Raw genomic sequence first — 288358 nt, 5'->3', positions numbered from 1 at the left:
CAATTGCTATCAATGGCTGAGATTATGAAAAAAAAATCAGCTTTCTAATTTTTTAGATAATTTTTTTCTACAACAGAAGCCAAACATGTAAGCTTGTAAAGTGAAGAGCTCTGAGAACTCCCACTGGTGATACTATTTATGTGTTAAAACTATAGTCTCAGACATCACTTTCCTTATCATCCCTCAGTGTTTTGTCTTACTACTTTAAGGGATGATTATTATTTATATACTCTTTCTCCTATGAGAATCCATGCTCCTCGTTCCACATCACCATACCTCAGCTCACACTGAAAAGGAATAGTGTCTCCCTTTCTTCAAAAGAATAACAAAACTTGTTTTCTCTTTTTTCCTGTCTCTGTTTTCATTAAGGAGAATTAAAATGTTCCTGTTTTCCTTAGAACAAAAAAATAAAAGTAAAAATCTTTTCCCTCTTCCATATTCTGTCTATTACCATCATATGTCTGGGTTTATGGTTGCCAAATTTTCCTTTATACCAAGGAGGAATAATGTATAAGTAAGAAGGAGAAATAGGCAATTAAAGAAGAGAAGAAATAGAGAAAAGTTCAAGCTCCCAACAAGGACAAAATAAATTTCTCACCCTGAGTTTCTTTTCTTTGTTAAAAGGAAAATAACTGGAATAAATAATCTAGTTTAATGCATACATTAAACCCCCTTTAACAGCCAAGTGAAGCAAAACTCCCATATTGCTGTGCCACAAATTCATATATTATTCCCATCACTTTCTGGTAAAAGGGTCACTACTCAGCTTCTAATCACCATCACCTGCTGTAATACCTACAATTCGCCTAGATGAAGGGACAGGAGAACAAGGCACAAAGGAATAAGCTTAGTGTGCCACCAATCTAGAGTGACCATATCCTCTACACAGTTTGGCAAAGTGGACTTTCTTCCTTCCATTCTTTTAAAGAGATTTCTCACTTTCAAGTTCAAACATTATTAGTTCTATTTCTTTTACTCAGAACTGAATCTGTTTGGTAAATCCAGAATATTTAAGTTTCTCAGAAAATTCTTCCTACTTAGAAAGTCAAGAAGTGAAGAGTTTCGTTCTTCCCCAAGGCTAGAAAACTTGTAGTCTCTTGAACAACTCTGTTAAGATATATTTGAAATCTGGTAATTTTACATCACAAATATCAAAAGAAATATCAGCATTTTAAAATAAAATGGATAGTTATCTCATTATCTTAAATGATCATTCTATAGTCAAATCCCACAGTAAATGTAGACCAAAACATGCAATAGATATAATACAGTACAAAGTAGCATACTTTGTAGACATACTTGAAGATCATGTATAACCTCTTTTGTAATTTCAGCTGTAATCTGCCTGGTAACAGGTCATATAAATCTAGCTTTTTTGTGACTTGTTGATATTTCTATTACTATACTTGGTGATGGCATGAGCTAATCTTCCTTATCTTTGCTATAGTCCTGAGTCCTTACAGTTTAATATGTTTGAATAGCCAGATGAGTCTTTAAGCCCTATTCTTCCAGCATTAGCTCCTGTTAAACAATTTTGGTACATTTAAGGCTTAACTGTACCCAGTTTTAGTTAGAACTAATTGCTGAATCTCTCCCATAAATTTGCTGATGTGGCACAATTATAATTCCACCTTCTTCATATTGGTTTTTCTGTGTTCTACAATCTATAGAACAATTAGGACTTCCCAATTAATCTTTAGAAAATACCCATTGTTATTAATGTATATTTATTGGCTCCATCATTGCATCAGCAGCATAGCAACTACCACAGCAGATCCTTTCGCTGAAAACCTTTTGTAAATCAGATCCCCTAGTAGCTCTCAATTAGAATGCCCACCCCTGTGGCACACATCTGTAACAGTACCCTACATATTGTACCATGGGATAATGATGAGGGAAGCTGCATGTAACTCTGTCTCAGAGTGAATTGCTATTCATACATCTATACCATATTGATACTGTTCTTGCCTGTGAGTTTAAATAAAACATTCTGACCCATTCTTAGTATTACTATATGATTCATTTATCTGAACTCCATTCCAAAATTGCTTGATAATGGTTTTTTTTTTGCTTGTTTTTTGCAAGGCAGTTGGGGTTAAGTGACTTGCCACTTATATATAGCCAGTAAGTATTAAGTGTCTGATTTGAACTCTGGTCCTTCTGACTCCAGAGCCAATGTTCTATCCACTGCACCATCTAGCTGCCTCTGTTTGATGATGTTGAAGAGCCAGATACTCTATTGCATAGCTCCAATTTCTACCATTGTCTCAAAAATCAGGTATTTTCATCTAAGTGAGTCTTGAATCCTTCATATTCACTACCTTATTCATTAAATTGTATCACTTCTCACAGTCCAGCAGTATCTGCTTTCATAATTCCACAGACAATGGCAGTTCAATGAATCAAGATTAACATTACATTGCTGGTATATTCTATTGTTAAGAACCTCAAGGTCTCTGCAATACTTTCACTTGATGGTAGTTTAGCTTTCTGGGATCAAATCTAGATTTCACCCTTTTTAATATCAACATAGTTTTAGTGTTGAGTGATTTGAGGGCAGGAAATCTATCTATATTAATCTTTCCTGATCATTAGAGTATAATAAATTCATAAATATTAATGCTACCCATCTCTAGCATGAAATATCTTATCTTGTACTACTCAAAATATAGCCAATGAGGTGCTGTGAGTCCACATATTAAATTTTATCTCCTAAGACATGTCTTTAAACTTTTCAATGATCAACTTCAAAGACAAGAACTCCAGTTTATATAGAACATTTTCATTGTTACTTAATTTTCTGATGGTACATGCTATTGTTTTGTGATTATCAAACATTCTTTTGATATAGGGCAGGTCTCAAGTTTTCCAGCTTGGCGTCTGTGTGCCAACAAAAGATCATTACAGGCCAGCATTGGGGTAATCAAAGAACATGTGCTTGAAAATGTGTTCACATTTGTTTGACAATTGATCTTCAAATTACTTTGTAGATTTCAGAACAATTTTATGTGTCTTGTCCTATTTCTGATTCACTTCAATTATGTACAAATGAGTGAGATAATTCAACAATTTAGCAACAGTTCATAATAAATGCTTCCTTTAGCCTTTCTAATACTTTGATACGGTTTTCTCCTTATATTCTTCTAGGATTTTTCCAAAGACAATGGAGTCATCTAGGTATACTGTTACTTTGATTCATGTTTCTGACTTTTTTTTTTCTATCGGAAAGCTGCAGGTGCTCTTGAAATGCCTTGGGGGATAATCTCAAATTGGTCACATCAAATTAGACAGCTGAAATAAGTCTTGTTTCTTCTGCCATTTTTATGTTCAAAACATGCATTTTACATGCATTTGAATCTTTTCTTTCTTCTTCTATACCATCACTATAGGTGATTCATATTAAAGTTGACACATGATGATTTTGACACATATCGCTTTGAGACAATTTCTGAAATATTTCATCACAGATAAAGGATCTTCCTAGATAGTTCAAAGAAATGTCAGGAGATGGGCCAGTCCACATGCTAATTCTATATTAAAATCACACAATGATAATTCGTCCATGCTCTTGCTCATTTTTTGTCTCAGTCTTCCCATTCTCCTAGTACTGAGGACCCACCAAAATCAAATTTCTTAGGAACTACATTTAAGTTTAAAGAGTTAATGTTCACATAATGTTTGCTGCCAACAATTCCTATCAGTCTTTTTTGAAGACTGCATAGATTTTTAAAAGGTATTGTTATTCAGATAATTAGTTATGGTATCCTTTAATATTTGGAATATGGTAGAATTAATTCCAACAAGTACTGGAGCCATGATATCTACATTCCTGTTGAAACCTACAAGAGCTAGTTAGTATAGTGGAAAGAGTGCCCTATCTGGAGTCAAAAAGAGCTTAGCTACCTCTTCTGTTAAATGAGGATAATAATAGTTGTGGTGTGAATCAAATGAAATAATATCTGTAAAGCACTTTGCAAACTTTAAACAAACACATAAATACTAATTAATTAGCAAACTTCAGCATATGATACTGTGAAAGAAAACCTATACTTGCATTTTTATGCAATGTCACTCAGAAACAATTTATTAATGCTCAATGAGTTCTACTGAAGAGTGATTTAAATAGGCAGAATTTACTTTGCTAATTAAATTTCTTCCATGCATTGTCCATTCACATTTTATAGCAAGCATAAAACCAAAGACAACTTAGTTACTTACATTTACTCCACGTTCTCTGAGGTTTTTTGTAAGATGACTTTATTTATTTATTTGTTTGTTTTTTCTAGGCTGGGGTTAAGTGACTTGCCCAGGGTCACACAGCTAGGAAGTGTTAAATGTCTGAGACCAGATTTGAACTTGGGTCCTCCTGAATTCAAGGCTGGCTAAGATGACTTTAAAAGGCAGGTTATGAGTATGATTCCTTAAATTGATTTCTAATTACCTTCAATACAGTTGCAATTGACTAGATGGACTTCCAAATTTTTAGAATTTTGTCCCTCTATGGGAACTGACAAATTTTTGTTTTTTCTAGCCCTGTAAAATGCTTTAAAGAATAAATTAATTAATTTATGTATAATTGTCATTTTTATTGTTGTTTATTATTTATTATGATTGTTATATATCATTTATATTGGCTCAGCCATTAATATTGCTCCAATTATTTAGATGTTTTATGTAAAGTGTTTTGTATTTGTATTCATATAGTTTTGGGGAGTGTTTCAGCTAATAGACTCTCAAATATTTTATATTATCTAAATATTTTAAATGGAATTTATTATTTCTATATTTCCCTACTAGGTTTCACATTTTTTCTAAAATTATTCAATATTTTTTATTTCTGTCTTCATTCCTCTTTAAGCTCCAAACTCTACAGAAAACTTTAAGTAAACAATACATGCATATATAATATACGCATATTCATATATACACGCATCCTTCTGACAAACAGTACCAAAAATATATGTGGTTTTTTCCAAGTCTTAGTTAGACATACTATCTCCCTCTCTAAATTCTGTAACATTTTATGTCTTTATATACTTAATCTATTCCACTTTCTATTATAGTTATGTACCTTTCTTATCTCTCACACTACATTGTAGGCTAAGAAAAAAGACATTTTAAACTCAACATTTGCAAAATTCAGCATGTTACTTTCTCCATCAAAACCTCCTATCTCCTTATCTTTCCTGTTCTATTAAAGACATCACTAACTCTTTAGTCACACACGCTCACAACATAAGTGTCATCTTCAATTTCTTACTCTTACTCATCATACACTTACAACCTGTTAACAAATCCTGAGGATTCTATCTTTATCTCTTTCCTCTATTATCTGTTTCTCTTCATTGAGACACATAGTTCCCTCATCACCTCATATCTGAAACTATTGAAATAACCTAGTTCATCTTTCCCTACTTTGTATCTCTCTCCATTCCCATTCTTCAGTCAAGTGTCCAAATGATCTTCCTAAACAGGCTTTAATCATTTCTACTCCATAAAATCCAGCATCTTCTAATTGCCTCCAATTACATATGTATTTTGAGGGAACTTTCAAGGGAGTAACCAATAGATTCCATAGAGGCTTTCCCTCTAGCTCTAAGAATTTGAGGCAGTTTTTATTTTATCATATAATATATAATTATGGTTCTTTAGTCTTATCAAAAAGTAGATTAATATGATCATTTACTTTTTTCTTTTATACCTAATCTATACCACTAATCAGCCACTTTATTTCTTATTCAGTACCAAATTATTTTGTTGATTACTATTTTGTAATATAGTTTGATATTGCTAGGCCACATTCCTTCACATTTTTCTCCCATTAATTTCCTTGTTATTCTTGATATTTTTTTCTTCCAGAAGAATTCCATTTTTATCTTTTTCTAGCTCTATAAGTGCTTTAAAGAATAAGTAAATTAATTTATGTATAATTGTCATTTTATTATTGTTATAATTGTCATATATCATTTATATTGGTTTAATCATTAATATTGCTCCAAATGTTTAGATTTCTTTATTTATGTGCAGTGTTTTATATTTGCATTCATATTGTTTGGGGAAGTATCTCAGCTGATAGACTATCAAGTATTTTATACTATCTAAATATTTTAAATGGAGTTTTCTATTTCTCTCTCTTCCTGCTGGGTTTCACCACTAATATGTGGAAATGCTAATGATTTAGGAATGGTGGCTATTTTATATGCTGCAACTTTGATAAAGTTATTATTTCAAGTAGTTTTTAATTGATTTTCTTCTTCATATCTGCAAAGAATGCTTTTCTCCCCTCACTGCTAACTCTTAATCCTTCAATATTAATATAACTAGCATTCTTATTACATAATAATAACAATAGTGATAATGGACATGCTTGCTTTATCCTGATTCTATTGGAAAGCCTTCTAGTTGATACCCACTACAGATAATATTTGCTCTTGGTTTTAAATTTGTTCTTATTATTTTAAGAAAAGCTCCATTTCCAAATCACTATTGATCAGAGAAATGCAAATTAAGACAACTCTGAGGTATCATTACACACCTGTCAGATTGGCTAAGATGACAGGAACAAATAACGATGAATGTTGGAGGGGCTGTGGGAAAACTGGGACACTGATGCATTGTTGGTGGAGTTGTGAAAGAATCCAACCATTCTGGAGAGCAATCTGGAATTATGCCCAAAAAGTTATCAAAATGTGCATACCCTTTGACCCAGCCATACTACTACTGGGCTTATACCCCAAGGAACTACTAGAGAAGGGAAAGGGTCCTGTATGTGCCAAAATGTTTGTGGCAGCCCTTTTCATAGTGGCTAGAAGCTGGAAGATGAATGGATGTCCATCAATTGGAGAATGGTTGGGTAAACTATGGTATATGAATGTTATGGAATATTATTGTTCTATAAGAAATGACCAACAGGAGAAATACAGAGAGGCTTGGAGAGACTTACACCAACTGATGCTGAGTGAAACGAGCAGAACCAGAAGATCATTATACACTTCAACAATGATACTGTACGAGGATGTATGCTGATGGAAGTGGATTTCTTCAACATAGAGAAGAACTAATCCAATTCCAATTGATTAATGATGGACAGAACCAGCTACATCCAGAAAAGGAACACTGGGAAATGAATGTAAACTGTTATTTTTACCTTCTGAATCCAATTCTTCCTGTGCAACAAAAAATTCGGTTCTACACACATATATTGTATATAAATTATACTGTAATATATTTAACATATATAAGACTGCTTGCCATCTGGGGGAGGGGGTTGGGGGAGGAAGGGAAAAAATATGAATAGAAGTAAGTGCAAGGGATAATGTTGTAAAAAATTACCCATGCATATGTACTGTCAAAAAATGTTATAATTATAAAATAAAATAAAAAATTAAAAAAAAAAAAAAAAAGAAAGTAGAGAGGGAAGTGTTCTTGTTAGGAATGGGCATTGTATTTTTTTAAGCTTTTGCTATGTTTATTGATGTAATGATATAATTTTTGTTGTTTTTGTAATTGATGTGCTCAACCGTGCTTTTACTTTTCCTAATGTTAAATCAGCCCTGAATTTGTAGTACAAATCCCACCACATTACAGTATATGATCTTTGTGGTATAGTGCTGTATTCTCCTTGCTAACATTTTATTTTAAGTTTTTTCCATCAATATTCATTGGGAAAATTAGCCTATAGTTTTCTTTCTCTGTTTTTGCTCTAGCTAATTCATTGCCTTGTCTAAATCCCACAAATTTTGATATGTTTTCTCAGTTACAGAGGGTAGTTAGATGGTGCCATGGGTCTGGAGTCATTCTTTGTGACTCCATGGATCTTCCACTATTTCTCAAAATCTGTCCAAGTTCATGTTTGGTTTTCCCCACACAATCTATTCATCTTATCCTTTACCTCTCCTTTTTCTTTTGCTTTCAATCTTTGCCAACATCTGGGCATCTCCAATAAGTCCTATCTTCTTTTTATGTGGCCAGATTATTTAAGTTTTAATTTTAGTATTTGACCTTCCAGTGAATAGCCTGAATTAATTTTTTAAAATATTGACTCATAAGATTTTCCTGCTGTATAAGTAACTATCAAAAGTCTTCTCCAGCACTACAAATCAAAAGTTTTGATTCTGTCACACTCAGCCTTCCTAATTAGCCCAACTCTCACAGCCACACGTTACTATTGGAAAAAAACACAAAGAAAGCTTTGACTATAGGAACTTTTGTTGGCAAGGTAATGTTTCTGATTCTTAGTATGCTGGCCAGATTTGCCATACCTTTCCTTCCAAGGAGCAAGTATTTTTAATTTCATGACTGCAGTCATCATCTGCAGTGATTTTTTAAGGCCAAGACCATAAAATCTAACACAGCTTCCATTTTTTTCTCCCTCTATTTGCATGAAGTAATGGGATCAATTCCTAAGACCTTAGATTTTTTTGGTTGTTGTTTATTAAGCTTCAAGCCAGCTTTTATACTCTCCTCTTCATCTTCATCAAGAGACTCTTAATTCTTCAGAATTTGGCTATCAGAATGGTATTGTTTGAATATCTGAAATTGTTGACATTTCTCCTAACAATCTTCATTTCAGCTTTACATTCATTCAGCCTGGTATTTTGCATATGAACTCTGCATAACAATTAAATAAATAAGCTAACAATAAATGGTCCTGTCATAGTCCTTTTTCAATCTCAAACTAATCAGTTGCTCCTTGTTGCTTCTTAACCTGCATTCAGGTTCCTCAGGGAATAAGTAAGATGATTTCTTACTCCCAAAGCTCTTTAACAATTTACTATATTGTATTATGATCCACACAATCAAAGACTTTAGAGTAGTCAATGAAGCAGAAGTAGAAGTTTTCTGGATCTCCTTTGCTTTCTCTATAATCCAGTGAATATTGGCAATTTGTGATCTCGTTCATCTGTTTCTTCAAAAAAAACAGCCTGCTCTTCTGGTAATTCTTGATTCACATATTGCTGAAATCTAGGATAATATAAAGAGCAAGCTTGCTGGTGTGTGAAATGAGTTTAGTAATATGAACATTCCTTGGCATTGTCCTTCCAGTGGCCACTGTTATTGAGTTTTCCAAATTTCCTGACATATTAAGTTCAGTACTTTAACAGCATCCTGTTTTAGGATTTTAAATAACTAAGCTTTAATTCCACAACTTCCATTAACCTTATTGTTAGCAATGCTTCCTAAAGTCTGCTTGACCCATATGTGTAAAATTGTGGTAGCAAAAAAGTGGAAATTGAGGGGATGTCCATTAATTGGGGAATAGCTGAATAAATTGTGGATTATATGATTGTGATGTAATACTATTATTCTATAAGAAATAATAAGAAAGATAGTTCCATAAAACCTGAAAAGACTTACAAAAATTGATGCAAAGTAAAGTAAGCAAAACTAGGAAAACATTGTACAAAGTAATAGCAATGTTATAAATATGATAAATTGTGAAAGAATTACATACTATGATTAAGACAATGATCCAAGACAATTCCAAAGGAGCCATGATGGAAAATGCTATAAAAGCAAAAAGAGAAACTGATAAGCAGAAAGAGAACTGATAATTTCTAACTACAGGTCGAAACATATTTTAAAAACTTTATTTTTATTCTTTTTTCTTCAAAATGGCTAATATAGAAAGATGTTTTGCAGGACTTCACATATATAATTAATATCATATTGTTTTCTTGCTCAATGGAAAAGTAAGGAGCTCAAAGATGGAGGAGAATTTAGAACTAGAGTTTTTAAATGAAGGTGAAAAACAAATATTTTAATTTTTTCCAATAAATTTTGTATTTAATATTTTTCTTTAGTTACATTCAAAATAGTTTTTTCATTTGTTTTTAAGATTTTTGAGTTCTAGGTTCTCCCTCTTATCCCTATATATTAAAAAACCATATGTGAAATTATGTAAAATATTTCCATAAAAGTCAAGATGTGAAAGATCTCCCACCCTAATGAAAATAAAAATCCTCAAGAAAAATTAAGGTAAAAATAAAGAAAGATAGAGACAGAGACAGAGAATGTTTCAATCTATCTGTATTCAGACTTGATCAGTTCCTTCTCTGGATACAGATAGGATTTTTCATCATAAGTCCTTCAGAGTAGTTGTAGATGATAGTATTACTAGGAATAATAAAGTCATTTACAGCTGGTCATCCCTGCCATTATTTTGTAAACAGTATATTCCTCATTGTTCATGGAGAACTTTCCAATTTATTTTTTCCTGAGAGTCTCCTGCTCATCATTTCCCAGAGAACAACAATGATCCATCAGAGAAACTTGCTTTGAAAAATTTTTTACAATTATTGTTGCTAGTTGTCTCCCCCCCATTTATTCTTCCTTTCCTTTCACTCTCTCTCTCTCCTCAAAAGTGTTTTGCTATTATTATTCTGTAAGAAATGACCAACAGGATGATTTCAGAAAAGCCTGGAGAGACTTACATGAATTGATGCTGAGTGAAATGAGCAGGACCAGGAAATCATTACATACTTCAACAACAATACTATATGATGGTCAATTCTGATGTACGTAGCTCTCTCCAACAATGAGATGAACCAAATCAGCTCCAATAGAGCAGTAATGAACTGAACTGGCTACACCCAGTGGAAGAACTCTAGGAGATGACTATGAACCACTACATAGAATTCCCAGTCCCTCTATTTTTGTCCGCCTGCATTTTGGATTTCCTTCACAGGCTAATTGTACACTATTTCAAAGTCCGATTCTTTTTGTACAGCAAAATAACTGTTTGGACATGTATACATATATTGCATTTAACTTATACTTTAACATATTTAACATGTATTGGTCAACCTGCTATCTGGGGGGAAGGGATGGGGAGAAAGAGGGGAAAAACTGGAACAAAAGGTTTGTCAATTGTCAATGCTGAAAAATTGCCCATGCATATATCTGGTAAATAAAAAGCTATAATAAAAAAAAAAAATTTAAAGTGTTTCGATACTGTTCACTCCTTCCTCTAATGTGCCCTCTCTTTTATCACCCACCCCTCCTCCTTATATTGTATTTCCCTCCTATTTTTCTGTAGGACAAGATATATTTCTATACCCCTATTGAATAGGTATATTATTTCCTATTTGAGCCAATTCTGAGGAGAGTAAGAGTCACTCATTCATCCTCTCCTTCCCCTCTTCCCCTCCTTTGGAAAAGCCTTTTCTTGCCTCTTTTTTTTTGTGGCAGATAATTTATATCTTTCCATTTCTCCCTTTCTCCTTCTCCCAGTACATTCCTCTCTCATCATTAATTTCATCATTAAAAAAAAAAAAAAAAAAAAAAAGATATCATCCCTTCATATTCAACTCACACCCATGCTCTCCTCCTAACTGCCACAATAATGAGAACGTTCTAATGAGTTACAAGTATCATGCTCCCATGTAGGAGTGTAAACTTTTAAACCTTAAGTTCCTTATGATATCTCTTTCCTGATTACCTCTTCATGTTTCTCCAGAGTCCTGTATTTGAAAATCAAAATTTCCATTCAGTTTTGATCTTTTCATCAGGAATGCTTGAAAATCCTGTTTCAGTGAATGACCACCTTTTCCTCTGAAAGATTATACCTAGTTTTGCTGGGTAGGTGATTCTCGGCTGCAGCTCGCTCCATTGCTCCAGAACATCATATTCTAAGTCATCCGGTCCTCTAATGTAGAAGCCGTTTGTGTTATCCTAACTACAGCTTCACTATGCTTGAATTGTTTCCTTCTGGATGCTTGTAATATTTTCTCCTTGACCTAGGGGTTTTGAATTTGGCTGTAACATTCCTGGGAATTTTTAATTTCAGGATCTCTTTCAGGAAGTGATCAGTGGATTATTTCTGTTTTATCCTCTGGTTCTAGAATATCAGGACAGTTTTCCTTGATAATTTCTTGAAAGAAAATGTCTTTGCTTTTTATTATTATTATTATGATGATTTGTAATGTCTGGACTAGCTCTTTAAAGAATCTCAGTACCAGCCCGAGTCCTTGGTCTTAGAAGAGGAGTGAAGAGGCAGGACTCACATGGATAGTCACACATGGAGTCCATTTATTCCAAATTCTCTCAGCCTTATATACCCTAATACCCTTACATAACTATAACACTGTGCACGTGGCATCTGGGACCACATAAACAACTTGCTATTGTATGTAGTTTGCTACCTGGTATCACTCTCCCATCCAGTATCTGCTTTAATTTCCACACAGGTTGTCACCGCCCCCTGACTTCTCAGGAAGGTCAAGAGCCCTTAGAGGAAATGGGGAGCCAAACCAGACATTGTCAGCATGTTCCCTCTGGGCTGAAGGGTCTGATACCTCACACAGAATTCCCCCACTATCTATGGCCCTCTACAATGATTTTCATTATTGAATTGCATTATTGTAAAGCAATAATTAAAAATCTTTCTCTTCTGGATCTATTTTTCAAGTCAGTTGTTTTTTCCAGTGAGATATTTCACATGTTTTCTATTTTAATTTTCATTTTGGGGGTTTTGCTTTATTGAATCTTGATTTCTCATAAAGTCATTAGCTTCCATTTGCTCAATTCTATTTTTTTAAGGAATTATTTTCCTCAGTGAGCTTTTGTTCCTCCTTTCCCAACTGGCCAACTTTTCCTTATGAGGCATACTGGCCCTAGACACTGAGTGATTTCCCTCAAGACCCACACATATGGTGTCCTATTCATTTCCTTGGTTTCTCAGTGCCTGGAATTGCAAAGTACTGTCACACTAGTGCTATTACATCATGAGTAAAATATCTGTTGTTTAGAGTTTGGATCTTTAAGGCTCTGGGAGGGCAAAGAGTCAGGGTAGGAGGCTGAGTTCAATTGCAAATCTCTATATATGTGCTTCCCCTTTTTCTCTGTTCCTCTATTCTCTTGTAGAAATCTTTTCCAGCACAGAATACTGACAGAATTCTGGCTAATAAAGGCTCAATTTCTACAGTTTGGAGTTTAGAGTTTTTGTTGGTAGAGGGATAGGGGTGGAGGGTAATTACTGATGAATTAGACATTAGCACATAGAGTTTTTAAGCATTCTGAAGTATTCCTAGTATCATAGGCCAGAGGCATCAAATACATAACCCCTGCCAGCTGCTTAGTAGACTACAATACTCCTAAGTGCAGCCCAAACCAGATTAAAATGTAATTTTAAAACATTTGACAAAACAAATAAAAATATAAAAGAACATAAATAATATTAACATGTTGTTTTCAAAGTCAATATGTGTCTCACAGGAATCCCTATATATGGTTTAGTGATCTTCATTTGTATCTGAGTGTGATACAACTTCCCTTCACTATGGAGATGGCCAAAGTTGCTTTATTTTTGATGCATAATTTCTGTTGTGGACTTTTGAGGAATCATGAAATTCAGAGAAAAAGGTCTAACAGAGATAACTCAATCTTACTGGTCACATGACCTGGGAGTCTCTAAATACAAGAGTCAAAAGAAACATTAAATGAAAATTATAATTGGGCAATCAAAAGGGAATAAACAAAAATTAAATGTTTATAATCTAAAAGAGAAAAATTAAATAAGTATCACCTCAGAATCATAATATCATCAGGATTCAGAGAGAGTGAATTGTATCTTAAAAGGAGGAAGAAAATGAAAGGAAAAAATATACTAAGGCTAAAAGGAGGAAAGAAAGATTAGGGGAAATGATCTAATATAATTGGGATGTGCAAGTAGAATATCATTCAAACAAAGAAAAAGGGGTAAGGGAGTGGGCAGCACTTGAATCCCACTCTAATCTGAACTAGTCAAATAAGAGAAGATAAAACATATACAAAGAATTGGGGTCAGAAATACATTTCACTCAACAGCAAAAAAAAAAAAAAAAAAAAAAAAGAGGGAACAAGAATGAAGAATAAGCAAAAGGAAAGGATAAGTAAAACAAACTCTAACCATGGAAGGTATATATCAAAAGGAGAGGTTTAAAAGAAAAGAAATATAAGGCAAAAACCTATGGTTGATCTCTGGGAGAGAGAAAGAAAAGAGAAACCAGGAAGAAGAAGCAGATTCCATCAAACTGTGAGACTAGGAAATAAAAAGAGGATCAAGCATAAAAGATTAAAATGAGGCAGAAGGGGAAGGAATGGGGAAATACAACTATTTTGACTATCGATGTGAATGGGATAAATTCATTCATAAAAGGAAAAAATGACAATAGAGTAGATCAGAAAGCAGAATCCAACAATATGTTGCTTATAAAGTAAATAAATAAATAAAAAGACACACTGAGTTAAAAAATAAAGACATACTGAGTTTAAAAAAAAGGTCTAGAACAAAATCTGTTATGCTTTAGCTGAAGTAAAAAAGGAGTATCAGTAATGTTCTCAAAAATAGACAACAGCAAAAACAGACAAAATTGAAATAAACAGGAAAGTAATATTATGATGAAAGGTACCATAAATGATAAATTAGTATTAATACTATACATATATGAACAAATGGCATTGCATTTTAATAGTTAAAGGAAAAGTACACTGAGTTACAGGGAGAAATTGAGAGTAAAACTATAATGGAGGAATCTCAATATATACTTTTCAAAGCTAGCTAGACAAATCTAACTAAAAACAATCAGGATAGAAGCATCCAAATAGAATTTTAGAAAAGTTAAATATAATACAGCTCTGATTAGTATTAAATAGAAATAAAATATACATATTTAATAATTGTGTATAGTACTTTTATAAAAATTGACCATATATTATAGAACAAAAATTTCATTAAAATGTAGAAAGGCAGATATATTAAAATATATTTCACCAAACATAATGATGAAAATTATATTTAATAGTGAGCCTCTGAAGAAACAATGAAAATCTGTGAGACAAAATAATTTAATTATAAAAAATTAGTCAAAGGACAAATCCTACAAACAAAAGATGATTTTAGTAAAGATTATGACAATAATAGTACTGGCTAAGAAGTAGAAAGACTGATTTGTGGGATAAAATAGGGGTATAATATACAGAGTAAAAAATAACCAAGCACAATAGCTTAGTGTTTGATAAATGCGAAGAACCCACATAATGGATCAAGAACTCATTGTTCAACAAAAACTGCTTCAGTTTTCAGGGAAACTGAAAAGTAGTCTTGAAGATAAAATATTTATCTCACACTATACCAAAATATACTCCTAATGGGTACATGACTTGGACATAAAGGGTGACATTAGAAATAAATTAGAAGATCAAGGAAGAAATTATATTTCAGTTCTAAGAGTAGGGGAATAATTCATGACAAAACAAAGTATAGAAAAGATCACTAAAAATAAAAAGGAACATTCTGAGTATAAAATATATTTTAAGCTTTTACAAAAAACAAAACCCAATGCAAGTAACTTGGAAAAATGTTGGCAGCATGTCTCACTGATTATATGCTACTTTCTAAGATATTATAGGGAAACTATGAAAATCTATGAGAGTAAGGACCATCCCTCACTTTATAAATGACCAAAGAATATGAACAGGAAGCTTTCTAAGGAAGAAACATATGAACATATGAAACATATGAAAACAACATATGAAAAAGCTGTTTTGCATTTAAAAACTGTTTTGAATCATTTACATTTTAAGCAAATTTGAGGTTCCACCAGCAAATCTGTCAGATTGGTAAATTAGTAGGTAGGGGTGGAAAGGAAAATGACAAATTCTGGAGGGGCTGTAGTAAAACAGATATATTAATGTACTGTTGGTGGAGCTGTGAACTCATCCAGTTCTTCTGGAAAGCAATTTGAAACTATACTCAAAGTTAGTAAACTCTACTAGACCTATTAAACAAAAGAGATCAAAGAAAGAAGAAAAGGGTATATGTACAGAATGTATATATATATATATATATATATATATATATATATATATATATATATACACATATGTACAAAAATATTTATAGTAACCCTTTTTATGGTGACACACAGGGAGATTTCTAATTAACTAATGGAATATTCTAAAATTGTAAGAAGGTATCAGAATATACTTTTGTTACAGTGGGTATGAGGGAAGAGGGGAGAGAGAGAGATCGGTTGTAGAAAGGGAGGAAGAAGGAAAGGAGGGAGGGAGAAAGAAGAAAAAGAGAGAAAGCATTGTTAGCATTTTATAAAGGGGGTATCACAAAAGCCAATACTATGTATCTAGAAGTATCTGTATACCAAGAAAATGAAAAAGAAGAAGGTACTAGAGAAAGTTGAAATAGAAGGTAATGGACCAGAAAAAGTACTATTAAGAAAAGGAAATAAAGTTAGAAAAAAATGAAGATGATAAGCAGAAGAATAGAAATTTGAGATACACATACATCAGATTTGCTTCTTAAGATGTTGCTTAATGGAGAAAAACAAAAAGCAGATAATAGTAGATCAAATTTCAAGTGTGTTCCTTTTTAAAATTTCTATTCCAAAATTCAATTCATTAGAAGCTATAAAGGAATAACTGTCTCATTTAAAAGTCTTATGTATTTTCAATGTGCAAGAAAACACAAGAAAATAATGGAGAAGCTTAGCTCTTCAGGGGTGGGGTAGGGGCAGGGCAGTCAAGGCAATGCAATGCAAAAATATGAGGGTGGATGTTTCACAATCTAGGGAGATGTGCTTTCAGGTTTGGCTAAGTATCCTGTTTGCACAGTAACATTTTCTTCTGCAAGGAGTTCCAACCCAAAGCACAGAAGCCAAGGAAGTTCATAAGGGCCTCTTGCAGAGCTTATACTTAATGCCTCTTATTATGCTCCTGTTCTGCAGACTGGCAAGTGCCAGCACCACACTAAAAAAAAATGTCCATTTTCCTTTTCAAAATTACAACCTATTTTGCAAATGACAAAATAGAATAGGGTTTGTGTACTGGAAAGACGTATTCTCAGAAAAACACTGACTTTCATTGCCAGAACTTTTTGTTCAGGTTTCAGGTCTTCTCCTCCTTCCGTGTTCCCCACCTTCTTGAATATTCTCTCCCTCTTTTCATCCCCATCACTTTTTTTTTAAACTTCCATTACATTAGAATAAGGAAGACATTTTTTAAACAGCTAATTTCTTTAAAATTCTTTCTCAATGCTTCATTTTTGAGCTTGAATTTCTCCCCACCTTTAAAAAATCCAAATGTTGAAAAATTCACCTTAACTACCTCGAAACAACCAGGACTACAGTACACTCAATAAAGAATGTTTGAGAACATATTTATTTAGGATTTGACTCAAAATCTACAATTCCTCAGTGTTTTTGGCTCTGTCTCATATATAAAAGATGCATTAACTACTTCAGAGTACTTTAAACCCACGTACTAGAATTTGCAAGGGAACATTTTGCCCAAGAGGAAACAGTCCCATACTAGGTTACAAGAACAAGGATAAGTTTATCATTTCACTCCTCAGCATCCACATCACTGAGTCAATTACCGTTTTCTTCTTGGTCCTTAAGTCTTAAATAGACAGTTTTCATATACATCTGACATTAAAGAGAAAGACCCTCATAGCAAAAGCCTTTTAAAGAGCTAATTAAAATGAAAAAAGATCAAAATAATCATCCTGTTACCTACCAATCATATAGGATATACTTTCAGGTTTAAAGAAACTCCTGAATTAACAAGACTAAAATGAAACCTAAATAAGTGGAAAATCCTAGCCCAGAATGATGATTCCCCATGTAATGCTGGAGAAACTGAGGCAAGATAGAGATTAGAAAGTATTTACTATTTTATTTAAAAGGGAGAGATTTACTGGGACCAAATGGATCCATGGTTTGGTGCCAGTGCTGAATGAGATTATCGTCTCCAAGAATCCAGCAAATAATGTGAGTTCTCAATGACATATATACACGTGGCTCAGACTCAGGGGGTAGACGGAGTTAGGGGCAGAGTCAGGGTACTAAGAGGGGGAACGGGACTCTGACAGGGTGGGGAGCCACCAGAGATGGGGATGACATAATGGAGGGAGGCACCCCGGAGATGGGGAGAAGCATCTTGATAAGACAGTATCTGATATTCTGATAGATTGGGATGGGAAGAGGCATTCTGGTATTCTAAAATATAAGATCTTTTATCCTTATCAAATATTCTGATGATTAAGAGGGAGGGGTGGTTGCAGGATTGACCAGAACAATTAGATCACAATTCAGGGAAACTGAGTCAGGACAATAAAAGAGAACTGTGGCATAACACCCAGCTCTTGTCCCCAGAATTTCCTCTCTCCAAAAGACAGAAAGGGGAATGAGATGGTGAGTCAGAGCCCAGGGTCTACTTAAAACTGCACATTTAGGGGTAGCTAGGTGGCACAGTGGATAGAGCACCAGCCCTGAATTCAGGAGGACCTGAGTTCAAATCTTATCTCAGACACTTAACACTTCCTACCTGTGTGACCCTGGGCAAGTCACTTAACCCCAGCCTCAGAAAATAAATAAATAAAAATTTATATAAAAAAAAAACACTGCACATTTAACTAAGTAATGTAGAGTAATAAAATCTGTTGCTCCTTATTTACCTCCTGTAAAAGCCCCATCCTGACTTTTTTATAAAAGCTATATCCTGCCTTTTCCCTGTTTTCTACTTTAAATAACAATACCTTGCTAAAAGACATTCAGTCTCCTTACCTGAATGAAAAGATATGCTGCCTTCTCCCTTCTCTGTACTTGATCTCCACATATAGGCTATTAATCTGCTAACTAAAGACCCCAAGTTCCCCCTAAAGACACCAAAATATAAACTCTCCCAATTTTCCTAAACTCTACTAGACTGCCACAGTTCTCTTTTATTGTCCTGACTCAATTTCCCTAATTATCCAGATCCAGTCCTGCCTCAGTTTCCCTAATTGTTCTGTTTCAGTTTATAATTGTCTGCTCACTCCTGCAAAATCTCCCCTCCCTCTTTATCAGAATACTTAAAGGATAAAAGATGACTCTCCCCATCTCTGAGGTGTCTCCCCCTGATTATGCCATCCCATCTTCAGAGGCTTACCTCACCCTGTCAGAGTCCTGTTCCTGCTCTCAGCACCCTGACTCCACTCCTGCCTCAGTCTACTCCCTGTGTCTGAGCCATGTGTATATAGGTCATTGAGAACTCTCATTGTTGCTGGATCCTTGGAGACGATAGTCTCATTCAGCCTTAGGACCAACCATGGATCCATTTGGTCTCAGTAAATCTCTCCCTTTTAAATAAAATATTAAATACTTTCTAATCTCAGTTCTTCGGCATTACATTTTGGAGGATTCTTACAAAGATGTTAGAAAATGAGGGCAGGGTTAGAGAATAGAGACATTTGGGTCTCTGCCTTGGGTCTCAGGGTGGCTGGGGATTTGGGTTCTTTGCTTGGATTTTTTTCCCAGAGCCTCTGAGAAAGATACTTCATTTAGCCATGGGAGAATCTGGTCTGAAACCTCTGCAGGGTAAGTTTTCTGTCTAGTCTGATTGCTAGAAAATCTGGTCCCCAGAAAAAGTTGGGCTGACAAGCCTTACCACTCTGGGAAATGCCAGTAGGATGCTATATGGCCTTATCTGGTTCTGAAGTACTCTTTGGGTACCTGAGTACCTTTTGGTACTATCTGGTTCTGAGTACTTTTTGGATTCCTGAGTACTTTTTGGTACTACCTGGGCATTCTCTGTGAAGGCAGAGAAATGTACCAAACTGGGAGGGAAGACTCTTGAGCTGACAATTTCCCTCAGGGCTATTCTTTCCAGATAGCCTCTGGTCTGTGTGTTAAATGTTTTGACTGCGCAGTCTATGTCTGTGTGTTCTGTGTGACTTGTTTGTCCTGTTGGTTGGGAGCTCTGCTAAATTAAGAAATTTGGGAATTGGTTATTTCAATGTTGCAACGTTACTTAGCATAAAATTTGCTTGTGATTTTAAACTTTTTAACCTATTGTATTAATTTGTGAGTAAAAGGAACAAAAAAGCAGACAGATTTTCCTTGAAGCAGGTTTTCAAAGCTGGCTAGAGTAAAGGGCAATAAAACCTTATCTGATTAAAACTCAGGCTGGAGAAAACTTGAATAGGAATTTTAGGATGATTCTAAATTTGTGGGAAATAATTTTACTGTTGCCTTTGCATGCCAGATTTGGTCTGAGTATTCTTTTGGGCAGTTTTAAATTGTGGGAAATAATTTTACTGTTGCCTTTGCATGCCAGATTTGGTCTGAGTATTCTTTTGGGCAGTTTTAAATTGTGGGAAATAATTTTACTGTTGCCTATGCAGGCTAGATTTAGTTTAAGTAAAGAAAGGTCTGACTTTTCTAAAGGCTCCAACTCTGGCCAAAATTGGAGATTAGGAAAAGTCCATTGGGAATAATGGCCACGTGAAATCCTCCCTTTCCACTCCCCACTGCTTTCTGCTACTTTAAAGGTTGGGTGGGGTAGGGATCTTGGGTCTTCAAAGGTCGAGATTAAACTCACCCCCACTGCTCTCTGCTATGGAGCACCTAGTTAAGCCTGGGGGGCAGTTTAACTCTTCTTCCCTCCCCACTCTCTCTTTGGAGGTGGAGTGGGAGGAAGGGAGGCTACCTCCACTAAGTGTGTTCCAAGCCTCTTTCTGCAAAGGCTTGACTTTGGCAAAAGATTCAAGAGATAAGCCTGCTTTTAAATTAATTGACTGATCTATAATTTAGTAGGACTATTTCAAAAAGTTTAAAGGATATTTTTAAGAATCTTTCAGATTCTTTTATGTAGAATTGGGTATTCTGTATAAGTTTAATTGATTGTATCCTGAAGTTATGCCCATCATTTAAAGGATTTCTGAAAATAATAGTTTTTTTCTTGTTCTTTTGAAAATGTTTCTGTTAAATATGAATGATAACTTGTGAACTTATTGAAACATTTATTACTGTTATCAATATGAGGTTATGGTATTTCTGAAAGTTTAACAGTTTTAAGAACCTCTTGGATTCTTTTATGTGGTATTAGGATATTCTGTATAGGATATTCTGAGTTTTAATTGATTGTATTGGGTCATCCTGAGGTCATTTAAGGGCTTCTGAAAATAATTTTTTTTGTCCTTTTGAAAATATTTCTGTTATGGACAATATATAATTTGGAATATTTGCCTATTTTTAAAAGCAAACTGATACGTATGTATAATGTTTACTTATGGAAACACCTACTTAGATATGAAAGAAATAAACATACTGAGACAAATTTGTACTGTTATAAATATAAAGTTACGGTAAATATCTATTTAGGATTTATCTGAAACATCAGTTAATAGAATTTGTTATTGAAAGTAAAATTTCTTGGGTTATAGTTAATGCTATTTGGGAATTTTAAAGCTCCACCCTCTGACAGTTAGTGGGACAATTAACTGGAGTAAAAATGAATTAAAGTTATTTTATCCTGTTTTGCTGAAAGTTAAGTTTTAACTGCTTATGTTATAGTTATGTCTCTGCATTTTTTCTCCTGTAACTAATTTCTTTAATCAGAGCAATGGTCAATATAAACTGTTAATGCAATTCAATTATATCATACCTTGCTATTTCTGGTTATATGTTATCTGGTTTTTTGTTATCATTATATCCTAAATACTTGGGCAAATAAGTATTTAGTCTGATCATTTATCTGTTATTGGATATTGTGTCTGTGGCTATTCAGGTTTTTAAAGGTTTCTAAATAATGAGAGGACAGTTAGCACAGTGAGACCTAACTGCTATCTATTAATGGGGCCTGTCCTGTGAAGAAAATCTATTAAGCTGCTGGCCAATTCATACTGTCCTCTTCACATTTTGTATCAGTTTGTTCTAACCTTTATTTGTTAGATTTGTTGTTTTTGTTCTAGATTTTGGTCAAATTACAAGTATTGACTTGCTTCTGGGGCTTTGATTGCCAGCACACCAGGACACACCACATATATCCTCTGTGTGGATTGTGAGTCTCCTGCCAGCGCCCAGTCTGAAGCAGTTTTGAATGAAGCTTCATCCCTTACCCCTGATGGACTGATACGGGGAATTTAGGAACCCTGATTGGGTCATCTATCACTGTGTATTTAAAATTTGGGATGGATTTGTTAAAACTGTTTAACTATTGCTCTATGTTTGAGGGATTTTTAGGAAACTTACTGTTCTAGTCTTTTATGTATAGGAATTTTGATTCACTCTTGGGATTTATATGTGGAATGGTCATTTATTAATTCTTTTATTCTTTACATAAGAAAAAAAAAGAGAGGAAGAAACTGGTTGAAACTGGTTAGGAAATTGGGAAAACTGATGTATTTTTCTTAGGCACTTCTGCCCTGCCCACTATTTCATTAGTTCAGATTGAATTGGAAATTATTTAAACAGTCCTTTTTGTTTTTACTCCTTGCTTAAAATTTACTGGACTATGATATACTGGTTATGTTTTAACTTTAAAATCCCTTATTCTGCTGGAATTGCCCTGGCAGACTCAGTTTTGGGGATTATTTTTTAGAAACAACTGGAAAAATCAGACACCTGTCCTAGGACTGATCTGTTTCTCCACTCCTGTTACCCCAGTTCCTTAATTAGTATTTCAGCATTTTGATATCAGGCCTCTAATAGTTTGGGGTTGCCTGCTTTGGTCTAACTTCCTAGTAGCATCTTCTGTTCTATTGAGAGGGGACAGGTGGAGCTACTCCAGGCCACACTTTTTCCCCTCTGGAGTCTCTTACAGACTTGTGGTGCCTCTCTTAGGATAGGCAACAGGACTGCCTTGAGCACTCCTTCTCAGCAGAGGCACAAATGAACACAGACCTAACTCAGTGAACTGTCCATCTCAAACTGAATTCTCTGGCTGAGATGCTCCCCAACTGCAAAGGACCTGCTATTTCTGCAACAGGGAGGCCTGTGTGCCTCCTTAAATGAGGAATGCTGTTTGATGCAATAAATCTGGGGTTATCAGGGCGAGACTGGTCCTTGCATGTTTTCTAGTTTTAGTTTGGTTTATTTGCTTTACATAGGGTTGGTCAAAATTATGGTGCTAAGACCTTCTAGATACAGGGGTTCTCAAACTACGGCCCACAGGCCAGATGCTCTGAGGACGTTTATGCTGCCAGTTGGGTTATGGCAAATGGGCTGGGGGCGGAGACAGAGTGTGAGCTTTTGTTTTTACTATAGTCCGGCCCTCCAACAGTCTGAGGGACAGTGAACTGGTCCCCTATTTAAAAAGTTTGAAGACCATTGTTCTAGAGGAAGACCTATTTCTTTTAAAAATAAGTTTTAAATGATTACTATATATGCCTTGAGATGGGAGGGGGGCATTGACATTTTTCACATAGATTAGGGAAAAAAGGATGAGCTGAGTATATATAGTGAAATGATGGGACAAACAATGGACAAACCATGGGTTCCACTGGGTGGGAAGATATGAATGAAAGGGCACATCAAAGAGCAGCAAAAAATAAGAAAGCATGAATGTGAAGCATGGGTGTGACTTTGGATACACAAAGTTTTCTAAACTAAGCTGGGATAAGTGACAAAAAGTCCAGTCAGGAACTCACCCTTCCACCCCTGCTGCTTACTCCTTATATTCTTTCTCTCTTTGTTTCTCTCTCTTTCTCTGTCTCTCTCTCTCTGTTTCTCTCTCTGTCTCTCTTCAAAGGCAATCTAGCATACAGATATTCTCTTGAATAATCTGAGAAATGATTCCCAAGTTGCAAAAACATAACTATCTAATTGCCTCTGACTCCCCACGCCTTTCTCCATGGGCTGGCTTCCCCTCTAAAATTTAGAGTCTTATATTAAAAAAATTAGATAAAAAAGTATTGTAAATGGTGGTTTAATTTACCAGTAGTATCAAGTAGCATAGAAAATGCAAATATGTATTTATTAAAACCAAGTACAGCAGCCCACAGTAGTGATTGCAATCAGGGTGATGTTTTCTTTCCTCCCCTTTCTCCCAACTAGTCTTGAGAGGGTCACAGAAGGGGGAAAAAAAAAAAAAAAAAAAAAAAAAGGATTGAGATCTAAATCCTGGGTGGAAATTTCTGTGCCCTGGGGAGCAGGTGAAAAAAGGAGCTGTGGAATGACTAGACCTCTTTTGTTCTCACAAAACTGCTTTTGGCTCTATCCCCAAGGACTGTACTCTGCTTTTATGCCCTTATCCATTCATGCCTTGCAAAGGGATCTTATTTACCTTGTTTAGATTTTCCAGATTTGGGTTGCAAAATGAATCCCATATCCTTGCCAGACTTTGCTTGAAGTCCTCCTCCTTCCTTACCTTTGCCACTTAGAACCCAAAGCACTGGCAGAAGTTCCTTCAAAGTCACCAGCATTGCTAAAAACCTGACCTGTTTTGTATGCATATATTCATTCTAGTACTCCAGATCTTGGTATGATCCTCCAGAGTTTCCATGACAACTTCTCTATGAGAGGGGAGGAGTGATCTAATCCCGGTCACAGGTGGATTTCAATTTGCATTGTTATAGGAAATACCCACATATATGAAATCACTGATTCATTGAAATAGCAGAACAAATAGCAAGCAGGAGGGAATTCCTAAGTAAGTCTCTAAAGTTTGATGAAGAATAAGGGACTTTGAAGTAGCATAACTAAAATATAAACCATTTAAGTATTAATATTAGGATGAGTTGAAAGCAAATTCTTAATAATAATACAAATAATACAAACTGTCAATAATGCTTTAAGATTTATAGTATGTTTCTGAACAGCAAGAGAGAGGTTTTGTAAACTATACTGCCTTCATCTTCAAGATTAAGACCCTGAAGCTCAAAAAATGTAAAGTGATTTATCCAAGCTAATAAAAGACCAAGTTAGGACATGAACAAGAGATTTATTATTCCATTGTTCTGCAAATTCAAGTCCCATTGCCAAAGCAAAATGTGAATATTGAAGTAATTGTATAGCCAATCATCCTCCCTTAGCTTCTTCCAAAAAAAAAAAAAAAAAGAAAACTTAAACAGAATTACCCTTTGACTAGCTAATTCCATCTAAAAATATGTATTTTCATAAGTAGGAAAGTGCTAGTAAGCATTTAGCAACCAGCTTTCCAAGAAAAAAAAAATGCAACATGCACTTTTAAGTTTGATCTGTGTTATTAACATTTTCTCATTACTTTCCTAGGTCCAGATAATTATCAAAACAAAACAAAACAAAAAACCAAGCTCTGATTTATAGCACTTGACAATTTCTAGAATGTAAATACTCACACTGAAAATTCAACAATTGGCTCTTACAGACTTGCTCCAGCTCACCATTATCTAGGTGTTCAGATTGACTGTTGCGCCACAATTCTCTTTTATTATCCTGACTCAGTTTCTCTAATTATCCTGCTCAGTTTCCCTAAATTGTCCTGCTCAACCACTCCTCCCTCCTAATCATGACGATCCAGATAAGGAGAAAGACCTTCTATCTTAGACATCATCAGAATGTCGGGTGCCTCTCCCCATTCTGTAATCCCAATTATCAGATGTCCCCCATGCCTCCCCTCACCTTGTCAGAAAAGGATTCTTAGTCCCGAGTTCCTGCTCTCAGTACTCTGACTCTGCCCCTGCCTCAGTCTACCCCTGTGTCAGAGCCACATGTATATATATGTCATTGAGAACTCACATTGTTGGATTCTTGGAGAAAATAGTCTCATTCAGCCCTGGGACCAAACCATGGATCCCAGTAAATCTCTCCCTTTCAAATAAAATATGAAAAACTCTCTAATCTCTATCTTGCCTCAGTTTCTCTGGCATTACAGACAACCCAGAGAAGTTAACAAAGAGAATGATGTGATTAATGATATGGGGTTCAGTCACATGAAGAATTCACAATGGCCATTCTCTTTGGTAAAAGATAGATTTATTTAGGAGAATAGATTACAGACAAAATGAAGGGATATAATAGTCACTGGGAATAGTAAATGTGAAATAGAGTGAGAGAGCATATGAAAGATAATTCCTCCATGGAACTCACAATTACTCAGTAGAAAGGGAGCACCCCATGAGGTTGGGGCATGTCTTTAGCTGGCAGGCTAAATCTGAAAGGGATTTAGCTATGAGGAGGAGAAGTGGGATTGGGAAGCCTAGTGGATTTAGGGGAGATGATATGTGGCCTGGGGGAAGAGAAAAGACACCACAACGCCAAGTGCCATAGTGGGGCTGACCCAAAGGAAGGCAGCAGCAAAGCCATGGGCCCTAAATTGTTTTATAGGGAAACATTAGCCTCAGGGTCTTGACCTAATTTAAATTTCTGACTGGATTACTTTTAGAAGGTGGGACCAAGGAAATAAACTGAACTCTGAAATCATCTGAGCCTCTACCTGCTTGCCTAAGGGATGAATTTATCAATTCCTCTGGTAATCACACTTAACACCGAAGACCACTTCAAGACCACAGAGCAGATATTTGACTCATTTAACAGTTTACTACCAATTATAGGACATGACTTTCACTTCAAGGTGTGAATTCAGCACTAAAGCAGAAGACATAGGATTGGCCCCAAAGTCCAAGGAATCACTTTTCTCAACTCATGAGAAAATGGAAAGAAATGAACAAGCCATTATTTTGCTGTTCAGTAACATCAGACTCTTTCTGTTTAAACTCATGTTCATTGGTTCCATGACACTCTATCTTATTCTCTGTCATCTCATTTTCTTTTTGCCGTTAATCTTTCCCAACTTTAGGGTTTGGGGTTTTTGTTTTTGTTTTATCTGAGTCCCGTATTTAAGCATCAGCAATTTTAATCTTCATAGACATTTCAGGTAAAAAGCCTAATCTCATCTGCATCTCCAGATCAGGAAATAAGAAAACTTTAGTAGCTTCCTTAGTGATTCAAATGCAAAGCCTGGAACCAAATGTAGTCTTGTGTGGTCAGGGAGCATATTTGAGTGTTCTTATTGTTTCACTTCAATAGTTACAGGAACTGGGTGAAGTTTTGGTTCAAGGTGGATTTTTTTGTTTGGATTTTTTTTTATTGTTCAATAAAAGAATGTCTCTGGATGAAATTTAAGTAAGTTATTGTGGTTAGTTCTAATGTTTTTGTTCATGATTCAGTCTTTTTTTATTTCTAGTGCAAGTTTTTATTTCAACAAGCTCAGCATGTCTAAAACAAAACATATTGTTGAGGTTCAGAAGGAGACCCCAAAAGGTTGGGGTCACAGATCAAGTGTCATGAGTGTCTTTAAAAATTTTTAGCCTTGAACCCATATCCAAGTCAAGGAGCAAAGTTTATTGTAATTGTAATGCCAATTGTAGGGGGCTAAATTCCAAAAGAATTTAGCAAAGAACCAGGAGCAAGAAGGCAAATTTATAGGAAAAAGAAAGATCAGATGCTTCAGGTCACTGATATGCTAATTTTATGACTTAGTGGTAGAATTGAGGAGTGGAGTTGAAGAGTGATTTGGTATGCACCTCATTATTATCATCATCATATTATTATGATGATGATAATATTATTATTATCCTTCTAGTCACCCAGGATCATAAAGTTGAAATCAACCTCAACCCTCCCTTTACCTCTCTACACCTTAGTGGCCAAGTATGTTTGATTCTGGCTCATCAACTCTTGCAACAGCCTCCCAAAAGTTGTCCCTACCTTAAGCCTTTTCTTTCTCTAAACAAATCATGCTCTATACCACTGACAAAGGGACATTCTTAAAACGCAGCTTTTACTGTCATTCCCCTACTCAATAAATTCTAATGGTTCTTGTCTTTGCTTCTGGAATCAGAATACATATTCTTTGGCTTTTCATTTGAAGGTCTTCACAAACTGGTTCTCTTCATCGTTCTAGACTTAGTATTTAATGCAGATATATATATATGTGTGTGTGTATGTGTGTGTGTAAAATTTATATATATGTATATGATATATATAATAATCCCCTTATAAATTAATAATCATAGCCAAAATATTGATTTCTTGCTACCCTTCACATATGACACTTCATTTATTATCTTTGCTCTTGCACAACCTGCCTCCTATTCCTGGATTGCATTCTTTCTTCCTATGAATTTCTTATTTCCTTCAAAGTGCAGTTCAAATCATCTACATAAGTTCTTCATGGTTTTCCCTGACACTAATAACATTTCCCCTATCCCTATTACCATTTTTGTTTTGCATATGTAACAAGTATGAAGGTTCACTTTACCAGAACCTCCTCTCCTTGGAGAATCTCTTTTCAATTGGCTCAAGCTCTCTTCAGTTAGGTTCTACTGCATTGTTAGATGCCGTTAACTAACTAGAAATTCTGTTCTGTTTCACCAGATAATGGTAAAAAAAAAAAAAAAAAAAAAAAAAAAAAAAAAGCCTAGACAAGAGATCCAATTCATTGAGAGAACAGCTTGAGAGTCAGACAGATGTTGGTCAAGATCAGTAGTCCTCAAACTTTTTAAACAGGGGGCCAGTTCACCATCCCTCAGACTGTGGGAGGGCCGGACTATAGTAAAAACAAAAGCTCACACTCTGTCTCTGCCCTTCAGCCCATTTGCCATAACCTGGCAGGCCACATAAACATACTCAGCAGGCTGCATCTGGCCCACAGGCCATAGTTTTAGAACCCCTGGTCAAGACCAATGGAAGGTGCTGCTAATTCCAGTTCTGCCAATGGAATTACTCAAAAAGACTGTCATTAATCACGGGGTTAATAAACCAAGAATAGTTACAAAATGTCCACTTATGCTCCAGTCTGTTCAAGACACTTCTATCATCATCACATCACATCGCAACAGAATCTTTACCTTTTTCTGTTGAAAACAGGTTCAACCAAGCTTGTCCATATCAGTGAAAGAAGCAGCATTTGGGAGAATCTGTACCAGTTCCCTATTACACATACATGTAGTTTCACTTGATAGAATGCATGTTTCTTGGAAGCAAGAGATGTTTCATTTTTGTCTGTATCCCTAGTACCTAATATCATGTCTGATATATCAAGAGTATTATGAATGTGACACAGGCACCTAGTACCAAGGTTAAGGCACCTTAACCACCAAATCCAATGACCTTTTCTCATTCTTCATCTTTCTTGTTCTCTCTTTATCCTTAAACACTGTTGATCACTCTGTTTTCAATAATCTCTTCTTTCCTGGTTTCTCTCCTACTTGTTGGACCACTTTTTTCTCTTGTCTCCTTTGCAAGATTTTTATCCAGGGCATTCCCACTAACCATGGGGATACTACAGGACTCTATGCCAAGTACACTATTTCATCTGCTGATCTCAGTAGCTCCCATCAGGTCTATTTATCCAACCCTTATCCCTCTCCTAACCTCCAGATTCACATCTCTCACTATTTATTAGACATCTCTAACTGGATACCACATAGATAACTTGAACTCAACATGTTTAAAAATGAACTGGTTTTCTTTTCCCCCCAAGTCCTCCCCTCTTCCAAATTTTTTATTACTGTCAAGAACATTACTATTCTTCTGCTCACCCAGATTCATTTCTTAGGTGTCAGTCTCAACTCTTCTTTCTCTTACTCTGTCATATCCAATCTTTAGTACTTACTGCATTGTTTTAAGGAACAGATAAAAAATACATGTAAAGCCCTTACAATTCCATCTACAAGTCACCTTTGAGATAACTTGCAACCCTGTGATTTGGCATTTATATAAATTTAATACTGTTGTATCTTTGTAGTCTCAAAAGAATTGCTTAGATCAAAGCTAAAAGCAATCCCTGTCTTAGAGTGATAAGAATCTTTACATGGCAGACAGTATTTTATTCCCTTTTGCCTCCTGCAAAAGAAAACACTCAGCTATCCTTATCCTGTGACAGACCTATTTGAGTTCAATGGGGAAGACCCCTTGATAAAGTACAAAATGTTTATTATAGCTTGCAGAAACATAGAGGCATCCTGTACTTAAGTGTTGGTAAAATGTCTTTATTCATCCATGAATCTTCTCTCATAACTCCTTGAAAATTACTTAACAATAAGAAAAAGATATAAGAAGAAACCATGAGAGATCATTTTTCAAGCATAGGAACATAGTCTATAGGGACTAAGGAAGTGATCTAGTCAGGGACACTCATTGAGTCTTTTACCATAAGACTGGGATGTCTGTTGGATATGTAGGAATAAGAACTGAAGTCAGGATTAGGATTTCATATACAACAAATGCAATTTGAGGCTGTATAACTTTGTAGGGAAATAGAAGAGCATTCATCAGATGGCTATATCACTTTTATTCCAAAGATGAAAGATGAATCCATCATGGAAAGTACTTTTTTTTTTTTTTTTTTTTTGTAATTAGGGCAAGAAATACTCATAGATCCAATACAAACCATGTCTATGGCTATATAGTAGGAAAAGAGCAGAAATTAGAGCACCTGAGGGGTTCTGATCCTATTCTAGGATCCCAAATTTAGTTTGAAGACCTGAACTAGTGCTTGCAGCTAAGTAATCAAATAATGGAGCCCAAGAGTGAATCTTGAATTCTATTATTCTGAAACTATAGAGCCTTCCACTTCACTGACAAGAATTGGGGCCAATAAGTACCTACTGGAGGTTCTACTAGGGGGAGGTCCATAGTTATATTGCCTACCTAAGCCAAAATTTGAATCAGAATGTTGCTAAGTTCAGAAAGAACATTGTTCAGATTCACCCTCAATCAGATTATGGAAGTTTCCCTGAAAATTTATAGGTCCCCAGTCTAAGCAGCTTCTGAGATCTATGAAGAACACAATACTCAAAAACTGGAGAAAGCAGGCACAGGACCCTAGAGAATACAGTAACCCCCCCCAAAATGCAAAGGTTAACATAAGGCCCCAATTTTTAAATTAAGCAATGATTAATATTTTAAGATACTTACAATACTTACAAAGATGCTTACAAAAAAGCATACCTAAAGCACAAATTCAGAAGAGAAAAACTCCACAATATTTAGAAGCAGTCTCAAATTAAAATTCATTGTGACTGGAAGCTTAACTATAATTCCTTGAATAAATGAAATGAGAGTTTTGTTTTTTTTAATCATAGAGAAAATGAAATCACTACAAGAATGAATTGAAAAAATGATAACACCAGGAAAAAAGACTAGGAAGGAGAATTTACAACTCAGTACAAGAGACATAAAACTTTACTCAAGTAACATATTCTCTAAATATTAGAATGGATCAAACATAAGTTAATGACTTCATTAGACAAAAAAATAAAAATAAAATAAAGGAAAAAGGGGGAAAAACACATAAGAAAATATAAAGTATCATGTAAAGGTCCGGTCATCTCTAAGTTATCCTTCCAGCCTGCCATCTCAACTCTGTCCCAGACTAGACTAATTCCTTGCCCTCCTGCCCTCCTCTTTTATCCTTGCAGAGATTGTAGTGAGAACTCAACAAGGCTTGTGAGAAAATTACTTCAACCAATGAACTTGCTCCTCCCAAAGGTTGTGTAAACTCCTTTTCAGAAGTTCAAAGGTGCAAACTCCCCCTAAAGGCCGGAACTAAAGGTATAAATTCTGAGCTAGAGAATTGCCCAGACAACCTGAGTTCTCACCTTGTAATCCTAACATCTCCTTTCTTTTGATTTAGAACATAAGGTGGTTATGACCTTGAAACACAAATCCATCAATATGGGAGGTATTACATATAATTACATAAATTACATAAATACATAGTAACATAACACATGCTAGAAGTATGTAACAAATAACATGATCAAATAATCATAAATTGAGAATTTATACATGTCCATAAGTCCATTGTCCATTAGTCTCATCTTGTGTTAGGAAATCCAATGATTCCTGCTGGTTTTAAAGTTCTTTAACAGTCTTATCTTGTGTTAGGGAATCTTTAACAGTCTCCTTATCAGCCATGCTCTTTCAGTGTCAGATGTTTCTTAGATCTTCTCCTTTTTTTTGAGGTTTTTCTCTTTTTCTGTCTCTCTCTGATGGACAAGGCAAATACGACTCGTTGGCACCCATCTGATTCCTTCTTCATCTGAAGAAATACAAGCAAACCCTCTCCCCCAGGCAGTTCCCTTCCATTCACCACTTTCTGAGTTTCTCCACATTACCTGGCGATTATCTAAGGACAGTGGAGCTGCTCACACTGGATGCTGCCCTTCTGGTGGGTTATAAAACCTGTCTGCCAGAGCCAGTGCATCTTTGTCAAAAATTAGAAAATTAATGATATAAAGAACTAAATTTAGAAGTTCTTTAGGGTTACTACTCCCCCTAAAGGCTGGAAATAAAGGTGTGAATTCTGAGCAAGAGAATTGCCCAGACAACCTGAGTTCTCACCTTGTAATCCTAACAGTTTCACATCAGAAATAACTGACAAAGCAACTCAAGTATAAAAAAACTAAGAATCATTGGACTACCTGAATATTGTAGACCTTTTCTGCCATCCTCTCTACCTCCCCACAAAAAAAAAGTCTAGATACCATATTCCAATAAATATGAATAAAATGTCCCAGAACATTTGGAACCAGGAAGCAAAATAAAAACAGAAAGATTTTACCAGTTACCTTTTTAAAAAATCCCTAAATGAAAACTCCCCAAAACATCACAATCAGAATCCAGAACTTGCAGATCAAATTTAAAAAAGCAAACAAACAAACAAAAAACAATATCTGCAAATGTTCTCAAAGAAAGACTTCTAATTCTAAGGAGTCATAGTCAGGCTCATATAAAATTTGGCAGCTACTAACATTAAAGGAGAAAATACCTTGAAATACAATATTCCAAATGGCAAAAGATACAAGCTAATAGCCAAGAATAACTTGTTCTCAGCATCACCCGATAGCATTTCAGGGAACAATCCAGCCTGCCAGGAATAAAGTTTTTAACTCATAACAAACCTGAAAGGTTTAAATTTCAAGTAAACTGATATGCCCAATCTTGCAACTAGTAGGTTTCAGAAATGGAATTTGAATTCAGATTTCTCTCTTTAAAAAAAAATATATTTTCAAAACATATGCATATGGACCCACATTTAACACCACATACTAAGATAAGATCAAAATGGGTCCATGATTTAGGCATAAAGAACGAGATCATAAATAAATTAGAGGAACATAGGAACCTCTCAGACTTGTGGAGGAGGAAGGAATTTGTGACCAAAGGGAGAACTAGAGATCATTATTGATCACAAAATAGAAAATTTTGATTACATCAAATTAAAAAGCTTTTGTACAAACAAAACTAATGCAAACAAGATTAGAAGGGAAGTAACAAATTGGGAAAACATTTTTACAGTTAAAGGTTCTGATAAAGGCCTCATTTCTAAAATATACAGAGAATTGACTTTAATTTATAAGAAATCAAACCATTCTCCAATTGATAAATGGTCAAAGGATATGAACAGACAATTTTTCAGATGATGAAATTGAAACTATTTCCACTCATATGAAAAAGTGTTCCAAATCACTATTGATCAGAGAAATGCAAACTAAGACAACTCTGAGATACCACTACACACCTGTCAGATTGGCTAAGATGACAGGAACTAATAACGATGAATGTTGGAGGGGCTGTGGGAAAACTGGGACACTGATGCATTGTTGGTGGAGTTGTGAAAGAATCCAACCATTCTGGAGAGCAATCTGGAATTATGCCCAAAAAGTTATCAAACTGTGCATACCCTTTGATCCAGCAGTGCTACTACTGGGCTTTCATCCCAAGGAAATACTAAAGAAGGGAAAGGGACCTGTATGTGCCAAAATGTTTGTGGCAGCCCTTTTTGTAGGGGCTAGAAACTGGAAAATGAACGGATGCCCATCAATTAGAGAATGGTTGGGTAAATTATGGTATATGAATATTATGGAATATTATTGTTCTGTAAGAAATGACCAACAGAATGAATACAGAGAGGCTTGGAGAGACTTACATCAACTGATGCTGAGTGAAATGAGCAGAACTAGGAGATCATTATACACTTCAACAATGATCCTGTATGAGGATATATTCTGATGGAAGTGGATATCTTCAACATAGAGAAGAGCTAATTCAATTCCAATTGATCAATGATGGACAGAATCAGCTGCACCCAGAAAAGGAACACGGGGAAATGAGTGTAAACTGTTAGCATTTTTTGTTTTTCTCCCCAGATTATTTTTACCTTCCAAATCCAATTCTTCCTTTGCAACAACAACAACAATAAAATTCAGTTCTGCACATATATATTGTACCTAGGATATACTATAACATATTTAATATGTATGGGAATGCCTGCCATCTAGGGAAGGGGGTGGAGGGAAGGAGGGGAAAAATTCGAAACAGAAGGAAGTACAAGGGACAATGTTGTAAAAAATTACCTATGCATATGTACTGTCAAAAAAATGTTATAATTATAAAATTAATAAAAAAATTTTTAAAACATATGCATAGAGTTTTCAACATTCACCTTTGTAAAACCTTATATTCCAAATTTTTTTTCTTCTCCCTTCCATCCACCTCCTCCCCTAAACAAGCAAGTAGACCAATATATATTAAACATGTGCAATTATTCTATATATATTTCCAAAATTATCATGCTGAACAAGAAAAATCAAGTCAAAAAGGGAAAAAATGAAAAAGAAAACAAGACACAAGGAAACAACAACCAAAAAAAATGAAAATACTATGTTGAGATCCAAACTCAGTCCCCACAGTTCTCTCTGGGTGCAGATAGCTTTCTCCATCATAAGACCATTGGAACTAGCCTGAATCATCTCATTGTTAAAAAGAGGAGTCATATCCATCAGAACTGATCATAGCATAATCAGGTTATAGCTGTGTACAATGTTCTCTCCTTCATTTAGCATCAGTTCATGTAAGTCTCTCCAAGCATCTCTGATATTATCCTACAGATTGTTTCTTATAGAACAATAATATTCTGTAACATTCATATACCACAACTTAATCAGCCATTCTCCGACTGATGGACATCCGCTCAGTTTCCAGTTTCTTGCCATTATAAAAAGGATTGCCACAAACGTTTGTGCACATGTGGGTCCTTTTCCCTTTTTTTTTTATTATCTCTTTGGGATATAAGCCCAGTAGACAATGATGGCTCAAAAAGTATGCACAATTTTAGCCCTTTAGGCATAATTCCAAATTGATCTCTAGAATGGTCAGATCAATTCACAACTCCACTAACAATATATTAGTGTCCCACTTTTCCCATATCCCCTCCAACATTCATCATTAGCCAATGTAAGAGGTATGTGATGGTATGTCAGAGTTGTCTTAATTTGCATTTCTCTGAGCAATAGTGATTTAGAGCATTTTTTCATATGACTAGAAATGGTTTTAATTTCTTAATATGAAAATTATCTGTTCATATTCTTTGACCAGGCTTGTATTCTTGTAATTCTCTATACATAAATGAGGGCTTTATCAGAATCTTTTCCCTGTTTATTGCTTCCCTTCTAATCTTGTCTGCATTGGTTTTGTTTGTACAAAAACATTTTAACTTAATTCAAATTAACCATTTTGTATTCCATAATGTACTCTAGTTCATCTTTGGCCACAAATTCTTTCCTTCTCCACAGATCTGAGAGGCAGATTATCCTTTTGTCTTCTAATTTACTTATAGTATCACTTTTTATGTCTAAATCATGAATCCATTTTGACCCTATCTTGGTATAGGGTGTTAGGTGTGGGTGAAGGTCTAGTTTATGCCATACTGATTTCCAGTTTTCCCAGCAATTTTTGTCAAATAGTGAGTTCTTATCGCAAAATCTGGGATCTTTGAGTTTATCAAACACTAGATTACTATAATCATTAACTATCCAGATCTCTTTTGATTTGGAATCTAGCATTCTTTTTCACCATACTATAATACTTCTCCCAGAGTTAGAAATTCTAGACACTAGTTCTACTTTGTCTGTTCTCGATTATGTAATATTGATCTAGAAATGACAAACCTCTTGTACTTCAGTTTCTCTATCTCATAGGTAAAGTTAAAACTGCTTAACACCTTCAGCATATAATGAAGATTTGTAAAAAGATTTGTCAAGCAAGCAAGTGATATGAAAAATGCTGCTATTGCTATTATTAAATGAGGGAAAGGATAAAGAAATAAGAATACCTGTTGATATCTGGAGTGGACTACATTTGGAATTTATAGTACCAGCATGAAATATATTCAGGTATTAGCATAAGGACTTGAATATTACAAATGCTTAATAAATATTTGCTTGATATTAAAAACAGGGAAAAGAATATATACATCAGAGCTGTCAGAAGATGCTAATAGGTATGCTTTTTAAAAAAACACAATAGCTTTTTATTTTCAAAATACATGCAAAGGTATCTTTTATCATTCACCCTTGCAAAACCTTGTGTTCCAAATTTTTCTCTCCCTTTTCCCCTCCTCTAAACAAGTAATCTAATATATATTAAACATGTGCAATTTTTCTATGCATATTTCCACATTTATCATGCTGTGCAAGAAAAATAAGATCAAAAAGGGAAAAAATGAGAAAAAAGCAAGAAAGTAAAAAGGTGAAAATACTATATTGTGATCCACATTCAATTCCCATATTCCTCTTTTTGGATGCAGATAGCTTTCTCCATCACAAATCTATTGAAATTGGCCTAAATCACTTTATTGTTGATAAGAGTCATATTCATCAGAGTTTATTATCATGTAATCTTATAGTTGTTCTATACAATGTTGTCTTGGTTCTACTCACTTCACTTAGCATCAATTCATGCAAGTCTCTCCAGATCTCTCTGAAATTATCTTGCTGATTGTTTCTTATAGAATAATAATATTCCATTACATTCATATACAATAACTCTCCAACTGATGGGCATCCCCATTCAATGTCCAATTCCTTACCATTGCAAAAAGGGCTGCTACAAACAATTTTGCAGGGCTATAAGCCCAGTAGAAATACTGTTGGATCAAAGGGTATCCACAGTTTGATAGACCTTTCGGCATAATTCCATCAGTTCACAGCTCCGCCAACAATGTATAAGTGTCTCAATTTTCCCTCCAACATTTATAATTATCTTTTCCTGATAGGTGTGTTTCTAATGTAACAGAGCTTCTGGCAAAACTTCAAGTGGCTGCTTGTTAGGGAATCTAAATTTCTAATGATGTTTTAGAAAGCATATTTCTCAGCCTTTCCATCAGAACAGAAAGGAAATCCTTTAAACTCCTGTACAGCAGAAAATGCCATCCTCTAGTTCTAACCTAGTATAGTTATGTGTTGTTAGCTTTTTCTTTTCCTCGGCTCAGAAGAAATACAATACCCTGAGTCCTTTGGGCAGTTGGATGGCAGAGTGGACAGAGAACAGGATCTGGAGTTAGGAAGACCTGAGTTCAAACATGACCTTAGACACTAACTAGCTGAATGATCCTGGGTAAGTCATTTAATCCTATTTGCTACAATTTTCTCATCTGTAAAATGATCTGGAGAAAGAAATGGCAAACTAGTATCTCTGCTAAGAAAACCCCAAAAAGGGATCATGAAAAGTTGGACATGACTAAAACACCTAAATAACAACAACTGGGTCTTTAGAAATCTATTTCCCCTCACAAAGCAGGTAGTCCAAGCCTTACAAGGAAGTACACTATCTGCTTCAAAGAGGTCTACTCTTTTGGGGGAAGCACAGTGATCACTGGCACTAACACACTGCATGTCTTCACAAATACACATAGAAACAATATTTTATACTATAGACTTTACATATTTATTTCATTTTATTTTTTTATTCTGAATTTATCAACCACCAAAAAATACACCTCCCAAAAAAATTTCCTTATAAGAAATAAAAGAGAAAAAGATTATAGGTAAACCATTGATCTGTTACATACCATTTACTTTTTATCATGAATTCAATTTTTTTCTTTCTAAGCTGACATGATTATGTGTTTCTTTTCTCTGAATGTCCTTCTGTTTTCTTTTGTTCATTTAAAAAAAAATGCTTCAGTGACTCTTTCTTGTTTGTTTTTTGTATCTCTTTATCAGTAGCCTCCTCCCTACCAAATACTGTCTCCAATGGGGGAAAAAAAGACCCCATACCTGATAACAAATAAGTATAGTATTTTCACACATAAATATACACACATACATTTGTCATGTCTAAAAATATATACCTTATTCTGAACTTAGGATCCATCTGCCCCTCTATCAAGGGTTGGGTAGCACACTTCATTATTAGTCTTCTGGAGTCATGGCTGGTTCTAGTTCTTAAGTACAGAGCTTACTTATCTTCCTTCTGCTCCCCATAAACACTTAGAGGTAGATCCCAACATAAAGAGAAAATTATATGCTTTCTACTAATGTCCATCTGAAAGTGAACACAGTTGTCACATCTAAGTGATGAAAAATGTTAGAGAAGAAATCTAGATTCTGATAAAAATACAATCCAAATGGCCTTTTTAATTCAAATGTCCCTTGGGATTATGTCTTTGTTTGACCAAGACAATTAGAATGACAGACTTTCAACTAGCAGAAATGTAATTGGAATGTAGTAAACTTGTGGTAACAGCTTGGATTTTAAATGTAAAGTTAATTTTAAGCAACATATAATTATTATAATATATATTGTTATAATTGCTATATATATATGGTATATATGTGTATGTATATGTGTGTGTACATACACACACACACACACACACACACACACACACACACACATATATATATATATATATATATATATATATATATATATATATATATATATATAGTTGCTATAATCAGGAATTTTTTTTAGATGTGGCAAGGAGAGGTTAGGGGACCTAGCTAAGAAGTGGTAGCCTGGGGACAGAAAGGATCAAAGAGATTGCTAAATTTTTAATTCATCTAAAGTTCCAGTTGGGAGTGAGGGATAGGGGAGTGGAAGAAGATGCACTTGGATAAGGCTTGGTTTGTGTGAGCTAGAAGCACAGAAAATATGAGGAGGAAGTGTATGTCAAAATAAGAAGGGTCACAGAAGGGGGTACCAGATAAGGAAAACACTCTCTGAAGTGTTATTGCTAGTGAGGAGGAAGAACCAAGGGATGTTGCCATTACTATCTCTGAATGTCTGTGCTCTGGATCAAAGCCTATATTGCCTTATCCTATTTAGAATTCTGACTTTATGATATGAAGATATCATGGCTGGACAATTTCCTCTTTGGGCCAATTTTACTTTTTCTATTGGTATTGATATCTCAGTTAAGTTTGGAATGTAAATAAGTCTTTTATACTACTTCTTGGATGCCTGGACAACAGCAGCCCCAGATAGTGAAGGTAAATTGGTCCTGTCCCCCTGGAGGCAAAATAGACTGTCCTTACCCATCTCTAACGAACTCAAAAGAGCACCTTCCCTCTTCTCATTATCACTTTCACTGCCTCAGCACAAGGTCCAAGGAATACAGAAGCAGCTGGGTCAAAGGAGTACCTGGGGCTGGGCAAGCCTGGATGGGACTGCATTGGGGTAGGTCTGCTTTCCTGGTAGCCTCCAAAGAAGAGATACAGTCTTTCAATAGGTGTAAACAAAAGGTTGATTGCAGCAGTGAAGTGTATTTGAAGGGAGAAATAAATACTAGTGAAAGTGGATTTGGTTTTCTCAAGACTATCTCCCTTACCTTGATTACTTAAGAAATCACCTTTCCCTCCTGCACTCTGTTCTCTTTAATAAGTTTTATCTACTAAAAAAGATAAAAGAAAAAAGAAAAAAAATAAAATAAAATAAAAATGGGCCTTATGGTTTTATCTGCAAAATACAATTGCTTTCTGTTCCAGGTGAACTGAAAAAATACAGCATTCAGGAAGTGGAAACTACAGAGAGCAATTTATCACAAGCCTGCCCTTTATAAACAGGGTGGAAACTGATTATTCCTTAACATTAATGGTCATTTATTTCCTAATATATGCATGTAAGCAAGAGTTTCTCTGTAGAAAGACATGTAGAAGTAGAAACACATGAACTCAGTAAGGAAACATTTACCAAGCACCTACTATGAGTTAGATTCAGACATACTTCATTTTAAATTGTGTTTTTTTTTTTTTGTTTTTGTTTTTGTTTTTTTTTACAAATTCGAAATTTTATAGAAAGAAACCTGGTTTGAGCAAATCTATTAGTCCCATTTTCCCAATAGCATGTGCTGTGTCTCTGTCATATTTTGGTAATTTTCACAATATTTCATATTTTTCATTATTATTATATTTGTCATGGTGATCTATGATCAGTGATCTTTGATCTTATTATTATAATAGTTTGGGGATGTTATGAACTGTGCCTAAATAAAATAGCAAACTTAACAAATGTGTGAGTTCTGACTACTCCACTGGCCAGTCATCCATCCCCTGTCCTTTTCACTCTTCTCAGGCCTCCCTATTATCTGAGATACAAAAATATTAAAATTAGGCCAATTAAAAACCCCAATGGATTCTAAGTGTTCAAGTGAAAGGAAGTCAATGGAAAAAGCAAACTTCATTGTTGTCTTATTTTAAGAAATAGCTACAATTATCCAATCTTCAGCAATCACCACCCTGATCAATCAGCACCCATCAATATTAAGGCAAGATCCTCCACCAATAAAAAATTACATCTCTCTGAAGGTTCAGATGATGGTTAGCATCTTTTATCAAAAAAGAAGAAGAAGAAGAAGAAGAAGAAGAAGAAGAAGAAGAAGAAGAAGAAGAAGAAGAAGAAGAAGAAGAAGAAGAAGAAGAAGAAGAAGAAGAAGAAGAAGAAGAAGAAGAAGAAGAAGAAGAAGAAGAAGAAGAAGAAGAAGAAGAAGAAGAAGAAGAAGAAGAAGAAGAAGAAGAAGAAGAAGAAGAAGAAGAAGAAGAAGAAGAAGAAGAAGAAGAAGAAGAAGAAAAGTATAGGATTTTTTAGCTATAATGCTATTGCATACTTAATATATGACAGTATGGTGTAAACATAACTTTTCTATGCAGTGGGAAACCAAAAAAATTGTATGACTTGCTTTTTTTGCAACATTTGCTTTATTGCAGTGATCTAGACTTTAGTTCTGAATCTCTCCAAGGTATGCCTGTATCCAAAAAACTTGATATAGTCTATTGAAGGAAAGCAAGGAGAATAAATAAATAGTAAATAAGCTAATAAATAAATGCACTTAAAAAATAATTTGAGGTAAGTAAGGCTGGGGGAAAAGTACTAACCATCTAGAAAGGTAAAGAAGGTGGCATTTTTATGAATTAAGGATTTTTTTTTATTTACAAGGTGTTTTTTTTTTTCAGGGTTAGAAAAGAAAACCTGTTCATAAGATAAAAACAGTACTACATATACTAGTCCAGTTGCTCTATCACCTTTAAAATGGCATTTTGTGGGTTCTGATGATTTTAATCCATAAATTCTTTCCATTTTAGCTATGTCATTAACCAATTTTTTTTATTATAGCTTTTTATTGACAAAATATATGCATGGGTAATTTTTCAACAATGCAAAGACTTCTGTTCCAACTTTTCTCCTCCTTCCCTCCACCCCCTCCCTTAAATGGCAGGCAGTCCCATACATGTTAAATATGTTAAAGTATATGTTAAATACTACATATATATACATATATACATATATACACACACATATTTATACAATTATCTTGTGCACAAGAAAAATCGGATTTAGAAAGAAGTTAAAAATAACTTGAGAAGAAAAAAAATGCAAGCAAACAACAGAAAGAACACAAATGCTATATTGTGGTCCACATTCATTTTCCAATGTTCTTTCTTTGAGTGTAGCTGGTTCTGTTCATTACTGATCAATTGGAACTGACTTGGATCCTCTCATTGTTGAAGAGAGCCACTTCCATCAGAATTGATCCTCATATAGTATTATTGTTGACATTAACCAATTATTAAAATAAACTGGGGGCAGCTAGATACTGCAGTGGCTAGAGCACAGGCCCTGGATTTAGGAGGACCTGAATTCAAATCAGACTCAGTTCAAATCAGACTCAAATACTTAACACTTATTAGCTGTGTGAAACCAGGCAAGTCACAACCCAAGTTGTCTCAACAAAAATAAATAAATAACAAAAATAATAAAATAAAATGAATCTAAAACCAGATATTTGAATCACTGCATTGTTAAGCCAAGATTTTTAAAATATTAAAACATTTCACCACAATGGTCTCATAAAGAAATTTTGTTGTAAATAGTATTTCATAGAGTAAAAATTTTTGTGAGTGATAAAAATAAAAATTATGTTTAAAATATTATTTAATCTTTATCATATTCTTTTAATTTCTATTTTGGATATACTTCATAATATGCATGGTATATTAATATAGTGATACTTATGTATAATTTATAAATAAATTTTATATATGGAAGTCCTTGTTCAAATATTTTTCTATTAATGAGGTATGATTTTAAATTTTTAAAAATTAAAAAAAACCTAATGTGTGTGGTCTTACCCTGAGAAAATTTATGAAACCTTGAGAATCTTCCCATCCCATATTAATTAATTACTACTACCACTACTACCACCCCTACTACCATTACTACTACAAAATGACAAAACCATGACTGAAACTCACGCTTTCTGACTCCAAGCCTAGTATCCCTTTTCTATATTACACTAATGTGGAGCACTGGGTAGCCAGAGAATGGCAAAATAGTCGTGAAGGCTCAGGGAAAGGAACAGAAGAGTATGAAAGAGGCTCCTAAAAGAAGGGAAGTAGTAGACTTTTAGAAAGAGATTTTGGTCTTGCCTCCTAATTGCATCTGCTTGCCATCTAGGTGAGCAAACAAAAACACAGATGAAACAATCAGAGAAGAAAAAAGAAGGAATCATGTAACAGACTCCTCAAGTATGTGGTCTGGAGCAGAAGTGCTGTGCCTCCTGAACCACTGCCCTAGGGGAGAAGTAGATTCTCACTCACACTGCCTACATTCACTTTCCTGGATCTCTATAATCAGAACACACACATATATGGGGTGCCTGGGCTAGGTTAGGGGAAACAGCCAGTGTCCAGGAAGGAGTAGGGATGGGTAGGGGAAAGGTAATCAGCCATCTCAGAAATATAGGTTATGTTAATGAGGTCATAACTTTGGTATTAATAACAGAACCAACTGCCCTAACAGGCCACCATAACAGGAAAGATCCTTTCTGGCTTCTGAATCTTATACTTGCATCTTGCCATTGTAATTCTGACTTACACTGTTTTGGTTGTTATTGATTCATAGAACATGTAGACAAGAGCTGAGTCATACTGGAACACAGCCAGAAACCTCATGCCTGCAGCAAGAAAAAAAGATCATCCTTTATGGAATGCAAACAAAAGGCCTCCTCATCTTATTAATTTTCCCAGGACTTACTGTTAAATACCCCAGCACTTTGACGCTCCCTGAAACACAAATAGATAAGGTGAACAGGACACCTATCCATTAACAGGTCCTCAGAATCATTCTGTAACTTAAATAAAATATTGCAAAGCTTTTTGTTGCCCTGTTATATTTAACAAAGATTACTTTTTTCCCCTGAGTACACAAGGTCAGACATGGATTTACAATGAATGCTGCTAGACTGCTAAACGCATGCTTGTCTTGAGCTTAGCATGTATTTTCCTAATCATTATACCCTCAGATTTAGTGGTATTAAGCAATTTATTTAAATTCGGGTTCTTATTGTCTAATAAGAAACATAAAATAACTTTTAAACTATCATCTCGGTAATGTTTAATAATTTGTCACATGATGAACATCAATGGTATCTCAGCAAGTTTTATAGTATATAACAGAAAGAGGAGTCAAGGCAATTCTCACTCCAGAAATGACCTATGATAAGGATTTACACAAAGTCATGTTGTATTTTGTATTGTAATTATAACAATAGTGGGAAGTGGGTCATGATCAGTCCTATGCAGTGGTGATAATTATGGATCACACAATCCCTCAGTCCTACCTGTCATGTGCTTTGTCCAGGATCAGAGAGCTCTACTATAGGTCCTGTCCCTCCCTGAGATACTCAAAACACATCGTTGTCAATTAGGGTATCCAGGACTGGTATCTTTGGAGTGAAGGCTTGTTGAGCCCTGTTCAGGGCTGCTCATACAGTTCTTCTTTTACTTTCATCCAGTCCTCACATCATCCATATCATCAGTTACAGTAATTGCAGAAGTTATGAATACTGTGGTTAAATAAGTTCACTCACTTTGGCAGAATACTTTCCAGGAGTGGAAATCTTCAACATAAAGAAGATCCAACTCACTTCCAGTTGATCAATGATGGACAGAAATAGCTACACCCAGAGAAGGAACACTGGAAAGTGAATGTAAATTGTTAGCACTACTGTCTATCTACCCAGGTTACTTATACCTTCGGAAGCTAATAATTAATGTGCAACAAGAAAATGGTATTTACACACATATATTGTATCTAGGTTATATTGAAACACATGTAAAATGTATGGGATTACCTGCCATCGGGGGGAGGGAGTAGAGGGAGGGAGGGGATAATTTGGAAAAATGAATTAAAAAAAAAAAAAAAAAAAAAAAAAGAATACTTTCCAGGGATGTCCATGCTGATAAATGAGAAAATGACACACACATTGTCAGAGCTAGCTCAGAATTTGGGAGGCTCTGAAGGAAAGCTCTGAAGAGAAGAGGTATTAGACTGACTACCAAACTGAAGGTTTACAGAGCCATTCTGCTGACCTCATTATTGTATGCTTGTGAAATCTGGGATAGTATCAGTGCCATGCCAGGAGCTTTTGAATTTGCCATTTGAATTATCTTAGGGAGATGCTGAAGATGACCTGGTAGGATAAGGTACCAGACACTGAGGTTTTTTTTCCTTGAACTAAACTGCCAACCATTCCAATTCTAATGGGCTGATGACATTGTTCTTTTTTTTTTTTTTTCATGGTGACTTGCCCAGGGTCACACAGCTAGGAAGTGTTAAGTGTCTGAGACCAGATTTGAACTCGGGTCCTCCTGAATTCAGGGCTGGTGCTCTATCCACTGCACCACCTAGCTGCCCCTGATGACATTGTTCAAATGTCTAACACATACTTACCTAAAAAGCATTTTATGGAGAATACACGAAAGACAAGCACTCACAGGGTTGTAAGAAGTGATGCAAGGACACTCTCAGGGTCTCTCTTTGGAATTGATTGCATTATATGTACATTGTATTGTATCATACTGTACAGGACCACCCATCATCAAAGAAAGTGCTGCATTCTCTGGGCAAAGCAGAATTGAAGTAGCTCAAAAGAAATGTAAAATGTACAAATATGGAGAATCCATCTCAAATGTTCACATGACTTACTTGTGTCCAATCTGTGATACAGCATACTGACCTTGTATTGATTCAATCAGCCGTAGTCATATATACTCTAAATTGACTCTGACATAATGATATCATTTTGGTCCTCTTCAAGAACAAAGGACAACAAATGACCAATTAATCAACCAATCTGTGGCTCCAAGAAGCCGTAGCTTGCATAGAGTCCACACCCCAGTAAAACTATCTAGTAGATGTGTTAAATCAGGTTTAAGGTAACCCACAGGCTTCAAACCCATGGGTAAGTTAAGGGCATATTTACCCCAAGAATGTGAAAACTTTCCCCAGCAGAGTGAGTAAAAAAGACAAATTTGTTCCAATGGCCACAGAACTAAAGTAGGCACTGTGCCATGTTGAGAATTTGAGATGCATCCCCATTTATCACCAGTCATCTTGACTTTTGTCACTGAACTTTGATGACTGGAAAAGACACTGAGGCTGATGACTGTGCAACTCTGCCTTATTTAAATCCAATTAGTGCAAAGATATCACCCTGTGATATCAATGGTTCTCTCCAAAATAAAAAACAAACAATGCAGCATAGTTGTTACTCACCCCTTGGCTCCACCCCTTTGAAGTAGTATTGATATTCTTAAATTAATCTATACCTGTATCATTCAGTCTGATCTTGTAATGCTAGTCCTCATCCTACTTAAGAAAATCCCTAACACTTGTTTTGTTCCACAGCATGTCATTCAAGGTCCCTTAAAAACACATTGTATTTAGCAGTAATTAAAATAGCATTTTCCCACATCAAAAGTCAGTTCCCTTTAAAATTCTCAACCATTGACCTTTTCTGTCATACTCATTCTCCTTCACTGTGCTTGGTTCCAAAGTATATATAGATAGGGCACATATGTTACCTTGTTATTTATGTGTATATTATCAGGTTATTAGTACTAGTAACTAACTAGTTACTAATCTAAAAATTCCTTCAGAGAAGGAATTGAGTCATCCAATCTTCGCCCTTTCACAAAGCCCTCCAGGGATGCCTTCTTTCAGCCTGGAGATGACCTGGGCTTTAAAGATGACATGAGTGGAGCACACATTCTGGTAGATTCTCCCAGTCTGGAAGGGTTTAGAACAGTGATTTTTGCAGTCTGGTGGAGCGTACAGAGCCTCTTCTCATAATAATGTGTGTAAATGCATAAAATAAAATATATTGGATTGTATTGAAATATAGTTATCAAAATAATTTTTCTTTTTTTTTTTAATAATAGCTCTTCATTTTCATAACATTTGCAAAGATAGTCCTCAACACTCATCCCTGCAAAACCTTTTATTTCAAATCTTTCTCTCTTCCTTCTCCTTCCTTCCTCCCCCAGAGGGCAATAAATGTTGAATATGCAATTCTTATATGTGTGTGTGTGTGTGTCTTCACAATTATCATGCTATACAAGAAAAATCATATCAAAATGGGAAAAAATAAGAAAGAAAAAAGCAAGCAAGCAAGCAAACAACAACAAAAAAGGTAAAAATACTATGTTGTGTTCCCACAGCCCTCTCTCTAGGTACAGATGACTCTCTCATCACACTCCATTCAGTTGATCATCACATAACCTTGTTGTTGCTGTTCTCTTGGTTCTACTCAATTGGCATCAGTTCAAGTAAGTCTCTCTAAGCCTTTTTATCAAAGTATTTTTAAAAAGAAGTTTATGGGTTGTAGGTTAAGCATCTTTTTGACTTTAACTATAGTCCTAGAAATAGATGTTTACTTTCTGATGATTTACCTAGGCAGGGTCTCGTCAGTAATAAACTGATCACTTGGTGATAAATATATTAGCCATGAAAACTGTGATAGGACTAACACTGACCAATATTTCACTACAACATGAGTTAGGACTACCACTCCCTCCTTTCTTTCTACAACAGGGATTAAATTTCCTCTAAGAGAAAAAGCAGTTCTAGGATCTAATTGGTTCCTGATTCCTTAGAGAAGTTTTCTGATCATCTAAGGGTTTTAAAAGACATGCAATTCTCTGGATTTTTGAAGACCATGTGAATCACCATTTCCTTCACCATTTTCTGTTTTGTTTTGGAAATTAGGGATGAAAATATATAGAGAGCTGACCCTAATTTATAAGAAATCAAACCATTCTCCAACTGATAAATGGTCAAAGGATATGAACAATTTTCAGATGATGAAATTGAAACTATATCCACTCATATGAAAGAGTGTTCTAAATCACTTCTGATCAGAGAAATGCAAATTAAGACAACTCTGAGATACCACTACACACTTGTCAGATTGGCTAAGATGACAGGAACAAATAATGATGAATATTGGAGGGGATGTGGGAACACTGGGACACTGATGCATTGTTGGTGGAGTTGTGAAGGAATCCAACCATTCTGGAGAGCAATCTGGAACTATGCCCAAAAAGTTATCAAAATGTACATACCCTTTGATCCAGCATTGCTGCTATTGGGCTTATATCCCAAAGAAATACTAAAGAAGGGAAAGGGACCTGTATGTGCCAAAATGTTTGTGGCAGCTCTTTTCGTAAATTGGAGAATGGTTGGGTAAATTATGGTATGTGAATGTTATGGAATATTATTGCTGTGTAAGAAATGACCAGCAGGATGAATACAGAGAGGCTTGGAGAGACTTACATCAACTGATGCTAAGTGAAATGAACAGAACCAGAAGATCATTATACACTTCAACAATGATACTGTATGAGGATGTATTCTGATGGAAGTGGATATCTTCAACATAAAGAAGATCCAACTCACTTCCAGTTGATCAATGATGGACAGAAACAGCTACACCCAGAGAAGGAACACTGGGAAGCGAATGTAAACTGTTAGCACTACTGTCTTTCTACCCAGGTTACTTATACCTTCAGAATCCAATACTTAACGTGCAACAAGAAAATTGGGTTTACACACATATATTGTAGCTAGATTATACTGTAACACATGTAACATGTATGGGATTGCCTGTCATCTAGGGGAGGGAAAAGGGAGGGAGGGGAAATTTTGGAAAAATGAATATAAGGGATAATGTTATTAAAAAAATTACTCATGCATATGTACTATCAAAAAAAATTTTTTATAATTATAAAATTAATATCAAAAAAAAGGAAATTAGGGATGCTGTGACACTACATTTTTATTGCTTATATTTGCTGTGTTAAGGCATAATAAACCACTTGTGTAAACTGTTCAATGACCTATGGATACCTTATCCTATCCCGACACTTGATTTGAACTAAGACAGTGCTGGTGTTAGAGCCACCTCCAACAAAAAAAAAAAAAAAAAAAAAAAAAAAACAAAGAAAAACTAAAACAAACCTCATTCTTCTGTGTCCTTTTCTTATTTCTGCAGTGTGGGGAAGAAGGGGGAAAATAGTACTAAGAATTACACAATTTTTTTAAATAACTCTAAACACTAACTATTAGATTTGGTTGTATCATGCATCTATACCATGTTCTATTCTCTAGACAATTTTGACAACTCAAATTGTAATAATGTTGATAAGTATTTTCAAAGACCATCATGAAAAATGAAGTTTATGGACAAAGGTTACAGACATAGAAAAATTCTAGAATTAAGTTGACAAAATTTTTCAAATCAAACCAATGTGCTCAAGTAGGTATAGGGAACAATTTTTTTAAATGTGTCAGAAAGAATGGTTCAAGAATGAAAAGAGAAGACAGACCAAAGGTTTCTAGACTATAAAGAAACCTCAGTTCCATATATCATTTTCTTTTTTTAGAAAAGCCTTTTTTTAAAGTTATATAGAAGGAGGCAAACATAGAACCACATTATATAAAATGAAAATTAATTAATTAAAATATAATTAATTAGATTCTTACAGTAAATAATTAATTGATAACATGAATCTTATTTTGGAATCAATTAGTTTGTAAAGTTTTATCATGTATTTTAAGAGTAAACATCAAAATCAATAGTAAGTTAGGAAACACAAAAATTAAAAGATACTAGTGCCCTATTAAGGCAACTCCAATCTGACTTACTTAAACAAGCTGTGGATACTTAATAAATGAGAAATGAATAAAAGAACAAACATTTACATATGTTATTACCATTTCTTAAAATCATTTAATGATATAAATGTTTCACCACAATGAAAAAAAGCAAAAAAACCTAGAAAACTGACTCAGACAGCAAACATTTAATCTCCTTATCAAATGGAGAGAAATAGCAGCCACAGGCAATACTAATTTATAAAATAAACTCATTTGTAAAGTCTTACAGCGGGAGACAGCAGAAGGTTATAAACAATATCATTTCATCAAATAGCAGAAAGCAACAAAGGATAAAGAGGTTTACAAAAAGTTTGGCGACATTCAGCAAAGTGAAACTATAAAGAGCTCTAAAAGACAAAAGAGATTTTATATTTGCTCCTGAAAGTAATAGGGAGCCACTGAAGTTGATTGAATGTCCCAGGGGAGAGTGACATGATCAGAATTAGGAAGATCAATTTGACAGTTTCATGTGTTTTTTTGGGTTTTTTTTTCCTGGCTTTCTTTAAAAAACTAATTTTATGACCTAGAAAAAATAACAACAAAGTTAATCTGGAAGAACAAAAGTTCAAGACTTTCAAGGGAACTAATGAAACAAAAAGCAAATGAAGGTGGCCTAGCTGTACCAGATCTAAAATTATATTATAAAGCAGCAGTTACCAAAACCATTTGGTATTGCCTAAGAAATAGACTAGTTGATCAGTATAGGTTATGTTCAAAGGACAAAATAGTCAGTAACTTTAATAATCTAGTGTTTGACAAATCCAAAGACCCCAGCTTTTGGGATAAGAATTCACTGTTTGACAAAAACTGCTCAGAAAACTTAAAATTAGTATGGCAGAAACTAGGCATTGACCCACACTTAACACTGTACACCAAGATAAGGTCAAAATGGGTTCATGATCTAGGCATAAAGAATGAGATTATAAATAAATTAGAAGAACATAGGATAGTTTACCTATCAGACCTGTGGAGGAGGAAGGAATTTGTGACCAAAGAGAAACTAGAGATCATTATTGATCACAAAATAGAAAATTTTGATTACATCAAATTAAAAAGCTTTTGTACAAACAAAACTAACGCAAACAAGATTAGAAGGGAAGTAACAAATTGGGAAAACATTTTTACAGTTAAAGGTTCTGATAAAGGCCTCATTTCCAAAATATTTAGAGAATTGACTCTATAAGAAATCAAGCCATTCTCCAATTGATAAATGGTTAAAGGATATGAACAGACAATTCTCAGATGAAGAAATTGAAACTATTTCTAGCCATATGAAAAGCTGTTCCAAGTCATTATTAATCAGATAAATGCAAATTAAGACAACTCTGAGATACTACTACACACCTGTCAAATTGGCTAGAATGACAGAGAAAGATAATGCAGAATGATGGAGGGGATGTGGGGAAACTGGGATACTGTTAACATTATTGGTGAAGTTGTGAATACATCCAGCCATTCTGGAGAGCAATTTGAAACTACACTCAAAAAGTTATGAAACTGTGCATACTCTTTAATCTAGCAATGCTACTACTGGGCTTATATCCCAAAAAGATCTTAAAGAAGGGAAAGGAACATGTATGTGCAAGAATGTTTGTGGCAGCCTTCTTTGTAGTGGCCAGAAACTGGAAAGTGAGTGGATGCCCCTCAGTTGGAGAATGGCTGAAAAATTGTAGCATATGAATGTTATGGAATATTATTTTGAAAGAACTCTGGGAAATGAGTATGAACCACTTCATAGAATTCCCAATCCCTCTATTTTTGTCCTCCTGCATTTTTTATTTCCTTCACAGGTTAATTGTATATTATTTCAAAGTCCAATTCTTCTTTTGCAGCAAAATAACTATATGGACATGTATACATATATTGTATTTAACATATACTTTAACATATTTAACATGTATTGATCTACCTGCCATTGGGGGAGAGGAAGGAGGGGAAAAGTGGAACAAAAGGTTTTGCAGTTGTCAATGCTGAAAAATTACCCATGCATATATCTTGTAAATAAAAAGCTATAATAAAAAATTTTAATTTAATTAAAAAAGAGAGACCATAATGAAAAAATAAAATCACATAGCGAGTAAGTGACTGAGTCTGGATTTGGATTGAGTTTTTTCTGATTCCAGGTCCAGTATTTTCTCTACTTTGCCATCTAGAAACCAGAATTCCCTAAATCTTGTAGACTTGTCTCTAGAAAGACAAAGAACAGAGGGATAGAGTAACAGGCAGAAAGAGAAAGCGATAAGAGTTAGAGACATCACAGATTTTGAGAGTTGGAAGAGATTTCAGCAGCAAACTAGTTCAACTCCTACATGAAAGGAATTTTCACTATACCAGACAAATGGTCATCCAGCCTGTGTGTGAAGATCTCCCACCTTTTGAGGCAAGTCATTTTCTGCTTTTGCAGTTTCTATTAGGAAGTTTTCCCTCTGACATTTAGCTTCTATTTGCCTATTTTCTGTTTATAGCTTTTACCCTTAGCTCCTGACTTTGCTCTCTGGGACCATAAAGAGTAAGTATAATCCCTCTTCCATGTGACTGCCCTTTAAATGTGGTAAAGATAACTGTCACTCCCTTTTCCCCCACCCCATCCTCTCTTCACTATAAACTTAGCCAATACTTTCAAGATCCTACAATACTTTGGTCTCCAGTTTATCAACATCTTCTTTAAATCACAGTGCCCAAAAGCAAACATGATCTTCCAGAGAAGGTGTGATGATGATAGAGTACAGTGGGATTATCTCCTCCCTATTCCTGGAAATTATGCCTGCCCCTCTTAATGTAGTCCAAGATCTCAATGACATTTTTGGCTGCTACATGACACTGCTGACTCATATCAGGCTTATTAATAATGCAAGGAAGAGATTACTCTCTTGCTTCTAGCAGTTAATTACTTCTTGCGGAGAAAAAAAGGCTGGATTTCAGAGGAATATGGTTGAAGCTTTGCTAAATCTCAAAATAATAACTGCTGCTTCATTTGGAGGAGCTGTCCAATTTGATTGATTGATGTGCCATCATTTTGCTCAGAACAGAATGTTGTAAGAATGCATCAGCTCACCATTTCAAACTGTGCAGGTTAAACTGGGCCCTCATTTTCACAAAGTGCAAATTCATTCTGATGAAAAGAGGATAGAAACTACAACATGGAATTCTTATTGATTGAATCATAGATCAGTATGAACTGAGTAGACTGGTCAGTGTCAAGTATGAAATATCTTTTAATTATCAGTTATATTAAAAAGATTTTCAAAAAATGATCATTTCACTAATATTTATAGACCCTAACATTTGTATATTGACAATCTGGGATTTTCTAAGGTCTGAAACAAAAGGAGGTTGCTGATTTATAGAATTATATTCTACTTTTTTCATTCCCTGTAAAAAGTTCAAAATTTTAAAAAGGGAGAAATTTCATTAAGTCTAGTGGGATAGTCAAAAGTGAAACATTTCAGAATACATAAACATAACTATAAAGAGCTATTTATTTGAGCATTTGGCAAAAAAAAAAAAAGACTTCTATCTTCTTTCTTCAATGCTACGATCATTTGACTCTAGAAAGAAATGGGTGTGCAGGAATCAGACTCATTTAAACACATAAATGTTTATTATTCTATTACTTAGCTTCTCTATAAAAGAAAAGACAAAAAAAATTGAACTATTCTAAGAAATCAGAATGTTTTTATTTATTGTCAGACATAAAGGTCTGGCATTTTGAATGACAAGAAAATGAACCTAATAGCAATATTTTAATTCCATAGTAACTACAGATTGCCAATTTTTTTTTCATACTTAACCATAAAGAGGTTGTATGATACATTGGTTAGACCACTGGTTTAAAGATATTAAACTTGGTTTCTATTTTGAATCTTGTTAACATATTATTCAATTGCTTAATGCTGTCTTATCTGTAAACTGGTATATAAATGGATGTCCTGAGGTATTAGGGTATAGTAAAAACAGCACTGGAGTTCAGAAACCCATGATCTTGTAGAGCTGTTTTGAGAGCTAATTGAGATAATGTTTTGGGTTTTGTTTTGTTTTGTTTTTTTGCTGAGGCAATTGGGGTTAAGTGACTTGCCCAGGGTCACACAGCTTGGAAATATTAAGTGTCTGAGGCCAGATTTGAACTCAGGTCCTCCTGATTTCAGGGTTGGTGCTCTATCCATTGTACCACCTAGCTGTCCCTGAGATAATGTTCTTTTAAAACTTTGAAAACTAAGTTATTTAAATACTTTGAAAACTTGTTATTTAAATGTCAGATGATCTGACATATATCACCTTCCAGAAGGGTGTGATTAGGGCTTTAGACTGATCATCTGACAAGTGTTAGAGTCATGCATCGACAAAGAGAAGTGAATAATTTACTGTTCAATATTTAAAACCAGTGGCACTCAGATTTGATTTCACTGTTCAAGGAGTAGTTCACATATATTTTTCTAAGGTGTAAAAAGTATCTAAGTAGAGGTTAGGAGAACTACAGATACGCAAAGCTGAAGGAAACCTCAAAGGTCATCTAGAACCAAAACCTTTTCTATAACATTCTCAGAGAACAGTTATCCAATCTTTAAAGAGAACTTACTACTTATTCCCTAAATAGTCTATTATGCTTTTCTATAATTCTAATTCTTCACAAAATTTTCTACTACTCTGTAATTTCTACTAATTATTTCTAATCCTGTTCTCTGGGACAAAGTAGAACAAATTAAATCCACTTTCCAAAATAGCAGCCCCAAATTAAGAGTACCACTTCCCACTTCTTAGAAAAGATAATGATAAATGTTGGAAGGGATGTGAGAAAACTGGGACACTAATGCTTTGTTGATAGAATTGTAAAATGATCTAACCATTCTGAAGAGCATTTTGGGCTATGGCCAATAAGCTATCAAACTGTGCATATCCTTTGATCCAGTTGTTTCTACTGGGTTTGTAGCTCAAAGAGATTTTAAAGGAGGGAAAGGGACCATATGTGCAAAAATGTTTGTAGGAGCCCTTTTAGTAGTAGTGAGGAGCTGGACATTAAGTGTATGCCCATCAGTTGGGAAATGGCTGAATAAATCATGGTATATGAATATAATGGAATATTATTGTTCTATAAGAAATGATCAGAAGGCTGCTTTCAAAGAAGCCTGGAAAAACTTAAATGAACTGAGGCTGAGTGAAGTGAGCAGAACCAAGGAAATATTGCACCTAAAAACAACAAGATTATGTAATGATCAATATGATAGACTTAGTTCCTTTCAACAATGAGGTGATTCAAGGCAACTTTAAAAGATGTGTGATGGCAAGTGCCAAGTGCATCCAGAAAGAGAACCATGGAGACTGAATGTGAATCAAAGCAGAGTATTTTCACTTTTTGTTATTGTTGTTTGTTTGCTTGGTGTTTTTTTTCTTTCTTCTGGTTTTTCCCTTTTGATCTGATTTTTTTTTTTTTGCACAACATGATAAATATAGAAATATGTATAGAAGAATTACACATTTAATCTTTATCAAATTGCTTGCTATCTTGGGGGGAGGGGAAGGAGCAAGAAAAATTTAGAAACACAAGGTTTTGCAAAGGTGAATGTTGAAAACTATCTTTGCATGTATTTGGAAAATAAAATACTACTTAAAAATAAAAACAAAACAAAACAGCAGCTCATCCAGTATTGCAAGTGGCAGCTTTCCCTCTTCTTGAAGCTCTTACAATTACAGTCACCCTCTGTTGGATTCTGTAAAGAAAGTGAAACTAAGTATTTAGCCGTAGATCACATAGGTAATGTCAGAGTTCAGATTCAAATTTACATTTTCAATGAGGGAACAGTTTTGAAAGTGATGTGATTTGCTGGGATCACACAAGAAACCACATTTCTGATTTTTGCTCACAGAGAGAAGTGACCAGAATAGAATGAGTGTGAGGTCTCTCCTTAGGGTGTGACATTTTGCACAAGGCTGGGGAAATTATTCTGAGACAGCCTAGAGAGGGATAGTGATTCCTAAGTGGAAGGAGAATTTCACTAGCTAAGAGAGAGCCAAGCTCAAGGTGTTGCTTACCTACATAGATGTTGAAGGACTTGAGAAAGGCAAATGAAACAGGCAAACACAGATTCTGAAAGGTAGACAAGATATTAACAAAAAGTAATAGATCCTTTGACTTCCAGTGCCTGGACCCTAAAATGAGCTAAAAATGGCCACTCATTTCCTGTGGGATCATTCAGTCTCTCCTAGCCGGACTTGAGAGTTTATTAAGACATTCTAATTTGTGAAACTTCCCCATTTTTGATGACTACTTACTTTGAAAGATATTTGTGTAAACAGCACTTCGTGGGAGAGAACTTAACTAAAGCTTAAAATTACTCTCTTCCTTGAGAAAAATGACTGTTATTCTGAACCTATTGTACCCTAGACTACAAATATTTGTGGTGTGGTCAATAGGTATATCTCTATTTCAGTTTCCAGCTTGGAGATAGACAAATGAAGTATTCCTTCATCTCCCTACAAAGGCAGGAATTTCAGGCTCCAAAGATCAGATATTTATGCATGCTATTCTTTGGGCCTATTGTATTTACATTAGACAACAATCACATACTTTATGTATTAGAAGTCATATCCCTGCTTCACCTGAAGCTGTATGATCCTGGGCAAGTCACTTGACCCGAACTGCCTCAACAAAAAACAAATAAATAAAATACATGAAAAGTTTGGGTGAAAATGAATAAGCAAAATTAAACAAGTCCTCAATTATTTTAAAAGAACAGTGTATGCTTTTTTGTAACTGACCACCATTTCCACTGGTTAGACAGCTAGATGGCACAATGGATAGAAGCTAGGTCTGCAGTCAAGAGTCTGAGTTCAAATTCAGACTGGGCAAGTCACTTAACCCTGTTGATCTCAGTTTTCTCATCTGTAAAATAATCTGGAGAAGGAAATGGCAAACCACTCCAATATCTTTGCCAAGAAAATGCCAATTGCTGTCTCCAAGGGTCAGACATGACTGAAAAACAACAAAATGATTTGTCTCCCTGCTCCTCATACAGAATACTTAAACCTTGAAACTCTCACCTGAATTTTTAACTCTGTTATTTGTAAGAAGTCAGAGGTTTTTTTTTTTTTTTTTAAGACATATATTCCTTATGAAGTTTCTAGGGAGAATAAGTTGTTTTTAACCAAAATTCCAGCACTCTGCCAATAAGCAGAATTATAGCAAATAAGCTCATGTTTAAGAGATAGTAGTGCACAGAAATATAAGACCAGCAATAAAGTGCCACGTATCCCCCCTCCATCTGCTTAATTGTTTCCTGTCTGTCACTATAGAGCTAAATAAACCATTTTAAAATGATTCTTGGCATCCAAAGTACATGTAGAAATGATTCCTATAGCCAGAAGCCATAATTTAGACACAATGTCCTCTGGATTTTTATAGTCTCCTTAATAGATAAGTAACTGGAGATGTAGATCTAAGTTCAACTTTTGTAAGTGCCCCAATTACCTATTTAAACAAAAATTATGTCTACAAACATGAGGTTTGCTTGTGAAAATTATGATTAACTGTACTGAAACCCAAGAATAGGTCAGTAAAATTCCTCTTGAACCCAAATGTTTAATAAGTTTATTCATTCTGGCCTAGGAGAAACAAACCAAGCATTGGAAAAGGCCTTTGCCTTTTCTCTTTGTCTTGTGTGTATTGGTTTGGTAATACTGCTGGGGGTTATTGGTTTTTGTCCTTTTGTTTTCCTGCAGCTTGAATAGTCTGAGGATTAATTGAAACTAAGATCACCACAATTGCCACTGGTTTGGAAAGTTTTAACATTAAGTGCTATACCAATAGCTATTATATAATCAGAAACAACACCTATGGAAAAAAACTATTAGGTCATCCAGTCTATCAATTCCCCTGTTGATTAAGAAGCAATTAAAGCTTCAGGGCTGGGTAAATCAACCATACTTGACATTCACAAAATAAATTTTCCTTTTGCCAGATTTACGGCTGTCAGTGACAATTTTGACAAAACAGTCAACCCTTCAACAATCTCTAAAATTCCTATCTATGCTGTTTTGAATTTCCTTAGCTGGCTGAACCAAAGGGGAAATGTTTTATTGTTTGCTTTTGCATCTTTTTCCCCTGGGGAGATTAAGTGGCAAGAGCAACACCTGGCTAAACCCAGGGATGGGGAACACTCCCAAAGGAAAGAGCCTGACCACATCAGCACAAAGTCTTCCCAGTCACTATGGAACAAAGAAAGCAGGTCTTGACTTGTCAAATGACATAATTTATTTGCATTAGGTAGGTGAAGGATGTAGCTTTCTTGAAAGATGCAATGCATTTGAAAAATGCTACATCAAGAATGCATTTGTATGTCCTTGCCTTCCAAATGTACAGATAATGAAATTCAGGCTTGAAGAAGGTACAAAGTGATGGGGAAAAAAAATTTGCCTTAAATTCTGCCCAGAAAAATAAACCACTGAAGCACTGATTTTCAAAGACAGTCATTTCTTTTCTGTCCCTTGTGAATGCATGAGGTTGTTATATAGTTAAGACTAAAAGCTACCAGTTAAGCTGAAATTTATTTCTGACTTTATATCCTCAGATTAGTCAGACTTTGTGGGGTTTTGACATGATTCTTTTAATGGACAAGATATTTTATTTCATTGACTAAAGAAATTCCCTATAAGGAAACTTCCTTTACTAGCACAGATTGGTATCTGTTCTATAACTCAAGATCTTAGAGAATTTCAGCATGTCAAAGTAGCTAGAGCTCTGAATTTAGAATCAGGAAGTTTCTGAAAATCTCCAAGCACTATCTCTGGATATATATTGACTGTAGGATCTTAGACAAATCAAAACTCTCAGTGCTTCAGGCAACTCTCTAAACCTGATTCACAAGTTATAATAGAAAAAAGGAAGAAGACAATCAGCTTTCTTTTACCCTTGTTCACTGCTATGAACTTACTGACATGTTATTTTGTGTTTTTTTATTTTGTGAAACTGAAAAAAGAGCTTCCTATATATTTTGTCCTTCCTAAAAGTTGTGATGGATACACAGAATTTCCTCTCCCCAGAAGACAAAAGGGGGTTAGATGATGGGTCAGGGTCCAGGGTTTACTCAAAACTGCATATTTAGCTAAGGAATGTGGAGCAATAAAATCTGTTGCTTCTTATTTATCTCTAATAAAAGCTCCATCCTGACTTGTAGTTTGTCTTTTTATAAAACCTACATCCTGACTTTTTACCTGTCTTCTTTCTTAAATAACAATACTTTACTAAAAGACATCTGTCTCCTTATCTGAATGAAAAGACATCCTGCCTCCCATCTTATCTGTACTTTGCTTTCTGATTGTAGGCTGTTAGTCTGCTATCTGAAGACCTCAAATTCCGCTATATAAACTCTCTCAGGTCTGACAAGGTTCTTCCACCTTTAATATCCCATGTTGTAAGATCCCTTCCAGACCAGAAATTCCATGTCCTAAGTTCCCCCCAGCTATGGTATTCTTACTATATATTAAGATTCATCTCAGATATAACATGCTCTAAATTCTCCCAACTCTGATTGTTTTCTCATTTCCCTCCTAGCTCTGACATTCCCTGTTCTAAGAGCCCTCCCAGATTTGAATTTCTTTATTCTAAGAAAAAAAAGTTTAAATTTCCTTATGCTCTATGAGATTCTCTTAGAGACTAGTCCATGAGCTATGGGTAATAAAAGTATTTTGTGACTATAAGAGAATCTCTTTGAATTCTTTCAAATTAACTCTGAACTATGACTCTTTGTTGTGCCACAGTTCCCTTTTATTATTTCCCAGAACTGTTCTGCCTCAATCCCCCTAGTTGCAATACCACCTCTCCCTCCTAATCATTAGAATTTAGGATTGGCTACTCTAAGATTATAAAAAGTTTAATCCAGATAAGGATAAAGACCTTCTATCTTAGACATCATGACTACAGACCTTCCCAATTTATCAGAATGTCCAGTGCTTCCCCCCATTCTGTCATTGTTCTTCTCAATCCCAATTTTTCAGAATTTATTATCCTACTCTCCATCCTGTCAGAACTGGATTGATGGTCCATTCCTGCTCTCAGTGCTTGGACTCCGCCCTTGCCTCGGTCTACCCTGTTCACTTAGAGCCACGTGTGTATATGTTTCATGGGAAACTCACATTCCCTGCTGGATGCTTTGAGATATCAGCCCTGGGGGCAACATTCCCCCAGCACAATTAAAAACTCTTTAATCTCATTTTGTCTCAATTCCTCCGGTATGATATCCTGAACACTCCATTTGTAAACTTCTAAAGAGTGGGAACTCCATTCTTACTCAATCTCAAGTGGGATCACAAAAAGTCCCTTGCTCTTCACTGCCCAAGCCTGGGTTCTTCCTCAGACTGCTAAATGTTGGAATTGATAAAGTGCTGAACTTAAAGCCAGGAAGAACTGAATTTAAATGCTGCCTTGGATACTTGTTAATTGGGCCAACCTGGGCAAATCATAAAAGCTCACATGTTCAGTTTCCTCATCTATAAAGTGAGAATAATAATAGTACTTACTTCACAGAATTGTTGTGAGGTTCCAGAGATAAATACAAAGTTATTTGCAAACCTTAAAGTATTAAATAAATGTTAGCTACTTTTATTTAACAAACAAATGACACAACAACAAAATTTTTATCTAAAGCAACTAAGTGGCACAATAGATAGAATACTGTGCCTGGAGTCAGAGAAATCTGAGTTCGGGTATGACCTCAGATACTAGTTATATGGCCCTTGGAAAGCTACTTAACCTACAGCCTCAGTTCCTTAACTGTAAAATACAGCAAATAATAGCATTTATCTTTTAGAGATGTTGGGAGAAGGAAATGAGATAATATTTGTAAAGTCTTAGAACAATATAGATACATAGGCACTAAATGTATGTTTCCTTTCTTTATTCTGTAAAATTTCCACTGACCTTACTGAGGGCTACTTTGCTATAAGCAATACACCAATATGGAATTGTGATTATGCTACCATCTGCTGTGAGGAAAGGAGTGTTATACTTCTGTGATATATCTGAGTATTGCCTGAAGCATATAAAGGTCACATGCATAGCTGTATCAGAGGTGAAATTTGAACCAGCTCAACATTATAAGCTCTATGCTTTGTTGCCTCTGAAAAGAAAGCTTAATAAAAAGTTTAAATAGCATAAAGGTAAGCAATTCCAACTTTGTATAGAATACATAAAGTATACCAGAAAAAAAAAATCCTATATATGAACTTTCTGTGTAAATACTTCTATCTACTTTTTTCCTGGTCAAGGTTAGTAATTTCTTAAAATTTTATTTTTTCAAGTTTTTTTTCAAATTTCATAGTTTCTACTCTGGGCCTGGGCTAAATTCGTCTCATCTAGTTATCCAGGCAAATTATTTCTTCATTTTTATAGTATTCTCTATTTATAATCAGGTATCTTCTCATTGAAGTATATTTGTTCCTCACAAAACATGATTTTTTTGTGGAGTGGCAAAGCACAGTTGGGAAAAGCTATTGTTTAAGAGTCAGGAGAACTGAATATTAGTCATGATTTTATTGTTAACTTGCTACATGATCTTAAACCACTTCATCTCAGTTTCCTCATTTGTAAAATGAGGGCTATTGGATTCATCTAGATCCTAGTTTCTTAAACTGGAGTCTCATAACTGAATATGGGGGTTACAAAATTACGATTTATTATTAGCAAATGTTTGATTTTTATACCTATTTTATAAACTTTATACCAAGGGTCATGTAGAAATTGGTTGGGCAAAAAGGGGACACAGCTGGAAAAAGTTTTAGAAGCCCTGATCTAGATCAGGTGTCATGGCAGTCTAATAAAGACTTTGGCTTTCTCAGATTAATGATTTTAAATGCATCCAATAAAATATATAGGATTACCAAAAAAAAAAATTGAAATACAATTATAAGGAAAAAAAAAAGAAAAGAAAAAGAAAAAATGCATGAACCATAGGTAAAAATAGGTCCCAGACCAGATGACCTAGATGACTGGAAAGTCATTCCAGCTCTAAGCTCTATCATTCCCAGATCTTTTTATTTGACTATTTTCTGTCTCCCATCTGGACAGGTGATTCCTTCTGAATTATTGTTTGTTTATATACAGAACATTCTGTATTCTCTACAGCTTGCCTGTATTCGCTCTAGAGAGATTCTTTGTGTAATAATTAACTCTTAATTACCTAAAATCATTTACTATAACACATAATATCAACTAGATTTATAAATGTCATAAATTTATAAACCACAAATAAAATACAGGAGTCAGTGTGGTATATTTCTTAGAATATTGATTTGGATTCACTAAGCCCTAATTCAAATCCTGATTCTACCACTGTGTGACAGATAACTTAATTCACCTTTGGTAAATTACTTCATCTCACTGGGGTTCAGTTTCCTCATCTGTAAACCAAAAGTATAGATCAGATGTCCTTTAGGGTTCCCTCTAAATCCTAACTATTAACTAGAAGAGAAAATAATTGCCACTTTTGCCCCTACCCCTTCCTTGCTGCAGAGTGCTTTACAGAACTCTTCAAAAGATGTGCTTTATATAATAGAAGCTAGTTTAACTAACTTCTTGGCACATTATTAACAAAGATGCATACTCAACATTCCCTCTGGGAAAAATACAAGATATGATCAGTTCAGATAAGTAAAAAATGAGCTTCAAATGTTGTCTAAATGCAAACCAGTTGTATTTTGATACTTAAACATTTTTTTTCTGTCACCTTAGATGAACTCAAACATTGTAATATATAGGAATGTAAGCTTTGGAATACAGTAGGGAAAAGTGTTATAAACCTAATTTCTTATTCTCTGTCCAGAATAAGAGCTGGACTTATAGTATCTGGAGGCTGCCCCATAAAATTAGGTCCCATGAGAAAAAAAGTTATATAAGAAACAGTGGTTTGGAAAAGGATGTGGGATTTGGTGTCAGAAGCCCCTGGTTCATTTCTGAGCTTTGCCACTTATGATTTATTTGACCTTAGGGAAGGCATCTTTGGCATTAGATTCCTCATCTATAAAGTGAAAATGTTGGACTAAATGACATGTAAGTTCCTTCCATCTCTAAATTGATGAAATTATGAACATTCAACCTAAATTTGCTGTATTGATTAGCAATTGATATTTGGAATTCACAAGTTTATTCAACAAGAATTTATTTGAAGATCACTTGATTACATCTGCCTTTAAGGCCTTTTCATTTTAGATATGTCTTCAAAGTTGCCTTACAATTAGAGCTAACTAATGAGAAAGTAGTGAGTGTATTTTAGCAAATACTCAATGGTCATTTGGAGGAGGGATATTTCAGAGAAGAATTTTCAGTTAGGTATGAGTTAGACTAAGATCTCTGAGATTATATGATTTTTTTCTATAGCATTTAGACATTGTAGGAACACAGAGTAGTTTGGAATAGAGGTGATCTTAGAGGCCACCTAATTTAGTCATTTATTTTACAGATAATATTTTCTTTTCACTGGACCATCTGACTACTCAAATCCATCTATTTGGCTAATTTAGTGAGTTAACTTTTGCATCCATTTTGAAACAGAACATGATACCTAGGTCAATTACAGAGAAGAAAGAAGAAAATCTTAGTTTTAGGAATACAGAATTTTCTCATAACAAGATTATTTAGCATATAAACCAGAGAAAATATTTTCTCTTGTATAATTAATGTATCAATAGAGTAAATCAGAGTATCATTGATCAATTGAATTTGACCATTTGACAACATCACAGGAGGAAAGGAGGGGACAAATAATAAAGAAAATGAGATGTAAGAGTTCACCTCTTTCTGATTTTGGTAGGCCTATGTAAAGGAAGTATAAAGAAGTGATTATACTTCTTTGCTCCTTTAGGAGATTTGAAGAAGTTCCCCAGTTCTCAATTCCTTAAAGCAAGGCAAAGGGTATGTGTTTGTGTGTGTGTGTGTGTGTGTGTGTGTGTGTGTGTGTGTGTGTGTGTGTATGTGTGTGTGTGTGTGTGTTAAGTAAAGCAATGAATTAAAGTGTTAGCCCGAAAATCAGGAAGACCTGGATTCAATTCCTACCTCACAAACTGGCAATGTAACTTTGCACAAATCCCATAATCTCTCACTTCTCAGGACAATTCTATAAGTCTAAATTGCAGAGAAGATGCTGACTTTTAGAGGGTGTTCCTCATCCAGGAAGTTTGCTATGCCAATGAAATAACAGGTCTGGTATACATGCCTAAAAGATGAGAGTAAAAGGAAGGGAAAATGAGAGAGAAGAAGGTAAAATTTTTATAAGTTAAGCTATGTCAGAGGAAGAATATATAAACACAGAGAAAGGGGTAGCATCTCATGACCTCATTCTTATCTAGACCAAACAAAGAGGAATTGAAAACAGACACACACACACACACACACACACACACACACACACACACACACACACACAAAGAGTTTGATATATGAATATATTAAACTCTTTTTTTCCTCATTTTTAATTAATTGTATAATTATAACATTTTTTGACAGTACATATACATAGGTAATTTTTTTTAACAACATCATCCCTTGTACTCCCTTCTGTTCCAAATTTTCCCCTTCTTCCCTCCCCTCCTTCCCATTGATGGCAGGCAGTCCCATACATATTAAATAGAATATATTAAACTCAATAAGGAAATGAACAGAGTGGGAAGGAAAGAGCTTGAAAAAGTGGAAAGAGTTGAGAAAAGAAGCAAACAAACTTTAATTTTAGGAGATTGGATCATAAGTGAAGTAACAAAAGGAGAAAAAGGAAAATGTAAGAACCAAAGATCAAGGTCTGGACAAATGAAAAAGATGAAGAGAAGAAACTGACTATTTTAGCAATAAATTATTAATATTGATCAAATTACTTCTCTTTAATTTCTAACAAAAAAGCTACAGGAGGAAAAGAGAGGATAATAAATATAAATATAGGAGGGAAGGGATATTAAGGGAAAAACCAATCTTAAGCATATCAGATTCTAACGATATTTGAAAACATTTAAAACAGTTTTGTTTGTGGTACAAAAGGTACATAATAACTCTGGAGGTAAATTCTATTGTCTCCATTTGCCCATGATCACACAGTAATTATTTGAGGTCCTAACTACAGATCTAGTACTCTATCCACTGAACAATTCATCTAAACAGATAGATAGATAGATGGACAGAAGGATGGATGAATGGATAGAGATGGATATGAGTGGAGAGAAAGAGATGGGAAGGAAGAGGGGAAGAGAGAGAAAGAGAGAGGCAATGGAATATTATTGTAGTATAGGAAATTATGAAGGAGAGGGTTTCAAAGGAATCCAGGAAGATTTATATGAAAGGCTAAAGAGTGATGAATGCAAAACTAGGAAAATAAGCTTTTCAGTGACAAAATATTAAAAATAAAAACTTTTAAAGACTTGGGAAATCTGATAAACAAAATGATCAACTCACAGAATATTTGTAATAAACTCTCTTCTAATAAAGTGATAATGACCTCAAATTGCTAAAAGAGAGAGAAAGAGAGAGAGAGAGAGAGAGAGAGAGAGAGAGAGACATGGGGGGGGGGGGAGAGAAGAGTGGCCAATGCAGAAATTTATTTGCTATACTATGTCTGTAACAAATGGTTTATTTTCTGTCTTTCACAATTAGGACAGGGAAGAGATAGAAGGGGAAAAAGATGAACTTATTGAAAGAAAAAAATTAAATTTTAAAAATACCATTGGTAACATTTTTAAAATTATCCTTTGATGCTTAAAATACTAAAATCATAGGAGTAAATGCATGTTTCCTTAATATAGGAAATATCTGTAAAGAACCAACAAACATAAGCTAGCATTTTCTGTAAAAAGAGAAATAGTAGTGGCCATTCCATAGCCTTTGTCATGGATAACTTTATGACTGTTATTTGAAATAGTTACAGAAAAGCTACCTGTAGCAATAAGAAAAAGAAAAAAAAATAAGAGAATAAGCATAGGCAAAGAGAAAACAAAATTATCACTCCTTGCAAATGACATAATAGTCATTTTATTAAATTTTATTAAATTCCATGGAAATAATGACAAAATAAATTAAAAATCTAGAATTCTAGGCTATGATAGACAGAAATTACCTGGATACAATTACAAAACCCTCGTTTATAAAAGCAAAGATTTTAACTATTGAAGATATTGTAATTGTTCATGATTAAACCATATCAATATAATAAAAGTAACAACATGACCTAATTTATAGTTTCAGTGCCATACTAATCAAACTACTAAGGAATTACTTTATATAACTAGAAAAACTAAAATAAAATTTATCTAGTAGAATTTCAAAGGAAAAATGAAAAAAAAAATAGAAAGAAATAGACCTAGCAGCATCAGATGCCAACATTTGGCATTAGCTAAAAACTAGAAAAGTTCATCAGTGAAACAGATTAGTTACACAACACCTAGACATAATTAGTGTTCAATATTAAATAATTAATAAGAAAAGTAGAAAAATAGCCTGGCAGAAATTAGTATTAGACTAACTTCTCACACTATGTTCCATAGTAAGTTTCAAGTAGATATATACCCTAGATATAAAAGACTATAACATAAACAAAATAAGGGAGAGAGAAGAAAATAAAATAAAATAGACAATTTGGACATCAAATTGAAAATTATTTCCACAAAATAAAATTGATATATTTAGAACTAGAAGAGAAGTAGAAGGGAAAAAAACATCTTTAGAGCATATTTCTCTAGTGAGAAATATTTTCTTAAGATATCTATGGAACTGATACATTGATTTATATACATATGTATATCTATACAAATTAATATGATCAGGAGAATAAACATTCTTATGCATATATACATATCGATATGAACAAGAATGTGAACATTCTCTAATTTATTAATGATCAAAGAACATGAACAAGCAGTTCTCAATATGACAGGCTATCAACAACTAAATAGAAAAATGTTCCAAATCATTAATAATAAGACAAATATAAATTAAAACAACTTTACAAATTCTACATTATTAGATTGACAGATTATCATTTTAAAAAAAGGAAAATAACAGTTGTTAGAGGTGCTGTTGGAAAACAGGCCCATCTATTTGGAAAGCAATTTTGAATTGTACCCAAAAGTCACTAATCTATGCATACTCTTTGACCCAGCAAAATAATTAGTAGTCATAAACCCCCAAAAGATCAATGATGGAAGACAAGGATCCATAGGAACAAAAATATTTACAGTAGCACTTTAGTGATAGCAAAGAACTTAAAAGCAAAGTGGGTGCCTATTGACTTGAGGATGACTTAAATAATTATGTTATATGAATATAGTGAAATTATTGCACTATATATAGAAGGATCAGATTCAGTGAGAACCAATCATTCAAACAAAGCCTAGAAATTTTGAGTCAATGTAAAACTAAGATGAATTATAAAATTCTATAACAAATAATATAGAAGTATAAATTATAGGAAATTAGAGAAGAGGAGGGTGATTAATCAGAAGATATTAAGTTATGACAATTGTGATTAACACAAGAACAAATTTCATTAGGATATATTCTTATTTGAACAGTCTTGTAATAAATACTTTCTGATACTGCTCTGTGAGTGATTCATTTAAATTTGATGACAGCAAAATGATAATAGTTAATTGAATAGTAAGTAACTATAAAACACTTCATGTTATTTCATGAATACTACTTAGCAACTATGCCAGAAATATTTCTAATTAGAAGGCACTACAATTCATGACACATTAGCTTTGGTTAGCTTTGAGTTTTCAGTTCCTAAGAAGAGCTCCCACTTCTGTTATAAAGCAGACGAGGGTCAGCACTTTTTGTGCCACCAATATAATAATATCACCATTATGTCTAAGATAAGCCTGGATTGGAAGAGAAAGAGCTTTTGAAAGAAACCTGGGCTTGTTTATGAAGTAAGAAAGCTACATTTAGTCTGAAGGGTAATCAGGTCAAATGACCTGAGTGTGTGTGGGAAGTGTGAATGATGCTTCTTGGGATAGTCCCAATTTTAAATAACAGCTTACTTTTTATTATTAGTACATGTCTTCTAGCTAAAGGTGACATCAGCCAAAAAGTCCAAAGGACTAAAAATGGGGCAAGAAGTTTTATTTTATAGAGAGGGGAGATTTATTTAGAAGAGAAATAGAATACATATTCTAGCAAACATAATAGCAAGAGAGATTGCATGCTTCAAGTTATCAAGTAGAAGCATAATGCTAAGATAAGAAGAAAAATATAATTTTTTTCTTTATCCATAGATTGAGGGGTAGGGGTTCTTGGGTCTTTTCCTGCCCTCCTCCCCACCCCACCATCCTTCAAAATGATAGTACGATGAACGTAACAGTATGAGTTTAGTGCAAAATCCATGTGCTTGCTTGTTTTCATTCTAAACTCACTATAAACTGTATCATCTATCTATAAAATACTGAACAGAGTTTTATTAATGTTTTTTATTTTATTTAAGTAATTTGGTATTTAGTTATAAACTCAGGCCTTCAACTAAACTGCAAATCCCAATGAACACAGCCAATTAGTGTCAACTTCATCTTTCTCAATGAATGTAATATTTGCTGTTTAAAACAAAGGAAAGACATGAATGATCTATAGTCAAGAAAATGAGTAGCAGAGAGTAATTTTTAAAACATTTTGTTCTTTATTGCTAAAAAGAAAAGGGACAGACAGAAAAATTAAGGCCTACTTTTGCAATAAGGATACATTTGAATTCCCATTCAGGATCTTGGGGATCCAGATGGAAAAAAAAATTAAATCTAATATATTTAGTAAGTGTTCTGCAGTGATTTTCACTGCCAAACCATAAAATGCATTTTGGCAATACAACAGTAGGGTGGATAATCACAAAGTCATAGATCAGGGATTCTAGAAATCATCTAGTTAATCCTCCTCATTCATGTACAATTGACCAATGGGAAATTATTAAAAGATTTCAGAATGATGTTGGTGAAATAAAGATACATTCCATGATATAGTTCAGTAGATTTTCTTGTACTATGAGCCTGTAATTTTTGAGATCAAGATATGGTTAATATAGAGCTCTATCATGAGCAATGCAGGGAGATACAGGTAAAACAGAGGCTATGATCTTTAATCTGAAAGCTTAGAATTTATCTGTGAGAGACAAGGCACACATGTATGAAAGAGCTTAAGAAAAATTACAAAACACAAATAACCCTTTGTTTTTCTCTTATTTAATTTGGTATTTGGTTTTGTGATATACTTATTTATATGCCTTTCTGATCTTCTCTACTAGAGTTAGCAAAATTGAGCAAAGGGACCCTGTCATAATCATCTTAGTATTTCTTATTATCTACAGCAATACTTTAGCACATAAATAAATGCCACTTAGCTGTTCACTGAATTGCCAACTTGTGGAACATATAAAACTGAGTTTATAAGGACAAGGAAATATTATTATTAGGTTTTATTAAGAGGTCTCATGATTATAGAATTGTAAGCTCTAGAAGGGAGAAGACCATGCTTTTTTCTGTGTATTTCTTTGTATATCTGACTAGCTGAAAATTAAACATATACTGATACTCAATAGATAACTTGAAGATGTGTTATTTAACAATTCATAGTAAGTGGTAGATTTGAGATTTGAACCTAGATCTTTCGACTCCTGAGCCTTTTCAATGTACCTAACAATTCTTCTTTGCAATGCACTCTAACAATTCTTCATACAAGTATATGCTCCTCTATGTTGACAGTGTTAAAATGTTTCTTCCCTTCATCCCTAGTGCTATTATGCTTACACCCTTGGCACACCAACCCAAAACCATTTGGATCTGTTATGAAGATTCATCCTTCTCTCTGTGACAGCTGTTTGCCAGAAATAGGATATCCCTTTAACCTGTTTCTTCATTTCAAAGGTTAGGCTATTTAAGTCCAATTAGTACAGAAGGCTAGGATTTCTATGATTGCCACTACAAGAAAACCACTATTAATGCATGATTATAATGTTATTATACTTACTTATTATATATACTTACTATAATACAATATTACTATCTGAAAATCTCAGAAACTCAGTCATCTACTTTTGTGCTAGAGAAAAGTACTTTGTAACCTTAAAGCATCATGTAAATGTTAGTCTCTCATAACTGTATCTTCTTAACGTAAGAGAAAAAAGTCTGTTTTCATTTGTAAGAACTAGAATAAAATTTAAACCCTTCCTTTTTCCATTTCTTCTGAAATCCCTCTTGTTTTTAGTAAAGTATTTTCCCTCCTTGTTTATACCATTTAAGCATCATTCAGTTTCTGTTACAAGGTGCTCTTACTTTCCTTTGAAGTTAAGATCTGTGTTTATTCCTGATCTCTGCAACAGCATGTCCATTCTCTTCACCTCTCCCTTTCCAAGATAGAAACTCTCTTTTATTTCATGATTATTTTCCTTCTCTCTGGAAACTGAGTCTGCTTCTCTTAACAGATTTGAGTTCTCTAAGCTTTCCTTTTCTATTAGGTTTTTATAAGCAGGTGGGGTTTTGTGTGCTTGTTTTAAATTCCACGACTCACGTGCTAGATGTAATTAGACTCTTGCTTGTCTCATAACCAGCAGCACTGAGGAAACTTTTACTGAAATAGTAAGAGAATCTCTGAAAAGTCTTCCAAGTGCTCCTTTAGTCCAAATCCTCCAGGAATGAGAACTTCAGAGTTTCCGAAACAGAAAGAGCTGCTGGAAGCTCTGCTTATTAGAGCTTATCTGCTAGGCAACTATCTCCATGGCATTGTCAGTCACATATTTCTAATCTTTTCTCCCCTTAAGAAATGGGGAGGGGGAAAATGAATTGTGTGATGATTACTAGAGTTTTTAACTTTTTGTACCACAATTTAAAATCATTTGTGTCAGGAATTTTATTTTAAATAGATGATTATTGTTTTCTTAAAAAAAAAAAAAAGATAGAGTTAAGATTTTTTTTCTGACAGGATAGAAGAAGATAAATTTCTATAGGTAAAAGAGATGGCAGTGGTAGCAAAGAAATAGGGGAAAGTTGGTATACATCATTTGGAGATTGGCTGGAGAAATGATGGCAGATTAATAGGTAGATAAATTTCAACATTTAACTATTATTTCTGCTGCTAGATTGAAGTGGACTGGAGTACTTTGCCTTTTCTTCTATTAAAGAGCCTTTCTCAGTCCTAGACTCAAGTATGTGTGGAATAGTTTTTGTTGTGGGGAACGTAATCTCTGATGAAACCAAAAGCCCTGAAAGACAGAATGTCCCCACAGAAGTTTGGACCAGTTGGGAGGACAAAGTCCTATAGAGCCAGATGCTTGCAGAGAATCCCTGCACATGCTCAAATTTCCCCACTTCATACTCTTGGGAAAAGCAGAAAATATTAATGTAAACTCAAAAGTGAAGGGGAAAAGCTCATTATCCAATGTCATTATAGTTTTAAAAAAATTCAGGATCACAATTAAGGGGATAAAATTTTAAAATAATGTATAACTTTAAAAAATTTATACCTCCTTAATCAACTAGAAAAATGCTTTTTAGATGGTGAACCAGACTGAATGAATTTACTCCTGGAAAAAACAAACAGATGCATGGCTGAAGGCAGCTGGCTCTGTAGTGGGGTAAAAGGTAAGATTTAATAATCCCATAGGAGAAAATTTTCTTTTCCTTTTTCCAGTAACTGTTTAGGGCCTTTCTCACTTGACACAAGGGAGTCTCTTGTCTCAAGCTAAAATTTTAAAGTCAGAGAGAGTGATTTTTGCCAAGCCTTCAAATGGCATACTCTCTCACTTAGTCCCTGGAACTCTTTTTGCTCCTAGGGATTCTTCCCCTTGATTTCTTTACCTTAAAGTATTCCTCCTAATCCTCTTGGAAATCTGTTATTCACTTGACACCATGAATTTAGAGTTTAAATTCTCCAGCATTCAGCTTGAAGCTGATCCATCTTGCATGATTATGCTAGGATATTCTCTTATACACAGATCTGATAATGTCACATGATCAATGGTTCTTTTTGTTTCCTTTGCTTGAGTGGGTGTAAGATAGATGTTTGTATTTCAAGGCTTCTTGCCTAGTACCGCAGCCAAAGTGAACAATTCTATTTCCCTAAGCACACATTGTATTCTCATCAATAGTACTTTTACTCAATCTAGAGTCTATAGCTAGAGACCTCCTCTTCCATCTTCACATATTTACTTCCACTTCATTCTTTAAAATCCAATTCAAATGTCACCTTCTTCTGGAATACTGGTTCTTATTACTTTAGTCTCTTATCTAGATCACTTGAGCTTCTCTTGGTTTAATATTTCTTTAAAAAGACAAACCAAGTTTCTTCTATGTATCTTTTATTTTATCTTTCAACTACCAGAATCTATTTTTTTCTCCTTATTCCCTCTGACTTGAAAAAAAGGAAAAAGAAAGGAAAAGTAAAAGAAAATTATTGTACCAAATATATATTAAGAAAAAAAAAACTCTTGTTGGCCATATAAAAATTTATAATCAATCTGAACTCTGAGTCTATTACTTCTTTCTCAGAAGATGAGTTGCATCAAGGTTCTTCAAAATTGTGATTTGTAATTATGTTGATTGTTCTTAACTTTTAGAAAGTGTTTATTTTTGCAGTGTTGGCTGCTATTGTATGAATTCTCCTAGTTAATTCTGCATCATTTCATTACAGGTTTCTCTGAAATAGTCCCTTCTATCATTTCTTACAGCACAATAATATCCATTACATTCATATAATATGAATGTCCAATCTTAGTTTCCACTTCTTTGCCACCACAAAAAAAAAGAGCTACTTATAAATATTTTGACACATATAGCTCTTCTTCCTCATTTTGATCTCTGATGGATAGGCCTACTAGTGGTATTTCTGAAACAAATGATATTCATAGTTTAGCAACTTAGAGAGTCTTTTTTCAAATTGCTTTCCAAAGTGGTTGGACCACTTTAAAACTTCACCACTAGTACATTAATGTGACTGTTTTCTTGCAGGTTCTCTAATATCTGTCATTCTGTTATCTTTGACAAATCTTATAGGTGTAAGATAGATGTTTGTATTTCTCTAATATAAGTGATTTGGAACATTTTTCACATGCCTATTGATAGCTTGATTTTTTTTTCTTTAGAGAACTGCCTGTTTGCATATATGTTCTATATGCCTAGTCATATTGATCTATAATAAAAATAGCCATTATTCTTATAAATTTGAATCAATTATTTGTATACCTTAGAAATGAGAACTTTATCAGAGAATCTTGCTACAATTAGTAATGAACAATTAATATTTCTTCGGTTATTTAGGTCTGCCTTATTTGTGTAAAGAGAGTTTTGTAGTTATATTCATATCATACCCGTGCATTTTAGCCAGTAGACTTCTAAGTATTGTTTTTATAGTTATTTTAAGTAGAATTTCACTTCTATCTCTTCCTAGTGAATTTTGTTGGCAATATATAGAGATGTTTATGATTTATGTGGGTTTATTTTACATCCTGCAACTTGGCTGAAATAGTTCATTATAGCTTGGTAAGTAGACTCCAAATATTTTTCACATCCTCAATTATTTTGAATGAAATTCCCCTTTTTAGCTTTTCCTGCTGGATTTTGTTGATAATATAAAGAAATGCTGATAATTTATGTGGATTTAGTTTTTGTCTTGCAACTTTTGTTAGTTATTATTAATAATCGATTTTTAAACTTTACTACCTAGGATTCTCTCAGTAAACTACTATGTAATCTGCAAAAAGCAATAATTTTGATTCCTTTTTTCCATGTTTATTCCCTCATTTTTTTTTCTTATCTCATTCCTATAGTTCATTTATACAAGTGATGATGGACAGCTCTACTTTATTCCTGATCTTAATAAGACTTCCAGTTTATTCACATTGCAGCTAATGCTGGTTTTTGGTTTTAGATAGATACTACTTATCTAAATCCATTTATTCCTATATCTTCTTCTAACATTTTAAGGAGAATAGATTTTATTTTGTCAAAATATTTTTCTTCATTTATTGTTTTTGTCGTTTATGGTTTTATTGTTTATAGTTTTCCTACTAACTTTTCATTCCTGATGTAAATCCATTTTGGCCACAACGCATAATCTTTAAAATATGTAACTATAGTCTCTTTGTTCATGTTTTATTTAACATTTTTGTGTTAATGTTCATTTTTTTCTGTTTTGATTCCCTCTAGTTTAAGTATCAACCTCATATTTATATCATAGAAGGTATTTGATAAAACTTCTTTTCCTATTTAATCAGCTTCTTTGAATATGTAATAAAATTCACTTGTATATCTACCTGGTCATTATTTTCTTTGAAATTTCTTTTATGGCTTGTTCCATTTATTTTTCCAATGTGTTACTTAAGCTCTTAATTTGTACTGTTAATTGGGTAATTCATGTTTTTATAATGTTATTCATTCATCTTAATTAGACTGTCAGTTTCACTGGTATATAATTAGACAAGATAATTTCTAATGATTTCTTTTATTTCTTCATTTATTTAAATTTACCTTTCTCATTTTTGACATTGGCAATCTCTGTATATATTTTTTCAATGTGTTTGTCCCATCTCTCTCATTTTACTATACATGACTAAAGGGTAGGCTAAAGGGTATTCAAAATCAAAATCTACTTAGCACCTTACCCTCACGTCCTACTTGGCAAGTTGAGTTGTCAGTCATGCTGTAAGCCTCCAGTTCACTCCCTTCTATTCACATAATAGAGTTTCCCTAGCAGCCCAGATGTGGTTTTACCTTTTCAAGCAACTTAATACCTCTCACTTCATAGCAAAGGTTTCTCTTTTCAAAAACCATCATGACGATGGTTGCCACCCTGAAAAAATCAGAAAAGGAAAATGCTTTTTCTCATTCATAGTTTGGCAATTTTTAACTCATAATGTTAAATTGAGGGTATCTGCATTTTAAATAATTCTAATTCATGTTTGTAACAGTCTCTTACTCTCCCTTATTTCTTCTAACCACTCTAAGTGTCTAGCTGAACTGAGTTAGATAAAATGTCTATTATCTCCAAAAAGGATAATCCTGATTGTTGGTTTTTTTCTTCCAGATAAGTAGTAAGTACAATAACAGCTTGGTTTTGTTAGTCAACATTTTTATCACTGATTAGAAACATTAGAGCAAATATTTAGAAGAACATTGGAAAACAAGATGAAGGAATTAACCAGCACCAACATCTAGCTTAAGTGTCCCAACATTGTCTATATAATGGGTCTAGGTTGGCTGGATAATCTATAAATTGGATAAATCTTCCTACTTTGTGAATCTGCTGATCTATCTGTTTTTACATTAGCTAGTTAATGGAATGGGTCAATCAATATTTTATCAGAACTATAGGCCCACCTTCTTAAACTTGTATTCATTCAGGCTGCCTATCAATATTACTGGACTTTGTGGGGAATCCAGGTACTTTAGGGGTCTCCATAGCTAAAGTTCTAGACAAGAAGGATGTTGCTTCAGAATGGAGCACTGGATCTAAGATCAGGAAGATTTGAGTTCAAATGTGACCTTAGATACTAGCTGTATGATCTTGGGCAAGAAACAACCTTGTTTGCCTCAGTATCTTCATCTGTAAAGTGAGCTAGAGAAAGAAATGCCAAACTACTCCAGAATCTTTATCAGAAAACTCCCAATAGGGTTTCAGAGAGTTGAACACAACTGAAACAACTAACAACTCTCTCCCTGCCAGAAACAAGGCTCAGTTATAGTACAAATACAGTACCCATTTCTTCACTGGAAATGTTACTTTCTGAGCCAAAGTCTGGTTCAGATCGTATTTGTGTAACTGGTACCCACCAAATCTCTTTTGCTGAGGTAAATGATGATCACCTCTCCCCACTAGGGAAATCAGGAAATCCAGCAAACTCTCTTATGGGCAATAAGTAGTTGTGGGGAATTGTCTCTATAGGGACACTGTTAATGGGCTATTGTGTAAACAGATAAGCTGCCCAGTTTCTCCAAACTAGGTCTGGAGTACCTTTCCATCCGTTGGTTAACACATGTGTCCCTTTAATACATAAGTTTCTCAGGAGAGCTCTGTCTCCTTGTTGAAGGTCTTAAGGGTACACTCAGGCATCATATTGTTGTTTGCTCCTTCAGAACTCTCCTGAGCTGAAGGCATAGCTAACTGCTAGGCTTCTTTCACCCTCTCACCAAAAAAAAAAAAAGTACTCATTGTGTTTGCATCTTGTCCATCCTTGAAGGCAATGAGTAGCTATGACTCTCTCAAATATCAGCAAGGATGGCATAAATCCTGTGGTATCATTCTTGAATGGAGATACACATATATGTGTATATAGAAATATATATATATACATATGTAAGTGCATGTATGTATGTAAATATATATTTATGTATAGATAAGTATACATATGTGTGTACTAGAAATACACTAATACTAAAGCAAACATTTAAAAGAAAGATAGGAAGCAAGCAAGTAGGAATTAACCAGTACCAGAGAGACCTACTTGCCCTGGTTGTAGAAAAATGGGAAGAATAGAGAAGGAAAGGAATGGGATTTGCTGTCCTCCTCCTTTTTCTCTTAAAATCAGCAATGCCTATGCTTACTTTTTTTTAGGATTCTCAGGAGTCTCTGAGTGTAATAATCTCACTCTCTCCATCTCTCCTTCCACCTTGAACTCTCCAACCAACAAGGCATCTTCTGTGATCCATCCATCCCCTCTCTCTATCTGCAAATTCTTTAATAGTTTAATTCTGCCAAAGAAGAACAATAATCGCCTCCTGTGCACTAGCTTTCCAACCCCAGGTATTCAGTTTATGAAAGCTTCATGCCCATACTACCTTCTTGGAAATTTTCACCCTAATCAGGACCCTAATCTTCCACAATCCAAGTTCATACTTTTTGGTGCTATTGTGATTCCCTATAATATATCCTCAGACTTTTCAATCAATACTCCTTCTATCTCCTCAGTTTAACACTGAGAACTCCTTGAGGACGCCATATACCTTGCTATGATAATCCTTGCTCCCCAGCAACATTTCCGGACTAATCCTCTACCATCTTTCTTTTTTTGAAGTTGATTTAAATCACTGGTACCACACTCTTCCCGTCCTTGATTCTGTTATTCAGCTTTTTCTCATGAGTTTAGAAATTTGTTCACAATTTTTCTCACCATTACATACTCTGATATCATTATTGAGGACTTTAGTATTCATGTTTATGGCTCTTCTAGAATGCTAATCTCTCAGTTATTCATCTTCAAGGACCTCTCCTTCTCAATTCCAATTCTAACAACTAACACGACCACATTTTAGATCTTACTAAGAACTGGGCTATGTTACCAGAACTTGGAAATTCTACTCTTTAACTACAACCTTCTAACCTAGTTCTTCCACCTTCCTCTTGGGATGTCTGAGAGGCTACAAAGGCTTAAAGGCCTCAGATCTGATCTCAGTCACCAGCCACCAGATACATTTCTGCATGGAAGTAAGGGGTCCAAGTCTACCCAAAATAAAGTGCTGCAATATCTGGGTTGGGTATCCTTTCTATGCTATGAATAAGTATAACTTATTTTAATTATTGAATGACCTATGAGTGTCTTAATTTGTTTCAATACCAAATCTAACAGGGGACTGGCCAGATCAAAGCTTACCAATTATAAGAATTAGAAGCCAAATTTGAAGGGGGAAGGAAGTTAAAGGCAAGAAAATAGAAGAAACCAGTGCAGACAATATTTTTTAAGAGTTTCATTTTAAAAAGGAGGAGAGATGGAGGATGACAGTTTGAAGTGAAGGACTAACGGTGGGCTTCTCTCACAAGTTGTTGTTGTTGTCTGACATGGCTCATAAGCCCAGTGGGGAAAAAAATCGGAAAATGGGGACCAGCTTATGAAGGTAATAATACAGAAATCAGTTGGAAGGGGAAAGCTCAGACCTAGTATGTTGAAAGATTAACACCATATTTTGGGTAGTGCATATCTTCGGATTTATCTGGTAGTAGAATAGATTGGAATGAAATAAAACAGTGAAAACTCATTCAATAATTAACAAAGGAGGTTTACTTAGTCTTAGCAGATGAAACCATGATTTAATTCTATTAAAGGAAGCTTCCATGTTTCTGAGTTGCCCAGGCCATCAACCAAGCATCAGAGAGCAACTGGAGCTCTTAATAGGTATTTGTGACTAGAAATCACTATTAATGAACTAGAGTCTTTAGACCCTGACCCAATTAATTCTTGAGGATGGTTTCAACCTTTTTTAAGGAAAAATTATCTTAACTTCTATCAATTTGCATGGGGATAGGGATGGGGATAGAGAATATTTTTCTCACCACACCACATCAAGAATAGTGAAATAATAAGGATCAAATAAACATATACCTCACAAATTAGAAAATGAAATGCAGAAGAAAAAGAAGAAAAGGGAAGTAAAAAACTATAGAAAAGTTCAGTAAGGAAAAAAAGTTATCAAAATAAAAAGGATTGAAGGGAGGAGAAAAGGGAAGATTTTGAAACAATCATTTTACTAAATGAGAGAAAAAAGTTACAGAAGAAATGGATAACTATGAATAAAAGAAATATACATAATTTAAAGTGAAATCTAAGAATCTGGAACATGGTAAGCAAGTGGGGGAGAGAAAAGACCTTGTGGAAATTGAATAAAGTAGTTTAAGCAACCATTGCCTTAAATGGAAAATGGGATTTTTGATTGATAAAGAATTGTTTTAATGAAAAGTGACATGAGAAACTACCTCTCTAATTATTGGGTAATTTTCAGCCTATAGATATCTACTTTTACCTAATTTATCAGAGATAGGCAAGGTTTTTAGTAAGTGGGACAGGCAGAGATTTTTGTGTATTTAATAATCTTTTAGAACTTTTAGAAAGTAAGTTATAATTTATAGCATAAATTATAAATTATCTGATTTGGATTTCATAATGAATCATAATCATCTTTTCATTTATTTTTTTTCTCCTAAGAATTGTTTTTTTTTTAAAAAAAATGAGTAAATTTAAATTTAACTGCCCAAATTTAAAAAAAAAAAGTAAATGTATAGTCAGTGGTAATTTTCTTCATAAAAAGTATGTTTATAAAATCTCTAAAGCTACTAAACTTTAAAGGAAACATACGGCTAAATCAGACTAAAGAATAAAAATGCTCCCTCAATGAAAGTAGCCATTTATACCTAAGAATGGCTTCATTTTGCACCACTTTACATGAAATGAAGTAATTTGAACTCTGTAGGGAGGATTAGAGTATCTATCTGGCATAACATGAGCTTTTCCCTTGTTGAAGGATATAGGATACCTTTAATCACTAACACACTAAAAGACATTGGATAATGCCCAGAAAAGGCAATTTAATGCTTAAAGGTTAATTAATGTAAAAATGCTTAATGAACATTGGATTAATGATTTGAAAAGAAAAAAAAAAACCTATAGTTCTTCATAAGCATTTTTAAAGTTTTTTTTTTTAAAACAGAAAACATAGAATTAATTTTTTAAATTGAAAATGAGAGGGGAATAAGAACAAAGCAAGACTTTGCCCTTATCACTGTTTATTTGAATATCTTAAACGTGTTATAGAAATTAATTCAATAACCCTTGTGTGGTAGAATTCTTTGAAACAGTATCCTAGCTCCTTAGATTTAAAAAAAACAAAAACAAAAAAACCTCAAAAATCTTAAGGCCAGATAGATTAAGTAATTTGCCTTAGGTCAAATATTAAATCAAGTATTAAAAATAAATAAATAAAACAAAACCTTAGAACATTGAATGTTCATTCCCAGTCTTTGGGACAAATATGCCAAGTTGCTGGGTTTTTTCCTTTCCCCAAGACAATAATCTTGAATAGCATTATCTCCAAGATAAATGCAGAATTAAATTAGAATTTTTTTTGTATAGACCTGAAATAGTAAACTCCTATACTGTCAAATATTTTAACCCCAGGCCCCTGTCCTTGTGACATCATTGGAGTATTTTCTGATAATAAAAATATCTAACATTTCTATAGAATTTACTATGTCAGGCATTATAAGCACTTTACAATTATCTCATTTGATCCTCATAACTAGCCTGACAGGGAAATGATATTATTACCCCCATTTTACAGATGAGGAAATTGAAGCAAACTGGTTTAAATGGCTTGCCCAGAGTCACACAGCTAATTAGTGCTTAAGGCCAAATTTGAACTCTTTTCTTCCTGATTCAAGGTATAGAATTCTACCATACCAATGGACTGCCCATCCTTCACCTTGCTTTTTGACATCGTGTGAGTATTTTCTCATGCTTTCTGTCTTCTGCGACATTACAGAGATATTTTCACTTAACTATTGTGACATGGCAGAATTTTTCATTTTCTGCAGTGTTCATGTTTCCCTTGCTAAGATGCATAAAGGCTGACTAAGAGTCAAGCCTCTCCTACTTTGGGAGTGTTGTTTATTTGTTTTTGGCCTACTCTCCAGCAATGGGGAAAGGCCTCCTCAGTTCCAAATTCCAATAAACAGAGTGCTAAACTAAGCCTGTTTTCACACCCTTTATGCCAGTGCCCACTGCTTCTGGAGCCTGGGTCACTGCCCATTCAGATTCTTAAGCCTGCTGATTCTTGCTGGAGCCTGAGTTCTCTGGGCCTGCCACAATATTCCTCAGCCCCTGGTCCAGGGCAGGCCCTGCTACTTCTGAGATCTGATTCCGGCCCTCTGTCCTGAGGTAGAACATTATTTCCACCTCTCCCATCTAAGATCCTGACTAAACAACCTCATGCTTGGCAAGAGTATTTCTGAGTGCTTCTGCACTACTGCTGCAGTGGCTCTGTTCTGTTTACCTTGGTCCCAATGCTGGGGTTGGGCACTGGACCTCTAGGCTTTGGCCTTAAGATCACCTCCTAGTACCAGGATTTTAGCACTGCTCCCCAAATCAGACTGTGTGAAAGAGTATAGTCAATGCTGAGTCTTGAGTTTTATTCCCTATGTCAGGGAATAATCATTCCGTTCTGGACTAGTTATTGCCAGGGCCTCACTAACTGGCTAATGGTCCAGTACATTGCTAAGGTCAGATATAGCCTTAAAGAATGGCTCAGGCAAATTTCAAGGGATTCTGGTTAGCCAGGCCAGAGCTTGGATTCCTTTTTTGTCAGTGGTCATCCCCTCCAAAGCAGAAATTCTTCCTACAGCTTTTCACCCCAACTAAGGAATTGGATAGCTCCTAATATCTTGAATGTGACTGCTATGAACCTTTAGCTTCCCTGATTCAGAGAATAAATAGTCACCAATCAAAAGAGGTAGTCAGAAGCGGCCATTGATGTAGGTCAGTGCCTGTGCTTTTTCTGCCATGTGCAAGTCACTAATTCACCTCCTATTTCTGAAAGTCAAAGAGAGGACAGACAGACAAAAAGAAACAGACAGACAGAGAGAAAGGGGGAAGAGGGAAGGAGGGAGAGATAATTAGATTTCACAGTTTCAAAGTAAGAACAATGCATGTCTTTCTTTTTAAACTCTTAAAGTATTTGTTCTGAAAGAACTTGGCTCTCCTGGAGAAGATAAAGTACCATTCTCTCAAGTGCCTCCCTCATGTCTTGTATCAGACAGTCCCAGTCTATTTGGTCCCCCAAAAAAAGAAAACCAGAGATTCTATCATAGCTGCCTTCGAGGATCTGAGGGGCTATAGTGTGAAGAAGGGAAAGAAGTTGTTCCATTTTGGCACAGAGAACCAAATCAGGGGCAATTGTTAGAAATTGATGAGAAGCAAATTTAGGCTAGATGTCAGGAAAAGTCTTTTAACAAGGATAACTGTCCAATTACAGCAGAAGCTAAATGACCATTTGTCAGATATGTTATAGTAGAGATCCCTTTCGTGTTTAAGTTGGGTTATATTAAAGTGCCTTCCAACTCTCAAATTCTGATTCTGAATACCTTGGATTTGGAATTGGAAAGAAGTGGGGCACTTATAGTTTATCTAAGAATTAGATTATTTTAAAAAATAAGGATTAAATTAAGAAAAAAGGATTTACTTATAGTCACAGCAAGTGAAGGAACACCATAAAAAGGAAGGAAAATACATTGAGGATACAGTTGATTTATTTAAATGCAGCTTTCCTGTGCCACTGTTCCTTGAACAATCTAAAAATCAAAAGTTCCAGCTCCTAATGCCTATAGATTTTGTACTCAGGCAATCAGAAATCTATATGCTTTGAACCAATTAAATCTTGAGGATAGTTTCAAAAATTTTAAAGGAATAACTATTCCCAAACTGCTTGAGGCAGAGCCCTTATTCCCATAATACTCCACACCTACCATCCACAAGATACCTGGGTCTCCATTCCAGCTTTCTAAGCCAGAAATACCTGTTCCCCAGGCCTTAGGCAGGAATTCTTGAAAGAGTAAAGAGATAAAAGAGACCTATTTGCTTTTTTTGTTTGTTTGTTTGGGTTTTGGCTGAGGCAATTGGGGTTAAGTGATTTGCCCAGGGTCACATGGCTAGGAAATGTTAAGGGTCTGAGGTCAAATTTGAACTCAGGTCCTCCTGACTTCAGGACTGGTGTTCTATCCATTGCACTACCTAGCTGCCCCTTATAGGCCCTTTTAGGGCTTGTGAATTATAATAAATTTATAAATTTATGTTTATCAGTCTAAACTTGTAAATATTTTTTTTCAATTTCTTTACAAAGAGTTTATTTACTATTTATTTACTTTTTTGGTGGGGATATATGATTGAAGGAATCTGTATTGGGAAGTTGCTTTATTGTAAGATTCTTGGTTAGTGGCTTGGTGGGATAAATAAGTAAAGGAACTGGAGAGTTGACAGAATATGGGGAAGGTGTACTTAGAGAGTTGAACTTGGGAAACCTATAGCAGAAGTGAAGAGCAAGGAGAGGGGAGAGATCTAAGCCAGGTCCTAGATGTTTGGTTTTGAATTTTTTTTTTTCAAAGAAAAAACAAACAAAATGTGATACCATTTTTGGCTAATGACAATGTTTTATTATCACAAATAGTGAAATTTTTGGCAAGAGAGATGTGATTCTTCAGAGAATTAAACATATCCATCCTGTGGAACATTATGATTTTTATCATGTAGTGTTCCATTAATAAATTATTTTCTTTTGACCAATAGTCATTTTGTTTTCATAACATTTACAATCTGGTCAAAAGATAACCATTTAAAGAGATCTTGTATGTTTAAATTCTGAATACAATGTTCTTATTAAAGATAAAGAATTCAAGAAATGGGAATTCAAGAAGATAGGGGGTCTTCCAGAGAATGTTCATAGAAAACATAAAGATGTCCCACTCCATTTTAGCCAAATAAAGCACTATTTAGGCCTTGCTAGACTTGGTGTGAGAACATAAACCTCAGGAATTTCTAGATTAACCTTCCTCTCATCAGGACATCAAAAAAGCAAACATCCCAGAAAGCCTACTGGTATTTGGGAGTCCTTTGATAAAATGATTGCATATTCATATACAATCAAAGAGCATGTTACATTACAGTGTGATCTCTATAAGATTGTCAAACATATCAATCAACATCATTATCAATCTTATTGAAAAGATAATATATTATCCAAATTCAGATTCCTGATTTTTTATGATTGAATAGTGTTCTGAATAATCCTGTTAGAAATCAAACCAAAACCAAAAAATGACTATTCTCTTTATAATCCATCAGGAACATACTATCTCTTTTGTACCAGGTTCATATATTTGCTAATATAGTTTCTAGTTTCAAAATCCATCTTCCAAAATAAATGTCATAATGTTCAGAATTGAAGAAGTTTTTAATGTAATCACCACTAAAGGCATGATTATCCATAAATTACAGGACAACTATCTCAGACTGCTGACCCAGGCACAAGCTCCCTAATTACAGATGATGCTGCCTCTTGGGATACTAAACACTTATCAGAGGTAAACAACAGACAAATGCCAGGTGCTACTTGAAACCTCAAGAAAAGATAAAAATTAAAAAAAATACACAGTGTATCCTATGTTCCAAAAGATAAAGAATATATTCTAATATCAATAATAACTTTTCCAGAAAAACTGGATATAATTCTATCAGGGAAAAGTTAGGGGAAATTATCTCATATTATCAGAATGTGAAAATAGAAGCCTATACAAACAAGGATAATGGGATAAGGGGAAAGCTGACTCTTGAGTCTCACTTTCTTCTCAACTGATTAATGTAGAGAAGATACACACACTCAGAGAGAATTGGGCACAGAAAAACACTTCACTCAATAGGGAAATAGGAAGGAAAGAGGAGAAGAGAGAAGAGAGAATAAAAAAAATATTACATATACTTTTACATACACTTTTTCTGATTCAAAAGACATTTGATAAAGTTCATATTTTGCCTGGAAAAGCAAAGATAGGAATGGAGAAGTACATGAAAGCTGTCCTTATGTATTTGAACAGTTGTTACATAGAAAAGGTATTATTATACTTTTCTGTTTAGACCAAAAAGATAGAATTAGGAGAAATATGTGGCAGGTTTAGAGTTTAGAAAGGGCAGGTTTAGGCTTGATATAAAGGAAACTTCTAAAAATTAGGCCTATTTAAAACTTAAACAGGCTACCTCAAGACATGGTTAGTTTTTCTTCACTAAAGATTTTTCAACAAAGGTTGGATGACCATTTTCCAGGTATTTTGCAGGAAGGGTTCTAGAGACTAGACTAGAGGATACTTGAGATCCCTTTCAACTTTAGGATTCAGTGAAGAAATTTTTTTTTAAATCCATCTGGTGGATGGGTCACACTGAAAATCACACTGAAAAAATACTCATTCCCAGGTTAAAACACTGATAGAATACTAATTCCTTTGAGATTGTTCTAGTCACCCCAAAATAAAAATAAAACAAAGAAAGGAAAAAGTTCTTCCCTTGATAATTGAGAATGTCATCTGATGTTATGAAGTAGATGGGAGGGGACAATGAAAGAAAACAAAAAACTAGACAGCATTAGAAGCAGTAACCCTATTAGGAGCTATATGCTGGATGCAGAGGAAAAGGAAATGACACATTGTGACTCACAACTTTTCCACTTTCTGCTATTTCTATTCAAATGCAAATTTATCCCCCCCCCCACTAGGATGGACATATGTGCTCTGATACATGGAAAAGAAGTGACTTCACATACCCCAGGAAATAGACTATCTAAGCAATTCCAGCACCTTGGAAGCAAATGATGTCTCTGAAAATACATCATTGACTGGAGTAGGGTAGGAGAGTGCCTAGTAATGGAAAGTAGGAAAAAAGACAATTCACCAAAGAAAAAAGTCAGAAAACATTAAACAGTGGTTGACATTTGTTAATTATAGCAGCAAACAAATTAGTCAAGTTGGAAACTATGTTTATTCATTAAAACAAATCATAAAAAGTAGTCCCTTTAGGGACATAGAAAGATAAGCATTTCTAAAACAAGTTGTTCTGTCAACATTATTTAGTTATGAGAAATCTACCCAATCACAAAGGATATGGCAGAGTTCAACTTGTGTAATAGGAAAAATGCTTCTCTTCCATTACTTGAAATTTTGATATCTTCAATTCAATTTTAATATTAGCATATCACCTTTTCAGGTGTCAAGGATATAAGAACACTGAAGATGGATACCTGTTAGGATGGAAAGTTCTGTAGCAGTTCTCTCTTTGATCCTTAATGGTTATATGAAGTGAACTTATAAAACTAATAAATTCCGTAGCAAATGTCTGATATTTTAACAAAAGTATTTTATTAGGAAATTATTACAGAAACAGTGAGGGGAGCCATTAACATACCCTTTCCATAAGCAAGATCATTTTAATTTTATTATTATTATTATTAAGGCAAGAGATAGAAAACAGAAATGGGATAGTACGTGTACCAAGACAGGAAGATAGCCTCCAATTATTTTTAGTGAAGCATGGTTGAGTGTCCAGAGTCAGCCAGATATGTTATTGTTGTCATTGTTCAGTTGTTTAGTCATGGCTAACTTTTTGTGACTCTAACCAACAGGAACAACCCAACCATAGTTGTAGTTTTAGCAGGTACAACAATAGTACAGCTACAATTTATTTTCAGCTCCAATAATATATCTCCAGATGTCCACTTTCTCATTGTCAACTGTCTATTGTGCATTTCCATTTGGGATATTCCACCATTACCTCAAGTTCAACTTAGCTATAACTGAACTCATCATCTTCCCTTCCTGACTTTTTTTTTCTTGTTAACATTAATATTTCAGAGAAAACTTTTGTTTTTTCCCCTTCTCCTCCTTAAAGAAGAAAACAAGCCTTCCTTTTCCAAGTTCTCCTATTTCTCTGAGCCTTCCTTCTTACTCTCCTTTGCTGGTTCTTCATTGGACTGAAAACACTGCGAGTGTCTTCCAATACTCTGTCCTAGTTTTTTTTTTTTGTTTTGTTTTGTTTTGTTTTTTTTTATTCCTTACTATCTCACTTGGTGATCTTATCAGCCCCTTGTTTTCCATGATCATTTCTCTGCAGATGATATCCAGACCTTACTATCTCACTTTAGCTTCTCATTACAGATAAACATATCTAACTGTCCTTGGAGATTCCAAATTCCTCTTGGAGGAGTCTCAATCCAACATGTCCAAAACAAAATACATTATTCTTCATTCCAAACCTTCCCCATGTAAACGTCTATGTTACTTTAGAACAAAGCTTCTTAAAATTTTTTCACTCATGACCCCTTTTCGTCCAAGAAATTTTTATGTAACTCTGGGTATATAGGTATATTAAATAGGTATACAAATCAAACATTTACTAATAATAAGCCATACTTTCACAACCTCCACATTCAGTTGCACAACCCATGGGATTCTGACCCACAGTTTATACTTTAGAGTATATAGAGTAACTTCCTCCAAGTTACCCAGGCTCACAGGCAGTGTCATCTTTTACTGCTCATTATTCACTCCACATAGCCTATGGTATTGTCAAATCTTGTTGTTTCTACTGTTAGATCACCTCTTCTTTATAACCCCTTCACTCTACCTATACAGCTCCGGCCCCAGTTCATGTCCTCAATAATTTCTTGTCTAAACAATTATAATAACATTAACTTTTTATCTTCAATTTTTTTTGTTTCAAGTAAAACTTTTTTTGATTAATCTGTCTCTCTCATTCCTGCTCCCCCCTCCAGTCAACTAAATAATTTTTTAAAAATTTCTCAATACATATATACATTGTCCAGCATGCAATAACTTCCTAACTGGTCTCCTTGTTTCAAGTCTCTCTCCACTCCAAATTATCCTCCATTCAGCTACAGATATGATTTTTCTAAAATACAGTTCTGATCTCACCATATGCTGATATTGCTTTTACTGAACATCATCTGGGTGCTTGCCCTATTGAGCTCTCCCTATAATATGCTTTTGACAAATGTAAGTTTGACATTACAATGTTTCTAAGCCTTAGTTTTATCCCTGGAAAAGTGGAATAATTAATAGCATCTATTTTTGTAAGGATAAAACAAGATGACACATGTAAAGTTATTTGCACACTTTACAATGCTATAGAAATGTGAGCTATTCTGTATTTAAGTTTCATCTATAAATAGAAGCTAGTAATATCTGCCTTACCTGCTCTCCCTGGCATTAATGAAGATCCTAAAAGATACTATGTGTAGAAAACAGGCATCCCTAACTCTGCTCTCTCTTTTCTAATCCAATCAAAATCTCTCTTCCAAATTATTCTTCCAGACTATAAGGTATAGTAGAAAACCCTAGACTTCAAGTCAAAACCTGAATAGGATTCCTTTCTTTAATAAGCTGTCTGGCCCTAAATAAGTCATTTACATTCTCTGAAACTCAGTTTCCTTATCAGTAGGTAACATGGGTAGTCAAGAAACTCCATCTCACACATATACATGGGGGCTAAGCATGCACTATAAACCTTCCTGGAGCATGTAGAATGGTCGCCAGCAGAATTTCTATTTGTATTAGGGGAAGGGGAAGGAAAAACAAGTTGTACTTGCCCACCAGGACAGGTACAGGGGGCTTGGGTACATAAGACACACTTAACACTCAGGTGCAAGGAGTCAGGGTCCTAGAAAGCAGGATGCCAGGAAGCTTGTGTCCTGATCTGTAAAGGGCTGAAACTCTTGAGTTAATGCACTGAGGTCGGACAATTGAGCACTTGAAGCTAATTACTGATTGGACAATACTCTATAAGAATATGCTTGGAAAATGGCCTTTCCCACTATCCTGTGCTGGATCAATCGTTTTGTGTATATAGAGAATTGGAGGAAGGACTAGGAGGTGGAGTAAGACTAGTCGGGGTCACTTCTGGGCAGGAGACGAAGAGGTGAGGTTGCGAAGAGCCTATGCGTCCATTCTCTTGACTTCTACCGCTAAAGACCAAGAATAAAGACTTTTGCTTATCTTGACTCCAGCTGATTCTAAGGTATCCAGAGTGCTAATGCAATCATCACACTGATGCATATTCCTATTTCTTGTTTTTCTCAAAATTTGGCCACTGGTTAAGAAGCAAATATCTCCCTTGAGAGGGTCTAACCAATGAGCAAAAAGTAAGCACCTTCACAAAGGATAGTTTACCTCTCAGATCTGTGGAGAAGGAAGGAATATGTGGCTAAAGAAGAACTGGAAGTCATTGTTGAATAAAAAATAGATAATTTTGATTATATTAAATTAAGATGGTTTTGTAAAAAACAACTAATGCAGGCAAGATTAGAAGGGAAGCAATAAACTAGGAAGGCATTTTTACATTCAAAAGTTCTGATAAAAGCCTCATTTCTAAAATATATAGAGAATTTACTCAAATTTATAAGAATTCAAGCCTTTCTCCAAATGATAAATGGTCAAAGGATATGAACAAGGCAATTTTCAGATGAAGAAATTAAAATCATTTCTAGTCATATGAAAAGGTACTCTAAATCACTAGTGATCAGAGAAATATAAACTAAAACAACTCTGAGATACCACTACACACCTGTCAGATTGGTTAAGATGACAGGAAAAGATAATGATGAATGTTGGAGGGGATGTGGGAAAACTGGGACACTGATGCATTGTTGGTGGAACTGTGAATGGATCCAACTATTCTGGAGAGCAATCTGGAACAATGCCCAAAAGTCTATCAAACTGTGCATACCCTTTGATTCAATAGTGTCTCTACTGGGCTTTTGTATCCAAAAGAGATCCCCTTAGGGAAAGGGACCCACATGTACAAAAATGTTTGTGGCAGCCCAGCCCTCTTTGTAATGGCAAGAAACTGGAAAGTGAATGGATGCCCATCAATTGGAGAATGGCTGAATAAATTATAGTTTATTAATATAATGGAATATTATTGTTCTATAAGAATCAATCAGCAGGATGATTTCAGAGAAGCCTGGAGAGACCTACATGAACTAATGCTAAGTGAACTAAATGAGCAGAACCAGGAATCAATTTGGCAACAACAAAATTATACAATGATCAATTCTGATGAACCCGACTCTATTCAAAAATGTTGTACAAGGCTTAATGTTAAAAAATTATCCATGCAAATGTTTTGAAAATTAAAAATAATAATTTCTTAAAATACTAAGCATCTCCCGCCCATCTTTCCCTATAAAATAACTACCCTGAGATTGGTACTCCTTTAAGCCAACAAGCCCCCGATGTGCTTGGTCCTGTTCTGCTTTATACAACAATAAAGCCTTTTCCTTTAAGAAACAGTCTACTGTCCAGTTAATTCTTACCTATTAAACCTGCTCTCCCACTACAGGTAAGTCATTTGCTAAAGGACTTGAACAACCAAAGGCTCCAAATAACTAGATCTTGGAAAGAAAGTGGACATTCTATTTCTCTCTTTCTCTCCCCTCCTACTCTCTTTCTATCCCTGTCCATCTCCAACTCAATCTCTGTCTTTCTCTGTTTCTGTCATCTACCACATACAAACCTGCCAAGCGCATTGGAATTTTTTGGTCTCTCCTAAGTGAACTAGGGACCAGAAGGTAGATCTGCCCAGAAGTTTTAGCTCTTTCCCTTGTTAGTGATATTCATAGCAATTCCCTTCTGTTAGCTGTAACCAAAAAACACATAAATTCCAACTGCTCAAACTCACAAAGTTATAGCTAAATTTCAACATATCTACCTCAGCAGCAGTATGATCACTTAAGTTCAGGGAAAAAAACAACAACAACAAACAATCACAGAAGAAGCAATCCAAAATCCAAGTTCAGGCTTACCTAAGGAGTACATATTACTTAGCTTTCATGTGCTTGAAACTCACTGTTTCTGTTGGAATCTGGTATGCTGTCTTCCCATCTCTCATGGGAACACTGTTTGCCATACAAAGAATTAAAGATTGAAGAGAAACAAGGTCATTTTAAAGACTTACAGTTATCAATCCTACCTGTTCATCCTTAAAAACAGAGTCCTTTAGCACTGTGTCAAATATGACCAACTAAGAAATAGTCATAGTGTTTGGGCTCTGGACTAGTTCATATATTCAGTTCTGAGAATACCATGTTACAAACAGATAATTACCAAAGTCCATTTAGAGTCATTAAAGCCCATTATATTTTCACCCTTTGCAGATAATATGATGATATACTTAGAGAATCCTAGAGAATCAACTAAAAAAACTATTAGAAACAATTCACAATTTTAATAAAGTTGCAGGATACAAAATAAATCCACATTATTCATGAGCATTTTTATATATAACCAACAAAATCCAGCAGCAAGAGATACAAAAAGAAATTCCATTTAAAATAATTGTAGATAATATAAAATATTTGAGAGTCTACCTGCCATGGCAGTCAGGAACTATATGAACACAATTACAAAACACTTTCTACACAAACAAAGTCAGATCTAATCAATTGGAAAAATATCAAGTGCTTATAGGTAGGACAAGCTAATATAATAAAAATTATAATACTACCTAAATTGATCTATTTATTCAGTGCATACCAAGCAAACTAAATAATTTTACAGAGATAGAAAAAATAATAACAAAAGTTTATTTGGAAGAACAAAAGGTCAAGAATTTCAGGGAATTAATAAAAAAATGCAAATGAAGGTGGCCTAGTTGTATCTGACCTAAAACTATGTTTTAAAGCAGCAGTCATCAAAACCATTTGGAACTAGCTAACCAATAGAGTAGTTGATCAGTGAAATAGGTTAGGTTCACAGGACAAAATAGTCAATGACTATAGTAAATAAGTGTTTGAAAAACCCAAAGATCCCAGCTTTGGGGATAAGAATTCACTATTTGATAAAAATCTGCTGGGAAAATTGGAAATTAGTGTGGCAAAAACTAGGCATTGACCCACACCTAAATCATATAACAAGATAAGGTCAAAATGGGTTCATGATTTAGACATAAAAAGTGATATTATAAGCAAATTAGAAGAAAAAAAAATTTGCTTCTCAGATCTGTGGAGAAGGAAGGAATTTGTGGCCAAAGAAGGAGTAGAGTTTTGAATACAAAATGGGTAATTTAAATTATATTAAGTTTAAAAGGTTTCATACAAACAAAACCAATGAAGAGAAGATTAGAAAGAAAGCAATAAACTGGGGGGAGGGTGGGGAGAGGGAATTTTACATTCAAGAGTTCTGATAACTGGAGAGTAATTTGGAACTATGCCCAAAAGGCTATCAAACGGTGCATACCCTTTGATCCAGCAATGTTGCTACTGGACTTATATTCCAAAGAGATCTTAAAGAAGGGAAAGGGACCTGTATGTGCAAAATTGTTTGTAGCAGTCCTCTTTGTAGTAAGAAACTAGAAACTGAGCTGAATAAGTTATAGCATATGAATGTTATGGAATGTTATTGTTCTATAAGAATCAATCAGCAGGATGATTTCAAAAAGGCCTGGAGAGACTTACATGAACTGATGTTGAATGAAATGAGCAGAAGCAGGAAATCATTGTACACAGCAACAAGATTATATGGTAATCAATTCTGATGGACGTGGATCTTTTCAATAAAGAGAGGTTCCAGGCCAATTCCAATGGTCTTGTGATGAAGAGAGTCATCTGCAACCAAAGAGAGAACTGTAGGAACTGAGTGTGGTTCACAATATAGCATTTTCACTCTTTTTGTTGTGGTGTGCTTGTATTTAGTTTTTTTTTTTTTTTTCTCATTTTTTTCCTTTTTGATCTGATTTTTCTTGGGTAGCATGATAATTGTGGAAATATATAAATAGAAGAATTGCACATGTTTAACATAAATTAGATTACTTGCTGTCTAGGGGAGGGGATAGGGAAAAGAAAGGGAAAAAATTTAGAACACAAGGTTTTAAAGGGTGAATGTTGAAAATTATCCGTGCATATGTTTTAAAAATAAAAAGCTTTAATTTAAAAACTCATTATAATACATATATTTATGTATATACATATAAAAATCTATCTTATGGAGAGATTTAACTCCAAAATGTCATTTTGCTTGATACCACATTTTTAAGGAAACAATTCCATCAGGCACATTATAGATGTACATATCTTTTTAATTCTACTAAATTGAAAGCTCTTTGAAAAGCAAGGGAACACTAAGCATTAAGCACTGAGCATAGAAAGACAAGTAAAAAGAAGGATAGCCCTGTCCTTAAGAAACTCACATTCTATTGGAGGAAAACAACATCAAAAATAAAAATAAAAAGGAGATGAAAAAGTTATGGAGGGGAGGCTACCATGAAGGATCATGATATGGAAATCCCCAAAGTCAAAAGCAGAGGTAGGAGAGGAATGGTTACTATTTTAAATGGATGAAAAGCATTATGTTATCCAAATGCAAGATATTATTCAACATTGAGTGAAACAAGAAAGTACCTATCAATAAATGGAAATATTAGTCTTTGGCTAGTGAGGATCCATTGATCCTTTTTATTGACAAATGCTGACCTTGCTAATAAAAGGAACATGTTCAGAAGTTTATTGCCTCAGTTTATTTTAATTTCTATTTGATACACAAAGATGACAACCTATCTATTCTTTAGTAGATGGCCAAAAAATTCATCATTCTGAACTCAGCCTCTGTACTCAGTGAAACTAATCACTGATGAAAGATATAGAGATCATCATTAAATTCATATTCAAAGGCCTTTCCATTTGGTAGGACCTGTAAAAATTTGTACTCTGCCAAAACAGATTTAAAATGCAAGACTATTCTATGCTCCAAAAATTACTGAGTAATGTATTTTTCATTTTTACACTTAAAGTATACTAAAATTGTTGGAAAGAAGAGGGTATTAGTTTGAAAAATGAGAGGTATGAAAAAAACAAAATACATAAGCAAAAAAAATTTTTTGAAATGTTTTAACCTTCTTATTATCCAAAATTCTCTCTTCTTTACCATCCCCACCTATTAAGAAGTCAATAAATATGATATCCATTGTATATGTAAAGTCTTGCAAAACATATTTCCATATTAGTTATGATGAAAAAATAAGAAGAAAGAAAGATAAAGAAAGTGAAAGAAAATATGCCTCAAAAATAGACTGACATATTAGCATTTGGTACCTTTTCCCATCTCTGTCTTAACTCATGCTCTCCTTCATTCTCAAAATGGAATTGTCTGTTTGTTGAAATCCCTCCCTTCCTTCTTAGGTACTAACTCCTCCACAAAATCTTTTCCTGACTCCATGCCAGATGAAAGCAATCTCTCCTTTCTCAAGTTTGTCACAATGCTTTCTTTGCCCTCCTCTTTTTTTTTAAAGCTACAAGTTTTATTTATTAGTGTTTTTTAAAAGCCTGGCAAAGTGTTTATAATCTCTGCTACCAGGGATGCTGATGATTATGGATCACTTTAAACTTAGAAGTTCTGGGTTGCTGAGGACTAAGATAAGTGGTTATCTGCACTGTCTAGTACCAATATGGTGCAATCTCAGAAATATGGGGGGAAAGGTTCCCAGACATGTCTATAAAGGGGCAAATTGACCCAAGCCAAAAATGAAGCAGTTTAAAACTCCATTGCCAATCATTAGTGGCAATGGACTTTTAAGAAGTTGCTGTGCTTTGAGTATGAATAAGATAGAAAAAGCCAATCTCAAGGAGGGAAAAACAAGCTGTCTATAATAGAAACCTTAAGTTTTATGTCTTTTTCTACTTATCTCATTTTCCTTTGTACCATAGGTATTTGTGTTCATCTTTCCCCATTAACTTCAAAACTTCTTAAGAGCAAAATGCCTATTGTATTTTTGTATCATCAATGCAAAAAAAAAAAAAATCCAGCATGGTGCTTAATATTTTTAACACATAATTTGGTTTTGATAAATTTTATGCTGAATGCCAGCTTAAGCAAATACACACAGTATATTTCTCCCACATTAAGTTTTTTTTTTTTGAGATTATTTTTATATATATATATATATATATTTTATAATATTATCCCTTGTATTCATTTTTCCAAATTACCCCCCCTCCCTTTATTCCCTCCCCCCGACGACAGGCAATACCATACATTTTACATGTGTTACAATATAATCTAGGTACAATACATGTGTGCGAATATCATTTTCTTGTTGCACAATAAACATTAGAATCCGAAGGTACATGCAACCTGGGCAGACAGATATTAGTGCTAACAATTTACATTCACTTCCCAGTGTTTCTTCTCTGGGTGTAGCTACCTCTGTCCATCATTGATCAACTGGAAGTGAGTTGGATCTTCTTTATGTTGAAGATTTCCACTTCCATCAGAATACATCCTCATACAGTATTGTTGTTGAAGTGTACAGTGATCTTCTGGTTCTGCTCATTTCACTCAGCATCAGTTGATTTAAGTCTCTCCAGGCCTCTCTATATTCCTCCTGCTGGTCATTTCTTACCGAGCAATAATATTCCATAACCTTCATATACCACAATTTACCCAACCATTCTCCAACTGATGGACATCCATTCATCTTCCAGTTTCTAGCTACAACAAAAAGAGCTGCCACAAACATTTTGGCACATATATGTCTCTTTCCGCTCTTTAGTATTTCTTTGGGATATAATCCCAGTAGCAGCGCTGCTGGGTCAAAGGGTATGCACAGTTTGATAACTTTTTGGGCATAATTCCAGATTGCTCTCCAGAATGGCTGGATTCTTTCACAACTCCACCAGCAATGTATTAGTGTCCCAGTTTTCCCACATCCCCTCCAACATTTGTCATTATTTGTTCCTGTCATCTTAGCCAATCTGACAGGTGTGTAGTGGTATCTCAGAGTGGTCTTAATTTGCATTTCTCTGATCAGTAGTGATTTGGAACACTCTTTCATGTGAGTGGACATAGTTTCAATTTCTTCCTCTGAGAATTGTCTGTTCATATCCTTTGACCATTTATCAATTGGAGAATGGTTCGGTTTCTTATAAATTATGGTCAGTTCTCTATATATTTTGGAAATGAGACCTTTGTCAGAACCTTTGTTTTTAAAAATATTTTCCCAATTTGTTACTTCCCTTCTAATCTTGTTTGCATTAGTATCATTTGTACAGAAACTTTTTAGTTTGATGTAATCAAAATCTTCTATTTTGTGATCAATAATGATCTCTAGTTCTCCTCACATTGTTAAGTTTTTAAAAAAGCATTTAAAAGCATAAAAAAGTGATTATAACTAGTGGTAGATTTGATCTCATATTCTTGTAATTTACATATTTTTTAAAAGGAAAGGTATATGTTTTAACTTAATCAAGTATCAATGTTTTCCATTATATTTGTCCAGAATCTTATTGGAATTTAATGTTGTCTCCATTTAGTCAGTGGATATATTTTTCTCTTTTAGTTTTGCTTTCTTTGTAAAATTTTATAAAAATCCTCCCAAATTTCTCTGAGCTCTTTGTATTTACTTTTCTTTATTGCACAGCAACATTCCATAACATTACTAAACTTCAGTTTGTTCAGCCATTCCCTAGTTGTTGCAAACATGTAAACAGCCCTGCCATGAGTATTTCTGAACATATAGCACTTTCCTTGCTGTCAGAAACCTTCAGTTAAAAATCTTGTAGTGGGATATCTGTGTTAAAATGAATAAGCAGTTTTCTAAAGAACACAAACTGACCTATAATAAAAGATCTACATATTCAGTGGTGGGTAAGCTGTGGGTAAATAGGAATGCCAAAACACCACTAACAGAGCTGTGAATTGGCCAAATCATTTTGGAAAGCTATTTAGAATTATATAAACAAGTTACAGACTTGTTCATAAGCTCTGACCCAGCAACTGAGCTGAATTAAATAAATGATCTTTTGCAACCAAGTGATGTAATTAGTACACAGTAATTTCTTTATTAACAAAATGGACACATTCCAACATGACAATTTTCCTTAAACAACATGTTATGATACATAAATATTCATATTTTTATTTTATCTTTAAGCAGATTTAGAATGTTTGCCACCACTTGTGACAGGAGTCCATAGAGCTTGCCTGCTTCATGGCTTAAGATTAGCTTGCTGACTTTGACATCATGAGTACTCCTTTTTAATGAGCCCTACACCTCCTTGAGGTTTCTGAGTATAATTTATTTAAGTTGCCCCACTTATCCTAAAGAGGTGTTAAGTAAGAAATTCCATTTAAATTGCCCTTGTAATGATAATGATCCTTTGGGATAAATTTTAGGTATCCTTTGGCTTAAGGACCCAGAGGAGATTGGACTGAACTTTCTGAGGAGTGCTCACAGGGATGCCTGGATTGTGATTCCTTCTCTTTTAAGGAACTGCCTTCTTCAGTTCAGAACTCCGAAAACTCCTCTTGCTCCCAGTCAGCTCTGATCAATGGATCTAGTATCTCCAAAGTTTTGAATTTGAAATTGCCTCCAAGACTAAACCTATCAATCTCAAAATTGCCATTTACTCACCTATAATCAAAAAAGAAATAAAAAACTGGTCACCCAGGGGCTCCGGATTAAGTTTGGATCGCCCTAATTAGCTGCCACATAGGAGCAGTTGCCAGATGATAAATTATGAAGTACAACAATATAGAGTGGGATGAGAAAAGGTCTGAGAACAGAACATTGAGAAAATCCCAAATTCAGCAATCATGAACCAGATGAAAATACAGCAAAAGACGCTAAGAAATAATTGGAAGAAGGAGAACCAAGAGAGAAAAGTGAGAACTAAAAGATGGAAACCTAGAGAGAGAAGAGTATCAATTAGATAGTGTCAAAGGCTGTAGAGAGAGAGTGAGGAAAAGCCATTAGTTGGCAATTAAGAGATTATTGTTCACTTTAGGAGAGAGAGAGTTGAATGACAAGATTGCAAACCAGGTTGCAAGTTGTTTAGAAGAGGGTGAAACACAAGAAAGTGGAGGTAATAATAAAAGACCTTCTTGAGAAATTTTTCAATGACTATAAAAAATTTGATTTGACAAAACAAAATACCTCATAGGCTCTTTATAGTGAGATATTTTCCCATCTATACATCAAGATGGTTCAGAATTCATTGGAAATTATAACAGAACGAATCCTATTCAATGATCCTCTAGTAATAAACATCAGATGAGGCAGAAAATCAAAGTAAGTGATCTTGCCAAAGGTATTTGCTGTGATGATGGAGAAGATCCAATGCAGAGTTTAGGTTCAGGGGGCTTCCTTGTAGTTGGTGAACTGTGTGCTAAAGTCATTTAGCTGTTTACATCAAGCCCTACTACACTACAGTGGCATTGCATTGAAAGGAATCTCTGAAAGTTCATTACTATTTTGATTGTTTCCTGACTTTACCAGTCCTATATTGGTTTTATCCTCTTCCCTATGTGGATTTCAGAAGACAATTTGAGAAATAGCTAGGAGACCAATGAGATAGGTATCTTTAAGAAGCTTCTGCAGTTGGGAATTTCTTCCATTTTTCTTTCCTGTTGACTACTTTTTTTCCTCCTATGTAATAAACAATTATAACTAGTATTTCTCTCCTGAACCCATCTTTCTCCCATAATCCTTTCTCTTGGGGCTTCACATTTCTCCATAGCATCAATTTTCCTTTTTTCTCAAATCTTGAGATTAATCCAATTCCTGAACCTCAAAATACCTGACAATGGCTGTACTTAAAGATATCAGCAAGAAGTAAATTCCAAAAGTTAGTGCCTCAAACATAGAATCTGTGAGGATTACAAAAGTGTGATGGTATGACTCTGGAAAAACAACAACAAAAAGTCAAATTCAGAAGGGAGAAAAAGAGCAATATTAGAGACAAAATGAAGGAAAACATAAACCTGACTTTTATAACTTTAAATGTAAACTGATTAAACAATGCAATAAAATGAAACTGTAATTAGTACACTTTAATGCCTCTCTCAGATTTGAATAAATCTAACAGAAAGATCAAAAGGGAAATATACATTTGCAGAATTACAGAAACCACTGGAGATGCCAGTTGAAAAACTTAGCATTTCCTAAATAGGGCTACTAAAGAACATACATGTCTCAGCACTATATAGAAATTTTACTGAAAATTGGCCATGTGCCATTTATTGGGCAAAAAGATGCTACAAATAGAAGTAAAAAAAAAATCTGTTAAAAGTCATAACATACCAAAAACTGCTATTAATTAGAGAGCACAAGTGAAAGTCAAATAAAGACAATGAAGTCCTTAAAAAAAAACAAAAAGAATGGGTTAAAAACAAATTATAAAAATAATTATTATATGAAAGACAAATTTCTGGGATATATCTAAAACAACATTGGAGTGGGGCAAGACAGTAACTAAATCCCCCAAACCATAAATTAACAAAATAGAAAAGGAGAGGATTATGGAACTGCATATTCATTTTTAAAACTTGGAAAACCCAACAAATAAACAAACCCAAAACAAGTATAAAGGAGGAGAAATTGAAAAATTCAAGTAGCTAAATTGGAAACCAAAAAGAGGACAGAAATTATAAATCAAAACTAAAAGCTGGTTCTTTGAAAAGACTAACAGAATTGATTAAAAGCAAACTTTTAAACAATCTTCTTTAAAATAATGCAGAAAATGAAATCAACAAACTACTAAATGAACCAACAACAAAACCAGAAGGAATTTTAAAGAATTATCAGAATCTTCTATATACAGTTATAAGCTGAAAGGAATGAAAACATGAAAGGAATACAGTAATACCTTAAAAAAAACATGAAATATCCAAACTAACAGGATTACAAGTAGAATTCTTAAATTATCCAAAATCATAGAGAAATTTTTTTTGGTATAATAAAAAATATGTATCTAAAATCAAAAGCAAGCATTATATGTATATTGAAAATTCTCCCAATAAATGTAGCAAGAATGTGTACTATTGTTTGATATAATTCTGAAATTGCAAACTTAGCCAAAAGATAAGAGAATGAAATTAAAGATACAGGCAAAGTAAAAACGTTCTATTTGCTGATGACATTATTGCTTACTTAGAAAATCCTAGGGAATCAGCAAAGATGTTAATTGAAACAATGACTAGCTTTAGCAAAGTTGTAAGTCACAAATAAATCCACATAAATTAATAATATTTCTACATAATAATTAAAAGGTAATAAGAGAAAAGTAAATACAATTCAAAATAAATGAATGAAATTTTTGAATATTAATCTACCAAAGCAGATCAAATTAGAAGTGCTCATTAAAGAAATGAAGAACAACTTAAAGAGCTTATTAAGTGCTAGCTAATGGCTGGTCCATTTCAATATAATAAAAATGATAATATCACCAAAGTTAATTTACAATTTTAATGCTATAAAATTCATAAAATAATAATTTCTATTTAGTGAAACAAAAGATTTCAATTATCAAAGGAAATAAAGAAAAAGTTATGGAATAAAGGGGGAATAGCTTTTCCAGACCACAAATAATATTATAAAATAGCAGTCACCAAAAAAATAAAATTGTGTTGTTTTTAAAAATAAGGAAGTAGGTCAATAGAAAAAAACTAAACAAGAGAGAATCATAAATATTTAAATTAATTTACCCAATGTTCAATAAACTCCAACACATAAATTACTTAGGAAATAACACCCCATCTGATAAGAATTGTTGGAAAGGGGCAGCTAGGTGGTGCAGTGGATAGAGCACCAGCCCTGAAGTCAGGAGGACCTGAGTTCAAATTTGCCCTCAGACACTTAACACTTCCTAGCTGTGTGACCCTGGGCAAGCAAAAAAAAACAAAAACAAAAAAAGAATTGTTGGAAAACCTGGAAAGCAGTCTGGCATATATGAGACTAGGCCATCACTTTACACCATAGAAAACAATATATTCACAATCGATACATGACCTCAATATTAAAGATCATCCAATTAAAAAAATTAGAAGAGAAGAAGATCATATAACTTTCAGAATCTTGGGTAGGAAATATAATCTTAACCAAATAACAGAAAGAAGCAATTACAAAAAACAAAACAAATAATTTTTATTTCATGAAACTGAAAAACTTCTAAGCAGGCAAAAAGGAAATGGTCAAATGGGAAAATGTATTTTATAAAATTTTTCTGATAAGGGTTTGCTATTCAAGATATATAGACTACTAATAAAAATATAAGACTTATTAAGACTATTTCTCAGGAGATGAATGGTTAAAAGACATAAATAAACAGTTCCCAAAAAATGCTATTTGGATAAATCTGTCCAACAAGATTGTAAACTATAAGAACAGAGACTATCATTACTTCTTTGATATACCCCATTGGGCCTATTGTGGGTTAGACACTTCTTTGATAATTTTCTAGAATTCTCCCAGAGAATTGAAAGTACATCAATCAGTCCATTGATAAGAGAATTTGCCTTTTTAAAAACTGGAATATTTCCATTTCTCCTTGGCACATATCCCCAATTTTCCATGATTTTTCAAAGATCCATGATAGTGAACTAGTAGTCCTATGCACAAATTCTTTTAATACTCTAGAATGCTGTTTGTATGACTTGTTAACGTGAACTAGTTGAGGACAGTTGGGTATTTTCTTCTCAAATATCTAGGGTTTTTAATTTCTTGCTAATTCTTTTTATTTGTTTCCTTTTTACTTCCCTTCCTGAAAATAATTTTTCCTTGGTAGAGAAAAAAGAAAGTAAGTAGTTCTAGCTTTATTTTGTTTTATTTAAAACAATGGTACTTCGGATTACTCCATCTCCCAAACCCATTCACTGACACACTTAGATGATCTAGAGGTTTAGCATTCCTATTATTCTTATAAGTCTGCCTACTTTTAAAAAATCCATCCTCATTTACCTGCCTTTGCTTCCTTTCTCTGGACATGTCATTAGGAAAAAAAAATACGACTACTTTGTTCTTGCTCTGCTACTGTTTTCTTGTGTTTTACCTCCCACCGACCTTTTGTAACTGGATGCTTACCAACTACTGAAGCAACTCAAGGTCGCCCAGAGATCTAGTGGAAGTAGGCCTGAGATATCAGGCTCATTTTTCTACCAGCTTGTTCCCTCCTCCAGAAACAGCTAAGAAACTGTAGAATAGCTATTTTTAGCCTTAGAGCATTCATTCCCTTTGCCTCTGGGAAATGTCAGAGTAAGCATTCAGATACTCACTTAAAACCAATGGAGGTCGGCACCATGAAGATCATATGGTTTCCTTCGGAATCTACAACCTGTAGGGATGTTGTTTTTCTAACTCTGTCTTAGATAAATAGCCCTTGGAATCTGTATCATTTCTGGACTTAAATTTACTTAATTCCATTAGGTACTTTATTTTAAATCTCCAAACCTACAAAGAAGGTATCTTTTTAGATACTAGAGTGCAGGTGGTCACCAAATATAGTTTGAATGTATACAGAACAAAAAATATAAACAAACGAAAATCAAACAGATTAAGGAACATTCTGTGTTTTTGCTAAGGGCAAGTCTCAAATTAGATCATTTAAATAGCTGTCTTCACTTTCGAGAAAAAGAAAAAAAAAAGCTCAGAAAGTAAGATGATATTCTCCTGTCTCTAGCTGGATGATGTTTTTATTCTGGACAGTCCATCTTATAATGAACAAAATCAAGGTTAATCTAAGACACTTTTAGTTTGAGTCCAATTTGACTTATGATAAATTCTCTGTCCCAAACTATATTTTATCCCAGAGTTCTAAAATGGTAAAAAGAAAATTTAGTGCCAGAGAAACATAAAATGAACATTTCCACAATAATAAAGCAGTTCTCAAAGAGGAATTTTTGTCTACCACTCCACTTCACTCCACAAACTTTTACAATTGTTCCTGTTTATATCATATTTAGATGTACCTGAAAACAAGATTATGTGTTCAATGTTTCATCTGCACTTCATGATCTAATCAACTGATTGTGAAATAGGTAGAGAAAAGTAAAATTCTGTGCTCTCTCTCTCTCTCTCTCTCTCTCTCTCTCTCTCTCTCTCTCTCTCTCTCTCTCTCTCTCTCTCTCTCTCTCTCTCCTTTTCTCCTCTATTTTCTCCCTCTCGATCTGTTCTAAGTCTATCTGTCAAGAAGAACATTCAAAGTGTTGGGAAATGATATACTGCTAATCACCTAATTTTTAAAGATGCTATGAAATCACTGCCTTACTCTAGCTACACTTTTATTAAGATTCTGAAATATCTATTTGTCAGATAGCAATATGCCACTTAATTACTTTACTCTATGAATGCAAATTATGTAATAAACTGACACTAATTTCCTTAACTAGTTTATTAACAAGGAAAATAATTCATTTTAACTTTTCAGTCTTCTGGGGTGAAGTTTTCTGCAGTGAAACTTGCAAAATTTCACAGATTCTAGTCAAGTCATTTTCAATTTTGCAAATGATTTGATACTAAAATATATTTTTTTCCCTCCAGAATCCTTCACATTATCACATTCATCTTATAGCTGAGGTTTTTAATCTATTGGACTAACTCCTTTCCGACACATGAAGAATTTGATGAAGGTAATTATATGAGATTTTAAAAACTGAGATATCAAGAATTTTTACATGATTATATTGAAAAAAAATATCTTAAGGCTCATCTCACCATAATCTTTTTTTGAAAGACCACAACTCTAACAAAACCAATGTAGACAAGATTAGAAGGAAAGCAATAAACTGAGGGAAAAAAATGGATTCAAGGGTTCTGATAAAGACCTCATTTATAAAATGAGATTTGAGAACTGGCTCAGATTTATAAGAACACAAGCCATTCTCCAATTGATAAATAATCAAAGGATATGAACAGATAATTTTTAGATGAAGAAATTAAATCAATTTCTAGTTATATGAAAAGGTGCTCTAAGTTACTATTGATCAGAGAAATGCAAATTAAGACTCTGAGATACCACTACACACCTCTCAGATTGGCTAAGATAACAGGAAAAGATAATGATAAATGTTAGAGGGGTTGTGGGGAAAACTGGGACACTGATGCATTGTTGGTGGAGTTGTGAATGGAGAGCAATTCAGAACTATACTCAAAGGGCTATCAAAATGTGCATACCTTTTGATCCAGTAGAGGCAGAGATTTTAAGGGAGGGAAAAGGACCCTATATGGTAAAAAAAAAAAAAAAAAAAAAAAAAAAAAAAAAAAAAGTGTTTGTGGCAGCCCTTTTTGTAGTGTCAAGAAACTAGAAACTGAATGGATTTCCATCAATTGAAGAATGGTTGAATAAGTTATGGTATATGAATATTATGGAATATTATTGTTCTGTAAGAAACAACAGCAGGATGGTTTTAAAGAGGCCTGGAGAGACCTACATGAACTGTTTCTGAGTGAAATGAAACAGAACCAAGAAATACAAGGAAACAACAAGATTATATAATGATCAATTCTGATGGAGGTGGCTCTCATTAATAATGAGGTGATACAGATCATTTCCAATGGTCTTCTGATGAAAAGAGCCATCTACACCCAGACTGTGGGAACTGAGTATAGATCACAACATAGCATTTTCACTCTTTTTGTTTGCTTGCATTTTATTTTCTTTCTCATTTTTTTCTTTCGGATATGATTTTTCTTGTTCAGCATAATATTTGTGGAAATATGTATAGAAGAATTGCCCATGTTTAATATAAATTTGATTACTTGACATCTAGGGGAGGGAGTAGAGAGAAGAGAGGGAAAAACATTTGGAACACAAGGTTTTTTAAGAGTGAATGTTGAAAATTATCCAAGCTTTAATTTAAAAAAAGACCAAAACTCTGAATGTTTTAGGAACTCATTAGGAAGATAAAAAAGTTATTGAAGAAAATTAATAATGTCCACATTTAATTTTCATGTACTATATTGAAGTTCATGGAACTTAAATTAATTATAGTATGTGTTGAGTAGTGCAATAGTACACTATGGAGAAACAAAGAGGAAATGATTAACAGTCTGTTCTTAAGAATTTACAATTTGTTGGACAGATTTGTCCAGATATAAATTTTTCCTAGAAAGGTATCTCCCCTCTTTTTAATTTGAGGACTAGTAGAGAAGTAAAATAAAATTGTCCCAAGATCATGCAGGTGGTAATAATAACAATACTAATAGCTAACATTTATGGAATGCTTTAAGGCCTGCAAAGTTGATTATACTTGATACTCATAATAATCCTTTAGAGTAGATGCTATTATTATCCTTGCTTTACAAAAAACTAGAGCGGAGCAAAATTAAGTATTTTGTTTAGGATCACACAGCTAGGAGGAATCTGAGAAGGAATCTATATCTAGGTCTGCTCTGACTCCAAGTCTATTGACATTTCATTTTGCCACATCAAGCCAGGATTCCAAGAAGCTATGATCTCTGGCTTTTGTAGTCTTTCCACTATACCATTCATGATCCGTCAAACCTTTATTATAAGAATGACCTTTCACTCTTAGGTCAACTTCTCATTTCAACATGCTTACATTCTGGAGCTTATCATCACAATTTATGAGTTCTGAGATTTCTAATTGAGAATTGCTCCTTTTCTAATTGCCTTACTTAATCTTTCTTTCTCTCCTATAGACCAAACCAACTTTCTACCTTCTCTAAAACTTTCGTTCATTTGATTTCCCCCACTTTTTTTAGACTTCTTTTAGACTCCTTCCCTACCCCACACGACTCCAAGGCTTATAAGATTATAGATCCATATCTATGTCTATATATCATGTATATTATATATGAAAAGAAAATTGAGAGGTCTTGAATACATAAAGTACCAAATAATGTCACAAAAAAATTTAATTACATTTTAACAGGAGATGCCTGGTTAGCAATGAGACAATCATTTCAAAATTATTGTCTACCCCGGGTAGAAATAAACTCTTTGTCAGAAAGGACTATATTTGCCTTTAAAACTCCCAGTCTTGCTAGTCCAGGACCTTTCACAGAACAGGTATTTATATATACTTGTTGAATTGAATCTAATTGCTTTTCCTTTTCAGCCATTCCATCAACACTAACCCTACCTGTGGGTCCTCTATTATCCCTTTATTTCTAGATAGCTTCTAGCTATCTTGTCCCAAAGGATATCATGAGATTTTGTTGGATGACTTGATTGAAACTGCAGCATTCTGACAGAGTAACTCTGCCAACATTAGCATGGCATGAAGTGTTCTTGATAATCCTTACACTTTCATAGTGTTTATCATTTCCTATTCTAAACTCTTACAGACCTGGGACAATCCTTCAGAGTCTGTAGGCTATAATAATATTAAGGATAGGTACCATAGATATAGCATTGTAAGGTTTTGAAGTGTTTACCTTTTATGAGTCATCCTCTGATTTAGATTCCATTATTATTCCTGATAAGGAAACTGTGGCTGAAAGGGGCTAAGTGACTTGCCTAGATAAGTGACACACAGATAATCAGAGTCAGAGGCAGCATTTGAAGTCAGGAAGAGTTCAAGGCTGGCAACTCTTCCTACTATACCACCCAGCAACTACCATCATATCATATAATTACATAACGACCAAATGGCGCTGGGCCATCAAGGTCCCCCAGTTTTTAATATAGAGGATTCCCTTTCTATCTTTCCCACATGTCCATCTAAATGAGGGAGCTGAGAAAAAGACCAGGAGATCAGATCATTTTCTTAGCTATCAATTAAACTGTATTCTTGGTCCCTGGATATGCAGATAAAACTGCTCCATGGCTGAAAGAAGCCCTGGCAAACCCGTTATATTGTAGTATCTTTAGTCAGGAGGGAAGGCAGAGAGAAAGGAATGGAGGAATGGAGGAAGGATGCTGAGGAAATTTACAATCTTCACAGTGAGGTAGAGACTTCATGATCTGTAACGGTGAGTACTGAGGTACTCACTATACTCATTGTAGCTACTGGTGAGGACTAACCGAGGGGTAAGAATTCACAAGTTGGGCCCAGTGGAAAATCAGAAAGGCAAATAACTTTGGCTGCTGAAATTTTGATGGTTCTAGACTATGTCTAGTCCCCAGAATGAGCTGGGGAAAAAGCCAAACCTGACTTCCAGCCTATCAGCTCTTTCCACTATACCATCCAGACATCATTGGAAAACAAATTGGGAGAAAATTAATTGAAAAACACTGCAATTTCCAGGTGAGAAAAGTCAGTCGTAGAGGAATAGAGTGACCTTTCCCAAGTCCTCACAGTTGGTTTGTGGCCAAGTTGGGCCTAGAAACTGAAACAACAGGCCAGTGTTCTTCCCGACACACCTTGTCTTTTGTGGTCTTATTACACTTTACTCCCCAACATGCCCTCTTCACACTCCATCTCTCAATCCCAGGCCATTTTCTCTGGCTCTTTCTCCATGCCTGGAACAGTCTCCCTCCCCTCTACTCCAATTGCTGGCCTCCTTGACTTCCTTTAAGTACCAATGAAGGAGGCATTCTACAACCCCTCTTAATTCCAGGGCCTTTCCTCCGTGTATCATTTCGGTACTGTCCAACTCTTTGTGATCCCATTTGGGATTTTCTTGGCAAAGATAGTGAGTGGTTTGAAACAATCTCCTTTTCTAACTCTTTTTCCAGATGAGTAAACTAAAGCAAATAGTGAATGGGACTGATTAGATGAAGTTTTCTCAGTTTATGAGACTAGTTTATGATCCCTAATCCCAGAGCTAGGACAGGAAGTCTTGGGCCTCAGGTTTCAGGAATTCACATGATCCCTGGGCCTAGGTCTCTAAAGGTCAGACCCAAATCAGTGACAGAAAGTTACAGGAAGTGACGTGACCCACAGGAAGCAGGCAACTTTGGTGACCTTGAATAAGAGTCGTTTACTTTCTTTTAGTCTATACAATGAAAAGGCTTGGATCTTTTGTATGTAAGCAGGTGTTCTACTTTTTGCTAGTTAGGTGGAGCACTTGGTGGGAGCTGGGATGCCTCCTGGATGTGCTAGGCTTCTCCCTGCAGGGACTAAGTAAATGCTTTCTCTTGGTACCTGAAGATGTCTCTGATCAGTTAATTTGGGGTAGGAGTTCTAGCACTTGTCCCACATTATAGTGACTTCCCAGCTAGTAAATGAGGACATATTTGAACTTACTTCTAACTTTTTCTCTATTAGAATTCTTTGCATATATTTGTTTGCATAGAGTCTCCTCCATTATATTTAAATCTCCTTGAGCATAGGGACTGTCTTTTCCTTCTTGTATTCCCCATTACTTAGCATCATTCCTGGAACACAGTAAATGTTCATTGATTGTTGCTAAGTATTTATTAAATCTGAATGATTGAGGCATGATATCATTAGTGATTCAGTGCTACTGCTTGCTATAATTAAACATTTTCCCTCGTTCACTTCAGGTCATCCCTAGTGTCTATACCAAATTTTAGAATATTTTCTGGCTGTTTCCAATCCAAATACATGGAAACCTGAGGGAGTATATTTCCAGCTATCCATTTTTGGGGGGATGGGATTATACTGTATAATATCAAAAAGTCTTCTAATTAATTGTCTGGTGAACCAAAGAACTGATGACTCAGGAATTGCTGAGCAGGAACTGAGTATGAATACCAAAGGTGTGACCCGCCCATCTCTTTCCTTCCTTAAAGGGAGTAAAACAGGGTTACTTTGAGCTTCTGGGTGGAGGAGGGGCCGCCAACCACATTCCTTTACCTTGCTGTCATGGGTCCACGGGCAAGTGGTACCTGTCTCTTTTTGTTCTCTCTTAATCTTGAATATTTCAAGTTGGAAATGCCCTAGTTACCATGTGAAGCTAAGAAATCTTGAGGTCCCATAGGATTCCACTGGTGACCAGTTAGCAGCAAAAGGAGTTAGCACCCAGCAACTGAACAAATTGCTACCCTAACTCCATAGTCTCCAGTCCTTGATTCTGAGACCTCACAGTACAGGAAGAGAAGAGCAGCTGAACTGCCTTTCCAGTGAAGAAGCATGCCATGGAGAGCCATTCCAGAGGAATACTGGAGCAATTCATTCATCGCCAATGCTGTCTTACAGCACACTTCATGAGGACGCCACAAAGGGCCAGAAGTCAGGAAGTACCCTGTCCCTGCATGAGTTCTTTACATAGGTCCCTGATTATCTTCAGACTTTTAAGTCTGAACCCACCATTGCCAGGAACCTTGTGTTTGCAAAAGGAGACTGAATGCTTTGAAATTAATACAGTGACTGAATCCAGAAGAAATGACATTGACTATGCCTTTTAAGCATACAATCTCTTGGAGAACCTTCAAAAAAATGTTGATAACTTTCTATGCTTGGACTATAGCATTTACTTCATAGGACTGTGAAGATCAAAAGAGATAATACTTGTAAAGTAGCAAAGTAAACAGGCAGTGTTCCTGGCACATAGAAAACACTTAATAAATACTTGTTCTCTCCCTTTCCCTAGGATGCAGGAATGCATTTTTCTCAATATTAATTTCGCTGGATCAAAGATTTTGACCTTGAATGAACTTCAGAGATCATTTAATCCAATTACTCTCATTTTAACAGTAGCTGACTCACCCATATAAGGGACCCTCTCAGTTTAGAACCCACTTTTCAATTAATGGGAAAACTTGACCATCTAAACAGAGAGTTCAGGATCTTTCTTGTGCTTTATGCCCATACCCTCTCCCTGGGAAAAATTACATGAAGAGAGGTAGAAAAGTTCAATGTACAATGTAAATCATCTATAGGACAGCTATTTATTTCCTAAGCACAAAAAACTCACAAGCATATGTAAGGAAAGAAAAACTTAAATAAGTAAGAGCAATATTAACTACTATTCCATTATTCCTAGAGACCTGTCATAACATGAAGCAAAATTGCTGAATCAATATTTCATATTTCACTTTAGCTCTGATTATCCAAACAGTTCTCTTGCTAGGTCAGGTATAGGACTCGATGTCCTGCTGCTGATCATGGCCAGTGTAGAAAGTCCTCTGGCTTTTCATCAGCTTTGACTGAGGAGCCAAAGATTTCTGAACCTCTCAAGCTCCCAAAGTTGCCTACAAGGCTAACGTATATCTCAGGATTTAAATTACTCAGTTACTTATACTCAGGAGAGAAATAAAAAAAAGGAGGCAGTCCAAAACCCAATTTCAGGCAGGCCATGTACTGTAACTCCCACATTGTCATGCTGTTTGGGGGGAAGAAGAGAACAGACCTCTTGCTCCCACTTTCCAGAAAGAGGTTCAAATAGTTTTAACAGGTGTGTCTGATTGAGGAGAAATACAGAGAGTAGAGCTGGTGAGCGGGTGGTTCTTGCTGTGCAGTGATCTATAAAATACCAGACCTTTCAACATGGAGCCACATGTGTCCCTAGAAGTTGACAAGTCAAAGCTCAGCAGCCTTAGGCAGTACGGACCAGGAAGGTTTGGTGTTTAACTGCCTTTACATACAGGTGAGCACAGGCAGGTCAAAGGAACCTGAAGTCAGGACCAATGAGCTGGTATACTACTGTGATACTACTGTATCATGCTGCTTCCTGCTTGCATAAACCAGTTCCTTCCTAAAAGATCCTTGTACTCCTCCCTTGTCAAGATGAATAGAAACTACTTTATATAAATATGTATACACACACTCATATCTATCCTACACATTTACATTACTGCTTCTGAGGAATCATTATAATCTCAAAGAATGTAAGGTGAAAAATAGGATGGTAGTCTAGCAGTACCAGAGCTAAAATTCTTATTAGAAAGCAGCAGTCATCAAAAACATATGGTACTGGCTAAAAAATGGTGATAGATCAATGGTAAAAGTTAGATAAATATGACACAATAATCAATGACTATAGCAATATAGTATTTGATAAACTCTCAAACTCCAGCTTCTAGGGTAAGAACTCACTATTTCACAAAAATTGCTGGGAAAATGAAAGAATTGGAAAATGAGTAGATGCCCATCAAATGGGGAATGGCTGAATAAGCTGTGGTAATGGAATATTATTGTTCTATAAAAAATGATGAACAAGCTGATTTTAGAAAGGCCTGGAAAGATTTATACGAATTGATGCTGAACAAAATAAACCAGGAATACATTGTGCATAGTAACAACAATGTTATGGAATGATCAACTATGTTAAATTTGGATCTTCTCAGTGGTTCAGTGATTCAAGGCAATCTCCATAAACGTTGCATAGCAAAAGCCATCCACATACAGAAAAAAAATAATGGGGCTTGAATATAAATCAACACAAGCTTTTTATTTTATTTTTTCTTTTCCTTCTGTTTTAGTTTTCTCTTGTGGATTTTCCCTTTTGTTCTGTTTTTTCTCTCCAAACGTGATTCATAAGGAAATATGTTTTTAAAAAATGAATTTACATGTGTAACTAAAATAAATAATTTTTTTTTAAAAGAGTGTAACTACGGCAAACACTTTATATCAAAATACTGTGGAAGGTTTTGTTTTTCATTTGTTTATTTTTGTCCAAGTCTTTGTGACATCTAGGAATGTAAAACTCTAGGACCCTTAATCCCCTACTATCTCTCAAAGTCTGTCCAAGTTCATGTTCATTGTTTCTATGATACGATCTATCTTATCTTCTACCATCCCTTTTTTCCTTTTTTCTTTAATCACTACCAACATCAGCATCTTTTCCAATGAATCCCATTTTCTTACCATGTGATCAAAGTATTTAAGCTTCAGCTTCAGTATTTGATTTTCCAATGAATAGCACAAATAATTTAATTATCGAAAGTCCTTTTCCAGCACAATTAAAAACAGCCAATTCTGTGCCCTCAGCTTTCCTTATAGGAAACTCTCACAGTCATACATGTGGACTGCATGTCCACTGCAACATACATAGCTGGAAAAACCATAGCTTTGACTATTCAGACCTTTGTAGGTAAAGTGATATCTCTGCTTTTTGATATGCTGTTCAGATCTTTCCTTCTAAGGAGCAAGCATTCACTGTCTGCAGTGATCTCTCAGCCCAAAAATATAAAATTGGACATCACTTCCATTTCTTTTCCTTTTATTTGCCAGGAAGTGATAAGACCAGTTGTCATGATCTTGGGTTGTTTTTTGTTGTTGTTGTTGTTGTTGTTTGTTTTGTTTTGTTTTTGTTTTTGTTTTTGATGTTAAGCTTTAAGCCTTTTTATTTTTTATTTTTACTAAGTACAGATATATGTAAGTAGACCATGGAAGACAGCATGGCACTGGGGGAAGAGCTCTGTCTCTGGGAGTCAGAAGACTGGCTTCAAACCAGGTCTCTAGTGTTTATTAGGTATTTGGCCTTTGACAAGTTGTTAGACAAGTTGTGCCTCAGATTTCTCATCTGTAAAATGTGGAGGTTGGACTAAATTGTCTCTGAAGTCTGTGGTCCTTTGAACATCCACACTGTACTCAAGGCTTTGCTTGAGTAATGCTGAAACCAAGCAATGTGACCTGCCATGTTGCTTCTTTTACTTCTATCTGATGGAGTTTGCCCCTTTTCTTGCAGAACATGAACATCTAGTAAAGTGTTGATATAAAAATCTCCACCTGAGCAGTGATTTCCAGAGAGGCAAAAATACCACTTTTTCCTGCTATATTTCCAAGAGCCCTTTGTGTTATGTAAATGTTATCAGAAATACTTCATTTCTATGATATGTAGTAGTACAATCTTACTGATCAGGGTCTTGTCTCAAGATTTTTTTTTTTTTAATCACCTTTGCTTTATTAAAGAACTCTTTAGAGGACTTAATTGTACGTCCATAAAAACAAGACAATCCTTCAATATTTCACGTTGAGAGAAATGGCACAGTTCTTCAGTGTAAGTGTCAATATCTTCATTTTAATGATTCTAGCTCTGGATTTAATGATTAAATCTCTGATCATAACTAAAGGTACAAATAAGAAGATTACTTTTAATCATCCCACAAATTTATCCAATAGTTAGCTGGCATAAGGGCAGTGATGCATATCATTCTGCTTTTTGTTTGGACTGCTCAGAGGGTCAGAGGCATAGCATGCTTCACTTCAGAACTATCTATTTTGTTTTCAGGATGCAAGGGAAGTCTTCCGAATATTAACCCAGGGAAGTTAACTGACTAACTTTAAACTTTTTCATATATTCTCAAATAGCCAACTTAAGTACAGGATCTGTTCAGGTTAAAGTCAAATAGCTGACCAATTTTACTTGAGAATGTATCCAAATTTTACTTTTGACAATTTTCACAGGACCCCACTCTCCATGTAGTAGAACGGATGAAAAGCTGGGCAAAGAGTCAGGAAGACAAGTTCAAATCTAATCTCAGATATCTACCAGTGATCTTGGGTAAGTCATTTAACTTCTGCTTTTATCTGCAAAAAGGAGATATAATAATGTCTCCAAGGATTGTTGTGAGACTCAAATGAGACAATATTTGTGAAATGCTAAGCACAATGCCTGGCAAATAAGTAGGCGCTATATAAATACTAGCTATTATTATTATTATTATTGAGTACTATATTGAGGACCTTGGTGTGAATTTTGATTCACTTTAATATAGATCTTTAAAAACAGGTGGGAATTTAATATGTGAAAGTTGAGAATTGGAAAGTCATTTTAGGCATGAGAAAAATCTATAGTCAAAACAGAGATGGGAAAGTACATAGAATGTTCGAAGAATAATAAAAAGCCCAATTTCTACATTTCTAAGATATCCAAAGTATAGCACAGGCTAAGCAAACAATCAGTCATTGACCAATCAATTAAACCCAAACAATGAAATAAGTTTTATGCATAAATTTAGTCATAAACAGTATCTGCTAAATCTACTCAGCTACTGTCTTGTGCAATATATCGTAAAAAATAAATAAATAAAATCACAGCTGTCCAGATATTGCCACATCCTTTATAGATCTATCTCTTATTCAATTAATTTCTACTATTCCTCTACCCTGCCCAAAAAAAAAGAGCATACAAGACAGGCTGAAAAAAGAAACACTACATTTTTGAATCAGCATACCTAAGAACAATATAAAAGAATATAGTGGTCCTTTTGGAAATTGATTTTTTAAAAGCATTATTGGGGCAGCTAGGTGGCGCAGTGGATAGAGCACCAGCCCTGAATTCAGGAGGACCCAAGTTCAAATCTGATCTCAGACACTTAACACTTCCTAGCTGTGTGACCCTGAGCAAGTCACTTACCCCCAGCCTCAGGGGAAAATAAATAAATAGAATAAAAAGCATTATTAAAATGGGTCTTCACCCCATTCACAGGGAACTCTCTCATTTAAGAAAAAAAATTAAGTTTCTAGTCTTTATATTTACCTGATGAGTCACCACATATTTTCAAAGAGCCATGAAGCATTTAGTTAAAGAAACACAGCTCCAACACAAAACAGCATTGTTGGAGGATTCAGAAAACTTAGCAGCCATATTAAAATGCCAGCTACTTTACAAAAGATGTATAGTTAATAACTGTAATACAATATGTAGTCCTAAGATAATAATTAAAGGCAGAGGAAAAACAACCAATTACAACTGTATATGATTAACTTCTATTTTTACAAAGATTATAAAGGATTTACCTGCCTTGAGTATTAGCTGCTTCCTACAAGAATTTATGAGAAGAATGTAGGTATAGAAATTAAAACAGAAGACATTTATTATATAAATTCATATATATGTGTGTGTATACATATATATGTATATATTTAACATTAAACAAAATCTCAAATAAAGTTGTTTTATCACCTTCTTATATTAATGAAAAAAGAATAGTACTCTTCCTCTAAATTGTTAGAGCTATCAATTGTACTATTGTATTACCACTACTTTTTTACTGCTACCATATATATATATATATATATATATATATATATATATATATAGCTAGGCTTTACTATTCTAATGCTTTTCTCCTTCCCTACTAGACATGTGCCAGTAAATGTTTAACAAATGATTCTCCAGAAAAGGAAAAAAAAAGATACACAGGACACATTTTAAATATGATCTTCTGTAGAAGGCCGGAACTCTAGAGAAATATACTTGAAACAAGGATACATAAATCCATCAGCATGGGAAGCATTACACAGGCACATAGTAATATCTACAGTCTTCATTACTGACATTTTTTCTAACATTTTCTAAAGTTTAGATGATCAAAACAAAATAAATTAAGCCTTAATTTGTAGTATTTAGGGATTTCCAAAGTATAATTACTCATACTCTATGAGCCAGTTCCAGTATACCACTGAATAGCTATAGATAAAATTAATGGCTCTTCAGTTATGACTCTGGGTGATCAGGCCAAAGACACATTTAAAGGAAGTTTTAGTAAAGATAAGATTTTCCTGAAAATGGTTTTGGTTTTTGGTTTGTGTGTGTGTGTGTCTATGTGTGTGTTTAGACTAGGACTAAAATGCCATATTAAAAAAAAATAATAGCAACAAGAAACACTGCAATAATAATAATAACAACAAGCAAGCTACTGTGTATGTACCACATTTTTAATACTTTTTCAGTTTTGCCAGTCTCCACAACCCCATTTGGGGCTTTCTTGCCCCATTTGACAAGTGATTTACCATTTTCTTCTCCACCTCATTTTACAGATGAGGAAACTGAGGCAAACTAAGTTAAATGGCTTGCCCCCATAGCAGGGGTCTGAGGACAGATTTGAACCCATCATGAGTCTTACTGATTCCAAGCCCAGAGTTATTATCTACTATGCCATTTAGTTAGCCCTACACCTTTTACTAGGCATGGAAATATAAACACAAAAGAGGGATCTTTCCTTCCAGAAGCTTACACTATTTTTCTGGTGTCTCCACAAAAAGAATATCATTTCCACCACTCCACACATTCAGTTCAGCTTTAAGGGCTTTTGGCAGGTAGCCACTAAAATCTGAATATATCCCTTGAAGAGCTGACAAGGGATCATGGCCTTAGAACTGAAAGAGATTTTGAGAATTATCTTATCTAGATCAATCATTTCATTTTACAAATGAATAAACTGAGACGCAGGAAGATTTAAGTTATTTGCCCAAAATCATACAGAGAATAAATGGCAAAGTTGAGATTCAAATATAATATCAGATTTAGTGTTCTTTTCACTATATCACAATGCTTTAGGAACTAGTGGTCTCTTGACTTTAATTGCTAGGTCTCCTATCTAAGACAGCTGGTAGCCCAGAGAAGAGAATACTGAGTTCAAATACAGCCTCTGATTAAGCTATATAGCCTTAAGTCATTTAACTTCTGATTGCTTCAGTTTCCTCAACTGTAAAAATGGAGATAATAACAGCTCCTATTTCCTTGGGTTGTTGAAAAGATTAAATAAAATAATATTTGTAAAGCATTTAGCATAGTATTTTCTTTCCTCCTTTAATTTCAAAGTATGAACCAGGCATGATATGTAATACCTGAAGAAATTTCAGAAAATAGGAAGGCCCTGCATTGGAATGGTGGCCAGTATTAATCTTTAATTTTCTCAATTTTTTATTCTTACACTGAAATGCTCTCATATAGTTAAAGCTGTATCAGCATTAAGAATTTTTAAAGGAAGCTTTTTACAGCCATTTTTAATTATATAAATATGAGAAGGTTTCTTTATTTTTGCTGCAGAACTACTTGTTCTCTATTTGATCTTGGTTAATTCAAAATTAGGTTCATTTTGAACTCAAAATTTGGCTTTCATGAAGGTTTAAATGAGGTATGTGATCTCTTTGCAATGATGAAATCACTCAATTAATTAGAAATAAAATAAAATAAACATTGCCCTCTCTGGCTTGCCAGTTTAGTGAGTGTAACCCTGGCAGCCAAGCTCATTTTTATGGCATTCACAAGACCCATCATGCTTGAATTCAGAGTTTAAAGAGGATTTGGGGAAGAAAGCTTTTCAAAAGCTATCTAGTAAAGCCACAGAAGGAAGGGGAAAAGGCATAGGTCGGGAGACAAAGAAATGTAATTTTTCTCCCTCCAAAATCCATCCCTGCCAGTCTTTCCACCTCTACCACATAACCTGTCTTCTAACTTCACACAGTTGAAACTATTTATTGTTTCCAAACTTAGCAATTGTTCAGGTCAGACTCTTAACAGTTTATGTTAGATACTAGAACACAATGAAATATTTAATTGTTAGCAAAAGAGGTTTTATTTGGTCTTAGAAAAAGAATGTCAACAAGGATGGACATTAAAGACTACCCATGTTGATTCGGCTGAATCAAGCTCCCTTGCTGAATCCAAGGATTCATAAAACTAGAAAATGATGTCAATGTTTGAGTTTTTAAATCCCTCAGACAACCAAGTCTTGAAAACTCAACACTCTTTTACATAGCTTAACCTACAGGGGTACATGCCCTGTGATTTTAATGAACTTACAACCATTTTCTCAGACCTTATCCTCCTTATCTCTCTGCAGCATTCAATATCCACTTTCTCTTCCAAGATTTTCTCTTCTCTTTTTTTTAACCTGAAACTTGTTTTTCTTGATTCTGTCTTGACTACTCTAGTCTTTGCTGCTGAATTATTATTTATATCATTCCCCCTAATTGTGAATGTACTGAAAGGTTTTGTCCATCTTCACTTTTCTCTACACACCTCTCTCTCCAATGACCCTATCAGTTCTCATGGGTTAAAGGATTCCCAGAATACATGAAAATATAACTCCATAATCTCTCAATGTCTAGTTTACATAGTAATTTCAAATATCAAGGATATCACTTATCCTTCCAATCATCAAGATCAGTATCATCCTTGACTCCTCACTCTCACTTACCCCACATATCAAATTAAATGCCAACTTTTAACTTCAACTTTCACAACATCTCTCACATATCTAGTCCTATCTCCACTCAAAAAGCCATCATTATTTCAGGGCTTCAGTACTTCTCGCTTAAACATTAACTCTCTTATTAGACTTCCCATTTCAATCCTTTTTACACTAATCTACCAAAGTGCTTTTCTTAGAGCAGAGGTCTGATTATATAATCACTCTCCACTGAAAAAATTCCAGAGATTCTCTATCTGTCTCTTGGAGAAAATATGAACTCCATTGTATATTTAAAGTTCTTCACAATCTTCCCTTATCCTGTCTTTCAATCTTTGTTACAAATTAATCTCATGCATTCTATGGTCCAGTCAAATTTTTCAGTTTCTCAAATATGGTACTTTATTTCCCATCACCATGCATTTTTACTGGCTGTCTTCCATACCTGTGATGTCCTTCATCCTCACTTCTTCCCCTTACAATTCTTGGTTTACTTCGAGCCTCAGATCCAATTCCACCTTCTATTAAAAGTCTTTCCTTGTTTCTCCAGCCTTGGTAGACAGCTTGATAAGTGGTCAGAGAAGGGTGACATCTTCCCCAGAAGGGAACTTTGGGTATGATTTGTGAAACATTATTAAGAAATAAATTAATAGCCAGCCCATGGGGGTGCTAGTAAAATTGTACAGGAAAATTCATCATCAAAGCACTCAAGGCCTTTTAGCCCAACTCAAGTCTGAAGCATCCCCTAAAGCCCCTGTTCCATATGGATTATCCCAGGAAAGTTATAGAGAGCAGACCATGGAGGGAAGGGGTATCATGAGCTCTTAGAAATCAGAATGTGATATGCCCTTTGATCAATTTGTTTTCATTGCAAATGGAAAACTTGAAAATCACTCAAAACATCCCATATCGTTAACAACAAGAGGGGTGAAAGATATTTTTTTAGTTATGGAGATGAAAGAAACTATTTTCCATGCAAGTCACTCTTTGCATTTATTAACATTTATTAAGGAACTACTACATAAGCCAGGCATTGTGCTAAGCACTTTAGGATGCAAATAAAGCCAAAATAATAATAGTGAGGAGGAGGAAAAGAAAGAAACCCATAAAGAAAGAAAGAAAGATGAAGTCAGGAGGACCTGAGTTCAAATCTGACCTCAGACACTTAAGACTTCCTAGCTGTGTGACCCTGGGCAAGTCACTTAACCCCAACTGCCTCAGCAAAAAAGAAAGAAAGAAAGAACAAAAGAAAGGAAGGAAAGAAAGAAACACAGAAAGAAAGAAAAAACAAAAGGAAGGGAGGAAGGAAGGAAGGAAGGAAGGAAGGAAGGAAGGAAGGAAGGAAGGAAGGAAGGAAGGAAGGAAGGAAGGAAGGAAGAAAGAAAGAAAGAAAGAAAGAAAGAAAGAAAGAAAGAAAGAAAGAAAGAAAGAAAGAAAGAAAGAAAGAAAGAAAGAAAGAAAGAAAGAAAGAAAGAAAGAAAGAAAGAAAGAAAGAAAGAAAGAAAGAAAGAAAGAAAGAAAGAAAGAAAGAAAGAAAGAAAGAAAGAAAGAAAGAAAGAAAGAAAGAAAGAGGAATGGAGGAAGGAAGGAAGGGAAGAAGGGAGGAAAGAAGGAAAAGAAGGGAGGAAGGGAGAAAAAGAGGAAGGGAAGGGAATGAAAGGAGGAAAAGGGAAGGGGAGCAAGGAAAGGAGGGAAGAAAAGAAGAAGATTTGAAGAAGACTTGAAGATGAAAAAAAAAAGAATTGAAAAAGAAAGCTGAAAAAGCAGAAAAAAAGGAGAAGAAAAAGAAGAAGAAAGAAGAAGAAGGAAAAGAAGATGAAGAAGAAGAAAGACATTACTAGCTCTTAAGGAGTTCTCAATCTAACCAATGGAATCAAGGGAGACTGTATCTAACTAATCTTAATTCTATCCTTATTGCATATCCTTTTTATGTTTAACTTAACCATTTTTAACTGCTCAGTGACTTATGTCTATCTTAACATGACACTTGAACTAACAGGTTACTAACCTAACATGTGACATAGTAAATAACTGTAATGGTATGACCTCATAACTCACACTGTGGTTGAGTTGGGGGAAGGTCAGAGGATGGGGAGATTGGATGGGTAGTCAAAATATGGCACATTGTAAGTGAAGAAGAAAGAAGCAGCCCCTCCTCTGAGAAGAAAAATAAATTAGACCCCTGTGGCTCAAGGATGAGATTTTGTGAATGAGCCAGGGAATATTGAGTGTGTGGTACTATTGGAAGAACTTTGATATTAAATTAGGTCCTTTATTTTCTTAGCCACTTTCCTACAAATGTTGCCAGAGGTATCATCATCTTTGCTGTATCACCAGTGCTCCTGATGCAATCTTTGCCCATCATCAGCACTTTTCATCAGCAGATGCATTTTGAACTATAAAGTTCTGGCATCATCCCCTATATGGGCCAGTTCCAAGATCTGAGATTGTGGTATTTTTCATTTAGAAGGAGGAGAAAAGCCTTAAGATTTATAGCTTTTCTTTTCCGCATATTATTTCTTCTTTTTCATTATGGTAACTCCTTTAGAGGAGCTATTAATAATTATGGTTAATGTTGTTGTTCTGTGTCTATTTTGATTTTTTTTTCCCTATCAGTACTATTTATGCCAAAAAGATTGTCCAGTAAAGACCTTAAACATATTTAAATGGTGAAAAGTCCTCTAGAAGATCTTTAGAATATTAACATTATAGGGAGCATAGGATAAAATCAGAATCTACTGAGGTTCCTTCCTACCCCTGAAACATGGTTTTTTTTCCTAAAAGGTGACAAAGCTTCCCCAAAACTGGAATGGTCAAGGTTCAAGTCCTCCTTTGATGCAATTTTCTATTTATTTTTATCGTACTGACATTATTACTAGGTCACCTAAGAGTATAAAAAGGACCATCCACATAGTCAGGTCCCTTCAGACTGAGCAGATATCCCAAGAGCCTGGACCACATATATTTCCAGGAGGTCAATGAATGCTTACCCAAACTAAGTGCTGTAATATCCTTTTTGACTATATGCTATTTTTCTGTGCTAACTTTCTCTTCTATGTTTTCTCTTCCTTTTCTTTGCTGTTGAAGGACTGACAAGTGACTCATTTAATCCCAACATTGAATCTAAACAAACTAGGTGCCAGCTTGAATTAGACCCACCCTCTAACAAAAATTATAATAGTAACTAGAATGCCTTAGAATTATTCTCTCAGACAAGAGCAGACTTGGCTTAGCCTAAAGCCACGTTTCACCTGTAGCAATTTCCATTAGTAATCAGAGCAGCTCGGAGCAGCTAGATCTTCTATCCATAAATAAGCATTAGTTTATGAGTCTCCTTCATTCTCCCATGAAAGAATATGAATAGTGTGCATTCCTGGATTCAAATCCAAAGAATGAAGAAGACTCAGTAAACTGAGCCAAAATTAGCTAAAAACTAAACCTGGTATAATTTCATTTAAGCCTTGGTTGAAAATGGAGGGTTTCAATACAGAGAAGCAATTGATAATCCCACTAAGGATGCAATTGTTCCAGAAAGTTAAAGCCAGTTCTTCCAGGCTATCCAACCCTAACCTTGTAGATGTTGGGGGAAAATGAAGGAAGGGAAGGTCCAAAATGGTGCATCCTAATAACAATTATTGAGGGTCTATTACCATAGGGACAGTGGTAATTACTCCAGGTTCATGAAAATTAAACCCTCTCTGCAAAAACTCTACTTCTGTCTTTCATCCCATCCGTCCTATTTACTCTGTGATCTTGTCCCTTTGACCATCACCTCTCCTTAATTTTCTTTTTTCGTTCCACCTGCAGAATATTTGATTTATTTTTATTAAAGCTTTTTATTTTTCAAAATATATGCATGGACAATTCTTCAACATTAGCCCTTGAAAAACCTTGTATTCCAATTTTTCCTCCCTTCACTAGATGGCAAGTAGTCCAATATATGTTAAACATGGTAGAAATATATGTCAAATCCAATATATGCATACATATTTATACAAGAAAAATCAAATTAAACCAGTTTAAAAAAGGAGCAAAATAAAATGCAAGCAAACAACAATAAAAAGAGCAAGAATGCTATATTGTGAACCATACTCAGTTCCCACAGTCCTCTCTCTGGGTGTAAATGGCTCTCTTCATCACTGAACAATTGGAATCAGTTTGAATCATTTCATTATTGAAGAGAGCCATGTCCACCAGAATTGATTTTCGTATAGTCTTATTGTTGCCCTGTACAATGATCTCCTAGTTCTGTTCATTTCACTTAGCATCAATTCATGTTGGTCTCCCCAAGCCTCTCTATTCATCCTGCTGGTCATTTCTTACAGAAGAATAATATTCCATAACATTCATATACCATAATTTATTCAACCATTCTCCAATTGATGGGGTATCCATTCAGTTTCCAGTTTGTTGCCACTACAAAGAGGGCTGCCGCAAACATTTTTGCACATATGGGTCCCTTTCCCTCTTTTAAGAACTTTTTGGGATATAAACCCAGTAGTAACACTGCTGTGTCAAAGGGTATATGTGCAATTTGATAACTTTATGAGCATAGTTCCAAATTGCTCTCCAAAAGAGTTGGATCCATTCACAGTTCCACTAACAATGTATCAGTGTCCCAGTTTTCCCACATCCCCTCCAACATTTGTCATTATCTTTTCCTGTCATCTTAGCCAATCTGAGAGGTGTATAGTGATACCTCAGAGTGTCTTAATTTGCATTTCTCTAATCAATAGTGATTTAGAGCACCTTCTCATAAGACTAGAAATAGCTTCAATTTCTTCATCTAAAAATTGTTCATATCTTTTGACCATTTATCAATTGGAGAATGGCTTGAATTCTAATAAATTTGAGTCAAGTGCTCTATATATTTTAGAAATGAGGCCTTTATTAGAACCTTTGAATGTAAAAATATTTTCCCAGTTTATTGCTTTCCTTCTAATCTTGTCTGCATTAGTTTTGTTTGTACAAAAACTTTTTAACTTAATATAATAAAAATTATCTATTTTGTGATAAAAAATGATCTCCAGTTCTTCTTTGGTCACAAATTTCTTCCTCTTCCACAGATCTGAGAGGTAAACTATCCTACGTTTTTCTAATTTGTTTATAATATCATTCTTTACATCTAGATCATGAACCCATTTCTACCTTATCTTGGTATACGATGCTAGATGTGAGTCAGTGCCTACTTTCTGCCATACTAGTTTCAGTTTTCCCGGCAGTTTTTGTCAAATAGTGAATTCTTATCCCAAAAGCTAGGTCTTTGGGTTTGTCAAACACTAGATTACTATAGTGATTGACTATTTTGTCCTCTGAACCTAACCTAGTCCACTGATTGATTACTCTATTTCTTAGCCAGTACCAACTGGTTTTGATGACTACTGCTTTAATATATAGTTTTAGATCTGGTATAGCTAGGCTACCTTCATGTGCTTTTTTTCCCATTAATTTCCTTGAAATTCTTGACCTTTTATTCTTCCAGATGAATTTTATTGTTATTTTTTCTAAGTCAGTAAAATAGCTTCTTGGGAGTTTTATTGGTAAAGCACTAAATAAATAGACTAGTTTAGGTAATATTATCATCTGTATTATATTCCCTCGACCTATCCACAAGCACTTGATATTCTTCCAATTGTTTAGATCTGGCTTTATTTGTGTGGAAAGTGTTTTGTAGTTTTGCTCATATAGTTCCTGACTTTCCCTTGGCAGATAAATTCCCAAATATTTTATACTATCAAATGTTATTTTAAATGGAATTTCTCTTTGTATCTCTTGCTCTTGGATTTTGTTAGTGATGTATAAAAATGCTGATGATTTATGTGGATTTATTTTGTATCCTGCAACTTTGCTAAAATTGTGGATTATTTCAGAGTTTTTTTAGTTGATTCTCTAAGTGTACCATCATATCATCTGCAGAATGATAATTTGGTTTCCTCATTACCTACTCTAATTCCTTTAATCTCGTTTTCTTTTCTTATTGCCAAAGCTAGCATTTTTAATACAATACTGAATAGTAATGGTGATAGTGGGCAACCTTGTTTTACCCCTGATCTTATCAGGAATCTCTCCTTAATTTTCAATCTCCTTAAGCACTAGGCACTTTCTTAGTACTGTATCTTTTTTTCCCTATTGATCCTACCATTTCCTCTGTCATCCTATATTTCATGGCAAAATTCCTAGAAAATGTTGTTGCCTCTATTTTCTCATACACCCCCCACTTATGGAAATAATATTAAATAAAATGCACTTAAGTATTCAAATGCAAACAGAACACAAATAGTCCTATATACTAGGGATACAAATAGAAAAGCAAGATTGTTCCTACTTTCAAAAAGTTCATATTCTAATTTAGGAGATGTCAGCTTAATGAGGGAAAGGAAAGGGGGAACCCCATTTCTCGGCACATAGATAATCCTATGAGGTGAAGTGTCCCCTGTAAAATGAATATACAGGCCTGAAAACCTAGATTGATAAATAAAAGGTTTATTGTAGAAATTTGGAAGTAAAGTTCAATTAGAAAGATTCCAGGACTGAAGGTGGCCGCTGGGCGGGCAGGAACCCCTACATGGCTGGAAGAATACCATGTGTTGGCAGGAAGGGCTCCTGCAATGAGGGCGTTCTTTCAGCTCACCTCTTTTATACCCAAAAGATGATGGGTGGTACCCCTAAGTTCTCAGTGGGCTTTTCAGTTAGCTCAGATCAGGTGAGGGCTTGGGGTGCCTTTGACCAGGATTTGTGAATCAAGGTCAGCCATAGGTTGGGCAATTAGAAAGGAATCTTAAAGGGACCTCCACCCTCATCAAGCTCAGATAGAAAACTTGGGCTAGGGTATAGTTGTAAGTGAAGCTGGAGAGCAGAAGATAAAGCATTATGGTCTTCAATCTTGCCAAAAGTGATTTAGCAGATAACTCTTCTCTCTTAGGCAATCCAACTGGCTGTCCCAAAGACATCTCAAATCCAATATGATTAAAAAAGAACTTTTTATCTTTCCCCATTAGTTTCCCACTTTTCCTAATGTGTCTATTTTTGTTAAATCACCCAGATTCACAATCTTGGAGTTATTCACTTTTGGGTTTGTATCTTATTCATCCCTGGCAACATAAGTGTTTTAATTTTTTATTTGTCCATGTGTTTACTTGTTTTTGGTGTTGATCAAGAGTTGAGCTTTAGCTCTTTTATCCCCTAAGGATCAGGTCAAATTGAGAACTTTTCCTTTGCATTGAACATTTTTCTTTGTCTACAATTCCTGTTTTCCTAAGGGGTAAGACTAAAAAGAACTATAAAGCAAACACTTGGAAAAAGAATAAATAGTTTAACAAAAATGGTATAAAACCTTACCCTAGTGAGCAAATATCCTAAAAATTAAAGTGAACCCAAAAGAGGTTAATTTATTTTAGTAGAATTATTGAAACAAAGTTAAAAGATTGAGAAAATAGTGTGAAAGATAAGGTATCTTATTAAAAATAATAGGACTGAAAAAATTGATCAAGAAGAGATAGCTTAACAATAATTGGATTATCTGAAATCTGTGGCAAAAAAAAAAGAACATAGTTATCATGGTTAAATAAATTAATAAAAAATTGGCAAGGCATTTTAGAAAAAAGATGCTATAGGGGCAGCTAGGTGGTGCAGTGGATAGAGCACCAGCCTTGAATTCAACGCTAGTACTTTGCCAACAGTATCCTGGGGCTTTCCACAGGATGTTCAAAACATCACTGCCTAGAGAACAAGGAAGTGAAGGAATCTGTGGTTTTTCAAGCATCTCTTAGGAGTAGTTGGGGGGGGGGGAGGAAAAGGAGTAGGAGTAGGAGGAGAAGTAAGAGGAGGAGGAGAGGGAAGAAGAAGAGGAGGAAGAGGAGAAGAAAGAGCAGCAAGGAAGAGAGCACTAACACAAAAAATACCCAACACAAGCTAATATAAATCCTAATAACAGGCTTAATATATTATAAATATATCCTATAAATCAATTAAAATAGTACTTGCTGGTTTAATTACTTATGATCCTTATTCTTGCAGCATTAACTAATATAATTAAATCTATTCTACTTAACTAATACAATCTATTTAACGAATACAATTATTGATACTCATTGAATCACAATAAACTGAGGAAATACTAATTAAACTAAGTAGGGGTATCAAAATTATTTTCCCAACATTAAAATAAAAATTAGACAAATTACAAAAATAATTAACAGGACAAGTATAGTGAAAGATCTTGAATGTATGACTTTTGGCCCTAGATAAATCTCTCCAAAAATGTTTTTTAAAAAAGAAATCAGACTAGAATAGTTTTTAAAAGTTAGGAAAAATAAATTAGATGTGACAAACCTCTTGTAATTATTCAAAGGAAATAGAAGAGTATGTGCATTATCACCTTTACAAAAATTGACAATTTTTAAAAGTCCCCCCAAATGTAGAAAAACAAATATTAAACATAGTTCATAATACAATTCAAATTAATTTCATTAAAGGTCACTGGAGGGTGGGGGGAGAAAGGAAGTATTAAAAATCAACAGGAGGCCAAATAACCTAATCTTAAAGAACTGGTAAAAGAGGAAATCATAAAAATAACATAAGTTTCATAAAAGATAACAGCAATGAAAAAATATACCAAAAATATACCAAAATTTCTGGAATATAGCCAAAGAAATCTTATGGGGAAATTTATATCTAAAATCTTTCATTAATAAGAAATATAGATAACAGATCAATTAATTGGACATGTGATTGGAGGAAAAAAGACTTAAAAAAAAAAGTTAAAACCTCAATGAAATACCAAAATAGAAATTTCAAAAATCAAGGAAGAGATGAACAAAATAGAAAAACAACCAAAAATAATTAAATTAATAAATATGATTTTTTTTTTGAGGTGGGACAGTAAAATAGCTAAATCATTAGCTAATTTGATTCAAAAGGAAAAAAGGGAAACAAATTATGCAAAGTTTATAGTATGTTCTCCCTAGAATCAGGTGTCACATCTCTGGAGCAGACAAAGGGAGGAAGTACCTCCTGTGGGTAGGATTAGCACCTTTAATTCCTAACGCAAATACCCCCTTCCACCCCTGACCCTCATCTTCATTGGCTGAGGATCTTACATTCTAAACGGGAGAGCTACCCAAGAAATTCAACTTGACCAATAAGTACATAGCTGCCCATATTTGACTGAAATAAGGAGGAAATGATGTTATGGGAAGATAGCAGGAAGGGGACTCAAGTATGCCCTTGACTCAATCCTCAAAGTCCTTCAGGCCAACTCAAACTCTGAAGTAGATGAAGCCTTACTCGATTTTCTCAACTGTCTTGAAAGATCTCACCTCATCTTGTTGAGGGCGGTAGCCCCTTTGTTATTCCTTGTTTGATCTCCAACTTCCTTTGGGACTTGGACTGAAACAAGATCTGGTCAAACTAGTCTGGGCTTGTACCCAGCCCCCCACTGGATCTGAGCTGGCTTGGATAAAGCCCGCCAAAGATCTGGCCTTCTAGGAATTAACCTGAGCTCCGCCCATTACTTCTTCAAGCAGATAAAAAGAGCAAAGCTAAAACCATCTTTGGTTCAGAGATTTGAAAGATTCCAGCTAAGATGCTTGCATCAGAGATTCTCTGTCCTCGCCACTTTCGGCGTATATCTTCCTCTATCTAATGCCTTTTACTAATCAGACCTTAACTTTGCTTCCAAACCCTGCAATAAACATCTTTTACCCATCTAGGTTTTCGGCCTGTAAATTCATTTACAGGGGACTCTCGCCGCCACTAGACCTGATTTAACTTTGTACCCTTGTGCCGAATCCTAAGGGAGTTGCAGGGGAGCTCCATGTGACTTCCTTTACCCCTAATCTTGCCACTAGACCTCACTTAATCCTATTGAGGTATATACCTCATTATTAGGTATTTATCTCATGATTTGGTTCAAGTTACCTCATCATTTTGAGGTTTCCTATTACCTCATCAATCTCATTCAATATAAATGAATATTTACAAAAATATAAAATATCCAAATTAAGAACAAGAAATAGAGAGTTTAAACAATTGTGTCTAAGAGGGAGAAACTGGACAAATCATAAGCAAATTTACAAAGAAAAAACTAAGGATCAGATGGATTTACAAATGATTCTATCAAACATTCAAACAACAATTAGTATGTTTACAAAAATAGCAAAAAAAGGGACCCTACTAAATCCCTTTTATCATACCAAACCAGAAAGAGTTAAAACAGGGGGGAAAAAAAAGGAAACTATAGACATTATCTCTTAAAAATACTGATGGAAAAAATTTAAATAAAACATTGGAAAAGTAAATGAAGCATCATATCAAACAATTGCCAAATCTAACAGGATTTAGAGGTTATGTGTACCTCTCCCTGGATACTTTCAGCTTTTCCTGTGTGGACTTTTAAATATGCCAAGAGGTAAGCTAAAAAAGATTTCTTGTCCATGGAGCTATCTAAAATAGGTAAATTCAAAGTTTCTCAATGACCATAGATTCCCACGAACCATAAAGTTTAGAGAAAAAGGAAGAAATTTTTTCTTCGGACTCATGATTGATTCTTTTTTATATTTAATCTAATTTATTTGAGGAGACACTCCAGTCTCTTATCCTTATGATTCAAAGTATAATTTTCATTGATCATTTATAAGATTATCATCTTCTCAGATAAAACATTTGGGTATGAACAGAGTTGATTAGCATACCCTATTGCATTTCACTGCTTGGGCTTGATTTATTTACATGTTCTTTAGAGAAGAAATAGCAGCTTATTAAAAATGGTACTGAATGCCTAATATCTTGCTTATAAATTATTCTCAATATGTATTTGACTGAATGAACAAAAAAATAAAATGTAGCATTTAACATAACTATTAGATATATAGATCCCCAATTTTAACTAAACTCATATCTGTAAAATGGAGATCCTACAAAATTAGTAGAGAACTCATTTCTTTTCAGAGAGGTTGATGCCTGAAACTTAAGGATTTTCCAGATGGAATACATCATGTACGCTTTTGAAGGCAAAATGTTAGGATGGTCTGACAGACAGGAGTACTGTTTTCTCATCTAGCCTGTGCTATGAGAAAACAGCAAATTCCTGTGTAAAAACAGAGGCTTAGACTGGATAAGTTTAAAGGTTTCTTCCAGCTCTAGCAACCTGGGATTTTACAAATGTGTTAGAATACCACTCCTACTAGCAAACTTTGTCATTTACTTCCAGATTGAGCAGCATTTTGAAAGCCAAAAAAAAAAAAGAAAAAAAATTCAGAAGCATCAAGCATAAAATCCCTAGAGTTATGAAAGTATAAATGTAAAAAAAAAAAAAAAAGGATTAAGAAAAAGGATAAAATGAAAAAATCTTATATGTGGAAAAGATTGCAAAGCATTCTCAGAAAACTTAGAACTACTTGTGTGATATGTATATATACATAAACATACATTTAAATGCATTATGTGTATCTATATGTATATGCTACTTATGTTGTTGTTCAATCATGTTCCTTTGTGCCCTACTTTTCTAAACTCATTTGCAGTTTTGTTTTGGTTTTTTTTTGGCAAAGATACTGGAGAGATTTGCCATTTCCTTCTCCAGTTCATTTTACAAATGAGGTAACTGAGGAAAACAGGGTTAGATGACTTGACCAGTGTAAAAGTTTCTGAGGAAAAATTTAACTCAGGAAGATGAATTTTCCTGGCTCCAGACTGGCACTCTATCTACTGCGCCTCCTAACTACCCTATGCTACATATTCATACACAAAAATATGAAATGGGGGAAGAAGTCATTCAAAGTTAATCAACACATTGGTCATGTCTGAAAATATAAGTCTCATTCTATAAAGCCCAGGGATGATTCATACCACCCACTTCTTAGCAGAGAGATGACGGAATTAAAATTCAGAATAAGACATGCATCTCTGAATATGCCTAAAGTGAAATTTTACTTTGCTAGACCCTATCTATTGGTTACAAGAATTTTTGTGGATTTAAAAAAAAAAATCATTCAACTGGAAGCAGGAGCACTTGGAGAGAGAAAATAAATGCAAAAAAATTAAGAATAAAAATGAAAATTAATGCTGTTAGCAACCACAATATATTAAGGTTAATTGACCTTTATGGAAATGGATTCTAAGATCTTGTTTTCATTATTACCACATTTTATCTTCCCGAGTTAAGTTGAATCTGATATGTTTATTTTTTTTTTTCTGTCATAGACTATATTTGAAAAACTCTTGTCTTTGGATTGAAGTCAACTTTTCACTTGGTTAAAACTATGTTCTGGTTTATTTAATATCTTTATACCCTAAGTCTAGCGTGTAAATATACATATTTTGCATTCTCCTTTTTAATCTATTCTATCAGGGAGTGCTGGAAGGTATTTAATATCTGAAGATTAAACCCAAGTTATGTGAATGAATTTGAACAATGTTTGTGTTATATACTAGAGAAATCATCCAGAAAATAGAATCTTGGAAAGAACAAACTCATATTTTTCTCTGTTGTGCAATACAAAAATCTTCATATTTCATCAGATATTTACTCATATCACAGTTGGCTGGGGGGGGCAGGGAGGAGGGTCTCCGTTCACAAGGCCCCAGGGTCATCTTGGAATTCTGATCACCCATGTCAGCTCATTTTTCTTTGACTACTAATGTCTACACCTGGAGTTTCCCATAAAAATCTCTAAAAGGTAGCTTAGGTACTGCTGATATCTAGTGTCATTCTTAGAGACAAGGGTCCCTTTCCACAAAGGTATTTGGTGTACAACATAATCAGGTGTGGTACAGATTTTTTTTTCCATCACTTCTACTACCAGAGACATTGCATAAAATGCATAAGAACACACAAGATATAAACAAAACCAAGATTCATAAAAGTCTCAAGTACCTCATTGCACTCATTACCTGTGGAAGATAAAGAACCTTTATAGGACTGCTAGCTATTTTACGTTCATCTCAAACATGCACCTATAAGAACCAAAAACTATAAAAACCAAGAACTATGGTCTCAGGTTTGCCAATATATTTCCCCTGCTATTTAATGATGATAATAGCAACTAATATTTATATAACATTTACTATGGACCAGGCACTTCATTAAGCACTTTACAATTATTATCTCACTTGATCCTCACAGTAATCCTGGAAGTGGATGCTATTATTATCTGCATTTTATATATGAGAAAAGTAAGGAAAATGGAAGTTAAGTGACTTTCCCAACATCACATAGCTAATGAGTGTCATCAACAAATTTGAACACAGGTTTTCCTTATTCCAGGCCTATTTCTCTATCTGCTAAGCCACTGAGCTGCCCAATACACTTCTGGTATAAATTATCATTGTTGCTAGGGTTTGGAGAAATGAAATTCCCACATCCTTTAATGGAAGACTAAGAGAGAGCCACCAACAAGGAGAAGAATGCAAAAAAAGAGAACAGACATTTCCATAGTTTATATTTATAGACCAAAAAGGAGGTTCCTCCTGCAGAATTGGTTCTACCTGAGTCTCAGTAGCCAATCACCTAGAGGCAACACAACCACTAGGGACCAGGCCCTAGTTCCTTACATGACTGAGCTAGGACACAGGGCTATTTCAATGTATTTCAAGTTGGAGCAAGGGAGGCAGGACACACTTAGCTCTCGGCTAACTTTAAAATCCCATAGCATATGTCTCTTTCTCATCCAGACGTCCCATCAAGTTGGTGGGAAGACCATTACACTGATTAAGAGTTCTCTTGATGAGCCATGCTACACTAAGAAAGGAACTACTAGTAAAGTCCTTCCCCTCACAAGTTTATACAAAATCATCAGTTCAATCACTAAGCAATAGAGATCCAAATGCAAAAAGGCAAAGCTGACTTCATAGGTATCCCTGTGATTTGGTGGGAAGCTTTGGATGCATATAACTTATTCAAAAGAAAAAAGATTGGTGAAATTTGTGGTGGAGTAGCACTGTATAATAAGAGGGTAAAGAAAGATAGAAGTGATTATGTCATTAAAGTAGATGTGATCTACCTAGCTATGAGCAAAGAGATCACAAGCCTAGAACAGAATTATAATACAGTTGTGATGGGTCATTTCCATTAATTAGACATACACCGACAGCATTTTCTTCCCACTAAAAGCAGAATAATAATAACTTGTTGATTTACCTTAATGTTCAAGATCACACACAATAAAAAAGGAAATTCTCTAATTTCTAATTATTCCATAATCCCATGGAATTCACATCAGAGAAACAGTCAGGAGATTATAGGGAAAGTGACCACTCCTTCCTATTATTTGAGATAGAGAAGAAAAAAAGCTAGGCATATGCTTTAGACTGTAGGAAAATAAATTTCAAAGGCTTAGAGGAAGAGCAGGTAGGAATCCATGGACTAAATTGCTATAGGTAAAACTAAAAGAAGAAAAAGGCAAAGTGTATAGGAACCAGCATTTCAACCCAGACTAGGAAAGCCACAAAGAAGCCACAAAGAGGCTGCAGCAGCATTATGTGCTAGGGAGCAGAAGGATCAAAGTGCTACTACAAGGAAGGAGGCCCCAGAGCAGTTCCCAAAGGGCTCTGGCCCATACTCAGGGTCAGGACCAGGAGGATTAGAATCAAAAGAAAAAGAGGCAAGAAGGAGAGGGATTTAAGAAAAAGGGTAGAAAATAGAAATAGTCACAAGGGAAAAAAATCTTTCAATTGCAAAGAGTGATCATAAACGGGGAACTAAAAAAATAAAGTGTATCTAGGCCCTGATTAGCACAAACAATGCGGCCTTAAATGCTCTCATGTATTTGAATTCATAATCAAAGTTATAATTATGTAAAACATGGTCATTGTCTCTGGCTCAGTGAAAATATTCAGTGCAAATTTGAATAATGTGACTATTTTAGGGAATTCACTAGTCCCAATCAGGATCTTGCTATTTAAGAACTAGTGATCAAGACGCAAGAAAGGAGGAAAGAGAAAAACAGTGAAGTATAAAAGGATAATTTCAATTATAGATCAAATGTTAACCCTATTCTTTGCCTCTCACTTCCTCTTTTTTGTAAAGAGTAGGATGGAGGCAAAAAGAGGAAAGCATAGGAGGGTATGATGGAGACAAATAGACAACAATAGTAGTTAGGCCTGTGAATGGATTGAAATTACTGATTAAACAGAACAGGATAGGAAAATGGATTAGAAAGCAAAATCCAACAATTTGTATTTTTATAAGACACATGAAACAAAGATCCATACAGAGTTAAAATGAGGGGTTAAAGAACTGATTATACTTCACCTGAACTTAAACACAAGGGTAGCAGTGATCACTAAGACAAAATAATTATTAAAAAAAAAAAAAAAAAAAAAAAAAAAAAAAAAGATATGTGGTCTTCTGGTATCAAGGTAGTGGACTGATGCAGGAACACTTTGAAGGCCTCTGAAATTCCCCTCCTAACAATATTAAAAACATTTCAGAATTGAATTAGGAATGAGGAAGCAATTTACCACCTCAGGGCCTGCAGCTTCCCTGTACCCCAATCCAGCAGCCAGACCCTGCCCTCCAGATAGCCCTAGACACAAGCAGTCTGCCCAACTCCCCAGCACAGGCCGTCAGCTAGCCCTGCTCTCATTGCTGACCAGTAATGAGGGTTTGATCTTGAAGCTGGTCCCCCATTCTTGAGATTCGCCAGCACTATGCTCCTGGGACCAGCCAGCATTGAGGCCCTGCCTTCAGTTCAACTTAGCAGCACAGACCCATTCCTGGGGCAGACAAGCAGCAAAAACCCAAATCTCAGGGAAGCCAACAGGGAGGCCACCTCCCTAAGTATAAGCCAGTAGAGACCACCCCCACTCCCTGTTGCAAGCCAGAAGTTAGGCTTTGAGGCCCAATACATGAAGTTTGGGACCTCAATTCTTACATAAAAATATCAAGTCACAAAATAGACAGAAAAAAATTAGCCAAAATTTTTTTAAAAAGGAACTTGATTGTAGAAAGTTACTATGGTGACAGGGAGGACCAAAATACAAACTTAGAAAGGGACAACAGTATCAAAATGGCTACATGTGAAGTCTCAAAGAAAAACGAAATTTGGTCTCAACCCCTCTCCCCCTCCCCCCCAAAAAAAATCTGAAAGAGATTAAAAAGAATTTTTTTAAAGCAAATTAGAAAAGTAGAAAAAAATGGGAAAATAAATAGGAAAAATGTAAGAAAATCCCCCCAAAAGTTAACAACTTGGGAAAAGAAACACAAAAAGTGGAAAAATATATTTAAAAATTCACCAAAGAAAATAACTCCTTAAAAAAATAGAATTGGCCAAAAAAAGGAAATGAAGAAGCTCACTCAGAAAATAAAAAATGAATTCCTTTAAAATTAGTATTTAGCAACTGGAAACTAATGAGTCCATGAGACATCAGGCTAAAAGAGACATCAAAAGAAGGAAAAAAATAGAATAAAATGTGAAATTTCTTATTGGAAGAACAACTGACCTAGAAAATAGATCCAGGATATTGAACTACCTAAAAGACACAACTTTTAAAAATTTGTTTATTTTTTTAAAACTTTTAATTTTCAAAACATATGCATAGATAGTTTTCGACATTCACTCTTGCAAAACTTTGTTCCAATTTTTTTTCTCCCTCCCTTACAGCAAGTAATTCAATATATGTTAAACATGTGCAATTCTTCGATATGTATTTTCACAATTTTCTTGCTGGACAAGAAAAAATCAGTTCAGAAGGGAACAAATGAGAAAAAGCAAAATGCAAACAAACAACAAAAAAAGTGAAAATATTATGTTATGATCCACATTCAATTCCCACAGTTCTCTCTTTGGCTGAAGACGGGCTTTCTCCATCACAAAACCATGGGAACTGGCTTGAATTACCTTTCTGTTGAAAAGAGCCACATCTGTTGGAATTGATCATCATATAATCTTGTTGCTGCGTATAACGTTCTGTTGTACTCTCACTTCACTTAGCATCAGTTCATGTAAGTCTCTCCAAGTTGTTTCTTAGAGAACAATAATATTACATGAGATTCATATACCATAATTTGTTCAGCCATTCCACAATTGATGGACATCCAGTTTCTTGCCATTACAAAAAGAGCTGCCACAAACATTTTTGCCCTTGTGGGTCCCTTTCCCTCCTTTATAATCTCTTTGGGATATAAGCCCAGTAGAAACACTGCTGGGTCAAAGGGTATGCACAATTTGATAGCCTTTTGGACATAATTTCATATGCTCTCCAGAATGGTTTTCCTACATCCCTTCCAACATTCATTATCTAAAAGCCACAATTTTATTAAAAAAATAAAAGACTGCACATCCTTCAAGAAATTAGTAAGGAAAACTATGCTAATATTCTTGAATGAAAGAGCAAAATAGAAATTGAAAGAATTCACCAATTTACCACCTAATAGAGATCTTAAAATGAAAACTCTCAGAAACATCAGAGCCAAATTTCAGACCTCCCAGGTCAAAAAGAAAATACTGCAAGCAGTATACATATGCATATATATGTATACACACACACACACACACACACACACACACACTTTTTTTTTAGGTATCATGAAGCTGCAGTCAGAATTATACAAGATTTAGTGGCTTCTACATTAAGGAACCAGATGGCTTGGAATATGATATTCTGAAGTGAAAAGGAGTTAGAATTACAATCAAGAAACATGTATTCAGCCAAGTGAGTGTAATCCTTCTAGGAGGAAATGTATATATAATAAAATAAAGGATTTTTAAAACATTCTTAAAGTAAAAGACCAGATCTAAATTTTTAAAAATGATCTTCATATACAAGACTCAAGGGAAATGTAAAAAAGTAAAAAGAAAATAAGAGAGAGAAAATAAGAGATTCAATAAGACTAAATTGTTTATTTCCCCTGTATGACAAGACAATATTTGTAACTCTTAAGAACTTTATTACTATAAGGGTAATTAGAACTTATGTGGACAGGAGATATGGATATATGGTCTTGGATGAGATATTATCAAAAATAAATAAAGGGAAGAGAAAAGAAATGTACTGAGATAAAGTGGAGGGAAATAGAATAGGATAAATTATTTCACATAACAGAAGTGTGAAAGAGATATTATAATGAAAGAGAATAAATGGGAGATGGGCCACACTTCAATAGTACTTTCATTAGAATTGATGAAAACTTCCCTCAAAGAGGGAATAACATACACACTCAATTGGATACAGAAATCTATCTTACTCTATAAGGAGGTAAAAAGGAATAAGAATAAGAGAAGAATAAGAGAGAAGAAAAGTCAGGCAGAATGAGGAGGCATGACCAGAAGTAAAACACTTGTAAGGAGGGATAGAGTGAAAATAAAACAGAGAGAAGGATAAAAAAGGAGAAAATAACATGAAGAGAAAAACATACTTAGCTATTATAACTATAAATGGGAATGGGGTGAACTCACCCATAAAACAGAAGTGGATAGCAGAATGGATTAAAAAACAGAATGATGCAATATGTTATTCACAAGAACAAATTTGAAGTACTGAGAAACAGAGAAAAGGTGAGGAGCTAGAGTAGAATCTATTATGCTTCAGCTGAAGCAAAAAAAAAAAAAAAAAAAAGCAGGGGTAGCTTCATGAAGTCAGCTAAAGTCAAAGCAAAAATAGATCTAATTAAAAGAGAAAAGGAAAAAAAATTGTATCTTGCTGAAAAGTACCATAGAAAATGAAGTAATATCAATAATAAACAGATACACCAAATGGTATAATATCTAAATTTTTGGAGAAGAATTTGAACAAGTTACACAGAAAAATAGGCAATAAAACTCTACTAGCATGGGATCTCAACTTTTCTATCTCAGAACTACATAAATTTAACTAAATAAATCTGAAAAAGTCTAGATGGTAATTGGAATTTTACAAAGGTTAGATATAAAAGACTTCTGAGAAAATTGAGTGGGAACAGGGAGGAATATACCTTTTTCTCAGTGGTAAATAGCATCTACAGAAAAACTGGCCTTTTTAGAGCACAAAATCTCATAATCAAATAAAGAAAGACAGAAATATTAAATGTATCCTTTTCAAATCATGATGCAATAAAAATACCTTCAGTAATGGACAATGGAAATATAGATTTAAAAGTAATTGGAAACTAAACAATCTAATCTTTAAAAAATAAGTGAATCAAATAACAAATCATAGCAAGAATTAAAATTTTCATTAAAGAGAATGATAACAATGAAATAACATACTAGAATTTATGGGATGCAGACAAAGTAATACTTAGGAGAAAATGTATATTTCTAAATGCTTACATCAATAAAATAGAGAAAGTAGATCACTGAATTGGGCATGCAACTACAAAAATTAGAAAAAGAAAAAAGTAAAAGTCCCCAATTAAACAGTGAATTAGAAAATCTGAAAATCAAAGGATCTAGTCATAAGAGTTTAAAAATTGAATTAATAAATAAAACCAGAAATTGATTTTATGAAAAAATAGATAAACCATTGGTTAATTTGATTTTATAAAGGAAAGAAGAAAATCAAATTATTAGTATCAAAAATGAAATTACCACTAACAGACAATTAAGATAATTAGCAGGAATTACTTTTCTTAATTATATGACAACAAGTCTGACAATCTAAATAAAATGGATGAATATCAACAAAAAATAAAAATACCCAGATTAAAAGAAAATAAAATAGAATACTTAAATAATTTGATAATAGAAAAAGAAATTGAAGAAGCCATCAGTGAACTTTCTAAGAAAATATCCCCAGGGCCAGATGAGTTCACAACAAAGTTTACCAAACATTTAACCAAAGATTAATCCCAATACTTTATGAACTATGTGGAAAATTATGTGGAGTCCAACCAAATATAGTGCTGATATCTAAACCAGGAAAAGCCAAAACAGAGAGAGAAAATTGTAGTACAATTTGCCTAATGAATATTGATGCAAAATAAATAAGTAAAATACTAGCAAGGAGATTACAGAAATTTGTCACCTAGATAATATGCTGAGCACGTGGGATTTATATCAGGAATGCAGGGATAGTTCAATATTAGGAAAACTAATGGCATAATTGATCAATAGAAATCATATGATTATCTCAATAGATGCTAAAAAAAGTTTCTGATGAAATATAGCACCCATTCATATTAAAAACACTAGAAAGCATAGAAATAAATGGAGCTTTCACTAAAATTATAAGTAGTATGTATCTAAAATTATTAGCAAGCATTATCTGTAAAGAGATAAATTAGAAGTCTTCCTAATAAGATAAGCAATGAAGCAAAGATGCCCATTATATCACTATTATTCAATATTGCATCAAAAGTGATAGCTATATTAACAAAAGAAGAAAAATAAATTGAAGGAATTAGATTAGACAATAAGAAAACAAATTAACACTCTTTGCAGATAATATGATGGTTTACTTAGAGAATCCTAGAGAATCAACTAAAAAAACTACTTGAAATAATTAACAACTTTAATAAAATGCAGGATACAAAATAAACTCACACAAATCATCAGCAATAGGAAATAAAAAAGAGAAATTCCATTTAAAATAACTGTAGACAATATAAAATTCATGCATATCAACATGTCAAGACAAATCCAGTAACTGTATGAGTGCAATTACAAGATATTTTTCATACAAATAAAGTCAAATCTAAACAACTGGAAAAAATATTAATTGCTCATGGGTAGGCCAAACAAATATAATAAAAATGACAAATTCAGTCTAAATTAATCTACTTATTCAGTGCCATACTAATTTGTAAAAATAAGACAAAGATAAAATAAGTAAATGAACACAATAATCTAATACATGGCAAAACCAAAAATTTAAGCTTTGGGGATAAAATATAACTGACAAAAACTGCTAGGAAAACTGGAAAAACAGTATAGGCCACCACCTTATTTGCCAAAATAAGGTCAAAATGGGTACATGATTTATATACAAAAGATGATACCATAAACAAATTTTAAAAGCTTGGAATAATTCACTCATCAAATCTATGGAGAAAGGAAGAATTTAGAAGCAAGATATAGAGAGCATTATAAAATGTAAAACAGATAATTTTGATTCTATAAAATTTAAGTTTTTGAACAAACAAAATGAATGCCATCAAAATTAAAAGGAAAGCAGAAAATTGAGGGGAGAAGTTTTATAGCAAATATCTCAGATAATGGCCTCATTTCTCAATTACATAGAGAAAGCCTTCCCCAATAAATAATGGTCAAAGGATATGGACAGGAAGTTTTCACATGAAGAAATCAAAGCTATCTATAGTCATATGGAAAAATTCTCTAAATCACTATTGATTAGAGGAATTAAATTGACTTTGAGATACCACTTCACATTTACCAGATTGGTTAATATGACAGAAAAGTAAAAGAATAGATGTTGGAAGGGATATGGGAAAATGAGACACTAATACACTGTTGGTGGAGTTGTGAACTATTCCAACTATTTTGGAGAGCAATTTCAATCATTGCCCAAAGGTTTATAAAATTGAGCATAACCTTTATTCCAGCAATTCCACTGTTAGATCTTTATCTCAGAGAGATTTTTTTTTAAGGGGGAGAAGGAAAAGACTTATTTGTACAAAAATATTTATACCAGCTTTTTTTGTGATGACTAAAAATTAGAAATTGAAATGATGTTTGTCATATTGAACAAGTTGTGGTATATAATTGTGATAGGATATTATTGTGCTATAAGAAACAACAAGCCGGATAATTTCAGAAAAATCTAGAAAGACACATGAACCAATGCAAAATGAAATGAGCAGAACCAGGAGAATATTGTGCATAGTAGTAACAATACTATATGATGACAAACTGAATGATTTTGCTATTTTCAGCAATACAATGGCCTAAGACAAACCCACAGAACTCAAGATGAAATATGCTATCTGCCTTTGGAGGAAAATTTTTTTTAAAAAGCTGATAATGTCTGAAACATACTAATTATCTCTCTCTCTTTTTTCCTTCTCTGTCTTTTTCTGTCTTTGTCTCTGTCTCTGTCTCTCTCTACCCCTTGTTGTGTCCTGCTTTTTAGAGTCCCCACACCTGGGTGGTTAAAATATCCTTTCCTAGTGAAGAAGTAGTGAAGTGGGTCTCCCGAGGATGGTGGGAAAATGGAGTCCATTTATTTATATCCTCATACCCTTATGTAACAAAAACATTGAGCATGTACAAAGTATATGCTGTGCATGTGGGACCACATAAACAACTTGGTATTGTATGTAGTTTGCCACTTGGTATCACTTTGCTTCAATCTCTACATAGGTTCCCAAGTTCTCAGGAAGGCCGAGAGCCCCCAGGGGAGATGGGAAGCCGAACCAGACATTGTCAGCAGGTTTCCTCTGAGCTGAAGGGTCTTATACCTTGCCCAGAGTTTCCCCACTGACTGTGCCCCTCTATACTCCCCCATTTCAAATGACTAATATGATTGCACATGTATAACTTATATTGGATTGCTTATCATATCAGGGAAGGAGGAGAAAAGGGAGGGATAGAATTTGGAAGTCAAAACTTTAAATGAATATTTTAAAAAATATTTAACATGTAATTGGAAGAAATAAAATATTATTAAAAATAAAATAAAGCAAATTCTATGAAAAAATATTTGTGGCTAAAAAAAATAATTAGGATATAGTAATAAACTAGAATTGACAAGCTGTGGGTAGTTCCTTGGATTTGAAATTGGAAGGAAACTGGAAACTATTAGGTAGACTCACCTAAGTTCATGTAATAGTTAACATACAGAAGTATATGTAGTCAAAACAGAAACATATTTAGAGCAGAGATATCATATTCACTGAGAATAGTTGATTCAGTTGATTATGGCTTCCCACTTTAGATCATGCTACTTATCTTCGATGTCTTTTTTTCCATAGAGCTACACAAGTCTTTTTGTAACTAAGTCAACAAAAAGCTTTATCAGTATGTACCCTGGGCCTAAAAATCAAAGAAGAGATTAATAAGATTATAAGCAAAAAAAAAAAAAAAGTCCCTTGAAATGATTAAAAATAATTAGAAAGAAATTGAAAAAATATATAGATGAACTATTAGATAATCTGAATTTAAAAAGAGTAAAACAAATTGTCAAAAAAAAGAATAGGTGCCAAATTAATATGAAATAAAAATTATTAGAATCTACTTTGTCAAATTTTTTGGCCATAAAATTAATATTTCAAGTGAAGTAGATGAATAAACATATAAAGTATCCCACAACAAATTGAAAAATACAGATTTAAATAAGCCAATTTCAGAAAAACAAGTGGAAGAAACCATAAATAAAGTTCCAAGAGGAGAAAAATAGAACCAAAGGAATTTAAGAGTGAATTTTATCAAATATCTAAAGAACAATAAATTCCAAAATTACATAAATTATTTATAAAAAAGAAGGAAAAAGGAAAGGATCTCATCTAACACCTTATATGATACCTATGTGATCAATGTGATCAATTTGTAAATAAAAGTTTAGAGGAAAAAAAAGTAAACCATAGCAAATAACCAATCTAATAAATAATGATGTAAGAATATTGAATAAATTAGTAGCAACATATTTAAAAGATTATATTTCTATGATAAGATGGAACTGTACCATGAAAGCAGACTTAGTTGAAAAAGTACAAACATAATATATCATGTTATTTTTAAAAATTCAAATCCCATGATCATATCTATAGATGCAAAAAAGGCTTTGGACAAATTTTGTTTATTAGTTATTTCTTTTAAAAAATAGTAATAAATAGACCTTCCCTTATGTGATAAATAATATCTATTTAAAATCAACTTAGCATTACATTTGATAAGGAAGTGCTTTTAGCACTGGCCTTTTCAAGTACAATGAAAGTATCTTCGATGTCTTTTTTTCCATAGGGCTACACAAGTCTTTTTGTAACTAAGTCTGAGAGTGGTTCCATTATATTTGATGATCTTAAGAAAAGAAGGGAAGAAGGAGCGAAAAGTAATACTCTGAGTGAAAGGGAGAGAAGGGAAAGGAAGGTTGGGAAAAATCATCTTCTACACTGAGAGTATACAAGTAGACATCTAAATAAAACATAGAGGAGTGGGGCAGAAGGGATAGCTGACACTTGAGCCTCATCTGAACTAGTTAAAAGAAGGAAGAATATATGTTAGAATTGCATTCTGTTCAATTGGGACAGAAGGGGGTGTGATGTCCAGGATAGCTCTCTGGAGGACCTCAGGACCAGCCTTGATCTTAGGGAGGGAGGAGTGCAGGAGGCAAGAGAGTCACAAGGAGGATGGTCAAAGATGGAAGGTCTCATTTCCAGTCCTTCTCAGCCCTTATATACCTTAGTACAATTACATCATTACAGCACTGTGTATGTGTGTACTAGCAAACCATTACATTATCATATTAAGTACTAAATATATATGTGAACTAGAGAACCATCATTTCATCAATTCCACTGAGTTAACATCTTGCTTCAAATATACTTCTCCAGAGTTCTGGCCCTCTACAAAGAGAGAAGGAGGAAATTAGAGGGAGGACAGATTAAAGAAGTTTTTAGCAAACAAGCTCTAAGGATGTACAAAAATATTTATATTAAAATATAAATAAAATTTATAATAAAATATAAAAAATATATATATTAAAATATTTTGAGATGGCAAAGAATTGGAATCTGAAATTGAAGAATGAACAAATTATGGTATAAAATATGATGAAATATTATTTTGCTGAACTCTTATCAGCATAATGATTAACCAGAATTCTAAAGGAATAATGATGAAACATGCTACTCATCTCCTGGCAGAGAGATGAAGGTTTTTGGAAACATAAAAATTTGGGACATGGACAATGCAGTAGTTTATTTTGAATGATTATACATGTTTGTAATGGTTTTTGTGTTCTTGTGTTCTCAATGAGTGGGAGAGTGAAGAGATGGATTGTGGCTCACTAAAACATTATTTTAAAAAAAATCTAATGAGGTAAAATATGAAAACTGTATTACACACAAGATGTAAAGAGATATTTGTATTTGTAAGGTGTGGGTGTAAATATAGATAGTGGTAGATACAGAGAAAGATAGAGATATGACAAATGGACATAATCAACACAGAAGCCATTAGCATTTAGGATATTTGGGGAAAATCTTCTTGGATAAAGTGAGATATTAGGTTGAGCTTGCAGGGGAAAAAAAAAAAACAACAGGGAAACCAGAAGACAGAGATGATGACAGAATTATAGGCCTGGGAAATAGTTAATGAAAATATCTAGGGTAGAGAAATGTAGCATGCTAGGTAAGTAATAGCAAAAGACATTATTACTAATTTTCACAGTATATTAATCAAGTTAATTGTAAGAAGACTATAAAGTTAGGAGGAAAGATTTCAGGTTGTAAAGAGTTTTGAAGGTCAAATAGAGGATTTTCTATTTGATTGTGGTGATAATAGCAAATCAGGTGATAAATAGGAGAATGACATGATTAGACCCATACTACAGAAAGATAATTAATAATTAAAGAAGCTTTTCAGTTTTCCAAAAGCAATCAAGCCTATTCTTTCATATGGTTCAATTATGGAATCAACTTATTATAATATACTTAATATAATAGGTTGATTTATTCATCTGTATTTTTTCAGCTAGACATTTTGATGGAGAAACCCTAGTGATTATAAAAAAAGTATATGTTGTAATATACTTGCTGTAATCTGAACAATAAGCATTCTTTATCCACTTGGTCTTTCATATATAGATAGTCAAGCCAAACTATTTTGATTTAGCACAGATCTCATCCAGGAGGTACTGTCATATTATGGAGCTTGATGCAATCAGCATAATGTCATCTACAAATAACAACATGTGGAGCTCCTCACTATACACAGGAAAACCCTCTTCAACTTGAATCCCTCTTTAGCTCTGTGATTGATCTTTTTCATCCTAGTGCCAAAAAACTTTGATGAGGGCTTAAACTTTTTATCTTTGCAACTCTTGCCTTAGAACTTTTCTATACTAATAAAAGAATCCGTGTTCCATATCAGGCTATGCTGGCTGCAATCATGCTTCACTTTATTCCCCAAACATCTCCTCAGCAACTACCTTACTGTTTCTCTTGTACCTTCTTCTTTTCTTCCCTGCTCTCCCATCATAGTCTGTTTTCCAGTTCTAGAACCATATTGAAGCTTTCCTAATAAATATAGAAATAAAGTATGTCTATTCTCTCCATTATTATTTTAATAGCTCTGGAAAATGCTGGAAATATCAATAAAACAAAAGAAAGAAAATAAATGTATTAGGATAGGTGAGAGAGAGAGAGAGAAGTAAAGCTATCCCTATTTGCTCATGATAATGTTGATTTTCTGAGAAAATCATAGTGTGATAAAAATATTGAGATTGGTTTTAGCAAAGTTACAAGCTACAAATTAAATCATTAGGGAAGTTAGGTGCCACAGTGGATACAACACTGGCTTTGGAGTTAAGAGGACCTGAGTTCAAATGTAGCTTTAGAGACAAACTGAATTAGCCTAGACAAGTCATTTCACCCTGATTGACTAAAAAAAAAAATTAGACCATTAAAAATCAAGAGTATTTCTGTATAGTAACAACAAATCCAAGGGGTAATAATATAAACAGAAATCCCCTTTCAAGTAACTACAAAATACATAAAGTATTATCTGAAGGTCAATCTACTGAAGCACATAAAAGACATGTGAGATTTAATTACAAAATGTTCCTTAAATAAAAAATAACAAATAGCTGGGGGAATAGTTAATAATTATGGCTAAGTTGTATCAATACAATAAAAATGACAATACTACCAATGTTAATTTGGGGATCTAATCCTATATGGATTAAATTACTACAGATCATATTATAAAAGTTTAGAAGAGAAGCAGATAATACATCTCTTATAGCTATGTGTAGGAGATGTATTCTCAAGCAAACAAAAGATAAAGGCAATTACAGAATACAAAACTGATAATTTTGATTATATGAGACTGAAAAGCTTCTGCACAAACAAAATAAATGCACATAAATTGATAAAGAATTAGTTGAATGGGAAAAAAACTTTGTATAAAATTTCTTTCATAATGGTTTGTAATCCAAGATATATAATCAATTATCCAAAAGTCCAAAAGTTATACTTCATTATTGTAATGTTCTCTTCTCTAAATTATAATTGTTCTCTGGGAGCAGATTTCTTGGGGAGCTTCTGGAGGCAGCCTTAGTTTCAGTTCAGTTCCAATAATCATCCTGAATGCAGCCAGAGTCAAAGTCCAGATCCTTTATTGTGTCTTTCAAAGTCCTGAATCTTTTCCTGGGCCCAGTTAGCTTTAATAGAGGCCTATCTCTCTCCTTGATTCCAAGAGCTCCCTCCAAATCTCTCCAGCCAGTTTCAACCTCTTGTCCTCCCAATGTCTCCATCCAGCACAAAGGTGGAAGTTGGAATGAATCTTGACTCTGAATCTCCCAAAGTCCTCCCGAAGTCCTTTCCTCCAAAATCCCCTTTGGCCCTGAGAGCTTCTTCCTTATATGCTGCCCACTGAGTACACACCAATCATTTCATCACTAGGAAACCATTATTTGTTGTAGGATTAAATCAATGCTAAACTAGATTTAATCATTATCTCCTCAATTCCACTCAGTACCTTGTTTCAAGTTCTGGACCATAAAACATCTCCATGTAGGATCAGATCAATCATGCTAAATTAGATAATTATTGTCTCTATTCATTCCAGTGACTTAGCACCTTGTAAGAGTCCTATCACTTTATGGGGTCAAAAAAACAGTACTCAAAAGATTTGTAAACCTAATGGTTTACAACCTTTTTGAAAAAATAGAAAATTCTTTGGGAAAAAAAAAACTATAGAAAAGGACAGAAAACTGTTTGAAAAACTACTTCAAATCACTAACAAGATAAATACCAATCAAAACAATTCTGAGGTTTTAGCTCACCCTGGGAAACTGGCAAAGATGACAAAAGATGGGAACAGTTAATTTTGGAAAGGTTGGTTGTGGGAAGACAGGCATATAAATGTATTGCTGTTAGAGTCATTTTGAAGGCAATTTAAATTATGCAATAAGATGACTAAAATGTCCATATGCTTTGATCTAGAGATTCTATTACCAGGTTATGTCTTGCAGAGGCCATAGATTAGAAAAAAGTCCCCATATACATAAAAATATTTCAGCAGTCCTTTTTGTGATAGTAAAGAATTAGAAACTAAGAGAATAGCTATCAACTGGGTAAAGACTAAATAAACTGTAGTAAACCAATATAATGGAATATTACTGTGCCATAAAAAATGATAAATGTGGAGCATATAGAGAATCATAGAACTAATGAAGAGCGAAAAGAAGAAACATGAGAAGATACCTCCACCTTACATTTTTACAGTGGTGGAAGATCTATGGGTATGATGCATTGCTCATATTTTTAGATTTTTTTTTAATATGTTGATCAGCTTTGCAGTTTTTTTTCTCTGCTTTTTTTTCTTGTCTTAAAAAAAAAAAAAAAAAAAAACATTTACTATGTGGAATGGTCCTTATGGGAGGGGAGAAATATTGCTGCAAGATGTCATGTCAGCACTAAATCCACCATCCCTGTGATGAATCCCAGAAGGGACAGATGAACCAATTTTGGTCAAGAATGAAATAATCCAAGCCTCCCATGCCAGAGGAAAGAATGGGGGTTTGTTTATTTGTTTGTTTAAATGTTTTTATTGATGTTTTTCTCCTTTTATCATTGAAGAAATCCCAGAATTATCATAATTTTCCCTAGTATTCCTGAAGATGGATTGAGGGTTATCTTCTCATAATTATTCTTTCAAGCCATATTTGTACTTCATAATTTTGCAACATTGCTACTTCCTTAGCTGGGGACTTGAATAAACCAAAGAAGTTTTATTGATAACAATAAACTGTAGCATTATTATTAGATTTAAATAATGATTCCTTGGGACCTCACGATTCTCTGCTTTTCATTTTTAGTGACTTTTGTTTTAAACAAATAGTTACAAGTTCAGTCACTCTGAGACCTCAGTGAGGAAAACTGCTAATGTTAAGGCAGAGCTTGGGTTTTCTGCGTAATTTCACATTAATATCTATGTCTAATTAACCTCTAATCTTCTTGTGGTTGAGGAAAACTTCAATTTATTGGAAATATTTAGGTAATAAAATAAAGTGTTATAATATGTTGTCAGCTCTGATTGATGTGATTATTATTATATATGTAGATGACTAGTTACCCAGCCTTAACCTCTCTCCAGACCTCCAGTCTCACCTCTCTAAGATATCTTAAAGTCAACTGATATTGAATTGAATTCCTCTTTTCCCCCAAACTCCTTCATTTTTCTGACTTCCATCATCATCCAGACTCACAACCTAGATGTCATCTTGACTCCTCAATTTCTTTCATGCCCCCATATCCAATCCATTATCAAATTCTATTTTATTTCACGGCATCTCTTTAATTTGACTCATTCTCTCCTCTGACACTGCTATCACTCTGGTACAGTCCTGCATCACCTTACAATAGCCTTCTGTTTACATCCTTGACTCAACCAGTCTGTCCCCAACTCAACCTTATTTTTCTAACTGATTAGATCTGACTTTATTTGTATGGAAAGTGTTTTGTAGTTGTGTTCATGTAGTCCCTGACTTTCCTTTGGCAGATAGATTCCCAAATATTTTATACTACCTCAACCTTATTTTTCTAAAGCACAAGTGTGACTATATAATTAATTGTCTAATGGCTCTCTATTGCCTCCACAATCAAATAGAAAAAATTTTGGTAGGTTCTAAAGCCCTTAATAACTTATCCTTTTGCTATCTATCCTGTCTTCTTGTGCCTTACTCCCCTCCATATTTTTACAATCCAGTAATTCTGGCATCCTTGTTGTGTCTTGTACAAGATAATCTATCTCTTTGTCTCATAAATCCACCGGATGTTCCCCATATCTAGAATGCTTTTCCTCTTTATCTCCAACTGATGATTTCCCTGACCTCCTTCAAGTCTCCACTAAAATCTCACCTTCTTCAAGAAGTCTTTCCTGGTCCTCCTGAATGTTAATGCCTTCCCTTTTAATCATCTCCAGTTTAACTTGTTTGCACATAATTGTTTGCATGTTGTTTCCCCCATTACATTATGATCTCCTTGTGGGAAGAATTCTTTTCAACTTTTTTTTTTTTTTTTAATTCTCCACTCTTATCACAGTGCCTGGTACATAGTAGTTACTTAATAAATGCTTGCTGACTTTACAAAATGGCTACTCTTGCCTCAAAGCCTCTTCAAGGCAATTATATTACACACAATCATGACTCCATTAAAATCAGGCTTCTTGGACACTTCCATGTAATAAAACAATCAGAAAATCTTTGTGCATGTACCAGTCCCTATTGAAGCCTCATCTTTAAAATTGTATTGTAATTTGTCAAAATCAGGCAAAAGATTAAATCATCTTAATCCAGACCACTGTGGGTTCCCCTTGGCAAAAAAGTAAAATAAAAAATCAACTAAGCAGAAAGAAGGGAGGGTTGTAAATGGTGAACTAGAATTGGTTCCTTCAAAGGTAATTGCCTGAATGACCTCAGGAAAGTCTTCCAATTCTCACCCTGGGTCCACCTAGTTATGTTCATTCTACTCTACCTCAATTCATATATATTTTTCTAATTTTCACTTACGCTTACCATTCATTACCACATATAGGTCAAAAAAGATAGAATAATATACCATATCAACTATTTTCCAATTAATAGATAACTCACTTTGTATCCAGTTCTTTGTTACAACAAAAATTACTGCTATTAATATTTTTATATATATGGTTCCTTTGCCTCTGTCTTTTAATTTTTTGAGGTTTATGGTTATTAAAGGTATCACTATCAAAAGGTAATACAGAATATAATGGCTTTTGGAGTATAGTTTCAAATGCTTTCCAGAATGATTGACTATTTTGCAATTCAAATAGTGCATTAATGTACTTGTCCTTCTATACTTCCTCCAATAACTGCCATTTTCTTTTTTTTTTTTTTTATTATCATTTTTGACAATCTGATGGGTATGAATTGGGACCTCAGACTTGTTTTAATTTACATTTTTCTTATTATTAGCTATCTATGCTTGTTGATAGTTGGCAATTTTTTGGAGAAAAAATTCATATTTTTCATTCACTTTGACCATTTATTATTTGAGGTGCAGCTCTTATTCTTGTATTTGTTATTGCTTTTATTTATTTATTGCAAAATTTTTTTTCCAAGTTAAGTGTTTCTAACACATCTAATCCTGACTGCATTGATTTTGTTTGGATGATTTTCAATATTATGTGATCAAAACTGTTTTTATATCATCCCCATCCCTTATTTGGTCAAGAACTGTCCCTCTATCCATAGTTATGAAAACCATATCCTTTTCTTCCCATCTAATTTGTTTATAATGTGAATGTTTATATCTAGGTCATGAAACCATTTCAAGTTTATTTTGGTATGTGGCATGAGAAGTTAGTTTAAACAATTTCAGCCAGAATTCTTTCCAGTACTCAGGGGTCCTTATATTCATTAATGATGCTTCTATGTTTAATTGCTTCTGGGTCCTGAATATCTAATTTATTCCTCCAATAAATTTTTATTTTAAAACAAAACAAAATGTATTTAATAACTATGGCTTAGTACTATCATTTAAGAACTGGTACTGCTAAGGCATTGTAATTCTTACATTTCAATTTTTTTTCTTATATTTCAATTTTTGCCATTTGTTCCCCTAGATAAGTTTTGCTATTTTTAAAAAATCTAATCCGATTAAATGATCTCTTGGGAGGTTAAATGGTATGCCACCATAACTGTGGATTTAGATAGCATCATCATAACTGAAGCATGTGTGATTATTATATCTCTAAACCTTTGTCAACCATTATTTTTGTAAATAATGCATTATAATAGGATTTTTATAATTTCTGAATAGGTTGAATCACAAATATTTTATGTATTTTAAATTTTATTCTGAATTGAATGGGCTTTCCCCCCTAAATTTCCCTGCTCAATTTTACTGGTAATATTCAGGTAAGTTGATGATTAATTATGGGTTTGTTTTATGTGCTGCTACCATAATTATAAAATTACTTTATATTATCATAAATACTTTATAGTTCAATTTTATTTGGCTCCAGGATTTCTCTAAGTAAACTATCACAAATTTCAAGTGACAATTTTGTTTCCTGTTTGCCTATGTTTGTTTTTTCAATTTGTTTTTCTTTTCCTGCTACTATAGCTAAACATTTCTAAAACTCTATCAATTTATAGTGGTGATAACAGATATGCTTGCTTTATTCCAAATATTATTAATAGTCCTCTAGTATTTCTTCTTTTCATACAATGTTCTCTCCTTTAGCTGTTTATCACATCATATTCCTACTGTTTTAAGTATAAATAAATATTTTGTCTAAAACTGGGCATCTATTATTATAATTCTGTGATTTTTATTGTTTATGGTCTATTGACCATTAAATCAAACTTACATTCCTGGTTTAAATTCAATCTGTTTTTAGCATACAAACTCTTTTAAAAATGCTGCTACAGTCTCTTTATTAATATTCATAATATCTTTCTACTTTATCTTCTCTGGTTTGGGAATCTGGACCATATTTGACTCATAAAAGGAAGTTTGTTAGGATTCCTTCTTTCTCTATGTTTGTAAATAATTTAAATAATGTTTCAGTTAATTGTTCTTTGAATGTTTCTTTGATTTAATTTGTAAATACCCAATAACCCTTGCACCACAGAAGCCGCAACAAAATATTTCCTTACACAGGCCACCGCCTCAATAGTGATAATATTCATTATTGTGTACAACGCATGAACAACCAACCAATGAACATTATTTCAACTCTCTGATCAATGAGCCAGTACCTCTATAACTCTAGCGCTCTCTATAAAACTAGGATTAGCTCCTTTCCACTTCCGAGTGCCAGAAGTTACACAAGGAATTTCACTCCTATCCGGAATAATCGTTCTAACATGACAAAAAATTGCCCCTATAGCCATTATTTACCAAATTGCCCCTTGTCTTGACATAAATATTCTCATCACCTTCGCACTTCTATCAACCATTTTAGGAGGATGGGGAGGCCTAAACCAAACCCACATACGAAAAATTCTAGCCTACTCCTCTATCGCACACATAGGCTGGATAATAGTTATTGTTCACATTAACTCCACAATAACAATCCTCAACTTAACCATCTACATCATCGCCACACTGACCACATTCCTAACCCTTAACATTACCAACACCACTTACGTAAAATCACTTGGCGGCACTTGGATCAAAATTTTTTTTTTAATTTGAGAATTTTCTTATGTCTTATTTAATACCTTTTTCCCAGATTGCATCATTTAAATGCTCTAGGTTTTTGTAGTAGTGGTTGGTCAACTAATCTGAACCTTTAATTTTCTAATAATTTCTTTTATCTAGTCTTCATATGTCATGAATCTTATTTTTTATTTTCACAACTTAGTTTTCTTTTTTAATAATTAATCTTGATTTGCCCATTTTAGTGGGGTTTTTAAAAAATCTTGCTCCTTACTATGCCCAAAGAGTTATCAAATTGTGCATACCCTTTGATCCAGCAGTGTTACTACTGGCTTATATCCCAAAGAAATACTAAAGAAGGGAAAGGGACTTGTATGTGCCAAAATGTTTGTGGCAGCCCTCTTTGTAGTGGCCAGAAACTGGAAGGATGCCCATCAATTGGAGAATGGCTGAATAAATTGTGGTTTATGAATGCTATGGAATATTATTATTCTATAAGAAATGAAAAGCAGGATAATTTCAGAAAGGCCTGGAGAGACTTACATGAACTGATGCTGAGTGAAATGAGCAGAACCAGGAGATCATTATACACTTCAACAACAATACTGTATGGTGATTAATTCTGATGGATGTGGCCCTCTTCAACAATGAGAGGAACCAGATCAGTTCCAATAGAGCAGAAAGAATTCTGGGAGATGACTATGAACTACTACATAGAATTCTCAATCCCTCTATTTTTATCCGTCTGAATTTTTGATTTCCTTCACAGGCATTAGCCTGTACAATTATGTACACTATTTCAAAGTCCAATTCTTCTTGTACAGCAAAATAACTGTATGGATATGTATACATATATTGTATTTAACATGTACTTTAACATATTTAACATGTATTGGTCTACCTGCCATCTAGGGGGTAGGGGGGAAGGAGGGGAAAAATTGGAACAAAAAGTTTTGCAACTGTCAATGCTGAAAAATTACCCATGCATATATCTTGTAAATAAAAAGCTATAATAAAAAAAATCTTTCTCCTTGTTTATTTTATTTATTTATTCTATTGATCAATTCTATTCAGGCATAATGAGAAATCTATCACATATAACTTTTAAACTCTATTAGTATCTTTTTGCTCCATTCACAGCTAAGGGACCTTAATAACTCTTCCTCTCAAGGTATCTATTGAGAGACTGTGCAAAGGACTTTCTTTTTTCTCTGAAGCCATAAAAACCCTGAGGAATAGGCATCAGTCACTGTCCCTTTTGATCATTAGATTATGAAATTATGTATCTAACCATAAGAATCAGAGCCACAGGAATCCAGAAATCAGAATCCTGGCTAAATTTTATAATATCAGTGTCCCAAAGTAAAGGGCAATCTTTGGGAGTAAGTTTCAGAATCCTAGAACAGCAAATTCAGTAGTTATGTCATATAAAGGCATTAATTTGGTGGGACCAATACTATGTAGGAAAAGAGCTAAGTTTTGAATCTACTCCTTCGGTGCCCAAAGTGGGATAGCACAGAATATGGCCCAGACTTATTGAGGAAAATATCTGTACTTTCTTCTTGTATATCTTTGAAGTAAATATCTCTTGCTAAGAGGGTTTTTGCAAAGTCTATTCTTGACTATAATTTCCCTGTTGTTTATCTTTTTGCTACATTAGTCTAAGTCTGAGAAGTGATATATAGATGTCCCCAGCTATTATACTTTTTCTCAGTGATTTAATTAATTTTTTTTGAGAATTGTCAGAGTGAAAGAAAAGATAATAGAATAAATGTGGAAAAGCGGGTGAAAGAAAATACACATTTGGCTATCATTACCATGAAAAAAAATTATAGCAAGTTTTCTAATAAAAATCTCATTTCTCAAATATGTAGAGAACTGAGTCAAATTTATAAAAAATAATGAGTCATTCTTCAATTGACAATTTTAAAACGTTTTGCTTATGATTTTTACTTTTCTCAATCTTCCCTCCTTTTGTCACCACCCCTCTTCTCTTATCCCCTTTCCTTTTTACTTCTGCATAGGGTAAAATAGATTTTGACAGCCATCTGAGTGTGTATACTGTTCTCTCTTTGAGTTAATTCTGATGAAGTAAGGTTTACATGATTTCCTCCCTTAAATCCCCTTTTTCTCCCTCCATTGTAAAATGTTTTTGTGCCTCTTTTATATCAGATAATTTACCCCATACCTGTCGCTTTCCCCTACACCCAATACATTATTCCTTCTCACTCCTTAACTTTATTTTTAAATAAAACTATTTTTAAGATAATCATCTCATCACATTCACTTCACACTTATGCCCTCTATGTATACTCCTAACACCCCTAATAATGAGAAAGATTTTAGGATTTATAAGTATCATTTCCCCATATAGGAATGTAAACAATTTAATGTTACTGAATCTCTTAGGATTTCTCTTTCTTGTTTACATTTTTATGGTTCTTTTCAGTCTTGAATTTGAAAATAAAATTTTCTATTCAGCTCTGGTCTTTTCATCAGATATGCTTGAAAGTCCTCTATTTCATTGGAGGTCCATTCTCCCCACCCAATCCTTTGCTGAGCTATAATAGGTAATTTTAGAATTATACTCTTGATTATAATCCTAGCTCTTTTGCCTTGCAGAATATATTCTAAACCCTCTGATCCTTTCTATAGAAAATGATATGTCTTTTGTTATTTTGTCTATGGCTCCACAACATTTGAAATGTTTCTTTTTGGCTAATTGCAATATTTTCTCCTTGATCTGAGAGTTCTGGAATTTGGCTATAACATCCCTAGTAGTTTTTATTTTGGGATTTCTTTCAAGAGATGATTAATGGATTCTTTCAATTTCTATTTTACTCTATAGCTCTAGGATTTTGGGTCAGTTTTCCTTAATAACTTCTTGAAAGGTGCTAGCCAGGGTCTTTTTTTGGTTACGGTTTTCAGGTAATCCAATAATTCTTTTTTTTTTTTCTGAGGCAATTGGGGTTAAGTGACTTGCCCAGAGTCACACAGCTAGGAAATGTTAAGTGTCTGAGATCAGATTTGAATTCAGGTTCTCTTGACTTCAGGGTTAGTGCTCTATCCACTGTGCACTTAGCAGGCCCGAGGCAATTAATTCTTAAATTATCTCTTCTGGATTTATTTTCCAGATCAGTTCTTTTCCAATGAGCTACTTCATATTTCTTTTGTTTTTCATTCTTTTGATTTGTTTTGTTATTTCTTGATGTCTCATAAAGTCATGGCCTTCCAGTTGCCCAATTCTAACTTTTAAGGAGTTTTTCTCTTACTGAATTCTTATGTCTCTGTTCTAGAATTTATATTAAAGTTATTTGAAGGGTTTGGGAGGGGATGGCTTTTCTCCACCCTCTTGCTTCTACCCCTTTTATGTTCTTTTAAGAATGTAGCTTCCAAACCAAACCTCTGAAAAGAGTTTGATGGAATTAACCACTCTTCAGCTCCAGATAGATTGGAAAAACTTCAAAAAAGATCAGTTTTACTGGAGTAAAAGGGATACTCAACCCATCTCTGATTGTGGATGGGGAAAGCCAGTGAGAAGGTCTTAATCCAACTAGATCAGCAACTGAAATTTTCAGTCCTGGCCCAGTAGTAGATCAGACCAAAGAGACAGCTTCCAGTTCCAGCACAGTGCTTGGAGAGAGCAGATGGGGATACCCAATTCTGTGAGCAAGACACCAAACACAAGGGGCCTCTGTGCTCAAAGTCAAGGCTCAGAGCTGTACAAAAAGCTTGGGACAGCATTTGTGTACAGAGTTCAACCTTACAAGTCATAAAATAAGAGGAGGAAAGAGAAAGAAATAAAATGAGTAAGACACAGAAATTAACCTTAACCATATAGCGATACTATGGTAACACCATAATGTCTAAATACAATTCAGACAAGGAAAAAATGCCCACAGTGGAAATTTCAAAGAGTGATATGAATTGGTTTCAAGCCCAAAGAGGTTTCTTGGAAATACTCAGAAAATATTTTTAAAGGCAAATAAGAGAAGTAGATGAAAAATTGGGAAAAGAAACAAGAATTATGTAAGAGAGAAACAACAGCTTGGAAAAGAAAGGACAAAAATTAAATGAAAACAACAATTCCTTAAAAAAATACTATTTTTATTTACAATTTTTATAATTTTCCTATGCAGAAAAAAAAATACAACGAAGAAATCAATTCTTAAAAAAAAAAACACACAATTGGCCAAATGCAAAAAAAAAAAAAAAAAAAAAAAAAAAAAATTCCACTGAAGAAAATAATACCTTGAAAAGTAGAATTAATCAAATGGGAAAAGAGATATAAAAGCTAACTGAAAAAAATTACACATTAAAAACTAAAACTGGGCAAATGGAAGCTAATGACTCTATGAAACATCAAGAATCAGTGAAGCAAACTAAAAAGAAAGAAAAAAATGGAAGAAAATATAAGATATTTCATTGCGAAAACAGCCAACCTGGAAAATAGATCCAGGAGAGACAATTAAAAAACTGTTGGTCTAACTGAAAGCCATGATCAAAAAGGGAGCCTGGATAGCATTCTTCAAAAGATCATCAAGGAAAACTGCCCTGATATACTAGAACCAGTGGGGGAAATAGTCACTGAAAGAATTGATTGATCATTTCCAGGAAGAGATCCCACAAGGAAAATCCCAAGGAACATTGTTGCAAAACCAGAATTGTAATCTCAAATAACAAAACAAAAACAAAACAAAACAAAACAAAACAAAACAAAAAAAAAAAAAAAAAACAAAAAAAAAAAAACAAGCTGCCAGACAAAAACAATTCTAGTATCAAAGAGCAATAGTCAGGATTGCCCAGGATTTGACAGCTTCTACAATAAAGCACTGGTGAGCCTAGAATACCATATTCCAGATGGAAAAGCACCTGTGGTTACAACCAAAAATTACTCAATGAGACTGACCACCATCTTTCAGGGAAGAAGATGGATCTTCAATGAGGTAAGAAACTTTCAATCGTTTCTATTGAAAAAAATAGAACTAAATAGAAAATTTGATCTTCAAACACAGGACTCAAGAGAAGCATAGAAAGATAAACAAGGGAAAAATATATTACTTAAAGGGTTAAACTGTTTACATCCATAAGTGGGAAAATGATATCTGTAATTCTTAAGAATTTATCCGTTGGGGGGCAACTAGGTGGCGCAGTGGATAAAGCACCAGCCTTGAATTCAGGAGGACCTGAGTTCAAATCTGGTCTCAGATACTTAACACTTCCTAGCTGTGTGACTCTGGGCAAGTCACTTAACCTCAGCCTTGGGGGGGGGGGGGAAGAATTTATCTGTTACTGGGGCAGTTAGAAGGAGTATATAAACACAGATGGAAGGTGTGGATATAAATGGACCCTTTTGTGATGATATCAAAGAAAAAGACATTAAGGGGTGGGGAAAGGATTGTCCTAGGAGAGGAAAGGGGAGGTAAAATGGGACAAATTCACTTATATGAAGAAGCACAAAAGGCACAAAATTTATCTTTTCCTATAAGGATGTAGGAGGAGAAAGGGGAAAGAAAAAGAAAGAGGGTGGATAGAAGGGAAGATAGAAACACTTAGGAGAAAGGGGTAAGCAAAAGTAGGAAGGATGATAGAAGGAAGGACAGGTTAAGGATGGAATGGGTTAGAAACAAAACACTACTAAGGAGGGACAGGATGGCAAGAAAGAACAAAAGAATATATAGTGGAGAACATAAGCTGAAGGGAAATACACAGCTGATAATCATCACTGTAAAAGTGAATGAATGAATTCTCCCATAAAACAGAAGCAAATAGCAGAGCGGATTAAAAAACAGTATGCTACCAAACAATAAAAAATAAAAAGAACATAGCTTCCCTGCTCATCTCTTTAGCTTATGTCTTTTTTTTTTTTTTTTACTCTTGCCTTTCCTGGAGATCATAATTCTTATCTAAACTTAAAAAAAAAAATTCACCTGAGGCAACTTAATTTTGATCCATCTTCATTTTAATGCAAGTGGATTCTTTAATTTTCAACTGTGTGTCTTAAAAATAACACATGGTTGAATTCTGTTTCTTAATTTACTTTGTTACCCTCTTCTCTATTAAATTATCCTATTCACATTCAGTTATAATTTCTCCCTTACCTCTTAACTTTTCGATAGAAAAGAAGATAGGGAAAGAATAGGAATGTGGTCAACATTAGTAATATTCATTTGATTTTTAATATTCATCTGATTTTATTATTTTCCACCCATCCCACACACCAATTACAGATTGTTAGTTTTTCTTTTTTTAATCCTTCCTATATATTCCAAATTCGGGATTTGAAACTTGTTTTCCACATGATTATTCCTTCTCCAAATCTTTGCAACCTCTTAAACCCCACTCTGTCCCCATCAGTTTCTTTTTTAATTAAATGCATTTTAACACCCATCTCTTTTCTTTGTGTGTGTGTGTGTGTGTGTGTGTGTGTGTGTGTGTGTGTGTGTGTGTTCCTCTTTGTCCTAGTTCATTTAAAAGCAGGATTTGTGAGATGCTTGTTCCACACTCCCATCCTTGACATTTTTACTCTTCCTCTGGAACTAAACAATTGTGGAGAAAGTAGGCTCCTTTCCCCCTTCTTTGTCACTATTTCTCTAAAGTATTCCTTTTCCCACTCATTTCCCCTAAATCAAGAAAACAATAAAAAACCAACATCTAGCATGTGTGTTTGTCTTTCTTTACTCCTACTCTGACATTTTAATACAATGAGATTCTAAAGGGACATTTGTTTCTTTCCCCATTATAAATTAAGTACTTCATCATATGTTTATCTTTCTTTGCTTTTTTTGGCTTCTGTATTTCCATTTCAAGAAATTATAAATGAAAACTTCTTAGAGAAACCCATTAGTCACCTGAAAGTAACTTTCAAATGAAAACTCCCGGTAAAACATCATTCCTAAAATCCTGAGCTCTTAAGTCAAAGGACAAAAAAAAAAAAAAAAAAAAAAAAAAAAAGACTTCAAGTACTAAGAAACAACAGGAACAATTATAAAATACTTAGGATCTGCCACAACTGAAAAGAGGAGAGTTTAGAATACAATATTTCAAAAAAGCAAAAGCAAATGACTTGAAACAAAAAAATCTATATGATATCATCATTTTCCCCCTTCCAAATTTTCAGAAGTGGTGTAGAGAATAGAGAGCCAAGAACTAGTTTTGTATCCTATCTGAGATAATATGACATTTGTCAGTCAGTTAACAGGTTGGGAGGTGTAGGAAAAGCCTGTGCTTAAATCTTGGAAACATTCAAAAGATTATTATTTCCATTTTATTCTGTGCTCTGAGAGGAAGATTTTGTATCAACTGTCTTTACTATACCACCTTAGTAAATACTCTTTTGTAAAAGCTGTTTAATGATGGCTAATTAAGTTGGCTCTCAACTGCCCATCTTTAAGAGAAGGGTTGGGGCTTAAACTGATGACATTAAATAATCTTGCTTTTTGCAAATGTTCTGGCTTAGATGAGTAAATATGGTGTTGGGTATCAAATCTGTAAAAGCTACCCACTCATTTTCTGTTCCACTGTTGCCAATCATGTGTTGGCTCAACTTTCCCTCCAAGTTGGTAACAAACTCTTTCCCACTTGAAGAAATACTCTAATCTGTTGTCAACATTAAGACTTCTGGTTGTAGTCTTGCTTTGGGGCTTCCACTTTTATTGAATTCAAATATTTGTCTTGGAAAGGATAAGTTTATGATCAGTCTAGCACTCTGCACCAAACACATTACCTTAACATTCTCTCAACCTGTCTGTCTCTTCTTCTTACAATGATATAGTATATTAAGTGCTGATGTTTGCTGTGAAGGTACCTTCACAAAGTTTTAATTGCATTTAGGTAAATGGAAAGCAATACTCGTGATGAGAAGATCATGAGATGCAGATTTCTTCAGTAGTAAGTAATTATAGCTATTGCTATTTCCAATTCCATTCTTCTCAAGGTCTTCCTGCCATATCTGGTAATCTGTGCCTGCTTTTGCCTTAAAGTCACTCAAATTTATACATGTGTCCTCTTCTGGCAAATAATGAAGTCTCCAGGTCTTCATAAAATTTTTCTTAGACCCCATCAAATAAATCTAAAGTAACTGAGGAAGATATTAACATCAGGAAGAATTGAGAAAAGGAAAAGGAAATGAATTTTGATGGATGTTAGGTATTCTAAGAGTTTAAGTTAAGTAAGGAGTATATTCCTGGCACAAAAATCAGTCTGTTCAAAGGCATAAAGATGGAATATTATGTTTGTGGAACAGCATGAATGCCATCCTTGTTGGACCCAAGGTATGTAAATGACAGTCTTTATAGGAGGGCTAAAATCAGATGGTAAAGGAATTTAAAGGCTAAATAAAGAAGTTTTCATTTGATTCTAAAAGTAGTAGGGAGCCACAAGAACTTTTTGAGCAGAGGAGTAACCTGCTCAGACCTGTGCTTTCATTTTTTCAGCTTGATTGAGGATTGGAGAGGGAAGAAATTCAAAGAAAGGTAATTAATTATGAGGCTATTTCAACAGTACAGGAAAGAGGTGATGACAGCCTGAACTAGATGGCAGGAAAAATATTGTAGGGGTTAAAATCAACAAGATGTGGCAACTGATTTCAGTGGGATGAGGGAAAAAATAAAATATTGAAAAAAAATTCAAAATTATAAATCTAGGCAACTAAAATCAAAATGGGGAAAGTAGAAATTGAGGAAGTTTACCAAGAACATAACAGGTTTGGTTTGCATATTGGTTTGAGTTGTATAGAGGAAATGCAATTGAAAATGTCTAATAGGAATTTGGGAATCAAGAAGGATAGTAGGATAAGATAAATAGGTCTGAAAATCATCTGCATAAAGATCATTAGAATCATGGGATCTGATGAGATCAAAAAATCTTACTTGGATCAGGAAAAGTTAAGACTTTGGGCTTGGAGAGAGACATACTTGAGGCAAGGAGACCAAACAAGAGACTATTGTAGTAATCTAGATAAGATATGATGATATCTTGAACTTGGTGATAGCTGTGAATAGATTTAAAAAATAGGGTTCAGAAGATATTCTGAGATTCAAGAGATGTGAAATTTAAGAGATGTCAAGATTTTGCTGTTGATTGGATATTCAAGACAAGGATAAGTAGAGATCCAGAATACTGTTTTTTGGACATATCAAATTGAATGTCTCCAAAGTATCTCATATTCAGCATTCATTACCTTCACCATGTATATACATACATGATACAAAGCAATTTTGTTTTGTTTTATCTTAACTACTAACCTTATTGTTTTTTTAATTGACAGTATTGTAAAGCTTGAATCATCCTCAAGAAATTACTCTTACATGGCCTTAATTTTTCAGAGGCTTGTGGTGATTCCTACGCTTCCTTCCTGGCACAGGTCTATAAGACCTATTTCTGGACATCTAACCAATGCTGATTTCTGACACTAGTCCTCTAGAGTTTGGCTTCTAGAACACCAAAAATAAATTTCTCCCATGGATCCACATAATGAATATAATTATTTTATCCCAGTAGTAATGAAAAACCACCAACCCTTTTAAATAATTTGTTTTGGTACCATTTTGAAGCTGAGCTTCCTAATGTCCTTTGGAAGGGTAAAACTGAACTGCAATCCCACAGTAGATATCAACTTTCAGAAATGTGCAGAAAGATATCTGTTCTCTGCCTTGGCATCTATTACCCATACTTGCATGGTCAAACTCAAAGATTTGTGTCACCGACTTTTACAGTATCCAACTACTCTTTTTAATCTATTGACTTCACTTCTGATTAATTTGATCAGTTATAAGGATCTGGGGAGGAAAGTGTGTGAAGTCTGCTAAGTCATAACAGCCACCATAACAATTTGATATCTAAGCTGTCCCGCCAAAATACCCACATCATTTGTGCCGTCTTAATACAAAGTAGTAGCTACGATGTCCTCATTTCAGAACACCTTAATTAGTACTTTTTCCACTCATAGAGTTTGTAACAGCCCTTATTTTTTCTATTAGTCTCATTGAAACCTATAGGGTTACATACATACACACACACATACACACAAATAGTTATTATAGGGTTTATTCTCATTCCTATGCTTTTAAAAATAAATAAATGGTATTGTTATCTCTCACTCTCCCTCTATCCCAAAAATAAAAAAATAATTGTATGATTGTGTAATATAACTAAGCACATAGTTTTTAAAAGATGCCCTATCTTAACTCATATACTACAAGCCTTCATGAGAGCAGCTCCTTCCTAAAACAAAACATTCAAATACTCTTAAATAAATTCTGCTTATTTGTCTTTTTGCCCTTTCTGCCCCACACTTCTCCCTACTTCCTAATCCTAGAAATTCTCTGACATCACTCAATGAATTGTAGGCTTCTGGACTTCCTCAGAAATTATACCATACTCCTGATGAGCTTTTTGGCTTTTTCTTTTTCCTAATAGCTTATTAAATTCTAAGGTCAAAGAACTATTAAAGAAAAAAACTAGTGATTTCTTCAGGATTTAGGGGTTGTAAAAGATGGCTGCAGAAAGCTAAGAACCACCTGCAGCACAGTTTTCTGGGTAAAGAATTGTCTGTCATCTGAGCTAGACTCTTAAGGAGACTTTTCCAAGTCTTTTTCTTCCTTTACTGTTCTGTAACATTTAATTCAATTCAATTCAATGAGCACTTACTGAAGCAGCTAGATGGCATATTAAGTGATAGCTTCAAAGAAGACATGAATTCAAACCCTCTCTCACATAAATTTGCTGTGTGACTCTGGGCAACCTCCTCAGTCATTGTTTCCTCATTTATAAAATGAAAGATTTGGATTAAATGGCCTCCAAGGCTCTGAGTCTATGACACCATATGCTAGGTATCATTTGCTAGGCACTGAGGCTTCTGTATAGCTGATTCACATTAGTTCTCTGACAGTTGAATTTTTGTCTCCCAACTTCAAAATGTGGGCATCAGAATTTTTTCAATGGCATGGGTACATTCTTATTTTTTGGAGTTATTTGGTCATTTCCCTTACTAGGTTCTAAGCTTCAAAGTCTTTGAATTCTTTCTTATTCATCCTCCATAGTACTCGGTGCAATTGATCTCCTTCAAAGAGTTTTAGAGTTTCAACATCCCTTCTTCACAATGACTCACATAGAGTGGGTTACTCATTAAACATTTCTGAATAAATGGAGAGGATAGTTAAATAGGTGTGGAATGGTTCATTTCTAACATTTTTTTTGACTTGGATTTTGTAATTCTTATAATTCTTTTTCACAGGATAAGAATAAAGGTAATATGTACTTGGAGAAGTTGAACTTTAAAGCTTTAAAGTCATTAATGTTACAAAGAGAAACTTTCACAGCCATAAAAGGGAAAACTGATAAATTCACTTCAGTTTCTATGTATCTATATTGAATATTCATGTTGGGGGATATTCCTAATTTATATCTAGCCACCAGGGGGAGATAGTAAATGAGTGAAGGGATCATCCAGCTCCAAGTGCTGACAACCTATAGTGATAGGTCCAGATAGTTGGAGTCCTCCATCTCAGACCACTGGCAAAAGTCTGTACCTTATCAGCTTTGGTCATTCTAAGCCACTGATTCTCAAAATATCATGTGGGGACATCTGGGCCTACTGGAGGTCCAAGAGGTCAAAAATATTTTCATAGTAATATTAAGATGTTTTCATTTCTAATAAGTTAAATATTGATGGATGCAACTCAAATAAACAAAAACTCTTTGGGAAGATTCAATAATTTTTGAGTGTAGAAAGAAGTCCTAAGACAAAAAAAAATTGAGAATTTCTGGTCTAGGCTATTCTTTCAAGCAATTTCACCAAAAAGTCTTCTTCATTCCACAGCATGGCTTTTTGTCTAAGAATCTTTTTTCAAAAGGAAAAGAAAGTCAGGAGTTCAAATTGGGACTTAGATTTGAAAATATAAGATTCACTCTTTTTCTCTTCAGAGAGAAGTATCATTCCAAAAGCAGTGAGTTGAGTGATGGTCGTATCAGTGATAAAAGACCCCTTGCAAGGAATTGCCCTTGGGGTAAAAGGGGAAGATTGAGTCTTTCTCCACTCTCCCACCCACAAAGAGAAAGTAATGACCCTGTGAATTTTAAAAAGTTAAATGTTCTGGAGGGTTCACTAGAGCCAAATAACAGCAACAATGGGGAGAGGAACTCAGTTACACATCAAGGACAAACTAGAAACACTTAGAAAGGCAGTTTCAAGACTACAGGGCAAGTGATATTCAGAAACTACTAGAGAATTATACCTATGGGCAACATCAAGAGAACTCCAAAAGAGAAAAAGATTTCTGACAACTAAGAACTATGAATTTACCCTTTGATCACACATACTTTCTAAGTATGAACCCAGTCGTCCCAAGGACAGACTTTTGTGGAAGCAAAAGGAGAGCATATCTTTTGGAGGGAATACTTCTATAACAACTGTTCTTGCTTAGTAAATTTTGTAAAGCTACATGAGTCTGGTTGATAATTAATAGGCAACACATTGATGGGGGCTCATGAATAATGGTACTAGAAATTTCATTACCCCTCAGCAATATATCTGAGGGGAAAAGTTGGTTCCTCGTCTGAATAAACAGTGTGCTTTCCAGGAGGTGATATCCTGGCAAAAAGAAAAACTTGACTTCTCCCTGGGGAGAGGAAGGGAGGAATAGAGGACCACCATTACTATCCCCAGAATTCCTGAGTAATAATACAGATCCAGTCTCTCTTTAATTCATGGTCTAAACACCTTCTCAATCCCTCTAGTCCTTTCTATAATTCTTCACCATTCTGGATGATCAATGCCCTGTCAGCATTTACTAGGTCAATGTCATAAGCCTTTGAGAATTCTTGAAAATGTTCAAGTGCAAGGCTATTAGAATCAGTAGAATTCTAAATAGTTTGCCCAAACAGGAGGAAATAGCCCTAGCTCTTTCTATGACTTCTATGGCAATGTGTCTATGAATATGTCAAAAGGTAGGTTACATATAAATTTTATAACAATGTAATTCACATACAGAATATGAAGTGTTCCTTCAAATTTTATGCCAATGCTGGATATAATTGGCTTAAGTGGTAATATTTTAATGATATTAACTAGCAAGCCCTTTATATTTTGAAGCAATTAACACTGAGTTGATAAGTGTAATTAAACTTTAAGTTATTTAAGATATATAAAGAAAAATGGGGGAGTGTAAATAAAGTTAAATAAGGAAGGCCAATTAAGTAAAAAGTTATAATGCCTCTAGATTTTGTATTTAGCATCTAGGATATCCATAAATTATTTCAGAAAACTCAGATTTAATAATATTTATAGATTAGGTCTTATTTTGTGTGATTTCATAAACTAAAATAGGAAATATTTTAACCTTATCCTTAATTAACATGAAGATAAAAAGCTAAATAGTCTTTTAGTTATTCTCTCAATAGAATCCATTTTTTTCCCTAGACTTCATCATGGCTACAAGTTGCTGCAATTGAAGCAAATTATCTTAAAAAAATAAATATTCAGATAATTTATAGTTGAAATAATATTAAAGTCAAATACAACTTCTAAATTATAAGAAAAAAAATTTTTGCCTGCATTAAGTCAGTTTTCTTCTCATTTTAGCAATGTCAGGTCTTTTATAAAAAGTACTTTACAACTCTGAGTACTATTTTAATGTCATTTGTGATTATATATTATATAATTAGCATATAATATATAATCACTATACTGTGATATGTATAATATAATATAATTATATAGTTATAATTATATCTGTGATATATCTAATAATTTAGAGCTTGTAATTAAAGAAAAGTTTAAAGAATTTAGAAAGCTTATGTGGAAAGTAATAAAAATGATTAAATATTTAAGAATTTAGCTTTAGGAGGGAAGCTCAAGAAATTAGAATTATCTGGGTTTGAGAGGAAAAACTAACATAGGACATCTTCTCTACCTGTGTACATTTTCTTCTCTAATTTTTTTTGGAGTGGCTATGTCCTTCTTAGCTCTCCTCTTCCCTGACTTATCCATCTTTTTTCAGTCTTCTCTCTTGGATCATCATCCATGTTCCAATCCCTAAAGGGAATAAACCAAGGTTCTAACTGTGTTTATTTTCCTCTTTATACTCTCTCACTTGGTGATCTTCCCATGGATTCAAATATCTCTGTGACTCCCAAATATAGATATCTAATCTTTTTCTTTCTCCAAAACTCAGGCCAACATCACCAAATTTCTATTGGACATTTCCAAATTTACAATCTATAGACATCTCAAACTCAATGTGTCCAAAGTAGAATTTATTATCTTTCCTTTAAAACCCACAATTTTTCTTAATTTCCCTTTTTCTGCACAGTGTACCATTATATTTTATTTCAGTGAAACAGGTGTGCAAACATGGTTAGTTATCTTCAGCTCCTCACCTTCACCCTCAATATTGAATTATCAGATCTTGTTGAGTCTACCTTTACAATGTCTTTCAAATACTCCCTTCTCTTCACTCATACAACCACCAACCTAATATCTTCATTACTTTTCATCTGTACTACTGCAATTGTCTAAATGGTATCAATTCATCTTCCACACAGCAGCAAAAGTGATATTCGTGTTCCTACAATAGAGGTCTGACTCCTTTCCTCAAGAAGCTCCTACTGTTTTTAGGATCAGATAATACTCCTCTGTTAATCTTCTTTTCCTTTCTTAATTCACATTACTCTCTACTGCTGTCCCTCAGATACATCATTCCAGAGTTCACCTCTTTGTCTTTGAATAGAGTATCCTATATCTGGAATGCATTCAATCTAAATCTTTTAATCTTCTAATAACTTCAGTCATTTTCAGTAAAGTCTGACTCTTCATGATCCTATGTGGGGCTTTCTTTGCAAGGATATTGGAGTGATCTGCCATTTCTTTCTCCAGCTCATTTTACAAATAACTAAATGGTATAGAGTTGAGTGACTTGCCTAGGATCATACTGCTAGTAAGTGTCTGAGGCCATCTTTGAATTCAAGATGTTGAGCCCTCCTGATTCCCCGAACTCTTTACTGAGCTATCTAGTAGCCAGAATAGGGATCTCTAAACTAGAGGCTTCTTCCTCAAATTCTAGGGACTACATTGGGAATTCTCTTTTTTCTCTCCATTTTCCCACCTATCTGTCCCTTCTAATCTCCAGGCTCCTTGAAAGCTTGGATTAGAGATGTTTCCTTTTTAATACTTCCATTCCAGCATTCCAGCTGCTAATACCTCCTCATTTTCACTTCACTAAATTGCCTTTATTTAAATTAAGGCACTATATATAGTGCAGTTGAAAATGCAATGGTTCTGTAGTCAGAAAACTTGAGTTTAAATCTTATTTGGGTGATCTTTGACAAGTCATTTAATTTCCCTGAACCCTCTTTTTCCCATCTATAAAATAAAGGTATTTAACTAGATAACCTCTTGGGTCTCTTCCATTTCTTGATATATGAGCTGAGATTTTATGAGCTTCCTGAATATAGTTATTCAATATATAAAAAATGTATAATTTGCTCCAAACTGAAATGCAACACACACACACACACACACACACACACACACACACATACATACATACATACTTTTTCCACAGACTAGGAATCTTTTTTTTAGGATGGCATAAGTACTAAGCCATATATTTTTTTTTCATAAAACAGAAATGTTATCTTGTGAGATCATATAAGTACTAAACCATTCTAAAGGTGGGTCTTTATAATGACAGTTATTTGAGATTCCTTATATCCATAACCTTCTATCTATACAAAGGAAGTACCTTGGAGTAGCATATTCAGAAATTTCCAAATAAAAGTTCAAATATATTTATAACTTATAGAAATAAAGAAATTAACATTAGCTAAGAAATCAAAATAGATAATAGAAAAATCAGCCCTGAAGTCAGGAGGACCAGAGTTCAAATCTACCCTCAAATACTTAACACTTTCTAGCTATGTGACTCTTGGAAAGTCACTTAACCCCAATTGCCTCAGCCAAAAAAATAAAAGAAAAAAAAAGAAAAATCAAGTGGTTAAATATATAGGATTCCATTTATAGATTAAGAAAGAAAAAAACTATTTTAAAATAACAAAGAATAATTCTATGTATCATTAGTTAAAAGAATGGAACATTTAGAAATTTAAGTCATAGAGCTGTTCCCAGGAATTTTTGCACTCAGGGCAAACAACAAAAAAGATGCCTTATGTGGCAGGTGATCAGAGTAAAGTGATTATAGTAGAGATAAACCTATGAGGGAAGGAATACTCTATAAAACTACAAATCCTTTTATAGAAGTTATCCATCTCTACTCCCCCAATTAGAGGAAGAATATATATATTTTTGTATATATAAATGTAAATATATACATATATATATGTGTGTGTATATATATATACATATATATATGTGTGTGTGTGTGTATATATGTATATATATATATATATATATATATATATATATGCCTGCCTTAATACTTAGTTACCAAGAACAATTGTTATTTCTTCATACTTGGCACACAGGAAATATGATTACTGAGGCTTGGAAAATTAAATTGTAATTGTTATAACAATTTTGTTATTCGATTGTGTGTCTGTTCATGACTCCATGGACTTCTATCCTCTGTTTTTTCTTGATATCTAAGTTCATGTTTATTATTTCCATAATATTATCTATCCATCTCCTCTTCTATTATCCTCTTTTCTTTTTGCCTTCAATTTTCCCCAACATCAGGATCTTTTCCAAATGAGTCTCATCTTCTTATTATGTGGCTTAAGCTTCAGCTTCATATTTCACCTTCAAGTAAATAGCCTGGATTAATTTCTTTAAGTATCGACTGATTTAATCTCCTTGCTGTCCAAGGGACTCTTCTCCAGCACCACAATTTGAAAGCATCAATTCTGCAACACTCAGCTCTCACAGCCATACATTGCTGCTGGATTTTCGACTATATGAATCTTTGTGATCAAGGTAATGTTTCTGGTTTTTAGTATGCTGTCCAGATTTGCCATAGCTTTCCTTCTAAAGAACGTGTCTTTTAATTTTGTGGCTGCAGTCACCATCAGCAATGATATTTGAGCCCAAGAATATAAAATCTGACACAGTTTCTATCTCTTCTTCCTCTCTTTGCCAGGAAGTAGAGAGACAAGTTGTCAAGATATTAAATTTTTTGATACTAAACTTTAAAAAAAACAATTTTTAAAAGTCTTTTATATGGTATATGAATGTTATGGAATATTATTGTTCTGTAAGAAATGGCCAACAGGAGGAATACAGAGAGTCTTGGAGAGACTTACATCAACTGATGCTAAATGAAACGAGCAGAACTAGGAGATCATTATACACTTCAACAATGATACTGTATGAGGAGGTATTCTGATGGAAGTGGATATCTTCAACATAGAGAAGAGCTAATCCAATACCAATTGATCAATGATGGACAGAATCAGCTACATCCAGAAAAGGAACACTGGGAAATGAGTGTAAACTGTGAACATTGTTTTTTGTTTTGTTTTGTTTTGTTTTGTTTTGTTTTGTTTTTCTTCCCAGATTATTTTTACCTTCCGAATACAATCCTTCTTTTAAAACAACAACAATTCAGTTCTGCATGTGTATATATATATATATATATATATTGTACCTAGGATATACTATAAAATATTTAATATGTATGGGAATGCCTGCCATCTAGGGGAGGGGGTGGAGGGAAGGAAGGGAAAAATTCGGAACAGAAGGGAGTACAAGGGATAATGTTGTTTAAAAAAATTACCTATGCATATGCACTGTCAAAGAAAATGTTATAATTATAAAATTAATAAAAAAATACTTAACAAAAAAATTTTTTTTAAGTCTGTTATAGTTAACAGAGGTTTTTTTTAGAGGTGGAGGGAGGAAAAGGTGCTAAAAAAAAAAAAGAAACTAATCTAAAACGTCCCAAACCCTCAAAATAATGTTAGCTCTGGAAGGAAACTTAAGAGATCATTTGATATAATACCTTGTAAAACACAGTCTGTCAAATAGAGTCAGATGGGTAACCTGATAGCTTAGTTTCAATATTGGAATAAAATGAGATGTTCATAGTTTATTCAACAGTTAACAAAAGGAGAAGCATAATCAACAAGGATGGACATTAAGGATACCATGAGTTACAATGCAGCTGAACAAGCAAAGCTGAGTTGTTCATAACCGTCAGCCAGGCAAGTCTCAGAGGGAGACTGAAGATTCCACCTTGATGATGTGATGCAGCTTCTAGGGGACAGGTAGAAATCACCCTAAAGTCAACAGGTTTAGGAGTGATGTAGTTGAAAATGATATATGTCTTCCCATAGGTTATCCTGTCCCAGTTTACTCTATATGACCAGGATGCTATGGCTACAAATATTGCTGGCTATCAGACAACAGCCTGTAATAACAGAGTTTCTGGACTAAAGAGCAACAATAATGAGGTGATTAAAGTAGAAGCAGGTGGACAACAAAACTGTGTCCATCACTTGACCTCAGGACATTTCAGGACTGAAAACAAACCTTCAGAAGATTCCTCTCTACCACCAGCCCTACCCCCAATTCTGCCCAGAGAATTATGGGTATTGTACACTTCACAAAGTCAGAACCAGGCCACTCCTTAACTCCACTTCTAAACCATAAATATACCATATTATTATTATTTTTGCTGAGGCAATTGGGATTAAGTGACTTGCCCAAGGTCACACAACCAGGAAGTGTTAAGTGTCGAGTTTGGATTTGAACTCAGGTCCTCCTGACTTTAGGGCTGGTGTTCTATCCACTTCACCAGCTAGATGCTCCCGAAATATACCATAACAGTGACAGGAAGCACCTGGTTTTTCTAAGTTTTTCTTATAAACTTATCTTCTTGACCCTGGTTCTTTGCTAACTTCCTTTGGAATTTAGCCCACTGTTAGTAGCATAATAAATCTTTGCCCCTTAACCTGTACACAAACTTAGTTTGATAATTCTTTCATTATACTGTGACATCGACAAGGGGACCCTAGCGTCATTGGGGTGTCTTTTACCTCAACATTGATAGATTGTCATGAATGTGTAGATTAGGATATTGCTCTCACCACACCCTGGTTTTACAAGAGGATAAAAAGAAACTTCCAAAGAGAACAAACTGCGGGTTATAGTCTAAGAAGAGAAATTCATCTTTTATTGAAATTAATATTTCAATATTATGAACTGAGTAGAGTAAAATGGAATCCCAATCTCTTAAATTCACAAACTGTAAGAATGGAAAGGGCCCTTAGAAACTACCTTATTCAATCCCTTCATAATTATGTAACAAAAAAGAAAGACACAGTGTCAGTATTAGACCAGGAATCTAAAACCTTCTTCCACCTCTCAGGTTCTTTCTTCTTGATTTTTCAGATAGCCCTGTTAGAGCAAAAGTTCCTGGTTCATGACCTAAGAGGAAAAAGGACCCTCAGTCTTTCTAAGAACACCTTGGTCCTAACCAGTTCACCTCTTCCTACAATGAGAAAGTTAAGCTGGCAAAGCTCAGAAGATGGAATGATGGCCTACCCATGGAGTGGACCTGGTGGCATTATTCTACTAATAAGCATTCTGGCTAGGACTCTTCATAAAATGCAAAGCACATACCCTAGCCACTTTGATGGATATATGAATGTTCCTCAGTGAAGTTCCTCAATACTGAAAGACTTGGGATTCTAAGGCTATGTATTCTCTCACCCTGCCATCTCTACTCCATGTCTGGCTGTAGCAAAGGGCTTGGGGTGGTTGCACAATATTGTGTCAGAGAGAACTGGCCTCTGGACTAGGAAAAGATGCCTACTTTGTATACTTTGAAAAGCATCTTTCTTTTTTCCTCTCTCATAAGGAGCAGGGAAGGTATGCTTCTCTATGCTGACAAAAATGATCACTGATGATGTTTATTTGCTTCTGTACTAGTAGCATGCATATAATATAATAACATTTATCTATTAGCTTTGGTTATAGAAAAGGAGAGTGATTTTATTCACCTCAATTTATCTAAACATAGGACTATACACCTCAATGAAACAATCCCCCTCCCCAATTTAAAAATGTAAAATGGATTTGGAGGAATGTTCCTATAACTGTACCTCAATGTGTGGCTAATTCCTTAATGACTCCAATAGGCTTAGTCTGTTGGATGAAAGCAGAAAATGCCAAGCCAACAAGCACTTATTACATAACCTGCTATGTATCCAGCTCCTGCCATATGAAGAAAGGCAAAAGACAATCCCTGCTGTTAAGGAGTTTACAATCCAAAGAAGAACACAATGTACACACAACTATGTATAAAAAAGATAAATTGGGAAGTCAAGAGAGGGAAGACTAGGGGTTCTAGTCAAGATGAAAACTGGACCTTTCTACACAGAGAGCAAATAATATGAAAGGCCCTAGTAATTCTAGGAGGAGGAATAATGAAGGTAGCCAGTTCAATGGAGACAAAATAGATCTTTTAACATAGAATTCCATGTAGGAAAGAAAGCAAAGGGGTTTTTGCTGTTGTTTTTGGCCAAAATATATAACCAAAATAATGGAGTTTTGGAGTTGCCCTGCCCATGCCATCATTTGGAGTTGCCAGATTTTTTTTTTTAAATGTAGAATGCAAGGGCAGAGAACAATGATGTTGCTTACTTAGCTTACTTTTTGTTCTGGCTCAAATTCATTCACAGGCAAAGACAGTAAGGATCTTGGGAATATCTAACTTTTATAGAGATCTAAGAAAAGACACTCTTGGCAAAAGGCAATCTGCCAGGCTTTTGTTAGCAGGGTGTGGTGTTTAAGAAGCTATATGCCTGCCCTTATCAGGGAGAGGTCATCACCAATATACAGTCAGACTCATGCCCCAGCCTCCACCACTCACCATGAAACCAGCTGAGAAACATTCAGCTGAGATGTGCCCAGCAGAGGCACAATGCCCAGAGTGGAGCTGGTCCAATGAGAACAGTGCAATGAGAGATGATATCAATGTCTCCAAAGCACTGGAGATGTAAATTTCCTTTGCATAATTGTCCTGGTCACAGGTGATCCCTCATATAAAATATGCATTCTTATTTTCCCCATTAATGATATTTGTATTTATAGAAACATGCTCTAGGTTTACAATTAGTCAATCAATCAATAAGCATTTATTAAGTGCCAACTATGTGCTTAGGCCCTATACTAAGAATTGGAGATACAAAAATGGGCAACCCCCCCCCAAAAAAAAAACCAAAAATAAACCTCTCTAGGAGCTCACAATCTAAAGGGGAATATGCAAAACTATGTGCTAAGAAGCTACAGGCAGGATTAATTAGAGATAATCTGTAGAGGAAATGCATTAGCATTAAGGATAACCAGGAAAGGCTTCTTATTGATTTTTTTTCTCACTATGCTATTTCATCAGATGCCTTTGCTTTGAACTAATTTTGCTCTGGTTTTCAATATAAACTCATTGATGATATGAACTGTAGTTTTGTGTGCACCTGGGTCTACAAGAGTATCTTAATCTGAAGTAGCTATTCTGGACACTCCATATTAGAGAAGTGAGTTCCTCAGATGCTAAATATAGAATTTTAAAGTTGGAAGGATTATGAATTAATTCCATAACTGAAATACCCTGCTAGAGGAATCAGGTCAGAAATTGGGAGTGGGGAGGGTTAAGAGAATCCATGCATTTTGAAATAATTATCTTGTATTTATTGTTTAGGTAAGAAAAATATAAAAATTTCATTTAAAAAATGTGCCTGGCTTTTAGGAATACAAAGTCATAAACATAACATTCTAAAATGGAAATTAGATTTTTATTTATCCTTCCATTATATATAGAAAAATCACCATATTGGTTTTATCTAAGGAAGAATATCTTTTGGATACAGAAATCAAAATTAGAGCAATTATCACAAAAACAAGTTTCTTCAAGGATAACCAGTTTTCCCCATCAGGACAGAGTATCACTTTGTTTCCCCAAAAAGCATAGTATTGATCTGAACTGTATATTTTGAAAAACCTAAAACATAAATTAGTAATAATATTATTAGTAATAAGAGCTTACATTTATATAACACTTTTAGGTTTGCAAAGCCCTTTGCATTAGTTATGCCACTTGATTCTATTGTTCAACAGATGAGGAAAGTAAGACTGAGAGAGGTTAAGTGACTTTCCAGAATCACATAGATAGTAAATGTTCAATGTTCTAGTCTTCCTAAATTCAAGGCCTAAGTTCTATACACTGGGTCCCTTGCTACAACAGTAGAATCATGAACATATATTAAAATGTAACACATGATTAATATTCATTGTGAAAGCTAGAACTTTTTTCAAAGAGTTTCTAATTACCTGTGTCATATGTGAAAAGCCTCTTTTTTTTTCTTTTTTAAGTCTTAAAATAATTATCTGAATTTAAGTAGTGCTTTCCATTATAACTTGTAAAATTGGAGAGTAAATTTAGATAATTTATAGGATCCCTTCTGGTTCTGCAATTCTATGATTGTAAATAAGTTCATAATAAAGAGAAACTAACTGTGAAGTAGGCAAAATGTATAAACAGAGTCTTACCTGACTTACTACCTTAGATAATGCTTTCTTATTCTTAGTCCAGGCTCTGCTTGTTATTTACCTAAGAGAATCCCTGTTGCCATTGCCATTTTCCCTTCTTCTTGTACTTAACTCTCAGTGCTTTCCAAGGTGAGTGTTAATTCGACAAAGTAGTTTGTATTGGGGCAAATAGATTTCCAGGAGTCCTACTTGTCATGTATAAATTTCAACAGTGCCCTGCTGTTGACTGTGCATTTTTTGTTGGTTAACAAAGGCAGGACTTAAATGCAGGATAGAAAGTAATGGCCTAGTGCATAGTATCAGCTGGGCATTGCTTCCCCAAACCATTTCATCAGGTTTACCCTCTGACTGTTTTTCTCATATAAGAAAATGCTAATTTGTCTGTTCTGAACAATGTTCTTATGTCCCTTATCCTCACATTTTTTAAGATATAAGCAGAATATAACTACTGATTGAGCAACATAGGATATAGATCAGAGAGATTTGATGCTTTAATAACAATGATAGTAATAATAATATTTTGAAATTTTCAAAGTATTTTCCATTATAATACCAATGGTTGTGGGGTTTCATGAGGGAAGATGCAGTTGGCCAGACAAATAACTCCATCACTACCTTTTCCTTTTTACCCATCTTTGTTTCTGGAAATTTAATGAGCTCATTTTTTTTAAGTCTGGGCCAGTAAAAAGATCTTCTTATTCCCTCTTCTGCTATGTTATGGAGTTTTTATATTAAAAAAAAAAGTTAGGATTATAATCTCAATGCCTCAGAAACTCCAGTTAGGAAATTGCTAACATTTAGGCAGAGGTCTGTCTTTCTGGCCTAATTAAAATTTATTTTTATCTCTACCTAACTCCCACCCTTTTTTATGGTTGAAGTAAAATTCAGATTACCAAAAATATTTGAGTAAAGAAGCAAACCATGTTTCTTAAAATTTTTTCCTAGTCCTTGAAGATCTAGGTACAATCAGTACCCACAGTTTTTAGACTGAATCTTCTTCTCCAAGATGCTTACAGGAGACAATGACCCTCCACATCTCTCCTTCTCTGCCACATCTTAGTCATGTTTCTTCTCCATCTTTTTTCTTGTTGTCTTTGTGTCAATAGGTCTTTCTAGCTCAACTCATTAAGTACTAAGCATGATGGGGAGATTGGCTTTCAGCTATTGATATCTTCCTTTCTCTCAGTCTGTATTTCAAAGCCTGTGTAAGTCTCTTAAATAACTCTTGGGACTGAGTCAATTCTACCTCTGGACTCCAAGATTAAGATACTACTATAATACTTTTAAGTTGAAGAGAATGCTTTTCCCTCTGAACTACAAATTCCAATATGCCAGTCAGTTTTCAAAAATTCTATTACAATAATTCATTTATTTTTGTAACTTGTAACCAAGAACCCCCAGAGACAATGAATTCAAAAAGCCAGGTTTGATTCTACAGATTTAATCAAAAAGGTCATTTCTCTTTTCATCCTTCTCAATATCAAAACTTCAGAAAAATCTAAATGTATTCATGGATTTATTTCACATCACAAATGAGTGTAATAGGGTCCCAGTTTCCTATACAAGTAGTCAAGGTACAAAATGCATATCAGGTATGGCACAGTCATTACTTCATTCCCATTGATTATGCATAAGATGCATAGAACTCATAATTGTGAATAAATACAGAAATACATAATGTGCTCAAATTGGATTTCCCCTCCCTAGAAAGTAATTTTAGGACACAGGCAAATGATCAGTATCCTTCCTATTGGATTGTCAATTTTAGTGTAGTGTCCTTCGGAGGTCCCTGTTCAGGCGCCAAAATGTAGTATCCAGACTTGCTCTCTGGAGGATCTTGGGGCCAACCTTGACCTTAGTGGAGGAGAGGCACCAGGATGGTGGTAAAAGATGGAGTCTCTCATTTTCAGTTCTTTCAGCCCTTAGTATGATTACCTCATTACAGCACACAAAGTATGTGAAAATAGAGAAAGCAGAGAGTTTTTTTGCCAAAGATAATGGAGTAGTTTGCTATTTTTTTCTCCAGCTCATTTTATAGATGTGAAAATTGAGACAAATAAAGTTAAGGACTTGCCCAGGGTCACACTGCTAGGAAATGTCTGAGAACAGATTTGAAGTTAGGACAAGACTTAGTGATTTCAGGCCCAGCATTCTATTTAGTAAATCACCTAGCATGATGAGTAGAGATCTCCATAAGGAAGGCTCCATTCCTCCAGTTCTAGGGATTACATTGGTAATTTTCTTATTTTTTTCTTTTTAATAAGTTTTATCAATTTACAAATTACTCCCACTTTATGAAAGGCATCTTATAACAATATCTTATAACAGAAATTTATTTTCTTTTGTCCCATTTCCCATATCATTGAGAAACAACAAAAAAAGAAAATTTCTTATAAAAATATGCATGATAAAACAATACAAATTTCCTCAACAACTCTATGTTATTGTTATAAAAAAATTAGTATTTGTTAAAAACAGAGAAATCAATTAGTGGAACAGTTTAGCTTACAACAAAGAAAGGCAAAAATACTGAAAAGCCTAGTTTTTGATAAACACAAAGACCTCAATTATTTGGATAAGGATTAACTATCTGATAAAAACTGCTAGAAAAGCTGGTCAATAGTATGGAAGAAATTAAATTGAAACTAACACTTCAGAGATAAGCTCAAAATGAGGATGTGACTTAGATATAAAAGATCACATGAAGTAGAGAGACATGAAAAAACATGAAAAACAGATCTGTAAATAGTAAAAAAGTTCATAACCAAAGAATTAGAAAGTATTAAAGAAGATAAAATGGATAATATTGATTACATCAAATTTAAAAGTTTTTGCAGACATATCAAATAAAGCTAAGATTAAAAGGGAAATAATTAATTGGGGGAAAATTTTTGCAGCATGTTTCTCTGATAAAAAGTCTCTTCCTTCTCTAATAAGAATGACATTAAGGAAAACTCCCTCTAAGAGATAATTCCCCATGTTGAGAAAGCCCACTCTCAGGATACCTCTCTGTGGGCTGCATGCAAGTACAAGTTTACCTTTGCCATGTGCTTTGGGAGAAACACCATTCTTAGTTGCAGCAGGAAAAGTTCATTTTCAGCAACTCTTGTCCAACATGTTTAGAATGGTATGAAATAACTATGAACTTTCTCGTTGGGCTACCTTGACAACCACATGTACCATGTGCTTTTCCTGAGGGTCAATATTAACTGCCAAAGAAGGCTATATGTGGAAGAAATACTCTCAATTGCTGCATTCTGGAAGAAACAAGGGAAAAAGTGAGGAGTCCAAATAGCAGCTAGCCATTTTTGTAAATATCAATTAATCACTCTCATCGTTTAAAAATAATGTTTTACTGATTTTCTTTTGTTTTTACAACGTAGTCATTTCTGGATATAATCTTCTGGCCAGAAATTATGCTTTAATATGATTGCTTTGATCTTTTTGTTGTAATCATTATGTATTTTGTTTTTCATATTCCTACTACTTTACTTTTACATCGATTTATATCTTCCTATACCTCTCGATATTCTTCAGTCATTGAAATAAGAATTCTATTATATTCATCTATCACAATTTATGTCCATTCTTCAATTCTCCATTTGAATAGCCACTCTCTAACTGAGTAGCATCTAATTTGTTTTCTTAGTTCTTTAATACAACAAAAAGTGAAATTACAAATTGATTTGCTACATATGGAACTTTTTGTCTTTGCTCTCTGGAGAGTCTACACTGAAGAACACCAGGCCAAAGAGCATGGAGATCTTAGTCATTTTCTTCACATAATTCCAAGAAGGTTCACTAATCTGTATTTTCTCCAACACTAAGTTTGCAGGATATGAGATGAAACTACAAAAATTGTCTTGATTTGCATTTTTGTTATAAGTAATTTAGGTGGAACAAGTTTTCATATTTTGTTAACTATTAACTTGTTAATAATTTTTAATATTCTGATAATTTTTTGTTCATAGCCATTAACCCACTTATCTATAAGGGAATAGCTCTTGGCGGTATTATATATTTATTTTGGTTGGTGATATATCATAGATATAAGACTATTTTTAGAGATATTAGATGCAAATATTTGTTTTCCAGTGGAATGCTTCCCTTATCTTAGTTGCCTTGATTTTGTTTACAATTTTGTATAATCAAAATTCTGATTACCTCTATAACTTATATAGTTAAGCATTCTCCTGTTAGTCATAGCTGCAAAAGGTACCTCACCTAAATCTACTCTAATTTCTTTATGACTTTATCTTTAACACTTAAATTTCAGTTTAAGCTTATAGTATAAGACATTATTTTAAATCTTCCAACTTCCCCAGAATTTCCAAATTTTTTCAAATATTCCCAGAAATTCCTGTTAGATAGGAATTTGTTTTATCAAACATTGGGTAATATTGAGTCCAGTTAGTTCTGATTCTTCCTTATCTGGCCTGTTCCAATGATTTTTTTTCTATTTTTTATCAATCAAAAACCAAGTCATTTTAATTATTCATTGATTTATAATATAATTTGAGGTCAGAAGTGCTAGGATTCCCCTTCATTCCTATTCATGACTAGATTCTAGATTATTTGTCCTTCTAAAAGAACTTTATTTTGTCCAACTTTAAAAAGTATCCATTTGAAAGTCTGGCAGGGCATTAAATCTGTAAGTCAATATAAATACTATCCTCATTTTTATTACATTGATCCAGCTATTTAAGTCATAATTTCTTTAGAGAATATTTTGTAGTTCTATCTATGCAGGTCTTGGAACACATACATCTTGGAAGACAGGTTTCAAAAGTACATGCAGCTTCATGTTCTTTGAATGGGACATCACTTGATTTTTAGCCATTTTCTCAGATTTTGTTTCTGCTATAAAAAATTGTTACTTTTGGTGGATGGGAAAACAAAGTTAAAGAAAACTTCCATTGTGTCTGAAACACTTAATTTTCAAATTAAACAGAGAAGGAATATTTCCTTACCTCTTGTCCTAACCCAAGACTGGCTATTATAATATCACTTAACATTCAGGGTTTTTTTTTCCCCCTCCTAATTTGTTCTATTTAAAAACCTGTTTTTGGAGTGAACCTATGATTTCAAAGGTATAGGGGTCTTCCAATGAGCAAACGTTAACCAGTGCAGGTTGGAATGTACCCTGCAACTTAAAATAGCTGTCAGAGCTACAGAAAACTTATATGAATTAATCAGCTGAAATTAAGAGCTTCGTGAGTCCCATGTTTCCCGCAGAAGTCCCAGATTTGGACTGGAATCTAAATATTCCAGATTACAAGGCTGGCCATTTATTCACTTACCCAAGCTACTTCTTTTTCCCTTTACAATCTGGTGCCATAACGAAGATTGTTTTGACAGTTCTGCTCTCTAACTTTGCATCACCTCATATCTCCGCATGTTTCTCAGAATTCCTCACATTTGTCCTTCCTATAGTAAGATACTGCACTTTGCATGTGAATTTCCCAATTACTGGGCATTTAACTGTTTCTAAGTGTTTGTTGCAATCAAAAATGTTTTTAACGGATATCTTGGATATATATAATATGTGTGTGTGAATTTTTTAGGGGGGAGGGGCTTACCTTCTTTAGGTTACATGACCAACAGTGGGATTTCTGGGACAAGTTAATTTTTTTCAGTATTTTACCACATTAATTCCAAATCACTTTCAGAATATCAATACATCTGCCCTCCAGTGGTGCATTAGTCTTCCCACAGTCCCTCCAAGGTGTAATTTTTTTTTTCTTTTGACAACTCTGCCACGCACTCACAGTATTTAAAAAAAAGAAATTAAGTGACGACACACAGTTCACATAAGAACCCCGATTCACACTCTGGCCCTCAAACTCCAAACTCAATCTTCCACTTGAGACTGGACAAGATGGCCTCTGGGAGTCTTTCCAATTTTTAAGATCATGTGAAAGCAGATTAATTTTTATAGATAAGGAAACTAACTTTTGATTCACTATTACGTGACTAAACTCCAATTAAATTAAACTATTTAAAATATCAATTCAATCCACGGGAGTAATGAGAATAGGTTATCCTTTGCTTTGTTCTTAAAATAAACTGGGGTGGGGGGAGGAAGTGTGCATTCAATCATATCCTATAAATGATCTCTCCGCACTACGGGTGGAAAATTAAACTAAGTGAGAGGCCGGTAGACAGAGCGAACACCATTGGTCAGAACCCTGGAGAGCCAGGCTCCGGGAAGATGCAGCCCCCGATCCTGCTCCCCCTCCCCTCGGCCTCCCTTCCTCCTTGGAGATAGTCTTTGGGGCGCCTCGGGGCTCTCGCGAGATTTCGCTAGCGCCGCCGGAGCGAGTCCAGAACTTTGAAAAAGAAAAGAGCGAGAAGAGCGAGCCCCAGGAGCCTCCGCGGTAGCGGGGCCGTCATCCCGAGAGCATCCGCCTCCGCCGCGGCGGCGCGAGTGCTAGCTTGGGGGGCGTGCTAGCCTGCCGGGAGCTGGCGCGAAGAGAAGCCTATTCTCTTCCCTACCCTCTCCACCCCCAGGCCTCAACCAGTCAGTCAGTTCCCTCCCTCTCTCCCTCCCTCTCTCTGGGGGCCCGTGGCAGGACCGGCTTTTCATCACCAAGTGGAAAGGAGGAAAGAAAGGGTTGGAGGAGGACGAAAGGGGAGGTAGCTATGGGGAGACCGGGCTTCTGCCGCAATTCGGAGACAGCGGCGGTGTGAATCCTTTAGTACTTAAGTCTTTCAAGGTGGAGGGAGGGCGGTTTCCCTCTTGGCCCAAGGGACTTAAACGAATCTCTAGTGAGCCCCGGAGGCAGGAGCGGGAGCGGCTGGAGATTGCTGCTGCAGCAGCTGCTCGAGCTCCCAGCAGCCGGGTCGGAGCAGGCGCGCGCGGAGGGCCTGGCCGCGTGCGTGGAGAGCAGTCGTGGGGGCGGGGGCCGGAGAAGGGGCGACTAAGAAAGAGCTGGACGGGTGTGGGGGGTGTCTGCGTCGCCTCAGTAGGGGTCGCCCGGTTTGAATAGTGGAGGGAGGAAAGCACTGGCTGAGCGAGGGAAGGAGGCTTCCTGTGTTTTGCTGGTTCCTCGGGCCTGGGGCGGCGCTTAGAGACCGAGCAACTGAGCCAGTGGAAAAGAGGGGTGGGTGGGTGTGAGACGGAGGGTACGGCCCGAGGAGGGAGGGGAAAAAGAGCTGAGAGGAGGGCGCTCTGAGCCCCGCCTCCCTCGTGTGGCCAGAGCTGCTGCTGCCGCGGCGGAGGCTTTAAACAGCCCGGACGTTTCCAGCTGGGCCCCACGGCTATCCCTTTTCTCCACTCCCCCCACACCCCCCCACCAGGCTGGAATTTGGGACCAGCGGTGACCGCCTTGGGAAGCCGGGCTACGGACTAGCTGCTTCAGGGCTGCTTCCCCGGGAAAGGGAGGAGGGTGTGTGTAGCTAGTGGTTAACGGGAGGGCAGCGTTCTCCTCACCTGGGATTGCAGCAGCAGCAGAAGCATCACGCCGCTGCAGCTCTTGGTGACTTGGGGCGTAGAGGGCGCCGAGCCTGCGGGGTTTGCCTGGGCGGCCGCGCGCTGCTGCGGTTAAGGCGGCAATGGAGGTGGGGCAGAAGCCACAACACCCGGCGCCCTCCTCCAGCGCCCAAAGGCTGCCTGCCCCCGCCGGCGCTGAGGAGACGCAGCGCGTTTCTGCCGCTGCAACCCGAGTGGACCTTCCCGGGACGGCCTTGCTGGTCCAGGAGGATGCTGTGGCTCCCAGCCTTTCGGGAGGAGCGGACAGGGGCGGGGTGGCTGCGGCGGCAGGAGATGGCTTAGGGAGACCACTGGGTCCCACCCCAAGCCAGAGCAGGTTTCAGGTAGATCTGGTCACTGAGAACGCCGGGCGGGCGGCCGCAGCGGCAGCAGCGGCGGCGGCTGCAGCTGCTGCGGCCGCGGGGAGCACCACCGAGCCCCCGAAGGATGGGAAAGCCAGTGGCGAGAGCGGAGCGGGCAAGAGCAGCGAGGAAGCCAAAGGCCGGTTCCGGGTGAACTTCGTGGATCCGGCCGCCTCGTCGTCTGCGGATGAGAGCCCTTCGGACGCGGCTGGAATCGGGGGAGAGGGGGCTAATGTTAGCTTCCAAAATGGGGGAGATACGGTGCTCAGCGAGGGCAGCAGCCTCCACTCGGGCAGCGGCGGCGGCGGCCACCACCATCACTACTACTATGACACCCACACCAATACCTACTACCTTCGCACCTTTGGCCACAACACTATGGATGCTGTGCCCAGAATCGATCACTATCGGCATACGGCCGCCAACCTGGGTGAGAAGCTGCTCCGGCCCAGCCTGGCCGAGCTCCACGATGAACTGGAAAAGGTGAGACATCTCCAAGCGCGCGCCACCTCTGCCTCCTCCTACTTCTGACCCTCTGTCTCTCTTTCCTGACTATTCATCGTTACCTCTTCCTTCCTCCCTGGTAAGGTGGCACGAATGCAGTTTGCTTTCTTTCTTTAAAACCAGATGTCAAAATTGAGATTGCATAGCAATAGAATTTAGCTGACAAAGTTTGCCATGTAGTCGACATGGCACTCCTCTCTTTAATAGCTCCATATGGTTTATTTCTGTTAACTCACTTGTCTTGAAACTACTAATCTAATCCTCAGAATGACTATAAATCTAATTTTTTTTTTTTTGTTCCGGAAAAGTAGGGTCAGTTGGTCAAGGATACAATGCAAAAGGAAAAGGAACAATTTAAAGTTCGTACCCTATTTATAGTTTTTATGGCTCAGCTAAATCATTTAGGATTTGTCCTACTTGAGAACGTGGAGTTACTTAAGCCCTAAAATTTGGAATCGGACTGGGTGTGTAAGTGGCATAGGAATTATTTTTAAAAACCACTTCTTTGAAGCTTGAATGTGCTGAAGATCTCAGAAATCTAAAGTCTTAGAACATGCTGTTCTTGATAAATTAAACACATTTGACGGTAAGCCTATGTTATTTAGGGTGAGTTTGGATGCAGGACACGTGTTTAATATTTGGTTCAAATTTGTTTATTTATTATTAATTACTAGAGAAGGATAAACTAGCTTTCAGTATGAAAACTATCCAGAAAAGCTTTTGAGGGTTGAGGGATGGGGGTGAGGTGTGAGGGAGAGATGGTGAGGGTATGCTATCCTTTGTATAAACTATGTATTGTGCTCTAAACCTTAGTATTTTGTCTATCAATTGTTGATTTGTATTCCCAGTAAAATGTGATTTATATGGCATTCTATAGTAATGAATATAAAATTTTATCCCTTAAGGGCACGGATCTTTATCTTAAAATCATTCTTCTGTTAGATTGTTATTCATATCTACTGAATTAAGCATATGTAAAAATCTATTTTTACATTTAGCCTTGGGAAGAAATCATGGTTGGTTGAAACTAAACTTTTATCAACTTATGTAAATACTTTAAATCCAAACAATATGAAAGCCCCTTGACTCAAAATATTTCATGTGTTCAGCATTCTAGGGTAAGTATCTAGGGTAGTGTGTGGCTCTTTTTATCCTCCTACAGCCTGGAATAGTTATGGAGGACCCCATTTCTTCTAACTAGTTGTTTAAAAACCTAAAATTATTTTGCTTTAGATTACTGTTTATTTTTTGTTGTGACCTTTCTGATATGTTTGCATCCTTAGTTATCAAGAATTTATAATAATCTTTTTTGTTTTTCACACTTCTGCCATCTTTTTTCTCATTTTGGTTTGGTTTTTTTTTTTTTTTTTCTGATGGACATGTAACAGATTGGTTTATTAGCGTGATGCTTGCCTCTGCATTGAATGTACTATTGTAAAAGTATCATAAAAGTGAATTTCTAATTCATTGTTGGTGTGTGATAACTTAGTTCAAAAGTCTTAATTCTCCTTAAGTTTTTCCTTGAGAAACTCTTAAACTCTTTCAGATTAAAATTTGTGTTGTTTTAATTGAGCTATCAGACTTGTATCTTTCAGAAGAGATAAAAATGCCCTTTGTGCTTTATTTTTGACATATTTAAAAATTATTTTTCAAAAATATTTGAACTTTTTATTGTGTATTTGAAAACATCTTTTCTTCCCCTTTCCCTTTCTAAGCCAACATTTTTTTAAAATGTGATTCTTTAGGTCTAAGTTCAAGCAGGTTGTTGAAATTAACTTGATGTATAAAGTTAGTTAACTGTTTCTCCAAGTAGATTACCTACTTCAATAATTATTTATGGTTCCTTACTTTCCACCTATGGATCTACCCACAGACAGGAGATGAGGAAGTGACTTAGTCATAAAACTACAGATTGAAGAAGTCATTGTGTAGTTAGTCTTAGCAAACAGATTAAATGATAGTTTGCTGATGCTTTGTTCTTCATAAGTAAATGTTATTTTCAAATTTAACAGTGCATGTTTTTAAACTTCCAAGGATGTATAAAAATGACTTGTCTATATATGATGATTGTTTTTGTCCTCTGTGCATTCATAGAAAATAGCACTTAATCTGTCCTGTTTACTCCAGAAAGAAACTTTTTAAAACCCAGGGATTTAACAATTTTCCCTGCATTAGGAATTATATTAGTTTGAGTGCTCTTTTCCTGATGTAGAGTTGATTGTAGAGAAAATTGGTTTTGAGATGGTGAAAAATTCTTACTTTTCTTCTTAGTGTGTCCCAAATCAGAATTTAATAGAATTTTTGTAGTTAAATTTTAAAAGCAATTATTGAGTTATTTTTCAAGGTACTGGGAAATACAAAGATGAAATGACAATCTCGGATGTTTATAATTCCCTTCTCTTTCCCCTTTTCCTTACTCTTCCCTTTCTTTTCCTTTTTTCCCCCTTCTCTTTTCCCTTCCCTTTTCTTTCCTTCCCTTTGTTTTCCCCTTCTTTTTCTTTCTGCTTCTCCCTTCATTTCTTCCTATCTTCCTCTCCTCCCCTATTCCTTTTCTCTTCCCTTTCCCCTTCCTTTCTCACTGAATCTTTATCTCATTAGACCTTGAAGTACAGGGCCATTCACAGACTTAATTCTAATAATTTCCATAGAAGCTTTGTCCTGTTCTGTTTTTGTGACTTGGGTCAGTTCGTCTTTTCTTAGCTTTATGCCCCTCTGTTCCCACAGTCTCACAATATTGGTGGAAACATCCAGTCCACTTTATCCCTATTCGGTGAGGGAATTTAAAAATCCATTGGTGGTGGGAATTGAGTGAACCACACTGACTCTATCTTGTGACTCAATTCTGGAGCTAGCTCAGTACCCTTTCTTATTCAATTCTAGATCAATCTGTCTCCCCCGTATTGGGGTTCCAGCCCAAAGCTGAGGAGGACTGATCCTGATTTGTTAGAGGCAGTTGCTTAATAAATAATATTCCTGGAAGTTTGAACCTTTATTTCCTCAATCATTTCATAGGGAACTCAGTAACTCAGAATTACATTTCTCAGGTGATTCCAGACTCTCCACCATCTAGGATGACAGGCATGTGCCACTATACCCAGCAGAGCACTATTTCTACCTGTTTTTTCTTGCCACATGACCTCTCATCTTTTTTCTGTTTTTCCCTTATGCATCTTTTACTCTTATTCTTTGAAGGTTTACTCATTTAGTATGTGTTGTAGCTTGTTCAAAACATGCAAATGTTTTATTAACCCTCTGAATCCATCTTATAGAAACATTTCCCTGTGGATGGTAAAGTACTCCAGATGCTCCTGTTGATACATGATATTGTACTGGTTGCACCAACCCACAAAATGTTTCATAATCTTCTCGAAGCTATCTTGTTAACTATTTAAGAGTTGTCCTCATCCATTTTATCTTTCCAGTGTGGATAGTCAGACCAAACTATACTAGTTGCCCAGTTTTGACTTTGGGCTCAGAATCAAAGAGAAAGAAAGCAGGCTCTGGATTGTGCTTTGGAAATTGCAAAGTTCTAATTACCTCACATTTCTCCATGAAAACAGAGACCTATCATTTTAGTAATAGTAATCCACCTGACATGTACAAAACATGGAGCAAATTTTGCAAAGTAATAAAAATGTATAATGTATAGTTCAAATTGAAATATTTGGATAGTAAAAGTCCCTAGCAGTGTAAAAGTCTGAAAAGGGAAGGAGTGATAGTTAGGTCAGGTGTACCTGAAGTGTGCCTTAAAAGAAGAGGAAGAGTTCAAAAAGCAGGGTGAGGCAGTCTGCACAGTGGAAAGGGGAGGGCAATGCAGAAAGGTGGGGAAAGAGGTATCCCAGTTGGTTTGGAACAGGCAAGTATGGAGAGATAAAATGAAATACTAACATACAATAAGGTGAAATAAGGCCAGTTAAAAGGAAATTGGAGTAATATTGAGGAAGGTTTTTTGTAAAGTCCCGTCTACTCCCTGAAGAGCTCAGAATCAGCTAGAGTCAGGATAAGCAAAAGTCTTTGTCAAACCACGTTGTTAGCCAAAATGTAATATTCTGTTGTCTCTAAATTGTAGATCGTTGTCTGGGGGCAGATCTCTTGGGGAGCTTCTGGAGAGGCAGCCTTGGCTTTAGTTCCAGTTCAATAATCCTAACATGCAGTCCAGATCCTATATTGTGTCCTTCAAGTCTTGTATCTTTTCCTGTCAGAATGTCTCCAGCAAGCTTCAGTCTCTAGCTCCCTCTGAATCCAAAGCCTCCAGCCAGCACGAAGGTAGATGTGGGAATGAAATTTTGACTCTGCCTCCAAGAGTATGGGATTGTGGGCTTCTGTGGGCTTGGCCCTGAGAGTTTCTTGCTTATATGGTGCACACTGAGTATATACCAATCATTTCATCACTAGGAAACCATTATTTGTTGTAGGATTAAATTAATGCTAAATTAGATTTAATCATTGTCTCCTCAATTCCACTCAGTACCTTGTTTCAAGTTCTGGCCCATAACATCTCCTTGTAGGATCAAATCAATTGTCTCTATTCATTCCAGTGACTTATAGCACCTTGTAAAAATCCTAACAGATTTTGAAGGTCAGTCTTAGGAATCTATATCTTTTAATACACACTAGGAAGCCACCTGAAAGTTTTTATGTATGGGGAAGCTGATTTTGGCATGCATATCTGGCACATAGCAGGCCCTTATTAAATGCTTGTTTGTCAATTGATTGACCTCATTATAAGGACAGATTATAAGGGGAAGAGGTTAGAGGCAAGGAGACCAGTCAGGTTGTTGGGAGTAGTTCGATTAAGAAATTGAAGACTAAACTAAACAAGGCAGTTTTCATTGGAAAAGGGAGGGACAAATGAGATAAGTACCCTTTGAGGAGATTTCTCAGAAATACGATTAACAAAACTTGCTACTAAATAGTGAGGCAGAGATGACTGAGTTTTTTAACTTGGATGATGTCATCAGTGAAGGTATAAAAAAAATTAAGAGGACAGGCAATTTTGAGGAGACATTTTGATTCTGTACCCCTTATAGAAGAAATACAAAGCTTAAGAAAATCAAACTGAGGTCAGAAGAACTTCTAAAATATGTCGCTTAATCTCCAATAACTATAGGAGACTTCTGGAATAATTGATAATAAGAATGAAGACTATAAGATGTTAGTAAGACCCTTAGTCACCAAAGACTAAATTTATTTTCAGTACATTGTAGTGTTTAAGTCACTTAATCATCTACCACATCTATGTAAGATATTATATTAAGATGAAAATAATTTGCATCCTCTGATCCATTGACAGTAAAGAGGAAATCAAGTAATATTTAGGTGACAAGACAAAATTTCAGTTTGGAATTTTAAAAGATAATCTCATATGTGTAATCAAAATTTGAATCAATATCTGCTCCTTTCTTCTTCTCACATACCTGGTTGTATTTTGAATACCATTGTATCTCATTAAAGTGTAAAGTATCTCATTAAAATATATTCTTGTGAAGTGCCTTAATAATATTTTGGCATTTGTCCCTATTATTTTATATGTAATGTGTACTTGAAAATGTATAGCAGCTATTTGAGTTGGCTCCATACTTAACTGAAATATATCTGAACCTGTAATTAAATTGTAACATTGAAATAACTGTTCTGTTTTTTAATGGTAGAAATATTATACAATGGGGAAAGCTCCTATTAAGAGGTTTTGATTCCAAACCCTGGGTGGTGATTGTTTGAACAAATGTCCTATACATCTGAATTGGAGCCTGTCACCAACTGCTTATTGGACATTTCTGACGATGTTTAATAGGCATCTCAAGCTCACTATATTCAGAACGGATCTCATTATCATCCCCATTTTCCTTAGCTCCAATTGGGTGTATCTGACAGCCTTTTATTCACATAGATTCACAGCCTCACAGGACAATAGATTTAGAGTTGGAAGCAATCTTAGAGGGCTTCAAATCTAACTCCTCATTTTACAAACAAGGAAACTAAAGCCTAGAGAGTGAGTAGTTTGCCGAGGTCACTTAGCTAGTGAGTGTTTGAAAGGGAATTGAGCCCTGGTTTTCCTGAGTCCAAGTCAAGCTCTCTCCTTGCTGTGCCAAGTTGTCTTTCATTATTCATTCTTCTCTCTTCTTTACTCTTATCCATTCACTTTCCAGGTTTTGTTGATTCCACTAATATTAGAGCTTGGATCCGTCCTGGTTCAGGCCCTTATCACCTCTAATTACTCCTAATTTTTTTCCCTGCCTCCAAACTTTTTCTTTGCTAATTCACTCTCCACGAAATTACCAAATTGACATTTCTAAAGTTTGAGTCTTATTATGCCACTTACCTGCTCAAGAAGCTGCATTGGCTTTCTTTGGTTTTTAGGATCAAATGCAACCTTCTTCATTTAGCATTTTAAAACTCTTCATTATCTGCTTACCTTCTCTCTTTCTAGGCTTATTATCTTCCTTTGTGCACTCTGTGAGTTGACCACCTTCTTTGTTGATCCCTCTACAGATTTTCCAGCTTTGTTTGACCCTGTGCCTTTGTCTTCCTGGTCTATGTTCCTTGTTTTCCTCTATTTCTTAGGATACTTAGTTTACTTTAGATGGGCACAAGTTAAAGTGGCATAGATGCCACTTCCTACAAGAAAAATACATTAGTCTCCCAGTGGCTAGTGGCCTTCTCCCACAAGAAATTACTTTAGGTATTTGCAAGAATCCTTTCCTAGCCATCCTTAATTTTATAGCCTTTTTCTGTGGCTATCCCAAATTTATCTCCTATCTATTTATCTATCTTAGTTATTCATAGTTGTTTGTATGTTATCTTCCTCATTAGAATGAGCTCCTAAAAAAACAGACTGTTTTGCCTTTCTTGGTATCTTTAACTTTTAAAACAACTCCTGGCATATAAGTAGATAATAAATGCAAAGTGAATGACTTCCAGTTTTACTTTTCTGGCAACATAACTATTTCCACTTAATTAGACTCCTTGAAGGCAAGTCAGGTATTATTCCTCCTTTCCTTCTTTTTTGGTCTTTATATACCCCTATTCTATACAGTGCCTATTACTTGTCTGGAAGGTTTAAAAATGCTTTTTCCTAATGAACACTAAAACCAAAGAGATTAATTATCCTACAAATCCATTAAATTTTAGAGAGATAGAGTAGGGGAAGAGGCATGAAGTAATTACTTGAAGTCCCAAATTTACAAATGAACCAAACATATAGGCATATATCATTCAATTTCAACTGATACCCTTCATTTCTCTTCACAGTATATTATCTACAATACAATAATTTATTAGATGCTTTTTATGTACCATGCTATGTATTAAACTCTTTTAAAAATATGTATATATAGTTATCCAATTATGCTGCACAAGAAAAATCAGATCAAAAAGGGAAAAAAATAAGAAAGAAAACAAAATGTAAGCAAGTGAAAATGCTGTTTTGTGATCTACACTTAATTCCCACAGTCATTTCTCTGAGTATGGATGGCTCTCTCCATCATAATACCATCATAATTGATCTTCCTATAATCTGTTGTTGGCATGTACAATGATTTTCTGGTTCTGTTCACTTCATCTGGCATTAGTTCGGAAGTCTCTCCAGGCCTCTCTGAAATTATCCTTCTGATTGTTTCTTACAGAACAATAATATTCCATAACATTCATATATCATAGCTTATTCAGCCATTCTCCAACTGAAGGGCATCCACTCAGTTTCCAGTTTCTTGCCTGTCTATTAAACTCTTAAGGAATACAAATTAAAAAAAAAAAAAAAAAAGAAAGAAAGAAAGACTCTGTCCTCAAAGAGTTTTTAGTCTCTAAAGAGGATAGACTAAGATATCTAAGCTATTAACTTTTTTTATCTTTTCTCCCTCTTTGCTCTTGCTAGATAAAGAAAATGTGAAGAGAAAATATTTCATTGCCTCTTTTTCTCTCCTCACCCCTTTGCACTGGGCTTCAGACTGCTCTCTCAGAAGTCACTAACAGCCATTTAATTACTAAATCCAGTCAGTGGCTTTTTTTTTTTAAATTAGACCACATTCTCATTGATCTTTCTCCTCTTCGATATCTTCCTTTCCTGGATACTTTCCTTACCCCCTTGGCTTTTATAACACTTCTTTTCTGGTTCTCCTAACCTTCCATTCCTAAAGTCTTCTTACCTGAATTATTCTTTTCCTGCTCCCTTAAGTGTATATTTCTCCTAAGTCTCATTCTGGGCTCTTTTGTTCCCCCTTTCACAGCTTTCATTTGGTAAACTCATTTGTTTTATTAGTTCAGCTTTTATTACCCATATGGAAATGATTTCTGAAGCTATAAATCCATATTTAGTTTCTCCTGCAAGCTCTGGTCTACCTCAACTGCCTATTGTATATTTTTGTCTCAATAACTTGTTGCTACCTTAAACTCAACATGTTTAAAACTGGATTCTTCACCTTCTTTTAAGCCTTCTTATCTTCCTATATTATTTTTATTCATGGTAGCACAATGCTTCAGCTACTGAACCTCTGTTTCATCTTCAGGTTTTTCACCCCTACAACCAAATCCTGTCAGTTAACTTCCACAATTCTCTCACATCCATTTCCTCCTTCCTATTTAACATTACCACTCTAGTTCGAACCTTGCTTGTCTTTTGCTTGGACTTTAAGTGTCTCTTCAGTATCTTTCAATCATAGAGTAAATAAACCAAGTTGATTACTATCTCAACATCCCCCATGCTATCCAAGCTATTGACAAAGGCTATCAATTTTATCTTTGCAATGACTCTTGTATCTATCCCTTTCTCTACTGTGGCACTGCCATAGCCCTACTTCAGGCCCTCATCACTTCATGCCTTAATTATTGCAATAGACTAATTGTGAGTGTGCCTGCCTCAAGTCTCTCTTCACTCCAATTCATTCTCCATTCACCCTATAACTTGATTTTCCTAAATTTTAGCAAGTTTGTTTATGTCACTCTCTTACTCAATAAATTCCAGGGACTTTGAATTGCCTCTGGGAGCAAATGCAAAATACTTCTATCTTAGCCCCCTCCTACTTTTTCAGTCTTCTTACACCTTACTCCCCAACATGTATTCTGATCCAGTGACACTGGCTTCCATGAAGCACCACAAACAAGACACTCCATCTCTTGGCTTTGGGTATTTTCTCTAACTGTTCCCCATGCCTAGATTGTTCTTTCTCACCCTCTGGCTTCTTTTAAGTCCCTTCTAAAATCCTGACTTCTACAGGAAGGCTTTCCTAACCCTTCTTAAATCCAGTGTTTCATGCCAAATAATAGTTCATATTTGATCCTAGTAGTAATAGGGAACTGTTGAAGTTTATTCAGTTGACCAGTTTCATGATTTGGCCTGTGTACCTGAATAATCACTTCAGAAAATTTGGGAAATAGACTTGGGGCAAAAAAAAAAAATTGGTGGGGGACAAATAATTATTTTATACAAATTAAATTTGAGGTGTCCAGGAGACATCTAGTTTGAAATGTCCAATAGGTAGTTGGTGATATAAGAATAGAGCACAGAAGAGAGACTAAAACTAGATGAATAGATCTGGGAATCATCTCTACTTAAAGGTACTTGAACTCATGGAATTTAATGTGATCACCAAGTAAGATTAATATAAATAAAGGGAAAAAATAAGAGACTGTAGGACAGTCTTGAGGAATATTCACAGTTAGTAAATGTCAGATAGATCAAATGCCAGAAAATAAAACTGAGGAGCAGTCAGAATGATAAAAGACCAAAAGATTGGTGTAATGAAAACCCAAGGAATAAGTGGAGAGTCTATAGTATCAAATGCTATAGAGCAGGGCTTCTTAAACTTTCCCATTCTTTTACCCGAGAGATTTTTACATGTCTCTCGGTATATAGGTATATAAAATATCTATACAAATCAAACATTTACTGATAATAAATCATAATTCTGCAACCCCCACATTATGAGACTCCATATGGTTTTACAAACCACAGTATAAGAAGTTTTGCTATAAAGAGATCAAGAATATTGAGAAAAAAAAATATTGAGAAATTGGAGGAAGTAGTTTTGAAGTAAATATTAAGGTTGGAAGCTAGGTTGCAGAGAGTTTTGAAGGCAGTAAGAAGAGGAAGTAAAGGCATAAAATGCAGACAATTTATATAAAACGATTAGCCTAGTGGGAGAGAGCACATAAAGCATAACAGTTGACAGGTATAATAGGATTTGATAAGGATTTTTAGTAATGGAAAAAGTTGGAAATGTTTGTAAACAGCAGGGAAGCAACTAGCAAATAGGTAGAAATGAAAGATTAGGAAGAAAATGGGGTGGGATTTGTTAGGAAAAGTGAAAGCATTGGATTAACGCTATATAGAGAGTGGTTGGCCTTTTTCATCACTCTAGTGTAGAGATGATATGAAAATACTGTTGTCAGTCCTTTGTTTTCCAAAAGAACCAATGACATCATGATGGATGAAGACTTGCACTTGAATTGCTTTCTCCTTCAGTGGTAAGACAAAAGTCAAAACTCCTGGCAGTGAACTGGACTTGGAAAGAGACTATAAAGGATTTGGACCTTAATCTCTGGCTGCACTTGTGGTGATTACTGAATTGAAAGGAAGACTGCCTCCAGAGACCCTAAGAAACCCCAACAAGAGAAGATTACATTTTAGAGAGAATATTACAATATGCCAAATGGACTATCAAATTGTGTATATCCTGTGATCCAGCAGTATCTATAGAGAATGACTTGAAGTCTTATAAATTTGAGTCAATTCTCTATATATTTTAAAAGTGAAACTTAAAGACAATTTCTAAAGATTTAAGAATTCCTTTCCTGCAGCCTGGGTTAGCTTTCATAGAGACCTAGCTCTCTCCTTGGTTGCAAGAGCTTGAGTTCCTGCCTTCTCTGGCTTCTGAATCACCCCTACTGAATCCTGGCTGAGGCTCCTACCTTATATATGCTCTCTTAAAGGTGTGAATCTGTAAAACTATAGTAAGTACTAAGTACATGTACTGAACTAGAGAACTGTTAAGCACCATGCTAAATTAGATAACTATTGTCTCTATCAATTCCACTGACTTAGCACCTTGTTTCAAGTTCTGGCTCATAGCATAAAACCATTTCTAGTCAAATGTTCTATATTATTTTTGATCAGAAAAATGCAAAATTAAGACAACTCTGAAGTATCATTATACACCTCTCAGATTGTCTAAAACAGCAGGGAAAAGAATGATAAATTTTGGAGGAGATGTGGGAAAACTGGGACACTAACACATTGTTGGTGGAGTTATGAACTGATCCAATCATTCTTTAAGTATTCTTTTTCGTATAGATTATTCTCTTGTTTTTGCTTACTTCACTCTGTATCAGTGTTCTCAAGTTTCTTGGAAACCAATCCCTTCATCATTTCTTATAGTACAATAGTATTCTACCACATTCATTTTAATATAATTTGATCATCTATTCCCCAGTTTACTGGTACTCAAGTTTCCAGTTTTTTGCCACCACAAAAAAAAATAGCTAAATATTTTGGCATATTTGAGTTCTTTTTCCTTTCTTTGATCTCTTAGGAATATAATAGTAGTAAATATAGTAATAGGATGAAAGGATATACACAGTTTAATAAGTTTTGGGGCATAGTTCAAATTACTTTCTAGAATGGTTGGACAAGTTAACAGCTTCTCATTAGTGTGCTAATTTATTTATTTCACCGTAGCCACTTTTAGTCTTTGTCATTTTTCCTTTTTTTGTCAATTTTGCTCATTGATAGGTATAAGGTAAAACCTTAAAAGTTATTTCAATTTACATTTTTCTAACCAGTAGTGATTTAGAACTATTTAATACAAATGATCATATGGCTATTGATTCCTTGAATTTCTTCCTCTGAAAACTATTATTTGTATTCTTTGCCAGAGAGTTCTTATCATTTTGGAAATGATATTTATTCTTATAAATTTGAATCCATTCCTATATAACTTAGAAATGTGGCATTTATCAAAGAAACAATGCAAAGATTTCTCCCTCAATTTATTTTTCTTTTAATTTTAGCTGCATTTGGTTTTGTTTGTGCAATATCTTTTTAAATCAAAATTTCCCCTTTTATTTATTGTGATCCTTTTTATCTCCTTTGGGCTCAGACTCTCCCCCTTTCCATTAATCTGAAAGGTGATTTTTTTTTTTTAATTGTTCCTCTGATGTCACTCTTCGTGTTTAAGTCATGCACCTATCTGTAGCTGATTTTGGCATAAGATATGAAATGTTAATTTATATGTAATTTCTACTTTTTTCCATTAGTTTTTGTTGAATAGTGAATTCTGTTTAAAACACTACTCTACCGTGCTCATTTGCTCTTGTATGTTGCATACCAAATTGGTTCCATTAATACCAAATTTAATACTACTTTGTAATAGAGTTTAAGAACTGGTACTTCAATGATCCTTTCTTTCCCACTTTTTTTCCATCAATTATGTTGAGATTTTTGAATTGTTTTCCAACATACAATTGGGTTGTTTTGCTTTGTCTTTAGCACTATAAAGTAATCCCATTGGTTGGTATGGCTCTGAATAAGTATATTAATTTAGATAGTATTATCATTTGTATTATATTGTCTGGATCTATCCATGAATAATTAGATAACATGAATTTCTAATGGCTCTAGTCTGCTGCTATGAGAGACTTTCTCCAGCTCTGTTCAGTATCACATGAAGTAAGAGTGAAAGAGCTGATGGTGGGAAAATAGAGTATGTGAGTTTGAGAAGAAATGATCAGAAGTAATAGGAAAAAAGATTATAAAATACAAGGATAGTATAAGAGTCGAACTTATTTGTAGGGGAGGTGGGTATAGGTTTGAAGTGGATGGGAAAGAATGTGCAGACTGGTAGAATTAAGGAAGGAGAGGGGTTTGGTCTTAAGCAGTTGGATTGTATCTTACTGGAATGAGGAAGTTGTAGGAAAAGATGTATGCTAGTCTTTGAAGAATTCATCAAGGAACCAGCATTTGTTGTTTATTTTGTAATAAGTGTTGTGCTAGGGATATAAAGAAAAAGGCAAAACAAGCTCCTGGATGAACTTTCATTGCGGGGGGGGGGGGGGGGGAAGAGGGGAAAAGAGATAACATATAAATTAGATCAAATACAACAAAAACATAGCAATCTTACTCAGGGTGGTACTAGCATGTAGGATGATCAGGAAAGACCTCTGGGAAGAGGTGGCTTTTAACTGACTTTTAAAGGTAGCCAGTAAATTCTGACAATCACAAAGTGGGAAGAATAGCTTTCTGGACATGAGAAACACAGAGATGGGAGATGTAGTGTCAAGGAATAGCAAGTAGGTCAGTATGGCTAGAATATAGAATTTATGGAAGTTTAGGAAGTAAAATGTATTAAAATTGGAGATGAAGGAAGGGTCCATTTTGTGAATAGTCAAATGTTCCCCCAAAACAAACTTTGTATTTTTATCTTGAAGGCAGTAGAGACTACTTTTAGTTGTTGAATAGAGGGAGTGACACATCAGACCCACACTTTAAGAAAAAAGTGATCACTATCAACTATGTAGAGAATGCTTTGGATTTAGAAGAGACTTGAGCCAGGAAGACTTGAAAAGGGAGCTTGGCTTCTCTGGGAGATGTTGTCAAAAAAAAAAAAAAATGTTAAAAGATTTGGCAGCTAATTAAATTATTGAAGAAAGCAAGAAAGAAGCATTATAATACAAACTTGGATGACTGGGATAATAGCAGTGCCCTTGATAGAGAAAAGTTTGGAGGGGAGCTAACTTTTTTGGGGAAATGTAACCAATTCTGTTGTGCACATACTGAGTTTCAATACCTGTGGGTAGCTGGTGATGCAAGGACTCAAATTCAGGAGAGTGACTAAGGCTGGATAAACAGATCTACATAGAGGTAGTAATTGAATCCATGAGATTGCTGTATGAGAGAATATATAAAGAAAAGAGAATATGTGGGATAAAAGTATAATCCCCTGAAGAAGGCAAGGAATTAAAAATTAAAGGTTGATTGTCAAGATTTTGGTTAAGTCTTACCTGCATAGCTTCCTGACAAAAAAATACTGTGGTGTCATAAAAGGTATCCACAACTCTACCTCATGAGAGGAATGAACAGGGCCTGAATCAAAGTGTCCCTGATTCCCCATCAAGAGGCTGTAAATACTGTCTTGGAACATGCTAGGTTAGGCCAAGAGCAAGAAATAATGTTGTGTCCCCTTCTGCCTCAAAGGACCTTTAGGACTTGGTTATGTTTTAACTTGTGGGACTCTTTGTTGTGATGGACTAACCCAATAGATTTCTCACCTAGCATGTCATAGGGCAATGTGTATTTTTCTTTTTCTTTTCTTTCTTTCTTTTTTTTAAAACCACATCTCCTTATGAGTCATATTGGGAGAGAGAAATCAGAATAAATGGGGAAAACCGTGAGAGAAAAAATAAACAGAAGAAAAAGGAAAAAAATAAGTAAACATAATGTGTTGATTTGCATTCAGTCTCCATAATTCTTTCTCTGGATATGAATTGCTTTTTCCATTAAAGTTTGTTGGAATTGCTTTGGATCACTGAAATGCTGAAAAGAACCAATAGTTGATCGTAGCACAGTCTTGCTGTTAGTATATGCTATGTATGCCTGGTTCTCCTTGTTTCACTCAGCATCAGTTTGTGTAAATCCTTTCAGGCCTTTCTAAAATAAGCTTGTTCATCTTTTTTTTTTTTTTTTTTATAGAACAGTAATATTCATTTACTTCCCCATTTGATGGGAATCTACTCATTTTTCAGTTCTTTGCTACCACAAAAAGAGCTGTTAGCAATATGCATTTTTCATGTATTTATTTATTAGAATATTATTGTTAGGCTTTTCTCTTTGAGTAGTCCTGAATCTTATTGAGATGCTACAATGCTACAAGACAACAGGTTTTTTTAAATGAAATAGAAACATTCTGGTTATTTAGACAATTCAAAAGTTTCTAACTCCAGAGTTCTAAAATAAAACAAAGATGATATAGAGTTGGAAAGATAAATTGTATTTGTTGTATTTACTTTCTTTGTTTGGATTTGACTCCACATCCATGTGGAGGGGGGGAAGGTAATAATGCCAGTAGTGGCATTTAGTTCATTATAAATAGAGGTGAGAAAAGTTTTGACCAACTTTACAGATCTATGTATTTTTTATATGCTATAGCTTTTTTGTTAAGAATTTTTCCATTGATTTCAACAAATGCCATAGTATCCTTTTAGATGGCACTTCATTGTGTCACCAGTTTTTACATGTTAAATCATCTACACAGACACAGGTATGTGTAGATTGACTCCCATATGTTTTGTGTAATTTATAGTTATTTTCAACAGATCTTCCCTTTTTTTATTGCCATTAGGATTTTGTGATTATTGTACAGGAGAAATATTACTAATTTTTATGGATTTATTTTGTAAGTCTATAAATTTGTGAAGAAGCTTTTTCAGTTTTTTGATTCTCTAGACTTTTAACCTAGCCATAATATTAGGAGAGAGAAATAATTTTGTCTCTTCTTTGCCTATCTTTATGTTTTTTATTTTTTACCCTTTTGTTTATTGCTAGGGCTAATATTTTTAGAACTGTATCAAATAATAGTAGGGAGAGGGGTATCTTTGCTTTACTGTTTTATGTATTAGACTTTTATAGTTTTCCATTATAATACTAGTTTTTAGTAGATATATTTTATCCTATTTGTATTCTATGGGATTTATTTGCTTTACTTTATTTTAGCATAAATATTTGATATGTGATATATAAATGCTTTTTTTCCCAACCTTCAAGTGAGAAATTGAGGCTGAGAGATGAAGACTTGCACTTGGTAGGAGCCTAATATATGTTGAATTAAGCTGGCCTGAGTTTTTGAATCTGTGATATAGTTGGAAAGACAACCAATAATTTAGAGTTGAGAGGATATTAGTTTGCCATCTAGTAAACTCAGTAATTTTTGAATCATCTAGTCACTTAAATCTTTCTTCAACTTAGTTTCTTCATTTGTAAAATAGTAACAATATTTTCGCTATCTAAAGGCAAGCTCTTATGCAGAAAATATCTTATATAAGTTTTAAAACACTTCTGGGTGTAAATTATTGTTTTTTGACCAATTGACAGTAGTAAGAGACTTGTTCTGCTGAGACTTTAGTTAGAATAAAACTGAGTTGCAGAGAGATAGAATTCTGCTTATATTAGTAAAAATTTTGCAACAGAACTGTGCAAAAGCAGCATAGGTAGCATTATGTTTCATCAGTAGGTTCTTATAGAGTACTTGTTCAGAATATTGTAGAGACTCTTTTTCATGCACAAGGTCTATTTTAACTTTTGACCAAAGTTGCACTTTTGACAGTGACAGAGACCAAACTAGAATCATTCTAATATTATGATAGGGGAAAAAAATGCTTGATTTAGATGTAGATATTCTGGGTTTGAATTCTAGCTACAAGATCCTAAAGCATAGAGGGAAAAGGGCATACACACTCCTTTGGGATGGGATAGCTAGGTTCTGATCCCTTTTTTTGCCTTCATCTGCAATTGAGCAGAGTTGGTGTTTTTGCAAAGAGGAGTTTTTGTTCTTTGAATTATGCTCAGCTGTGCTCAGTCCTGAGCTAGTGTGGTTTTAGATCCCTTATACTGGAAATCATGCTACTTCAGGCCTCTTAGATGACTTGAGCAGTAAGCAGAGTCCTTACAGTCACCTTCTGGGAATTAGCTCTGCTGAAATTCTCACAGGTCAGGACAAGAGATCCTCAGCTGTAGTACCCATTTACTAATTTATTACTTTCCCTCCTCCACATGGGTGTAGAGTCAAATCCAAATAAAGAAAGTAAATACAACAAATACAATTTATCTTTCCAACTCTATATCATCTTTGTTTTATTTTAGAATTCTGGAGTTACCAGAGAACCATACTGGTTTTAGTCATTTTTTTTCTTCACTCCCTTTCCCCAAATGCCTGTAGGTCTTTGACCACTTTATGCAGTTTTGGACTGAACATCTTCCTGGTATTCTTGCATTAGTATTATTGAATTTTTGAATCATCTAGTGCTTATTTTCCCTCCTCCTAGAGCTAGGCTTGATTGAAACCTTATACATTATCTCTAATGTGTATATTTGTGAAAGATTGTTAAATTAAAAGAAAGCATTATAGTTATTCAGAAAATTCTATTCTGAAAGGAGATGTAAGTTTTCTTAAATCAGATTTTGTTAGACTTTACTATTCAGAATACTTAATAGTTTTTTTAAAATGTAAAATATAGATCTGTTTTCTCCAAATAATACTTAATCTTTAGTAATAGTGTTGTAAACACATAACCAGTTAGTGTTTGGGGATTGAAAATAGCAGTTGCAACATAATAGATTAATGTTCCTAACATATTCTGGTATACCTTGTTTGAGTATTGATAGACTTCAGTTCTAGGAGTAAAGAATATGACAGGCCAGGTGTAGATTTCTGAGCAATTCTTTTAACTGTAGTCATCAGTTCTGATTTGGAACATTATAAAGTAATATGAATAAATCATCGAATTTTATTTGTACTGCTTGAGGATTAAGCTTCACATTAATTCAGTTGGAAATTAATAGAGCATTGTTATCAAGAAGAGATCAGATTCCTTTAAAACAATACTGTTTTGAATGAGTAGTCTGGTACTGGGAGCACTGCACATAATATGACAAATCGCCGACAGCGCGGATGGGGAGTGTTGGTATCTTTTGGATGATATAATTAGTTAATACTTCCATTTGTGAAGGAATAGTAAACCTGGTCAATTTAACGTCAAGGATGAGTGTATATGCACATGCTAGACTAATTTAATACTAAATATAGATGTTGGCAATATGAAAATTTGAATTTGTGGATTTGAAATGGATATTTATAGATTAAAAGCACATCTTGGTTCAATTTAAAATAAAACAATATTTTTGCATCATTACTCGTAAATAATTTGGGCAATATCTATTTTTCAGGTTAAATAATAAATTGGTATCAATAACTATAGATTCAATGATAGTGTTGGCAATATATAATTGTGCACATACATTTGCCTATCATTTTGCAATACTGCCTAATAATCTAATCCCAATTTAAGGTTTTCTTCCTAAAATGCAAATTAGAATACTGTTGCTGCCCAATTAACTGCTCCTCGTAATGTTTTGCCTAATATTCTCTTCTTGCAGATTAACTGGTTAGGTAGCATCTGTTTATAGTAAGTTAAATGTTAGGGCCTGTTCTGGCCACAGAATGAGGCATTTGTAGGTCATTCAGTAGTTAACAATGGATTTATTTTACCATTCTCTAGATATTCAGTAAGGATATTCCTACATTGGCCATAGCTCCCTTCATTTCCCTATAGAAACATGTATGGTCTTCTGAGCAGGATATGGTGACTCCCACTTGGACTTGGAAGGAATAGCCCCTAGGTCTGGACAGCCTAGACTCTTATGTGGGGGAACATCTTATCTACCTTTAAGTGACACCAGAAAGCTTGCATGGTCAGAGACTACCCAGAAGCTATGTCAGGATGCAATTTGAGCCTTAACCCCTGGACTACTAGTCCACGAACAGCTTTGTAAGTTTTTAGAGGTAAACCATCCCTGTAAAGTTCTGATCAGCTCTCAGTTGTAATCCTTCTCTGGGAGGAGGTTTCTTTTCTCTGTGAATCTTTTTCTCTGTCCTCTTCACTTGCAAATCCACAGGACGCCTTCTCCTTGATCCAATCCAGAACTGACTTTCCGGACTCTAACTTCTTTTATCCTCCCAGAGAATGAACGTGGAATAACTCAGGGGCTTGTGGGAGAAATACTTCAACCAATGAACTTGCTCCTCTTAAATATGTAAGTTCCTCCTCAGAAGTTCAAAGGGGTAAAACTCCCCTTAAAGGCCGGAACTAGAGAATTGTTAAGTACCGACTTAGCACTTAGTAAGAATCTAACACATCCCAGCCTTCATGAGGGAAAAGGGTTAGGTATTTAGGCCTTTCTGATTGAATTAATTGAAGAAAGACTAGTTTAGTTAAAAAAAAAAAAAAAAAATTTTTTTTTTTTTTTTTTTTTTTTCATTTTTCTGAGGCTGGGATTAAGTGACTTGCCCAGGGTCACACAGCTAGGAAGTGTTAAGTGTCTGAGACCAGATTTGAACTCTGGTCCTCCTGAATTCAAGGCTGGTGCTCTATCCACTGTGCCACCTAGCTGCCCTAGTTCAATTTTTGAAACATAAATACGTTTCAAAAATTTAAGAGAACCTTAATATTTATATAAGTTCAGCTTCTCATTTAATACATGAGTAAACTAAATCTTCCTTGGACATTGTGGTTTACCCAGGCATTACCTAAGTTTTAGAATCAAGATTTTAAATCCCAAATTCACTGACTCTGACATCAGTGTTCTTTTCATTGCATTGTGAACTGATCCTTCTAATGCTCTTTCTAAAGACTGTTTTATTTTCATGAATCACAGAATCAGTCTTAAAATTTAAGGGAATTTAGAGAGATTCAAACACAACCTCTCCTCCACTCCATAGAGAAGAACATTTGTATTCTCTACTTGCATTTGTATAAATAGTATTTCTAGATCATTAAAAAGTTAAGCAATCTCGGGGCAGCTAGGTGGCACAGTGGATAGAGCACCAACCCTGAATTCAGGAGGACCTGAGTTCAAATCTGGTCTCAGACACTTAACACTTCCTAGCTGTGTGACCCTGGGCAAGTCACTTAACCCCAGCCTCAGGGGGGGGGGGGAAGTTAAGCAATCTCAAAGAGAAAATATCAGGCATATTTAGTTTGATATAGAAATTTGTCTCACCCTGTAGGAAAATAGCAGGGAAAGGAAAGGAGGAAGCTAATAGAAATGAAAACAGAAGTAGTACAGGGAAAGGTATAAGAAAGGGGGAGGGGCTATAAAAGGAGATGAGGAGGGTGGTCAGAAGCAAAACACTGGGGAGGAGGAAAAGGAAGAAAGGAAAGAAAAATATAACTTGGGGAAAATAAAATGGCAGGAAATAGTAATTTTAATTATGAATATGAATGAGATTAACACTCCCAAAGAAGGGAAGCAGATAGCAGACTGGATTATGAGCCAGAATCCTGCTATATGTTGTTTACAAGAAACACATTTAAAGCAGAGTGATACATACAGGGTAAAGGTTAACAGACTGGAGCAGAATCTATTATGCTTCAGCTGAAGTTTTTTAAAAAGCAGGGATAGCTATTCTGATCTCAGATCAAGCAAAAGCAAAAATAGATCTAATTAAAAAGTTAAGCAATCTTGTTGAAATGATTAGTTTGATTAAAATCCCTGCTAATAGGTCCAAATTTATCAGTGAGATTTGTCCTTTTACATCACCACATACCGTTATTCCTAATTCCATTTAGTTTATAAATCAAGATTATGAATTGATTAATATAAATTCAGCAGCATCAATTCTATGAAACTTGAAATTTGTACACCCGTGGTAGTCAAGATTGATACCTTCTTATATTAAGATCAACATTATTAATAATTTTCTTGATTTTTTTTTTTCCAAAAGATAGCATAGAGGTAATTTAAGCCCAGTCAAGGTCATAAAATAATGGGACTTGAATTACTGTTTTTTAAAATATGGTTACATGTACTAATTCCAAATAAATGACTTCATAAAGTAGGAAGAATAATGGTAGATTGATTATTGGTTTTTTTGTATAAATAGGCTGTTTCTGAGGGAAAAGCCTTTATTTTATGTTTAATGTTTTATGGTTTACATGGTGCTTTCTATTAGCATTCTTGAAAATTTAATATTTTGCCCAAGATAACCTAGCAGGTAGGAGACAGAACCAGAACTGGAAGCCAGGTCTAATGATTCCAAATGTGTCTTCTTTCAACTTTGTTATGGTTTGAAAAAGAATTGAAACACATGGTGTGTCACAGTTGTAATCTGAGATGATGGATTTGAAAAGTATTTTTTCATTAATCATTTCAGGAGATCTTAGTATAATGCTACTTAACATGTCTGCTAAGCTCCCTCCTGCTAATGTACCATACTTTATTCCCTTGCCTCAGCAGCAGATTTAACATTCCTTAGAGGAATTTCTTTGTAGGTCTCCTGTACTTCATAAATTACTTCAGATGTTTTTATTCTCCAGATTGGTATATGTAAGTTTGTATTTTGGCTAATGTGGTAAAAAGAAAACTACCTCTATTCTTGTTTTCCTAATAATGATTTTTATAGGAGGAATATAGGAGGCAAATGCTGCTCATTTTGCTACTTAATTTTGTAACAAGCCACCTGCTGATATGGTACTAGTTGTAACAATGACATAGCTTTCTTGATTTTGTTAAGAAATGAATGTTCCACATAAGCAGAGTTTCCAGGTAACTGAAGCTTACAACTTTCAGCACCGCTGGAACTTTTTCTAAACTGTGTTGCATACTTTCTTGCCTTAACTAGAAGCATACATGATATAATTTTTCTAATCTTTTCAGGATCTTTATATTTATCATTTGATTTTTAAATTGGATACTACCTATATAGTTCTGTTCCCAAAGTTAATGGGATCAATGCATCCATAGAATTTGGAAGGTAAAAAAAGCTTTAGAGATAGGTTATCTTGGCCAACTAACTCACTCATTTCCCAGATGAGGAAACGGAAGACCAGAAAGAGGAAGTAACATTTCCTAAGATGGTTTCTTAAAGTGTAGGCTATCAATCTATTTTTAAAAATATATTGGCCACTATTTCCTTTTTTAAACGTTTTAATAAAATACAATTAAGTTGAAATAATCTATGGAAATATATAAATACCCTTTAGGTATTTAGGTATAATTGCTTTGGAAGAAAGTAGCCCCTTTTACATAGCACCCTTTAGTTTGTTTGCAAATATAATGTTTAAGTATTAGCTTTTATGTAATTTGCTGGTATAGTATATCTACTATGTTCTTTATATAGTTGGAGATTTTCACTTGATTGTTCCATAGAGCTAACCCAAACTGAGTTACATAGCTATATTATAAATGTACTTATGTGATAATCTTAAACTTTGTGTATACATTGTACATTTAGTAAGAAATTGTACAGTGTAACTGATTCAGAAGCACTGTGTGCAAAAACAGTTTTTTTGTTTTGACACAGCAATAATAATTTCAGTGAGGAAGTTGGTAATGATTCTGATGCTAGTAATAGATATTCATCCTTCAACGTTTTTGTAACTTTATACCCATTCTAAGAATTAACATTAATAATTTGTGAAGTTACTTTACCAGAAAACAAGCTCCTTAATATTGGTATTGTACTTGATTTTTACTCTGCAAGTAATATTTTTGTATTAATAATAAAGCTCAGTGAATCAGTAGAGATTAACTTGTACTTTGAGGAAAAGCAAAATGGATTTCAATAGAATTGATTTCTTTTGTAATTCTGCGTATTTTATGTATTTTATAACATTCTGAGAAGTGGTGTGGGGGTTCTCACCTGGCTGCCAAAGGGAAGAAGTTTATGATACAACAGCTAAAGAACCCTGGCCCAAAGTTAGCAAATCTAGAAATAAGATGAAGGCTAAATTCAGTGTTCTTTCGACTACAAAACATCACTACTTAATTTTTAAAGTTAAGTGATTGGAACTTCAAATTATCCTTATAGAAACAATATGACATAAATAATATTTAGATTTCCAAGCTAATCCAAAGGGAAAAAAATCTCACCTTTAAAATGTAAATGAACTATAATAATAACTAGAATTCTAGATTATAGAAGAAGAGAAAATCATTGCTTTCTTTTCTTGTTGCAGTTAGAACCAAGAAAAACTTTTTTTGCCCTCCTATGGACTTTATTATACTTCTTCCTTTATAATGCCATTCTTCTTAGACTTTTTGTTTCCCATATTACCTCTAGTCTCTTATTATAGTACTGGAAGGTATAGGGAAAAAGAAAAGATTTATAAAGTTCCAAAATTATTCACTCTTTTTTTTTTCTCTCCCAGATAAAAATAGTGTGACTGATTTCTCTTAATCTTCCTCTAGTGTTTCTTCTGAACTGAATGTCTTTTAGGATTTTTTACTCATATCCACAGCCAATTCATTTCTACCCCGCCAAATCTATTTCTCTTCCAGATTTTCATATTACTTATTAAGGGTACCATTCTCCTAACAAGCACCCAGACTTAAAATCTTGGTTATAATCCTTGATCCCATTCTCACTCACCCTATATACTCCCCAAATTGCCAGATCTTTTTTCTCTTTTTTTTGACCTCTCTTATAGACCCCCTTCTCCTTGTTCATACTGCTCCCCATCCTAGTTTTTATCCTCATTACAGTTTAGTTAGTAATATACCAGCTTCTAGTCATTTTTGCCTCAAATTTATTTTTTTAACTTTTTATTTTCAAAACATATGCATAATTTTCAGTATGCACCCTTGCAAAACTTGGTGTTCCAAATTTTTTCTCCCTCCGTTTGCCCCATCCCCCCAGACAGTAAGTAATCCAATATATGTTAAATGTGTACGTTTCTTCTATACATATTTCCACAATTATCATGCTCCACAAGAAAAATCAGATCAAAAAGTAAAAAAGAAAAAGGAAAATAAAAAGCAAGCAAACAACAAAAATAAGTTAAAATACTCTGTTGTGATCCATACTGTGTTCCCCCAGTCCTCTCTTTTGGGTGCAAATGGCTCTCTCCATCACAAGACTATTGGAATTGATCTGAATCATCTAACTGTTGAAAAGAGCCACATTTGTTGGAATTGATCATAGTATAATATTCTTGTTGCTGTGTACATTATACTCTTGGTTATACTTTTGATTCTATTCATTTCATTACATCAGTTCATATAAGTCTCTCCAGAGCTCTCTGAAGTCATCCTCCCTATCATTTCTTATAGAAAAATAATATTCTACAACATTCATATACCATAACTTATTCAACCATTCTCCAGCTGATGGGCATCCACTCAGTTTCCAGTTTCTAGCCACTACAAAAAGGGCTGCCACAAATATTTTTGCACATGTGGATCCCTTTACCTCCTTTAAGGTCTCTTTGGGATACAAGTCCAGTAGTAATACTGCTGGATCAAACACATTCCCTCCTACGTTCATCATTATCTTTTTTATTCTCCCCCCCTCCCCCCAGGCTGGGGTTAAGTGACTTGCCCAGGGTCACACAGCTAGGAAGTGTTAAGTGTCTGAGACCAGATTTGAACTCTGGTCATCCTGAATTCAAGGCTGATTAAGAGCATTTTTTCACATGACTAGAAAATGGTTTTAATTTCTTCATCTGAAAATTGTTTGTATCCTTTGACTATTTATCAATTGGAGAATAGCTTGTATTATACATTTGAGTCAATTATCTATATATTTTAGAAATGATCTGCCTCAACTTTCTTTACTCTTAGGCATCTTTCTAAACACAGCTACTAAAGTGATTTAAAAAAAAAAAAATTCAGGTCTTGACCTTGCTATCTCCATATTCAATCAGCTTCAGCAACTTTCTGTTAGCTTTAGCATTAAAGTTCTTCAGTATGGCTCTTGTTACCATTCCAGTTTTTTTTAAGTATTACTTGCCTCTGCAGTCTAACCAGATTCTGTCCTACTTGCTGTTCCTCACAAAACAAGCTGTATTGCCCAGCGTGGCTCTGGTTATCTTGCCATGTCTAATTCTCATCTGCACTTTTTAGAACCTGTTTCCTTCAAGACTAATGTCTCCTTCTCCACATTCTCCTTCATTCCTCCATTTGTTAGTGCTCTTCTTTCCAAAATGACTTTGTGCAGAAAGTATAAAAATGAGCAAAACATTCTTAGCCTGTACATGTTTCCTTCTTTAAAGTGTAAGCTCCTCAAGGGAGGAACTCTGACTTTTTAAAAATCTTTGTATATCCAATGCTTACTACAGGGTTTGGCACCTACCAGATATTTGATAGATACTTGTTGTTTGATTTTTTTTTTTAATATCCAGTAGCCCTCTACCAATGTAATCAATAAGTGTTCCATAACCTAAAGGAGGTACTTGGGACATTTGAGATTAATGATTTGTGCAGTGTCACAAGCTAGTTAAAATTCAGGTATGAACTCAAATCCCCCTGACTTCCAAGCCAAGACTGTCTTTCATATCACACTGCTTATTAAATCAAATAAATCTCTATATTTATTAGAATTTAAAGTAGTACAACAAATGCAAAAAACTTTTGGTTCTTGGGAGCAAGATTATATTTGAACAAGGAATCAGTATCCTTTGTACTAAGAGCCATTGCAGATTTTTTTCTGTAATCATTTCAGCTCCCTGTAGTCATTTCAGTTCCTTCCAAGTCCTAAATTCTTCCTATTTTTTTGCAATCCTGGTCTAATCCTGAATTTATAGATTGTATAAAAGCATCATTTTTTAGCGAGGAGCAGAATCTGGTGAAGGTAAGAAGATTCTTACTGTTACATTTTTTATATTGCTCATAATCCCCTCCCTTTCTATCCCAATAGAACAAAAATAATGAGGGGGGAAAAGTCAGGCTGATAACTTCTTAAGTATCATATACTTTTTATAATTCTTATGTTTAGCTTCTTCCTCATTCTCTCCATTCTCCCTTATCCCATCTATGATCTTTTGGTCAGGAAATAAGGTAACTTAAATGAGTGATAATTATGTCTAAACTTAGCGTAAATAAGCTGAGTGAAGGTCTGAATGGACTCTTGTGATAATATTTAGTTTACATCCCTTTTTAGCTTCCTTTGGCTGGGATGTATCTTAATGAGTGAGATTGCTGGATAGGTCACTTTTTGAAATGATTTATTAATGATACTATTCTAAACATTTTGAAGTTTTGTCTTGAATTTTAAGGACCTAAAAATGGTCACTTTTATTTTAAACATTTTTTATTTTAAAAATTCATGCTGACTCGGTAAAGTAAAATTTGTGTCTTTGGATAATACACACCTTCATTTATAAGCCTTACAAAGCTTAAATATTCCTATAAAATAGATTTTTGGATTGTTAGAATATAAACTTAGAATATGAACTTGATGGTTTTCTTTTGCTCAATGTAATACAATTGTTGTATATTAGTGCAATGTATTTTAAGGTTTCTTGCTTTGTTCCATTTATCATATTGATGAATAAAATGACTCTTATTTTACTGGATGAACATGTAAGAGTTAAGTAAGAATTTTCACATTTAACCTATATCCACTTTGTATTTTCATACTCATTCCATCAGTGTAATATTTGAGAGGGGGTCCTACTGCACTCAAATTTTAAAATTTGGTGTAATGCAGAATTTCTTAGCTTATGTCCCTTTATGTTAACTTCTAGAAAATGTTTAAAATCTAACAGAATGAATAATTCTAGTTTTAATTTTCTTAAGTTTGGGGGAGACAACTATCAACAGTTATTCAGATTTCTGTTATAGCTAATAAAAGTGATTTGTAAACTGAAATCTTTTTACTTCATAAAAACTCAGTAAGATTTTTATTAATTGTACATAATTATCTATAATTTTTGCACATTATCCATTAATTAATGCACATACTATCTATATTGTACAAGTGAAGAAACTGAGCTTCAGAAATTAGTTAACTGCCCTGTAGTTAATATAGTTAATACTCTAAGTAATCTCAACTTTATTCTAAGTCTTTTTACATTTAGGAAGATCTTTCCATTATACCATATATTGACCTCATTTTCCATGTTTGGTCATATTAAACTTTTGGCCACATTTGGCCATTGACTGGAGAGGAAAATTAACTTGGACTGCTTTTTCAGAATATAAATTTCAGAGCATATGTCACATCTATTGAGAAAGTTAAATGAAGACATGTAAAAATCTGGTGGAATTAGGGGCAAGAGGAGATTGTGAAACTAGTGACAAGGATAAAAATTAAGATACTAGTATAAGCACTCTGAATTTGAACTAAAGTGAGTATGAGAATAACAATCTATTTGTAAACTATTTTGAAAGGACCTTAATATTTGAATATCTGGTGTGGTAGAATGATTAGAAGTGACTAAGATTTATGTACTGATTGACTACGATTAGCAAACCAAGAAGGAGATTGTCATTTTGTAGAGGGGCATGTTAAAGTAGAGGGGCGGGCATTATCTAAAACTAATTTAGTTAGAGGTGAGAGAGTACATTATAGGATTTCAAGCTGGAAAAAGAAAAGATCTTTATGGTCTTTATGACCATAAATCATCCCTATATAATCTTCTATATAATCTTCCTTATAAAATTTAGGTAAGTGCCTGCTAAAATAAGTATTAGAGTGGGATGAAAAAAAGTAAGATCGAGAAGTATTTGGAGAAATGTCATTTAATACCTTTAAATATACCTTTTAAAAGAAAAATAAAAAGATATCTCTTTAATATATAGTATGTCCCTGGAATCTTATTATAAAGGGAAAGTGGAAAATCCCAGAACAACTAGAGAGAAGCATTTTTTATTAGCTGCCGAATGCTTTTAAACTTAAACATTTTAAGTTAATGTTTAGTAAAATAATTCTACTTTACTCTACAAAAAGATAAATATATTGTCTCATCAAAACTCAGATGTTCATTTAACAGACCACATAATGGAAAACCTTTAGTATAATTTTCAAAGAATGTCATCATGTGGCAGGGTAAATGAATATTTGTGGCTCAAAACATTTTGTGTTGAGCTAGAATATAAATAGAACCAGACAGGTTAGACTTTTTTTTTAAGTTAAAATTTAAGCTTTATATGCAAACTTCATTTTTTAATTTAATACTTTTTTTCAGTGAAGAATTAGCCTCTTGTTGGACTTTTTATCACTTGATATTAGAAGCATTAAAGCATTTTAGCAAGCACAGAGAAAAATCACTGATTTCATACACCTTCTAATTGATTTCTTTCCACCTTTATCCTGTAAGTAAAGTAAAAAAGCAAGTAAAAAACCCTCTTTTTTTTTTTTTAAGTAGGCTAGAGATGGCAGATTTTATTTCTACTTAGAAAATTGCAAGCACAAGTGTTTGTAAGTTTAGTCTTTCACTTGTTTAGTAGATAAGGCATGAATTTCTTCAAGCTGCCAGTGCTTCTCTCCAAATTCCCTTGTATTTGTTTTGAATGTATTTATTTTCTCTATATTTTATTTATACACGTTGTCTGTAAACAAAAGTTCCTTGAGGTGAGGGATTTTCATTTTTTTTTCTTTTTGTCTGTCTTGCTCAGCACAATGAATGTCACATAGGTTGTCTTCTTTCATGAATATTATTTTGTAGATTCTGATTGTCCTTATCCCAAATATCCTTAAAACCATATTGATACATATAGATTCTAAGGCCTCAAGAAGTTGTTAATTCTAATTACTTGCAAAGGTTGTAAGGGAGAATTGAAAACACATTGAGAAAGATACAAGAGTATCTACTTTATTACAGCCCTTCTTAAGTGGACCCTTTAGGGTCTAAAGCCTCTTTCAAGGAGTTGTTGAGGTCAGTGCTATTTTCAGAATAATATTAAGATATTACTTGCTTGTTAAAAGACTCCTTCCTTTTTCAACTACATATGTGAGGCTGAATTTTCTTCACATATTTCAGCCAAAATAACATAACATTAAATTGATTACAGAACCAGATCTAAGATTCCCAAAAGTTGTCTGTTAAGCCAGACATCAAAGAGATTTGCAAAAACATGTAAAATAATGCTACTCTCCTCAATTATGGGTTTTTTTTTTTGTTTGGGAAAGTAGTTATTTTTAATAAAAATGTGTTATATTAACATATTGTCATTTTTAAAGAGTAAATATTTTTAAAATATCATCAGTTTTAATTTCTAATGTGATGAATTAGTTTGTTTTTTTTTTTAACTTTTTATTGACAGAATAATGGGTGATTTTTTTCATACAGTATTGTTGTTGAAGCATATAATGATCTCTTGGTTCTGCTCATTTCACTCAGCATTAGTTCATGTAAGTCTCTCCAAGCCTCTCTGTATTCATCCTCCTGGTCATTTCTTACAGAACAATAATATTCCAGAACATTCATATACCACAATTTACCCAACCATTCATTTTCCAGTTTCTAGCCACACATAAAGGACTCCCACAAACATTTTTACATATATAGGTCCCTTTCCCTTCTTTAGTATCTTTTTGGGATATAAGCCCAGTTGTAACACTGATAGATCAAAGGGTATGCACAGTTTGATAACCTTTTGGGCATAATTCCAGATTGCTCTCCAGAATGGTTGGATTTGTTCACAACTCCACCAACCATCAGTGTCCCAGTTTTCCCTCATCCCCTCAAAAATTCATCATTATTTTTTTCTTGTCATTCTAGCCAATCTGACAGGTGTGTAGTGGTATCTCAGAGTTGTCTTAATTTGCATTTCTCTGATCAATAGTGATTTGGAATACCCTTTCATATGAGTAGAAATAGTTCCAATTTCATCATCTGAAAATTGTCTGTTCATATCTTTGACCATTTATGTGATGAATTGTTTTAACCTACATAAAAATAGCTCGGGGCGGAATTCGTGGGCTCAACAATTTTTAAGAGTATAAAGAAGTCCTGAGACCCAAAAAGTTTGAAAACTGCAAAACTATTATATATTTGGAACTATGAGTCCTTGCTTCATAGAAGATGTCATTACTAACATTTCAAATTATCTAGTAATTCCTGTCTCAATTTTAAGTGATATTTAAAATACAAATACATAGATATATTCCCAGAGGTATACTTTGGAGATAACATGTGTTGAGTTCCAGGTCATGAATATTATAGTAAAATAAGTTATCCAATTTTTTAGAATTCCCAGGGCATACAAAAGTTATATTTATACTATATTATACTCTATATAAGTGTGCAATAGTATTCTGTATAAAAAATTGTATATATTTTATTCTAAAAAATTTTAACATCTGAGTCTTCGGTGAATTCTAATCTTTTTGCTGGGGAAGTATTGCCTCAGTGTTGATGACTGTTGACTAATCAGGGTTGTGGTTATTGAAGGAAGGTTGGAGTGGGTGTGGTAATTTCTTAACATTAGACTGCAATGAAATTTGCTCCATCAGTTAGCTCTTCCTTTCACTTGAATGCTTGGAGGTCATTGTAGGATTACTAATTGGCCTAATTTTTCTGTTGTTTCTCAGGGAATTGGGAGACCTGAGAGGAAAGGGGAGGAGGGAGAGACCAAGAGAAAGGGGAAAGGAAGGGAGAGAGGGAGGAGAGGAAGAGAGAGAGGAGGAGGACATGGAGAGGGAGAGAGAAAAGGAGAGGACACATGACATCTGATCAGTGAAGCAGTCAGAACACGCATTATTGATTAGTTCTCTCTGTCTTGTTTGGGCACACTTCATGGTACCCTAAAACCATCATAATAGTAACATCAAAGATCACAGATGACCATAACATTTATAATAATGATGAAAATGTTTGAAATATTGTGAGAAATCCTGTGTGAGCACACTGGAAAAATGACATCAATAGATTTGTTGGAAGCAGGATTGCCAAAAAACGTCAATTTATTAAACAAACAAATAAACAAAAACCCCCACAGTATCTGCAAAGCACAATAAACAGGGTATTCCTGTATTTATGTGTGTATATATAAATCTTCCAAGTTACAAAGGAAGGTAATTGAAAAATATGATTTAATTGTGCATGTAGTTGCTTTGCAACCATCTTTTCTGGAATATGCCTAATTACTTAAGCTATAGAGAGCCAACCTCAGAGTTATAAAGACCTGGGTTCAAGTCCCACCTCTTAAAAGTATCACCTATTTGAATTGGGTTAATCATTTATTTACCCTTTCAGTACTCAGTGATTTAAGAACAGTTCTCATTACTAGTACTGTATAACAAGTTTGTTCCACCAACTTCCTCACATTCTCATTAAAACATCACAAGATCTCTATGAAGTGAGTAATATTAAAGGATTATCTTCATTTTTACAAAAAAAAGGAAATTAACTAAAAATAAGAACATTCTAAAAACTTCAGAGATTTCAGACATTAAGCATTTGTCAGTAAACTTTAAGAACCTATTATGCATCAGACACTATGGTAGGCACTTCATATACAAAGAAAAAGAAGGGCCCAGCTTCAAGGAGCTCACATCTAACATACTACTCCATACAAATAAACTAGAGGATAGATAGGAAAAAATCAACAGACAGAAGGTATTAGAATTAAGAAGGGTTTTAGTTAAGATTTGAATGAAGCCAGCACATGGAGATGAGGAAGTAGATTTCACGTGTGAAAGACAGATACTGGAAATTGAGAGTTAAAAGTATTTTGTTCCAAGAAGAGCAAGGAAGCCAGTTTCACTGCATCAGAGTGAATGGGGAGGTGGATTTGTAAGGTGAGAATATATATTTTTTAATGGCAAGGAGGGCTGGGTTATGAAGGACTTTGAACTCCAAGCAGAGGATTTTATACTTAATTTTGGGTGTTTTAAGAAACTAGTTTATTGAGAAATAGATAAACCTATAAATTAGGAAAATTACTTCAGCCATTGAGTGGAAGCTAGACTGGAAACTTGTAGCAGATTAACTTATTAGCCGACTTAACAATAGTCCAAGTACAAGGAGACAAAGGCCTGTCCTAGAGTGGTGGCAATATCAGAAGAGAAAAAGAGTGAAAGGTGAAATCAGTAGGCCCTGATATTGTATAATGAAGAGTCAAGGATAACACTTAAGATTGAGAGCTGGGGAATCAAAAGGGATAATGGTGCCCTCAACAGTAAAAGGGAAGTTTGGAAGGAGATGGGGGAAGGGTATAGGAGTTAAAATTATAAGTTCAGTCTTGAATATGGAGCATCCAGTTCAAAATGTCTTATTGATATTCATTTAGAAATGTAAGTCTGGAAGTTAGGAGAAGAGGTTAGGACTGGATATATCGATTTGAGAATCATCAATATAGAAATGACAATTGAATAAAGGGAGAAAGAGAAGAGGGCCAAGGATAGATCCTTGATGAACTCCCATAGTTGGTGAATGTAATCTGTATTGAAAACCCAGCAATGGAGAATAAAAAAGTATAGTCAGGCTAATAGGAAAGAGAACCAGGAAAAATTAATGTTGTTAAAACTTAGAGAGAAGAGACTATCTAGAGGTACTGTGAATACTATTAAAAGGCAGTTCCTACCCTCAAGGAATTTCTGTTCTAACAGGAAGACAAAATATAAAAGAATGCAAAAAAGGAGGACTGGAGAAATGATGACCCTGCTGAGAAAGTCTGTGAAGTCTGAGCATAACTAGAAGGGAATAAAGCATGGTTAGCGACCAAATGGATATCAGCAGAAGGTATCATCAGTGGGAGAAGAGGGTTGGCATGGTAGAGAAATGAAGGCAGCTGAGTTATGGTATCAGTCTAATGAGTCAGCATGTCTGAAAAGGAAAAGAAGATAGGAATTGAGTTCTAATTTTACTTTCTTTCCTAACCCATGGTTTTCAGGATATTGAGTATTTATTTAGCCAATACACCGTTACAGTGGATTGAACCTCACTTGCTAAGAAAAACACATTTGCTTAAAAATACTTAATGATACTGGCTATGTGAACTTTTAAAGAAATGTTCAACCTAATTATTAACCATGTAAAAATGATCTCCAGTTTAAGAGTATGATTTCCAAAAATAATATAGAAACATAGACTCAGAGATTCCTGCAGAGAAGATGCACAGATTATGATCACAGATTATGGTTATGATTATCTATTTGGTTTTGCTTAAAATCAGATCATGTAGCCTTTCTGTTTCAGTATTCAAACATATGGACAGAAGGTAAAAAGAGAGCTTGAAGGATTATCTACTTAAAAAGCATTTTATTTTAACCTAATAGATAAAGTGCCAATCTCAGAACCAGAAGCTGATTTAGAGTCAAGGTTATTTGGTTTGTACACATCCCTGTTTCAGTATCCTTATTCTTAACTTAAAGTAGTAATACTTCAGAGTTGTTGTGATTTCCAAATAAGATATGAAGTGCTATATGAATGTCAGTATTAATAATGGTGGTAGTTTTGATTATTAAATAAACAACAAAGACTTTAAATTTTAGGGAAAATTTTTTGTTTGTCATTTTCCAGCATTATTTAAAAATTTTTCCTTCATTTTGCTGGCTGATAATTTGAAGCTCAATTACTGAAACCCCTAGACGCTTGATAATTATTTGTCTTCTTAACTTTTCTTTAAAGCAAAAGGCCACAGTTGTAGCTCACTAACAATTTCCTTTCCTCCTTTGGATATAAAAGTGAGAAATATGATGATCTGAATAATTCAGAGGAATTTAAATTGTTTGGTAGGAAAAGGCTTTTTGTGAGATTTGGTGGAGTCATTTATTTCATGCTTGTGGTTAGTTAGTTCCCCACTGATGTAGGTTGCTGCTCCTGAGACTCATATTATGGAGTTCATCTCTGTATTATTCTTCCATAAATACTTTGTAGAGGTTCTACTCAAAAGGCTGGACACCTTTCTCCTGCTTTTAATATTTAGTATTATCTTTCTACTGTTCAGACAAATCTATTTATGGCTTTTCATATTGTAAAAGTGATCTCTCTTTTTGGGTCATATATTTGCCAACATGCTAAGTTTCTTATGTTTCTTTTTTTTTACTGTGGGGTTAATAAGACATTTTGAAATACTATTTATATATGAAATCTAACAACTTTGGAATCCTTTAAAAAATTTGGAGGAGTCCATTCTTAACTAGCAATGCATGGAAACAAATGTAGCTTTTCATTTTGACAATGCATGCCATGTTTAACTGCATAGTAAACTGTAGCCTAATTAAGAATCCAATCCATTAAAATCTTTAGGACCTCACATCCTCGAGGGAGATTGAATGTGCCAAATTCAATAGCCTTTTCTCAGCCCTCATTCTTCTCAGCCTTTCTGCAACCTTTGATATTATTGATCACCCTCTTCTCCTTGATAATTTTCTGTTTTCAGATATCACTCTTTCATGGTTTTCTTCTTACCTATCTGTTCTTTCTTGGTTTCTTTTGCTGTATCCTCTACAGATTAACCTCTCTGATTTAGGTATTCCTCAGGAAATCTTCCCTCTTCTCTCTATACTACCTCCTTTGATGATCTTATCAATTCCAGTGGATTTAATTACCATCTGTATGCCAACAATTTTACATCCCACCCATCCTTCTCTTCTGCTAAATCAGTAAACCTCCATTTTCAAACTGTCTTTCAGACATGTTGAACTGGATGTCTAGTAGACTTCTTAAATGCAGCACATCAAAAACAGAACTCATTATCTTTCCTCTTATTTCCTTTCCCCATTACTGTGGGGTATAATACTACTCTCTTCCCTGGGCTTTACAGTCTAGGTGTTCTCCTCTACTCCTCACTATATGAAAATAACTGCATTCCCCCACATAAAGTCAGTCCATTGACAAGGCCTGGTATTTTCCCCTTTGCAGTATATTTTCTCTCCTCTGACGCTGACCACTCTCCTGTAGACCTTCATCACTTCATACTTATGGAAACTGATTTCTGTTTGGATTCTGTTCTGAATGGGCCATGCATTCTTGGGCTTCTATGCTTCTTTCTCCTCAGATAAAGTCTTGGTGCTTGGAATGCTCCTCTACCTTCTTACACCTTTTTAAATTCCTGCTCATCTTTTGAAACCCAATTCAAAGCTTTCCAGACCCTTAATACTTAATTTTTTTAACTCTGGTAAGAGATGCCAGCACTCTTACTTCTGAACATCTGGAATGAAAAGAAAGGAATCAAAGAAGTCTTCATGGGAAACTGGAAAATTAAAAAAAAAAAAAAAGATTTTTAGACTTACTTTAGTTTGGATAAACTTTTTTGTATTGTTTTCTTCATTCATATTCTACTTGCAGAAAATTGTGAGAAATTTTGATTTTTATTTTTGTAGGAGGAATATGATTTTTAAAATATTCATTTTATGAATTATAGAAGAAAAATAAATTTTATTAAGTGAACTATTTTCCATACAGAAAGGTGACAGTCAAATTTAAGGTTACTTGCAGATCTTAAACTCAGAAATGTAATTCCAGCATACACCCACAGAAATTTTAGAACGCCTTCTTGTTGTTTCTGCATTGCTAAAAAGGCATCCACTTATGTGGTAAGCACTGACAACAGTAGTCTATTAGTAAATCTTTACATATGCCTTGATTTTCTTTTCTTAGATGTACGAGGTAAATATCCAAAAATCTGTTTATTGTGGAGTTGGAGCAGATATGAACTATTTTGGATGATCTTATATATTAATACATAACAAAATAAGAAGTACTAATCATAGCATAGCAGTATTTAATAATGGAAAAGTCATCAACTTCAGCTATGAATTTATAAATCAAAATTATTTTGATCCAATCTCTTCTTCAGAACAATCGTATTATGTGGTTTGAATTGTCAAGACAGATTTACTGGTATATAAACCAACATTTGAAGCCTAAATGTCCCTTCAAATATCTGTATAAGACTTTGGCTTTAAGATCTTTTCATTTATTTTACCTATCTATGAATCACCTGGTTGACCATTTTATCTCAAATAGAGGTAAGAACTAGGAAAGTGGAGAGGGGAATGAATGTGAAAGTCCATGCTCTGAAAAGGCTTAGGAACTTTGCTAGAAAGACAAACATTTTAACTCTTAAACTTTCTTTTTATATAATTTGGAAATGTATGATGTATAAACCCCTGAGAGGCACATAAAATAGGAAAAATGACCTGCCAACAGTGTACTGATCGCTTCCCAGGGAGAACTGATAGCAGGATATATAAGGAACATGTGAATTTAAAAACAGTCATAACTCAAAACACCGTGTTTTGGGATTATTGGGCTCAGTTTGGCATAACTGAATTCAGAATGATACTGCTGTTCTAGTATAATATAAGAATTTTTTAAAAAATTATTATTGTTGAGTTACCTAATCATGATTTGTTATCAAGAGAAAAAAAAAGTTTAAATTTTGTTTACTGTAAGAAGATGGAAAAGTATGTAATATGTTTTTGAAAGATTGATAGCCAAAAGAATTAACAAAGTTTTTGTGGAATTAAAGCTATTTAAAACAACTCATTCTCTGACTATACTAATATTTGCATTTGAGAATTTAAAAAGTAGAACTCCTTATTTTATCACTTTACAGAAAGCTATGAAAATAAAAGATTTTCTTAAAAAAACAGCAATTTTCTTAAACTGCCTTAGCCATGGTATTATTAAAGTCTAGTCAAGTTAGTATAATTTGACTTAGATGTAATCTTTTGGAATCTGGAATTTGAAGAATTTAAAACTATGCTTTTATAAAATAAATATTCTAGACTGAACTTCTGTATTTTACATATTGATAGTTGTTTACAAGTAAAGTATTAAGGCTTTTTACTTCTACTTTTTGCTCTTCCTTTAAAGGGCTTAAACCAAGAAAAAATAAAACAATCTCAGGACATAGTTGGAGTAAGATAATTTGGTCTTTTGGGGTTTGAATGTCTTGGACATTAGGATTTTTGAAACTTTAAATTTCTTTTTTCTTCTATAATATATATGATATTATCTGTTAGATGAGGAGGGAGATGGTTGAGATGTTCAGTATTGAGAGTTTAGATATAGACCATGTTCAATCAAGCATGACTTAACTTGCCTATTGAATGTTGGACTCGTATTTTCATGACTTCAAGTACAAATCAGCTTTCATAGACTTCAGTTGGTTCTATACAATGCTCTGAGGCATGCCAAATCATCTTTTCCCTAAGATTTAGCAGTAACATTTTGGGATTGATTTCAGTTCTCTTCTTTTGTTATCAAGGGCTGCTATAAATGGGAGTAGATTCACAGGCAGAATTCTGCAGTCTGATGTATCTAGGACCCAGAAACTTTGACAGAATTTAATCAATTGCCAGAGGGAATAAGAGACAAATTTATAAATTTTTGAAAATCTTAGGGAAAAAGTGTGCCTGGTATGTAATGAGGAAGAGCACATGTATGCTAACAATACATGCATGCCAGTTGGGGAAGGAGGAGGAGTAAGAGAACTTAACATTTTAGCAGGAGAAAATTTTCAGGATTGGATGTGGATCCAAGTACAGGTCACATGTAAAGTATTAGGGATATACATTTAAAAAACATCTGTTTAAACATGGTTGATTAGATTAGATGAGCTCGCCAAAGGAGTGATTAGAAAAAGGAAAATGAACTTTTTGAATTAACTAACCTAGATATAGGCAGATATTACTCTGATATATCAGATTCTTATTGGGTAAAAATAATAATAAGTGAAAAAATAGACTTTTTGTCATTTTTTTGGTTTTTTTTTGTCATTTTTAAAATAACTGAGATGCTTTCTTTTAATATGACTTTGTATCATTAATCTTTTCAAAGTGTTTTTAAAAAACACTAAGTCCATCCATTCATTAACAAATTTGTGGAGCATCTTTGAGGCATTGTCATAAGGTTGCTCTCTGCTAGTTATTTTTTTTTTTTACTTTAAAATATGTGGTCTTGATTCACAATTAAATTCTCTTTCTAATTTTGAAAAAAAAATTCTTGAATTAAACCACAAATCACAATTTTTTTCTTTTTGTCTAACCAGGAACCTTTTGAGGATGGCTTTGCAAATGGAGAAGAAGGTACTCCAACCAGAGAAGCTGTAGTCACATACACTGCAGAAAGTAAAGGTGTGGTGAAGTTTGGCTGGATAAAGGGTGTTTTAGTAAGTATATAAACAATTTTATATTTAGCATGGTAGTTTCCCACAGGGTTCACTTTAAATGCTACTTTCTTCTGTGAGAGTTTTCTTGATTCCTTCTAGTTATTATTCTTTTTCTATTGAAGTTTTTTTTGTATTACTTTATAATTATGTGTACAGTATTTTTACTTACTTTTTTGCATACCTATTGTATTTCATCAGTAGGATATAAGCTTCTTCTTCACATGGGCTATTTTATTATATTTTTATGTTTCCAGAATTTAACACAGTTAAATTTTCATCCAGCTATCCAAAGTTGAATTTTAGTTATTCTAGAACATTATATATGTATATCACGGTTTCTTAAGGAAGTTCAGTGTTTTTCCCAATTTAGTTTTCTTTTGAATCCTTTAGGAAAAGACCATATCAAGTTGTACCCAGGCAATCTTTTCTATTTCTGTTATTAAAATGTAATGAGACCAAATAAATGTTTCTATCACTAAGGTAATCAGTTCATCCAGTGTTTCTTAAGTGGCTACTTTTTGTGCAGCTAAGAGGTGGTATAATTTAATAAAAGGTCAGGAAGACTTAAGATAAGTATTCTTCAAACATATTAGTTGGGACAAGCACTTAGCCTCTCTCTTAGTCCCAGGCAACACTTCAAGATTGTAAATTCTAAATGGTTACTGATATACCATCAGATGAAGGGAATTGACACACTGGGGAGTTCCCCACATCAATGAAATCACAAATCTAGGTCAGAAGTAAAAAAAAATAATTCATTCATTCAGTGTACCAGCTTATGGCCTTAGTCACATTTCATGCCCTCAGTCTGACATTAAAAGCTATCCTTTCTAGTACTTTCACCTGCTTTTGCAGTCATATTTCATATGACTTCATTTTGGCCAAATGGCCTGCCAAGTTGTAACATTGCATCTTCTGCCTCCTTCTCTTTTCTCAGTTTGTCTTCAATGTCTAAAACTCTTGCTTCCCTCCATGGACTTTAACTGATTCCCACCTTACACAGTTAGTAGTTTAGTATTTTCTGTCCTTTGAAATAGCTTTATATAATTTTGTATTGTTTACTTACCTCTCTGTGTACATGTTATGCTCTCCATAGTAGAGCACTAATAGTTTCATTTTTTTTTTCTTTGTACCTTCAGGATTTATTAATGAGATGGCTTTATGCCATTTTGGAAGGAATTGTTAGTGGGGTAATCTGGGATCTGTGTTTAGACTCATTCTATTTACCCTTTTTATTAGTGACATGGATAAAGCTAAAGATGACATGCTCATCAAATTTACCGATCCAGACACAAGGCTGAGAGAGATGACTATCATAGTAGGTGAAAGAACTTGAATCCAGAATGATTTTTACAGTTTTTACATTGTTGGACTGAATCTAATAAAGGGAATTTTAATAGAGTCATATGTAGGTCCTTATATTTGGGTAAAAAGATCAATTTCACAAATATAAGCATGATTGGATACCCATTGTTGTTTTAAAAAAAAAAAAAAAAAAAGGTTGGATATTTTAGAGGATTGCAATTGCAAACTCAATATGAGTTGACAGTGCTATGATATCCCAGAAAGCTGACTATGACCTTGGGGTGTAGCTTCTGGAAATAGGAAGGTGATAGTCTCACTGAACTTTTCTGTCATCAGCTCTCATCTGTGCTCAGTTCTGGTTTCCAAAGTTTAAGAAAAATACACTAGTAAGCTGGAGAGTATACACAATGGGGGCCTATAGGTCCATTTATTTTTTTTCTTTTTTTCTTTTTTATTAATTTTTGTAATTATAACATTTTCTTTGACAGTACATATGCATAAGTAATTGTGTTTTTTTTTTGTTTGTTTGTTTTTAAACAACATTATCCCTTGTGTACTCCCTTCTGTTCCGAATTTTTCCCCTCCTTCCCTCCACCCCCTCCCCTAGATGGCAGGCATTCCCATACATATTAAATATCTTATAGTATATCCTAAGTACAATATATATGTGCAGAACCCAATTTTGTTGTTGTTGTTGCAAAGAAAGGATTGTATTTGGAAGGTAAAAATAATCTGGGAAGAAAAACAAAACAAAAAACAATACTCACAGTTTACACTCATTTCCCAGTATTTATAGGTCCATTTAAGCATCTTAAGTCTCTATCATATGAGAATTGGTTAAAAGAACTGGACATGTTTAACCTAAAGAAAAGAAGATTGCAGAAAGGAAGATGGGGATGGTTAGCTGTCTTCAGATATTTGAAGAGATCTCAATATGTTAGATATGTTAGATTGTTTGTTTGGTGCAAGAGAACTGTGAGAAGTTTTAGAGACAAATTTAGGCTTTATATTAGGAGCAACTTCCTAACACTGAACTCCAAAGTGGAAAAGGCTGCCTTAAAAAATGGTGGTTTCCTGCTTATTGGGTGTTTTGAAGACAAACCTGAATGTCCATTTCTGAAGTATCTTAATAATGGGAGGACCTCTGTGAATAGGACAAATAGATGTGGTCCCTTCTGCTTTCAGATTCTGTGACTTTGGGAACCAGGGTGGATAAGAATGTGTACTAGCTAGTATTATTTTACCTACCCCTGTATCTTAGGATGGCTTCAAAAATCATTTTTTAAAAACTTCTTGAAAAGAATTATGTCAGAGGTTTATAATCTTATGTTTGAAAAACAGACAGTGGTGAGGTAGTCTATAGAAGTTAAAATCTGTACAAGGTAAAGGAATAAGAAAAATATAATTTGAACATTTTTAGAAAGGGAAAAACAGTACCCCTTTTACCATAAAGATCTTCAAAATGTTTATAATATTTTTTTTTTTTACTTATGGCCTCTATTAGTGACAGACATTTGTGATAGGCATTTGTCTTTTGTTTTTATTTCTTAGATTCTGAGATTTTTCCTTTTTATCTGTACTAAGCTTTTATTGCATTATGTTTAATCTTTTCATTTAAAGAATAGCTTTATAGCAACTGATTATGAAACTGCCATTGGCTATTAGTTTTTCACTATATTTTAGATCCTATCTGTATGTTACTCCTTTCCCAGGTACGATGTATGTTAAACATTTGGGGTGTGATGCTCTTCATCAGGCTGTCATGGATTGTGGGTCAGGCTGGTATAGGTAGGTATACCTTTATGCTGTTTTATTTAATTGGGAATTCTTTAGATATTGTGAAAGAATGGTGGTGTGTGTTCAACTGTACTTTGTTTTGACTTTTGTGACATAAGATTAAAAAAGAAAAACAGACTTTTTGAATAGTGTTTTCCTTTGTATCAGTGTTTCATTAGTGATCCTCTGATAATCTTCATTCTCATGAGGGTATTTTTTAAAAAATACATTTTTAGTTATGAAATAAATTAGAGGCTTTAATCATCTGTGTGTATTTATACAGTTCTATGATTTATGAACTACTTTCCCTATAGACAATCCTATGAAATAGGTGAAGCAAGCACAGGTTTCTTCATTTTACAGTTGACCGAAACTGGCATTCAGTTTGTAACTTGTCCAAAATGATTTAGAAAGATCAGAAAAGGCTGATATTGACTTGGACAAACTATAGGACTAGCTCTCTTTCAACTGTACCACATTTGCATCTAATCAGCTCACAGATACAAAATTCTAGATATAATCACCTGGAAGTATAGTTTTTAAATGTTTTCTGTGCTTTAAAACAACTTTCTTTTTTTAAGGTCTGTCAGTTCTTGTTATAGCGATGGCCACTGTTGTCACAACCATCACAGGATTGTCTACTTCAGCAATAGCTACCAATGGATTTGTAAGAGGAGGTAAAGTTTATCTTTTAAAGTTCACTCTTTTTCCTAGTCTTTTAGATCACTATAAAAATACTTGTTTTAAAAACTACGTTTTAGGGGCAGTACATGGCTCAGTGGATAGAGCACCAGCCCTGAAATCAGGAGGACTTGAGTTCAAATTTGGCCTCATACACTTAACACTTCCTAGCTGTGTGATTTGGGCAAGTCACTTAACTCCAGTTGCCTCAGCAAAACAAAATAAAATAAAACGAACAAAAAAAACCCCACCTTTTAAAAATAAGTTAAAGTTATATTCTAATCATTTTATAATCTTAAATTTTTAAATTGCTATTACATATTTTAAAAGGAAATAGCTACTGGATATTTTCTAATATATTGCTTCTCTAAAATGATTGTTTTATGTTGGAGGCAGGGTATGTCAGAAGACTTCTGCTATTAAACTTAAATTTTGGTAGTGTTCCTTAAAATTTGATGAACTTTTTTCTGTTTTAATGTTTATATTATAGAATATGTTTTTTTTTTCATTTTGAATAATGCATATAAATTTAGCTCTTCCCACAAGACAAAAGCACTATAAACCCATTATTGTATTTATAGTTTACTCCACTTTTGCCTTTTAGATTCCAACTAATTGGATTTATATAATCAATCACAATAAACTTGAATCGGAGAAAATATTAAGATTTTTAAAAGAGCTATAAGATCACATTTTAATATTTAGAAATGTTACTTAAGTGACACAGTAGGTAGGTAAGGTGCTGGGCCTAGAGTCAATCTGGCCTCAGATACATACTAGCTGTATGACCTTGGGCATGTCATTTAACCCTGTTTACCTTCATTTCCTCATCTGTAAAATGAGCAGAAGGAAATGACAAATTACTCCTGTGTCTCTATCAGGAAAACCCCAAAAGAGTCAACACTACTAAAGTAACTGAATAATAATAAATTAAAGGTAACACATAAAATAATTAACAAACAATTTCAGACTCACCAGAACTTTATTAGCCTAATTATTTTATTGCTAGATCAGTGATTTTTGAGCATTTATAAGACTATAAAGAAATACAAGGGAGAGTCCCAACTTTCATTGTGAACACTACCTACTTGAAAACAGAAAGATATTGAGCTATGGAAATATACTAAGGCAGCATGTTAAGAGCCAGTTGAGTTGTGCTGATAAATTTTGGTAAATACATTTTCCAAGCAGCTAGTTGGCCCAGGGGATAAGTGGATAGTTCAGATCTGGCCTCAGACATATATTGTTAGATAGTGTTTGCCTCTGTTCCTCCGGTACAAAGAAATGGTAAACTACTCCATTATCTTTGCCAAAAAAAATGCCAGATGGGGTCATGAAGAGTCCGACACAACTTGAAATGACTGAACAACAGTTTTCCAATTACTCAAAAACTGAATAAACCACTGTTTAAGATGTAGAAAAGATTCTTGTTCAGCTATAAGGTGGTTAACTCAGCCTTTTCATATAAAGCAGGATGTGAACTAGACTTGAAAGCTGGTTAGCAGTCAAATCTGGAATTACAGGATATAGACTCTCACACTGAGTTGATCCAGTTATGGAATTTATCGATAATCTATAAATCATTTTGGTAAGCAAAGGTAATTGAGCATGCAAATCCTCTTACCACCTCATTGCCTCTTGAATCCTAATACCTGTTCTGATTCTGCAAGGCCAAGGGCAAGGACAAACACTTATCAGTCCTAATAATTAGCCATATCCAGATTTTTGCAGACAGATGCTAAGAGATCTTGGGTTAAGCATCTGGAGGTAGGGTTAAAGGAATAGGGTTCATGAGGTTTCAAATTGCAGTAAATAAAAGATGATGAATCTTTTACAATTATATCAAGCTATAATGAGCATACTTAAGCCACTTTTGAATGTATCATTCCTTAATTGTGTTGATAAGAGTAAACACAGGATAGACCTAATTCCTTTGGTTTCAGAGACCTAATAAATGGTCAGTTATTATTTTGATTTTAACTATTTATGCAACAATCATATATCTTCTCCTCCCCCAGTACCCAATGGAATATGAAAGCCAGGACTGGTTTTTTTTTTTTTTTTTTTTGTTTTGTTTTGTTTTGTTTTTTGTTTTTGGTCTTTGTGCCTGCCTCACAGTTGCCACTTAATAAGGTTTATTGAATGAATTGTCAGTATTCCTTCTTTGTGGTGGGGGTTGGAGGAGTGGGGGTTGGGAGCAGTCCTAACTAGTTGGATAGACTTTGGGTAGGTGAAAGATGAAGGACATTTTAAGTGTTTAAATCATGTTCATTTGGATTTTACACTCATTTTGTCATTAGGAAATTGAGAGGAAAAGAGATTGTAGAGCAAGTTTAGGAAATCTTCACTGAAGAAGAAAAGAACACTGGAAATGCTTAAATTAGGATTTGGTTAAATTTGTTTATAAACCCTCTAGAAATAACAGTGGTAGAAAAGAAGTAATTATCACCACCAGTTTTCTTTGATTCCTGGTGGGATACCACTGAATAATATAAAGGAAATGACAGATCTAGAGCGGCATCTGTTTATTTGGCTATCTTGTCCCTTTGATCTGATGTAGACATAGAATCTTCATATTCAGTGTTACAAAGAAATTATAGTATCATTTTATATTATAATGGGCAATGTAGACAGAAAAAAACTATTAAAGGAAGTGTTTCCCCAGTAGAGTTTTTCTTTTGGACTGTTTGTTTTTATTTTTAATTCAAAGGACTCAATACATTTTTCAAAAGTGTCTGGCTATGTAAAAATTCAGTAGAAGTGATTAACAGAGAATCTGTTAAGTATCAATTTGCATAACAAAAATGAAAGTCTTTTCAATAGTATGTCATATAAATCATTTATTTTGCTAAATAAAATTGACTAGGACTTTGTTGTGTTGTTCCCATTTGTGATGGGAAGGTTATAGTATCATTTGATATGATTTCTTCTATCTATTATGTGGGGTTTTTTCTCCAAATTCTGTGTTTAAGCAAAGCATTTTAAATCATATTTCATTTTGAATTTTTAATACTCATGTGATTCCTTGAAATATTTCCATTGTCTTAGTTGTTCTCATGAAACTAAGTATGTATTTTGTATTAATTTTATATGTTGTTCCCCTTTCCCCAAGAGATTATAAGCTCCTTGAGGACAGCAATTGTTTGATTTTGGTTTTAATCCCTAGAATCTAGCTTACTAGACTCATTGTGTAGTCCAAAAAAACCCCTCATCTTTCTTTCTAAACTCTGTCCTCTTTTGAACTTCTTTATTAACTCCCCTTGCGTACACTACTTATCCAATCAGTTTCCAGATGTTGTCTTTTTTTTTTCTTCTACAATATCTCTAGCATAAATCCCCCTTTTTTCTCACATACCTACCCACTTCATAAGTCAGCCCTCATCACCTTTCACCTGAACAAATGCAATTCAATTAATGTCTCTTTTAAAAAGACCTCACATGCAACTCTGTCTAATGGGGTGGAGGTGAGACAACATGCAAACAACCATATACAAATTAAATCTATACAGCATATATTGAAGATTTTCCAGGGGGAAGGCACTGAGATTAGGAAGTCTTTTTGTAATTAAGATTTGAAGGAAGCCAGAGTGTTTAGGAAAGAGAGATGAAGAAAAAGAAAGACTTTCATGTTTGGGGGAGACAGCCTGTAACAATGAGTAGTCAAGAGATAAAGTATCGTGCTGTCATGACTTGGAGTAATTGCATGGTTTTAAAATATCATTATATTCATTTTGATTTCAAAAGTTGATAGTATTTCAGAAATGATGGAAGAACTCCAAACCAGATTCCTGATCAAGGAATATCAAAGTTTGTTTTTTTTTTTCTTTTTTTTTTCCTGAAGCTGGGGTTAAGTGACTTGCCCAGGGTCACATAGCTAGGAAGTGTTATGTGTCTGAGACCAGATTTGTACTCGGGTCCTCCTGAATTCAAGGCTGGTGCTCTATCCACTGCGCCAATTAGCTGCCCCCAAAAGTTGTCTTAATTTTAAAGGATTTGTTTAGTTGTCAAGGATACTTAAGCAATCTCCTCAATCTAACTTCTACTTATCCAGGATGAACTTCTTTTCTCCATTTACAAGTTTTCAGCCTTTTCAAATTCTTACCTAAATTTTTTCAATTGCTTTCCTCATTGGAACAATCAATCACAACTTCATGAAACTTATGTGAAAACTAGGTTTATTATAAGAAAAATGAGCATGCATATGGAATCCAGAGAGGTCACAGTTCATATGAAAGTTTGCATATTTATGACAGCGAACTAAGGGAGGAAGAGGAAATAAAACTCGATCTAAAGGGTCATGGCATGAGGAGAAAAGTGCACTAAAGGTGGGAAAAGGACGAAATCCATTTTGAAAAGAAGAAGCTAGGTGATACCAAAAGCCACATTGTTCTCTTAGATCTTCTAGAAATATGAAGGGAGGATGGTATGCATATCTACAGGGACCCAACTGCACAAGCAAATTTCCCAGCCTGGCACAGACTGACTGGCATCTGTCTTTACTCCCAAGAACACACAAAGATTCTGGTTTGGGGTACAAATAACAAATTATATCAATGGGAATGATAGGAGGAAGACAGGGTAGGATTTCATAATTGACACATTCAGGACACATGTTCTGGGTCCAGTATTTCTGGAATATATGACAACTCAAAAAAACAAGTTCGAGGAATCCCTTAATAGTCCTCAACATTCCCCCCTTGTTGTTCAAAGGTGACTGCTGGGTACATTGATGACCATAAGGAACACATTGAGTAAAACAGTAGTGTTTGATACTCCCTGAGATAGCCCCAATTACAAAGTGATCAGAAGGATCAGAACAATTAACAGAACACAATACAAGCCATAGTAAGAAATTAGGGACTAATTTGAAGGGAGAAAAACATCATCAAGTTATTCAAAAGAACTTACTTATTATCTAGATATAGAAAATAAAAGCAAAAGAGGGGGTGCAATAATAGATATCAATAATAACAGACATTAAGTCTCCCTGCAACTTAGTAATCTTTTCCAATATCCATTCAGTCAATTCAATTCATCCTGGATCTCATACATCCCATGCAGTCATCTGGTTCTTAGCATATCTTTCCTTGCAGCAGTCTGGAAAGTATCTTGTCCTTAAGGACACAGATTAGATTGAATTTTCTATTCTGGTTCCAATTACTTGTAGAGATTTCTCATTTGTTCCTCCTAGAATCCCTAACAAAAGAGATCTCAATACAAGTTGGCACAAACTCTCAAAATTTACTATTCCAATAACAAGTTTGTGTTGTGAAAACCAGTTCAAACCTTGAAGTTCTAATTTAATCAGTAACAACTAAAAAAGAGAACACTAAAAGTAGGAAGCCAGAATTTACTTGAAATTTAATTAGAATTTAGATTACAAGTACCCCATTCTTTTTCTATCTTGTTCACACTGTTCACAAGCATTACGTTAATATATGTAAGATAGCCAAATAAGAACTAAACATTTTAAATACCTCAGAGGGCAGAATTTTCAAAGCCTTCCTAATTACAAATATATTCATTTGATCTTGTTGTTCATTCAAAATTTTTACCCAAACCTTTTAAAAGTTTATTATATTTACCAATTCAGCATTAAGTATTTTAGAACTCCAAATTTAAATAATATTTGTTTTAAATTAATTCTGATCCAATTCAGTTATCCAATATTCCCACCCCACCCTTTAGGAAGAGCAGAGATAAAGATTTTCATCCTCACACAAAAACATAGGTTATAGAACATTTTTTTGTTTTTTTTTGCAAGAAGATGACCTATAATACATAAATGAAGTCATTAAAAAAAGAAATCATTCACCAAGTTACCATCAATTAGAGCAATAGACTTGGGATGACACAAGCAATCAAGTTCAAAATAGTGCATATCAAATAAGTTATTTAAAATAAAACATGTTTGTATTATAGGACATGCTTAACAAACATTATTTCCACATTAATAATAAACTTGAATAAAATCAGCTTTTCCATTAATTACATAAAAAATTCTCTAAGTTATTTGCCTCTTAAGAAAACTGCACTAAAATCCTCTTCTTTCGAATGTTTCTGATCTAGTTTGAAAAATTAATAAGAGTAAAAAAAAATTTTTAATTAATAAAATAACAGCTAGGTTTCACAAAATAATTGTATTAATACCTTATTATTATTATTACATTATTTCAAAACATTTAAGTACCTTATTTTACAGAAATATATATCTAATAACAGGTAGATGACTAGAAAAGAATATAATTTTTTTAAGGAATATAATTCTAATCTGAATAGCTCAGTTCTTAATGCACGTGCATTTTATTATAGTAGCTCATATATGATGTATGATCAGTTATTTTAAAATGTATTATAAACAACAAAATGTATAAATATCAGCAATTTCTGTTAATGCTCCATTATTCTTCTAATAACTCAAATTTTAAGTCCTATATTATCCTTCTAATGATACTAGAATTCAGATCTTTTATTTTTGATTTGCATCTTGAGTCTTTGAGATGTTTAACAAATCTGTGATATCACTCTCATCTGAATTTCTCCTTCTTATTCTTACTGACACCATTCAAGGTGAGATTTTCACTACTTGTGCAGAATATTATGCAATTGTACATGGCAGCCAGGTGGCACGGTAGGTAGAGTGCTGGGCCTATAGTCAGAAATATCTATGGTCAAGTCCAACCTTATCTGCTTACTAGCTGGATACCCTTGGGCAAGTTATTTAGCAAAAAGTCTTTGTCTCAATTTTCTCTTCTGTAATAGTTATTTATCTCCCAGGGTTGTTATAAGGATCCAAAAAGATATTTGAAAAGCTCTCTGCAAAACTGAAAGCACCATCTATCTAGCTCTTATTGTTACTATCAGGATTATTTTAATAGGGTTTAAACTAATTGCCCCCTGCCTCTGCCAATGACAGATTAATCTCTATGAAGCAACTGATTCCTTTTTTCTTACCATTGCCTGCAGAGTTTAATTCAGAAACTCTATTTTGGTTTCAGCTAGCCTTTGTATTTGTCCCTTTTCGCTTCCCTCCCTGTTGTCTTTTTGTAAATATATCTATGTATTGAAATCCTACTGATACTGAAAAGAGCTAGCTAAGTGGCATTTTCTAAGAAATGTCTGCCCTAGTTATATATTTTGATGAATTAACTTTATTTACTCATTATTAAGTGCTTCTTACATACTAGAAACTTGACTAATTATCAGAGATAGAAAGAAAGGCAGAAGATAGTCACTGTTCCAAAGGAGCTCACAATCAATGTAATGGTATAAACAACATGAAACAATTATGTACAGAAAAATATGTACATGATAAAATGGAAATAATCAATAGAGGCAAAGCACCAACATTAAGGGAGAGGGAGGATCAAGAAAAGTTTCTTGTAGAAAATGGATTTTACTTAGAACCTGAAGGGAATCAGAAAAGCCATAAAGCAATAATGAAGAGGGAAAGTATTCCAAGTATGAAAAACGGGCAGTGAAAATGCCCAGGGTCTAGAAATGGATTGTCTTATTCAGGAATAGTAAGGAATAACTTATCTCTCTTTTTTCCTACCCTCCCTCCAGTTTTCTTGAATACTACTTTAAAATTTTAGTTTAGGAAAAAAAAAAAATGATTTTCTAGCTTATATTATCTATTTCAAATATTATAGAATAAATTTTGTAATAACAGATAAGGATAAGGAATATCCTTATAAACAAAAATAGAAAATTGAAACCCTAGAAAGAGAAAGTGATGTGCCTAAAGTCCTAAGTGTGGGAAGAGGCAAAGCCAAAAGATAAACCAAGTTGCCTGACCAGCCTGGTTTGTCACCCACATAGGATAACTAAAAAAAGCTGAGATTTAGAGGGCTAAATAACTTTCAGGGTTACCCAGCTGCACAGCAGTGCCATGCTCGATTTTCTAGTGCCAAGTTCAAGGCTCGTTATTAGAAAAGGCAGTGGGACATCTTGGGAAAGAGGATTGGGTTTGGAATCACAAGAGACAGAGTTTGAATTACACATGTATGTCCCCTGGGTAAATCACCTCTAAAGCACAGTTTTTCCATCTGTAAAATGAGGATTATGCCTACAGCACTTAACTCACCGAGTTATTATTAAAAAGACCAAATGAGATAATGTAAATAAAATGCTCTGTAAGTTCAGAGTGCTATAAAGTTAGGTATTATTGTGCATTGCATATATTTTGGTATCATTAATATTTAAAACCCTAAGAAAAACATTAAATCAAATTTTTCCTATTTAATTTAAATATTACTATGTTTTTCTCCCCCTGCCCTGTCCCTCTTATATTATAATCACTATTTAGAGGTAATAAAAATCATTCTACAAAGTTTTATTAAAAACTCGAGTCAAAGTTGTAACAAAAACATAAGAATGGTAAATAAACTGAATTGGAACACAGTAATAATCCCCTTGCTCATGCCAGTATTTTCATGTTGCAAATAAGTGTCTAAAAATTAACATGGGAAAAAACCCTGTTAAGTTACCAAATTGACAATCTGTTTTATCTTTTGCATAACCTGATGTCAAGTCTGTTGATTTCTCTCTCCAATACATCTGTAATTATCAGGGTTTTTCTTTGAGCAGTAAGTCTAACTTTGTAAACAGGGTATCCCATCACACCTATTCCTCTCTATGCCTCTTGATTACCTTGAGAGTTTCATTGGAGTCTTAAGTATTTTAAATAAAACTCTCCATGCATCTTAAAGTGGGTAGAGAGAACAGTATATGGACCTGGGCTGTGATATAGCACCGAGCGTTTTTTTCTTTAGTATTGTATTGTTTTGCTTTTGCTTCACAATTCTTGATATTTTTATTTGCTGAATATCTTAAATTTTGATGATGAAATCATAATAATTATGTTGGATTATTGAAAAAATATAACAGGTAAAACATTTGAATAATTTTTATAATACTGAAGATAATTAGCCAGTAATTTCCTTGACTTAGAGTGCATGTGGCCGTTAAAGGCTGCTTAATTTTCCCTCTTTAAAATGGCACTTCACTATTTTGCATAGAAAAGCTTTATATCATGATAAGCTTTAAGGAGTTGTAAACTGCTGATTATTGCCAAGTGTTAGGACAAACTTAGTCAAGTGATGATTTTCCTTAAGAAATAAAAATAAGGGGCAGCTAGGTGGCGCAGTGGATAGAGCACCAATCTTGAATTCAGGAGGACCCAAGTTCAAATCTGGTCTCAGATACTTAACATTTCCTAGCTGTGTGACCCTGGGCAAGTCACTTAACCCCAGCCTCAGGGGGGGAAAAAGAAAGAAAAATAGAAACTAATAATGAATGAATGAATAATGAATGGGCAAAAAACCCCCACAACCACCATCAGAAGCCATTTTACAGGTGCTCCAAATAGTGTTTTTCAGAAAAGGAAATGGGATTTGTTTGTGTTAATATTTCTTTTGTTAATATTTGGTTGTCAAATTACCTAAAAATATTTCTATAATTTAAAATTGCACAGAAGACATAATAGCATTCAGAAAGCTGAATAACAAACATCTTATGCACTCTTTATCAAAATAAGATTCTAAAATTAATTATTTATTGGAGAATAAGTTATATTTACTCTTATTTAAGATTATTTATAATATATCCCTTCATTAAGCTTATAATCTTAATTGGCTTCTTTTTCTTTATACTAAGTATAGTAAAAGAGGAAGTAGGAAATTAATTTCAGCAGGATAGTTTTATATTGAATGGAGGGATACATTCTGATAAATTCTTGGCTATGAAAATTGTTGATTACTTAAATTTGTTATCAAATAAATTACATGTTTTCTTTCTCTGAATAAATGTTTCCCCAAAGATAAAGACTTCAAATCTGTGTTGTATGATCATTACTTCCGAGCCCTGTATTTAAGACGGGGATTATAATAGCACTTATAATTCCTACTATATAGAGTGGTGAAAATCAAAAGATATTTCAAGAAGCATTTAATTCCACAACCACTTATTAAAATTGCAGCTAATTTGCACAATGTGTATTCATTGTAATGTAAAATTTTAGCAAACTATGAAATGCTATGTAAATATAAACTTACTTTCATTCATTCTAACTTATTTTTTCTCTCTTTAGGAGGAGCATACTATTTAATATCTCGAAGTTTGGGACCAGAATTTGGTGGTGCAATAGGACTAATCTTTGCTTTTGCTAATGCTGTGGCAGTAGCTATGTATGTAGTTGGATTTGCAGAAACAGTTGTAGAGTTGCTTAAGGTAATTTGGTTTTCAAGTTGTTTTCTTTGGTAATGATTTCATTCTTATTTATATCAAATCATAGTTTAAATAGAATAGTTGACCCGCTGTCTACAATCTAAAATTTTTGGAATTTAAAATCTGAATTCCCAAGCAGAAGGCAACTAGGTAATATAATACATGAATTCCACTGGAGTCAGTAAGATCTGGAATCCTGCCTTAGACACTTAGTAGCTTTGTCATCCTGAAAAAGTAATTTGAAATCTTTCTGCCTCAGTTTCTTTACCAAGTACTACATAAATGTTAGCTATGATAATGATAAAGTTGAACAGCTTTTCCAGTTGCCTATTGTAACTATACTCCTAATTTATTTTATTGCCTTGTTATATTTAAAGTTTTTATTATTTTGTAATAGCAAATATAAATACTGGTGTTTATAATATTCTAAAGAATATCTAATTATTTTAAATGCTAGCATAACATTGCTTTTAGATTTTAATACTAATTTTTAAAATTTGACAAGTCATCTCACTTCTCATTTTGAAAAAATAGAACATTTTAGTTTCACAAAGGCTGAAAATATTATTCATCCAAGTATATTATTGTTTCCATATGCTGGCCATTCATCTATTTACGAATATACTTATTTTTCAGTTATTATTTATAGCGAATTCCTATTCCAACTAGAAAACTAGTTGTCCAACTAGAAAGTTATAATAACCACGTTTTCAACATTCAACTTTTTAAATTAATTATTTTTTAAAGAACAAGCATTTATTTTATCTCCATCCATATGCCCTCCTATTCTCAGGGAAACGAAACAAATTCTTGTAACATATGCATAGTTATGCAAAGCATGGCCATGTCTAAAACTGTCTCATTTTGTATGTTTATTTTATCACTTCTATGTCAAGAGTTAAGTAAAATATTCTTTCTCATTGATCTTCTTGATTCATAGTTTTTCATTGAATTGATCAGAGTTCTTAAATCTTTGAAAATTATTCACTGTTACAATTCACCATTCAGCTTATGTGAAAGTGAGAAGTAATAAGTGAATACATAGCAAGAATTTATTTTTCAAATCCAAAAAATTCGAAATACGCGCGCATGCACACACACACACACACACACACACACACACACAAGAACAAGAGACTTTGTTATCCAGTGATAGGTGGTGTAGTGGATAGGGCACCAGCCTTGAATTCAGGAGGACCCAAGTTCAAATCTGGTCTCAGACACTTAACACTTCCTAGCTGTGTGACCCTGGGCAAGTCACTTAACCCCAGCCTCAGGGAAAAAAGAAAAGAAAAAAAAAAAAATCATTTAAATCATAGAAAAATTTAGAGGTTTGTTAAAAATAGAGAGATATTATGCTAGGTTAATACATTATAAAATTGTTTCATTAATAATATTTTATTATTATCTTTTGTGTTAAGTTCATAATATGCTTTTTTGCATTGAGTTTTAAATAAGTTAATCTCCATTCTAGCCAATCTTTCATATTAATATTAAATGAATGTTACTATTACATATGATCTTTTTATAGGAGCATTCTATACTCATGGTGGATGAAATCAATGATATCAGAATTATTGGAGCCATTACAGTGGTATTACTTTTGGGTATCTCAGTAGCTGGAATGGAATGGGAAGCAAAAGTAAGCAATTATATGTGAAAACAAACAACACATATGCAAAATATTGATACAAGTTGTAATGGAAATGAATCTGGTTTTTTTTTTAATTTCTTTTAATGGGTTCCATTGATGTGCTTTACATATATGTATAGTGTATGTATAGGTATGTCTACATACATATGTAGATAGGCAAATTGTTATATATGGTTGTTTTTTATTTGGCAAGAATACAGTGGGTGAAAAGTGCCTCAGGACATTTGAGTGCTTTTGCAGCATTACTCTTATACTTGATATCACTCCCTGCTGATATGTCTCCATTCCTCTCACCATCACTAACCTCTGTCACATCTCTTCTCTAGTTCTGAGTTTCCCTTGTCCATTTCTCCTATGGGGTAGACTAAGTCTCTTTATTCTCCTTTGTCTTTTAGCTGCCTCTTTAATAAGAATAGAATCTAACAAAAGGCAGGAATTTCCCTCAGATGCAGGAGAATTTGAATTTCAGTCCTATCTAATATAATGCTGTCTGTGAGGCCAACCTCTCAGCTTCTGCAGGCAATTTCCTAAGATTATAAATTGCAAAAGTGTTGTTCTTCATTGGTAAAGGGATTCTTTTATTCTCTAAACCTGAAACCTCATGTCTAAACCAGAAGATTATCTCTAGTACTGTAATCAACTACTAAACATATCATACATAGACTTAACTTTACAAAATACAATGAAAACTTCAGTCTTATATACAAACGTAGAAGCAATTAAGATCTTTAATTCTCATTCCTCTTACCACCTATTTTTTTTGTTGTAGTTCTCAGCTAAAGTCAGTCAGTTCTCATTCTTTCTGAGCTAAATGTTTATTGACGCTCTTAGCTTGAGATAGTTTATATGTGGCAAAGCTTATCATTTTCTTGACTTTTCTACAATCCAGTTCTGGATCTTTACTCCTGTCCTGTAGAAAACATTTTTCATCTGGACCCCTAAATATCCATTCCATTTTCATTTTCAATTCTCTTATAGCTACTTCTTTGAAACTATCATGAAGTCCAAATTGGTCATCTGAATAATAAGAATTTGTCTTTTTTCCTATTTGGCCTACAAAGATTCCTCCTTTGGGTCTCAGATTATTTAGCACTGGCCTTTAAAGATCTCTCATCTTTTATTATCTGGCTTTTAATGTTCTTTTTGGTGAAACATACTTGCTTCACTTCTTATTTTAGTATCTTAGTGTACCTCTTTTCAGAATCTGTAGTGCCTTTTGCTTTTGTTTTGAAAGCATTGCCAAAATGTTGTGATTTTTTTTTTTTTGGTGGGGGGAAGCAGGATTACTGATTGATTGCTGCAAATACTCATCCTTTTGATTAAGCTTCCCATTAAATTCTTGTATCCATCAAAACTAACCAGTTCAATCTACTTTCCTAGGTATTCTTTTCTTTAAATCTTTTTCTCTTCCCCCATTCCCAATCTAAATTATATTTTGTAGAATCTGTTTCTTAATTTCACATGATAATAGTTTCACCAATAATATTGTGTCCTCCATAAGTTATTAGTATATGTTCCAATTGAACATAATAATCATATTCACCCCCCCCATGTTTTGGATAATAATATTAAAATCAGGGACAGTGGATGTGACATTTCTTATGAATGTATATATTGTTATTTTAAATAACAGATGAGAAAAGCTGATTAATCACTCTACTATCTAGGCTAGAAAAGCAAGCTAAACTTATTTTCTACCATTTCTAAAATTTTTAAAATCAAAGACCTTACTATTCCCAACTAGGGGAAATGATGAAATTAATAGGGAAATTGTGGTAAGGTCAAAAATCAGCTTGAAGAAACTAAGTGAAGGACAGGACTAATTTTATTTTACATACTTATAAATACCTAATGAAATTGAAAGAGGGTATATGAAATAAGTTTCTTAGTATCCACAAAGCCATTGCCAAACCATTCATTTCCTAGTTCAACAATAAACATTGATTCTTTTCACACTTTACTAGAAGCAATAAATGCTTTCTGTCCCCCTTGATTGCCAAAATAATTTGGAAATGACTAAGAAAGAGGAAGAGATCTTAAATAAATTTCTCTTTGAAAAATTTCATATTAATTTATATTGGCGTCTTCTCATCAAGCTTGCCTATTTACTTCCTTTCCCTACCTTTTCCTTTTACTTTAGCCTTTTTTTTTTTAAACACCAGTACCTTTTCAACTGTTCACATGCTTCTATCTTATTCCATTGTAAATAGTGTACCATTTATGCCCATAATCCTATCTTGCCAGCATCATTATACATAGAAGATGGAGGGAATGTATGGCAAGTGTTTATCAACAGTGGGTAATAGAGAAGTCTGTATCAGAATTATTTGGAATTTGCAACACTTTTTTTACTTGTAGGAAGTGTATATACTTCCTGTAAGAGGGAAGCTACATAAGAAAGTTTTTTACCAAATGGGCTTTGTCCTGGATTAGCTTATTTATTTTCATATTGCTACTGGTAAGATATTAAACATGGAGAGTAGAAGCACATTTCCTTCTAAAAATCTACTGAATAATTTTGTGTGATTTTTGTTCTACCTAGTTATATTTCATAACTATTGCTTAGGCAAAAATTAATTTTTAGCAAATTTTGGGTGCTTTGAAATTATTAACTATGTACACAAAAATGATAATTTATTCTGTTTTAATGACAATATTTAAAATTGCAGGCGCAGATTGTTCTTTTGGTGATATTACTACTAGCTATCGTTGATTTTGTCATCGGAACATTTATCCCATTGGAAAGCAAGAAGCCTAAAGGTTTTTTTAGTTATCAAAGTAAGTTAAAAAAAAAAAAAGTATCAATTTTAGTATAAGATAAAATTATTAGTACATTTTAAAGAATTTTGATAATGTATCAAAGAGGTAGGTAGTTTTGTTTTATGTTTAATTCATTTTGGATTTCTATGTAGTACAATAGAATTTAGTTATATTTGTTTTTAGAATTCTTTTTTTTTTTTTTCATCAAAAAGTGACAGAATTTAAGATATATGTAAGAATTTTTCAGAATTTCATTTCCTACCTGCCTTACTTTTGAAAGGAGAAAGATTCATGGAATTTTCACTTCCTTATTGAATTGGTTATAATATGATTTGTTTTTAATTTTTTGGCTTATATTTCTACATATTTCAAACTGTGAAGGCAAGTAAAACATCTTTTTCTAACTTTTAAATAAAACAGAAGCTTCTTTATCTAATTTCAGTTTTCATCTAATTTATTCTTTGATGGTACTGTTAGATTTCTTATTTTGTTCTATTCTCCCTCCCCCCAAAAAAACTAAAATTTCTAATTGCAGCTTTTCCTGCAATTATTTGATTATAAAGATATGGCTAAATTCTTACTATTTCTTACATTATACAATTATGTACAAAAAACTGTGAAATAAAAAATAAGACCATTTAACCCCATAAGTGAAGCCAATGAGATAAGAGCATTGTGAAAGTAATGTGGACTGAGAGTCAGGAAAATCTGGTTCAAATATTGCTTCAAATTGTAAAACTGTGTAATACTTTGCTAGAGATTTGAATTCAGAGGACTATGAGTTTTTTCCAGCTCTTACCATATGAATCATGAAGATTGCAGATGAACTTGTTCCTTTAATTCAAGCCATTTCTTGACTTTTTCATAGTAATCCTGATTATAGTCACCTCCAAGCCTGATAAGCACAAAATTGGGACAGCATTCTCTTCAGAAACTATTTGTAATTTTCTTTGCCAGCTATAGGGTTATAAAGAAAACTGCCTTCTTCACTTGTTTTTTGGAAAGAGCCGATTACCCCTACTATTTGTAACAGTGCATTATTATATGTAGTTTCACTTTTTATTTGAACAGTGTTTAGTTGTGCTGACTCCCTTCCCGCTAAAACATTGCTGTCAAGATTATTCTGGCTCCTAGATTTGAGGTCATAATATTTATAAAAATAAAACATAAGGATATGTTTAGAATGGAGCAAGAAAAGACAGGAGAAGGAAAAGCTCCATAGAGATTTAAAGTTGTATGATCCAAAGGACGTAGAGCAAGCCTGATTTTAGGTGATTATCATACTCATTAGGTCTTGAGATCTATCTTTTTGTAAAATACACATCTTTTTTTCTACCTGAACCCATAGTAAAGATTTTTTCATGTATATAGAACAAACTACGTTGTATGTTTTTGTTATTATATATTTGACTCATTGATAAATGCTAGCAAAAATGTGCATATGGTTCTTAGAAATGAGGCAATGTAAAATGGGGATCTGTCCATCATTTTGATTCTAAACTCTTCTATTCCTCCCTCCCCTCTTTGTATCTTTCCCTCAGTTATAGGAAATATTCTAATTATATTTATTTTATTATAATGATCTGATTTTGTCATTAAGGAACCACGTGGTATACTGGCATAAACAATATATGCTAAATTTTTAGCCTATGTATATCATGAATTAAATGTGATTCTGAGATTCTTCTTCAATACAAACTGAAAAGTTTCTGTCCATTGACAGGTGAAATATTTACAGAAAATTTTGGTCCAGATTTTCGAGATGAAGAGAGTTTCTTTTCTGTATTTGCTATCTTTTTCCCTGCTGCAACTGGTATTCTAGCAGGGGCAAATATCTCAGGTGATCTTGCGGTAAGTCACAAATTAGGCTATCATTTACATGAAAAATACTTTCCCCCTTTATTGTTAATAATTTTAATCTGGTTTCTTTCAGGATCCTCAATCAGCTATACCCAAAGGAACGTTGTTAGCCATTTTAATTACTACTCTGGTTTACATAGGAATTGCAGTATCTGTAGGTAAAAACCCTTTATTTTTAAATTAATAAATTTAAATTAGAAACTTCTTATGTATTACAGTGTAGATGATATTCATGACATGCATATCTATGAATCAACAAGCAATTTAAGCTCCAGGTAGAGTGCAAGATACTGTGCTAAAAACTGGGATATCAAGGCAGAATTGAAATAGACTTTGTGTTTAATTTGTATCCACTTGGGGAAACAACATACACATTTTTAACTTTGAGGTTTTTGGGGAGGGGGCACAGATAAGGGAATGCTAGCAGTAGTAACAGAATCAGGAAAAGTCTCATGTAGGAGGGTAGTACAAACTGATCTTTGAAGAAAACTGATTTTCAAAATTTGATTAATTTAAAAGTTTAAATCATCCAGTGAAAGTACGGTTTGAAATTGAACATTATTATCTATAACTATAAATAACCTTTTAAATTAAAGGAATGTAAAAAACCCTGCTATAGTTCTTCCAGTTATTAGAAACCTTGTTGAAAACATCACATGCTCTGTCTTATTAAATTTTTTTTTTTTTTTTTTCCCCTTGAGGCTGAGGTTAAATAACTTCCTAGGAAGTGTTAAGTGAGATCACATTTGAACTCAAGTCCTCCTGAATTCAAGGCTGGTCCTCTATCCACTGCGCCACCTAGCTGCCCCTCTGTCTTATTAATTCTTAGCAAAGAATCTGTCCACAAATAAATAAAGGCTTAGAGTTTCCTTTAAAAAAAAAAGAAAGAAAGAAAGAAAGAAAGAGAAAGAAAAGAAATTTTAGTATCTTCAATAGTTTTCTTTAAAATACAGATTTTTGGCCAGCATTCAAGTTATGTTGTACTGCTTCTTTGGATTTGTACATGAAACACAAGACTTCGGTCTGAAACTTAGCTCTACTTCTTGTTTTGGGGGACATTAATTCAGTTTGCTCATCTATAAAATGACTGAAGTAGGTGATTTCTATGTCCATTCTACTTCTAAGAGCCCTTCCTAGATCTGCTAGAAGTAACAAGCACATCTCTCCCATGTATTGTTGATAGCTAATTAGCAATAATGTAGTAAACATGATGATTCAGAATTTTTAAAAAAGAATCACATGTGGGATTTGTCATGTTTCCATTGTGGTCTATGTACAATTTACAATGTAAATTAAATGATATGATCCAAAACCTCAGTTAAAAAAAAAGGAGGCAGACTTCAAATGCAGGTCTCACCCCTAACTTGAGCCCATCACCGTTCCATGATATCATGATACCTCTTATAAAAAAAAGGTTTGATAAGAAAATTTCAAAACTATGAACAGTTCCTAAAACAAATTTGAAAAAGTTCTTCCTTTAATATTAGGTTCCAGGGCCTCTTGTTCCATGAAGTCTTTTCTGATTTTTGTTATTGTTAACCTTCTTTCCCTCCTCAGGTCACTTTAATTTTTTTTTTTTTAATCTGATGGATTACCTCATTTGAATCTAAGCTTCTTGAGGGGCAGATATTCTCTTTGATCTTTGTACTACACTTGGGATAGTACCTTACATTTAGTAGATACTTACAAAATTAAATATTTGTAGTAAGAAAAATTAACTAAATTACCTATTCTTATACAAGATGTTTTTTGTGTTTCAGGTTCCTGTGTTGTTCGGGATGCTACTGGGAATATCAATGACACTATCACCATGGAGCTAACTAACTGCACTTCTGCAGCCTGCAAATTAAATTTTGATTTTTCATCATGTGAAACCACAAAGTGTGACTATGGCTTGATGAACAATTTCCAGGTGAGTGTAGCTTTCATGTTTCAGTAACAATTGAACAATCTCAGCAATGTTTAACAAAACCAGGGTCTACAACTTCATATAAATCCCTTTCGCTCCACTTGTATAACCCCCATCCTAGGCTATCCCTCACCACCTCCTTCCTGAACTTTTTGCAGTCCCTTCTAATTTACTTTTCTGCCTCAAGTTTCTTCCTGCTCCAGTATACTCTACACCCTACTACCAAAGTGGTTTTCCAGGCACAGGTCTGATGATATTCCTCCCTTCTCTTTGTCCTTTAAATCCTTTCACAACTTGGCACCAATACCTTTATAGACTTATACCTTGCTTTCCTTACAGCCAAACTATCCTCCTCCTTGTTCCTCACTCATTACATTTCCTCTCCCTTTAAATTGACTATTCTATGTACTGTAATGCACTCCCTTCCCTGATCTACCTCAAAGTACCTTTTATTTCTTTCAAAACACAGCTCATATTATACTTTCTACATGGAATCTTTTCCAGAACCTTCTGAAAGCTAATCTCTCTCCAAAAATTCCTTGTGATGGTTATTGTTCATTCATTTCAGTTGTGTCCAACTCATCACCCCATTTTGAATTTTCTTGGCAAAGATCCTAGAATAGTTTTAAATTTCCTTCTCCAGCTGATTTTATAGATGAGGAACTGAGGCATACAGGATTACATGATTTGCCCAGGGTCAGCCAATAAGTATCTGAGTGTTGAACTCGGGTCTTACTGACTCTAAGGCCCAGTACTCTATCCACTGAGCCATCTAACTGCCTCTACCTTGTATTTAATCTATATAAATCTATATAGACATATGTGTACATATATATATATATATATATTTGTATATGTACATGTTAATGTGCTTTGACAGAATGTAAATTCCCTAAGGATAGCGGGTTTAATTTTTGTCTTTTTATCCATAAATCTTAGCATAGTACCTGGCATGTAGTAGGCTCTCCATAAATGCTTCTTGATTGAACTTAAATGAAGTAGAGAGAAGGTTTTTGGAATGGTAAGTGCTTACCCTAATACCCATGACCAATCTAAGGGAATAGTTATCCACAAAATAAGATAGCTTAGAAGCAGTGTAGAGTATAGAAAAAGTATGTTCATAGCAGATGTTTAATTATAAAATTTCAGCTGTCTGTGGAGTATTTATGTGCAAACAGCCCTAATCTCTTCTATAGTCCTTGAGGGGATCTTGTTATTGAGACCCAGAGAAATAAGTGATTATTGAGAACTCTTGAGTCTTCAAGAAAATATTAGATTCTATTTAGCATACTCTAAGAAGGTAGAAGGAAGTATGTCATAGATTTTAGTGAGATGTCTATAGAATACAATTAAAATAATTTTAATTTTGATAGTAGAGGAAATGTTTCAGTTGGCTAGAAAGCTCAGTTATTTAGACTACTTCTACATGAGGGTTTTTTTTTTTTAATCATTACTCAAATTTGAGGTACCTGCTTGGTTTAAATTTTCTCATTTACTAGTATTATTGATACTTCTGAATTTACTTTGGTAATCAATAATGCTCTTTAAGCAGATGTGCCCATATAAAATCTGTTGTTTTGAAGGATCCAAAACAAAAATTTGAAATTCTGTCTTTGCTGTGGCTCTAGAAGTAGTATTTAATGTATTGCAGGGTTGCTCTGGTTACTGAGAGGTTAGGTGACTTAGATATGGTCAAAAAACCACTGTAAGGAAGAAGCAGGATTTGAGCCTAGGTCTTTTTGACTCAAAGTCTAATCCTCTTTCCTTGTGCTTTTTTAAAGCCTTCAAAAGTTTGCTCCCTTCTAGACTTATTGCATATTGCTATACTCTGTCTAGCTCTGTTCTTCAATATTCATCATCACCTTAAAAAAAAAGTGATTCTTATTTATTACTTGTTAGAAATGTTGGAGAAGAAATTAATGAATAAAAATAAGGATTAATAACTAACTTAAATCATATTCCTCTGGACTATTTTAATTATAAATCCCAAGTAATTTGAGTTAATATATATTTTAATCATAAATTTTAATTATTTTAATTATAAATTCCAAGTAATTTAAGAGTTAATATACATTTTACAAGATTGTGTTTATAAAGAGCATTTATTTAAGAGATAAAATAATACAGCTATGAATTTCATCTCGTTTTTCCATTATATATCTCTAGCAAAGAACTGATTTTTTTTTTGTTATAAAATTTCATGAAATTTAAGAATAATTGTTGTTTCATTGAGTGACATAAATATTAAAACATTACATAATCGTTTGTTTTTCTAGTCACAAGACTAGGTAAAATTTCTAGAATGAAAGAAAGTATTCATACACAGTTAGTGATTCAGAGCTATTCTGACATTGATATTGTGTTTGAAAGGCACAAATGTTGGTTTCTGCCCAGTGTCTGAAAATGCCAGATTCTTGTGATGTTGTTTTAAAATACAAAAGTTTGTTGTCTTCATAAAGCCTGGTATATACATTCATGCATGAACTGAAAAGCAAAATGTTGGGACAGTTGGTATGGTAGAAAGAAAACTGTATTAAGAACAGAAGACCTGGGTTAAAGTGCTGCTTTTACTTTCTTACTCATTTCATTGTCTGTCTAGACTTTGGGCAAATCTCCTTGAATTCAAAATTACGTTGTTGATCTTAATATGTGATTCTCAAGATTTTTGCTCTCAGGATCCCTTTGTGCTCTTAAAAATTAAGGACACACTCCCATGAGCTTTTGTTTATATGGATTATAGCCCATCCTTTTTTACTATATTATATCTTAATATTATTATAAAAAAGTTTTAACACTATGACAATCTGGAAGAGTCCACAGGAACCCTCTAGATCAAGGGTTCTCAACCTAGAGTCTGTGAAATTGTGTGTGTGTATCTGTATTGTGTGTATTTATGTGTACTTACTTATATACAAACTTACATATATATTCCTTAATAATTTTATATATTTGTTTTTATATATTTAAAAGAAGAGATCTATGACACAAAAAAACTAAGTACTATCCTAGTTCTAGATAATCTTTAAAATCCCTTCAGTTCTAATACTATATAACTCTTTACATTTTATTACTTAGTTTTTTCCATGTGTTTTTATAAAGATATAAAACAGCTGTAGAGGAATCATTTGCTATTTTGGAGATGAAAAATTAATGAAGAAGCTAGAGGAGGCATTTAGACTAGAATCTTCCTTATAGTCAATACAAAAATTGTATCTATATTCATAATAGAATATTTTGTAGACAAAGTGATTTTTGAAGGAAAGATATCTTAACTCGAAATGATAGGATTCAAAAAGATTCTCTCTACAGCCAAATCATTAATCTCGATTTTAGAAAGATGTATACTAGGGTTCAAAAAATTAGTTTTATGAACGTATGTTGGGACAGGTCTGTAGTGTGAAAAAGATTTAAAGATTTTAGTAGATATCTAGTCTCAAAATAAGTCAGCAGGATAATATAGTATCCAAGAAAACTAATGCAATCTTGGGTCCAGTGTCCAAGACTATGGAAGAGGAGGTGATTATGTCATACTCTGCTTTGTTCCATCTGTATTTGGATTACTAGGTTAATTCTGGAAACCATAGTTTAGGAACAACATTGATAAGTGGGCAGGTTTCCAGAGGAGTTCAAACTGGATAGGTATTAAGTTAGCAATTTCTTGATTATCCACAGGGTTAGTTATCCTAACATCTGTGTTGAAGAAAGGCAAAATGATTTTAATATTGCCCAAAGTGACATATGTTTGGAAAGGTAATACAGTGCAATGATAACTAGTATATACATAGTACTTTAAGGTTTTTGTAAAGAATTTTACAAATATCTCATCTTAATTAATTTTGTAACAATCCTAAGAGGTAAGTCAAATAACCATATTTTACAAATGAAACTGTACCACTGTAACTGTGAATGAGTTGGCCCAGAGACCTCCAGCTAGTAAATTGGATTTGAACTCTGGCCTTTTTTACTCTAGATCCAGTGCTTAATCCACTGTGCTGCCTAACTATCACTTTATAATGCCATGATACATTGAAAAGTGCTGTTGATTTTTTTCCCCCTTTATTAAAATAATCTAGAGATAACTATTAGTTTGTTTCTGATGATACTTTTGCATTGGTTTTTAGTTTATCTACTTGTTGATGAGATTACTTTTAATTTCATTTAATTTCGTTGCTTTTAGGTAATGAGTATGGTGTCAGGATTTGCACCCCTGATTTCTGCAGGTATCTTTTCTGCCACTTTGTCTTCTGCATTGGCATCTCTTGTGAGTGCTCCCAAAATCTTTCAGGTAAGTATATCAAAATCAAGTTATTCAAGTTATTACTACGAGTAACTAATTTATAGAAAGAGTGCTAATAAAGAGAATATAAACACATATTACATTTCCTGCTTGAAGATACTGTCCATTATCAGGACATATGTTCTCAATCATTTTTCCATATTAGCAGAAAGTAGATTCATGAAAAAATTATCTGTATCATTGATCTTTGCATCCTTGTGACCAATATGAGTATATATAAAATAGTAGGTAAGACTTAGAAGTAATATAATTGTATAGAGGAAAGCAAATTGGACTTTTTCCTAATTAACATGTTATTTCAATCTACTTAACTAGCCAATTGTAAACATGTTTTAGAGTATTATCTTGTTTAAAATATATCAATAACAAGTAAGGATTGTTTTAACTAGCACTGTTTCCTACTAGCATTAAGAGTAAACATAAAAAGTAAATTAATTTTGTTTTAAATTGTGCCAGTTAATTCTTAATGTATCAGTTCAGTATGCTAATTTTTTAAATTTTAAGATTGTTATATGCATTTTAAAGCATGTTTTTAATATACAGGTGTATTCTGAATATATGTGTATTTGTATACATGAGTAAAAATGTATGTTTGCATTTATATGCTGTTTTATATAGAGTATAATTTAGTTCTTTTTTCAAAGTACTGGGAATACTGGCTAGAAATGAATAAAATACAAATGTTATGATCAGAAAAAGCTTTTGCTGTGACCAAGAACAGCGATACAATCTTTATTCCCTTCATGATACAGAGGAGCTAGCTGCTAGTATAAATTCTATTTTTTTTTTTTTTCTTCTGAGGCTGGGGTTAAGTGACTTGCCCAGGCTAACACAGCTAGGAAGTGTTAAGTGTCTGAGACCAGATTTGAACTCTGGACCTCCTGAATTCAAGGCTGGTGCTCTATCCACTGTGCCACCTAGCTGCCCCCAGACAGACTTTTTTAAAGTTCATCTTCTCTTATTTCATAGAAGAGGAAAAAGGTTGAGTGGATGATTTGCCTAACTTAGGGGAAGGGAAAAGTTTAAGTATGTATCTAGTGCTTTCTATGTGCCAGGAACTGTATTAAAGACTTTTAACAAATATTATCTTATTTAATCTTCACAACAGCCCTGAGAAAGGTGGGTGCAATTATTATCCCCCATTTTACAGTTGGGGAAACTGAAGCATACAGAGGTTAAGTGACTTTTCCAGGGTCACACAGCTGTGTCTGAAGCCAGATTTCAGCTCAAGTAACTCCAGACCCAGGATATTATCTATTATACGGCACACTACTAATTTACTTCTTTGGCCTCTGGACCCCAATCTACATATAGTCCATGTTAAAAATGAATTCATTTTTAAATGTTAGAGCTGTTAAATGTTAGAGCTTTTTGATTATCTCATCTAACCCTCTAATTTTATAGGTAAGGAAATGGCTCTAAAAGGTTGCTCAGAGTCACATAGCTAAATTAATAAGACATAGTATTGGAATCCTGCTGCCCTGTCCAGCTTTTCTACTTTTGAACCCTCCCAAAATATCGAGTTTACTGGCTAGATTTCCTTGTTAAGGACCATGCCTTAAACCATACAAACTCTGATTCTCATTGATTGGCCACCAATCCAAGGTCCCATGGCCAAGCCCCATTTGATGTGCTCTCATCAGAGAAGGTGCTGAGCTCTATGAGCAAAGCAGAATTGAATTTGCCCAAAAGAAACAAAAGATGTGCAAAATCAGAAAGTCCACCCCAAATGTTCATAAAGGGACTATTGTGTCCAAGCTGTGGAAGAGCATTCCAAGCTTGTATTGATCTAATCAGCCAATGGTAACTTATCTCTAACATAGTGATGTCATTTTGGTCCTCTCCAAGAATGAAGGTCAACAACCAACCAATCAAGGATTCTGATTGACTCAGATGGAGTGATTCAGTCATTTCTGCTTTGGTCAGAAAGCCTGAGGGTCTTCCCCTCCCAGATTTATTCACTCATTTATTTAGATGTGGTTATGCTTTTTGGCTTGGTTTGGTTTGTTTTTTTAACTAGGTGGAAGTGTCTCCACTTTTAACTTTGCCTCAATTGCTATCTAAGGTTAAATACTGAATGTGGGTTTGGCCTCAGTCTACCTGTTGAAAACCTCAGCCTAAAAAGATCCAAGTCCCCCACTGCATCCAGGACCATCTCCAGTCCTCTTGTTCTATATCTGGCCACTGGTCCCCAGATGGCTCTGGAGGGGAAAGTGAGGCAGGTGACCTTGCCCAGCCCTCTTTTCACTGTATGTCATGGCATTGCCTTCCTGTTGTGGTCCTCTTCAAGAACTAAGGACAAACAGGGGCAGCTAGGTGGCGCAGTGAATAGAGTGCTGGCCCTGAAGTCAGGAGGACCTGAGTTCAAATCCATCCTCAGATCCTTAACCACTTGCTAGCTGTGTGATCCTAGGAAAGTCACTTAATCCCAATTGCCTTATCAAAAAAAAAAAGAAAGAAAGAAAGAACTAAGGACAGGCAACAGCAGCACATCATGAAACACGTATATATGATTTTCTTAATTAACAAAACCTATCTTTATCATATACATTATAGAGTATTTTAACCTTCAATTAGCTGGTTCTGGTGGTGGTAGAGTGTGTGTGTGTGTGTGTGTGTGTGTGTGTGTGTGTGTATGATGATAGAAAATATAGAATAACTGACTGTTTCTGGTAGAAAGGACATAGAACTACATACAACTCTTGTAACCAAGGGTAAGGTTTCTTTCATCTTAACATCTGCCTAGATCAATTAGCTATCCTGAACTTATTTTAAGCTCTCCTCTTTTTTTATTTTTGAGTATAAAGGATTGTTTATACCTAGCCATACCTAGCAAAACTTTAGAAGGGTTTTTGCCATTAAAAAATATTGAATGAGAGTGGAAAACATGTTAATAAAGTAGATTAATATGAGCCTTTTTTTTTTTTATTTGGGGGAATGCCCTTGACACAATCTTTTATTTTAATGTTTACTTTTCTTTATTTAGGCATTGTGTAAGGACAATATCTACCCAGCTTTCCAGATGTTTGCTAAAGGTTATGGGAAGAACAATGAACCACTTCGTGGCTATATCCTGACATTCTTAATTGCACTTGGGTTCATCTTAATTGGTTAGTTATTTAAATAGATATAAATGAGTTTTGTGATTTTACATTTTACATTTGTTTCTGACCTTGGATTTGAACAAAAGTATCTGTTTACTCTAACTCGTTTTAACTTAATCAAGTCCCATTTGCTTCTGGAAGGGACTGTCAGGAAGGAAATACTTAAAACCCATTTATTTGTAAGATTTACCAATATAATTCATATCGTAATTCTGGAAACGTAAAATCTTTAATTCAGTTCCAGAACTTTTGAATAACTCTTACCATCTTAACTGCCATAGAACCTTTGTGACCTCATTTATTATATGAGAAGAGAACAAAATTAATTCAAAAGGGTAATGGACTCTCAATCACACAATAACCTTTCATCTGAATTTGTAAATAACTTAACCTCTTTATATGTGGTTCTTTACAGCTGAATTGAATGTTATTGCTCCAATAATCTCCAACTTCTTCCTTGCCTCATATGCACTGATTAATTTTTCAGTGTTCCATGCATCGCTTGCAAAATCTCCAGGTAGTAATTTTCCATTTAAATTTTTAAAATGTGTTCATGTAGAAGTTGACTATCAAAGTACTGTTTGGTGATTTTAGAAAAGACTTTTAAACCTACCAACTATATTTATATATATGTATGTATTTCTATAATTTTTAAGTAGATATATAACATTAATAGAAAAAATAACATTTAGAACTTTGTACTATAACAATTGAGAATGATAACATACTAGTTCTCAGATTGCAGGTGAGTTTATAGTGTAGAGAATATAAGACTTGCTCAGAATTACATTGGCAGGTTGACCAATACATGTTAAATATGTTAAAGTTCAATTTGTGTTTTTAAGAGTTCTTAAAATACTTTGTATCTTTGTCATCTTTTAAACCTAAGTAGCTACATGTAATATATCTATGTGACATATTAGTATATATTCCTATATATAACTGTTATAAAACAGGTACTAGTTTTGTAGAATTAAATTATAAATTGGTGATCTTTTCCAAATTAAATTTCAGAATTAAAGATTTTATATACAAATAGCCTACTATTTCATTAGCATGAATTAGCATTGAAATTACTTGGAGTATCCATTTTTATATTTTGTTTCAGAATATATATTTTGTATGTACATTGGGTTACACATGCATACATATATGCATATTTCCATCAAATAAAACAAAGTAATGTGCATGATAGTATTAGAAATGTAGATGGCAGACCTTTATTATGTGGTTTTCATATTGTAATAACTATTTTTTTGAATTGTTGAATCTTCTTTCAGTTTTAATATTTTTCCAAATGAGGGAAGTAAATATACTTGTTGCTCCATACTTTCTCATGATAGTTTGCTCAATTATTAATACATTTATAAATCTTGACTCCAGAAGTGTAGATAGCACTCTGAGCCTGGAGTAAAGAAAGCCTGAGTTCATATACTTATTGCTGTTTAAACAAATCACTTCTTTTGCCTTAGTTTTTTCAACTGTAAAATGATGATAAATATTCCACCTACTTCTCAGAGTTGTTGTGAGAATCAAATGAGATATTTGTTAAAAGTGCTTAGCATAATACGTGATACATAATAGGTGCTATGCCCAACACCAAGTGGTGAGACATGATTCTTCATTAAACACAAAAGAGGTGAATTATAGGTGTTGAATGAGACATGTGAAATGTGCTTTGGGTTTTTTTCTTGGGAGAGCAGGGTGAGTTGTTGGAAAGTGAAAGTAATATAAGCAGAAATAAAATTTTAAAGTAAGCATTACAAAATAGGAGCTCATGCAAATGTGTTAGTAACATGGCTTTAATTTTTTTTTTTTTTTTTTTTTTTTTTTTTTTTTTTAATGATTAGGTTGGCGTCCTGCTTTCAAGTATTACAACATGTGGATTTCACTTATTGGGGCAATTCTCTGTTGCATAGTGATGTTTGTCATTAATTGGTGGGCTGCATTGTTAACATATGTCATCGTTCTTGGATTGTACATTTATGTTACCTACAAAAAACCAGGTCAGTAAATATGTGATATATACTTTTAGACTAAAATATTGTTATATTGTTATAAGCATTATTACTGTATGCTGAGGATTATCATTGACATGTATTTGCTTTACATTCAAAGACAACTTTGTACTTGATATTAAAATAAGAAAATTTTATTTATAAACAGTAAAAAGACTACTTTAAATTCAATTATTGATGCTATCATTCAAAATGATATGTAAGCTAATCTTATTTCTAGAAAATAATTAAATATAATCTAATATTTAACTTGTCAAAATGAGTTAATAAAAAACTTGTTTTTAAAGTTTAAAACCACAGGCAGAATAATAGCTACAATATATATGTACACTGGCTCTGATTCAGTTGAACAGGCATTTATTGAATGTTTACTTTGTGCTCATTACTGTACTAGATATTATTGTGTTCCCAAAGGAAACCACAGCCTCTTTGAGCTAACTAATTGAGAACACACAAACACAAACTAAACAATAATTATAAGGTCATATTAAAAACATTGTCAAGTAGTTTGAACTTTATAATTAAATTCTAAAAGCACACAACTTAGAAATTCTTAGAAAAGGTTTTAGTTACTAATTGGAAAAAGTTCATCTCAAACCACATCTCATAAACAGTGATAGATATCTTTTTGGTGAAGAAACAGCAGATTGGCATTGGGAACAAAAATTTAGAACCACATCTACAGAGAGAAAGAGAGGGGCCAATTGGTTAGAGAGGAGGGACTGAATTGGATAACATAAGAATCAAGGAATTCCTTGATACAGGTCTTTTGGTATACTATATTTGCTCAGAGCCTGTGAAGGTGTTTCAGAAGAAAAAAAAATATTCACAAATATTCACATTTCAGAATTTACATGGTAGCAGCAAAGATAAGTAACTTATGGCAAAATAACTTGTCTGGATTCCAGGCCTAACTCTGATTCATACTGTTTCTATGGCCCCTCTTAGTAGTCTATATAGCTCTGTAAGACTGTAAGCTAGAAGATGTTGGCTTGCCTTGGGAGGAGTTTTTTCATGCAGTTGTTTTGGATTCACAGATCTAGTCTCTATCACGGTTATAAAGATTATTTTTGCAATTATCTAAAGAAGAGAATTGATGGGGAGAGTAGAGGCAGAAGTAGAAGTGAATGTTATTCCAGTAATCCAAATGTAAAATAGAGATTTAGATTGGGATAGTAACTCTAAAATATGCATCTTATGAATTTATAAGCAGTTTTCAAGAGCTACCTTTCTTTTTCTGTTAATCTTTAAAATATTCATCTATTATACAATTCAAATTACCAAACTATGGTATTTTCACAGAAATCTCTTTAAAATTACATTATCAAAGGAGTGAGCATCTTGAACATTCATTAATGTACTAAGAAATCCAAATTGCCAGTGCAACCAAACAAAATATGGAAAAACCACAAATTCTTTCTGTACATTAGATATACATATAGTTTATATAATAACTATTATGGACTAGAGTTCTGTCTAGATTTTAAAGTTTGATGTTACATCTTAAAACAGTGTTCATTTATGTAAATGAAATCACCTTTTTTGAGTTGACCTCACATGCTTACAACTGCATGTATGTATAAATGCACATAAACATGCATAACTATACATATATTCATAGCACATACCTATTCCTATACATATGTGTATGTGTATATATGTATATAAATGAATATATATGTTTGGTTTCATGGGGGTGCATCTTCCTTCCTTTGGTACTGGCATCCCATGCCTTGGTAGACAGTTAAGAACACAGTCTGTGGTTGTGACCCTCAAAAAACTTACTTTGGATGGCAGACCACCAACAGACACAGTTTTTCACTAGCTCTATACATGCTTTTCAGTGTAGTAGGTCTTGAGAGTTTAGTTTAAGCTATAGTAAGTAGAATTTTTAGTGAAAAATTTAAATAAATATCAATTAAAATTTGAAAAAAAAACAAACCTTACTTTCTCTCCCCTTCCCCCCCAAGTCAGATTGGTAACAATTAGCAATATTGTATATCCTTACAGATGTGAATTGGGGATCATCAACACAAGCCCTGACTTACTTGAGTGCATTGCAGCACTCTATTCGTCTTTCTGGTGTAGAAGACCATGTGAAGAATTTCAGGTAAACTATAAGATATCATAGGTAACTCCCAGCAGCTCTTTGCTATCACTATAATGGAAATGGTTGATTTTATTTTTTATATTCTTTGACCATCATCATTTCTTGTGAGCAACAAGATAGTTTTCTTATCACTTTGGTCAAAAAGTCTTAGGGCTAGAGTTGACTAATCTTGAAATAATTAACAAATTAAATAAAAAGTTTACCCAAGTTTCTTGTTATTTTTCTCTTTATGAAAGATTAGCAATTATTAGCTACTTCATAAGCATGTTATTGTAGAGATCTATTGAAAAATAATATAGAAACAGTCCTTTTATTATAACTTTATCATCCACTTTTAAGTTTATAATGCCTGTATCACTATGTTTATTTGTTTATTAATTTAGTGTGAACAAAACTTTTTTTTGGATAACTAGGTAGTGCATCTGATAAAGTGCCAGCCTAGAGCCAGGAAGACTCATCTTTCTCAGTTCAGATTTCACCTCAGACGCTTATTAGTTGTGTGACCTAGGGCAAGTCAATTAATCCTATTTATCCTAGTTTTCTCATCTATCATATGAGCTGGAAAAGAAAATGGCAAACCACTTCAGTATCTTTGCCAAGAAAACTCAAAAGAATCAGATACAACTGAAAACAACTGAATAGAACTTTTCTTGGGTTATTATATCATATCAGTGATTTAGAAGATATATATAGGCAGGAATAAATATTAGTTGCCTTAGTATTCAAATTTAGAGCCATAGGATTGGACGGGAATATGTACTTTATTTGTTTTTTGTTGATTAATAATCCTTGTTAAGTACATTTCATCTTGGTAGGAGTTCTTTATATCCTATTTATTGCTGTTACTGATTTTAAATCTCTTAATATCTTTATTTAGCTTTGTTCTAGTTTGCTGCTTCTAATAATTGTTTAGCTTTAATTATTGACGCATTATAAAGAAAGAATGCTATAAATACAATATTAACATCTACATTAGTCACAAATTAGGCTTGTGACTATTTTAAGTCAGATCATAGAATAGTTACTTTTTAATTATGCAACTTCAGATTTCTACTTAAGTCATAGTTGAGATCTTTAAAATCTTGCTAGATTACAGTTAATTGATTATAAAATCTCAGGTAAATTTAAGTCTCTTTTAAACTAATATGATCATATTACTTTATATAGTTTTCATTGTTCAGATGTCTTCTAGAAACTTGACTTTTTTATGTTTCATTCTTTTTTTTTCTTTCCTTCACCACCAACTTTCTTTAATTTACTATTAAATTATTTTTATTTTCATTATTTAAGGTCTGTTTTACATTTGAATCACACAGACCTTTCTTGAAAGATTCCTATTGATTTGGAGATAGGTGTTATGATATGAGAAACATCTATTTTAAAAATTATTTTGAGTAATATTTAATCCTTTTAAAAATATTTTTCTGCCTATACTTTAAAATCAATTCCAGAAACAGCCTGTTAATTTTTTTAATTATTTTTAAAAATAATTTAAGTGTATGCTGCAAAGTCTATACAGACGTGACCATTTATTTTATACCTTTTATTATTGGTATGGTTCAGCACCACAAATACCAGTCATCAGTCATAATGATCCCAAAATATCAATGATCAACCTCAATGACACAGAATTCTGAAGTGGGTTTTTAGCTTTAAACTAGGTTCAGCTGGAATACAATTTAATGAAAAAATTAGTAGATGCCCATAGAAATAAAGTTACTTGGCCAAGATCCTATAGGTAGAAAGTAGACAAGCCAGGCTTCACATTCAGATACATTTCAAAATTATTTATTTTTCCGCTGAATATGAAAACTGTAATCAAATATTTGGTGCAATTTTGAATTAGAAGACCTGAGTTTCTAGTAGGAAGTGTTTTTTTCTGTTTTGTTTTTTTTGGGGGGGCAGGTTGTTTGTTTTGCTTTGGACTTTGAAAGCTAGCAAACATATCAGCTTTATACCAATTGTGAATGTCATAATGCTTATTTTTTTAATTTAAATGATTCTACATGCTACATATCAGCAAAGATAGAGATTAGTAAATAAGACAGCTTTGATGTAGTAAAAGGATGTGACACATATATCCATATTTTAATGTACAATAAATACATTAAAAAAGTCTTTTGAGGGTGACAGTTGACTGGGAAAATCAGAATAAGCTTCATAGAAAAGGGAGCATTTAAACTGAATATTGAAGAATATAAGTTACTTTGAAAGCAGACACCCTGGGAACTAAATATTGTATCTTCCCCACTATAAGGCACGGGCACTTAATAGGAGGAAATTACTATTTTCTGATAATGTGAGACAGGAATATTCCCCATCCCCTGAAATAATGTTTGTATCTCATACCAAAAAGAAAGTAAGGTAACTTATGATGAAGAATTTTTAAATGAACACTAATATTTATATGTTTGTATTATAATTTTGTCTCATTAATGTGATTATTTGAAACATGAGTAGAATGAAGTTGCTTCACAGTGCCTATACCTATTTCTGAGAAGACATTAAGCAATGATGTTAGATTGAAGGGTTCATTTACCCAAAAAGGTAGTGATTTTTTAGAGCAAAGAAGGACTTTAGGAAGTGGAATTAACAACCACTGCCAGAAAAGGCTGTTATAGTTTGTGTTGGCAGCTGATAAAAATACAAATAATAATTAAAATATAGATAATGAAATTAAATCCACTATTTCTTGTGCTATCAAATTGTTATGAGCTATTAGAAGCTTAGAAGTTGTATCCATAAAATGATTTACTGTGATATGCAGGTCTTTTATCAAACTGATTTGACCCTGTATGGAATGACACTTTGAATTGTGTCATTAAAGAAATAAACAATAATGCTTTAGCAACAGATCAAACCTTACTTTAATTACTAATGGTTTTTTCCCATAATTAGATAATATTTATTATAATTCTCACATTTGAAAGGGATTTAAGTGGTTCTGATAACTTGATTTCTGTATCATTGGGATTTATCATTGATATTTTGGGATCATTATGACTGATGGCTGGTATTTGTGGTACTGAACCATAGCAATAATAAAGGTATAAAATAAATGGTCGTGTCTGTATAGGCTTTGCAACATTCACTTAAATTATTTTTTTTAATCAACAGGCTGTTTCTGTAATTGGTTTTAAAGTATAGGCAGAAAAAATAAATTATACTTTTCATTATTTTAACTTTGTCTATATATTTCCTTAAAATTATTAATGCTTAATAAATCTAGTCATTACTGAAAAGCTACCAATTTTTAAAAACTAAATATGTGTTAGTTCATTTGGGATTGTACTTACTTTTATTTATAAATATAAATAGAAAATTCTGGTTTTGTTTTAAAAACTTTGTTCTTCCTGAGTGTCACAGAATCCATAACTTTAGAGTTGAATATCAGAAATCACTAACTATTAATTAAATACTATGTACCAGACACTGGGAGATTTATATTGAGAGTACTAATTAAAGCATCAAACAGTCTCTGCTCTGAAGGTATTTAGATTCTTTCAGGGGAGGTATATACATATGTAAGGGTATATAGAATAAATATATAATAAGGAGGATAGAGTAGTTGCACTAGGGGAGGAATCAAGAAAGATTCTGTTGAAGGTAATTGTGGAGGGGGAGAGGAAAGAATCCAGGATATTTGAAGGAGAAAAGAGATTTTATGCAATGAAAGAGGAAAAAGATTTTAGGCAAGGGAGATGACCAGTACAGAGTTGTATTGCTATGTTTAAGGAATATATAAAAGATAATTTTGGCTTTTTTATAGAGTGTGAAAGGAGATAATATATAATGAGACTAGGAAAGATGGATTTTGGTGAGGTTGTTAAAGGGCTTTAAAATACAATTGTTTATATCTTGCTCTTTTGAGATATTAGGAAACCAGTAGAGTTGGTCAGCTCCTGTATTTATTTAAGGCAGATCACTTTACTAACTATTGGAAGAGACTTGAGGCAAGAAGTTTGTTGTAATTTTTAAGTGAGAAGTAATGAGGTAATAGTTGTATAAATAAACAGGAGTCAGATGTAAGCATAGAAATGTCAAGATTTAGCAACTCATTGGATATATGAGGTGAAAGATACAAAATAGCATCCAGGTTATGAACCTTGGAAACAGGAAATATGATGGTGCCTATGGAAAAAGTTGGGGGAAAATAAAGGTCCAGGCTATCACTTTTGAGAATATTCACAGTTAAGGATTTAATCTAGACAAAAAGCCAACAAATAAGAGCGGAATGGAGTAGTTAATACATGAAGAAAATCAGGAGAAAGTAATGTCACAAAAAAATTCAGAGAGAAAAGGATATCCAGGATGAGAAGGGGTAGCCAATAGTGTTAAGTATAGCAGAGAGAAAAAGAAGGATTGGGGCAGAGGGTGTAGAGAGGAACTAGACTTGGCTTTTAGATTCACATCTAAGTTTTAGTGGGTTTTGTTTGGGAAAGATTTTTGGCATGTTTTAAGAAAATAGGAAAAGAATCAATAGAAAGGGAGACATTAAAGATGAAGTATAGCGGTAGATAATGGTAATATAATATATAATATTATAATATATAATATAATGGTAATGGAGCCATCTATTAGAGAAGATAGAGCAAGGGATGGAATCAAGGGTTTATGTGGTGTGGTTGGTAATAGACAAAGGAATGAAGGACTCAGTAAATAAGGAAGACAGAATCTGAACTGGTTAACTATAGGGTCCAGATTAGGAAAAGTGTCTTAAAGTCAAATAAATGAGCATTTATTGCTCACTTTGTTCCATGTACTGTGCTAAGTGCTAGGAATACAACTAAAAACAATTCCTACCTTGAAGGAGAAACAGAGCACATAAAAAGAAACTGGAAAAGGGGGTTAGGGGTGGGGAGTGAGATGATGGAGAAAGAAGTCTAGAAAGTGAGAGATGGAGGCTATTATGGTTTGAACATGGCTGATCTGAATACTTAAATTGCAGGTTAGCAAGTGCAGTTCCTAGAAGGAACTGATCGGTGGAGCCAAAGAAGTAATGTAGTCTTCTAGGGTGAAAGCTAGGTAGGGATTGTTGTTGTTTGTCTTCATTGTCTAAGAAGACTATGATATCAGGGAGGAGATGCTGTGACATACAAGTGAATTGGTTTTAAATGGGGGGAGTCTCTGTAAAGTCAACAGCCTCACTTTCTCCTCCAGAGCCATCTAGGTCCAGTGGTAGGATATGGATGAGGACAACTGGAGATGGCCCTGGATACAATGGGAGATATTGGCCTTTTTGAGCTAAGATCTTTCCCAGATCTATTGGTTTGATTAAATTAAGGGGAAAATGAGAAAAAGAATGGTGTCTTTTGTGTAGTCAAAAAAATAAAATACAGGAGGAGAAGAGAGACTTTGACATTTTTAACAAAGTCTTTAATAACTCTCAGTTCGTCTGAAACAATGCCCAATTAGTGATTAAGTTTAGGTAAGAAATGGGGAAGAGAATGGCCTTTTTCACATAGTCCAAAAAAAGGAAGGGGGGGGCGCCTAGGAGAGAAAGACCCTCAGGGTTTCTAGCCAAAACAGGAACATTTGCTCATTCTGAGCCATCTGATTCCAAATTATGCAGTCAGTTCAAACAATGACCAAATGAAACAGCCTGGATTTATTCAGTCCGTTAAAGCCAAAGTGATAAGGGTTTAAGGCATGGCTCATAAAAAAAAAAAAAAAAAAATAGCCCAGAATCCAGAATCCCCTAAGATATGTTGATATTCGGGGATCAAAATTTATAGTTCTTTGAGCAGAGCATCCTCACTTGAGGTTATGACTCCCTTTGTGAATGGAGGGAGAGGGGATAAGCAAAGAAGGAAGGAACGTCTTGGATCCCCAGTGGTACAGCTACTATTACAGGTTGTTGTTTGTCTTTCATTTTTGAATAGGTCCATGGCATCTAAAAAGTAATGTCTTAACTTGCAAGCAAATTGAATTTAAATGAGGGAGGGAGCCTCACTCTTTCCTCCAGAGCCATCTGAGTCCATTGACAAGATATATATCAGGATGACTGGAAATAGCCCTTAAAAAAGCAGTGGGAGATGTTGACCTCGTTGAGCTAAAATCTTTCCCACATCTTAGTTTGTCTGATGTCTATTCAATGATTAAGGCTAGGGGAAAATGAGACAAAGAATGGTGCCTTTTACCTAGTAATAAAAAATAAAGTCAATCCAGGAGAAGAAGAAAATCAGGTTTTCTGGCCAAAGCAGAAAGTGTTAAGCCAGAATGTAGGAGAAGGGATGACAGAGGACTAGTACTATCCCTATAGTGCTATATTTAAGTAGTGAGTTAACATAGTCTGTGTCATTAGGACCTAAACAGGATTTCATAGCTTTAGGGAATCTCAAACTCTATCCAGTGCCAATTGACACTTCTGCAACTTGAGTCTTTCAAAGTTGGCTAGAGCACTGGTGTCAAACTCAATAGAAATAGATCCCTACTAACCATATATTGACCTAGAAAAACACAGATTAACATTATGTTGTATTTTTATTTGTTTTATTAAACATTTTCCAAATATGTTCATCTGTTTGTTGCTACCATAATATCATAAGATGTTAAACTTATGTTATATGGTAGCAACAAACAGGTTAATACATTTAGTTAGAGCACTGTCTTGCTCAAGGTTACACAGCCAATATGTGGCCAAAGCAAGATTTGAAGCTAGGTTATATTGGCTATACATCCAGTGTGCCACGACTGCCTCTCATTACCTCTATAGGATATAAAACATTAATAGAGTAGATTTAAAAAGAAGGGAGAGTGTTCAGGAGTGATAGAGACAGAAATTACCTAAGTGCATGGGAATTGCTGGGTTTGGGGGCAAATGATTTAAGATACAGTGAGGTATAAAGAGAGTGAACAAAGATACAGCATCATCTTGAGGAAGCCAGTGCATGTAGTTAAAAAGCTGCCTGCTTTCATTTCTTTTTTCTTAACTCTTCAGATTTTTGCAGGCAGACTTCCAGCCTCATATTTAACTGAAACTGTTCTCTTCAAATGATGTCTTATGTCATAAATAAATGCCTCTTCTCAGTGATGACCCTCTACTTTTTGCTTCACTGCTCTCTCTTGATTCTTCTGACTATTCTTTCCTAATCAATTTTACTAGATCATTGTCCATATCAACTACTAACTTTGGTTATTTCCCCAGAATTGTCCAGAATTTTCTCCTCTCTATATACTTTCCTATCTCAATAGCTTTCATGGATTCAGTTATACAGAAAACTTGCAAATGTATTCAGCCTACTCTGTCTCCTGGATCTCTGTAACACTTCAAAAGTTAACTATCATCAATTTTAAAATGAGCATTTCAAACTCAGCATCTCCAAAACAGTATCTCCAGCTCATCCCTATTCCAGACTTCTCTATTACTGCAGCACATGCTTAAAGTCATACAGACTCCAACTTCAATATTACCTTTGACTTCTTACTTACTCACTACTCATACCTAATCAATTCCCCTATCTTTTCTCTGTGTCCATACTATTTTTCCCATTTTCTCCATTCACGCAGCTACTACTACCCTAATTCAGACCCTTATCACTTCTTATCCTGGATTGCTGCAATATTCTTATTTGATCTTTTTCAAGGAAATAAGACACTCCAAAGTGAAATATTTTTAAGTGAATTTCTTAAGTGTTCTTTGTTACTCTTCCCCTTTTCAGGCAGTAAATGCCAGTGGCTCCCTGTTATTTCTAGAATCAAATATGATCTATTTTGTCTGCCACTTAAAGCTCTTCGTAACCTGACCCCTTCCTGCTTTTTATACCTTACTGTCCTTCTCACATGGTCCAGTCATATTAGCTTATTTGCTATTCTCATTTATGACACTCCATTTCTTCTCTGTGCCTTTGTCTTTCATGTCTGGAAGGCTCTTCCTTCTCACCTCTGCCTCTTGGAATTTCTTTTAAATCTTATCTCTAGACCTATTTCACACATGAAGCCTTTCTTTATCCTCTTAACTCTCAGTTGTCTCACCTTGATAAAATGTAAATCATTTTGAGGGACTTGGTTTTTGCTTTTGTTTTCTCAACACTCAGTACCCTTCTTTGTGTATAGTAAGTGCTTAAGAAATGCTTTTTGGTTAATTTATTGACAATTGATGAGCAACATTTTGCCACAGCATTTTGTAGTGTGAGGATTACTAGTTTGAGTCAGTTGAGACCTGGATTCATATCCTCTTTTACTAGCTTAGTGACCTGGACAAATTACTAAGCTTCCCAAGCTCCAGTTTTCTCATCTGCAAAATAAGAGTAGTAGTACTTCCGAAGGTTTTTTGTTTTGTTTTGTTTTTAAGATTAAATGAGACAATAGATGTAGAATGAAACAATTTATCATATAAATGTCATTTATTATTACTATACCTTCCTGGACATTGTGTGTATATGTGTGTATGTTTGTGTTCATGTATATATGTACCCATAAAGGATTGAAAGCCACACTAATACTACACTTAGTGATATTTCGTGTACAAAATTAGAGATTAGTAAATTTATCAATTCAAAAAAATTTGCTTGAAAAATTTAGCAAAACACTTGTATTAATTTTGTGTTTGTACTTAGCATTACTAAGTAATAAAGGAATTATTCATTTTCATATATTAATCAATTTAGTTCCTAAGTTCCTATTTTCTCTGAGCTTTAGGCAGCACTGCTCATGTGATAGAATAATTGTGCCTCCTTTTGATTTGATCAAAATTATTCCCAAGTCAGAGAAGAAGAAAAACCTAGTTGAACATAAAGTGGCAATAGTTACATCACATCAAAAGTGATTTCCCTAAGTCCTTGTTATAAAGTGATCACACAAGAGCTTGTCCCATGCCATAGCTTTCCGAATGACAATACAGAGGTATTAACATCTTACAGAAAGCAACTGAAAATAAGATCATGCCATTAATCAATACAAAAAACCCAAGATTTTCTAATTTTTGTTTTTCTTTTTTTAATCTTATATTAGGCCTCAGTGTCTTGTTATGACAGGTTCTCCAAACTCACGTCCAGCTTTGCTTCATCTTGTTCATGCATTTACAAAAAATGTTGGTTTGATGGTCTGTGGTCATGTACATATGGTAAGTGTTCACTTTTTTCCCTGTGTTAGAAAATTTTCCCCATTGTTTACTGTGATATATAATATGACTTGTTAAAAGTGAAATGTCCTTATAAAGTAAATGTGTTTTACCATATTTCTTTAAAGTTTGTTACCTTAAATTATTTCTTCTTTTATTTCAGAATGTTTAGTGCTCTTCTTTTTAAAAGAGCTCCTATCTGTTATTTAACTCCAAAATATTCAATTCTTCTTAATGCTATTCTTTTCTGATTATTGTCTTCTACTCTCCTCTATATATATGCAGATAGATAAGGATTCTCTTCTAATCCTCTTAAATATTTTTTCTTCTTAATTTTCATATCCTTTTCCAATGGAACACTTCAGTCTCCCTTAAAGCCTACAAAGTGGAGAGGCTTTTCTTCTGCACCTTTACCTTCTCTTATAAAAGGGTGACTAGTTTATATAGTCAATCACTCAGTACATATTTATTAAGTCTGTGCCAGACACTGTACTTAGCCCTGGGGATATTAATACAAAATTTAAAGGAAAACCAGTCCTTGCTCTCAAGACACTGATAGCCCTCTTAGAACATACAAAAATAAGCCAAAAAGGAGGGAAGGGAGTTACTCAGAGCAGGGACATGAAGAAATAATCTAAAAGCAGTGCAGTTAGGGAAGGGGAGAATGGGAGAGAAGACTGTGCTGCTCTCTCCCCTTTAAATGGAAATTTTAGAGCTTTTGGTTTGGCTCTCCAGTCTGATGTGAGTACCAAGATTAATTTAGTCTTGCAGGATAATGAAGAATTTCTTGGGGTATGAAGGTATGACAGTCCAAAAACAAAAGTCATTCTCTCCATGTTGGTCACTGAAAAATTCTCCTTGTTTCCATTATTTATTAAAAAATAAGAACTCAGTCCGTTGTTATTCTTGCTAATCACTATCATTGCCAACTCCTCATGAAACTGCTATAGCAAACCTGACTCTCCTGATCCCTTTTCTTCCCTCTACTATATTGTGCCTCATATTTTTTAAACTATGTGGCAATAGCAACCACCTTATTTATTCACTGAGACAGTACTCCTGGATCTTTGAACTAAAGTGATAAATTGTTTCCCATTCCATATCTAAATTGGTAGACTTCAGACCCCACAAGTTTCTGAAATAATTATTGGAAGTTGTGTTATTTCCAAAGACTTGACAGATTATCAGAGTGTTGTGGTCTTGTCCAACGCCAAAGAAAGGAGTAAAGAGACATTAATTATTAAATATCAAGGAGACTAGACAGGAGCAACAAAGAGCTGGATACTAATTGAGGTGCTCAGCTTAGTTTAAACTAGTTTAAAAGAGAATCAAATTAAAGAAATGTCAACAATTCATTTAACACGGTAATAAACTAATAAACCTGTCATTAGTATTTTGCAGGATGATGTTTTCTGAATATCTTCTTATAATAGCTTAGGTCTGACTTTGAATGAACAATCCCACTTCCCATTAATATAATTTACAATTAGGGTAACATTTAAATTATAGTTTTCATTTCAATTTGAGACAGAAAGGAAGTAAAATATTCTGCCAAAAAAATTCTACAGAATCTCCATGAGAGTTTTTTTTAGCCTAGATGAAGAGCTTAGGTCAAAATCTGAATTTTTTGGTAAAAATTTAATTTTGCTTATAAGCCATTCATTATCTCTTCTCTCAAGATATATGGTTATATATAGTTTTTCTGACTAGGTGAAATAAGAGCACTCTTGTTTTACACTTGTTCTTTTTCTAAGAAAAGTTAGTTATAGAGGATTATTAGGTATGAAATACTGTCATATAGGGAATAACAATAGCTTTTTTATCTCCGAATTCATTCTTCTGCTATTGATCTTTGTCCCCAAGCTGCCCAAAGAGTATGTGAGTTTCATGTTCAAATACAGGTCTATTTTGCAAGAATTAACATTTGTGATTGGCAAGAAAAATTTATTTTTAGTTTCTTAATTTTATAAGTCCTTTATGTTTGAAAGGCATTTTTTACCTAAAAACTTGTTTTGGTTTAACAAGGATTTGCATTTGTGTTTTGCAAGAAAAATTCATTTTTAATTTCTTAATTTTATAATTTATTAATTAATTTTATAAATCCTTGGGTTTTTTTTTTTTTCAAAGTTTCCCCCCACACACACAAACTTGTTTTGGTTTTATTTACATTTAATTTACTGTAATGTCCATATCTAGGCTGTATTTCTAAACTGAAATCTTTTAAAAGATATTTTTAAAGGGAAATATGTGTACACATACACTCGCAATGGAAAATAGCATTATTATGTATTATGTAAGCCAAATATTGGTGAAGAGTATGATCTATATTCAGATCAATGTCTGTTTACTATAAATTATCTATTAGCATCACAATACTTGAGAACAGTTATTTATTTGAGAATAATTATTTAGAAAGACAATTATTTTGTTTTAAAGGGTCCTCGCCGACAGGCCATGAAGGAGATATCTATTGATCAAGCAAAATATCAACGATGGCTTATTAAAAACAAGATGAAGGCTTTTTATGCTCCAGTACATGCTGATGATTTGAGAGATGGTGCACAATACTTAATGCAGGTAAATTGTGTTATGACTTTTACAAAAGGAATTAAATAGCAACCACAGTGCTTTGTTCCAAGTATGGCTTTCTTATAGTTATAGTCATCTTATATAAAATGATCAAGGTAATCTTGTAGAATTTGAGACTTAAATGTACCTTAAATATTGTCTAGTCCAAAAATCTCATTCTTTTTTAAATGAAGAAATTGCAAAACAGGAGAGAGTTAATTAGGTACTTTCCCTGAGAATAAAAAAGCTGCCTAATTGCACAGTTGGGACAAAAATTCAAGTGCATGATTTAAAATCTTGGCTTTTCATTACAATATGCATTACTAGGTGACTCAGAAAGGAACTCAGGATCACTCATTGAGAATGCTATTAAGAGTTGAGTGAGGGAGAAGCTAGGTGGCGCAGTGGATAGAGTACCAGCCTTTAATTCAGGAGGACCAGAGTTCAAATGTGGTCTCAGACACTTAACACTTCCTAGCTGTGTGACCCTGGTCAAGTCACTTAACCCCAGCCTCAGGGGAAAAAAAGAGTTGAGTGAAACCTACCTACAATGACATAGTTCACCATGTTACAAAAGTCATTTCTCTTTTATGTGAGCTAGGGTACCATCCAGTTTCATATTGATCATTATTACTTCAAACTACATTTTATAAAATATTCCTTCTTCTGTTGACAAGAGCTTTATCCTAAACTAAATAGAGCTCTCTATGCTTTCTTTTCCAGTGGTTTGACTGTGCCTGTCAAATCAAGCGGTCTGTACTCTAACATTAATTTTTAATTAATTAATTAAATCTTGATGTTAATTAAACATTTCTTGGTGTGTTCATTCCATATTGCTAAATTGAAATTCACCCTTTCAGTTTTCAAACATATCCTTGATTGTAGAGACATGACATTGAACACTCAATCCAGTGGTAAAGGAGTTGGAATTACTTCTGCTTTTTTTTTTTTTTTTTTTTTTTTTTTTTGAAGTCAATAGAATCATTTTAAAAACTTCTGCTTGCTCCAGGAAGATGTATAAAGACAAAAGAAAGGCATATATGTGTGCTTCTCCAGATAACCTCTGAAAAAATCCAAATCCTTCCAAAACTCCCTTTCTCATATCTAAGAAAACAAGTAAAATTAATTTAATGTTTAATTATTCTTTTAGCTAACATGATAATTTTACATCATATTATTATCTAGAAGAATGGGTATTCATGAGGTGAGTACCAGGAGTGAAACACAGAAAATATAATATGGTATAATATTTCAGATAGAAATTACAGGGACATGCTAAACTTTAGTAAAGATTAAATAAAACTCATGCAACTGTGCTAACCAAGTCCACTATAGATTTATCCCAACTGATTATATTTCCAAAACATCCTTCTATTAATTAATTCTTCGGTTTCAGTCAATATAGCAAACTGCTATTTGCACTTATTTGGAGAAAATGGAAAAAAAAATACAAGGTACTGCTGTTTAATTAAAATATGCTTGAAAAGGCCTTTCTCAAGCATATGTTAGAACCATACAAAATTTCTAGACTAATACAACATGAAAATATATTTTCTTCATTGATTCTTAAATATTAATATTAAGATAGACTTATACTTGTGTCATGGAGCAAATCCATTGGACCATCCAAAGGGAGAAGGTAAGGTTTTCCACATGTTTCAGTTTTCAGTTTTTAGATGATAATGTTTTGTTTTAAATCAAGCCCTGAAATTACCAAGTTTCATCAGTGAGGGCCCAGACTAATAATGAAATCAGCCTAGCAACCTGCACAGAAAGGATTAAGTAGAAAAAGCAAGACTTTACCCAGATTATGTCAGAGGCAGTGCAGTGGATGGCCCACAAAGTCCATGCAGCTATTTTGAATAAGCAGGTATTTTAAATTGCCAATTAGATATTGTTTTGCAACAGCCTTTTTAAAGCGGTCTGAGAGATATCACGGCCACTCTCCAGAATACAAATACTTAAAAATCTATAATAATTCTTGAACATATGCTATGTACAAGACTATCTTTTTAATCATAATGTGTCTTACTAAAATAGCTTCTCTAGTTTGGATTATAGGGTATATAACTTAAAGTGCCCTACTTTCCATTTTGAAAACTCAAAACACTGTATAGAAGGCTCTCATGTTTAATATATCACCTGTTCCATATGCCTCCAATATGATTCAGGGTAAAGATGATAATCTCCTTTTACAGATTAGAAAACTGAAGATAAAGACTTGCTAAGATTATATCGATATCTATTGAAAAGTCTCTGGAATAGGCCCAAAATTATGTGTTTTTTTAGCCCTTTGTTCTTTTTCATTATGAAAGGGATTCAAAAGAGCACACTTGCTAGAATAAATGAGTGTTCAACTACATTTTTGAAGGAAGTGAGAAATATGAAAGAGTATTGAGTAAGGAAGGTATGTAAATGCAAATGCTAAGGAATAGAGAATGAGAAAATCATGTTAATAGAGTAACGTTATGGGAGTCAACTACTGGTAGCTGACCAGCAGAAGAGATCCCTTCATGTGAGAGGATGATAACAATACAAAGAGACTGAGAGACAGTTGCATTCTCCAACCTCTTTCCTCTTCTCTCTTGCCTCAGATTTATTTTATTCCCAATTCACAAGCAATGTCTGTGTCAGTAAAGGCTGATTTGCAATTCTTCCAAGTGTGTTATGATTCACAGCTATGGGGGCTTTTGGAGAATCGACCTGCCCCTTAATGGTATAGTCCCCTTTAACCCTTTACAGGCTTTCTGGATTCCACACTTAGGTGTGGTCCTTAACCAAGTAACAGATTTAGTTGAATGTAACAAAGTCATTCTGGAGAATAATAGGAAATGGAATTAGTTTTACAAAAGGTGAGGAATAGCAGGAGGTAATTACAGGGTATCAGAATAGATGAAAGAGTTTGGAAGTTTGAAATACTTAGTACTGGGAATGCTCATCTTTTTTTGAATCAGACAGAATGATATTTTTTTAATGTAACAAAGAAAGATAACTTTAACCCTTCTGTGAATTAATAGGTAGATAAAGAAGATTCAAGATTGCCAAATTAAAATCCAAGTGATTGTAATCTAAACTTTTGCAATGACTGTAGGACTAAAAAAGGAAGGATAAGAAGTTGAGAGTACAGAAACAAAGTGATCATTCTGCAGATGAGATAGGAGTTAAGAGACAAAATAATAGATTTTTTTTCATTTATATGAAATAAATGTTAATATCTTTTCCTTCGGTTTTATTTTTGTATTTTAGGCTGCTGGTCTTGGTCGAATGAAACCAAATACTCTTGTCCTTGGTTTTAAGAAAGATTGGCTACAAACTGACATGAGGGATGTGGATACGTATATTAATATTTTTCAGTGAGTACAAGATTTTTATTTTAATTATCTTATTTTTTGAAAGATTATGTTTGGAAACTGTCTTTGTTATTTAAAGCATAATATTGCTTCCTAAAAATTAGTATGGCATAGTAAACTGAGACACTCAGCCTTTAGAGTCAGAAAGACTTAGATTCAAATTCCTCTCCTGACAGATATTAGCTTGTAACCCTTATGTACCCCACACAGATCTCTAAGATGTTAAGGTACAGAGCATATTCCAGTCTGCATTGACTAAAGGCAAACTAAGAGTTCCCTCTACCAGTGAGATCACAGATCTGCTTTTAAAAGTACTATTCTTGAATCATCTTTTCACAAAATTACATGGAATGGACCATGTGTAGCCCATTTGGTCAATTCTTCTTTTTCTGTCAGGTTACTTATATACATTTGGTTTTTTAGCCATTCACACCATTTTGAGGAGTTTATTACTAAAATACAACTTGATTTTTATGGTATTCTTAACTTTGAGGAGTGCCTTTCATAATCTGACTCTAGATTATACACATTCTATATTCCTGCCACATTAGCCTAAGTGTTTTTCTTGATTCATGGGATCCCATTTCTTTCCTTTTCACAATTTGTTCTCCTTGTGCGTCTCTGACTCTTGGAAGCTGTAGCTTTCTTCAAAATTGTGTTCAAGTTTAATCCTCCTTCAAGAGGCCTTTCCTGGTTCCTGCAGTTGTTACTGTTTCCCCCCTTCATTATGTTTTATTTTTCTTACATATTGTATATATTTTTCTGTGAATATGTAGAATGTCTCGTGAAGGCAAGAACTGGCACATTTTCCTTTCCCCAACTCTTGGCATAGTATATGGCACAAAATAGAAATTTGTTGATTGATGTTAACATTTTTAGCAAATGTTTCATTATTTATATTATAAATTATATAGTATGATATATTATGAATTATATTATATAATTGAATAATATAAATATACATTCAATTCAACATTTCAATTTAGCTTTTGGCTTTTTAGCTTGAAGAGTATAATCTTTTCTCTTTTTCACTGCCTTTATAGAAAAAGGAATTTTTTACCATCATCTATCTGTACAATACTCCATTGAGCATAAACATATTTCTAAAACATTCATTGTCTTCCCTTTTATCCCAACTCCTTAATTAGTCTCCAAAATTAGATTTTCATATCTAAAGAACTGCTTGGGGAACTTAAAGGTTAAGTGATTTTTTTGGAGGACACATAGTTAGTATATGTCAGAGGCAAGCTCTGAACTAGATCTTCCTGACTCTGAAGCTGGCTCTTTGGAAAGGGTTGATGAATTCAAGTCTGGCCCCAGACTTCTAACAAGCTATTTGACTTTGGAAAAATTAAGTGACTTGCTCAGACTTTCTCTGTCTACTTCAAGCTTCTGTAATGAAGACAATAATAGCACCTAATTCATTGGGTTAAAGTACTTAGTACAGTGCCTGGTTGATGATGTATAAATGTTATTCCCTTCCCTTCCCCTTTTCCCCTCTTTGTCCACTGTGCTGCATTTGCCACTCTTTGGTTAATTGGTTCTCTAAAATTGAATTCTTGTTGTAATAAAACCCTTAAACTTGAGGCAAAATGACCAAGTAGGAGAATATTATATAGGAAGGATATGTTGAGGTGAAGGCCAAAATCTAAGTGGGTGACTGTGGATGATAAGAAGGAAATGGATATGAGCAGTCTTATGGATTTAGCAATGACTAAGATTCAGTAATTGATTTAGATATGTGGAATAAGGAATCAAGGTTGACTCCAAAATGATAACCCTGGATGACTGAAAGAATAATGATGCTCTCAGAAGAGAGAGATTATACACACATTTGCGTGAATCTGAATGTTTACTACAAAAGAGAATGTTGGAGAACATCTAGCCCAAATTTGCGATTTTTAACAGATGAGGAATCCATACCAATATTTTATTTTCACAACTCTGTCCTATTTGCAGTGATGCCTTTGACATCCAGTATGGAGTAGTGATTATTCGATTAAAAGAAGGCTTGGATATTTCTCATCTTCAAGGACAAGGTAAATCTTGTGTGAAAAAAAGGTTTGTGGGTTGTTTTTTTTTTTTTAAGTGCAGATAATTTTTATAGCAGTTGAATAGTTGAACACTATTCAAAAATACTTTTGGTGAGAATTTTTTAAAAGAAAAGCAAACATATATAGACACAACAATGGAATTATAGGTATTTCTTAATTATAGGTAATTTCTTAATAATTGAAATTATACTGGATTTGGAATAAAGTTAGAAGAGATCTGTATTAAAACTCAACTCTGCTACTTCCTATTTGACTTTGAACAAGCCAATTAACCTCTCTGGTCTTCAGTTTACTCTTTTGTTAAATGAGTAAAGTTAGATGCTTTAGGTTTCTTCTTAGCTTTAAATCTATGCTTCTATGGCACCAATGCTTTCTTAATTTGTCTATAGGTTCTGAATTTGGAGCTTTGTTTTTAGTTTGATATCACTTGAGCTGATATCAACACAGTATACTATAATCAAATCAAATAAATATTAAATGCTTACTACATGTAGTACTTTGTAAGACCTGATTGGTAATACAGAATTTTAAAAAGACAGTTTCCCATCTTTGCATTGTCTATCAAATATTTTATCACAAAGAAAATCTTATAAGGACATACATTTTAAGTTTTTCTACATATGTTAACTTATTCATAAATTTGTAGCATGGGTTTATATTGTCAGGGAATGCCATTAATTACTACAAAGTATATATCCAACCCATTTTTTAGAATATAAAAAAAATTTATCAAAATTACATCTTTTAAAAATATTTATCATTTAAGTTAACCTGGAAAAGTAAAACTTGTTTTGGCCCCAAAAAGTGAGATTCCTAATCAATCTAACTTTTTTTTTTGGTGGGGGGGGTATTTTGTATATCTCAGAAGAGTTACTATCATCTCAGGAAAAATCTCCAGGTTCTAAGGATGTTGTATTAAGTGTAGAATATAGCAGAAAGACTGATTCTGACACTTCTAAACCATCTGATGAGAAAAGTCCTGTTATGCATAAAGGTAATTTCTCAAAAACATTCACTATTAATACTAATTGTAGATGACCTTCATTTCTGCTTAAATTTTTAATTTCTTCAGAGAAATGTGTTCATAATAATTTGACATATGATCAGTATCCTGCCTAATATAGTAACCTTTGCTCAATATCGTGCTGTTTCTTAGATTAGTTCATTTTCCATGTCTAGTACAGACTTGCATTTTGTACTTTCAATTTCAAATGTTCATTTGCCCTTAAGAATTATTCTGGTATCTAGGAACCATCCCACAAAGCGGCAAATACTTAAAGCTAATATAGTAGTATTCAATTTCAGTTAAATTGGAAAAAAAGGTTCAAAAGTTAAACTCTGACTTAGGAACTTTATGTCTTTGGATGCTGATTATAACTCTGCTACCTTGTGTCTTTGGGAAAGTCACTGAACCTCTTGAATATTTAATTTTCCAAGCTGAAAAATATGGTGGTTAGGGTGTGGTGGTCCTCTTTAAACAGTAAGCATTATCTGATTATTTCTGCATGTATAGCATTGATTATTAAGTGACATGCTATTTATATTTTATCAAATTAAAAAGTTTTGTTACATTGTTTTTATGTGTGGAATGAGAAATATTTAAAATGTCTTTATAGAAACTTCAAAAATGAATATTACATTATATCTAGAGAGGATATTAGTATAGCAAACAAAATGTAGCTCTATATTTAGGAAGCCTTCTTGTGAAGGCTGTAAACTAGTTGTAAACCCTAGGCAGGTCATTTAACTTCTCAGTTCCCTAGGCTTATCCTAAAAAACTATAGATTTGCTTATATGAATCTGCCATCAGTTAATAAAAGCTCTACATCAATTGTCTCCCCTAAAAGAATAATAGCTCCCCCAGTACCCTTTGCAAAAGAAGCAGCTCTGTGACCCTTAGCACTGATTTGATATATTTAACTACCAAGTATTACCCTATAATATGTATATGTGTTTACACATATATGTTTTCTTAATCATAAGAACTTAAAGGATAGGTAAGGATTTTTTACAGTTTCTATATTACAGGAAAGTTTTAGATAACTGATTCCACAAATTTATGCTTTCTGTTTTCATTTTCAAGGATGAAAAAATAATGAATGACTTCCAAATCTGACTCTCCACCTTGACTCTTCCACCTCTACTCAATCTAGTATCTCCATCTGTCATGCTGCCAGCTTAACTAAGCTAAACATGAGAGTACTTTATATTTCATCCATCTGTATCATATATATTCCCTTACTTTTCAATCCTATTAATAATCACTTTACTTCCAAATCCCAATTAATGTTATTTCACATCAACTCTCCACATTTTCTACAAAGCTGATATTTCTGCATTTGTGAAATTTCATCTCTTGTTCTCCAATCTCTTAATTCTGTTGCAATTTTAATGTTAGCTTTTTTTCTCTTCATGCTAATTAATTTTTTTTCTCATGTCAAAAAATTGTTAAATTTTCCTCTTAATTTTGACTATCATTCTTCCTTTGGATTCTTTCCTAACATCCTATTTACTTTTTGGTTAATTTATTTCTTCTCCTTATATTTCACTTAGAAAATTTTTACTTTGTCTTCTCTGCTGGACTTTAGTGACATTTTCTCTTGCCGAAATACATGTATTTTTCTTTGATAGAAAATAAGTTTCCCTAAATTCCATTCAATATTGGCTTTTTTCTTGTGCATAAAATATCTTTTCCAATCGTTCTGCAAAATCCATTAGCAATTGGCATTTGTTTTTCAATTTTTAGAATCTAGTAACTTCATATTTAGTAGGTATACCTCAATTCTAATCATTATAAAACATCAAACTTTTGATTATAATCTTTAAAGGCTGGGTTTGTGTGTTTTTCTTTGCCAATATGAAAGTATATACCCAAGCCACTAACTATTCTATGTGATTCTTTGTATTTTTTTTTTATCTTTGTGGTCAGTGGAATCAAAAAATTAGTGTATACACTTAAACAAGTATTAAGTTAATGAAATGATCTTTATTTTGATTTATAAAATTTAATAACATTATTCAGTCAAATACATTTAAATATAGTTATATATAGTTGAAGGTTTTGCTTCTGCTTACTTATGTGAGTTTTCCCAAAAAATAACTTATGAAAAATTTAATTTAAGGCCATTTCTATTTAAAGCAATACACTAAAGAAATACAAGTTAAAAATATGTAATTGGAATATGAATTTTTGGTTGGGTATTTTAAATTTAAATATGTGATTTATTTTTTAAAATTACTGATATTTCAAAGTAGTTTACATTTCATTTATAAAGGGGGAAAAAAGCTGTTTGAAAAAACATATCCCCATCTCTTCAATTTCCCAATTATTTCTTTATAGCATATTTTGTGGTTTATATGCATTAAAAATAGTTCCCATCCCAAAAATTGTTTTTTAGTTGTCAGCATAGTAGAATGTACAATATTTTGTAATTGTGTGATTTAGTTACACATGTTGCTGTAGCTTAAATTCTACAGTATAAAATTCTCTCTTCTGCTAATTTTAGTTAGAAAAATTAACCCCAATGGAAACTTTTGGCATTTTTGCAGGGATAGGTTTAAAGAACTTCTTATTTTCAGTAGCTTTAAAAATTGCTGTCCATGATATATCTGCTTTTAAAATCTTAATCCTTCAGTATAAAAAGAAATGCTTCTTAAATCTTAACTATTTTCTCATGGACTAGTTTCATACTATGTTTTGTTTAGATATATGTTGTTAGTTTTTCATTATTTCATTAATAATACAAAAGAAATTAACCTCTATTTTGTATTTTTTAAACAAAATCTAGATGAGGAAGAGGATGGCAAGACTCCAACACAACCACTGTTGAAAAAAGGCAGGCATTTTCCATCTTTTTGTTTCGATCCATTTTTTTCCATGCTGTTAACGCCAAATTTTTTTAAGTCTTATCTCCATGGTGAGGTTGTAATATAGTTATTTGTGAGTTACAAATTAGAGAGATAATTACTGATTATTTCAACTACATAAAGCAGTTCCATCCAGCAAGAATGAAATCACATAAAATTGTAAAATAAAATGCTATATTGGAAAAGTTCAAATCCTAAAAATTAAGACTTGAGTGAATGAATCTTTTTGTTTTGGCCCATGTGTTAGATAATTTGGAGTAAAAAATGAAGAGTTTTCATTCATGACCATAAATTGCATCCATCTAAATCTTTTTTCTGTAATAAATTTTATTTTAACTTTTATCATATTTTTCATAGTTCTGCTGAGCCTTGGGAGATACATAACCATTATTGAATTAGAGGGTAGAGGTGAGAGTTTGGAGGAGTATGGTTTGGTAGCCATATTATTTCATCATTAATAATTTTTTACTCTGCATACATGCCATAACATTTTGTGCTAGATATTATCATTTAATTGTCAGTAATTCTACATTGATGACTAGATTTCCTCCTGTGGATTTCTGCTTTACAAAACTGGTAGTTTTCACAAATAAATATATTGACCTACTCTCAGAGCTCATTTTTCCTTTGTTTTGATTTAAAGATCCTGGAGAACATAGTTATTCACCTCTGATACGTGGTTCATTTAAACCATGCTGTGAGTTCTTTCCTACCTAATTGCCTATATACTATATAATATCAGGTCATGGGATCCCTATCTCAAACCTCTTCCCCACTCCAAATTTCAAGATATCAAATACCAAGGCAAATTATGAGTAAAATGTTTCTCAGTGGGTAGTTTTGACTGTAAATTATTTTTTATAAATACTTTCATTTAGTTTTTTTTTTTCAATTTACAGCATACTTTAAAAAAATGTTCTTGTGAGAATCAAGTCATCAACAATCCAAATTATAAATTATAGACCTCAAAGTATCCAACTAGTCTAAAAGATTTATAATTTTTTCAGAATTTCTGGGCCGGTTATTAGATGTTAAATTTTGTTGGTACTTTCAGAACACTAAAAATGTTTGATTTTATATAATTCATTTTAAAATGTTTAAAGTTGATCTATAAGAAATTACATTTATTATGGTTGACACATTGAAAAAAGTAAACAATATAATCTTTTTTGCACAAAAGTGAGGAAATGGTAAGAAAAGTGATTAAACAAAAAAAGTTTAATTTTTTTCTTACATATGCTTGTTTCTATCCTTTAGAACCTAAAGGTCCTGCTGCTCCATTAAATGTAGCTGACCAAAGACTTCTTGAAGCTAGTACACAATTTCAGAAAAAACAAGGCAAAAATACTATTGACGTCTGGTGGCTTTTTGATGATGGAGGTGAGATTACTTCTAATTTCAATATTGATGCTTTTTACTTAAGAATGTTTTCAGGGGCAGGTAGGTGGTGCAGTGGATAGTGCATCAGCCCTGAAGTCAGAAGGACCTGACTTCAAATATGGTCTCAGATACTTAACACTTCTAGTTGTGTTACTCTGGGCAAGTCACTTAATCCCAATTGCCTCAACCAAAAAGAAATATATTTTCACTAATTGACCTAGAGTGAATTATTAAATTAAAAATAAATCATATAGAATTGAACATACTTACTGATTTATTGTGTTTTATTATTTAATCAGGTTTGACCTTATTGATACCTTATCTTCTGACAACTAAGAAAAAGTGGAAAGACTGTAAGATCAGAGTATTTATTGGTGGAAAAATAAACAGAATAGATCATGATCGGAGAGCGTAAGTTATTCTAATTGAAAATGAATTTTGCTCCTTCAGTGGTGTGTCAGTGTTATAATTTAACTTGAAGATATATGTAAGATAAGCACTATAAGAGAAAATTCAGAAAACTCTTGTTTCAAATTAATATTGTACTTTAAACTTTTGATATTCTGCTTATTAGCACTGTAATGTAAATAATTTAAATTGGAAGAAAAAATTCCTTTAATGAATTTATCTTAAAATTTTGGCACTTAAGTCAACTAGATGGTGCAGTGGATAGAGTGATGGCCCTGAAGTTAGGAGGACCTGAGTTCAGATCCAGCCTCAGATACTTAATACTTTCTAGCTGTGTGACCCTGGGCAAGTATCTTAACCCCAATTGCCTCAGCCAAAAAAAAACCCAAAATGGCATTCGTATGTGTGTGTGTCTATAATTTAGTCAACTAAATATATGTACAGTACACAGAGAGAGACAGATACACATATACATAAACATATAATTTGCATTTATATTTTGATTAAGATTTAGAACCTATAAAAACTTGTTAAACATTGATTGAAATAAGATGTTACATCTAAATAAGACAAATATTTTACCAGTATCTGTCATAGACATCCTGTCTATGTAATCCCTTTCTGATTCTGTCCTATCTCAGACTCAGTTCCAGGATTAGAAACTTTGTGCCATAGCTAACTTCTGTGCTTCTCCATATAAGAGAATTTTAGAGTATTTAAAAACAAGTAGATTTTCAGAACTTAGTGAAAGAGATCAGAAAGAAATATATGTAAATCTGATTTATATGGCATCTTCACACAAATGATCATGTGATTCTGTCAGTAGATTAGAAAGAGCTTTTGAAGTAAGGCAACTATCATGTTCACAGCATTGAAAGAATTCAGAATAAAGGGATTGGCTTTAATGTGGTAAACAGTTTCTATCACTGAGAGCTAGCATTATTTGTAGTGGTTAAAACACTGGAGCCCTTTTCAGTAAAATCTCGGTTAAGATCAGGGACACTGTTGTTTGATATAATCCAATCTCAATAAGACAAGAAAATCAGATTGAAGAAATAAATTTAGGCAATTAATAGTAATTTAGGACACAGACAGAGCCAAAAGCAGTTGAACATAGTTCATGGCAAGAATGCTAAGCACTGTAGAAAATAGTTACATTCAACAAAAACTACTGGAAAAATTAGAAAGCACTCAAGAGAAATTCGCCTTAGTGGACAGATTTAAAGTATAGGGAATCTCGGGGCAGCTAGGTCGCGTAGTGGATAGAGCACCAGCCTTGAATTCAGGAGGACCCGAATTCAAATCTGGTCTCAGACACTTAACACTTCCTAGCTGTGTGACTCTGGGCAAGTCACCTAACCCCCAGCCTCAGGAAAAATAAAATAAAATAAAGTATAAGGAATCTCAAATATGAAAAACAAGATGAATTCTTCACCAAATACAGGAGAGAGAGGATAGATCATAAAAGATAATTTTTACAACTTAAAAGCTTTCATTAAAAAAACAAAAGCAATGCAGTTAGAATTAGAAGGGAAGCAGTAAACTGGAAAAAAATCTGTGTAGCTAAATTTTTTTGGATAAAAATCTAATAAGAAATAGACAATATGTACAGCAACATGAACAAGAATCATTCTCCAGTGAATAAAAGGCCAGCAGAAGAAATATAAACTCAAAAATTTTCATGCTTCAATTTATTAGTAAGAGAAATGAAAATTAAAATAATATGACAAGGACATGGTAATTTTCAGGATTTTGAGATTGGATGAGTAGACAAAGGGAAGCAAAGATAAAATCCCCTATCCCAGAGAACTGAAATACTTATTGTAAGGTTCTTCTAAATAAATTTAGAAAGACTGAGTTCTTGTTTTTCAGATCAACTGATTTCAGCCTTAGTATAAGTATTGAAACCTTTTATTAACATCCTTAAATCTACAACTTTGTGTCTTTGTTTTAGGATGGCAACTTTACTTAGCAAATTCCGAATAGACTTCTCAGATATCATGGTCCTGGGAGATATTAACACAAAGCCCAAGAAAGAAAAGTAAGTTACATAAATGTCTTCTTGAACTTGAGTAGATCATAAATGTGTTAACTCAGATGAATTCATGAGGCATATTCCATTCAGAGCTTAAATCTTTTTTTTTTTTTTTAATGGGAAAAGGTATTCAATTTATAGTCAGAAAACCAAGGTTTAGCAATCTTGTCACTTAATTACCTTTGCTAGAGCTTCACTTTCCTTATCTCTACAATAATAGGGATGAAGATTTGGTTGAAATGATCTCTAAGGTCTCTTTTACTCCAAATCTTTAATCTTATAACTTCTTTGTTGACTATATATATACAGATAAGTAATTTGGCTCCTCATGAAAATTAATACTGATGTCTTTCTTGTCCTTTCTTATGTCACAAGATTTCTTTAAATTCAGTCTAAGAACATACAGATATTTGCTAAAATGCACTCAGAATTCCTCCATAAAATTCCCCCACTCAAAATCATCTTACTTTTTCAACACCTCCTTGAAAATATGGGCTCTTTATTTTAAAAATGTAAAATTGAAACATTTGTTCAGATTTTCTTTTAGAACTATATTATTTCTGTAATAAATCATCTGACTTCATAAAATAGTAATGTATAGCATCTTAATTGTCAAATATCTAAATTCATGTAGGGAAGTATGCTTTGTAGTGTCTGTCTGTTCATGTGAGAGAGGAGGAGGAAGGGAGAGGTGGGAAGGGAGAGAGAGTGAGTGAGTGAGGAGAAAGAAGATCATCTTTATGGATGCTCACTTTTTTCATCTTGTGCTATTCTTTTTTTTTTTTTTTTTTTTTTTTTTTTTTTTTTTTTTTTTGACTTACCCTAGAGCTGCTAGTAAATGAGGCTGGATTTTAATTCAGGTCCTCCTGATTCCACAGCCAGTGCTTTATTCACTTTACCACTAGCTGCTCCTTCCTGTGCTACTCTTGACCATGGCATCCCCTTACTTGTATGCAGAAAACATGATTATACTGGTGGCCTTAGAAGCAACTTGAGATGTAGAGAATATCTAATCTGCTAGTCTTATGTTAGCCTGAGAATGCAAGATAATACAGACTCCTTTTGATTAGCTTATTATAAGAACTGAAGAGGAACAGGAGTTAACTCATTTAACATTGAAATGGAAGCATATTCTAAAATGGCATTACTCTTGTCAAGAAAGGAAGAATACAATGACTGTCTCTGCTATCATATTTGTACTTTCAAATCTTCATAGATTGGTATTCTATGACTGCCTTATTTCTCCACTTAGCAAGATCAAGTGGTTTGGATTTGGGAATTTTTTATTTTTTATTTTCTTTTTAGCTACAGCAATTTCTAGGCTTTTGAAAATAGTCACAGTGTTGATAGCCACTCAAATAACCACCATTTTTTCTCATGTTTATTTTTCTAATTTGGTGGGGGAGGGGAGTTGTCATTTTTTTTAAAACAGGTATCCTAAATGCATAGAGAGCTTATTCAGAAATAGTTTCTACCTGAGTTAACCACTGATGTTTTTGTGATATTATTGATTCTGACTATATCCATTGCCTCCAGATTCTTTTCTTAAAGAAAATATTCCTATTTCTATCAGTATGAGTCTCCTGTGAATTATTGGTATCTTTTGCTTCTTAGATCCAAGGCACATAATTTTATTATTCTTTTCCATGCCCACCTTTGAATTGAAGTTGCCTACTTGATTTGAATAGTCTTATCAGATTCTTTATGGGATTCCTTGATTTCCTTATCCTCTACAACAAATGTTGGTGTATAAACTGAAATTATGTCATAGCAGTCTTTCTGCAAATGTTTATGAATCCTATAATACAGGATTCAACAAATTAAATGTTTGATTCCACAGGCATGGCTATACAAACAGCACTTGGCATAGTGCCTGGCACATAGCACATGCTTAATAAATGTTTGTTGACTATTGAAATTCAGAAAACAAACACTTATTGTCCTCAAGTAGCTTACATTCATTTGTCAGGAAGCATTTATTAAGGTCCTACTAAATGGCAGTCCCTGGGACAGTTGTTTGCTTGTTGTCCCTTTGTTCTCCAAAAAGCCCCAAATGACGTCACTACATTAGAATCCAGTTACTCTGTGTCCACCTGTGACTGGTCAGACCAGAATGAGCCCAGAGTAATTGGCCACAAGATCAGACACAAATAGTCCTTGTGAGCATTTGGGAGGCACTTTCTAATGTAACCCATCTCGTTTGTGTTTCTTTACTGATTTTGGCATTGAGGTTGCAAATACAAAAAAGAAGCAAACAAGCTCTGCTCTCTAGGAAGTGATAATGCCACAACCTTATGACATAAAGATTTTATCTAAGAACTGAAAATGGCCTTCATGACCATCTCACCCATCTTTGTCATCTTATAAAAGTATCACAGGTGACCCTAGGTCTTCTGATTTCCAGAGCTGCTGCAGTAAAATCTTTTATCAATTTTAAAGTCACTTTTATCTTAAGGAAACATAGGAATTGAATTCTGGTTTCACAACCAGGAAAGATCCAAGTCCAAGTCCTGACTAACACATATTAATTGCATAAGCTGAAGAAAGCCACCTATCTATCTTATCAGTAGTTAGGCAACTCTTCTATTCTCTGAATTGCAGGGGAAAGGAGAACCATCTTGAAGCCAAATGAAATTATAGAAAATAAGTGATTTGGTAGAGGAGATTAGTTACTATCTGGGTGCTTTGGGGAGGTCACTTAATTGTTTTCTTCAGTTTGTAAAAAAAAAAAAAGGGGGGGGGGAAGGGGGTTGGACTGGATAGCCTGCTAGCCACTAAGGTTCTTTAGCTCTAATCTAGAATCTGATACTATTTAACTAATAAGCATAATAAAAATATAAAAATACTGCTCCACCTTACACACAAAGACACTTAAAAAAGAGACAGCAAAGCTTTTAATGCCATATTTTGTTCTAATATGTTTATCCTACTACCATTACAACTAAAAAAAAAAGGGGAAAAAATCATTGTCAAAAATTCTTTCATTTTGTTTTCCAATATTCATGCATATTATCTTACCTATAAGTTTCACTTATACTGTTTATAGTATAATTCAAATATTTATAATATTCTAATTGTACTGTTAAAAAGCCAACTTCACAGAAATTAGGTAACAATGTCACAAAATAATCCAACAACTTAGTAAATACTAATAAAGTTTAAGAACTTATATAAGTATTTCAAAGATATTCCAATAAAGGAAAAAAATAATAAAATAGTAGGAAATGACAAGAAGGATGATTACATTTTTCTGAAATGATCATTTTATTATAGAATTCAACAAATATTCAGCATTTATTAAATGCCAATGAATAAAGCACTATGCCAATTCTTCAGAAGCAAAGGATTAAAAGAAAAGCTATGAATTCGGAAAAACATTGATTGGTTGTGATGAATAACCTCTTTTGCATTATCTCTAAATCCTTTCCTTTCTAACTATTTAGTCTATATACATAATAATGATAATTGACATGGTTACAAACATCTTCCAATCCAGCTATGATTTGTAAAGAACTTACCATAAACCTATTTTTCTGTTAATACTCCTGTTTTCCAATCTTATTTTTAGTCTCATCCTGCCAAATTTATTTTACCATTATTGCCATTTTAACCATATTTTCCCTTTAAATTCTTTTCTACTAAATATTATTCTTCTTTCAGTTATTTAAACTTTTTTTTTTTTTTTTTCACATTTAACCTATATCAGATTGCTTGTTGCCTGGGGAGGGGCGGGTGGTAGGGAAGGAAAAAAGTTAGGAATACAAGGTTTTGCAAAGGTGTACATTGAAAACCATCTTTGCATGTATTGGGGGGAGGGTAAAGCTACTTTAAGAAAAAGGAGAGTTGACTAATAATACTTGCCAATATGAATAAAGTAAAAAAAAAAAAAAAAAAAAAAAAAAACTTAAAAAAACCTTTTTTGAAAGAAGTCCATATGTGTTTCACAAGAACACCAAAATTAGTCCAAAAAAAAAAAAAGGCCACATAGTGTAGACCAGAGTTAGAGCAGCAGCATGTCCATAGATATGTATACAAAGAAATACAAGGACATTAGGGAGAAATGATACTACATTCTAATAGACTTAACTGATTGTCCCATGATATAATTATTGTCTCTGAATGTATAATCAAATAAATTCTGCAAACTTCTAATTTGTCTCCAACTTTCCATCTAATTGAAAGTTTTTTCTTCTCATTTCACTTATAATAGCAAGAATTTAAAGTTTGATATGATTTGATTCCTCCAGTAATGTAGTCAATCTTTTGTCATTGGACAAACATCTCACATGTAGAATCTGAACTACATATTTATATATTTATCAATGTTTAAAATACCATGTGATTCCTAGTATCCTTTACCCTTTTTTGCCATTGTGCCAGAAAAAGACAGCACAGGATCAGGCCATTTGTGTTACATGGGATGTGGATAAATTATCACAGTGGCCAGTCTACTAATAATTTGCCACTATGAATGTAGTTATGCTGGTCCTTAAAAATCAATCTTAGCACAACTGTACAAAGTTCTTTGAGAATGAAAGGACTAGAGTTTGAGCTCCACTAAAATAGCTCTAAAAGTCATAGAATTCTTTTATCTGGGAGCAAAATTCATTAGGGATGAGTAGCAGCAAAATAAAGGTCAGTCAATTGTGGGGGAGTGGGAGAAATGATATAAAAGCTCTTGCATTGCATACATAATTATAATGAGAGAAGTTAATCTGTCCCCCAGAAAGTTTAGTCTGCCTCTTTGCGGTTTTATGGGTAGACAGGCTGTAAATAGGAATATGTAAAGAGAAGAGGGGAAGGATTATTGAATGTTGCCAAGATAATGGAAAACTTTAGGGGAAAAGAATCCACTGCTACCTCACTCCACTGAGTGCCCACCTATTGGGACAAGGTTTGCCTAAGATAGAACATCATAGTAGGATTTGATGAAGAATTATGAAAAAGTATTTTTTGCCTTTTAGAAAAATTGAGTATGATAACTGATTTTAAATGCTTTCTGTTTCTTTGAAGTATTGTGGCTTTTGAAGAAATGATTGAGCCCTTCAGGCTTCATGAAGATGATAAAGAACAAGATATTGCAGATAAAATGAAAGAAGATGAACCTTGGAGAATAACAGATAATGAGCTTGAACTTTATAAAACAAAGGTATTCTCTTTCTTTGCATAGTCCTACCATATGTTTTAAAATGTATATTTTTAAAATAAATTTATTCAGACAAATTGCTAAAGATTTTTTATATCTTTCAGAATCTTAATTTATTATTGATCATTTATTTTTACTCTTTTACATTTTTGCTTTCTTTTGTCAGTTCTAGAATTGTGAATCGTGATATATACTGATTTTCTAAATTGGAACTAACTTTTCTCCTTTGCCTTTTAGACATACCGCCAGATAAGATTAAATGAGTTATTAAAGGAGCACTCAAGTACAGCTAATATAATTGTTATGTAAGTAAAAATATTCAGTATGCCATTGTTTAGCTTACTTTTTCTGGTAGTGTTATCTATTTTAAGTGGATGGATAGATAATGTTGTCATGTATTCCAGTTTAGATTTTTGGCATTGTGTTCTAACATACACTTTAAGTTAAATGAGTTCTGAAAAACTATCTATTAAACACACACATACTGACTTATATAGTGGTGACAAAAGATATCTGTTACTTTAAATACAAAAACATTAAATATGGTGTTAAATCAGTTTAGCTTTCCTTCTCTTGCTTAAAATATAAGCAGTGCCATTTAGCCAAATTCTTTGCTATATTTTTCTTACTTTGGTGAACCTTTTGGATATTTCATCCCTTATGTTTGATGTCTTCCAAATTTGGCTGGGACCTAAGAATAGGAGCAGTTAGGTGATTGGGTTTAAAATTAGGAAGACTTATCTTCCTAAATTCAAATCTAGTCAAAGGTGCATATTTGATATGTGACCCTGGAAGAGTCATCACTTTGTTTGCCTTAGTTTCTTCATTTGTAAAATGTGGTAGAGAAGGAAATGGCAAACTACTCCATTATCTGTGTTAGAAAGTTCCAAATGAGGTCACAAAAAGTTGGAAACAGTGAGATGACTAAAACCTATGAATGTATCCAACAAACTTTACTTATTCTTTTTCCTTTCTCCTATAGAGATAGAGAGATAGAAATTAATAGGCCTGCCTCAAACATGGTGATTTGTGTCACTTGTTTTCATTTGCCAAGAATAAGGGTCACCTGGTTTTCTCTCTATTTGCATTTGCACTTCTATTTATAAGTTTAAGAGCCTTTGTTGTTCAGACGATGGAAAAATTAAATGTAAAAGAAAAAGAAAGATGCAAAAGCATTAATGAATTAAAGCTGAGATTTTCTTTTACTGAACATCACAAGGTGATTATTTTAATTAAAAAGTTATGTCTAAGTTCAGCTTGTTCAAATAAATTGGTTAAAACAATTATTGTTAGAAATCAATAAAAGACTTGCTGGGTAGGAGATATTCATAGAATATCATAGATATTCAGAGAATCCATCAGTCCTACATTTTACTGGTAAGGCAACGAAGGCCCAAAGAGACTGTGAAGATGAAAATGAAGTAAGATTAGTTGTCTCTGAACTGTCACTCACGCTGCCCCTTTCTTGCCTCAGTTTAAATAAAATGAGTAAGTTATATATGGTTCTTTACCTGTTTGAAATAGAACTATCTTTTTTTTTAATGATTCCTTTCTAAGAAAGGAAACCTACAATATGGTGTTCCATATCAGTATAAATTTGTTCAACTTTATGCATCAGTATGAGAAAAAAAAAAGTGTTACTATCTTTCTTTGGCCCAACTTCAAAACAATTAGGATGATAAGGTAATTGTTAATGCAATAAAGTGAAGTAGTCGGTAAGTTTTCCTTGAATTTCTGTGTACTTTTGATTATTTTTCTTATTAATACTAAAAAGTTTTAAAGCTATTTACTGTTATTTTTCTTACTATTAGGAGTCTCCCAGTTGCACGAAAAGGTGGTGTGTCTAGTGCCCTTTACATGGCGTGGTTAGAAGTTTTATCTAGAGACTTGCCACCAGTCCTCCTTGTCCGTGGGAATCATCAGAGTGTCCTTACCTTCTATTCGTAAACACTACATCATGAACATCCCTAGGGAAATGACACTACAATCCCTAGTAAAGTGACTTGAAATCTTCTGTGAGACTGCAATACGGTGGCAAAACAGTGGCTTTTCTTCCACATCTTTCAGATCTGAAAGCACACGGGGAAGTTGCTCCATTTGCATGGTTGTGGAGACTTCAGTTTTATTCCTTATTGTTGGACATAAGCTTTTTCTTTGCTACTTGAATAGCAATAAAAGTGTGTTTTTATTTTCAATTGGTGAAAGAAATATAGATTTATAAAAGCCTTTTAGCCTTGAGGTGCCTTCTGAGATTAACCAAATTTCATCCATATATACCCTCTTTTATAAATTTATAAAGAATATCAAACTTTGCCTTCAACTAAGACACTATAGCTCAAATGTAAGTTGGTTTCTAGTCTCGTCCATCTTAAAATGAATGCTGCTTTTCTGTCTTCCATTGAGCAATTAATTAGTTTTTAGTACTGTATGTTTTCTATTACTGTACTTTTTTTTATGGTCTCTGTTAGATGTTAATGGGGTAAGAATTAGGGCAGGTCTTGTCATTTGAGATGAAACACACAAAAGTCAGAATGTCCAAAAAGTTTAATCCATTTAAGTATGCATGTATAAATGTAAACCTTTAAAAAAAAAAGAGTTGTTTCACCTTTTATGAAACTTTATATTATCAATGTCATAATTTCCAGTTAAGAACTGTCAAAAAATTTATTCTCAGTAGTTTTATATGACATACTGAAAACCATATTCCATTCTATAGTCTAAAATATACATAACTTTAAATTATTAGAGGGGACCTGTCCGTGTTTGTCCTTCAACTCTGAGTGATTTTTTCAGTAAGAACTTAGGTTTCCTGTAGGAAATTTGGGTTAAGTAATGCCATCTTACAGAGCATTTCAGTAAACACTATGTGGCATTCTTTCATCCTTTTAAAATCATAAGTTTCATTAGTTTATCATCAAAATGGTTAAATGGACCACTGGTTACTTAGTGAAATGTTTTTAGGCTAATTCATTTGTCAAATACACTTAGTCTTAATATACTCAGGTTTGAACATTTAAATTTATTCCATTCTTTAATATGTAAAGTCCATATTAAAAACTGCCAGGTTGTGCTTTTTGAACATTTGTTTTGACAGTATAGTCTACCAGTATCATAGTGATAATGCATAAGGTATTATCACAGAAAGCTTTCTATACAAATTACTAATGTGAATTTTTTCATTCTTTTATATTGAAGAAAAGATTGCCTAAAAACATTTCAAGAGTTTTAAACACACACACAGACACACACACACATACATGTATATCATATATATGGGATATATATATATATATTTTATATGTATGCATTATATATTTTATATACACTTACACAACAAACTACATGTTACTAGGCCATATTGCTGGTTGTTCAGCAGTGTTCAGTGATCAAAATTCATTAGCTAACAATTTTGTTAGACATAAGATCAAAGTAAATTATCATATGGCTTTCTTAATGAACAAAGTTTTAGTCATTTGTAAGATACATTGAACTACAAATGACTAATTTGTGATAGTCACATGTTCTATAATTCATCCATATTGCTATTCAGTCCAGTTATTTATAAGTTTAAAAATAGTTTTTAAAATATTTTGTTTCTGGTTCTCCGGATCTTTTAATTTTTTTTCTCTTTTCAAAACTGCAGTTTTATTTGATTTTTGCTGCATGAATATGAAGTAAATTAGTTTCAGAATGGACCTGGTAATTTTTTAATGTAAAATATTAGTAAAAATTTTAATATTTTGTTTTCCAAATTTATTTTCTTAGCTCATAACTCACAACTTTATTGCATTTATTACAAGATTTGCAGTAATTGTGAGGAAGAATAGTAGAAATGTAAAATTACTCAATAAGCATGGAATTATTACCATGTTTGAATTTTTTTCCTTTAAACAGATGGACAATAGGGCATGGACTTAGTGCTGCTATCTTGAAACGTGCACAGGTACACATATTTTAAAAGTTTTGCCCATTCAGGAAACCATCACTTACAATCTGTACCACAGGAACCAAATGAAGTGTGTGTATTCATACATGTGTAAAAAGTATATTTAAATATGCATACTTGGGGAAGGGAATTGTAGTCATTGAAATAATGTAAGATGCTTTTCACTTATGGATTCTTTACTTTTAACACTAGATACCAGGTCAAAAAGGTTCAAAGTTATTATAGCTCTCCAATAAATTTCAGCAGTTAAATTGTTAGAAACACATAATAGCTAGTGATGAAGTTATTCTATTTTGTTTATACTGAATTTTGATTGTTTTGATGCCAAATTTTTTTTAGTTCTAATCATTGGTGATGACTTGAAATAAGCAATTGTGCATTGGCATTTGGCAGTTCATTATTTCTGTAGACAAAAATTCATGGGGGTTTAGCTAAAATAGCTTTTAAGCTGACAAATAACAGTAGCTGATAAAATCAATTATTTATTTGTTACATTTCATATTTGTATTTTAGGTTTCCTTTTACACAATTTCTTTTATGCTTTTATGACATTACATATTTAAAGAAAATGAGGAAATAACTTAAATAATTGTGCTTTGGTGGATAATTATCAGCTAAGTTTGAAATTGTAATATTTTGATAAACCCGTAACTGTCACATGAATGCTTTTCTAATGTTTTAACACTGAATATTGCAGTTTCAACTTTGTATAAAGATTACTGCAATAAAGGAAGTGAATCTGATAAAATTATTTGTCTACAATTTGTTTCATAAATATTATTCTCTACCTTTTTGCTTTGTAAATATCTAAAATATCACCAGCCTCATTTTGAAAGATTACTTCATTGATGACAATTTTTTAAATGACCATAATTTAGTAAAATCCTTATAAGTAGCAATTTATGTTGACAAATTTATGAATGCCTTTCTGTAAATTGTAAATTGGTAAACACCTGAGCCAACTGTGCTCAATGTTGTGCTATTAGAATTGAGACCTTATAGATCAGTCTCCTTATTTTATAGGTAAGGGAGCAGACCCAGAGAGGTCATAAGGGCACTGACTAAATTTAGTTTATATGCCTTAAACTGAAACTGACGTTTCCTTTTCCCCAGTCCTTAGCCTGTTATAAAGTATAACATTTCACTTTGCTTTATCTCCAATAGTTTCTTATGCAGGAAACTTTGTACTGCAGGTTAAAGACCATTATAATATGTGACAAAATGGTATACAATTCACTGTGGCAAAAACATAAAATTACAGTGTTATAAATTATAGATTTGGGATTCAGTGAGTAAAGTGCTTCAGAAATTCTCAAGTGCAATATTACAAATGCTATTATAAAATGCTATCTTTTTTTTTTTTATTCATTGGAAACTTATTCTAATCTGTTCTTAGTACTTCCTAGTTACTAACTCATGCTTCTTCAGTCATCAGACAGTTAATCAGTAATTAGTATGTGCCAAACATTCTAACTACTTCTTTTTCTCAATACCAATTTGACCCATTTCTATCTGGAACCAAATTCTCTGTTTTTAGAATTGGCATGGCTTTTGGTTGGTAAGGTTATTTCTTGGCCTTGTCTCAAGAGTTAAATGCCCAATCTCCTCAGAAAGGAGCTAATAATTTTTTATAAATATCTCATTTGATAAGTGAATTACTGGATTGATTATAGTATAGTTTGCATTCTTCTGACAATTTCATTCCTGACTTGGTTCTGTCCTTTTGGTTGAACTAAAGCAAATATGCTAGTTTTCAGTTGCCAAGGTAAGTCTCACCTTTATGACAATGCTTGATTTGGAGAAGGGGTGGGGGGGAATAGGGGAAACATAAGCTAACAACTGAACCTAACTCAATTAAATGCAGTGTGTCTTTATGACTTGGTTTTGCTCCCTGAAATCTTTACTTTTTTTCATAGGCTTATTTTGTCTTTCTGCTGAATAAGTACCATGTTCCAGAATTCTGTGTCCCACCACTAAATTCTAATTCATTCTTCTTACTTCTACTCAAATCTTTAATATAATTTTTGAAGTCACAAATCATGTTATCTCCTTCTTTATTTTGTTTTTAAATTGTCAGTGTTTAGCAGTTTGCAAAATTAAAGAATGGTAGGCAAAATAGCTCTGGATTATTTTGTGTCCTATCTGCCAAAGTGGATTGATTAGATAATGATGTTATTCACTGTGAGCAGGTCAGATTTATTCCAGAAATGCAAGATTGGTTCAACACTGAGAAAAATTATAAACAAAAAGTCATATGAACAAATAAATAGTTAGCCTTGGGACTTGAAAAGAGCCGAGCTTTGAGTGCTGTCTCAACCAGACTAGTTGTATGTTCTTAAGCAACTTTCTCATCTCATCTTTCAGTACTCTGAATAATAATGACTATAAGTGGGAGAAAAGTATCAACTTCATACAGGAAGAGATGTACCAATGAAATCAGGCTTATTCCTTATCCCTAATCATAATATAGCAATAAATGTAAGAGGAGAAAAAAGATATATAGCACTGTATGTGAGTGAGGAGGGAGGAGTACAGGATTAAAAAAAAATTCTCAATGTGATCAAAATTATCCGTTGTAAACAAAAAGGTAGCATCATATGTAATGGAGAAACAGATTATTTACAACTGACAGAATTAACTGTAATCCTGCTAGGAGGAAAATAGACCTTTACTGAAAAGGATTTCCAAGTATTCTTAACGAAAAGACCAGAATTGAGTAAACAGTGCTTGGAACTGTAAGCACTAAAATTAGCATATAAAGGTAAAGTTATATGATTGAAAAAGGAATGTGTGGGGTATGAGTTGTGTATGTGTTAATAGAGGCATAAGAAATAAGTGTCTTCTCTGGTCATAAAGAAAAGTTTAAAATAATATATAGTTACCTTTGTTCTATCTTAATAGTCTTAGACAAAAAATGGGAGTGTATAAGATGAAAAGTGGAGGAAGGTATAGGGGAAAGGTTATCCCATAAACCTTTCATCTGAATCAACTAAAAAGGAGTGACAATTACACGAATCCAAAAAAAAAAAAAAAATACACTAAACTCGGTCCACAAAAATTAAATGCCTATCTGCCTTAATTTAAGAAGTTGATGGTCTGGAGAGAGGGATTGCAAACCACTAATTACACATAAACAACATATATGCAGGATTCATTTGAAATAACAAATGGAAGACAGAATTAAGGAGGATCCAGAAGGGCTTTCTGTTGAAGGTGAGATTTAAGGGAAGCTTGAGTTAGAAATGAGGAGAGAACACTCTAGTTGATGAGGGCAGGGTTCCGAAGGAGAGGTGTGGCAGGAATGGGTGAGGGTTTCCTTCTTCTCCAAGGGAGTTTGCAGCAAAGGAAATTCGCCAAACTCAAAAGCTGTGGTAAAAAGCTTTTTATTGTTAAAGAAGCA

General features: G+C 34.0%; 1 protein-coding gene across 2 annotated transcripts; it reads left to right on the top strand.

The window, feature by feature from the left end:
• The first annotated feature begins 178745 nt into the window (after positions 1-178745).
• LOC141550622 (solute carrier family 12 member 2) lies at positions 178746-285706 on the top strand. 2 transcript variants are annotated; one of them, XM_074281449.1, is made up of 27 exons: positions 178746-179872; positions 217323-217442; positions 220460-220535; positions 221105-221200; positions 231295-231434; positions 232963-233073; positions 235755-235863; positions 237569-237696; positions 237779-237863; positions 239466-239617; positions 243792-243899; positions 246898-247021; positions 247431-247532; positions 248866-249021; positions 251044-251143; positions 260096-260207; positions 262641-262781; positions 266019-266125; positions 268082-268161; positions 269042-269170; positions 271965-272012; positions 273301-273423; positions 273723-273834; positions 275786-275872; positions 280880-281015; positions 281250-281317; positions 282824-285706. In XM_074281449.1, exons 1-27 carry the CDS (start codon positions 179111-179113, stop codon positions 282957-282959), a joined length of 3648 nt encoding a protein of 1215 aa, XP_074137550.1. In that variant the 5' UTR covers positions 178746-179110; the 3' UTR covers positions 282960-285706. The 2 variants fall into 2 exon arrangements, with proteins under 2 accessions (XP_074137550.1, XP_074137551.1); XM_074281450.1 differs by lacking the exon at positions 271965-272012.
• The last annotated feature ends 2652 nt before the right edge of the window (positions 285707-288358 follow it).

The sequence above is a fragment of the Sminthopsis crassicaudata genome, chromosome 1 (assembly GCF_048593235.1).
Source record: "Sminthopsis crassicaudata isolate SCR6 chromosome 1, ASM4859323v1, whole genome shotgun sequence".
NCBI classification, from domain to species: Eukaryota; Metazoa; Chordata; class Mammalia; order Dasyuromorphia; family Dasyuridae; genus Sminthopsis; species Sminthopsis crassicaudata.
This window is presented reverse-complemented; position numbering and strand designations above follow the sequence as displayed.

Excerpts from the sequence above, each read along its gene's own strand:
- LOC141550622 (XM_074281449.1), top strand. The coding sequence starts at position 179,111 with ATGGAGGTGGGGCAGAAGCCACAACACCCGGCGCCCTCCTCCAGCGCC. Across the intron at positions 260,208-262,640 it reads TCTGTGGTCATGTACATATG|GGTCCTCGCCGACAGGCCAT; the intron begins GTAAGTGTTCAC and ends TTTGTTTTAAAG. Across the intron at positions 273,424-273,722 it reads GTGGCTTTTTGATGATGGAG|GTTTGACCTTATTGATACCT; the intron begins GTGAGATTACTT and ends TTATTTAATCAG.